The 288,358-nt window shown below is 42.5% G+C and overlaps 12 protein-coding genes and 2 long non-coding RNA genes across 23 annotated transcripts; 8 read left to right on the forward strand and 6 right to left on the reverse strand.

Moving 5' to 3' along the window:
* Positions 1-32,256: 32,256 nt before the first annotated feature.
* LOC306942279 (uncharacterized protein) lies at positions 32,257-36,870 on the reverse strand. The gene is made up of 5 exons (XM_079528088.1): positions 36,728-36,870; positions 35,895-36,133; positions 35,262-35,407; positions 34,575-34,739; positions 32,257-33,864 (listed from the first exon to the last, which is right to left on the reverse strand). Exons 2-5 carry the CDS (start codon positions 36,056-36,058, stop codon positions 32,855-32,857), a joined length of 1,485 nt encoding a protein of 494 aa, XP_079384214.1. The 5' UTR covers positions 36,059-36,133; positions 36,728-36,870; the 3' UTR covers positions 32,257-32,854.
* A 14,883-nt stretch (positions 36,871-51,753) lies between these two features.
* Positions 51,754-99,545, forward strand: LOC306941851 (tyrosine-protein kinase receptor-like; the record flags this gene model as incomplete). The annotated part of the gene is made up of 7 exons (XM_079527489.1): positions 51,754-52,002; positions 81,366-81,464; positions 89,249-89,404; positions 90,972-91,188; positions 94,207-94,346; positions 95,652-95,786; positions 99,448-99,545. The coding sequence occupies exons 1-7, from the start codon at positions 51,948-51,950 to the stop codon at positions 99,543-99,545; spliced, it is 900 nt and encodes a 299-aa protein (XP_079383615.1). The 5' UTR covers positions 51,754-51,947.
* Positions 95,661-144,575, forward strand: ltk (leukocyte receptor tyrosine kinase; the record flags this gene model as incomplete). The annotated part of the gene is made up of 24 exons (XM_079528247.1): positions 95,661-95,786; positions 106,371-106,520; positions 107,955-108,055; positions 108,215-108,375; positions 109,689-109,783; positions 111,172-111,273; positions 112,398-112,572; positions 115,637-115,787; positions 117,184-117,312; positions 118,367-118,523; positions 121,924-122,109; positions 123,405-123,503; positions 125,798-125,950; positions 126,536-126,649; positions 133,129-133,315; positions 133,735-133,825; positions 134,497-134,561; positions 135,717-135,846; positions 136,824-136,921; positions 137,814-137,906; positions 138,756-138,857; positions 139,786-139,920; positions 141,797-141,887; positions 143,469-144,575. Exons 2-24 carry the CDS (start codon positions 106,475-106,477, stop codon positions 144,573-144,575), a joined length of 3,768 nt encoding a protein of 1,255 aa, XP_079384373.1. The 5' UTR covers positions 95,661-95,786; positions 106,371-106,474.
* Positions 144,576-149,311: 4,736 nt separating this feature from the next.
* On the reverse strand, positions 149,312-166,279 carry itpka (inositol-trisphosphate 3-kinase A). Of its 2 annotated transcripts, none has more exons than XM_079528250.1 (7): positions 165,444-166,279; positions 158,590-158,686; positions 158,223-158,436; positions 154,483-154,687; positions 153,550-153,651; positions 151,990-152,061; positions 149,312-150,291 (listed from the first exon to the last, which is right to left on the reverse strand). In XM_079528250.1, the coding sequence occupies exons 1-7, from the start codon at positions 165,924-165,926 to the stop codon at positions 150,007-150,009; spliced, it is 1,458 nt and encodes a 485-aa protein (XP_079384376.1). In that variant the 5' UTR covers positions 165,927-166,279; the 3' UTR covers positions 149,312-150,006. The 2 variants fall into 2 exon arrangements, with proteins under 2 accessions (XP_079384376.1, XP_079384375.1); XM_079528249.1 differs by having other exon boundaries at positions 158,590-158,689.
* On the forward strand, positions 151,927-165,646 carry LOC306942397. The gene is made up of 3 exons (XR_013792287.1): positions 151,927-152,052; positions 161,219-161,366; positions 165,519-165,646. It is a non-coding gene; the product is annotated as an uncharacterized lncRNA (long non-coding RNA).
* Positions 166,280-167,166: 887 nt separating the features above from the next.
* Positions 167,167-182,005, forward strand: ivd (isovaleryl-CoA dehydrogenase). The gene is made up of 12 exons (XM_079528536.1): positions 167,167-167,458; positions 171,520-171,609; positions 171,812-171,863; positions 172,303-172,472; positions 172,856-172,949; positions 173,997-174,127; positions 174,807-174,903; positions 175,132-175,225; positions 177,426-177,507; positions 177,605-177,709; positions 178,167-178,239; positions 180,478-182,005. The coding sequence occupies exons 1-12, from the start codon at positions 167,327-167,329 to the stop codon at positions 180,609-180,611; spliced, it is 1,254 nt and encodes a 417-aa protein (XP_079384662.1). The 5' UTR covers positions 167,167-167,326; the 3' UTR covers positions 180,612-182,005.
* On the reverse strand, positions 181,003-182,906 carry LOC306942555. Its single transcript, XR_013792309.1, has 3 exons — positions 182,493-182,906; positions 182,275-182,461; positions 181,003-182,044 (listed from the first exon to the last, which is right to left on the reverse strand). It is a non-coding gene; the product is annotated as an uncharacterized lncRNA (long non-coding RNA).
* A 7,689-nt stretch (positions 182,907-190,595) lies between these two features.
* On the forward strand, positions 190,596-224,879 carry bahd1 (bromo adjacent homology domain containing 1). 4 transcript variants are annotated; one of them, XM_079528902.1, is made up of 7 exons: positions 190,596-190,814; positions 208,452-210,224; positions 216,244-216,653; positions 217,096-217,255; positions 217,597-217,676; positions 219,460-219,551; positions 220,912-224,879. In XM_079528902.1, the coding sequence occupies exons 2-7, from the start codon at positions 208,583-208,585 to the stop codon at positions 221,102-221,104; spliced, it is 2,577 nt and encodes an 858-aa protein (XP_079385028.1). In that variant the 5' UTR covers positions 190,596-190,814; positions 208,452-208,582; the 3' UTR covers positions 221,105-224,879. The 4 variants fall into 4 exon arrangements, with proteins under 4 accessions (XP_079385028.1, XP_079385026.1, XP_079385029.1 ...); XM_079528900.1 differs by having other exon boundaries at positions 190,596-190,810; XM_079528903.1 differs by lacking the exon at positions 190,596-190,814 and adding an exon at positions 190,983-191,121.
* An 8,404-nt stretch (positions 224,880-233,283) lies between these two features.
* Positions 233,284-236,418, reverse strand: LOC306941852 (ATP-dependent DNA/RNA helicase DHX36-like; the record flags this gene model as incomplete). Its single annotated transcript, XM_079527490.1, has 1 exon — positions 233,284-236,418. The coding sequence occupies one exon, from the start codon at positions 236,416-236,418 to the stop codon at positions 233,284-233,286; it is 3,135 nt and encodes a 1,044-aa protein (XP_079383616.1).
* Positions 236,419-238,127: 1,709 nt separating this feature from the next.
* On the reverse strand, positions 238,128-241,518 carry ccdc32 (coiled-coil domain containing 32). Its single transcript, XM_079528525.1, has 4 exons — positions 241,394-241,518; positions 240,838-241,159; positions 240,213-240,366; positions 238,128-239,324 (listed from the first exon to the last, which is right to left on the reverse strand). Exons 2-4 carry the CDS (start codon positions 241,100-241,102, stop codon positions 239,120-239,122), a joined length of 624 nt encoding a protein of 207 aa, XP_079384651.1. The 5' UTR covers positions 241,103-241,159; positions 241,394-241,518; the 3' UTR covers positions 238,128-239,119.
* On the forward strand, positions 240,835-246,448 carry pcmtl (l-isoaspartyl protein carboxyl methyltransferase, like). Of its 5 annotated transcripts, none has more exons than XM_079528522.1 (9): positions 240,835-240,973; positions 242,101-242,226; positions 242,454-242,558; positions 242,662-242,693; positions 243,418-243,522; positions 244,032-244,152; positions 244,399-244,484; positions 245,415-245,584; positions 246,041-246,448. In XM_079528522.1, coding segments are annotated over exons 1-9 (774 nt in total). In that variant the 5' UTR covers positions 240,835-240,972; the 3' UTR covers positions 246,069-246,448. The 5 variants fall into 5 exon arrangements, with proteins under 5 accessions (XP_079384648.1, XP_079384649.1, XP_079384647.1 ...); XM_079528523.1 differs by lacking the exon at positions 240,835-240,973 and adding an exon at positions 241,166-241,306; XM_079528521.1 differs by lacking the exon at positions 240,835-240,973 and adding an exon at positions 241,589-241,692 and having other exon boundaries at positions 246,005-246,448.
* Positions 246,449-246,964: 516 nt separating this feature from the next.
* On the forward strand, positions 246,965-250,642 carry rpusd2 (RNA pseudouridine synthase domain containing 2). Of its 2 annotated transcripts, XM_079528777.1 has the most exons (4): positions 246,965-247,178; positions 247,472-247,942; positions 248,067-248,363; positions 249,098-250,642. In XM_079528777.1, the coding sequence occupies exons 1-4, from the start codon at positions 247,170-247,172 to the stop codon at positions 249,839-249,841; spliced, it is 1,521 nt and encodes a 506-aa protein (XP_079384903.1). In that variant the 5' UTR covers positions 246,965-247,169; the 3' UTR covers positions 249,842-250,642. The 2 variants fall into 2 exon arrangements, with proteins under 2 accessions (XP_079384903.1, XP_079384902.1); XM_079528776.1 differs by lacking the exon at positions 246,965-247,178 and having other exon boundaries at positions 247,191-247,942.
* A 1,412-nt stretch (positions 250,643-252,054) lies between these two features.
* disp2 (dispatched RND transporter family member 2) lies at positions 252,055-265,255 on the reverse strand (the record flags this gene model as incomplete). Its single annotated transcript, XM_079528223.1, has 9 exons — positions 252,055-255,390; positions 255,551-255,712; positions 256,045-256,142; positions 256,720-256,796; positions 258,113-258,258; positions 259,074-259,226; positions 259,753-259,990; positions 260,315-260,485; positions 265,161-265,255. The coding sequence occupies 9 exons, from the start codon at positions 265,253-265,255 to the stop codon at positions 252,055-252,057; spliced, it is 4,476 nt and encodes a 1,491-aa protein (XP_079384349.1).
* A 4,888-nt stretch (positions 265,256-270,143) lies between these two features.
* On the forward strand, positions 270,144-281,007 carry pkdccb (protein kinase domain containing, cytoplasmic b). Its single transcript, XM_079527633.1, has 7 exons — positions 270,144-270,852; positions 271,889-272,023; positions 274,827-275,098; positions 275,548-275,627; positions 276,062-276,169; positions 278,424-278,600; positions 279,657-281,007. The coding sequence occupies exons 1-7, from the start codon at positions 270,247-270,249 to the stop codon at positions 279,761-279,763; spliced, it is 1,485 nt and encodes a 494-aa protein (XP_079383759.1). The 5' UTR covers positions 270,144-270,246; the 3' UTR covers positions 279,764-281,007.
* Positions 281,008-288,358: the final 7,351 nt, after the last annotated feature.

Here is a 288,358-nt window from a genome sequence, read left to right on the forward strand (position 1 = left end):
AAGAAGCACGTTTTTTGATAACTTGACATTATTATTTTTTAAATTATATATTCTTTATGATCGGCACTTTATTTTGGGTTTTTTTATGAATAAACCGAAAAAACAAACGACAAATGTCTGTCCTGCGAGTTTTTTATGTTTTCTTTTTTTTACTATTCTGCCATGTTTGAGGCAATGCTAAAGTGAGTAGTAGATATGAGATCAGATCCAATGGGGTACACGCTGTCGATTTATCCCATCTACACTACTAGCCAATAACAACACTCTTGTCCCTCCAGCTCTTGGAATGTACTGTTATTGGCCACACGAACATCATGTTCTTAATTGTGATATATATGTTTATAAAGATCACTATGAGAGAAGATGGTGATGGATGATAGAATTTTAGCACATAGCTAGCCTACTTAAAGGTGTAGTGACATAGTTTAGGTTCCTGTCATTGATTTCTAATCTGCACTGACACAGCAAATGTATGGGGCCTCGTACATTTCAGTGAATTACCCATAATTATGGTTAACATGTTTATTTTATTGAACAATTTGGCCTAACAAAACTATGTAAAGTTTGAATAGATTCATGGGAATCTTTGAGTTCCTGATAATAGCTACCATGATCTGATTGTTAGGTTATGTGTTATGTCAATCAACAATGCGCAGTGTTGCTACACGTTGCAAGCTAGTAGATTGACTATTTTTGGTGAAGAGATTTGGTGTATTGAGGGAAATACTAGCAGACCTAGAATGGAGCCTTGGGGGACCCCGGTCAACGTATATACAGTAGGGTTTAATCGGTTAAGTCATGTCCCTCTCAATTACTGTAAGACATAAGACAGTCCACTGACATTTGAGTTACAGCTATTTCTCATAATTAGGCCTGTGATATCATTTAAATTTATTGCAACGCAGTGCATTATTCGCTTCAGTGCAAAACATTAGGGAGCATTTCCCAGTCTCTGAGGGTCTCTGAAAATTAAAAACATGAATTGTCACTGTCCTGCCAAGAGTTGTAGAAGACTATTGATTATGTTTTAAGGGTTTAAGACAGAGTGATTATTATTTATGTTCTGTGTGATAGTTTCTCCATTGATAGAATAAAAGGGACTTTTTTGTGTGTGGTCTTTAATTTAATCTCTGAATTTCAAGTTTAATTATAGTTTAGGTTCTCCATAGTATATATTCTAAAATATGAAAGTACTTACAGTATGCTAAACCCAGTGCTTGCTTTCATTCTGTTTTTGTCCTCCTAAATCCATTAATGAACTCAATTTCACTTTAGAATGAGCATATGACATGACTTTGAATTATTATTTCACTTATAAAACACTCAGATTACTATGTTTTCAGGAACAATATGTTTACAGTAGCACTCATCCCAGAATAGATGATGTTACAGCCCTGTCAGATAATAACCCAGATGTCATTATCTCTGTCCATGTGTGGCTAATCTGAGAATGGGATTATGTTTATATAGCATGTGGATATTACATTATCATAAAAAGGTCTGAAACACATTTATATACAACAACCGAAATTACATTATTTCTCTGTCTCTGACATTCCCTCTCGTTCTGGGTAATGGTACCAATACTAAATCTATATGCTTTGTTGTACGACGGTGTAAAATATAACATATCTACAAACTCACAATGCACTGCATTGTTTACATTGGGTTTAAGCTTCTTGGACAAATACAGATCATTTTTTTAAATAATTTCAGTTCTCTGGAATACCTTGCTGGAGGTGCCAAGAGTGAGAGAGTGAAACGGGACATTTCTAAGATGAAACAGTGCTTGAAAGTCATTTCAGGGAACAGATGTCATTTTTGCAACATGGATGAATTATCGTGTTTGACATTCAATGACATGCTGTGTTGTTGATGCCCTTTCATGGTCTGCCAACCCTGATCAGAAAATCTGAAACAGTTGTCAAGTCGATGGGAGTTAATTAACGTTTGGAATATCAACGCCGAGATGCAGAACTGGGCGCTTCTTATGCAATATCTATTGGACAATGCCTAATTTGGTTTTCTGCTCCCAGTTTCGCTTCAATTCAGTTGTTTAAAAGTCGATCAGAGAAAATCCAAAGTTTATGACTACCACCTGGTTTACTGTAAAGACCTTTGTTTTGGGAACCTTTTGGAATAACAGTTTCTTTCAGGATTATAAGTATGCACAATTCTGACAGACAGCAGAGATAAGGTTTTTAAGTTTCATCAGTATATTCAAAAGACTGTGGGGCTTGCACAAATATAATATAGTACTGCTCCGTTTTATATTTGGATTGAATCTCACACATATGTCATGTGTGAGATTTACAGCAGATGACATAAAATGTGTTGATTTACAGCACCTAACATCAAACCTGGTGAGAGTGAGCTCTCAAGACACAGCATGTATTGGCAAGTACTGTCATGTCAGATTTGCAGTGGTGGAAAAAGTACTCAAATGTACTAGTTAGTAAAAGTATCAATACTGCAATGTAGTGTTACAAGTAAAAGTTTGAATTTAAAAATGTACTTGAATAAAAGTACACAAGTATTGGTATCAAAATGTACTTAAAGTAGAAAGCACTCATGCAGAATGTCCCATTTCAGAAGTTTTCGAATGTATGAAAATAGCAGATCTACAGCTGTGAGCTTGTAGATCGGCTATTTTCAAATGGCCGAAATGTATATAGGGCTGAAGTGGGTGATGTATGTTTTGTAATAATCTAAATCTACAAAGTAACTAGTAACTATAACTATTTTAAATAAATGTAGTGGAGTAAAAGTACAATATTTGGATCCAAGATGTAGTGGTAATTGGAAATACTCAAGTAAAGTACTTGTGCATTTATATAGCGCTTTTATCCAAGGCGCTTTACATAGATTGTGCATTACATTCACCCATTCACACACCGAGGCACCAACCTGCACATCGGGAGCAATTAGGGATTCAGTGTCTTGCTCAAGGACACTAACTCTGGGGGAGCCCGGGTTCGAACTGGGAACCTTGCGGTTTCCATCCAGTCACTCTACCCCTGAGCTACTGCTGCCCCCACTAGAACAATAGAGGAATGAGTTTTAGGTTAAAACAAATGTCATATTCATATATTCTGGAGTGAGTGTTTGGCAAAAATATCAGATCTTCAAGCTTACGCCATATTTGGTGTATATGGAAAAAGGAGGGGGCCGCGTATAGATCCCTGTGGATCCCCGATCAACAAAGTATAGGGTTCAAGTGGTTCATTAAATGTGATCCTATAAAAACTGCATCAATAATGAATTATACATAAAAACATCAAATTAATTAGCCTGGGTCCACGCCCACTCCACTGAGTGAAGCTTCAGTCTGGTAATCAGGCTACAAATGAATACCTTATGCAACCAATATGTTATTGGAGTCTATTGGACCACACTACTGGAAACGTGTTAAAGGACAACTTTTTTTTTCTTCTTTTTTTGGTTCATGTTTTAGGTTGTTGTTAGAGAAAGTAAAAGATGAGTGTTAATTTTTGTATTTATTTTTTCATTTGCTGTTTTCTTTCGTTTTAGGGGCATTAGGGGGCATTCGAACATGGGGCTAAATACGTCTTTGTTTTTTTTACAAAATATTATGGCAATTTGTCTTTATTATTATTTACTATAGTCCTACTAGACCTCAGGAAATTATATCTGGCCACACAACATCACTGGATCTACTGAATGTGAAGGTAGAGTACTGGGGGGGGTGCCAGACTGTGTGTCACAGGCTCAATATGTCAGTTTGTCACCTCCCCCTTCACATTCAATAGATCCCCCCCATGTTCAAATGCCCCTCGCCCCCCTGTCAAAAATAGCTAAAATCGCTAAAATGGAAGAAATCAGCAAAAAAATTACATCTTTTACTTTCTCTAATAACAACCTAAAACATGAACCGTGGTTGAAAAAAACGAAAGTTGTCCTTTAAGTTGTTCAATGCAATATTTTTGAGAGTGCTTTGAGTTTCTTCTGATTTAGCTAAAACACTAGACCTATACGTGCCCGTCGGCCACCGGCCTACTTGAGAACGATGCAACTTGGGAACCTAATAATACCCGTTGTCAACTTGTCATAGCACCTGTTTTAACTATCTGTCTGTGTCCCTTTTGTGCCGATACTGTACAGTATATGGAGATCTCTGTATCTGTCTGCCTCTGTCTGTCTGCCTGTGCCCGAAGAGTGCAAACTGACTGTGAAAAGTGTAGTGGTTAAGTAATCAATTTGCAGGCGTGGGGTTGCCATGGCAATCAATTGACTGAGGCAGAGGCTGGGAATTGCACAGGTGAGGGGCCTTAGGCTGATTAGGCCCACTGGCAGAGCCTGAGCAGAGCCTTTTGTGGTGGTTCTGGAGACTCGATACCGGGCACTGCACTCCCTGTGGGGGTGTGGAACGCGTGTGTCGAATGTGAAGTCAGTGGGGCAAACAGTTCTTGCGTTACGTGCATTACAACCATACATACACACACGCACGCACGCAGAGACGTGGCACATTTATAGTAGGATGTATTTATTATTTTATTTATATTTTCCAAAGATAATTGCAATAACTGTAGTGCACCCCTCTGACCAGCAGGATGCACTGTTTAGACATTTGCCACACTCCAGGCTGGCCCCAGAGATGCCCCACTTCACAAGGGCCCCAGTGAGCCATGCAGGGCCTAAGTGAACTAAATGAGTGTCACCAGGTCCTAATGCCATTAGCCGCCGTTGTAATTCGCTGAAACTGATTATATTAGAGGGAGGACAAGATGCTTTTTGCCGACATCTCCTTAACAAAGCCTGTATTCAGCACTGAGTTGAGCGACCCTGGCCTTCATGGTCAACTAATAAACAGGGAGTGAGAGGCAGAGGGGGTAGAAAAAACATAATGTGACTGGAATATACTGTGGAAGGTCCATCAGAGGCTGAGCGGCTATTTGTATGAGAGGATGGTTGATGTTTTGTTTTTGTTCAAATGAACAGAACATGTCTATTTCCAGAGCTTACCAAACTCCGTGTTTATATACTCTCCCTTGGCCATCTATGAAAAAGTAGATTAACACCAGGCTCCATTTCCCAACTCCAACTCATTTCCCAATAAACCCTGAAAGACTCTCATCAATACCCTGACTGTAGCGCGATATGGCTATGTTAAAAGCATCTGGTTTGGGTCCAGTTCAATGTGGCTCTGGTGATGTTTCGCGCTCTCTCTTTCTCTCTCTCTCTCTCTCTCTCTCTCTCTGTCCCTCTTTCAACCTCTGTGGTTGGGGGGTGTCAATAATTTAACAGTGCTAACGAAGGCCATGCTTTTCGAGCCAGGCTGAGGTACAGTAAGCTGACAGTTTGTGTCCCTGTATGAGAGTTTGAGATGCCTGACCACCCAGTGGCAATGGGGAAGTAAGATAAGATAGGCTACAGCGACATCCGATAAGATAATATCAGATAAACTTTTATTGATCCCTGGAGAGAAATTCAGGTGGCAAAACAGCAACAGCAGAATAAAATTAGGATAAATTCACTGTCTGTGATAGCATGTGCTCTGTGCCTATTGTCTATGGCAGTGTACGCATGTGTGTGTAACTGTGTATGTGTGACAGAGCAAGAACAATCTGAATCTAATTTAAAGAGATTACGTTCAGTGTTCTTCTCCTGACAGATATATGAACCTCTGGGAAGTAGCTCTTTGTTAGGCGCTTGTTGTTGATTGTTGAACTCTGCCAGAGAGGATATAGTGGGATACATGAAGCTGTTGTTGTTCCAGCTACAAAAACTTTCCACTCTCCCTGTACAGATATAACTTGATAGGGTATAAAAATGCTATGTTATGCAAAGCAGGCGACAGTGTGGTATCTTGTTTTGTGACTAATACGAAGGTCTGAGTCAAACAAAGAGACATGGGTTGTCCTCAGTCACCCTCTATATGGACATCCATCAACATCTTAAACTCCAAAACGTTTGTCCTCAGCCATACCATGACGTTTGGACACGGTGGATCCTAGCAGTTTATGGATTCCTTCATTCTCTACAGGCTCTGTGGGGGTGAGATGATAGAGTTGTCCTTGGGTAGACTATACCCAAATACCACAGGTGTTTAAAAGCCTTTTAAGGGTGCGGGAGAAAGTCACACTCGACTAAGACTCAGTGGCTTATCAAATGGAAGTCTGTTGATGATCTGAATGCGCACTGGGCATTATGCAGGTCCATATTTACTGAGTGTAGTAGCAACTCATTAGTTGACCCACCCCTAAAAAATATACATGCCCAACAGTTTGTGCAATACTCGTATTGGACATGTGACATGTTGGAGTCCCAGGCTTATCTTACATTTTCAAATCGTTGTTGTGAGGCCATATTAGCCTCGCATGGTCAGACACGAATCTGCCGTTGAAAAAAATGTATATATATTGCTGCAGTGATATGGTCTGGCCACGCAAGGCTAAGGCCATACATGAAGATGCCAACTAAGTGCCTGGATTATGGCCAATGCATGCCCAATTATGCCCAACGCTCAACTCTGATCAACGCAATAATCCTGGCAATGGCATGGAAGAGTTTTCTGCTTGTTATTGATAAATATTGAAATGAGGATATTTTGATTTATGTGATATTTTGTTATTTTATGATAATGTCACATGATTGTTTTTTAATGTAGTTACAGTGTAAGAACCAATAGATTTAATTGGAAAGATTTAGACATGGAAAAAATAAAGTACTCTATATACTCTATTCACTATTTAATGATACGGTATGAGAGTATAATGGAAGATTAAAGATTAAAGTGTGATTGTGATTCGAACAGTTGGTACTACTTGAACAACTGGCACTTAAATTGCTTGAAGATTCATTCTAAAACGCTGTCGATAGGCTACTGTAGCTGTGAGGAATTATTGTCATATCACCTGACACTGTACAGCTCAGCAGAGACTTGAGTGACGACCATACTGGTGCTATACTGTATGTCATTGACTTTTCACAGTATTTGGCGATAGACTCTTCTTTCGGCTGATTCCCATCTGGGTCGCCACAGCGGATCATCAGATTTCCATCTGGCTCTGTTTTTTTGTGCCTTCCTCTGTGACTCGTCACTCACCACATGCATGAACCTCCTCCTCTTACCTGGCAGTTCCATTTTCAGCATCCTTCTCCCAATGTGGCCCGCATTCCTCGTTTTCAAATGCCCAAACCATTTCAACCTCACCTCTCAATCAATCTTTTCTACAGGGACTATTTTCACGTCAGAATCCACATTTCTTTAACCTTGTCCCTATTTTGGGACAAAATATGTCTTTATAGGTGAACAATTTCAAAAATAGCAGATCTACCAGCTCACAACGTGTCGCATTGTGACCTGTGGCTAATTTTTAAGAAATTGTTGATGATTTTCTAAAAGTTAACTTAAGTGGTTAGACTTAACTGGTTATTGCATTAAAATGCACCAATTTTACTTTGACAAAAACCACGCAATGAAAATTTGTGTTTAATTATCTACAGTATCTCAAGCATGTCTCTGAAAGTGGATTTTTATAGCGTTTGGTTTATTGATTGATTGGCATCATTATTGACAAAATGGTCAACAGTAATGTCAAGTATACAGTGGTTGTCAATGTACTAATGCCAGACTGTACTAATGCCAGACCACATATGGTCCTTGGATACTATTTAATCCCTGCATAACTCGGACTGTAATGGCCAAAATTGTAAAAGAGGCGTTTCCAATAACACCATTGACCTCCAACAAGGACAGCAGTGCTACCAGGACAGTAAAGTGACTAAAGCCTTTTAGGATTTGATACTACTACTACTAATAATAATAATAATAATAATAATAATAATAATAATAATATTTTTGTCAAGTGACATGTCACATGCCACTTTTTTGCCCAAGCATACACTAGGCTTAAAGGGCCACTTCACCCCTTTTGCAACCAGATCTTATTTGAATGATGTTTGGGAGACAAGAAACACGTGTTTTTTGATATTTTAGTATTTCAAAGTGTCTGTGATGTGGGGAAATCTTTTGCCGAAAATAACCAATCGACAAGCTATTTTCAATAGCAGAATACTGAAAATACACTAGCATAGAGCCCTGCGGGACTCCATATGGTTGAGCGGGGCTCAACCATATAGGGTTTAAGTGGTTAAAGCACTAAACGGTTAATGGGATTCATTAGCTCTCTCTCTACTCTGAAGCCATTAAATGGTCAATAATGAATACAGAGGTGATCGTTGTGTTAATTCATTAACACGAGCACTGCTCTCTGCCATGTTTTGTGTATATGCACAGATACTTACAGACACACAGACAGACACTAGTATTTAGTGCCCTAGGCTTGGGTACACAGGAACAGACTATTTTAGGTTAAAAGTGGAAAATGGAGGTAATGGGGCAGAGCCATTGATTGAGCACACAAAGGCACTGATTTATGCAGGCACAAACAAGCATGCACATACCGGAACTTCCATACTTAGATAACAGTTTTTATCACTGAATGTTATGAAAATGCAGCACTGCCTTCATCTGCCCTCTACTACCCAACCCGTGCAGCTTAGAAGATCTTGCAGAGTTGTGTGTGTGTGTGTGTGTGTGTGTGTGTGTGTGTGTGTGTGTGTGTGTGTGTGTGTGTGTGTGTGTGTGTGTGTGTGTGTGTGTGTGTGTGTGTGTGTGTGTGTGTGTGTGTGTGTGTGTGTGTGTGTGTGTGTGTGTGTGTGTGTGTGTGTGTGTGTGTGTGTGTGTGTGTGTGTGTGTGTACACTTTGAAATGCTTCAGGTCAGGAATGAGAAAACTCAGGGGCCCAAATACTATTATTCAGCAGAGAGAGAGACAGAGAGAGCATATAGGGCCACCCGTGCGTGTGTGCATCCATGTGCGTGTCCGGTTATCACTTGTATTTCTGCAGCAACACAGACTTGTGGAAGCACCACGGTCGATTTAATGGGCACAGTCGAGGTTTGGGAGCAAGGGTCACTTGTTTCATATTGGCTTTAGCAATGTATGTCAGAATCTATGTATTGTAATTTGACTTTATGCATTGCTCTCACATGCTGTTGAAGAAAAACTAAAACTAGCAGATGAGAGGGTACATAAAGGGTAAAAACTAGCAGATGAGAGGGTACATAAAGGGTAAATAAACATGAACATGTGCATAGTAGAGCACATTTACCAACTGCCAGTGTGGTGGTTGGTTTGTCTTTACGGTGTTGCAGTGTATCTACCCATGACGCATCCAAGGGAAAGATACAGAGCTTTGATGTACAGTATGGGGACATGTTGTTTCATTTCTTGAGGCTAGCCTTTCAGGAGACTCGCTGAGTTCTTGTATGAATGATGTAACACAGACTTGTAGGATTCTTTTTTGTTCTTTACTTTTGTAAATTATTATTTGTTTTGTTTTGTATGTATATTGCAGGGGTGCCCACACATTTATGACGTGAGATCTACTTTCAAAATGACCAGCTCAACAAGATCTACCCACTGAAAAAATAAGTGTACCATTGCTGAAAATAGTTTAAATATTATATATAAAAATGGTAACCGGTAATAAAGATAAGATTCATAGGGAGATACGAGGCAATCCAATTATCTATAATTCTATCAGAGTGTGGCGACAGATTACCATATACATAGGGAGAGGAGACCAAAGGTCATTGCTAATACCAATCTCTAGCAACCATGAATTTGGACCTGGGCGCAGTTCGGCCATCTTTAAGACCTGGCACTCACTAGGGCTTCGTGTATTGGGAGACCTGCTTGGAGATGGGGTTCTGATGTCGTTTCAGCAATTGCAGACACAGTTTAACCTCCCAAGAGAACATTTTTTTGGTTTCCTGCAAATACGACATTTTATTAACTCACTACAGCTGCCAACACCACTGGGCTCCCTTTACAGTAAAACAGAACATTTCTTATGCAACTGTAGTAAGGTATCACATTTCATTTCATTGTTTTACTCACTGCTGTACTCACTGGACTCCCAGGAGTTACCATCCCTCCGTAAATGGGAGAGAGATTTTAACAATGAATATATTGAAGATGACTGGCAAGAGGCCAATGACTCAGTTAAAAAGGTTTATACCTGTAACAGACTAAGAGAAACACAATATAAAATTCTTCACAGATTACACATCACACCTGTGTTACTAAACAAAATGGACCGTTCAATATCTCCTTTATGTTCGAAATGTCAAACAGATCTGGGTACCTACTATCACTTCTTTTGGGAATGTAAATGTATATCCAGGTTCACCATCTTCGGTGTGCTACCCCATGAAAGACGGAGGAAACGACGCTTCCTTTCAGGGGGTGTGGGCCCCATTATTAGACTATTTTCCTACTGAAATTTCTCGGATCCTTCTAAATAGGGCCACTATTGAAAGTGTTCTTACCTTCTCCATGCTTGTCTGGTTTGGTCACACAACCTCTCAAGACAAATCGAAGCTGGAAAGAGTAGTACGTCGCGCATCAAAAACCATTGGATGTAGCCTCCCTACACTTTCCTCACTCTATTCCACCAGAATAATTAGGAAGGCAAAAAAAATCATTGCAGACAACTCTCACCCTGCACATTACCTCTTCAATCTCCTCCCATCAGGCAGGAGATATAGAAGCATCAAGAGCTCAACATCTCGCTTCAGAGATAGCACTTACCTCGTAGCCATTAGACATCTGAACTAGATGCATGTATATGTAGCAATATGCATAGTGCACTTTAAAAACTGAATGTAATTCCCTATGCTGCTGGTTTTTGTATTGTATTGTCCTTTTTGTTTGTATCTATGGTTGTCTGTATATGTTGAGTATGAACCAAGACAAATTTCTATCAACTTGTTGACATGGCAAATAAATTCTTGAATCTTGAATCTTGAATCTTAAAGGCCCAATGCCCCATTGATTGGACAGACCTAGGATAGAAAAACAAAAATGGGAAAAAAACAAAACAAAACTGTATGTCTACATGTGAATGGGCTCGAGGCATGTGCAATACTGTGGCTGTCTTGGTTTGCTTTCCTTTTTTGCTTGTTTTTCTTTCTGTTTTGCTTCTTATGGTATGGTGTGGATGATGGCATAGATGAACTGGATGAACCCCCTCCGCCCCTGGTATATTGTATGTCTATTCCTTTTTGTCTTAAAACGGAATAAAGAACTAAACCGATTCCTGTTTGTCTTAAAACGGAAGAAAGAACTAAACCGAATGAATGTAATTCTGAGGGGAGAAAGAGCTTCAAAAGGCAGTGGCAAACAGAAGTCTTCAGATTTGATTTACAGTAGAAGAACTGAGAGTTGTAGCCGTTTTGTGGGCATTTGTTCCAGATATGTGGTGTACGAAAAGTGAACGCTGCTTCTCCCTATTTCATTTTTAATCTGTAGATAGAAAGCAGACTTGTCCCAGATGACCTGCCAGGTCTACATGGTCCATAATTATGTAGCAGAAGAGCAGAATTGTATTTTGGCCGTAAACCATTCAGTGCTTTATAAACCAACAGCAGTGTTTTGAAATAAATTATTTGACAGACAGAATGCCTCTGTCTGTTAAGACCTGTAAATTGGAGCGATACAATCTTGGTCTTAATGAGTACTTAAACAGCAGCGTTCTGAATCAACTGCAGCTGTGATAACGATTTTTAGGGAGACCTTTACAGACACTGTTAGAGTAGTTAGACAAGTTTTTTCAAATCCTGCTGAGACACAAGTCCTTATGTGATATATTATAGTAAGGTGATATTAGGCCGAATTTGTAGTTCTCTTAATGTGTTTAAATTCATGTCTGAGTCCGTGACTACACCAAGATTTCTGCTTGGGTTGTGATTTTTAACATTACCAACTGAAGCTGCATGACTTCAGTTTTGTCTTTGTTTAATTGAAGAAAATTCTGGCACATCCAATCGTTGATGCGTGTGTGTTTTCATATGGTTTCATATAAAGGCTATTTCGTAAAATGGTAATTGCGGATAATCTCAAATCAGAAAGAGAGAGACAGAGACATAGAGAGAGATATGCATGAGTTGGGGTTTTTTCTTGCCTGATTGAGGGCACAGGGGATTATTGTCATTTGATGCCTTTGTTAAATTTGGGCCTGTAGAGCCCTTCAGAGACTGTAACAGTGATTGAGGACTTTACAAATGAATCTCTGTTGAGTTGAATTTGAGTTTAATGAATGAATGTTTTGGAAAGGGAGAAAAAAAAGGATTAGGATCACTCTCTAATTCTGTTATCTATCTCCCCCTTCCTCTCTCTCCTTTTCCTCTCCTTTTCCTACTGCTCTCTGTCGCACTCTTTCTCTATCTCTCTCAAACACGTGCGCATGTGCACACACGCACGCACGCACGCACACACACACACACACACATACTCTATTTATCTCTGCTGCTTTCATTTCCAGGTGGCAGGTCCAACCGCATTAGTTCTGGTGATTTGTGTGTGTGCTGCTGCGTTGACATTCCATGTGTGCAGTGCTCCATGACATTGCTGGCTCTGTGACGGCTCCGTCATTTCCATAAGGTATGATTTCAGCACTTGGCAGAATGGCTGTCAGACGGACATGCATTCATGGCTGTGATAGTGGCAATGTGGCTAGTGTAGACCTACGTCTGCTTCACAACCCGACACGTTATCAGAAAAAGTGTTTGTTACATTACATATAACATCAAACATGAATAGCAAGTAGCAACCTGTTCTCAGAACTGATAATAGAGTTCTCATTCTGTAATCTGTATCTACATGGTTGCTGGTGAGGTTTTTCTGTGACTGTGGCGTTTTTGTGTTTTATTATATTATGCTGGAGTCACGGTAAAATAATGATTATCGATAACAGTTAACAGGAATATGGGGAGCCTTATAGCATGCAGGGACAAACAAGAACACAAATTACATTAAATTCATTATATGCAGTGCTGTTGCTTCGAAAAGTTTAGTGTCCCAACTGATCTTTCCAGTTCAGTTTACAGACTCATCTTTCTGCCCACAGAGACGCAAAACGATTCACACTGGAAAGCCAATCCGGAGGGTTAATTAGGAGAAGGTATATGTCATTTCTCTGACAGAATGCCTCTGGCTGTCTCAACCAATTACCGTTGTTTTTGGGGTGCATACGTTTGTTAGACATACTAACAGTCCGAGAAAACCGGCGCTCCCGACATGCACTGCCGGTTACAACTAACCTGTGGGCTGGCAAAAACTCACCTGTGGCTCCCGACATGCGCGGCAGGTTAAAACTAACCTGTGGCAGGTTAAAACTAACCACTGGTTATCGTTTGTCATCGGTATTGTTGGTTGTTGGATCAGTTAATGGCAGGTGGCCTGATCACTTCCACCCCATGATTCAACAGTTACAGTATATTTAACCTTTGATACAAACATTTGTCAGTTCTATATATTATGTGTGTCCCCTCAAAAGTAGACCAATTACAGCTTGACCGCATGCTTGACCTCAAAAAGTAGAACCGCCTCAGACCATAAATGAGCGCAGCATGAACAACCACTTAAACAGTATCCCACAAGGGTCTATACTTGGTCCCCTGCATGTTTCCCTCTACACCAATGTTAACCCATTTTTGCCAAAGACAAACGTTAGTGTTGGTTCTTGAGGGGCACTAGCCCCTCCAACGTCTGGCTTTTAGAAATTACTTCATATGGTAGCCAAGTCTATGGACTTTAGAGTACTAAACGTACAATGCTTGTTTAAAGGAGTGAGGCACCCCTCACTTTTTGTTTTTGAGGGGCGCTAACCCCTCCTATGCCCAGCTTTGTGTGTAACCCATAGCGATGATTTGATTGGCTAAGCACGGAATGTGACAGAAATAGTGAGGATGCCAAGTGATTGGCCGGAATGCGATGATGTATGATGATAAGAAGACACTTCACACAAGTGTGATTTTTTTGTTTGTCAGTGACTTGTTGTTCTTGTGACACAGTTTTTCCAAAACAAATATAAAAATATATATAAATGTTTTATATATAAACATATATAAAACAAATATTGCTTTTCCCATGTGCTTAAGATAACAACACAGCAACAATGTACTTGTCCACACTGAATTTTAAGACAAACAACTGTACCGGACCGTACACTAGCCATGACACTTGGCTGCACTTTGCATCGCTTTTCGCTGGGTGTAACATACACTAAAGGCCCTGAGTATTATTTTCCAAATGCCTAGACCACCACATCACTTGCATATTCTTAACGACAGATTTGTTTCCTCCAGAAAGCCAAGATACAGGTATCATGAATTATTCCTGAAAGGTCCTGTAGACAGCTTAGCCAATTATACCGTTTGTATCCCATTGGCTTTGTACAATTGGCTAATAAGAGAAGAAACTAACAACCCTGTACTGGTTTCATCCATCAACTACCCCGCCCTGGACAAGGAATTACACATCAGAAAGCCATAACTAGCTTTCACTGTAATATTACTGTCTATCAGATCTGGAGAAATGAAGCCAGGAAAATAGTACTCACTTAAAAGAAATCCCTCCGAACATTTGCTCTCACTTGGGAGGAATTGTCTGAACTTACACTGTAGAGCAGGACAGCGATCCGGTCCAGCCCACTTTTTTCCTGCTTTCTCAAAGAAACCCTTGTACTTTGCAGAACTAACCATGTCATTCATTATGGTTTTTGTTAGGTGCGTTCCTCTGCTTCAACTTTGCAGCTTTTATGCCTTGCCAGTCAAACACTTATTTGAAGGGGAAAGAATGAGGGGCCTGGGCAGAGCAGACATCTCAGAGGAATGCGGTTCAGGCATGCAAAAGGCAGTGTGTCTGTTAAAGTCATCTCCAAACTACTGTATACGGCACATATGGGGAGGCGTGGAATGTCAAGCCCCTGTCGGTTTTCAATTCTCCAGCAGTGCTGAGATGATAAATTCGTTGTCGGATTTCGCCCTGTCCTCTCCTGGATCAGAACTAGGAGGTTGTCTTACAGCCATTAAGAAAATGCGATTTGTGGCTCAGATGAGAATTGTAATACTTGGCCAGTATCGTAATTCATCTATGGTGAATCCAGAAGAAACATCCTGTTACAGTAGGCCTATGAAACTTGATCTGTGATGTTACAGTATACGTTTGATAAACTGTAGCTTTCCTTACATTATTTTGGTACATCACTCGTTTTTCGAGTGATATGCCCATTGTGGGCATTTGTGAATTGTTAGGTTATTTGCAAGGGTTGTTCCAAATAAAGCCAACTTGAACAGTTGAAATTATGTCAGCATAATCAGATGAACTTGAATCATTATTAGTACTATACTTTCCTCTTAAAGCACAATGTTTCTTCATTGTGAAAATAAAAACAACTTGCTGATGCTAATTAATCAATATCCACGATTTTACAAAAAAAAAGAAAAGAAAAAAAGGAAGGAAGTTTCAAAAGAAGAGAATACACAATATAAATATTTAAGACCTAGATACAGAAATGTATTCTAGGGAACATCAAACATAGACATACCTCCAAATATTTACCAAGAAACAGACATATTTACTTCGAGTCCTGTGCGTGCTGGACAGCTCCACATCAAAGATGTCAGTGTGGCAGTGCCAGTGCAGCAGCAGCAGAGCACACTTGCAGTCAGTACACACAATCAGCCCCTTCATGGTCTTGTTGACGTTGAGAGCGAGGTTGATACCATGGTGTCAGTGATGTGACCTCGTCCCTGTAGGCAGACTCGTCGTCATCAACAATCCGGCCCATCACTGTGGTGTCGTTGGAGCTGTGCGTGGCTGGCCAGTGGCCACACCGTCATGTTTGTGCAGCGAGTGAAGGAGAGGACTCAGCACGCAGACGGGTGTTGAGGGTCAGAAAGTCTGAAGTATTTCTCACCACTTGGCGGCAGCTTGGCGGAAAGTCCAGTGTCCAGCTGTATGCAGTATGCTGCAGGCCTATACAGTTGGGTGCCACCGATATTGTCCCTTATCATTTGACCCATTTAGGCCTGACCTCAAAATCCTTCTAAATCCTCCAGTTTTCTGAAATAAATATTTTCACGATTTTTCAAAAATAGCAGACCTACAAGCTCGTAGCGCGCCACTCGGTGGCGCGCTATGAGCTTGTAGATCTGCTATTTTTCAATAGCTAAATTATAACAATGTTTAAAACACCAAAAGGGGTTCCCGCCCAAAATGGGTTAACTGTCCTTTTGCGCAGATCACGCAAACCTCAGCAAAAAGAAAAGGACAATATCGATGGCCTCCAACTGTAGGTCGCTGAGCTTTGTGCTGAGCTTGGCAGGAACTATTGTGTTTATTATTGAGCTGTAGTTATGGACACAGACAGGTAGATGGTAAAAACATGTTTTTTTTTGTTGAGAGGACAAACTAGCACGAGCCTGAGTATAATTTATAATTGAATGTTCTGTCTGGACAGTGGCTCTCTCGGAGTGTGTGGGGGGATGGCTGATTCATCCCTTGTGTTTGATGCACAACAGGTGTCTAATGTCACCTACTGTAGGCCTGGGTCCAATTTGTTTGACTCAGGCCAGGTGTGACAGCTTAAAACAACCATAATCCATCCTACAGTGGAATGTAGTCCCTGTGTTACCTTACTACATTGTAAGATGAGATGGCAAGTAAAGAAAGTCATGGAAATAGGTTGATAGGATCGCAACGACCACAAAGTATATGAATAACTTTTAAAAACATAAAAAGGTAGGTGAAAAATTATAAAGCATGCATATCCAAATAATAAAATGCCAGATGCTGGACAGAAGAACACAATCAAATTGAATCTGCACACTGATGATCCAGCTAGTGTGCAGACCATCATTACTGAGTACTGTACATCCATGCAATTTGTCATGAAAAAGGCACTCTAAGTTGAGTAACATTGACACTTAACATTGACATTTAAATTTGATTAATTTAGCATCAATAGACTCAAATGAGCAGTATTATGGCCTGTAGTAGTTGTTAATCTTGCATTGCAGCTGAATTTCATTCACTCATCAGAATGGAAGCAGATCTCGGATCCTCCTGCATTGCATCTAATTGGATGGTTCAGCATGTATAACTTCATTAATTGTGTAGTATGCCCTATTATTTCAGCCTTTGTAATGTATGAAGCTGTTGAAGACATGGTAATGTTGAAACGTCACGATAAATATTGCTAAGGGAGCAGCTATCCAGTGTGTTCATTTTCTTCTTCTTTTTTTACGTTTTACGCTGTGCCAGGAACCTGGGCTGGGATATTAACACACAGACTAGAATGTTGAAGAGAGCGAGCACATTCCATAGCTGACTGAATCAGACACAGGATGGACACACTTCTTAGTCAATGTTCCTTGTAATATTATACAACAGTATATTAAAAACATGCTGTGCAGAATGTAAAGCCTACACTTCAAGGGCTACACAACAGACTATACACTGTAGGCTACGGTGGCAAGTTTAAGACATGATTAATGTGACCTGTCTCACATTTGATTATGTTGATGTTGGCATCATAAATGGTAGGTCATGAATGAAAACAAAGCATGGAAGGGAAATGATCTTCACGTGTCATAGACCTCTGGTTTCATGCGTTGCATCACATTCAGTACAACACTTTAACTGATTACTCTAAAAAAAGAAAGTTAAACATAACATATTGTTGCCATATGTCTAACCTATAGGACAGGTTTTATAGGCCCCTGTTCGTCACTGTCTATTTCTTTCGTCTTCTTTATTTTGTATTATTCTTATTTTGTACTCATTTGAACAGTGTGCAGATCAGAGGGAAGGCTATAATGCTTATGTGAGATGCAGCATGTGCAGGATTACATCCTGTGCTAGGCAGCCATGAATTTGAATCATGAATTAGCCCTTGCCCTGTAGGTCTCTCTGTACATATTACTGCCTGTCCTCCACATTTCTCCTTAAATTCTCTGTCTCCGTCTCTCATCCTTTATGTCTTAAGGGAACTCATGAAAAGGTTGAGACAGTTGAGGATGACCAGGCCAATCTTCAGCAAGGGCATCGCTTTAAAGCAGTGGTTCTCAAGCTTTTTAGTTCAAGACCCAAAAGTGAAATAGATGTTTTATTTATGAAATACTTATAATCTAATAATCTTGGAACAGTTTTAAATTGATTTTTATTTTATTTTATTTTTTCAAATAATATAGCGTCCTGCAGAAACTAGCTAACTCATTTTTGTTTCTTCATACATTAATAGTGCTATTGAACACCCTTTAAAATATTGAACCAATGAAAAGTGATGTTTTGCTTTTTCTCAGACTGAATAATGAAACTGATGAGGAGGCACGGTGGCACAGTTGGCAGTCTGTGTCGCCTCACAGCTAGAAGGTCCTGGGTTCGATTCCCGCTTGGGACGCTGTGGGTGCTGGCGGCCTGTTTCCTCCTCCGCGTCATTAGTGCCCATACCCGAGACGGGGTTGGCGAAAGGGCCTTTCTGTGTGGAGTTTGCATGTTCTCCCCGTGTCCCCTAGGGTAGGTACCCTCACAAAAACATGCAGTAATCCTGGTCTCTAAACTGCCTCCCCCTGGCCAGCTGGGGCGCCTGATGGAGGGGAAAGGAACTGGTTGGAATAACGTGTTCCTTCCATGCGCTACGTCCAACCAGGGAAACTCCCCCCTGTCAGGTGTAAAGGAGCAACTTGGACACTCGGGCATGAAGGAAGCATGAGTTCAAGTCCGTTGCTCTCCCCATGTCCCCCATATATGGGGACTAGGTTGGCGGAGGGTGTGTAGAGCCCAGGATCACATTAGATAATTGACACAGGGGTGAAAAATGGGACTTTTTAGAACTTGATTTCCTAAGACAATTGAGGTTTGATTGGGCTGAAACGTTCTCTCAGTAAATCAATACATGGAACTCCAGCTGGGCTTAACCAGACTGCACAGTGTGAATGACGCACGTGGACAGAGACACAGAGGGACTTTCAACTGCAAGAGGAATTATTTCAGCAGATATCCATACACTTTCTATTCAGATGCTAATTGCCCTGTAACCAATCCTGATAGTGAGGTCACATTCTTGGACCATAGCAGAAGCTATGAACCCACTGTTCCCGACAATGAGCCAGCAGCAAGGAGACTCAGCAGAATCAAGACCTTTACAGTAGTCAAAAGTTTACCAGGACTTTAACTCAACCGGAAATAAAGAGACATCGCCTGACTGACAGAAAGAGAAAACTCACATATGTAAACAATGTGACAAGAGTTTCAGACGCATTTCCCACCTGAAGAGATACCAGACTGACCTCGTCTGCATTTAAGCTTGTGTACTTCCTAATAATTCCTAAGACTCTGAGTCAGATATTGTCCTCTATTAATATAATACAAATCCCACCTGTGTGAAGTGAGGGGCGCTCATCATCTCATACATCATCTCATTCTGGCCAATCACATCCTCTCTTTTGTCTTCAATGTTTGTGTTTACACAAATACTCAAAACTGGCCATTCATTGTCAATGGTATTTAATGTTTGTGTTTAGGACAATGTTTGTGTTTACACAAACCCTCAGATCTGGACACGATAATTGTGGACGAAAAGTGTGTGGACCAAATGTGTGGATGGAATGCGTCCGCAGATATTGCGCGCTGTGCTTGACTGGAAGGTGTGTCATTAAGTGCTGTGATTGGCTGAGCATTGTATAATGGGTGTGGGGTTGCAGCTGCTCAAATCAGAATGTTCAATTCCATGTTCAAAGCACCAGAGTGCTTAATATGAGAAATTAGACTCAAGGGTTTCCCCCCATCATCCATCATTATATCCAACAACCACATCAAAACTATCTTTTACCGTCTTGGCTCAAACTCTTTATTTTATAACATGCCACTGTTATTTCTTTTTATAATTTTTATCCCACGATTTTGTAACCCATTTTTCACCCCTGTGTCAATTATCTAATGTGATCCTGGGCTCTACACACCCTCCGCCAATCTAGTCCCCATATATGGGGGACATGGGGAGAGCAACGGACTTGAACGCATGCTTCCTTCATGCCTGAGTGTCCAAGTTGCTCCTTTACACCTGACAGGGGGGAGTTTCCCTGGTTGGACGTAGCACGTGGAAGGAACACGTTATTCCAACCAGTTCCTTTCCCCTCATGCCACTGTTAACATTGCCCAGCATTGATCATTGATTAACTACTTAAACCCCAGCGTCCTTATTGTAGGGAAGGCTTTCACTGAAAATAGCTGATCAACAAGCTCACAACGCGGCCTGGGCCATGGCTCAGTGGTCCAGGCACCTTGGCCGGTAATCCAGTCTGGCAGTGTGCCGCGGGTTCGACTCCCGATCCCGACGGCCTTTACTGCATGTCTTCCCCCCATCTCTCTCCCCATTTCCTGTCAGCCTACTGTCTGTCCCTCCATAAAATATATGAAATAAAGGCGAAAGCCACAAAAAAAAACATTAAAAAAAAACAAAAAAACAAAAACAAGCTCACAACGAAAACTTTCCCCACAATAACTTAAAAACAGAAAATACACTAACGGTAACACTAACGTAGAGCCCTGGCCCTTAGATCTCCATGACATCATACCTCGTGACACGTCACGCCGCGTCCCTGTTTTTACTACCCCGTTTCGCACCAGTAAGGGGAGGGAGGGGCAGGGGGGCAACGCGACGGCCCTAGTTACAGTTAGTTTAATCGTCAAAACTCCTGCATTTGATCATCAATTCATTCTATTATATTAGACCATAGACCATTTTATGGTTGTATCCAGAATGAAAAAATTCTCTGAGGTAAACAAGTTTGTTGTGAATTAGCAAATTGGACATTTGGACTGAATGTTTCCTTTATCCTCGTGTTGGGCTTCTGTTTTCGCAGAAGTTTTTATTTGTGTTAATTGTTTCTTTCAACACGTTGTGCTTCACGAGTTCACGTTCCACAGCCGTCTGCCTTGACTTCTGTGTGTGCTGACTGCGGCGGGCATGGTGTGGGATAGCCCCTCCCTCCCCTCACTGGTGTAGTAAACTGGGTAGTAAAAACGGGACGCGTTTTTCATAGTAAATGCGACCTAAGTGTCGCAATAAAAACAAAGCACCAGTGGCGAAGTGTATTAACGGCGGGCCCTGATGCAGGCTGTTTGGGATGGGCCGGTCCGCCATGGCACGCTTCATTTTTCAGTTCAAGTGGTTACATTTACCGTACAAGCAGTATCCATCTTTTTGATTAATGTTGTCTTGATACCTTTTTTCTCTTGTCTTGCTTGTGTATCTTGACCTCTCATTTGAAAGTATCTGTGGCTCTTTTAACTCGTAAATATACATCTTGTTTTGACTGTTCAAAACTCAACTCAACTTCACAGCAACACCAGAGCGATATAAGGCTCTGAGCAACTACATGCAGCCAGTAACTCTCTCTTTCCGGCGGGCGCTGTGACAATAATAAATAAAGTTTCCCCTTTACCTACCAATGAACCACATTTTACACTGGTTAGTCTTAGTCGCGGTAACTTAACAGCGTGTGTGTTCGTGGGAGAGAGAGTCCGTGAGAGAGAGAGCCTGTTTACTACCGCGGGTAGGAGCGGGCCTGGGCCCTCCCACCCCCGGGCCCTGATGCGACTACATCCCCTGCATCGCCTATAGCCGTATACCTATGCCAGTGCAAAGCACAAACAGAGCTGTAATGAACAAGTAAAGAGGCTGTGTGGCATTGTATTGACTGTTTAATGGAAGCGCTTGGCCTTAACAGGTCAATGAGCCGCTTCTCTAACACATTTTAATTATAGTGACTATCAAAAGCCTGGCTGGGAGCAAACATTGATTTGCTGTCGATAATGAGGAACGCTGGTCAAACTGCCTGTCTGCAGCACAAATTATCCCAAGTTCAGATCCTGACTCTACATGGCCCAGAACTCTCTGTGGCCACTTAGTGTAGGTATCCCATTCGTCATGCAAACAGCAGCATTGTCACATTGAAGCTAACAACATGTGTCCATGTGTCCAGTCTAAACAGATCCTTTAGCAAGGCACTGTACCTACTGATTATAAGCACTTCTGGTTCTGAATGTTGGACATGAAATAAATGGCTCCAAAGTAAAAAAGGCACTTCATAATTGCACTAAATCGGTAGCACCCTTAAGTGCAAAGTCGATGTGCCAATAAAGTAAATGTTCCAGTAAATTGCACTTAAAGGATCTACAATGTGTGTTGTTTTTTTTAACATTTTTGCATTAAATTATTATCTATTCCACTCAGCCAGCTGGGCAGCTGTGAATCAGGGGGTAGAGTGGGTCATCCACTAACTGCTGTGAATCAGGGGGTAGAGTGGGTCATCCACTAACTGTGAATCAGGGGGTAGAGTGGGTCATCCACTAACTGCTGTGAATCAGGGGGTAGAGTGGGTCATCCACTAACTGTGAATCAGGGGGTAGAGTGGGTCATCCACTAACTGCTGTGAATCAGGGGGTAGAGTGGGTCATCCACTAACTGTGAATCAGGGGGTAGAGTGGGTCATCCACTAACTGTGAATCAGGGGGTAGAGTGGGTCATCCACTAACTGCTGTGAATCAGGGGGTAGAGTGGGTCATCCACTAACTGTGAATCAGGGGGTAGAGTGGGTCATCCACTAACTGCTGTGAATCAGGGGGTAGAGTGGGTCATCCACTAACTGCAGGGTTGGTGGTTCAATTCTGCGGCTCTTCCTGTCCATGCATGTGTCGTCGTGCCATTGTGCATGACACTGAATCCCAAGTTGTTTTACGATAGTCAGGCCAGGTAGCCTGGGATCCAGCCTGCTTGCTACGTTTAGTGTTTCTCACTTAGCTTTACAGTCTGGAAAGCCACCTTTGGTCCATGCCCCAACGAGAGGAATATGACTCGCGGCTTCTAATTGGTCTTCGGAGGGGGGGGGGGACCCTCAAATGGGACCCTGGACAAACTGCCCCGTCCATGGGATGGTTTTCTGTGTACAGTGGGGACCTCATGTATTGTGTTGTCTTGGTGATATGTTATTGTGCTTGTTTTTTCTGTTTGTTCACAGACTGTGAAGACGAATATCCTTCGGGACAATAAAGATTATTATTATTACAGGCCAGCAGCTCGCATGTCAGCTCCACCACCATTTGTAGGTGAGGTGTGGGTGAATGAGAAATGAGAATTGTAAGGCACTTTAGAGAAAGGTGCTACAGTATGTACGTTCATTAGTGCACCTGCCAACAACCTGTACACACACAGTGAACCCTTTCTCTTCTTGTTCATGAACAGTGGGTTCATGAACATGTGGGTTTATGTCACTCACTGTGTGTTTTATTGATGATGGGGCTACAGTTCTGCTCTATATTTCCCTGTTTGAAATCTTTTACAGTACACTGGAGGCTTGCTTGCCCATCTGATACTTTTAAACATAATCTAAGGCTTTCAAAGTTGAAGCAAGGTTGGGTCTCATAAGGCTAAGCAATTAATACATGGAAATATGACATAAAACATAAATTAATACTATTCATAGATCATAGTTAAGAAAGCCAACTTTTTGTTGGCTGCAGGCTAAGCCATCTACTATTTGTATTGTTTTTTTCTACACACAAGACATACCTACAGTACATACAGTACATACATACACCACTAGACTACACATGAGCATACAATACATTAAGAACACCTTGAGAAAAATAAAAAAGACTGAAATACAGGACCAAAACAGACACAATAAAATAAGGTAAAATAAAAGTTTAAATGTAATAAGGTCATATCACATTGCATCACATTACATCGCTCTCAAACAGATTGTCACTTGCTATAATTCAACTATTAGACAACCGTCCTACACCTGAACATCGCAATGGCTGCCAAACCTTATTGAATTTCTGGGCGGAGCCCCTGGTGGAATATTTGAGCTTCTCAAGGTTTAGGTGTGCCATCACATCTCCGACCCAGCGTCGATGCGATGGGGGAATAGCTGATTTCCAATTGAACAGAATAAGGCGTCGGGCCAATAGAGAGGAGAAGCCTATAGAGCGTCGCAGTCCCGCCTCCTACCCTGGACCAGGAAATGAAACCCAATGCATTTTTCCCATAGACATTTCTTAAAGTATTTATTTAAAGACGGTTACGCCGCGGACAAAGCCAACTCGAGTCGTGACAACTCATGACAACACAAACAATATTTTGGACCAAACAAATAATTACAAAGAAGAAAAACAACAAAAAAAGTGTTGTAACCTGCCGTTTTTTTCTTCTTTCTATCACAAACAAGACATGGAATTTAACAACACTTTCCTTTATACTGTAGCTAGTGTACTGTATGTATTTCTGATGTCTCTTAATTCTCTGATGAGAAAAAGTGAAAGAAGACATGCACATCTCATATCTACTCAAAAAGAAGAGTATGTTGTATAATCGACGCACCAAACAACTTTGGTGGTGATTTGTTGTCTGCGTCAAATCAGTTTTATACAACAGTTAATGGACTGTACCCCCTGTCCTGGACTAGGACTAAACAGGAAACAGCAATTGGCATTAGCTAATATGTATGGCATGACCTTTTGGCACAATTTAAAGCTCCATTCCTGTTTTTATTTTTATTTGGACTATACCAAAATCATGGAAATCATGTACAGTATTTAAGGATAGGCAATTAATGCTTAATGGGATTAAGGATAGGCAATTAATCGGTCATCATATCAGTATCGGTCGATGTTGGCCTTAAAATAATAAAATAATAATATATCGGTTTGGATAATAAAGTATGGTAGGCCTCAGGCCTCAGGTCTACCATTCTGAAATTTAATTTAATAATATTTGGACTGCTGGACAGCTGACAGTAGGCTCTCTTTACTCTTAAAAAAAAAAAACGGGCCAATTAACAATAAAGAGACAATATGACGTAATGAGTTACAAATTGACGTAAGTTTTCCCTTCATTGTCAATAGCGTTTATTAAACAAACATTGAACTAAAGACAAACCTGTATATAGGAGGTGCTAGCGCCCCTCAATAAGCCTTTTGTGATGATGAAGGCTGTAGTGTAGATTCTATCAGTGTTTTGCGATTTTTATGCATTTGAAAACTTAAATGGGACATTTCTGCATAATGACTATTGGTACTTTTTTTAAATGATGCCAACCAGGCATACTGTATGTCACTTATAATCTCATCATTCACCAACAGTACACCAAGGAGTACTCAAGAACAGCTTGTCCCTGCAGAGCAGAGGTAAATCAATGCTGGCGTGCGTGCGTGCGTGCGTGTGTCTGTGCGTGTGTGTGACAAGGCACTGCACTCTGTGTGCATGTTAACCAGGGGGATTGTTAGGGCCTCAGGATGAATGAAATGAAATCTGATCCTGGCATTGGCCGTGTTACGGAAATCAAACTGGGAAAAAATGAAATACCCGTGGCTATTTGCCCAGTGCAGGTAACATTAATAGGCACGCACAGTCGCGCACACGCACACGCACACACTCTCACTCAATACAGTACTTCCGTCTGACTCTTGCTCTGATCTGTGCCAAGACCTCCCACTATAATCTTTAATCGAAATGAGAACATAAAGAGACATTAACATTTGGCTGTATTTTTGAAAGAAACAAGGCTCCCAGTGTGACTTGTGAATCTGCCATGACCAACATTTTCTAATTAAATATATCTTTTAATTTCATTCATTTGTCTATAAAAGAAGCATTATTTTAATATTTTTGGAAGGCTAGACTTACTTTGAAAACACGTTTTATGGCCCTTTGACTTTTTCACATTGCAGCGAAAATACTCTACTAATTCCCTGCCTTTCATCTTCCCCTTTCCAAATGTTGTGGTTGGTGTGATTAGCCTCATGTCAGAGATAGCAGCCAAAAATAATATTGACAAAGAATTCAAGTCGATTGTGGATTTGACCGACGACCGATGTGCGCATGCACGCACACACAGACATACACACACTCATCGAAGCCTGCAATATATATGTATAGTATAGAGTTAGTTTGAAGCAACAGTTTTTTTTGTGGCTTTCGCCTTTATTTAATTTATTTTTTTATGGAGGGACAGACAGTAGGCTGACAGGAAATGGGGAGAGAGATGGGGGGAAGACATCTAGTAAAGGCCGTCGGGATCGGGAGTCGAGCCCGCGGCACACTGCCAGACTGGGTTACCAGCCAAGGTGCCTGGACCGCTGAGCCACGGCCCAGGCCTGAAGCAACAGTTTTATCAAACAAGTCACAAGTCTAAGTCTCTCTGACACACACACGCACGCACGCACACGCATATCACACACACACACACACACACACACACACACACACACACACACACACTCATCGAAGCCACCAATATCAATAGAGTTGGTTTGAAGCAACAAGTCTTGTTCTCACCAGCACACCACACCGTACCATGTACTACAGTACACCACACCGTACCATGTACTACAGTACACCACACAGTACCATGTACTACAGTACACCACACAGTACCATGTACTACAGTACACCACACAGTACCATGTACTACAGTACACCACACAGTACCATGTACTACAGTACACCACACAGTACCATGTACTGTCTACAGTACACCACACAGTACCATGTACTACAGTACACCAACACGGATCCAAACACGCCCTCCATTAACATACAGACTCACGCACTTTCCCTATCTGGTCTGTCTGGCGTGTTCCAGACTGCTATGCTTGCACTATCCAGTAACAGTGTATCTAGTGTAGGTGCAGCGCTGCACAGACATGCCCTAGGCCTAGGGTGCTAGTGTAACACCACAACCCCTTTTCTGATTACCCCCATTCTCTTCTCTTCTCTTCTAAATGGTAAATGGTGCATTTATATGAATGAATGAATGAATTTTATTTATATAGCACCTTTCCAAACAAAAAGTTACAAAGTGCTTTACAGACAGGATTAAAAAACAACAATCATAAAGAACAATCAAGAACAATCAAGAACATCAGAATTAATATAGCGCCTTTTATTCAAGGCGCTTTACATAGATTGTGCATCAATTCACCCATTCAGTTCATACACCGATGGCGGCGGAAACCATGCAAGGCACCAACCAGCACATCAGGAGCAGGGTTCAGTGTCTTGCTCAAGGACACTTCGACACTAACTCTGGGAGCCCAGGTTCGAACAGGCAACCTTGCGGTTACCATCCGCCATGTCTCTTCTCTTCCCTTCTCTTCTCTTCTCATGACAGACGAATATATATGAATATTGAGCACACCATTAAAAAAAAACTTTTCCTCAGATTAGAAGCCAATTTATTTAATAATAATAATACATATCTCTAGTCCAAACTTCCCAGAACAAGTCCTGGGCCTGAAATAATTATTACATAACGTAATGATGACCACCCAATGAGCATCCCTTGAATCCAGCATAGACATCTTGTTATGGGGTAAATTTAGCTTTTTCTGTTTTGCCTGAAAACAGAATACAATTTATATATAAATATACACAAGAGTGATGAGTGATATGCGTTTTAGAGTGATAAGAATGAGAGATAAAGATGAGACATTGCTGTGCCAAAGGTGGCACAGCAGTTAAGATACAGATTACTGGGCAAGAAAAAGTACTGCAGCAGGGTAAAAACGAAAGACATCACATTCAACACAACACCATCAAATAATTGACGGAACATACAACAATACACACCCTCAACAGTGCTTGCATGTCAGATTGTGTTCGTACTATACTAAACTGTTGTTCCCCCGAGCAATTCGCCTATTGAACGAGCAGACCTGTAGGCTGTACCACATTATACATCTTCATAGCTAGTGCCACAGACGACTGTCCTTTGGGGAAGATAATCTATCTTTCTTTAACCCTTCTGCAAAATGTTTAGACTAGACCAGGGGTCTTCAACAGGGCGTCAGGGACCCCTAGGGGGTCCTCCGAGACACTGCAGGGGGGCCTTCAAATCTTTGTGTGATAGGGACTTTATTCATTCATTCATTCATTCATTCATTTTTTTTTTTTTTTTTACATTAACCACTTGAACCCTTGCATCGCTATTCTGGGGGTAACATTAGCCAAAAATAGCAGATCTACAAGCTCACAACGCGTTACAGACGCTCGCACATGGTATCTTCAGCGGATTCCGTCGTTGTTCTGGTGTACAGGTAAAAAAGAGCACATCAAGTTTGCAAAGTATTGAGGGTTTAAGTCGTTTAATGTCTGAAAACACATGTAACATGCACTACCAATATGTAGTAGTTGTCCCTGCTTTATCTCTCTTTCAGCTAAGGTATCCTTGCTCTGAAGACCTCTGGACTAGAGTAATAATAAGAGTGACAAGTAATAATAGTGGTAAGTGATGAGATTGATTCGTTCATATTGCATGTTAATTTTATAAACCCTACTGTAAATGTAGTTTGTACATTATGTAGACTAAACTGGGGCTAAGTCAGGATAGGACCTTTATTGGGGAAGGGAAATTCAGCCACAAAAGAGGGATGTTTTTATGCACATACTGTATAGGGAATTTGATCTCCTTGGAATTAACTGTTCTGCCAACAAACGCAACAATATGGAGGAGACTACAGAACAGTGAAACCCTCCATGTTAATTTAACTCTGAGAGTTAAACATTTGACATTAAAGGGAATGAGACAGTGAGAGACAGAGACAGACGGATGGACGGAAAGGCACATGGTAGCGGTCGGAGCAAACGTGCTTTGTAATAATGGTAATAATAATAATATTTGAGACTTATGTAGAGCTTTTCATGGTACCCAAAGACGCTTTACATGTGTGGGGGCCGGGGGGGGACATAAGAAAAGGACAACTTTTTAGAAAAAACGAGTAAAATAAGAATAAAAACCATTAAAACTGGACGCACAACAACTGTGCGTCCAGGTTTGAAAGAAATTAGACAGGACATTGTTGTTTGCAGAGACAGCAGGATACCTGTGAAGGCAACGCAGACACACAGCAGCATGGATCCTATTAAACGTAACTGATTGTAACTGGGGCACATGAAATATATCTGGAGACACCTCCTGATGGCTCCAGACTGAGCCGTCGTCACACACACACACACACACACACACACACACACACACACACACCACAGCGTGGAGGAGACAACCCCGACAGAACCAGACAGCTCTGTATTTCACATTTATTAGATTACAAGGCATTTCCTGTTAAAGCGCGGTGCTACACAACATGCCCAATGCTGCATGAGAGCAACCCATCTGTGTATCTGTCTGTCGGATAATGCGATTATAAAGTTTTGGAGTCATATGTTTTAACGTTAGCATGTTGTAGTAGACTGAAAGGAGACATGGTAGTCAATGAACCCGTGCAGTGAGTTTAGACGTTTTGAAAGCTCCTCTTAACAAAAAGCATTGAAAACACGTCACAAAACTGTAACAGGTGTTGGACAAAATCCAAGAATGTACAGTTGGGTGCCACCGATATTGTCCCTTATCATTTGACCCATTTAGGCCTGACCTCAAAATTTTTAAAAATCCTTCTAAATCCTCCAGTTTTCTGAAATAAATATTTTCACGATTTTTCAAAAATAGCTAAATTAACATGTTTAAAACACCAAAAGGGGTTCCCGCCCAAAATGGGTTAACTGTCATTTTGCGCAGATCACGCAAACCTCAGCAAAAAGAAAAGGACAATATCGATGGCCTCCAACTGTACTGTAGGGATATCAAGTCTACCTTGTGATTATGAGGCGAAGGGAGTGTCTTGCTCATGGACACTTTGACAAGTAGGTAAGGTTCCTGGGGCACGAACCTGGTACCTTCCATTTCTTCTCTATACCCAGCTGTGGCTGCCCATAATGAATGCATTCATGAATAATAATAAATAATTAAATAAATGTATTTATTCTCACCTCTCAGGACATGTTTGAGCACAGCTCTGTATTTAGGTTGTAATGCAGTACATTAGTCTAGTAGCCAGCCCATATAAAGCCCCATTGTGAACCCGGACATGTTGAGTACACCAAGGTTTTAGGTTAGAAATGTTGAGTATGGGTCCCCAGCATGTAGAAACTGCCGGATGCTAACTTGCATATGTTGAGCAATTTTAATAATTGGCATATGTGACCATATACCATTAACAACCTATAGAAGGCAAAATATTCAAGATAAAGCATGATGAAATTTTGAATATTTTGCCTTCTATAGGTTGTTAATGGTATGGTCACATATTATGCCAATTATGAAAAATGCTCAACATATGCAAGTTAGCATCCGGCAGTTTCTACATGCTGGGGACCCATACTAAACATTTCTAACATAAAACGTTGGTGTACTCAACATGTCCGTGTTCACATTCTGGCTACTAGACTAAATGCAAATCTGTGTGTGGACTGGATTCATCATTGTCGGGCAGAAACCTTGCATCTCCATATAATATTTTAACCATATACTGTTGTACTTGCTCAACACTAGTGGGAACCAACACAATCTTTGATCTCAACGTGATCACGTACTTGGTTCATGTATCACGCAATATGGATGCTTAATCAATACCTATTGCGAGGATTCAATGTTTAGAACTACTAGTACAGTATTGTTTGGAACTATTGGTCACCCGATGCCAAAGCGCTACTTCTGCATTATTTTTCTATCTAAAACATACCTTAACAAATTCCAAATAACTATGTTGGTTTTGGCAATACAGTTGGGTGCCACCGATATTGTCCCTTATCATTTGACCCATTTAGGCCTGACCTCAATTTTAAAAAATCCTTCTAAATCCTATAAATAAATACATATTTTCACGATTTTTCAAAAATAGCAGACCTACAAGCTCGTAGATCTGCTATTTTTCAATAGCTAAATTATAACATGTTTAAAACACCAAAAGGGGTTCCCGCCCAAAATGGGTTAACTGTCCTTTTGCGCAGATCACGCAAACCTCAGCAAAAAGAAAAGGACAATATCGATGGCCTCCAACTGTACATGAACGACATATATGAAATTTATTTAATCTATAGGGGTGCCGTAACGGTAACTCTCTCTAGCTCTGGTGGGAACCAGTTGCAACTTTCATTTAGGAACATTCAGTGCCTACTTTGGTGGATGTTCATTGCAGTATTTTGTTGATACTGTACTCGATCAATGATACTGTTGGCAAATGATAGTTTCCTTGTTCTTACCAAATGCAAAAATGCTTGGAGATCTTTCTGAATCAACAAATCAGTTTCCCGGAAATGTTGCTTCAGACAATAGTAAATGAAGTAACGAGTAGCTTAATCTAATGATATGAATCATTGAACAGTTTGTAACCACATTCTAAGCTAGTGACAGACATACCAGGAATGTTAGTCTCATTGACTCACATGTCGGACACACGATTCTTCAGTCTTCACTGAACTAAATATTGAACCCAATCTTCGCACGCCACACAATCTTCCCAACGTTGACACTAAAATGGCTTCATTCAGCGGGCCACGCTCATATATTCTGGACTTGTCCTAAAATTCAGAAATACTGGCAGGATATCCACTCCACCTTGGAGACCATTCTGTGTTTTGAGATACCTCTGACTTGTTCCTTCTTATTGCTGGGAAATATCCCTGAAGAGTTTCTAATACATGATAAATATTTAATCAAGATCCTCTTAGCAACAAGTAGGAAAGCGATCACACGACGCTGGTACCAACAGGACCCACCAACGAAAGTACAATGGATGGACATTACTGAGGAACTGTATGTCATGGAAAAACTAACATACTTAGACTACAAGAGGATAAGTTCTATAAAAAGTGGGAAAAGTGGGATCTCTTCTCTCAGCCTAGCGATAATGTAAGAGGATTTCAATGAATATATTTTGTAATATGAAAAATGCAGCCTTGTCTTTTGTTTTTGTCTTCCTCCTTTTGTTCTTTTTTTTGTATTGTATGTGTTTTGTTGTCTTATCAATAAAGATTAAAGGACAACTTTAGTTTTTTTTAACCAAGGTTCATGTTTTAGGTTGTTATTAGAGAAAGTAAAAGATGAGTGTTAATTTTTTTTCATTTGCTGCTTTCTTTCGTTTTAGCGATTTTTGACAGGGGGCCGGGGCATGGGGCTAAATATGTATTTTTGTACAATATTTTATAGCGATTTATTTTTTTATTATTTACTATAGTCCTACTAGACCTGGTTGAAAAAAAACTAAAGTTGTCCTTTAAGTGAAAAAAAAATGGCTTCATTCAGGGAGACAAATCAGGAGAAAATCTACTTTATCTCTTTGTCCCAGCAATACACTGTCATGAGATCTAGCATCATTCAAATCTGCCATCAGTCTGTACCCACTTTGGAGAACATTTGTTCCATTTTTACCCCTAGTGGCAAAGTATGGTTTGGGACATCTTCCTAAAGTAAGCATATTTGACGAGACCTTTGACCTGTATTTGTGTGAGATGACGGGAGTCAAAAGAGATTGGTCTGTCCACCCATATGCATGACTTTTAATGTTAAATTCAATTCAGCAGGGATGCTATGGTCAAATCACTCAAATCATGTTATTTTTAAATCCAGCATGCTTGTTGGGCAGCAACTGTTTCATGTAAAGACATGCATGTGTTAGTGTACACTGTACATATAGCGGCTAAAGACTAAAAGGGATATTTCCCTTTCAAACATGTTTGGGGTCATTATAACATCTACTCTGGCTGTTGTGAGCACCCCAGACAGTTTTATATACATTTTCTGTGATGTGGACAGAAACAAATCTACCTAAGAGTGTATTCAAATGTAGCCTATGCAGTACATTACAAATGTTTTCCACACAAAATATCCCAATATGTTGCCTCAAATGAATGACAAAGTAAAAGAATACAGGTTTAAAAAAAATAAAAATTCAGCAGGTTGGTTTTTACAAGAAAAGTTGAAGAAAAAAGTAAATCTTTGTTTCAGCACTTACAAACAAGTGCATTATTATGTGTTAAAGATGCCTTGTGGAAAGGACAGATAAATCACAGCAACACTTTTTATATGGCCTCACTCAAGTGAGTGAATCTGTGACCACTGTCTATAGTGGCAATGTTTCTCAAGTGTGGAGATGCTGGTGTTCTTTCAATCTAGCTGCACTGTAACTTGTGTCACCCTGATTGCAAGTGAAGGATTTTACACCTTTATGGACACACAGGTGTGACTTCAGATCACTTGAGTGACTGAAACGCTTGTCACACTGATTGCAGGGGAAAAGATTTTCTCCAGTATGGATGCGCAGGTGTGACTTCAGATTATATGAATCACGGAACCTCTTGTCACACTGATTGCAGGGGAAGGGTTTTACTCCAGTGTGGACATGCAGGTGTGACTTCAGTTGACTTGAGAGACTGAAACGCTTGTCACACTGATTGCAGGGGAAGGGTTTTACTCCAGTATGGACACGCAGGTGTGACTTCAGTTGACTTGAGTGACTGAAACGCTTGTCACACTGATTGCAGGGGAAAAGATTTTCTCCAGTATGGAGGCGCAGGTGTGACTTCAGATTATATGAACCACGGAACCTCTTGTCACACTGATTGCAGGGGAAGGGTTTTACTCCAGTATGGACACGCAGGTGTGACTTCAGTTGACTTGAGCGACTGAAACGCTTGTCACACTGATTGCAGGAGAAGGGTTTTACTCCAGTGTGGACATGCAGGTGTGACTTCAGTTCACTTGAGTGACTGAAACGCTTGTCACACTGATTGCAGGGGAAGGGTTTTACTCCAGTATGGAGGCGCAGGTGTAACTTCAGACTATATGAACGACTGAAACTCTTCCGACACTGATTACAGAGGTGGGTTTTCTTTCCTGTGCAAGTCAGCTGCTGTTTACGCACTTCTCCTGGCTGAGCTCTTGGTTCATCAGTGTGTCCTTGTTTCTGGCTGGCTACAGAGTCTATGGGTTTCTGACAGGCTGCTGAGGTGATCTGTTCTTTGCTCAGCATCTGGTAATCGAGGTCAACGTGGGTCCTCATGTGTTTATGGAGGAAGACCTGAGATGTGCAGGTATATGGACACTTTGAACAGGAGTAGACCCGAGTCTTCGAAAACTGGGACCTCCTTCCTGAGAGAGGGAGAGAAAGGTAGAGACAGGTGAAAATCGCTTGCAGCGGTGGCCAACAGTAAAGGTTATAGGAGCGTATATAGCTCTGGTCCATAGCCTTCTACTGCTTCTACGATTCTGCCCTGCAGTATAAGGCTATGGGACTTTCGGTTTTAAATCTCAAATCGAAATCAGACCAGCCTCTCCTCTTTAGCGTATTTTAAAATAACGTTTTTGCTACTCACCAAAACAAAGGCGGGTTGTGTCATTAGAAAGCCTACTTTCCTTAGTGGACGCACTCTGAGCCCCCCACCACACGTATAAACAGTACTTTTTGGCCAGAAAAATATTCTCTATGAGGCAGTTCTCTGGGCAATATCGGTAGAGGGCGCATTGGAGTAACTAAAAGTATTTATTTTCCGGTGGAAACAAAACCCCTTTTTGGCCAAAAAGTACCGTTTATACGTGTGGTGGGGGGCTCAGAGTGCGTCCACTAAGGAAAGTAGGCTTTCTATTGACACAACCCGTCTTTGTATTGGTGAGTAAGTCAAACGTTCGTGAGATTTCCACTAAAGGTGGAACCATTTTGACATGTGATGTCAATGGTTCCATTGCCATCAACTACAGTACTTGTTCTCTTCTCTCAAGGTAGGATATCATCTGGTTTACAGATGTTTAAAACCAATCGCCTTCAGCCAATTCATTATGGTACAGTAGCGGTGTAGGATTACCAGACAGACGAAGAGTCCACTCCTCCTCCTCCTCCTCCTCCTCCTCCTCCTCCTCCTCCTCCTCCTCGCTGCTGCATTGCTGCAGGGGTGACAGTGGACTGAGAGCATGGCAAACCTTTTCCAGCGGCAGTTTGTGACGCAAGAATGAAATGGAATGCATATCACCTAGGAAGGATGAAAGTGTGAAAATATAAGACATATTAAAATGTATATACGTGTACATGTCACAATGTTATATTCTATTATTATATTCTGGGGGTACCTGTAACAAAATATTGTTACAGGTATGCAACCCCCATGGATGCAACCCCCATCCCCCATCCAACCACATGCATCCAAATGCATGAATTTTGGGGGTCCTTGACATGAAAAAGTTTGATTACCAGTACCACCGATATAGTAAATAAAACGTCTGGGTTTCCGAGGCTAACTATATAGCAACATAATTGTTTTAGAAAGCCGTTAGGTAGGAGTCTTAATGGGTTAATATATCTTTAACCATGTCAAACTGTGCTGGCGAACAATACCGTAAACGTACACCGTAACAGAAAGTTAATGGTTGTGCAAATCTTCATCCATTTTCTACTTTCCTGTTTTGTTTATGAACGTCCAAAACACAAAAGATGTATGTTCAATACATATGAAGCCATGTTAAATTCACGTTTTCAATAAACATACTGTACTTACTGTCGTAAGCATCATCAAATACGTTTGCTGCAGCTCCATGATCAGAGTTAGTGCAGTGTGTCTCATCCTCTGAATCAGTGTCTCTGTACTCCAAACCCAGCACACTGTAAGCTTCCTTCATGGTAGCCTCACATTCTGCCACAGAGCTGCCAGCCACAATCAAGGATGCATAATGCATGTTGAGTGAACATTATTGGGAATCCCCTTTAAGCTCGACTATGGGTTGTCTAAAAGTGATGCTGCAGCTTGGATGGCTTCATAGATTAATATGACAGCACACAACACAATCATCAGTGCTGTGCAAATTAAATGCCGTTTGTTTTTTCACTTCATTTCTGCTAATAATGTCTTGAATTTATGTTAATGTGCATTTTTTACATTTAAAAAAATACCACCCGTGTGAAGTGAGGGGCGCTCTTATCATCATGTGGCCAATGAGAATTTGCGTCCTCACCTTCGTATTCAATGTTTGTGTTTACGCAATGTTTGTGTTTACACAAACACTCAAAACTGGCAATTCATTGTCAATGGCATTCAATGTTAGTGTTTGCATAAACATTCAAAACTGGCCATTCATTGTCTGCTGTACAATATTGTATGCCTTGTACTGTATGTATCCCAAGAGGCACTCACTCGCAGAGACTGTCGAACAGAGTCAGCCGCCTCTCTCTCCTCTCTATCAAGGGTTGGCTCCAGCTGCTCTGTGATGTTCCTGGTTTCAACGTCTCTTTCACCTTCTCTTTAATCCATTCTCTGAGCTCCTCTCGAGTCATCTCCAACACATCATCACCATCCATTGCAACTCTGACAACCTGGCAAATCCTACTCTAAGGTGGTTTGAGGATGTGGAGGCTAAGTGAAATAATCCCAATCTGTGACACAATACATGTTTAGGGTTAGAATCATACTAATTATTGAAACATACAGACATCTTACCACAGTACCCTTCTGATTACAAAGCAAGGAATTGTTCACTTAACTTAAAAACGTTAATCTGGTGTATTAAAAGGTACATTTACAGTCTAATCTGTCAAGACAAAATTATTTGCTGACAAAGCGAGCTAAACTTTGTTTGGTTCAGTTTTTGACAATGCTTTAAATTTAGAAGATAATGATGAACTCGTTTCGACCAACAGCTTGAGATCAAGTGATTTTCTGAGTAAAAGACACACAAGACAGGACTCGATCATCAGAGGATAAAAACAATGGTCTCTCGGCTCTCTCCCTAACCCCGGCATACAAACTATTAGGGCAAAACATAGAAATCTGTGAGCTTCAATACTTAATTGATCTCACAAAGGAAGACTAGACTTGTGTGATACATTGCTAGTACACAGAGCATGAAATAATTAAGTGTTGCAGCAGCAACCAAGATCAGTTTTAGGCTGTTGCATATCATTAAATCATTAGGGTACAAGTAGGCCTATAGCTGTCCCACTTTAATGTCCCATATAACCTGAACTCACCCTACTACTGGGGACTACCGAGGTGTACCCTGCAAAAGCCCTTGTTCTCCTGACTTTTTTGACCAGTCCATCTGATAGCAGCCATATTGGCGTGCAATTGGGCCACTTCCTACTTCCTTCCCAGGTGTTACCAATGATACTGATTCAGGTTGTACATTCTGGTCAAACAGAGCCAGGGTGCTACTGCTGTGCATGTTGGCTCCCTTCAACATTGCTGTCAGGTGTAGAAAAATATGTTAAAAAAAAGGCCAATTTAAGAAGATCTTTATCTTTAAGAGTGCAAAGTGCATGTTTTATTGGTCTGGTTTTATTTAAGGTCTAAATGTCAAATTAACGATGCTTTGAAATTTTTACTTTTGAATATTGAAGTATTTTTCAAAGCATGTACTTTTGAATACTAATTCTTATACGTACTATTTTGAAAACCAAGTACTCAGTACTTTAACTAAAGTACAAATTTAACAGAGCAACTTTCACTTGTTCAGCAACATTGACCACTATCTAACGTAGCCTATATCAAGTCTACTTTACACATAGTTTGAAGTGGGTCGGGACACAGACACAGAGATTCTGTTCAGTTAGGTAACCTTATGGTTCAGCAGGTTTGGCTATCCAAAATAAAGACCCATCTTCTCTCTCCCTCTCCACCTCCTCCTTTTGTGCAGCTGTAGTGAGAGTCTGTGTCTAATAATCAGAAGGTCACTGGGTCGCCTCCCAAGTGCCCCTGAGCAAGACAATTAACCCTTGACAGCCAAGCCCATGACCATCAGCTGAGTGAAGTTCAAACTGAATTTTACCTATGGGATTAACAAAGCCCCCTCCTCTTCCCAGGGCCTGAACTACATTTGGGCATTTATACACTTTGGGGGGGGGGGGGGGGATGCTACTTGTGAACTTAACTAAAGGTCCTCCTTCAAACGTAAAAGAAAATCCAAAATGTGCAAAAAAAACAGGTTGATGGAAACCTGGTTAAAGTCATTTAGGCTTTTCTCTTGTTCCCATGCTCTATTCTTGTACCATGTCTCCTCCACTTTATGTCTTTCCACTTAACAACTTTGTAAAAAACACAAGTAATTAGTTGCCTACTGTTACTTGTATAGTGGACTCAGGAAAACACAGGGCTTTTTTTAGCACAGCTGCGTGTGTGTGCGTGCGTGCGTGTGTGTGTGTGTGTGTGTGAGTGACTGAGTGACTGAGTGACTGAGTGAGTGACCGAGTGTGAGGGAGAGGAGAGAGAGAAGCAGGGGAGGAGTGACAACATTAACGGCAAATGCTTACTCAGTGCTGCTTCCCGCCACTCCTTCTGCATTCACGTTGGCTGATTATATTTTAAGCAGCATCACAGCAATTGTGTGCGGGAATCTCCTGCATCATAATAAGTGCGAAATCTGTGGGAATCAATTAAATTATGCGCCATACCTGCAAGACCACGCCGAAATTCAGGCCCTGCGGCCGCTCTCGTTCCACCACCCTTTTCAAGGAAGGGCAGATGTCATACAATGAGAGCTGAGACAAAGCATTAATTCTAAAGGCAATTGAAAGTAATGAGGTTCTGCTAATTCAATTACAGTACATGATTAGATTTAGGCTCATCCTGATCGAGAGATAGTGGACACAGCTTTAAGGTCATGGGAGCATATAGTAATATGGCTAAATGCTCTTTTTCAGACTCAACGTTATGGAGCAGATAAAAATAAAGTTTCTTTAGGACCTACTGATGGATTTTAGCTACAGAGTTCAGGTGATTGAATCCACCGCGCTGCGTCCGGCCGGCTTGGCCGGGGGTATATACAAACACAATTGGCCCGTGTTCGGGGGCTGGAAGCAGGGCAGGGAGGGAGATATTTGTCACTGCATGTATTCCTACGGGCTGGGAAAATGCCTGTCAATGGGGAATGTTGTGTAGGAGGGACTGGCAGGTGAGCCGGTAGTAGGAAGAATTATTTAGCATAATGGCATAATGACTAAATTAGAGCGAAAACATGATTGGTAATCTAAAAAAATGAAAAAAACAAACAAAAAACTATGAAATATGTGAAACAAAATAAAATAAAAAGTCCATAAGAATCAGAAGATGAATGATACGTAGCTTGCAGAGTTAGTTCAGTCAGATATACTCGAGGGGTTTCATGCCGTGCGCAAGGGCGCATAGCCGCATACGGTACATATACTCAAGGGGTTAATATGCTGCATTGCTATGTCGGTGTAGCCTGACACTCAGCCTGAATTTTCATTTCGTTTCTTTTAATGGGCGTGGCTAGCGATTCAGGGGCTGGAGCCAGGCTAATGTCGGTGTATAAGTGTGTGCAAGTCCCACACGTCATTCACTGATGTGGCAGTCAGCTTCATGGTTCCTGTATGGTTGTTATGTGATGTTTGCCCCCAGCACCACCTCTTTTATTTATGTTCCCCATGGGGATATCATATGCACACTCGTATTCTCATTCTATAATAAATATTGGTTAAATCTGTTCGTGAGTTGTCTGACTGAACTAGAATTATAGGAAGGAGAAAATTCTTGACATTTAGAAAATTCTTGACATATTTTACCCTTTTGTATACTTCTGTCTATATACTGTGTAGAACTTATGGAAGGTATACCAGTTGACAGGTGTTTTTGACAAAATTGTAGATGTACAGTATCAATGTACATGCAGCTGATTCAAGTGGACTAAAGAGACCATTGTTCTTAAGACTCAAGGAAATCAATATTTTGATATTGTTAAAGAGGATTAGTGTGCTCTATATGGAGAGTTTTTAAAATCCACCAATAGGTCCTAAAGAAGTGTCATGCAAAATTTGGTCTATATGTCCACTTCATAAAGGTAATTTCCATAAACCAGGCAATTGCAATAAGCCATTATCTTAATAAATCAGGTCATAAGAAATCAGTATTTTTTTTACATGGGTCTGTAGTCTGCACCCATCATCACAGTTACCGTACTAGAAATGGGCACTGGAGTGCATGTCTTTGCCAGGTTGAGTGGCCTACAGTCTGTGACAGTCCTGGCCACAAGATTGTTGATGCCGATTACAGTCAAACCCCTGTTTGATGGTCATTGTAACATGATTCACAAGACCTTTTTGTACTTAACAAACAGACATTTGTAGCATTTGTGCAACATGTGGTGCTTTTTTCCGTACACTCTGTAACAGTAATGTCATGTCACTAAGCCACCGCTGACTAATACTGAGAGGGAGATGTACTGTAGCTGCTACTGTAGGTTCTGTAGGCGCTAACCTACGCCCAGATTGGGCCACACGGTGTTGAATTATGACAACATCAACACTGATGGTACTAGAAGAGCTAACAACAGCTTAGTAGAGACGATGGCGCGTGCGTTAGCGTTCATACAGGTACAGTACATCAATGCATCTAACATCTGTTAGCTTATCAGCTTATCTATCATATATTTATTTATAGACATAAACTCAATGTTTGTACTGAAAGTTACAATTTACAATCCAGAACGACTTACAAAATGCCAAGTAAAAAAAACATAACAGCTGAGTGAGTCACATCATGCTTTAGCTATCCAACTCCCATTTTAGCACGTACAGCTTGTCAGTTTTCATTTTTATTACAGTCTATTCTTCAAAGGAATGCATTTCTTGTCAGAAACCATAACTTGCTTTGGCCAGAAGGAACTGGAAGTGTTTATTCATTCATACCGTACTTGAGTTCAATGAGATTTCATTTCAAAATGTCAGAAATTACATTAAGAGAAATGTATTCTTAAATTAGAAGCTTATGTGAATGTAAACCTACAGGTACATTATCTTCGATAGGTTTGGTTAGCACTTCCTCTTTGTTTACAAAATATTTTTCGATGATGGTTTCTGTCTGTTAGACTAGAGATATTGACCAGTTTTAAAAGTATAGTGTTAGACAATTCCATATTACAAATACAAACGTTATTTCCATCATAACAGAGAGAATGTTATGGTATAGTAATTATCTTGACAATTGGATTTGTCAAGATAATTAGACCACCAAGATGGTGGTCTTGGTGATAAAGGATTTTGCCATCTCCATGCAGGTGGCTTTTTGCATGGATTAAAGCGGCACTACAGTACAGTATGTTACTTTTTTTTTTTAACTTTCAGTTTAGGCAACTTCACAGAATTAAAAGCATACATTTTTCTTACAACTGCTTTTTTCTTTTTTTTCACAACCTCAGCTGTTTCATACTTTCACAGAATATATATATATATATTATACACTCATACACACAAACAACTTCACATACATTTACAAGTATTCACCATAAAATAAGGAAATAAAATACAAGTAGTGAGACAAAAACAACAGAGCGTCGACATCAATGGGAAGTGAACAATACTGAGGACAGACATGACTGGAGACAGAGGAAAGCGTATGAGCACTCCAGAAGGTCTGGGGAGAAGTGTATTTGGTGAGTCGTTACTCGAGATTCCGAAACCTGCTATCTCATTAGTAGAGGCAGTATGTTACTTTTTTAAATTAATATTTTTATTTTGTCCAATATCTTGTCTCCATGCTCTTCTATCGAGACATTAGATTGTGTCAGAAATGTGAACAAAAATCTGACACACATTTTGACCTGATGGTCACGATTCAATGTATTCCCTGAGCAAGCAGGCGGGTTCCATTAGCTCAATGGTGAAAATGTCCGCACTTGCACAGGTTCACACACACACACACACACACACACACACACACACACACACACACACACACACACACACACACACACACACACACACACACACACACACATCATCATCATGAATCATCAGCTGATGATTCATGAGTCCCATTGTGTTCTTCCTTGGCTATACCACTGCTAAACCTCCCATCAAAGCAGAGGAAGTTTGCATTGCGGTTACGTTGCTCAAAGAATCTCACACAATTTACGCAAACTTTATTTTTCCAAGGTAAAGGTGACTGACAGTTGACACCTCCCTGTCAAACAGTTTGACATGATTTATCACATGTCAGATTTCTGTTCATGTGTCAGAGCAAATGGAATGCTACTCTAAATACAGTATGAATTATGGTACAGTTCACTGCTGTTATCAATGCTTCAGTTCAGTAAATAAGGCATGTTCATAAATGTCACATTACACATTTTATAAATAATACCATTCAGCTTTTATAGTACATTATTTTGTCTAGCAAGTGTAGTAGTAGCAGCAGCAGCATCTATTCCACAGATTCACTTCAAAGCCCACACCAGCTATCATCATCCTCAATTGCATAAAAGATTGATGACACGCGCGTTCACGCGTTCACGCACGTACGCACGCACGCACACAGAAATATTTATCTATGTTCACATAAACAGAAGTAAAAGAATGCCTTGTACAAAACACTGCTAGTGCAGTCAGACAATAGGAAAACAGACAGTTACAAAGTGCCTAGATGGCAAAACATTGTTAGATCCAATATAGTTGACATACTTGTCTTAAACAGCCATAGACAGACATGGATAAAGGAAATGGTGCCTCCTCCAAATGGAGCGGCTTCCTATATTAGCTGTACTGAACAGTACCTTGTTAATTCCTTCCCCCACAAGGTCGACCATTTGTAAGTCCCTCACAACAAACTTGTGCACGTGCCCTAGGCTACCAAAGATAACAACTTTACATCTGTAGCCTACTAGAATTTCGCCGCCCTTCGGGCGGCTCATCCTAGTTCCGTTGCAGCGCAATGGGAAGAAGGAAATTGCGAGATTTGACAGACTCCACTTCATGTTTCAGCTGTGTTTTTAAACCCAGTCTTGTGCCCTTCACATGTAGTAACGGATGGGTATTATTATTATTTGTTGTATTTTATTTTCACATCAAAGCAAATGAAATTAAATTAAAATAAGCACACATGAAACTGCTTTTTACTGTTTTTGTTTACTTACAATAAGTTACTGTTTTTGGAAACCAAAAGATGTTGAGAATGGAGCAGAACATACTGTAGTATATTTTTGTGGGGACCTTGACTGCATTATAGTAGGCCTACAATCTTTTGGATTGCAGTGACCCCACATTGTTTCTTCGGGAACAATATTTGTAGTTACAATGAGGGCTACATGAGCCGAAGGGAGAGAAACACGTCGCCTCTCTCCAGTCCGTGCGTATGGTGCTGCTGGTGGCTGAATAACAACGGATCGCATCGCTGACTGACATAAACGCACAGTTACAATTCAGAGGCACTTCAATAAGAGAACTCAACTAAGAACGCTTGTGTGTGTTAATCTGCCCGATGCTGACATTAGTATATAATGTTTAGATTGTTTTCCTCTTGTACATGCGTTTGTGGGCACAGTGGCAGGGGGTGAAAAGCCGATTTGTCCCATGGTGTGCACTGCGCAACTGTGCAGTGTAAAACATGCTGAAATCAAACTACACACACACACACACACACACACACACAGTCACTCAGTCACAAATCCTCCACAGTGTGATTACGTGTGTGCAGTGTCACTGATGCGAGGTTACAATGAGTCCGTGGTGTGGTGAGACTGGGAAAGGAATAATGCGCGGAAGAGCTTGGCATCCGACTGCGCGCGTTGTGGCGATGAGATGGGCGCGTTCGGAAATACCGCACCGAAGCACACTCGCCTATTAGTTTGCATTGCATTTGCACAGTGCGCTCAGTGCGATATTTCCGAACGTGGCCGTTGTGTGTGTGTGGGTGTGTGTGTGTGGCTGGCTGGCCTGTGTTTTGCTGCGTGGGGATCGCCATGTGAGGGGGCTAGCCAATAAGGGCCCTGTGTTGCATGTGGAGAATTGTGTAGGTTAGTGTGTGTGGTGTAGCCGAACGGGGTGGTGAGAACATGAGGGGGATGTAGCACAGCAATCGGTGACCCCTACATTAAGCTGTGTTGCTCCCAACATGCAGTGCAAATGCGTGTTTTTGTAGCCTATAGCTGTAAGATGGTGTGATATTTTAACACTTTGGTTAGTGCTGGCTATGTATCGTACTTTTATGTGTGAGTCTTTTGGTGACTGCAGTGCAGACCAGGCTTGTAAAGGTGGTACTGTGGGGGGCAGGAGTGGTTTTACGAGCATGCCTAGGCTCTGTGCATGCTTTGTTGTGTGTGCTGATTTTCCATACTCCTCTCCCTGTAAGGAGTGAGAGCGCCAGCGTTTGTGGCATGAAGCAAGCTCCTCCACTGAAGAGGGGTTGATCCAGGATCTTTTCATTGTGGTCTACATTTGTTGTGATGTGAAGTGATGTTGTCGTTGTTATTGTGTAGCTGAAAGTTTATGTGATATGTTCCCAGACTGCTGTGCTGTGCTACAGTAGCTCAGACTATTAGTCAAGCCAGCTTGCTGGGTTTGACCCATGAGTCAGTTTTGTGATCATGCAGATGTGATGATGATTACGGATGAGAAAAGGTAACACGTTTGGTCTGGTTTGGTGATTACATTAATCAGCTTGTGAAGAAATCTCACATAATTTAGTTGCGTGAGAGCAGAGGTTGAAATGTCTACATAATGGCAAGAGATGTAAAAGGAGATAAACTGCCCTTTTGGCTTAAGCAGTGGCACCCTGCTTCGCTGCAATATCCGAGGTCAGTACAGTTAATACAGCACTGGATGAAGTGGAATTCTCTTATTGTACACAACCACAGATGTGGGATCAGAAAGTTCGGGGTGTGGCTTTGATCAGCCTTGCCTGCGGCTGTGGCAGCCTGTTTTGTTGCAATCATGAAGGCCAGCTCAAGACAACTTTGGAACTTTTTTATGAAATAAATGTAATAGCAACAGAATTGATTTTCATAGACAGTATATGTACTGTAAGTGTGGTGTTTTATGGAATCCAGCTTGGGAAGTTGTGGCCTGGTGTCTTCTTGCCGCACTGCTCAGTGCAGGATGAAGCATTCGGCATAGCACCGGGTGGGACATTTTGCATTGGAGATTGGATCTGTTTAGATGGCCAGAAGACACCACACATTCTGTGGTGGTAAAAAGAGTTAACAGATTTGAGTTATTGCTTTCACGGCCAGAAGAAACCACGAATTCTGTGGTGTTAGAAAGATCCACAGATAACAGATGTGAGTTATGTTAACTAATGTGATGTCTTGCTGCGAGGTTTGATAGCCATTGGCAAACTCAAATAATATGTTCGTGCATTCTGGCTTACTTTCAGCTGAATATATTTTATTCTGCTAAAAGTAAGTCAAAAGATACGAAAATGCTCATTTGATATACAGCTGCTATGATAAAAGATTGAATTTAATTTAGCCACCACTGTAATGTCTGTATAGCCTACTGTATGTAAATTACGGTATGTTGATATAGTGTGTATGTACAGTACGTACATATGTATGTATTAACCTATTCTGTCTGCAAATGTGTTCATCCGAAGGTGCTGAAAACACCAAAGCAACATTGGACTGAGCCAACGAACGAGCCTCACAGCTCAACTATGCACACCTCTAGGACGCCTTGTTTTGTTTTTGCTGTACTTACAGTATTGGTAAAAGCATGTGAAAGAGACTGTGTGGCACCCGTGACAGAGGGCTGGACTCTTAGCTGCCTTAGAAAATGTGGAGTCCTTCACTAATGTAGATTTATTACCACAAGGATTTAAAAGGAGAGCTTTATCAGTCGCTGAAATGCTCTAAAAAAAAGACTTTGAGGAAACTTAGGGCTCCATTTTCGTAACCGCTAAAGCCCTTATCCCTAAACTTCTTTGCCCTTTTTTACTATTTTGAAAAACATTTTTGAATAGTTCAACTAGCCAATCTACATTGACACGTTGTGAGCTTGTAGACTGGCCATTTTAACTATTCAAAAATGTCTTTCATAGTTTCATTGATGAAGCTCTGAAGCTCTCCACTTGTCAATTACAATTGCAATTTAAGCATTTAGCAGACACTCTTTTCCAGAGTGATTTATTTATGTCATGTGTAAGATCGGGGCAAGTGCAGAAAGTCCATAAACATGTATTAACCATCAACAGTCTTCGATAAATTACTGTCAGAATTCTAAGAAAACAAGTATGTGCTACAAAGTAAAGATAACAAGCAGATTCCTACTATTGATTACAATAGTAAATTGATTACTTAACCACTCCACTTCACAGTCAGTTTGCACTCTTCAGACAGACACAGGCAGACTGGCAGATACTAGCCTGGGCACCATTTCATTTCGGGTATATGATCCGGTCAGGAGCGGATGATATCGTATGCTAAACATACTTTAGCATACAGTAGCATTATGTCTACAAGTAAACCTCATACTGAATGTCCAAAAGACAAAGATTTTACTTTTTAATAAAAAATAGCAAGAGTAGCAGATCTGCATTTTTTTTAATTAAATGCTTTTGAAAATGTTGGAATTGTTTTTAATTGACAAGTTGTGATTGTTAAAAGAATAAATACAATAATAATAATAATAAATAATAATCTTTTGAAATACATATATTTAGATATATTTTTTTTTATGTAGGAAACTGAAAAAAGGGCATATTTTTTGAATTGGTCCGTGACCTGTGTTTGGGAAACAGTGCCGTAGAATGGTCGCTCTCAGCCGCAAATGGTATGACAGGAAGACATCTGACCTCACATGATTGCTTCCTGCTCAAGTGTAGTTGTCTGCCTGACTGTTACCAACTAGACCTTGGCAGGTACTCCTTCCTGCTTTGCAAGATTTGATAAGAGAGAGTACTTGGGGAAGATCTGAGGCTTATTTATTCAGTTCAACTCGAGAAGCAGTGGAATCCATTCCATCCTTTGCAGAAAGTGTATGTATTATGTGTGCGTACATGTACAGTGTATGTATTGTGTGTGTGTGTGTGTGTGTGTGTGTGTGTGTGTGTGTGTGTGTGTGTGTGTGTGTGTGTGTGTGTGTGTGTGTGTGTGTGTGTACAAAGAGAATCAAATCTGCACAAGGGGGGTACTATAGGGGGCTGCCATACTGTGTTGTAGATAATACAAAATAAATCGCTATAACATTTTGTAAAAAAAATACATATTTAGCCCCATGCTCGAATGCCCCCGCCCCCCTATAAAAAATTACATTCATCTTTTAGTTTCTCTAATAACAACCTAAAACATGATCCTTGGTTGAAAAAAACTAAAGTTGTCCTTAAACTTGCAGAGTGATGGATTATTTTAGCTGGGTTACATCTTCGAATGTTGACATGAAATAATAATCCCAGCCTTGTTTGGTATCCCCCCAGGGACCAATATTCCTTTATACCTTAAGAGAATAATCTCCTTTACTTCTCTTTTAGCCCGACGCCTTATACTCCTCAAATGGAAACATGTTTCTCCACCTACACATAACGGATGGATAAAGGACGTACTATATCTTAAACTGGAAAAGATTAGATTCTCACTTAATGGTTCCATGACAACTTTCCAGCAAACATGGACGCCCTTCGTGGACCATGTAAGAACCCTGACGGTAATCCCAGAGATGAGCGATATTTGAACTAATAGAAAATGGTGAATGCATAGGCCTGTACGTGCGTCGTGTAAACCGGTGAATGTGCGCACACACAGGTGGTCCCCCCTCCCCTCTTTTCCTCCTTTCTTCTCTCTCTTCTAATTTATCTACCTTTTTGTTTTTTTTCTGTAGTTTTTCTTCCCCCTCTCTTTTCTCTAGCATTGTCTCTGCATTGGGGAAGAGTGGGTGGGTACAACGGGGTGGATGGGAGGGAAATGAGGGGTGTCTATATCTATGTATCACAAATGTATATGTACATGTATATGAACAAGGACCCCACATGAGAGGGGGAAAAAAATGTAAAAAACCCAATAAAAAGATATTTATAAAAAAAATAATAATAATAATAATCCCGTCTAGTGTTTCATTAGTGCGAACATGACATAATAGTCTACAGCTGCTGATCATGAACACACGTCACAACTAAGGCTACGGTAAAGATTCCAAGGACTCGACAGTGATGTTACTGTTATGCAACACGGAAGTAGTGCGGAATTGAAGCTGTTTATAAACCAGTCAGCCAGTGACATCACTGACGGTGTCTTTATGCGACGAGTCAAGTTTTCACCTACACCTTTTGTCTTCTTCCTTCATGGGACCCCACGGCGTCTGGGCCCCGGTGCAGCCTCCTTTATATACTCTATGGGTGCAGCGCACTGGTTGCACCGTCGATACGCCACTGCACACACACATAAAGGATTCTTTTTCAGTATACCGACAGGGTGTTCGTCAGTTGATTATGTCAGTTGTGACATTGTGACATGAGTGGAGTGGAGGACATAGTGTACTGCTGTCTGTTAGGCCACATACCGTAAGGTCATATCCAATTAATGTCATCATGGACATCGGTGTGAATGTATGTCTACAGCCTGCCGTTCATTTAATTATGTGGTCAACACTCCGGTTATCTATACCGGCACGCCCTGGAAGGAGATGTTCTAATCTAACAGACATTAAAGGGTCATACTGGAGGTCTGGCATGTTTAGCTTTGACTCGGTAACAGGAACATTCGCCCCAAAACACACTCGCCCCCATTTCTACCGCGGACCTCTTGCCTCCAGCGGTTCTTGTATTCTTGTTTTACTGAGGTTTGAAATAAGTTTAGGGTTGGGCATAGTTTTTCTGAGGTTAAGTTTAGGAATAAGACTAGATTTAGGCATAGTTTTACTGACATTACGTACAGGAATAAGGTTAATTTTAGGCATAGTTTTTCTGTTTAGGAATAGCCTACCTGGTGGCGACCATTCCGAGGTCGCCAGATTATACCCGGAGTGAGCGTGTTCTGGGCCGAGCATTACGTGTTCTTGACTCTGACTCAGAGAATACTTGATGTTATACTGTGTCAATTATTGTTGTGTTTAAATGTTTTTTTAATGCTTTTTGATTCTTGTAACCCATTTTTCACCTGGTGCCAACTGCCTAAGCCTGGACGATACTCTCCCTCTGCCAACCTGGGGAGAGCCCTGAACTGAGCTCATGCTTCCTCAATGCATGAGGAGTGTGCAGGCCGCTTCTTATCATCTGACAGAGGGGAGTTTCCCCAGTAGGACGTAGCGTGTGGAAAGAACACCTCAATCCAACCAGTTCCATTCCCCTCCATAAGGTGCTCTGGCTGACCAGGGGGAGGCATATAGAGACCAGGATTGTTGAGGGGCGCGAGCCCCTCCTATGCCCAGCTTTTGGTGTGTGTGCACAAACTTCACAAACATTAAAATGCCATTGACAATGAATGGACAATTCAAACACTGATGACGAAGCCGAAGGTTTCGCAAACTGTGGCCGGAAAGGGGTGATGTATGATGTATGATGTACGATGATAAGAGCGCCCCTCACTTCACACAGGTGTGATTTTTGTTTCAATGCATTGAAAAGCAAAGATCGATTAGAAAAGTCACATAAAGTCTACATAAAGTGCTATCTAAGGGGCTAGGCTAGGGCAAGTGCTACGGGCCATGGTGGAGTCTGAAGAGGTGGGTTTTCAGACTACGGTGGAAGATTGGGAGTGAGGCTGCAGTTCTGACTGTGATGGGAAGTGCATTCCATAGTTTTGGAGCCAGCCAGGGCTTGAGCTAAAAAGTGTGGGGACCACTGTTTGTATGTACTATGTAGGGCTGCTGCAACTATGATTTTCTTAGTAATTATTCTAACAAATGATCAAAAACAGTTACTATACAAGAAAATATAATGACGATCTAACAATAAAGCCATTAATGGCAAAATTGTCCATGTTTATGTATGACTAGATCTCTGTATCTGCCAGTCTGCCTGTGTCTGTCTGAAGAGTGCAAACTGACTGTGAAAAGTGGAGTGGTTAAGTAATCAATTTGCAGGTGTGGGGTTGCCATGGCAATCAATTGGCTGAGGCAGAGGCTGGAAATTGCACAGGTGAGGGGACTTTGGCTCATTAGTCCCACTGGTAGAGCCTGACCAGAGCCTTTTGTGGTGGTTCTGGAGAACCGTGGATCCGACCGACTCGATACTGGGCACTGCACTCCCTGCGGGGGTGTGGAACGTGTGTGTCGAATTTGAAGTCGGTGGGTCAAACGGTTCTCGAGTTACGTGCATTACAACCGTACACACACGCACGCACGCAGACAGAGACGTGACGCATTTATAGTTAGATATAGCCAAAACTGTGACTAGGCAATGATGTCTACTGATGGCAGTATGGCCCTATGGGCTTTAGGGGCTGTAGACCAGGGCATCAAGCTCAGTGGCACCAAATGCCTGGCCAAAAAGAAAGAAAACATCACACCTGTGTGAAGTGAGGGACGCTCTTATCATCATACATCATCATATATCATCTCATTCTGGCCAAAATAGCCGATTTGCTCGTCTACATATGACGTAAAATTTCCTTTCATTGTCAATGGCACTTAATGTTTGTGTTTCCAGAAAAAGCCAATTTGTTCAGGCACATATGGAGAGACAGCGAGCTTGCACATACAGTATGACGTAAATTCTCCTTATATTGTCAATGGCAAATGTGACAAGAGTTCAGGACAAAAATGTATATAGGAGGGGCTAGTGCCCCTCAAAAATCACACCTGTGTGAAGTGAGGGCCGCTCTTATATCATCGTATATCATCATGACGTAAAATAGACACCATGACATAATTGTCCATTCATTGTCAATGGGAATTTAATGTTTGTGTAGGACAAAGTTTGTGCACTGCATGCACATACACCAAAAGCTGGACATAGGAGGGGATAGCGGCCCTCAAAAACAGAGTATTGCAAGTAAAGCCCCTAAATACACATAAATGCGCCGGAAGCACCGCTCACCCCACGGACATAATTTAGTCCCAGCGGGCACTACCTTGTAAACAAAGGGCTAATCTGGCCCTGATTATGTTCCTTTAACCACTTCAAGCTATACTATAACTTGTGTTAACCGGAGTCCCCCAAGGGGAGCTTGTTGAGCGGCTATATATTTTCGCTGAATTTTCACCTCAGGTGACAGTGATGCTATAATATGGTTTCGTTATATTATATTCCCTTCTTGGGGGCATGCTCTTATTTAAGCCTATGCAATTTGACCTAAAGTATCTTATTTCTTGTTAGCTTTTATTCTGGGCATTATGTCATCATTTATGACATATGCCCAGAATAGGGACGGTCGATGGAACACCTTTAACTGGCTATAGTAGGCTACCTCTGTTTTTCTCATCATTAGTGTGAGGCTGGTACGGTATAGCTGCTTTGATCTCAGCTCATCAAAGGAAGGAAAGCATCGGTGTGGAGGTGTGCAGAAAGCTAAGAACACATGGCATGCACATGGATGTTGAAAGCAAGGATGTTTTGGGGCTATTTTTTTGTTGTTTTTTTCTAAATGTTTGGGGTTGGGACATTTGGCAACTGCGACAATGGGATCAACTTTGTAGATCATATCACACTCAACTAATATTGCACTTGTTTAACACATTATGGTAGAGCAGTCAGTTTGCCACTAAGAATATGTTTTTTGATTCAGTTATTAGTGTAGATTTTCGTCTTACACAAACATTAAATTCCCATTGACAATGAATGGAGAATGTATGTCATATGTGTCTGAGCGGAAAAGAGAATGTGTCTGAGCAAAGCGGCTATTTCCGTCCTGCACAAACATTAAATTCCCATTGACAATGAATGGAGAATTTCACGTCATAGTGTAGACAAGCATATCGGCTAACCAATCACATCAATTCAGTTGTTCATAAGATGATGTATGATGATAATGTATAATGATAAGAGCGCCCCTCACTTCGCATTGGTGGGATTTTGTTTATAATTTGTTATTTTTCTTAAAGTAGCTTTGTGTAGTGTAGGTAAGGCTTGTGTTGTTTGTGTTGTGTAGATCTTGTACAGGGAGGGGCAGAGAAATACCATAGCGAACATGTTGGACAACTTTAAAAAAAAATATATATATATATTCCTAAAGTGAGGTTATAATCTATGAGAGAAAATGAATGTCTTTAGGACCAAGTGCCTGCATGTAGCCGAGAGAGAGAGAGGGAGGGAGCGAGGGAGAGAGAGAGAGGGAGAGAGAAAGAGAGGAGAGAGACAGAGTTTTGTCGTCAGTTGTCCTGAGGTTGCAGCATCAGCATCAGCGGAATGCGTTACAGCAGCAGTGTGTTTGAGTGCGCAAGTGAAAGATTAAGTAGTTTACATCGACGGGAGACGCGTGTGGGACTGTTGGCTGTTCATTCGTCTGTACTTCTCTACTGAACATAATTCATGAAGACGTAAAGGTGGCAAAAATATTCACGGACACTTCTGGTCAGGATTCTTCCGAAAGGAGCCATGGATAATGTAAAAAGGCACAAAAGTATTAATTTTGCGACCATCTTTTTAATATGTAAGTAGCAATTATGCACATTATTCTATTTACGACTTGTGATTTTTTTTGCTTAATTTTCCCCAAGAGACAAGAGCAAATGTTCAACTTCACTAAAAAGTTTTGTCTTAATTTCACCCCTCCGCCCCCTATTTTCCATTGAAGTATTCTAAATCAATTTACTCGGAATGCTGAACGACCGTGTTCTCCAATTAAGTAATTAACAGCCAGCCGTGCAGTTTCTGTGCATAGAAAATGGTGCGACTGATGGTGCCACACAGCAAATTAATTTGAACCCATTACCCGCATTAACTTATAGCCTAGACTGAATACTTTTGCTTGCTTTAATTAAGACATACTGTATAGACAGAGGAAAATAGGCCCTTGCTCAGTGCATCTTCATAAAATAAAACGAATGATAAGACTTGGAATTTAAACAGAATATTAACCAAACATGTCATGATCTAAATAGCTCAATAATGAGAGAAAATACAAGCATATTCAGAAAGTCCTTGTAATTCTAAACTGTAATGATTTAGAATTTAGTCTACCTACCTCCCATTATTGGCACATGGAATCTTTAGTTGGCTAGCTGCCTAGCTGACTATGAAAAGAACTGCATGCCAGGATTCTGTATGTGCTTCAAAGTCCCATGAGGGGGGAAATGTAATTGTAACAAATTCTTAATGGCACTTATTAATCCACCTTGTACCACAAGCTTTTTTGTTTTTCTATTAGTTCCATAATATGTATTCTTGGATGAAGACAAAAGGAAATAAATAGTATTTTTTGTATGTCATATAAATGGATATGGAGCATGCTCTTGAGCTTAATTTATGCTCCATGCATGACAGAGTATAAATTAGGTATAGGGCTACTATATTAAACCACAGAGACATTGAACATCTGTACATGGAAATGATGATGATGAACGCACTCATGGATTCATCACCATAATCTAGTATCATTCTACTACTCAGGCTCATATGGAATGCATTACTTCATCTCAGGCAGGAGATTTGGGATTCAAAGCATGCACGGATTCCCTAAATGTGTTTAAATTCCATGCTTCTGTTTCGGAGCAATATTGTTGACAGCACAGCAGCCTTCGTTCTGGTGGCACATGTTTGCAATTCTAGTGCAAATAAATGAAAGAAAGGCAATGCTTTTGGCCAGGCTATAGTGAAATAGATATCTGTTAAATAAATATCAACTTAATTTACTGATGCACTACAGTAGCATGAATTTTCTCTTTTTGCACACATTTGTAGCTGGTTGCTCCCTCTAGTGGTTCATTTTTTCATCCTGTATGTACATTTTCAGAAACAGATTCATTAAAGTCTCCTGTGCTGAGATCATTTTGACCTGCTGTGCACTGCAATTCAATGCAAGTATAATACAGTTCATACTGTATTTATTCAATCAATCAATCAATCAATCAATCAATCAATCAATCAATCAATCAAACTTTATTTATATAGCACATTTAAAAACAATTAACCGTAGTTGACCAAAAGTTCAAAAGTCACATGTGAAGTGAGGGGGGCCTGGCAATGTTTTTTCAGTGCTGTAAACAAACATTAAAAGTCCACAGACTTGGCTGCCTGCCATATGACATAATTTCAAAAGCCAGACGTTGGAGAGATTAGCGCCCCTCAAAAACAAACAAAACAAAGCAATACACACAAGCAAGCGAAACAAAGCAACAAGGCGAGCGAGAGCTATGACTATAAGCATGTATATTATACTGTACAAACACAGTTGGCTGTGTTCGGGAGAGATGATTGTTGTCATTACATGTATTATGTTCTGGGGCAGTGCCCATCACTGGGAAATGTTTAACTGGAGGAGTAGGATGGAGGCTCTGCATCCTTCCGGTGGGGGCTCCTCACTGGCAGGTGATCCAGTAGGGTATTAATAACAATAACAACTAAATTAAACATTGTTTTAATGTGAATTATCATTGTGTGTAACAGTATGCAGTTCCTCCCTTAAGCCTGATTTATACTTCATCATATAGGTGTCGCATGCCAATATCATCGCAGAATCATGTACAGTAGGCTTCTCAAAAAAAAAATATATCTGTGTGTGTGTGCGTGCGTGCGTGCGTGCGTGCGTGCGTGCATGCGTGTGTGAATTACAGTACATCCCTGTACAGCAATTTGAAATTCAACATTATAACTCTTGGTCTGTTTCGGGTTTTGAATTTAGCTTTTAGTATGATTGATTTGTTGTAAGATGTTGCCAGGCCCAAATACAGACTCTAAACCTGGTTTGCTGTTTGCTCTAGTAAAAATATCAATAGTTCATAGAGAAATCTAAACTAGATCTAAACCGCTTATTAAAAGGCTGAGCTATGTACTCAAGATGTACAGTAAAGAGGTCAATATGGGCAACATTCCAAGGCATCCTGATAGCCACATTAGTGCAAAATACCCTTTATCAGTAAGTCTCCAGTTCGATTCCTGGCTGGTCGAACAATTTGCTGTGTGTCATTGTTCTATTCTTTCTCTCTGTATCTGGCACTATCAAAAAAGGCTTAAAAATTCGCTCTTCAAATGAAAGAAAAAGTACAACAACTAACATACAAAATCAGACCCGTCTGAGTGGTGCTGTACTGTACTGTACTTGTGCTGTAATACTGTACTGTACAAGCCTTCCTCCCTGGTCTGTGTGTGTGTGTGTTAAGGCTGTCCCCAAACATTCAAGGTTCGAATGTTCGCTCGTTAGGGTTGGCACTCGAATCTTAATTAATGGGCTTGAACCATTCGTTTTTTTTTATTTTTTTATATTATTATTTTTCCTTTTCTATTAACTCGAAAATATATCTCGGCGAGAATGCGATATGAGCATGTAAAAAAAGTAAGTTTCTAGTGCATTCCTGTCAGAAGTTATGATATTTTAAAGAAATATCTCCTTGTTCTGCTGTCCCCCAATTTGGTGATTGGCCTGCAGCTGAGGTGATTGACCTTTTTCACCTTGTTCTGTGAGAACAAAAGAGTTCCATTGAATGGAATGTCTGACGTGTCGTGTCTCACACACACACACACAATGCGCTTCTGAGTAGCTACCGAGCAAGCTCTCGTTTTAGCTGCCTGCCAGCAAGCTTAACAGAGACATTGGAAAGGATTTTTGGTCTGACAAAAAATATGGACAGTCGTACAGGTACTCACAATTACCATGTTTTGGGGGCTGCTTGAGAAATCATGGCTCATTTTTGAGTGGTGTAAACCACTCCTACAACTGGCTTTTGTGTGCAGAAAAAAATGAGCATGGTTGCTATGTTCAAAATAATTTCTGACGTAATTAAATCACACCCGGGTGAACTGGATGACCGTAGCAACCATGGTCATTTTTTCTGCACAAAAAAAGCCAGTTGTGAAATCACATCCGGGTGTGATTTCATTACGTCAGATCAGAGCTGATCAGGCTATATAATACCTTACCTTATATAATACCTCACATCGGACGTCAGACATTACGTCAGACCACAGCTGATCATGCTATATAAAACCTTACACCACTCAGTTCACACGGGTGTGATTTTTTATGGAATGATGAGCTCGGAGATCAGCTGTTTTCGCGGAGCACATGTCAGAGCCACTTGACGCTCTCTCTCTGTGTGTGTGTGTGTGTGTGTGTGTGTGTGTGTGCGTGCATGTGTGCAGCATGTGTGTGTGTTGGGAGAGACGAGAGAGATTCATAAAGAGAGGGCGCTGCGCTCTCTTCAGCGCTGCGCTAATCATGTTCAAGTCGGATATAACGTATTGAATTGCAGCCTGGTTAAAAGCACTCGGAGAAATTAATTAATTGGAAACAAATGGTTCGGATGTTCGCTCGAAAATTCCTGCCGAAGTTCGAGTCCTAAAAACAGGGCTTGGGTACAGCCTTAGTGTGTGTGTGTGTGTGTGTGTGTGTGTGTGTGTGTGTGTGTGTGTGTGTGTGTGTGTGTGTGTGTGTGTGTGTGTGTGTGTGTGTGTGTGTGTGTGTGTGTGTGTGTGTGTGTGTGTGTGTGTGTGTGTGTGTGTGTGTGTGTGTGTGTGTGTGTGTGTTAGTCTGCGAAACAGTGACACTTGGTGGTCAACAAACACTATAACGCTATTTCCGTGCTCAGACGGACAGACCCAGAGACAGACCCAGCCAGCCAGCCAGCCAGCCAGGGACACACATTGCTGTGCATTGGAGTGGCTGCACCACTCAAAAAATATCTTAAACATAAATGGCTCATTCATAGTACACGCCATGACTCATTTACAAAACAAGAAAATGCTTATTTTTTATTGTTCTACTATGTAATGAGCCAGTCATTTACTTCTTTTGTACTTTTTCTGGCCTTCCTACATCTTTGCTTCACCAGTCTTAGAAAGGCATAGCCCTCCACCATTTCTGCTCAAGGCTTTGATTAGATTTGCTTTGATTTGTTCAACTTCTTTGGCTCACACCTTTTAGCACCTATTAAATGACTGAGCTGTGTACTCAAGATGTACAGTAAAGAGGTCAATATGGGCAACATTCCAAGGCATCCTGATAGTGTTTCTACAGTATCAGCGTGAAAAGGGGTGCCTGACTACATCAACAGTTTTTGAACGTACCATAACAGCATTCAGTATACACAGTCATGTAATACTGGACTAAAGCTGATTCAGAGCATCAGTTCATCAGGTCAGAGATTATATTTCATTTGGTGTGGACCTTGGAGTTGATACAGGGAATGAGGGAAATATATCTGGATAAACACATGCAGCTCCATCCAATGTTTACATTCTGTTAAACTTGTAGCAGTGATTTAGACCAATTTAATTCTGCTGGCTGTATTTAGGCATCGGAGTCACTCCGGGATCAAACGGCGGCTGCTACCGTGCACTGCTTAAATGTTTTACTTGGAAGTGAACCAAGTTCTTGAATGTAGTTTGAACCCTCATTTCAAACAGAAGAGGTTGGTTGAAGGGGGTAAGTAGATTAGTCCTGAGTCCTGACCTCAAACGCAACACGCAATTCAGAATGGCTATTATGCACCTGTTTACAGTAGTGTACCCAAGACGGCAAGTACAGTAGCAGCTAAAAGTGTTTGTCTTGTTCATATAACATGACAGCAAATTACTTTGCATGGGGTGCAAACCTCTGACTTCTATACTGTTTTCAATGCTGCGTGTGAGGTCTCACTATCAGTTATTATTATGTATACAGTAAAATCCTCAGTGATTCAAGCTTGCGGATCTGCTACTTTTGACAGTTTTGTGTGACACTGTAGTATGATCAAGTGTGGCATTAATTTACGAAAAATACGGAGATGAACGGTTTCTGCCCGACAGCAACGATATAGTATAGATTTTGTGATAGTGCTACAGTATTTCCATATGCACTTATGACCATAAATCCTTCCCATCTGTCGCTGTTGTTCTCCTCCCTCTTGTTTGTGATTCAGCACAGATGCTGAACTTTGTACTGAGGTGACGTCCTCGGGGTGTGTAGGTGGAGTGCTAGAATGTTCTACCTCAAGTCGATGATCAGAGAGACGTTGCAGATCAAAGCTCTGCGGCCCTGCAGCTTGACTGACAGATGATCATGCTGTGGCATGCATATATCTGACCTGTCAACTTCTGAGACCAGTCAAACATGGTTTTAAGTGGATTTATTACTTTCAGCTCTTGATCTCGTATGCGTGAAGGCATGAGGTTGTGTTCAAAATGAGAAATGAGGAGCTGACGGTTTCATCGAGCTACAGTATCATCCAATTCCATGACAGAATGTCTTTTACACACAGACATAAAGCTGTGCATTTACTCACTCAAAGTAGAATGGAGAGCATCGCATTTGACAGTGATCCATAGTATGCATTCAAAGCTAAATAGTCCTCTCGCCCAGGGCTTGATTTGTTCTCTCCCTCAAACATAATGTATTCCAGGTAATGTATAGCACACTTACACACCATATGAAACGAGACCGATTTGAGGTTGTGTACAAGCTGCCCTGATACGTCAAGCCCAATCAACTCCTTTTACCATGTATGTGGCATTTTCCCCTGAAAAATTAGCTTTAATGCAATAGAACAGCACTACTGGCAACACAAGAAAGTGTTGTAAATGGGGGCAACTGTGGCTCAAGAGGTAGAGCAGGTCGTCCAATGATCCATGGGTCGGCGGTTCGAATCCCGGCTCCTCCTGGCTACATGTCGAAGTGTCCTTGGGCAAGACACTGAACCCCAAATTGCTCCCGATGTGCTGGTTGGTACCTTGCATGGCTTCCGCCGCAATCGGTGTATGAATGTGTGTGAACTGTGAATGGGTGAATGTAATGCACAATCTATGTAAAGCGCCTTGGATAAAGGCGCTATATAAATGCACCATTTACCATTTACCATTTTAAATCCCTTAAGACACCTTTTCCCCCCAATGGCAGCTATAAGTGCACAGATGGGGTATCAATCTACACAGTAATGTTTTTTTCTTAATTGGAATTCTCATCTCAATGGGTAATTAGTCATTCAAAGTGATCAAACCCCCCAAAAACAAACATTCTGTAGAATGAAGGTCATCGCAAGATTGCAGGAACATACAGTAACATCGTACCACAGATGGTGCCAACTGCCAGTGGATCGATATTTCATCGCTGTTTTCATTAGGTCGTCAAATGGAACGATGTATCACAGTGTAGACTTCTTTCAGTTACTGTAAAGGACATAATCATTATCATGAAAGAAAACTCATTTCCTGAGTTTTACGGGCAGGAACAGCGCTCTATGGACTATGGATTCCATGCATGCGCTCTTTGATTCGTTCTCCTCACCTTTGTATCCTAGCCTCCTAGGGCGCTCCAAATGTCAAGGATGCGTGGGAAGGCGCTCTAGGGCTGACATCTGCAGAATAATCACACATGAGATGTGTCGCTAGAAACACGTCACCAGCTAAAACCATTGTTTTCCTATGGCTCCTTTCTTGTGGTGTCACATTCGTTTTCTTGTGGTTTTAGATGCACATAAAAGTTAAAATCTATTTCTTTCAGCAAAAGGTGCAGAGTTCTGCCGCTCCTTCCTGTTTTGATTGATGAGGTAGATAGTATGACTAGTGGGACAATGGCATGACAGTTTAACATTAGACTCAATACTCAACCTCTACTTGAATCAGTAGTTTAGTAGTAGCTTGAAACAGACGTCTTTCGCACAAACAAAGAAGCATTGTCACATCATAGCTTTGTCGTGCAAGCTCCCATCGTCCCAACGGAGGGAAGACATTCCAAGAGAAAGAAACTGGTCAGATATGTCAATATGATCAGTGTAAAATATATGAAGTGCATACATACTGCAGTCATACAGTGCATACACAGAAACATTATCCTGTGTGGAAGCCTGTGTCATCAGGACAGCCTTGTGGCAGGCTGGTTCAGCGCAAAAGGAAGGGGTTACAAAGGAAACCAGTTGGAAACTGTTCAGAAATTAAAGAAGAAAAAAAAATGAGTTGTATATGTAGATTCCAACAGCCATGGTTGACACGAAACACATTGTGCAACAATTGTACAACTTCATTGCGAATGTCAACTCCAAGCTTTTTAAGGAGGATCAGTTTTGGGCTTTGTATAGTTTGTATTGTATGAGCTGATTATCAACCTACAGTATGCTGTTCAGTGCTGTGCATTCCTAGTGTAGCCTCAGGATATTACCTTGTACCAGGTTTAGAGTTACTAAACCTGGTGATGCAAGCCTGTCAGAAAGCTCTTGGTGGTTCTGTTGTAGAATGGATGTGGGGACCCTCTATGGGAGCAGAAGAAAGTCATATAATTAAAAGCTCCACACTTACCACTTGCTAGTGGAAACAGGACCGCGGCGCCTCAATGACCGTGACATGCAAGATGATATCTTGGCATATCAACCTGGTGATCACATGCTCATCCTTTTTAGTTACAGTTGCTGTAAATTCTTTATTTAAACTGCTTACATCTCTCTCTCTCTCTCTCTCTCTCTCTCTTGCTCTCTGTCTCTCTCCTCTCGCCGCTTTCCTTGTCTCTCTTCAAAGTCGAACTGTAGCAGCTGAATGTGAGCATTGTGTTGAACTCAGATGGATTTTGATGTTGTGAACCCGCCTATACTATAATTCAATCGGCTATCTAATGCACTCTTTAAATAGCACAGAAATACTGCGCTGAGGAACTGCACTATAGACTTTAGACCAGATCAAAGCTGCTCTATCACTTTGCACTTTCTGACCTTTCTAAGATAGCAATGCACCAGCAATGCAGCTGTCTACACTCGTTTTAAGACCAACACGCCATACAGAACAGATGGGCACAAGTTAATTTGGCACACAATGAGGCCGATGAAAAAAACAAAAACGCATCAGTTGTAAACCAGAAATTACAATTACACTGGACTTTGCACAAATCTGTGCTGGATGCAAGAGCTATCTGTCATCTAATTGATGCTTTACTTTTTCCTGTTGAATATTAGTAATGCCTGATAGAATAGAATCATAGTTGGCTGCTGAGTTGTAAATACGCCTTATGTTACTGTATGTTACTGTATAACAATGGTTCTGAATGTAAACCTGAATTTCCCCATTGTGGTGTGTGTGTGTGTGTGTGTGTGTGTGTGTGTGTGTGTGTGTGTGTGTGTGTGTGTGTGTGGGGGGGTAGCTCTGGTCCATAGCCCTAATGCCCTAGCTTTGCTGCCGTTGCATTCAGGCTCTGCCACTCTTTGCTTCTAGCCCTCGCATGAAATGCAGACTAGCCTTTTTTTTACCTACTCACGAAATACAAAGGCGGTTAGTGTAATTAGAAAGCCTACTTTCCTTAGTGTTTCCTTAGTATTGGTGAGATGGTAAAACGTTTTTGAGTGGTGCAACCACTCCAAGGAACGAAGAGAAGAGTTCCATAGCTCTAATCAATAGAGGTTCATCTTAAGTACAAAGACAATCCTGGCTTAATTGGTGCAACACTGTTCACCTCTGTGACTCTTGGACTTAAACTGCACTTCTATCAAATAAGTCACGCAGCACATAATAAAGTATGTGCTGCATTAACCAAGTAACTATTTGTTAATCCTCAAATGTGGCTACATGTATACACTAGTATGAAATGGAATTTATAGTTTCATACAATTTAATGAGTTAGTAGAAGAGACTGTAGCATGATGCTTGAACACGGATGGTTAACTTTGAGGTTACATAGCCAATCTCAAATCAGTCCACAGCACACAAAGGGTATATTTGAGCTATGACATGTAGGCCAGAGAACAGCTGGTACAGTTTAGCAATAGCCAACTGGTATCGTTTATGTCCACCATACTAATCGCATGCCCTTGAGCAAGACACTGCATGCCATTGCCTGAGTCAACACTGTAGCTAACCATACTCCTGTCCTATTATATTCATATATACTGTATAAGACACTGTTCTGGGATAGGGCCTACAGGAGTCCACACAATGACATGTTGGAATTTGCTAGAAACAAGTTTAAAAAATAAATTGTAAAAATAATACATCAGATTGACATATACAGTAAATTAATTAAGTAATTAATCTCAATCATCACTCTTAAGTCCTTAGTCAATATAACCCCTCACTGTAGTGTATGCTAAAGGTAATTTATTATGTGTGGTACATTGCACTTAGTCACCTTAGGCTTAGTTTAATATTGCCTTTTGATATGACAGAAACGATGAAAACAGACAAAAAAAAGCTGTAGGTCCACCTTTTTCAAAAGCAAAAACCAAGGGACAGGGCGATCGAGGGCTTGCTTACGGTATCTAATTCCAGCCGAGCTGCAACCAATTAAATTATAAATTGAGTTATGGGACTTAATTCTTTTGGAAATGCCAAAAGCCTGATTCAGTGCACATGAATGGGTCTTCAGAAGGGTGTCAGGAGGGAGATGGACCGTTTTATGGCCACAACAACCATCCGCATATTTGGTCTCAGACATGCCTGGCTGTAGGCTGGTCCTCACGAGAAGCACGATATAACAGATGCTCTGTCACGAAAGCAATGAACATCTTCCCCTACTCTACCTCGACATCGAGACCTGGGAAGAGCTCCCTGCCTCTTACCTCGATATCCTTGGCTGAGTACACTTCAAAGGAGATAGTCGATTTGTACAATAGAACACTCATTGACTGTTTGTAGCTCTCACCTTGTGGATCAGAAGAGATGATAAATCCTACTTCAGCTCCTCACTTGGAGTAATATACATTTAGATGGACAACAGGGTCTGTGTCCACTAGACAGGCCTTATTTATTGAGTGATTATTTTTAATGGAGCATGAAAAATACATAGTAGAACGCTACAGTACTGTACTATGTCAGCCAGAGAATAATAGTCTTCTTCATGCATTTATATATCTTGACGTTTTACAGGTCCCTGAGTTGCCCCTTAACATTATGGTCATTATGGCTTGATAACAAAGGAAGAATGGTGTCAAGTAAGAAAAAGACACATTTTAAATAGCTACATTTTAGTTTGGCGTTTTCCTCAGCGTTATACAAATCTTTGACAAAACAATAACACCCCAGGGGGTTTGGACATTCATTCTTCGATGAATTGAGTACAAAGAACCCCACCAATGGAAACATAGGGTAGGCTTTCTTGGGTTTAAAATCCTCTTAGCAGACCTTGTAACAAACTGTACTTTCCTGTGCAACCGATCGATCATCAAATATGCACCCGAGGTAGTGGGTATCGTCAGGGACTACTGCTTAGAAACGACGACAGTCTCTTATGGCTCATTCAGGAACTTTTACATTTTGGTTTGTCTTGAGTGACTGCACTGCTCCTCCTTAAATTGCAATGGAACAATTGTGCGTTTGATTGATCTTCCTCCAATTCCATGGACTTTACTACAATGGAAAGGTGTGTCCAACTGTCCTGTATCCTTAAAATACATCATTTTTGAAGGCCCATTAGTGCCAAACAGGGAAAGCTTTCAGTTCAGTTTGAGTGGAAGATGTTATGTGACATAAATTGCAGTTGCTTATGCTCACTTTTAGAACAGTGCCACCATGTTTTATTTCTTCTAGGCTGGTGTTTTGTGGTTTTTAAGGTATTAGTTGGCTTCTTAATCTTTGATTTTCTATGTATTTGTTGCATTTGAACTTGATCTTGTCGGCCTGTTTGTGTGATATGAATGGAGTCGTTCCAATCAATCAAATTACTTGTCAAGACAGCCCTAGTAGCTAGCTATGTTAAATTTGTTTCAACTGAAATAGGCATTATTAACTGGAACAGACCTTGGCTCAATGATTGATTGAAAAAGAAGAAAGGTTTCCTGTAAAATCCCCATAGTGAATCAAATAAACTTATGTCTGTCTCTTCTGCTCTCTGACCCTTGTGCTGCCCATGGTGCTGAATGGTGCATGTCAGAGCGAAGGTCAATTAGCCCTTTGCTAAATCCCACCCCAAAAAGCAATTGTCCACTGCCAATGGTGAAACCAAATAGTTTAGCAACTGTTATGCAGGTCAAGCTTTCGCCACCTCATAGCTGTCAATGTTATTTTGCATGGCTGTGTTGTTGAACATATACACGACTTAACTTTGAGAAAGTTACACGACTGACCCACCCAGGTGATGGCAATAATACTAATGACCGTAGTCTTACCGTGCAACATGAAAACTCCTGTCAGGTGTTCGTTAAAAGTTGCTTTCTCCCTCTGTCATTTCCTCATATTTCTATAGTTTATTTAAATAATGTCATGCAAATTGTCCAGTGCATAGCCTACTGCAAGCCTGGTTGACTAGATTTAGAAGACATTTTAATGCTCTTGCTACTGAAATGATCGATTATTTATATTTTAACAGAAGGACAGCTTGCCCTGTCTCCTCACTGCTAACGTGCCTATTGGACGGGATGGGTTTGGTAGGGACTTAGCGAAGGGCTAATGTGTTATTGCTATTTTTATGTTCTGCCCTGTGAAGCACTTTGAGTTGCATTTATGTATGAAAGGTGCTATACAAATAAAGTTTATTATTATTGTCTCCACCAGGCCGAAGGCATGGGGAGAGAGTATGTTTTGCACTCCGTCCGTGTGTGTGTGTGTCCGTCCTTGTGTGTGTGTGTCCTTCCGTCCGTCTGTTACCAGCTAATCTCCGGCACCGTTAACCCGGTCGATGTCAAACTTTGCACACACACTCCCTGGATGCCAACGATGAACCTCTGCCCCGCATTTTCCAGAACGGCCTCTTATAGCGCCACCATGAGGCAGCTTTTCACATTTTTTACCTAAAACTGCACCGATCTGCGTGAAACATTGCATGCACACTCCCTAGAGGCCAAGGACAAACCTTTGACCTGCATTTTCCGCATCTGCCTTTCATAGCGCCACCAGGAGGCCGACTTTTGTAAAACACATTTTTTGATATTACTCCTCCAGATTCTGTCCACAAATCGTTACACAGTATCTCTATGGTCATGTGCTCAAGTCGGATCTGTCCGATATTTCATATTCCATCCTAATTGGCTATAATTGGCTTTCACAGTTTGCAAGATTGCCCCGTTTTGAACAAAAGCCTCAAATCATGAACGCAGCATGCAATTTACGTGAAATCTTTCACACATTTTCTTACTAGGCTGAGGAATATATCCCACCCTTTTCACATTGGCCTGTTATAGCGCCACCAACAGGTTGATTTTTGCAAAACACATTTTTGGTACAAAATGCCTCAAGTCATCCAATTGCCATCAAAGGCAAACATGTTTATATTACTCCTAAACATTTTGCCAAACATCTCACACAGTCCTATCCTCCTGGTGGAGACCTGTGCCCAGAAGGGCACTTTTTCTAGTTAATTATTGATTTTCACATTGTGTAGCCTACAGCAGTGGTTTCGAAAGTGGGGTCCGGGGACCCCCAGGGGGTCCCCAGCTAAATGATAGTTTGGAACCAAATGGACCCTTATGGGTCTGTAACTCTGACCCGTTAGGGTCCATTTGGTTCAATTTGTACACTCTCAGAGTTAAATTAACATTGATTTTACAATATAAATTGGGGTCTTAGAGATAGAAATGCCATTAAATGGGGGTCTGTAGACTAATATGCATGTCAAACTGAGGGTCCTTGACATTAAACGAGTTGAGAATCATTGCTAGAGCCGTAAAAATCTTCTCTTATGTGGGTCCCTGGCATATCTTTTCAAATGGGGGTCCGTGGTAGCCTGACTCCAGCCCTGAATTGCTACCATTAAAGAAATATGTCCTGGCGATTCAGGTCTGGTAACTGCCTACGGCGGCGTCAGTCTCGATCGAAAACTTGATCACAGGAGCTGATTGGCCATCAGTCCCGTCACTCGACAGCGTCAAACAACAAACATGTCTGCCCCCACTGCGGTAACTCGTGACCGTATCTGGCTATTAAATCGACCTATGATAAATAGTTTCTTTACAGAAACGACAGGTTTTATAAACATCATCATCTGACATATTTTACCTCTTTTGTTTACATGCTAGTAGCGCTTGTTGGCTGTGTTTGTTTTGTTAGCAACCGGGTTAGCCATAGCCACATGTTGACAACAACGTCATCTGCTTTCCTACTATTCTGGTTGGTTGGTATGAAGTTCAAAGCGGCAGTCTTCTGCGATTGGTTCATACTATGAACCAATCGCAGAAGACTGCCGCTTTGACAACGTCCATTCCAGAAACTGCTGCTGTAGGGAGGGCTTTCAGTCTGAATAATGAAGTGAAACGAAATGGAAATTCAGGCTGAGTGTCAGGCTAGGTCTGTGGGCTAATTATTGTCAATTTGGGGGTCCTTGACATGAAAAAGTTTGGGAACCACTGGTCCTTGAAGGGTGAGACTGAATTTGAAAGGTTAACCTAAATCATCTCAGGCCAAATGGCATCATTAGCTGGGGACTCTGGGGATCGAGGCACACGTCCGGCCATTCGGTATTTAAGTCCGACGTCATTTTGTAGTCCTACGTTACGTCCGGGTCCAAGTGGCACCAGCTCCCGTCCGCTTCTCATTGTAAATAGCTATATCTAAACGCGTGAATCTTTTTACAATAACGTTATTTTTCAGAAAGGAAGCCATCGAGGGTTAAAATGGGTCTTAATGCTTCCAACTCGAGTAGAATTATTAATGTTCTGTACAAGTGTCCATGACAAAGAAAATATATGATGTGGAGACAATAAAGACTATTATTATCATTATTATTGAAGGTGGTAACAGTCCATTTGCTCAGTACAATATGTCGGGGCATATTTAGAATGTGTGCAGTATGTTGAATCTAGTTTGCATTAATACGATCTCTAATGGAGGATTTAGTTGATACAATGAAATAAAATGGCGATAGTATTCCGTGTGGGGCAGACAGCCTGTCACAGCCAGATTTGGGAGACCATGTAGCTTTGTTGTTGCAAGGAAAGCGGTAAAATTACACTTTAGTGGTTGTTCTAGTCTCAGATTTAGTCCGACGGAGGGACACAGTATAACTCTATGGGGACACAAAAGCGACACAAACGTAGGACTCCATGCAATAAGCGTTGTTTTGACCAGAAATGCCCCCTGGGAGGGGGATTGGAGTCTAAAGCGACTGAAAGCGTGAGTGCGCGTTCACATGTGTGCACACGCAACCAAGATTGCGCAGTCCAGTGTCTTAGCTAACAACAGATAGCCATCCGAAGCTAATGTGTGTAGCGTTTCCACTAGATCGGATCAAACACGTTTATACAACTGAACAAACATAGCCTACGTATTTTGGCGGCGTCGCTTCCCGACAAATAACGCAGGCTATGTTTTTTTGGCGGGGATTGTGTTAAAAGGATCCCTGGCTAATAAGACAAATAAAAAATAATCTATAACTAAAATTACAAAATAATAACCATCAATATTTTATTTCTTTCATTAATAGAGAACCTTTTACTAAATAGGGACTGCTCCCGTCGCAGGTTGATGATGTCCATGTTCCATACATTCCATAGGGCTGGACCACACATGGACATATGACATCATCAACTTGCGACAGGAGCAGTCCCTATTGAGTGAAAGATTCTCTATTTATGAAAGAAATAAATTATTGATGGTGTTTTTATTTTTATTTTTTAGTTATAGAGTGCAAGTATAGTGTTTTAAGGCATATTTGTCTTAGCCAGGGATCCTTTTAACTGGCCTTTGGGCACGCGGACGGCCCTACTCGGGGACCCATGCAATTCAGGAACAATGTAAGCCGGGAGCGATGCAATTTAGGAAAGCAAGTCCCTCCACGGTTACCTGTTGCTGGTTACCTGTACTTGCTTTGTACGTTATTAGAGTACCCAGTGTTATTAATACCACAGTACTAATTACACACTTTAAAATAGAAATGTATGTCTAACAACACTCAGGTCGATGGTTAAGTAGTTCTTTGAAAGTAATAGCCTACTGTACACATTGTATACATTGCTGTAATTGAAGCCAAAGCAAAACCCAGCTTTCCTTGGATTATTACCAGTAATTTACGAAGGGTGTACGCAACCATAATGAGTTCCAAATTGTTTTGCAATTGTATCTGTCCTAACATTTCTTTTTTTGTAATTGTGGTGGTGGAGTCGTGCAGGTATGCTGAAGGACCAGTACTGTGGTTACCAATACAATTGTGAAAACATACACAACACAGTGTTGAAATGTGACTTGGGGTCCACTTGGTCATATTTGCACACTCTCATAGTTAAACTAGAAAAAGTGCCCTTCTGGGCACAGGTCTCCACCAGGAGGATAGGACTGTGTGAGATGTTTGGCAAAATGTTTAGTAGTAATATAAACATGTTTGCCTTGTATGGCAATTGGATGATTTGAGGCATTTTGTTCCAATCAACCTGTTTTGCAAAAATCAACCTGTTGGTGGCGCTATAACAGGCCAATGTGAAAAGGGTGGGATATATTCCTCAGCCTAGTAAGAAAATGTGTGAAAGATTTCACGTAAATTGTATGCTGTGTTCATGATTTGAGGCTTTTGTTCAAAACGGGGCAATCTTGCAAACTGTGAAAGGCAATTATAGCCAATTAGGGTGGAATCTGAAATATCGGACAGATCCGACTTGAGCACATGACCATAGAGATACTGTGTAACGATTTGTGAGATTTTTGGACAGAATCTGGAGGAGTAATATCCAAAAATGTGTTTTACAAAAGTCGGCCTCCTGGTGGCGCTATAAAAGGCAGATGCGGAAAATGCACGTCAAAGGTTTGTCCTTGGCCTCTAGGGAGTGTGCATGCAACGTTTCACGCAGATCGGTGCAGTTTTAGGTAACAAATGTGAAAAGCTGCCTCATGGTGGCGCTATAACAGGCCGTTCTGGAAAATGCGGGGCAGAGGTTCATCGTTGGCATCTAGGGAGTGTGTGTGCAAAGTTTGGCATCGACCGGGTTAACGGTGCCGGAGATTAGCTGGTAACGGACGGACGGAAGGACACACGGACGGACGGACACACACACACACGGACGGACACACACACGGACGGAGTGCAAAACATACTCTCTCACCATGCCTTCGGCCTGGTGGAGACAATGAACACTGAGGCTTTTACTGTGTGTGGCTGTAGCAGTGTGTGGCCTTGGGACCTCATTTAAGGCGGGTGTTATATTGTTTTAGTGGTAATCTGTGTGTCTTTTGGACAGACCTATGAGACCTTAATGAGAACAGATGTGTGTTTGTGCATGTTGTGAGCTGTGGTGTGAGAAAGAACCTCCTCCGCATAAAATTTGTTCCAGGTTACATGTTTTGAAAGTGTGTAGTGAATATGATTGATGTGTTGCTAAATGTTAGCGTTTTCCCTTAAATAATATATTAATAATAGATGTTTTGCCAGACAGAAACGAATTGTGGAATGCTATGCTTAACCAAATCAACACTGAACGATGTGAAGTGAACGTTGGTGGTTGATTGTTTTCTTTGTGCTGAAGTTACACCACCAATCAGACGTGAGTGAATAATGATCAAAAGGTCATGACGGACAAGATAAGAACACTTGTTGGCGTCAACATTTTTGTGTGCCATTTGTAGATTCAATTTGTACATTGTTGTTTCAGTGGTATTGGTGTTTATCTCCAACGACATTGCTTGTTAGTTTACCTACAGATGTTTTTGATAAACAACCTGGTTACACATAAGTTGCGTAACCGCAATTTGCTACACCCTCTGGGAGAGAGATTATCGAGCTTCAAGCTGCATTTTCTTTCTGTGTCTAACCTAGATACCAGACTTTGAAAACCTCTGAAGCAGGCACGGTAACACAGTGCTCCCTGACGAATCTGCATTTACAGTACCAATCATTCCTTACTGATCCCAATAACAGTCTTTTGATCTGGTACTTTTACACTTAAAAAATGTAGAGCAAGATAAGAAACTTGATACTTTTACACTTTTAAAATGTAGTTGCAAGATTAGAACTTGATATCTTGGTTTCTGTGACGTCAGTTGCTTTCGTCAGCAGCTAGTGTTGAAAACAATAATAATTAACTTTTATATTATAGAAAATGACTGACAATATGAATTCATGATAAAGTACATTAGACTGTCATTAAACTATCAATTACAGAGATAATTGTTTAATTTAAAGGACAGGATAAAAGACAGAAGATATTACCAAACCATTCCTACCACAGCATGAACCTTTATTGAAAGTATTGTACTGTACTGTCACTACTGTACTGGGACACCCGAAATCATCATATATACAGTTAATATGTGAGTGTGTGTTTGTGTGTGTGTTAGGTTGTGCACAGGTGGTGAAAAACAACCATGCTGTTTTCGTGCTCAGACGCACCCAGACAGCTACCCAGCCAGCCACCCACACACATGGCTCCGTAAGGGAGTGGTTGCACCACTCAAAAAGCACAGATCTGGATGGTATCCAGCTAAACCTTTTCCTTTCAACAAATTAGATGATATATTTCAAACTAGGCTCATATTGAACAAAGCATACTTGTGTTGTATTTTTCAAGATTGCAACTTTTATACACAGTGCAAACAGTATAATGAATGTGATGTCAATCATCTATGATATATCTATGGCATGTGACCCCATATTTTGGCAAGGTTTCAGCCCCACTGCCATTTACTTCCATCCATTATAAAATGTAAGCGAAATATTTCAGAATATGACAAAAGTGTGGAGGTACTTCCTTGGCCTACTGGCATTGTACACAAGAAATTACACTCTGATCAATCCAGTGTTCTGCAAGATTAGCCCTGGGCATACAGATAAACCCACAAACACACAGACCCATTTGGTGATACTTTTTTAGTTTAAAATGTAATTTTTGTTGAACAAAACATTTGTGCTGTGAAGTACAGTAACAAATAAGTCTTTACTGATATTTTGAAGATTTTATTTTAATTTGAGCTCATTTTTACCTCCAAACATTTAGCTCGAATTATTCAGCTGTTGTTGAAGAATGATGCTGTCTGTGATCTATCAACAAGCACCTTTTTAAACGTTGAAATGAACAAGCATTGGCAATTCCAATGTCATTACATTTCTTCACACACTATTATCTACATCTTATTTGACAAGTCTCCTGGGGAGTGCTTTTATTGTCCCTAAAAGGCAGAAAATTAAAGTGTTATGGCTACAGTCATCCACAGCTTTGGACTGTGGCAGTAAAACAGTTTACCTATTTGTTTCATTATGTTTATTAAACATGATAGAAAACCAACAATGGGGGTGATGTTAGTCTGTACCGTACAGCACATATACACAGTCAAATCAGAGTGTTCATTTAACTCAGAGAGCGTACAGATTTGGTTCATATGACTGACACACTACCACTGGTTCCATTTGCGCACTCTCAGAGTTAAAAGAATACTGATGATTTTACTGTGTAGACACAGTGACCAGAATGAGCTGTGCACGCTGAAATGTGAAACAGACGTTTCATCTGTTGTTTTTCAGGGACGTGGTGTGCGATGTGGTCGTGTCTGTTTGCGTCCAGCGTGCACACATGTGCATGCATGGCCGTGCACATGTGCACTGGTGTGCATCTGTTGTCAGCCGAAAACCTCGCTGTTCCAGAGAGCACATATTGTCTCGGTCTCGTTGCGGTTCCGGCACAGTGCAGCCTCACAGGAAGACAGTTGGTCCACGTTCAAGGTCGAACATAAGTGTTTTAACATCAGCTAGCTTTACCGGGTATTCTGTCAAGTCAAATGTGATATTAGATTAGATTAGACATGTGGCCTTGCATAGCATCTGTCAAGTTGATACGTAGATTAAGCCCAGTTGTTTTGAAAAGCAAGTAAACCATTGGACCCAAGTTTTCTGAGCCCAATTACTTATTTCCTGCTAAAACACATAGGAATACTTATTTTACCCCACGTTCAGTGTTTGATACTTTTTATGTTTCTCTCATTTGCATTGTGAACCCCGGTAAGACAGCAAGATTGATTTGCACCAGTGTTATGTTATTTGTCATTCTCTAATATCGTCCAAAACATATCACTGCAAAATCACAATTTGAGGAGATCAGAGTAATAAGGGTTTCATTTTGGCCAGTGGACAGTCTTCATGATAATAGTCTACAAGCTATGACTCTTTCTTGGGACGATACATAATAATAAGTATAAGAAAAATATCTGGGACCTTATATTCTCCCCGGAACATCCAGACCCCCAGGAACACGCCCAGGAGGCCGGGCCGGTTCTGGCGAGCCACCCCGCGTCCTAAACGGTTGAGAAATGACAGAGTTACCGTGTGGGGGTCCCCAGGAGGTCCCTCTACTGTACTGTACTGTACTGTCACTGTACTGTACTGTCACACCCGAAATCATCATATATACAGTAAATATGTGTGTGTATGTTAGACTGCGCAACAGTGACACTTGGTTGTGAAAACCAACCAAACGCAATTTTCATGCTCGGACAGACCCAGCCAGCCAGCCAGGGATGGACCCAGGGACACACAAAGCTCCGTAATGGAGCACCACTCAAAAAACACAACCACTAACATGAAAGCTGAGCTGCAAAAGGTTAGAAGAAACAAAGAAAATCAGACCCGTCTCTGAAGTGAGTGGTGCAAAACAACTGAGCAGAAGCTCAACAGCGCCACTTTGTCACCTGTTTGTATCCTAAACATGCATACATACATACATACATAGGTATGCGGTCTAGTCTAACTTGGACTCAGGGGGGTGGACGCCTCTGCCTTGCATAGTCCCCAGTGAATAGGCAGGTTGCCCTTCACTGGTAACCTTACTTTGGATTTTAAATATATTAAGGTATTGTAGGCTGGGATTTTACAAAAAAATCCCCCCTTTTAAATACATACAGACATACAGACATACATACATACATACATACATACTTATAAGGTATGCCATCTGGTGGCTAATGAACCAAACACACATTCTCAGAAGTTGAAGCAGTTTTAGAGGACCCTTACCCATTTTAACCAAATACATACATAAATACATACATACATACATACATACATACATACATACATACATACATACTGTACATACATACTGTACATACATACATACATACATACATACATACATACATACATACATACATACATACATACATACATACGTATACATACATACATACATACATACATACATACATACATACATACATACATACATACATACATACATACATACTTTAGGTATGCGGTCTAGTCTAACTTGGACTCGGGGGGGTGGACGCCTCTGCCTTGCATAGTCCCCAGTGAATAGGCAGGTTGCCCTTCACTGGTAACCTTACATTGGATTTTAAATATATGAAGGTATTGTAGGCTGGGATTTTACAAAAAAGCCCCCCTTTTAAATACATACATACATACAGACATACAGACATACAGACATACATACTTATAAGGTATGCCATCTGGTGGCTAATGAACCAAACACATTTTCAGAAGTTGAAGCAGTTTTAGAGGACCCACTTTTAGGCCAATGCAACAGAGCATGCTTTTGCCTTTTTTTAAAACCTTACCCCTTTTAACCAAATACATACATACATACATACGGACGGACGGACGGACGGACGGACGGACGGATGGACGGAGGGACATAGCTGGGCATTGGAGTGGCTGCACCCAATGGTTGCATGCACCACTCAAAACAAAACAGCATATATATTAACAAGATTGGACAAACACAATAGTGCTCATAGATCAATCACCTTCTGTTCTGTGGCAAAGAAAATAGAATCCATAATAACATACCGGTAGGTTTGTCTTTGAATGAAGCCCCACAAGCGCCCACTCATAATAATGAAGCAGGACTTCAGTGAGATAATGACAGCAATCTGCAAAATGATGACAATAAGCGCCACAAGCTGAAAGACAATCAATAGAGAACAAAAACTGAAAGAGCCATATTTTTCACTTCCAAAACGAGTATAAAATAAATGTTATCAAAACATGAAGAAATTACATACTGTACATGCACTGTATATGACAGGTAGATTGAGGATTGTCATACATTTTCAGATCTACAAGCTCACAGTGTGTTGGGTTGGTACGCATTGCGAGCTTGTAGATCACCTATGGCTGGCTATCGGAGATCTTTATTCTTCATGCAGCTTTTATGTTCATACGGTAAATCCTTTTTTGGGGCACGGAAGCGCGGCCGTCTCACAGCTAGAAGGTCCTGGGTTCGATTCCCGCCGGGGACGATGTGGGCACTCCGCGTCGTCGTCAGCACCCATAACCCTAGGTGGGGTTGGCGAAAGGGCCTTTCTGTGTGGAGTTTGCATGTTCTCCCTGTGTCCCCTATAGGGTAGGTATCCTCACAAAACATGCAGTAATCCTGGTCTTCATGGTCAGCAGGGGTGCCTGATGGAGGGGAAAGGAACTGGTTGAAAATAGCGTGTACGGACATGCACGCACTACGTCCTACAGGGGAAATTCCCCTCTGTCAAGTGATAAGAAGCGGCCTGCTCACTCCTCATGCGTTGAAGGAAGCATGAGCTCAGTTTGGGGCTCTCCCCAGGTTGGAAGAGGGAGAGGAGCGCCCAGGCTTACAGTTTAGGCAATTGGCACCGGGTGAACAATGGGTTACAGAAACGTGGGATTAAAAAAATAAAAAATAAATCCTTGTTTTTAACTGGCGTAGTGGTTTTACAAGAGCTCCTTTCTATAAAATGTCATGTCTGCTGGTTTTGATTATACTGATGCTGGCTTGTAGCTGAAAAGCTTTTGTTTTTTTGTACTCAGTAAATAGAAGATGATTGATCTGTGAGTGAAAGAATGCCATTAGTTTTGATACTAGTCACGACCAACATACATACCCAACATAGTTTGAAGCTGTGTGACTGTATTAGACAGCTTCACATACATACGTAGCCTACTGTACAGTGAACTATAATGAATTGCATTTTTATAGCGCTTTTCCAAGTGCTCAAAGCGCTTTACAATGGTTCATTCATTCATACATTGGGAGGTGAAGCGGCGAACAGTCGACGCCAGCGTCCTCACTTCCCACATTCACACACCAATGGTGGCAAGCTCACACCGACCAACTCATTGGAGGCAATGTAGGGTTCAGTGTCTTGCCCAAGGACGATAGGAGGAGCCGGGATTCGAACCGCCGACCCAACTAGAGGCGCAATAGCCAAACTAATCAATTTAATCTAGTTTTCCAAAATACCCCAAATACAGTAGCAGATCTGCAAGCTTGCAATGTGTCGTGATGCATCATGCGACACATTGTCAGCTTGTAGATTAGCTACATTATTTTCTCTCTTTCCATGGCACACTGTTGTACGATATAATTGGGCTTAATTGGTTCAGACTAATTGATTTCGTTGATTATAATTTGTTTAAAATTTGAATTTAAAGAAAATAAGTGAGAGTTACAGACCTTCAGTGAACCTCCAAGAGCAGTCCATAAATGTTATGCAATTGTGGTTTGCAAGTTTGGCAGCAGTTACATGTTTAACGAGGTGGAGAACTCTGGATAAATTGGCTAATACTGCTAATTAGAGGAGAAAGGAAATCCCACATGCTCTTAAAGGGGCATTCCACTCATTTTCAACATTTTACTATGTCATTAATATACCATAGAGCTGTTGTGTGGAAATAATAAAAAAGTCCCCCCATTCTGTGTTTCCTAGAACTAGAGGTCTGAAAAAAATCATTAACATGGTGAAACACATCTTGATGATGTCATCAAGATGTGTTTCACCATGTTAATGATTTTTTTTTCATAATTACAGTTCTAGGAAACACAGAATGGGGGGACTTTTTTATTATTTCCACACAACAGCTCTATGGTATATTAATGACAGTAACATGTTGAAAATGAGTGGAATGCCCCTTTAAGTACTAGATGTCGACTGAGTTTCATAGGCTGATGTTTTGGGTCTATGCCTTCATTCATTCATTCATTAGAAGACGCAGATTCATTCATATTGGCCCCGAAATGTTGGTCCGTTAAACCCAGTTGGCATATATTGTAGCATTTGAGTGCGTGAAACACAACTATGCCAGAATAGTGGGCACAGAAAATTACTTACTGGAATACTGGAAGTATTTTTTTTAGATGTGTCTGTTCTTTTTTTTGTAGTTATATTTTGTGGCAGTGTGGACATCATTGCTAATGTCCTCTTGTTGTAGGGCAGCCAAGCATGGCCACTGATGCTGTGCCTGTGTGGCTGTTTGCCAGGCCTAATGCACTCTTAACTGTGCAAACCTATTTGTGTATGATTCACTGTGTGTCAGAGTGTACAGTATAGTATAGTATTAGTCCTGGTATAGTTCCCTGCTAAAACCCTCTTTTACTGATGTAACCAATGGATACATTAACATTGAGGAGTTTTGTGTACATGATAGTGGTACTATTGGTTCACTATTGGTCATATTAACATTTTGCATAATTTCCACTACTGTCACTGTGATATGATTCCTAGCCTAATTTATGCATCCTCTTCATTTACACATTTCCTACAGTCTGATCAAATATTTTTGTTTTAACATGCATTAACATATTGTTTCTAAAAGTGTGGTCCAAGGAAGGACCCCCATGAGGTCTTGATGGGGTTCCAGGGGGTCCCCAGTTTAATATAGCATTCAAATCAGTATAACCAGGGAAGATGCATAGCTGCCTGAGCACTAGTGTTCCTTTACAGCAAGACCCTGCACGATCACATTAAAGCCTGGAAACTGCCCATGTACAACCCCAGTTTTATTGCGAACGCAGTGAGCACTAACTATAGAAGCTGGCCTAAACTGTCTGTCTGTCTGTGTGTCACACTGTAACACCACCGGCCCGCCACCAGAGGGCGCAGCTGTAACACACACAAAACACACACACACACACACACACACACACACACACACACACACACACATACACACACACACACTAAAAAAAACTTAAAATGTTTTATTCTAATTGTTGTCATTGCAATTTACGAGCTGCGTTCGCTTCCCGCGTTCGCGCGTCTTACTTGTACTGTTGTCCACTGAGCTGGGGGTTCAGTGCCTTGCTCGGGCACTTCGGTAGTGCCTAAGCACCTAAGCAGTACTCATCATGTTCTATATAGTGTAGCTGTGATGTGTCACTCTGCCAAGCCACAACTCTTCCCTGAATTTATAGTTGTTTAATGTTACCAGAAAGTATTATGGAATGTTATTTTGTCAGTGAGTATTTTGTGGACAAGAGTGAAATGCCCCAAACATTGTGAGTCATAGAGGTGAGACGTTTGGTTTAATGTGACACATGTAAGCAATTTTATGAAACGGATAGTTCCAATCCGTGATTAGGGTTGGCTGAGCTGCATTCGAAGCCATCGTAAAATGCTCTTAAACAGACTGCGCAACCGGTGTTTAGAATAATCATCTTTTTGGGACTTTTCATGCATTTGCATAGCAACTTCCTTGTTTGTGCAGGCTGTCAGGAACTGCTTTATTGTAGAAATTATTCTTGTAGTGAACTCCACGCCTCCATATATGGTCACGCCTCGTGACATCACATCTCCATATATGGTCACGCCTCGAGTCGTGACATCACGTGACATTATGAAGACCCTTAGATCTCCATATATGGTTGTCAGTCCATCATGCCTTGTGACATCACGCCTTGTGACAGGCTGACATCATCAAATCCTCTACTGGATAACCATACATGGAGAAGACTGGATCATCACCTAGATCTGCATATATGGAGCCGGCCAGCAATGCTACATCTGACCTCAAACCTCAAACCCTTAGATCTCCATATATGGAGATGACCTGTACTGACATTCCATATGTTGATCCTACCCCGCCCGTCCTTCCTGTTCTGCCAGATCTGACCTCATCAAACCCTGTACACTCAAGACACGCTCCATATATGGCCAGTACAGAATTCATTCCATTTGTTGATCTGACCCCCCATGCCAAAGCGCCAGCGCTCGCCCAGCAGTCTGCCGTCACCCAGGCGGATGCGTGCACGCAAGGGCGAGGTCGCTTCTCGCTCTCAGGCTTCTTACTGGTTATTAAAAACCGAGTTTAAACTCAGGGCCCTGAGTTTAAACTCCTTACAAGAGAGCGTGCACGTGGATTTTCTTTATCATTCATTCGTTTATATTATTGAGGAATGAAATACTCTGAAGCCCCAGCGTGCACAGGAATGTGCACCTACCTCCTGTAGCACCTAAGACTACGTTCTTTCCTATACAGGAAAACCTGATTTGTGCTGACTCGGGTATGTCCAGTCCATATATAGGCGTTATTGCTGATTTGTGCTGACATCTGGCATTTCCATTCCAGTCCATACTTGGGCATTTATGCCAACCCGCCACAGGCACTGCCCGCCACAACTTTAACTTTAAGATAACTCACACCATGTTTGTCTGAATGTGGAGGAATTACGTACTTATGTGTACATTTTGAATAGCTGAGTGTGTGTGTGTGTCACTGTGTGTGTCATGTGCGTGTGCGTGTGCGTGCGTGCGTGCGTGCGTGCGTGCGTGTGTGCCACGTATTTTGGCTGTGAAAAGGAATGTGATTTTCTGGCTCATTCTCTCTCTCGCCGTCCAAGATAATTGTTTCCAATGTTCTAAGCCACCATCTGTCCTCATCCGTCTGTCCTTATACAGTACGTACGTACCTGATGCTGACGATCTGTCACCAGATGTCTCAGATTAAAGCTGTCTTTGTTCTATTCTGCTGTCATGTGTGGTGGACTGAAGGATATTAAAGAACCGGCACTAGGAGTGGATCAGAGCGTTGTTAGGCAGGGTGCATGGTTGACAAAGCTTCATTCCCTATGGATAAAAAGGCTCAAAAGAAGCTCATGGTTTTCTTAAAATTCTCCCCTGAAGGTTTCTGGAAACATTTGAATTAGCTACATTTCCCCATCACTGAGTCACTTCCTTACCACCTGAAAGTTTAGGACAGAGAAGCGAAGGAGGAGAGCTTTTACCTTCTACTCTGCCTGGAACTGTCTTTGCATCTGCACTTACTTATTGATGACAATTAACATAGATCCTAGGTACTGTATGTTGCTTACTTGTTGTTATCCTAGTTACATTGTTATTTTTTGTTCTACTAACACTCTAATTCCTTGACCACTTGACCGCTGCTGTTGTTGACAAAAAAATCATCTGAAACTTATACTTTGATTCTGCACTTTTTATATCGCTCAGTAAGGTCTGCTAAAATAATGCCTAAATTCAAAATTATTCTGTACCGCACATATCCACTATACCTAAGCTGCTCCAGCTCCAGTCAATCACATTCCTTAAACACCCAATAGACATCAGGAGTGCGGCAGTGGCTCAGGGGTAGAGTAACTGGATGGCAACCGCAAGGTTCCCAGTTCGAAACCCGGGCTCCCCCCGAATTAGTGTCGAAGTGTCCTTGAGCAAGACTCTGAACCCCTAATGGTTTCCTCCGGCATCGGTGTGTGAATGTGTGTGTGAATGGGTGAATGTAATGCACAATCTCTGTAAAGCGCTCTATAAATGCACCATTTACCATTTAAGCAGCATCCCTCTGCTTAAAGTCGGTCTTGTCAGGGGTGTTTTAGAAGGACCCAAATGCAGGACAGAGTCGACGGGAATTCAGCGGATGTGCCAAATAAATGTAATGCTCCAGTCGGCCAGAAATGCAGGACCACAAAGGCATGGTTACAGGCAGGATACACGGAATAATCGAGTAACATTACACGTAATGCAGGCTTATATCAACAGATGAGTGGCCAACTGACTGACTGAGGACAGAGCTTTTATACAGTACACAGGGGTGTTGATTAGGGAACAAGTAACCAGGGAATACAGGAATGGCCGGGTCTGATAGGCTGAGGGGAATGAGGTGTGTTGATGGGAATGTAGGTGTGGCAGTCAGGTAGTGGGGAAAGGAGGGAAAGTGTGATGGATGGTATTTCATGGGTGAGTGGAGAATCACAGGTCAGGCCAGGGGAGTGGAATGAAAGGTAATTTAGAGGAGGGATAAACAGAGAGACAGAGAGGCAGATGAGAGAAAGAGACACGTCTAGACTCTAGAGTATAGCCAGCATTGGCCCACAGCCTAGAATACTGCTCCCGTGGTTAGCTGCAGTTTTCTAGATATGCACGGACTGCTTTCAGAGCTAAGATGTTTTCAGAGCACAAAGCCAACACAGCCAGCGAGCTGGGCTTCAATCATTGATGCGGCATTGGCTAGCGACCGATGACTGATGACTGATGAGTCAGCTCACTTCCTCTATCAATCACTCTCTGTTTTCATTCTTTTTGTTTTGTTTTTGTAAAACAGCATACCAATAAAAGTGCTATTTAAGTCAAATGTATTATTATTATTATTATTATTATTATTATTATTATTATTATTATTATTATTATTATTATTATTATTATTATTATTATTATAGTACAGAATGTCTTATTTGTCTGGTTTTGTTTGGTCTTTAAATTTCTGAATATCTAAAGATACATTTAGCAGGGTTTTTCTTCGTCTTCTTCCAAATAAACTATTTGGGTACTTTCGGCTAATAATAGTCTACTTGGCTCTCGTTGTTTTGTCTCAATGTATTTTTTCCGGTTTCCATATTCAGCCATCTATGCATAGCTATTGTGTGTTCTATTTATTACCAATGAATAGCTTCTCCGTCACTCTTCAAGACAACTGCCCATTTTCATCACCGTCTGCTTTTAATAAAGTGTCCCTTCTAATAATCTCGTTAGTGCTGGTTGACCAACGTGACACATGCCTCATGGGCATTAGCTAACACTATGCCGTTGTTGCGGGGGGTTAAGTTACGATGACCCCCTGTGATATCACCATCTCTGCCGTTGTGTCTGGTGAGCATGAAGGGGTCCTCCCACCCTCCCTCAGGCTAGTGACTGATGGCCAAGTGTTCCATGTCCACCCCCAAAACAAAGCCAATCCTGTCAACTTGTCTTTATCTTTGTTTGGTGTGTCTGTGTATGGTCAGATTCCAGTAACTTTGTTTATAATGAAATGAAATTGGATTAAACCAGCCTATTAAACCAGCCTCTGCTATTAATCTCTTTGCCAAGTTGATGTTTTTCATACTGGCTAATTTCCACTGACCTTTGGAAGTGGGTCACTAAACTGTGATAATAAGCCTAAGGCTATTAGAGTGCAGGAAATCAAAGAACCCCAGAATTCTAACATGGACAGCTGGTCCTCTAATAATTCCAGTTACATGGGCAATACGCTACTAATAAGGCCAGCTGACAGATACTCATGAGGGAGATGGCACAGATGCACCATGGATAATGGCTGATGATCTGATCTCTCTATAGTCAGCATGGTGTTGTCACGCCAACGGATAAAAGCCTGTCACAGTCATCGGGGGAAATACAGAACAGGACAAGTTAAAGTATTGTGTAAACGATGTTGTGCAACAATCAAGAGATGTGGTATTTTAAACATAATGGCTCAAGATTCAAGGTCCATTCAGGGATATGAGGATGCTGTAAGATGACTACTCCTTCCCCTAAAGAAAGGAACTTTGAAATGACGATTTGATGTCTTTGTACATACTGTGAGCTTCGTTTATACTGCAGTTTATTCGTTTGTACATTACACAACAGAGTTGCTTGCTGAAAATTTTAAAGCATGAATATCCATTATTTTTTAGCAAGCAACTCCATTGCAATTCTGTTGCAACTCTGAGTATAAATTGGCTTTCAGCCAGAATTCTACCATCTCCTCCGAAAGGGCTCCCTCCATACCCGCAACAATTTCATACATAATGTAATATGCATATTGGAGTCCACAGTTCAAGGGCAGCTACTGTAGATTTACTGTACAGTGTCTGTCTATCGTGACTCATAACTAGTGGCGATACCGCATGCTGTCATTGACTGTGCCTCAATCACTTTGCTCTCTCTAATTTAGCCTAAGTGCTGCGGCATGAAAAAGCCATAGCAAGCTCTTTTTCCATCGATAAGTGAAACAACTAACTGTGTCCTCCATCTCCATACCCCTCTCACCCCCCCCCCCCCCCCCCCCTCTCTAACCTGCAGTCTGCAGTACCAGCCATGCTCTTTTGGACAGATTTCTGGAGGAAAACTTCTCTGATCATTTGTTGCCTCATCAGTCAGACAAGGAGCACGATGGCCAAAGTAAGATTTGCACGCACGCACGCACGCACGCACGCACGCACGCACGCACGCACGCACGCACGCACGCACGCACGCACGCACGCACGCACGCACGCACGCACGCACACACACACACACACACACACACACACACACACACACACACACACACACACACCTTTTCTGAACTTGTATCCTGTTTATTATTTTATACACATACACATACATAGTAATAAATGTGAACTGATCTAAATTACCATACAGTTGATCACTGAGCAGTTATGTGTCGAACTGTAGCACTTTATGCAGGCAGTATAGTTATTTTTATCAACATTGTGGACAATAATAAAACTACATTCAAAATCGTTATGTCATTATAAAGCAAATTAGAACTACTACTCTTTTTAGCTTTTTCTCCCCATTTTCTCCCCAATTTAGTCATGATGCCAATTGATTCCTACCCACACACATTTCTGTGTTGTCACTGCTGTTGTATCCTACTGATTCACCTGCTAGTGAGGAGCCCCCACCGGGTGGACGGAAAGTCTTCGTCCTACTCCTCCTGCCCGCAGCACGTAGGATCACTTGCAGAGACTATTTACCCGCCTGGATTCTCTCACCCAAACAAAGTCCAATTGTGTCCGTGTAGATGCTTGACAAAGCCGGATGCATCACGGTGGATTCGAACCCACAACCTCCTGGGTGGCAGGCACTTTACCACTGAAGCACCCGAGCGCCTATTTGTTTTATTATTGTTGAGGAGGCTCTAAGTGCAATTATGTGACTGCCTGCAATGTTGCCATGGGTGTATTGTCCATGAAACAGTATAAATATTGAACCTTGCATTGAGTTAAAATGAAATTAGACTGACTGAAATGAGGAAAAAGGAATAAGAGGAAGAAAAAAGAATAAAAGACTACTACTACTACTACTAGTACTACTACTACTCTGTCTAGACAGATCTGAAGGACAAATCTATTATTATTATTTGACATTGCTTTAGTGATAGTAATAACAAGGAATGAGTCACCCTAGTAAATGGTGCATTTTTATAAAGCACTTTACCCTTCACACTCTCATTCACTGATGACAGAGGAAACATCAACACCTGCTCATCAGGAGCAGTTTGAGGTTCATGTCTTGCTCAAGGTCACTTTAAGTAACTAAGGATGAGCCAGGGGATCCATCCAGGGACCTTCCGTTTCCCAAGTGGCCGCTCTACCTTCTGTGCCACTGCCGCCCAGTAACGGGTATCACTGTGAGGGCTTTGGAATGTCATTTCAGGTTATATCCTACTATAAATGTGCCACGTCTCTGCGTGCGTGCGTGCGTGCGTGCGTGTGTGCGTGCGTGCGTGCGTGCGTGCGTGCGTGCGTGCGTGCGTGCGTGCGTGCGTGTGTGTGTACGCACGATTGCACGTAACTCGAGAACCAAAAACATTATCTTCAAAAATAACAGATGTACAAGTTTGCTGTGAGCTTGTACATCTGCTATATAGTTTTCTGAAATACTAAACTAAAATCTAAAATGACACAGATGCTTTCACAGTTTTAACGGGTTAACCTGACACAGCTTTTCTTTTTCTTTTGGCGGTGGTGAAGGGGTAGTTCAAATATAAGTGTCAACTTAACGTCGATTTTGCTATTTGAATTAGGAAGAAGATCAGAACTGGATCCAGTCCTTCAAATAGTATAATAAATAGTATGATAAACGGTTAGAACAAGAAAGCATATTGGCAGAATCCTCTTTGTTTTTAAATCAACCAATATTTGGAGTTACGTCATAGCTACACAACCCAAACCTCTACCGACGCCTCATTTTGCTTTAAGACACGAGCGACAGTTTGACAGCGACAAAATACTGTAAAAAGCCTGCTTCATTCTTGCGTCATCTGCGATCGGAGGAGAAAGCTCAGTTTTCAGCTTATTTATGACAGGAAAACATAAAACGGAAAAGTGGATTCTCAGCAGCAAAGGACTGATTTAATAACGTCTGACCTTACGACCAAAGGGTCTACATGGGGGTTTTCCTCTCTCCTGTGACCTTACGACCATAGGGTCTGCATGGGGGTTTTCCTCTCTCCTGTGACCTTACGACCAAAGGGTCTGCATGGGGGTTTTCCTCTCCTATGTGTCCCGGAGGGCTTTTCTGTGCCATGTGGCTCGTTAGTGGTCATTTCCTCTCTGACGCCAGCATCACATGATGCATCACAAGCATCTCCTTTAAACATCTTCCTCCTATCCATTTTTTACCCTTTTGTCTCTTATTATTCCTCGACCTAAAAAATTAATATCTATCTATCAGCTGTGTTAATGTATGTATCCATTTGTAACAGAGCGTGTAACATTTTTGGGGCCCATTTGATGCAATTTAGATGCCTAACATTGGTACATTCTCAGAGTTAAACTAACACTGACTGAGCTGAAGTTAAGCTGCAGTTTGTACTTTTTTGTTGTCCTGCCCAGTATTTGACCCCAGGTCTCCCGAGCGTGGGAGACTACATTTTTTCCAGGAGGGAATCCCTGTTTGGCTAGGGTAGATAGATATTGCCCTTGGGAGCTTCAGGCAGTGCTACGTGTGTCAGGTGTCGGGTAGGAGTGTAAGGTGTCATACCTCAGTGGTACTTGACCTGTGCACATGATGGTGGTCCCCAGATGACAGTGAAGTGACAATTTAAGGACTTTAGGATTAGGATTTTAATACCTAAAAAAAAAGAAGTAATATACCATTAGTGCATCAAAAGTAATCAACAAACTATACTATAAAAACTGGTCAAACGTTGGCCAAATTGTCAAATAATATAAGAAAGATGAAAAAATTGTGAAAATAGCCGTGTTAGGCGTGCTAGGCGCTGTGAGCTTGTAGATCTGCTATTTTCACTATTTATCTGTGGAACCGAGTCAAATCGACCCCCCACCCCCTATAGGGTGGGGGGTCCCCAGTTCAAATATGATTATTTTTGGAGGTCCCCAGTTCAAATCCGATTACTTGGGGGGTCGCGGCCTTAAAAGGTTGAGAACCACTGCCCTACCTGATATTAGGGTCTACAATCATTTCTCAGTATAGGGACACCACCAACAACCACTGAAGATGTACTATATTGTTTTTTAAAGGCACTAACATGCATTTTAAAACTGTCCGGGGCAGAGGACTTTTGTGGCAGTTCTGGACAACCGTGGGTCTGAATGACTCGAGTCACTCGACACAGGGAACTGCACTTATATCGTGATGTCAGAAGTGATGTCAGCGGTATCCCTTTTTATGTCCATATATGGAGTTCTTTGTCAGGCATGCCCAAATGGAGTCTATGCAGATGTCAGAATGATGTCAGAAGTCGGTGGGACGAACCCGTATTTAGGCATGCCCAAATTCTGGAGTCTGGTTCAGTTTCATCACCCCATAGCGCAGCAAATGGGGTTAATCCGATTTACCGAACTTTCCTTTTCGCTTGATACCGTTTCGTAGAGACGGCCTACACACACGATCTATACCAAATGAAAGCCCGAATTTCATAGTTTACATAGTATTTGAAAGCGAGATCTGAGCGAGTTGTGACTCACTGAAAAGATGTGTTCCTGGCTCTGTGCGGGGTGGAAAAATATATATAAAAATGGCACGGGGGGGGGGGGGGGGGGGGGGGGGGGGGTGCAGCACAAGTGAGACTTCAAGGCAGCAACACATCACTCTTCCATGGGCTATAGACCGTAAGGCTATGAAGCAATATAGCACTGGGCATAACGGGCAACGGATAAGGGATCTCTTAACACAAAACTTGCTAACGATTTCCTCAGCCTTGGAAGCTCTGATGCTACTGCTGATAGCCAAGGCCGACACCAAATGTTTTCTTATAGTGAGAAGCACACCGCATACCTCAAAAGAAAGCTTAATTTGTCCACACCTTTATGTAACACCTGCTTTTGTAGTAAAGTGCTGTTCTTGAACAAAAAGCCGAGTTAGGGGCCGTTTTATGTCAGACGTTGACAGGCAGATATCAAAATGAACACAAAAAATATGCTATACATACTATACACCGAATGAAAGCCCTGAATGTCTACTTTTATGAGGAAAAAAGTACACATTGATCCCATCTACCCTTCGTCTGTAATTGGCTTTTGAATGAGCTACAGAATGAGCATAGGGACGAGGGAACATATTGGGGATACGTTACTACTGTTTTGTTTATTTTTGAGTGGTGCAACCACTCCAAGGAACAGCAATGTCCCTATGTCCTAACCTATGTCCCTATGTCCCGATGTTTATTTTGTTATGTTATGATGGTGTCCATGGGAGCCGCCATGTTCCGACAGACACTACACACAAGACGCCCTCCCCTCCCCTGAAACAAACAGGAGGGGAGGGGAGGAGGGAGAAACAGGAGGAGAGGCGGAGGCAAGCCGATCGGATGTTATGCAGTGTGATTCTGTTGACTGGGGTTGTATGTACGCTCGCATGGGCGCCGCCATTACGTTTACAGAGACTATTCTACACAATGGGCCCCTCCCGTCCTGTTTTCAGGAAGGGAGGGGGAGAGGCATTATTATTATTATTTTTGGGGTGTGTAGAAAGGCGATTGAAAGTAATCAATAAAAAGGTGCTGGAAACGTATAAATACGTGTCTCGCAGCGGACGCATGGCTAATTAAGAACATGTTTATACGCGTATCGCGTTCGGAGTGTTAAAGGCAATGGCATGTGGCACGGTGATTGGTTTAATTATTGTAACGCCCAAACCACACCTATATGCATAATGTAACGGGTAATGGAGGTGTTTTCGGGATTTAGACAGGTAACCAAAATATCAACTTTAGTGGGGGAACACCCCTTCCCCACTGCTAAATCCCCAAATAGTGTATTTAGAATGCTCGAACAAAAATGGAGCCCATAATCATCAGTCTGTCTGGCTTCTAAAGCAGTTTTAGCTGCAGTACCTCAATGTCCTGATATGGTGGGGGTGCTGTGTATGCAAATTATTGTGTATGCAAATGTTTTTCTCCGCCACACCCTCATCCCAGCTACTCCCCTTCCACATCTATTATAATAATCCCACAGTATCCAAAGACAAAATGTAAAATTGGGAGATAACTACAGTATGATATCACGAGTAGCACCAAATCATTTGGCCTGACCACTGTTCATAAAAACCCAAATATGATGAGAATGTCTGATTGTTCAAAATTGGATATTTGTGAGGATAGAAGACACGTAGGGGAGCCCAAAAAAACAAACAAAATGGGAAAAGTTGAATTTGATGTTGTAGGACCTTAAAACACGTTTTAACAATAATAATAATTATTAGGCTGTTTATTATAATAAGGATTTGGGGTTTAACACTGAGGATTTTTATTATAATAAGGATTTGGGGTTTAACACTGAGGATTTTTATTATAATAAGGGTTTGGGGTTTAACACTGAGGATTTTACTGCACCCTGTGTTTTCTTTTCTGTTTCCTCAAGCCCCCCCCACTCCCCTTCGATTCCTTAGTTATAATCATAACAGCTGTTTTCTCTTTCAGATGATTTGTTCCCTTGTCAGCCATGATTAGGGATGACTGTAGATCTGTATGTAATCACGCCTGCTGCTACCCTACATTTATGGGGAGATTTGTGGGAAATTTGTGCCGAGTTTGAGAATTATGTAAACGATTTTTTTTTATTCTTTTTTTTGAGTTCATGGACGTTTTCTGGGCTTCCATCTTTTACGCTTCTCCGAACCATAAAATAAAAATGAAATGTGGTCTCTTGAAAAAACAAAAAACAAAAAAGCTACTTTGTTTGAGATTTATTATATGATTTATTTATAATTGCTTTCCTCCTTTATATATTTTTTTACCAAAAATGTTTTCAATTTCTCCCAATTTAGTCGTTATAGCATTTCCAAATTCCACTCACTGCTGACCCCTACTGGTTAAATGCACCATTTTCCAGTGGTGGGAAAAGTACTCAAAGTTTTTACTTTGAGTACTAAATGTAAAATGTAAATAAATGTAAAATTTAAAATTAGGCTACTCATTATGCAGAATGTGCCATTTTAAGTTTTCAAATCATCTTTTGAAAATAGCCGATCTACAAGCTCACAATGCGTCACATCGCGACGCATTGTGAGCTTGTAGATCGGCTATTTTCAAATGGCCGAAATATATACAGTAGGGCTGAAGTGGTTACTGTTTGTGTCAGAAACCAAAATCTACAAAGTAACTAGCAACTCAAATTGATGATATTGTGATGTCACTATATCACTGTTTTTTTCAGTGGCACGTTTAGCCTCCAGGAAGAACTCCTAAATAAGATCAATAAATAAGACATTGCACATAACAACCACACCAAGGGGTCCAATGAAGTACATTGTACATGAAAAACTGGAAAAAAATACAAAAATAACGGCACTCCACCTTTAAAGCTGACAAGTTTCACTTCAGGCACCTCGACCAACAAGCTCTTTTATTCTGACCTGAGGCCGATAGTACAAAATAATGTCTCTAAGTTTTATGAAAAATGTATGTATTTCAGTTGTTCTCAAACTTTTTCATGTCACGGAACCCCACAATTATATGCATTTGGCCGTGGACCCCCATCTAAAAATATTTGAGCTTGTGTTGCGCTATATACGAGCTTGTGTATCTGCTTTTTTTGAATAGCGAAAGTATAAAATAATGTATATATATTTTTTTAGCTCAAATCTAAAATTACACAGATGCTTTCCAATTTGTAATGGTTTAAAGTCATGTTGAACTTTTGTAGTATAGAACTTGGGTTGTAGAATTAGCCATTTCATTCACTCATTGTATAGTGAACATTTTCTTGAAATCACACTTTTAGCACATAGTGATGGTTAATAAATAGTGTATAAAAACAGTCCTGGTACACTTATATTGTAATTTATTTTCTGTCTGTAGTACATGTCGCATCATTGATGTTCCATCCATTTTCTTTGTACTACAAGAACACAATACTGGAAAAACAGTACCTGTACCTAAATAAATACACCACAGCGTGTTGTGGATGCACTCAAATAAACCCAGATACTCAGCCATCACTCCAGAGCTCATTTGAGGATTGTCTTGTTGTTTGTTCCCTGGTTAACTGTGTGGAAAATATGCTGTTATGACAGTCCTTTTTCACCCAGTGTCAATTATCTAATGTAATCCTGTTCTAAATGGACCTAAACGGACTGACATCATGCTTCCTTCTATGCATGAGGAGTCTAAGCCGCTTCTTTTCACCTGACAGGGGGGAGTTTCCGGTTCCGGTTGGACGTACTGTAGCGCATGGAAGGAACGCGTTATTCCAACCAGTTCCTCTCAGTGGCGTATCCAGGAATTACGTTTTGGGCAGACAAGACGTGTTAATTGTTGTCTCCCCGCGCACAATCGTAGCACTAAAGGTTTTCAAATAGATATACCTGCCAGACGAGTAGTATACAAAGGCTGAAAGGCATGCATTTACATTCCAATGGGTGATTGAGGGTCGCGCTCTACCGCAACGGCCAATCAGCTGTCCATTAATAGTTCTCAGGTCTTGTTTTTGTCCTCTTTTTTCTCATTGTATGGATTTTGGCCAGGCCAGAAATGGATTTGGACAGGCGGACGCCTGCCCTCGCCTTATTGTAGATACGCCTCTGGTTCCTCTCCCCTCCATCGGGCTCCCCGGCTGGCCAGGGGGAGGCAGTTTAGAGGCCAGGACTACTAACAAGTATTATTAAATTGTAGAACCATATATATAGACAGTATATCATTCTCAGTTTCGGGGATAATTAAGTAAAGTGAAAACACCTTTGTCTCCATCTGTCTGTCCTCTTGTTCTATGCAGTTACCTCCTGTGATTTTGAATCTCCCTGCTCCTGGACTATGTCAAATGACAGCGCTCAAAGGGACTGGTCGATCGCATCTCCGTGGCAACGCGGAGCACGCAGCCAGACCGCCGTGGCGATGCCTGCCACTGACCAGTCGGAGGGAACACGTGACGGTAAGGACTCACAGAGTGCACGTAAATGCTCTTCATGGTTCATACTGTGTGTTTCTGTCAGGATTCACAGTTCACACAGTTCCTTCTGCAAGGAGGTTAGGCTATATAATAACGCACTTAAGGTCCACTCACACTGAGCACTAGATAACTATAACTATGCCGTTCACTTGACTTGGAACATGTTTTTGTTTGTATGTCCAGCTTTGAGGGTCTGTGTAAACACAAACATTGAAGACAAAAGTGTGTAAACACAAACATTGAAGACAAAAGTATGTAAACACAAACATTGAAGACAAAAGTGAGGACGCAAATTTCCACCACTGGTGCTCAATACGAACGGCCCTATACAAATTTACTGAGGATTTTACTGTGTACAGAATCCATACCGTTCCTTCTGCAAGGGGGTTATAATAACTTGTTGTTCTCAGATATAGTGTACACTAAAATCCTGAGTGTTCTCTTTATCAATTACAAAACTGATAAATTAAAGCTGAGAATTTTTATTGTGTACAGGTTTGACAGTGCATACATAATTCAGTTACAGTTGATTCAGCCAGGGGGTTGTAATAACACATTCTCAGATACAATGCATTGAATGAGCAGCTTTTGATGTTCTTGATGTTGCGAAAGTGTGGTTTGGGGTTTGTATTGTGCTTTATTCCGTTGTATTGTGAGTGGGCGGGTGGGTATGGTTTGTACATTTGTTGTTTTATTTACTTTGTATGAAATGTGCTATACAAATCAAACTGACTTGACTTAACCACTTAAGCCCCACTGTACATAATAATACAGCCCTGGGGTCCCCCAGCGCTCTCTCTATTTTTTTCCCCCAGAAAACTCTTAGGATTTAGAACAGTGGTTCTCAAAAATAGCAGATAACACAACACAACACAACAATGCTGTGAGCTTGTACATCTGCTATTGATGAAAAAAAAAAATCTTGAAAGGGTTTCATAATTTAGAAGACAAATAATCTCTTCTGGGGGGGTCGCTGGCATAAAATATTTTCATATGGGGTGGGTCCACGATCAATTACATATAATTGTGGGGGTCCTTGGCGCTAAGAAGTTTGAGAACTATTGATTTAGAAGGTCTAAAGCCCTAACCACACCAAAGGGTCACCATGCAACTCCTTGGGTCCACTCCAAACGGTTGCAAGGAGTTAATGCTAAAACCGTCTCGACCCTTTGGTGTGGTTTGGTCCATTGAATTCCATGCGTTGAATCACTAGGGACGATGCACGTCAACGTGCAACAGGACATATCACACCGCAGGGACAACGCTAAAACCGTCTCGACCCTTTGGTGTGGTTAGGGCTTTAATGGCTTAATCTAAAAGCTCAAAATCTGTCGCAATGAAACACGTTGTGATCTTGTAGATCGGCTATTCGGGATCAATAAAGGTCTTATCTTATCTTGTCAAGTTTCCTTGAGGGGGTTCCATGGGCCCTTACAGGTCTGTAACATTTGGTGGTCCTTGAAATGACAAAGGTTTGAGAAACACTGTATTATTCAATTCATGTTCATTTTATTGTTAAGTTATTTTATTTTGTATTTCTCCCCAAAAGGTCATTTCCTGCTTCTAGGCCCTTCCTCCTCTGGGAGTTGTGAGTACCAGCTGACCAGCCCGGTGCTGCCAGGCAGCGGTGAGCTGTGCCACCTGCAGCTGGCTCTCTACGAGGCTGGCCCGACACTCGGAAACCTCACGCTCCTGGTCAAACCCGTCCTGTCAACTCCAGCTCTTACCTCTGTGCTTCTCAACCACAAGAGACAAGAGAGCGCCAGGTCAGCGCTTACATCTTCTCTTTTGTTGGAATAAAGGTTGACAGATCTATATACTATAGGCCTATCAGAACACAACACAAAAATACCTTTTACATCATGGGTCTTCAACACGGGGTCCAGAGTCCCTATGGGGTCCTCGGAGTTACCACAGAGGGTCCACTATATTTTTTGTGAGATAGTAACACTTTGTATTTGTATTTGTTAGTTTATTTATATAAAAAAATATGTCTGAAATTACAACGCAAATGATAGTGCTGTCAAACAAATCTATGAAGCCATCAAAGCAGGTCGGACCAAAGAGCTGTAATTCAAAGATGACAGCAATCTTTTGAGTGTCTGTTGTTGCGGACATGTCCTTTGTTAGAATTGATCTTATGCTAAAGCACAGCCATCTTCAGACCAGCTAAAAGCTTGCTTGTATATGTGCACCCTGGAAATGAATGTATAATTGGTTATGACAGGAGCAGGATGGACGACCGAATGCAATAAGGCTGTATGTCATTGTTAGTGACTGGTGGGTAATGCACCATGCATTTGTATTATGAAAGAGGTTTTTACTTCAGTCGCAGTAAAACATACAGGTAGGCTGGTTTCATCCGTTCCGGCCAGCCTAACCCAATTTCTAATATAATGCTCAATTGTGGCTGAGTGTATTCACTTCAGTAGTTACTACAGGACTGTGTGTTTATGAATTACATGATATTTCTGATGGAAAGGCTGTTTGTGTAGCGATAAGATTTTTCTTGCCATGACAAGGTTAATGGCTACAGTAGCACTCACTGCTAGTGCAGTGAGTGCACACACTCAATTACAAACAAACAGTGACATGACACTGTGATTATTAGCTGCTACCAACTAGTTGTAAGTGGAGGTACAGGATGAGGCCGAATAATTGACAAGGCTGATTGGAAGGCTGCAATGCAATGGAATAGTACTACTACTACTACTGAGTGTTGTCTTTTATTCATATGAATAAATGTACAATTTAACATTTGTCATTGTAGGATTTTCACATTTTCAAACGTAATCAGACCATTGCTGACTGTTTGGGGTGAAAAGTCTAAACGGCAGCCTGTTATCAAAAAGGATTGAATTATGATCTGACAGGCGAACTACAGTAAAAAGTAAATTTAGATTTCTCACTCATACTGCATACTTGTATAGAATCATCTTTGTTTCAGTCCACAAGACTTAGGGGCAATTCACACTATGGTCCCGGGTTCGCACTCGGGACCACTTGGCAGATGTTGTGGTAGTGTGAATGATGCGTACCGTTCCCGGGAGCGGATCGCCCAACCGTCCCCGAGACCGCATGGGGGGTGGGTCTCTGGACCGTTGAAGTGAATTCAGATACGGATCGTTCCAATGTGAATGCATGCGTACCTAAAGAAGGAAGTGGACTGTTTTTTTTTAAGAACGTGACATAATCTCTAGTCGATGAGCCAAGCGTCAACAAAAAAAACACACAGACGCTGCATGACGCGTAACACCAGCGCATTTCTCAACGCCGCCCGTCTCCTGTTGAATCTGCTTATACGCGTAGCACCGCAGTACGCGCTGATCTTATTCTGCGGACTACACGTGGCTCTTGGGCTTTGCTTGGCATAGTTTCCAAAGTAAAACAAAATAATAATAATTCTAAAAAGTAGAATCCATTAAACTAATATCAAACACGACACTGGAGCACAGAACTGACTGACACAGTGAATAGCAGGCAGGCTGACAGTGAAGTAGTATAACGGCAAAGAGCCAAAAGAGGCAATGCAATGCAGTGTGTCTGGATTTATTGGAGACAATGTCGCAGAGTTGATGGTCATTGTCCGTGCGCACCAGCCATCAAGCACACCAGCCATATGGAGGATCAAAGTGTGTTATGCAAGTGTACCCGGGTGCGCTGTTGAATCTCGGGCAATGTGAATCATGGCCATCGGGGACCAGGCAACCGTATTCGGAAACGGTTCCAATGAAACGAATTCAGTCCCTCTCAGTGTGAATTGCCTATTAGACACTTCAAAAAAGTGTTAATCCAACTTTGAGAATACCAAAAATCTTTCACTGAATTTTGTGTGGGGGGTATGTTGGTCTTAAAATGAGGTGTGGTCTGGTGCAATACGAGTGCACTGCTAATGTATGACCAGAGTGTGCGTGTGCTCTATATGTTTAGACCAGGTAAAAGCTGGTTTTGACGCAGAGAGCAAAAGCTCTCAATGCGCGCACAATGAATGCAATACTTCGATTTCAACACAACACTCACTTTCAACAATTTATGTAACATTTCTGAGACACTATGAGGGTGAAAAAATAATTCACTTGGCCGTACGTTATCCATATTATATGTCGACGCGAGTGTACGTTGCCATCATCAGCCAATTTGCCCCATAGCCCACAGGGCCGTTCACACTAAGCATGATAACTAGAACTACTATAAAGATAATTATGTGAGCACTCACACTGATGAATGGGAACATGTAAACACAGTGGCACAAACAGGTGCTGTGCGCGCAATCTGCAGCGTCTAAGTGTGCAGGGCACAGAGAGAGACGTCGCATTTATCTCAGTATGTCCCACTCCACATCTTCCAGTGATCTATGCATATCATTGGTGCAATTTATAAAAGAACAAATATATATTTGTTTGTATATTTGTATATTATTTTAAAATAATTCCCTGACAGGCTTGTCCGCGATAAATTCATTGGATTTAGAATGTATTGCTAGTCAACTCATTCCCAAAGTGTGTGTGTGTGTGTGTGTGTGTGTGTGTGTGTGTGTGTGTGTGTGTGTGTGTGTGTGTGTGTGTGTGTGTGTGCGTGTGCGTGTGCGTGCACGCGCGCGTGCGTGTATACTGTATGCGAGTATACTGCATTTGCCTATACTTTACTAGTATACTCCTTTTCCCATATTTCAAACATTATAACCGTTAAGACAGTATTTGAAATCAGTCAAGGGCCATACAGCCCAAACTCCCAACATCGTACACAATCTCCAAAACATCTGTCTGTATAATGTGTTACTGCAGAGCTGAGTGGGAGGTTCTGGAAGCTGCCATTGGCCAAGTGGACGAGCCCTTCCAGGTGACTTTGCGCTACACTTCCTGTGTGTGGCAGGAAGGAGCCACTCTGGCGGTGGATTCACTGGAGTTCAAAGACTGTGATCTGGGTGAGTTTCAGAGGCCAGATACTGTATGCTGTCAGCGATTAGTAGTAAGTAAGCCGTATGTATGCCATGCCATATTGTGGTTTTGCTCATATTTTCAAGGGCTGTATGTTAGCTCCAGTACTAGTTCATATTAGGGATGCTCCGATCAGGTTTTTTGGGACTGATTCCGATTTTTTTCTCACAATCGGCCGATACTGATACCGATACAATCTTGTGCGCAAGGGGAAAATTTTAATATTTCCAAAATTATTATATGTCAAAACCCACGTCAAAACTATGTGGGGAGGAAGGGGAGAATGTTTAGGCCTGTCACAAAGATGCAAAATGATATTATACTATATATCTGATTGACTTTTATACCACGTAAATGGTATAAAAGATCAGTTTCTCCAGATAGGGTAAATAAATTCACTAAATTACCGATAAATTGCCGATCACCGATCGAGTCATTTGGAGTGCCGATCGGCCGATCACCAATCGGTGGCCGATTGATCGGAGCATCTCTAGTTCCGATCAAAGGCCTTTTGCTGGACACACAGTTGTTCGTTGTTCCCTAAATAATTCACCATTTCTTCCTCGGCCTAGTGGGAATGTGCGTACACATTTTACGGAAATTGCACACTGCGTTCATGATTTGCTGCATTTTGTTCAAAATGGACCAATCCTGCAAACTTTGGAAGGCAATCTTAGCCAATCAGAATGGAATATGGAAAATCGGAAAGATCCGTGTTGATCACATCACACTATATAGCAGTACACATTCAATGACGGCGATGACAGCAGCAAAGGCAACTAATGCAAGGCACCAACCTGCTCATCGGGAGCAGTTAGAGGTTCAGTGTCTTGCTCAAGGACACTTCGGTACACAGCCAGGAGGGTCTGGGGATCGAAGCGGAAACCTTCTGGCTCCCAGAAGGCTGCTGTATCTCCTTAACCAGAAGGCTGCTGCATCTCCTTAACCAGAATGCCGCTGCATCTCCTAAATGAACTCCAGCTGAATGTGTAATCAACAACACACTTCATACCTCCGTCCATTATTTGTTTCTCGGTTAATAAATGGCGCACTGTGTGATGACATGCAAGATGCACTTGAAAGGATAAGCAAGTCAGGCTTGTTTCCATGACTCGTGTCATTTAATGACATGGACATGCATGTTTCAAGGTGCAGAACGCTTACAAATCAGGACCTGAGAATACTGTTGTTCATGCAACAAGAACAACATCATTAGATAATTATAATTATCATCAATAAAGGTTTATCTTATCTCATCTTGTCTTTATATAATAGCTTCTTGTTTGCGGCAGGTCACCATGGCCCAGATCTGGGTGCAGAGTGTGAGGAGTCCTTCCACTGTGACACTGGAGGATGCATCGACCAGAGCCGAGTGTGTGACTTCCACAGTGACTGTCCTCTGGGAGAGGATGAGGGATTCATCTGTGGTGAGTCTTGTAGTTTCTGATATCACACTCAGACCGATATGGGTTAAACAGAGTGATGCTGGTAAATAAACTTTATACAGCCGAACTGAATTTTGTTATTCATTTTTTATACTGTTCCAGCCTCACTGCCACTGGATAAAATGATAGCTAGCTACCCACTTTAGACTGTGATCGTACAACAGCTTTGCACACCAAAAATATCTGCAAGCTCACAACATGTTGTGATGTACTATGACAGAGTATACATTAAGCATTACACACGGGGAGAGTTTATTTTTTGTGATTCATTTCCATTTATTTAAACTGTTTGTGTCATGAGTACATCCACACATCCTTTTTCCACCACAAATAAAAGCAGCCACCCAACAAAATTTGATGTGAAATATCACCATTTTCAGATCATTTTTTCATCACGTTCCCGGTGCCTCTCTAGCCACTACTGTTTGAGATTATTATGATAAAAATCACACCCGTGAGAAGTGAGGGGCGCTATAGTAAAGTCTAACTCATGTTGATTAGGTGATGTAATGATGTAAAACAAACGGTGCCAACGTGCATAGATGTGCCACGCAATGGTAGGCCTCAGGCCTGGTATAGGCCTCAGGCTTGAGGCCTGGTACAGTATATGGTAGGCCTCAGGTCTACCATTCTGAAAATTTAATTTAATAATATTTGGACTGCTGGACAGCTGACAGTAGGCTCTCTTTAGTCTTTAAATTAATCTGTGACATGTTACCGATTCCGACCCGTTCCGAAAATATTTTCAAATAGTTAAACCGAACCCGAATAGATCCGTGACAATTTCGTCCGATTCCGACCCGTTCCGAGATTTATTTCAAATTCCTGCGCCGAGTCCGACCGAAATCCGATTATTTCCGACATTCCGAGAGACCCGAACCAGCTGAGCCAGGCAGACATAAATGTGGACTATATAGAAATAATATAACTATTGACCAATTACCATTTTATGATTAAAGCGCGAGAGAGAGACAGAGAGAGACACAGACAGACAGAGAGAGACTGCGCGCTATAGAGGGTGAGAGAGAAAAAAAAAGAGTATATATATATATATCGTCCATATAACCGCCCATGGGCCGTTATTTGCAAACTTAATCAGCCTCAGCCCTCATTTATATTATTATATGCGTGTTCACCGTGTTGAGTTTGCAGATCTCCGCACGCCACTCACCTAACAACAGCGCAACACCAGTCCTCCGGCTCCACATCCATAAAAGAAATCTAGGCTATAGTTTCACAAGTGCCTATGCAGCTTATATGCACAACCAATTGTTTTAATTCAAAGTGGTATAGGCCTATACGGTATTCTGTGAAATGTTTATTGTCATCCGTGTATCTACAAGCTCCAAGTGTTGCATGACAGCGCTTTGTGAGTTTGCAGATCATCCATTTTCGGTGCTCGGTGTGTGCCAGCGCACAGCCAGCCTGCCTCAGCGCAACCACAAAGTTGATATTTAAATTGTGCTATACTCGGGCAATCTTCAACCGATTGTTCTAATTCCAAATGGCCTATAATCTGTGAAGTGTACATTTTCATTGGGTGTATAATTCATGTTTTTTATATGCTTTAATTAAATTATATGGAGTGAGATGCTAACATCGGCATATAATGCTTAAGCGCACTGCATGGCTCTGCTTGACATTACATTTTCTATCGCCTGTAACATGTGGGGTTTAGCCACTTGACTACACACAGTACTACAGTAGGCTATGTGTAGTGTAGGCCTATAAATTATGGTTTTATTCAATTGCAATCTACCGGTACGTAGGCCTACAGTTTATAATGAAATCATTGATTTGTCCGCTGCTTCCCCTTGCTCAATCAGAACATGTAGTGGTTACACATGTGTGTTGATACGCCCCCTCTTACAATTAAATCAAAATGCATTGCCTGCAATGTTTATTGTTTACCATACTAAAAAAGGATAACTGCATGTTTGGTGGCGAGCCTTTCCAAAAAAATTATTAGCCTACTCCATTCATATACTATGGCGCAGCAAAATGAAGACGACGCATGGAGTTATAATAGCTGCATTTTCCTAAATGTGCTGTCACGGGTAATCCAATAATTATAAAAGAAATATAAAACATATGGCAAGATGGCTGAAATTCTCTAGATGATGATAAAATAGTAATTTAATTACGACATTTTTATATTTAAAAAGGCTTTAGGAAAAACGGGGTTGCTTCTAAATTCATTCATGCAGGAGGCCTTATGACACGTAAGGCTGTGCTCTATCTAGGTATTCTATGTCTATCTTGTCGTGTTTGACGGCGTTTCCCAAAAAATCACACCCGTGTGAACTGAGTGGTGTAAGGTTTTATATAGCATGATCAGACGTGGTCTGACGTAATGTCTGACGTAATGAAATCACACCCGGATGTGATTTCACAACTGGCTTTTTTTGTGCAGAAAAAATGAGCATGGTTGCTACGGTCATCCAGTTCACCCGGGTGTGATTTAATTACGTCAGAAATTATTTTGAACATAGCAACCATGCTCATTTTTTTCTGCACACAAAAGCCAGTTGTAGGAGTGGTTTACACCACTCAAAAAGGACATGGTGTCTGATTCGCTGCCCATGCAGCCAATTATGCAGCAGAAAGGCTTCTGTTTGCGGCCTAGAGGGCTACTGCGTGTGCGTAGAACTTTGCTCTTAGGAAGATGCGTAAGAAATCTGTACGGGAAACCCGGCCAATCATTGTCAATGGTGTTTTTAAAACAAACATTGAACTAAAAACAAACAAACATTAAACCTGTATATAGGAGGGGCTAGCACCCCTCAAAAATCAGACACGTACATGCAGATCTCGGGCTGATAGGCACTACTAGGCAGCGTGTGGGTGGGGCATGAGTGTTATGCAATGCAGAGTTTTACTGTAGCAGGACAGGACAGAAAGTGCATGGTGATACAGTACAGTATTGGCAGCCAGTATGCCACTTGCATTAAGTGTATTAAAGTGATAAATTGATAATCCTTTGGCTGGAGGCACTAGATTAGCCAGCAAGTGGTCACGTTGCAACTCAGTTGCAATGCAAAAGCATCCAACTCTAAAGGTACTGTACCTCAGATAGGTCTTAAGACACGTTTTGTTAAGACATCTTGATAAATAATTGTCTTAAAGAACATTCAGTGTTTGTACACAGAAGTGAGAGGTGTTGCAAAACAGATTCAAATCTGGCTCCACCCCCCCTCCCATCAAGCCATGTCACTTCAGGCTATGGGTTGTTGTTGCTGCTCAACTCCTGGTCCTGGGAGGGACACATCGGATATTTGCGTTCATATTGGCCATATATGGCATTAAAAAATTATGAATTTCTATCGAATATCTTAGTTACAATGAAATTGAGTTGAGTTTTTCTAAAGTTAACTGTAGCATTATCGCAATATCACACGGGTCCCGTCACGTGGTCACCAAGCCACTGAGATGCTGAATTCCCCTCTTGCACGCCTATCAACTCTGACCAGGAAAATGAGAAAGTAGCTTTCAACGTAAATTGTCGTTTATTTGTAATCGGTGCATATAAAAAATATATTCCCCCTCAAATGCCCCAGCCACTACAGCATCGTTCATGTGAACTACTTTGTCCACGCTTATTCATTGTAATGATCAAAATCGCTATGATGATCTGATCATATAGCGACGGCTCTGCGCCTCACACGGCCGGCGAGAATCCACGCTTCAACCTGCCAGGCAGGCGGATGCAGCCGCGGTCATCCGGCGGTGGTCTCACCATAGCGACTTCCACCATTTCAACAAATAAGCACAAACAAACCACTTCACATGAACGATATTGATGTAACCTGATTTGGTGGGGGATCTGATGTTCTGTCGGAAGCTCCCTAAACAGTATGTAGGCTAATGTTCCTATATATGACCATGCGTTAGTTATGCAAGCAGAATGAATTGGCCTAGTTTGTCACCATCAGTGGGGTCTGTCTTTCTGTCTCGTCTGTGGTTAAATTATGGTAAACAAGACCACTACGCTGATCAACATAACATTTATTCTGCATGCAGCCAGTAGGACAAGGAAGTCAATCACATGGTATTTTTCATATGTAGCGATGTGATTTTTGTGATTTATTTTGTGTGGGATTTATATATTTATCCAAATGTTTCAGTTTCACTCAAACTATCCTTTTACAAAGTTTGAATGGTATGGTGTTTACCATACTGTTATTGTACATGTTACCATTTTTAATAGTGAATGTTTTTCTATTTCTTTTGGTACGGAATCTTGCTTTTTGGCTGGGCTTTTTGTTTAGGGCCACCAAAAACCATGGTCTGACATTGGTTAATTTGAGAACTCCTCCTAATTGGGCTCCAGGCCCTTGGGGCAGGTTAGCTTAAGAAGTTCTTTTTGTAGTTGGGCTGTATGCTTCTTAAGTTCGGCAGCGTGGTGAGACACAGTGTGGCCAAAGGTCTTCTTGTCTGCAATCCACTCCTTGCACTGTGCCATGATCTCTGACTGTTTCAAGTAAAAGTGCTTGTGTATCACCTCTTTGAAACATGGGGAGGGATTGAGCATCTGCTCCAGCATGGCCCATTTGACAGTGGCCTGCCGGATGTTGGCGTCATACTGGCGGCACTGCGTGGTGCCGTTGGGGGTACCACGCATGGTTTCAAAACCTGGCTCGTTGAAGAAAGGCTCAGGCACCAAGATCAGAGACTGCAAAGACACCAGTACCTGTAGAAGGCTTGATGTCTGTGGATTCCATTTCTCTTCTGGTCTGCCCGACCAAGTGTTGAGAATACTTAAACATACTTTTCCGCTTTCATAAAGATTAGGGTTGAAGCGCACGCTTTGGCGTCCTGTTGTCTCCAAGTTGAACTGTGGAGGGGAGTTGGGATAATCCTGGGGAAAGAACACATCAAACTCAAAGCAGCCGTTGGCGTATGGAGAGTCGGCTGGGCCTGTGATGAGAACCTTCATGATGTCCAACCTTTCATCGTCACATCGGATAAACACACTGGAGGAGGAAGACAGAGGCAGAGAGGTGGAGAGCGTGGCGGCCTCCTGTGCCAGGCGGCGGGAACGAGCAGCACTGCTTCTATTGTTAATCATAGACTTGTAATGGTAGTTGACGTGGAAAGACAACGTTCCTGCATTGCCCTCATGGGCCATATCAAACATGTCGAACTGGAGCTTCTTCATGGCAGCAAAGTATTTCTCCTCTAGGGAGCCTGGAGTGGACTCCTTCTTTGAAGACTCTACAGGCTTCTTCCCCTGGGTGGCCTGGCGTATGTTGGCGGTAGCAGTGCAGACTATCTCGGCTGTTCTCTGGATGTCTGACACCAGCAGTGTCAAGCCGTCGTCGGGTTCTGCGTCTGACCTCATCTTTCTGCTCTTGCCTTTCTTTGAACTGAGGCAGTTAACTTTGTTTGAGCTGATGAGGCAGTTGGTGTACATGTCTGTGCAGGTCTTCATCTTGGCCAGCAGCATGCTGATTGAGGTCTGTCCTTTGGAGCACTCCTCCCACCACTCCTCCCCAGAAAGGGGCAGCAGTAGGGGAACCAGGGCTGTGCAGGTAGAGATGGCCCGCAGTAGCTCCATCAGCGCCCGGTACAGGCGCACGTGGCGGGCGATGTCCATCACAGAGTCGTTACATAGGTAGGAGGACATGAAGGGGATGAGGCAGGACTGCCTGAGCACCTCCTGCAGCACCGAGGGCCAGGTGTTGCTGCTGCTGTTTGTGTCCCCTGTAGGGGCACAGCCCCAGAGCCTTCCCCCAGAGCCTTCTGGATTGATGTAGCTGGTCAGCACCTGCAATAGGCAGATGACATAATCCTCTTGTAGGTGCTGTTTGGTATTTGTAAGAGCCTGCTTTGATGTGTCCATAACAGAATGAATATGTGGATCTGGATGGGTGGATATGTCCTCCATCTCAGAATCAGACTCAAAATAATAGTTTGTTGTATCATAGTCTGTGGGACAGTCTGCCTCTGAACTGAAGCCTGTTCCCTTGGGCCAGTACAACTGTTGCTCCTCAGTAGTATATCCACCATAACCACTGGACATCTGAGGCACCTGGCTGAGGGCTGAGACGCAGGACAGGATGTGATTGATGGCACCGATCTCAAGGGCCTTGCGACGCAACAACACGCCGTCATCCATGGTAAGGGGAGTGCTGTTGAACAGTTCTTGCAGCACATGGAATGGTAATGTGGGCAGCTCGCTGTCCAACGTGAACAGTTCTTGCAGCACATGGAATGGTAGCGTGTCGCTGTCCATCGAAGACCCAATGAAATGAGTTCCCTCTCGATCACATGGGATGCTCAGGGCCAGGCGCAACAGGTATCGGGCATGCTTCTCCTTGAGCAGGACGTCAGCATAGCCAGGAAGCCGCAGGAAGAGGCCAAAGGCGACCAGGGAGTGCTCGGTAATGGGTGACATGGTCTGCACTGACCGGGATAAAGTATATGCTTGGTGGTCCGAGGCGTTTTCGTATAGCCTTGCGTATTCGTTATTGCCATACTGCTGTATCGCATTAGGGTGGAGCATAGGCAGCCTCTCTGCGATGAGGGACAGGCCACCCATACCGGCAAACACATCCAGAGATGACTCGATGGGACTGGTCTCCAGGAGGGATTCGTCAATGGCCAGGTCCGGGCACTCGCCAAGCAGCGTCATGGGTTCATCCTTGCTCAGCTTGTCCTTGGAGCCCAGTTTGACCGTCAGGTCAATAGAATTGTAACCCATTGGCAGCTTGCGGTTGTACAGGAGGGTCAGCAGCTGGGCCAGGGTGAGGTCCGCTGGGAGGGGATAACCTGGAAGGAGTTTGTGGTAGATGTGGAAGAAATACGAGTGCTTCTTCATATCTTGTCCCCCCCTAGACTTTGTCCCCTTTCTTCCTTTTTCCTTCTTCATTTTGTCCTCTTTAATTAGCTTGGCTGTGATGTTTGGGGAATATAATACCTGGTCTAGGACCTCAGCCAGTGTTGTGGAGATGGACAGATGGAGGGTGCGGTACTTGTTGCCTGCTCCATACATGGGGTGCTGAATCACATGGTTGGTGGCGTTTTTGTTGAGTCCTTTGTACAGGGTAAAAGGAGACTGGACAAAAACTGTGACTATATCCAGATCCAATATGAGCTGCAAGAAATGCTTCTGGATGAAGCTTGAGATGTTTCCAGACACAGGCACATTCCCTTCCTGGGGAGCAGGTTGAAAGAGCTCACACAACAGCTGTGCCATAAGCCGCTGGTTGTTAGGGTGGCCAGAGATGCACTGCATGAAGAAGGCTATCGTGGCGTTCTCCAGAGTGTTGAGACTGCCACACTCACCCAATGCACCCGCTATGGCACTGGAGTGGCACAGCAGGAAGAGCAGGGACGTCCAAAGTGTGCTGGCCTCTGTTCCTCCTAACCAGTCTTTCATTGTGTGACTGTTACCCACTTCTGTCAGGAAGTGCAGCACCGGCACAGCCTGCTCTGGCGACAGAAGTGGTTGGGTGGGTGGGGTCAGGGCAGAGTGGGCCTCGTGGCGGGCGGTGGCAACTGTGGGAAGAGGCAGGTCGGCACTGGCTAAGAGGCCACAGCAGAGCTGGTACAAGCTCTGAACCAGCAGGGAGGGGAAGCCAGAGTCTAATAGCTGCTTAATGGCCCTCGGGGTCTGTGAAGCAGCTGCAAGTGTCGCCAGCTGTGACACAGACAAATTAACCGGTGGTCTTGCATTCTCTGAATCATCTGTGAGTCCCTCACAGCTGGCTGCAGTGGTGTTTGCCTGACAATGGCTGGCGCTTGGTGCCACAATGCCCATCCAGGACAAGAGCAGGGAGAAATAATGTGGGTTGATGTGGCACATGGAACACATGAGGCTATCTACAGCCTTTTTCATTGTGTCAACAGGCAGTGACGTTGACCAGTTGTACAGCAGCTCAAAGAGTTCTCTGTCCAGCAGCGCAGGGAGGTCATAGTCGACATTGAGCTCATAGCTGTGCCACAAGATGGCCGCAACACAGTGCAGGTGGGAGGGTGAAGGCTTGGGGAGGCCATACTGCTTTAAAGAGGAAGAGGCTGAACCGGTGCTCATATCACGGACCCATTGTAGAAGCACCTGAACCCTGTCTTTGGTGTCAGGATCCTGGGTGGTACTAAGCTGGAAGAGGATGTCTATGGTGGAGTCTGAGGAGGGAACGTTGAGTCGTCCAAACAGTAAATCACTGTCCATAGCAGCAGGGTTAGCACCAAAGGTTGCCATGTTGCAAGCTGTCCTGACAATGGCTTGTGTTGTGCAGGTCACTTGTGTTTTACAAATCAACTGGACACCACACCACCCGTGTCATGGACCGTTGCCTAACAACGATGATTTACACTTGCAGTGGTGATCTCCATATATGGTAATCCGGGAACACACAGTCATGGTATCTCCATACAATATGTGCTTGTGACGTGCTGACTTGCGCTGGTGTCATGCATATTCATATTTGGGCTGCGGTTACCACGTTATTGCGCTGACAATGTGTCATGTCGCGAATGTCCAGTCCATATACCGTAACAGATATACATGAACTGTATATACAGTACATACAAAAATAGGCTACTACTACTGCAAGATACTATTGAATTGGACCAGCACATTATGGTGCATGATATGGTACACTGCTACAGTATTCCTTGGCAAACTTGTGCAAAGCCCTCTTGTCTTCAAGAAAAAAATGTTTTTTTTCTTCAATCATAAAGTAGTAATTTGATAGCCTGTTTTTGAGGGGCCCCTCCAATATTCAACTATAGTGTAGATTCTTGTCCTAACACAAACATTAAATGCCATTGACAATGAATGGAGAATTTACATCATATGTGTCTGAGCAATTATTGTGTTAACACAAACATTAAATTCCATTGACAATGAATGGAGAATCTACGTCATATGTAGACGAGGAAATCGGCTATTTTGTCCTACTTACTTACTTAATCCTCTTCGTGCTGGATAGCACATAAGGGGCTCCCTTTTCGTTTGATTATTCTAAATACAGTATTTGGGGATTTATCAGTGGGGAAGGGGTGTTCCCCCACTAAAGTTGGCATTTTGGTTACCTTGTGGTTAAATCACCCCTGTTACCCGTTACATTATGCATAGGTGTGGTTTGGGCGTTACAATAATTAAACCAATCACCGTGCCACATGCCATTGCCTTTAAGAGATCCCTTATCCGTTGAAGCTATATTGCTTCATAGCCTTACGGTCTATAGCCCATGGAAGAGTGATGTGTTGCTGCCTTGAAGTCTCACTTGTGGCTACAACTTGGGTCCATTCTGCAAACATGTCCAATCCACATCCACCTTCTGAACTTGATCACATTTGACAGTGGGGTCAGGCCTGTTCTCCTGTACAGGTCTTCAATGGAGACTGTCGTGGGCCAGAATATCCTCAGTATTCTCCTAAGGCATCTTCTTTGGAATACATCCAGCTTGTGACAGACAGATGGCCGGTGTCACTTTCCACGACTCTGCCCCATACAGGAGAACCCCCAGGATGATATACTCAGTTTGGTCTTTATACTGATCTTGCCTGATCTCCATATTGATTTTAATATGGCAAAAGATCCCCGTGCCTTACAGATCCGACTTTCTACATCTGCCCCTGATTCCCCATCTATAGCTTGCTTCCAAGGTAGATGAAATCCTGGACTTCCTCCACATTTTGAGGGGCGCTAGCCCCTCCTATACACAGGTTTAATGTTTGTCTTTAGTTCAATGTTTGTTTTGTAAACGCATTGACAATGAAGGGAAAATGTACGTCATAATGTGTCATTAAGTCATATTGTCTCTTTATTGTTAAAGGCGTTTAATGTTTGTGTTTGCACCGTTTGTTTTAAGTCACCATTACAACACCTAATCAACATGAGTTAGACTTTAATATATTAGCGCCCCTCACTTCACACGGGTGTGATTTTTATTATTTATGATGAGGGGCTGGTTGGTTTTCGGGTTTAACTTAATACGTTTCGTCGTCCTACACAAATATTAAATTCCCATTGACAATGAATGGAGAATTTCCGTCATATGTGTCTGAGCAAATCGACATGTTACGCCAATGACGCCATGATGATGTACGATGATACGAGTGCCCCTCACTTCACACGGGTGTGATTTTTCTAGTTCTCTTTGAAAAAAGAAAAACAATTGATTATACTGTAATGGTCATGAACAGACTCACGGTATTAGGTATTAATGCCATGTTTTCGTTTCATACAATCAATTAATGTCTCCTTTCTCCCTCCTGCCCTTCCACTCTCTTTCAACAGTCAGAACATGAGTCATCCCATGCAAAGACAAACACTTGCTCACGCTGTGAACTGCTTTGGTCCCTAATGGTCAATCAATGTACTGTGAGCAATTGAGAGAGAGTGGATTGGGGGTGTCATGGATTGGATGTGGGGGGGGGGGGGGGGGGGGTGTCATGTGGCTGTTATGCAGGATTTCTCAAATCGCCCAGCAGTAGACTCAGTTCTACTTTAGTATATTATGTCTGTAATATTATATTTGCAAGGTAAATAATTAGTTTCTATCACTAGAGATAGTGTCAGTTGAATGTGATTAAGTGACTCTTTCTCTTCCACAGATGCTCTGCCATTTGGCTCCCACTGTTCATTTGAAGGGGATGCGTGTGGCTGGTCCGTGGCCCGTCAGCACTCACCCTGGAGGAGGCTCGCAGGAGATGAGCTGATGGAGAGACAAGCAACACATGGCATCACACTGCAGAATACACCGGGTGTGTGTGTGTGTGTGTGTGTGTGCTCGCGTGTGCGTGTGTGTGTGTGTGTGTGTGCGTATGGGTACGTGCGTATGTGTACGTGCATGCTCGCGCATGTGTGTGTGTACATGCGTGTGGTACAGCATAGTCTTGAGCTACACCTCTACTCTCATAGTAAAAATGGCAGGTCTACGAGCTAAAAATGCAGTCAAACTATTAACAGACACTTCACCCATTTTCAATCTAATCACTCACTAATGCTCAATCTAAGATGGCACCATTTCTGCCTATACTCCTCTGCATCTCAGAGGAGAAACGGCCTAACAGTGACATTATCGGTAAGCGCGTGGGGTCATTTAAGAACAAGATTTTCAAACTTAAAATGTTAGTTGATGCGAGAACAATGTGTCTGTGTCAGTGGCGTATCCAGGAATTACGTTTTGGGCAGGCAAGATATGTGTTCATTGTCGTCTCCCGCGCACAATCGTAGCACTAAAGGTTTTCAAAGAGATATACCTGCCAGACGAGTAGGATACAAAGGCTGAAAGGCATGCATTTACATTCCAATGGGTGATTGAGGGTCGCACTCTACCGCAACGGCCAATCAGCTGTCCATTAATAGTTCTCAGATCTTGTTTTTGTCCTCTTTTTTTCTCATTGTATGGATTTTGGCCAGACAAGAAATTGATTTGGACAGGCGGTCGCCTGCCCTCGCCTTATTGTAGATACGCCTCTGGTCTGTGTGTGTGTGTGTGTGTGTGTGTGTGTGTGTGTGTGTGTGTGTGTGTGTGTGTGTGTGTGTGTGTGTGTGTGTGTGTGCGTGTGCGTGCGCGTGTGCGTGTGCGTGTTGGGGGTGATACTCAGATACTCAGATCCTTTTCTGCACTTATTTTCAGATTTGGGGGAAACTCCATTCCATGTCCCATTGTAATCTGCTAATGGGGTGTGGAGAGATGCATGTAACTGTATGCACTAACAAAAATGATCACCAAAGTTTCCTTTTCCACGTTTCTCATATTACCAAAATGTCAAAAGTAATTATTTTCTGGCTTTATTTTTGGTTTTCTAAACATTAAGGATAGCCTAAGGGCTTTAGTGCAGGAATGCTTTGTGAGATTACTGCCGTTAGCCGTATGAAATTACATAACTGATGTGAGCACGTACAGAATCTAGAACTGTACTGTACTGCATTGGAACGCTGGCTCAAAGTGGCTTTATTTTAAACCCACTTCCGTACGTGGACATCATTTAATAGTTTCATTTTATGGCTTGTTGGTTGTGGTCCAGCTTGATTCAGCATCAAGCCGAGACACTTCAGTATTTATTGTTTCAGTGATGGGGACTGAAAAGCTCAACAGCCTTCCCCTGTACAATATCTTGTCAACAGCAATATATAAAAACTCCATGTCTCCGTTAGCTTTCCACTGTGTTACATTTCTTTCACTCCCCCAGGGCATTTCCTGTTTCTGCCAATACGGCCGAGTGATTCCCATCAGGAGGCATCGGTTCAAAGCACTTCCTTCCCCTCGCCAGTGTCTACCAATGCCTGTCAGGTCAGTCAGTGACTCATTTTGTGTTATATGGTAAAGCAGTGCTTTGGCTTGAATTTGCATGGATCAATCAATCAATCAATCAATCAATCAATCAAAGACTTAATCATCGCACAAAAACATTGTATTCATCCTTGTATTGCATTTAATTTGTTTTCACAGCTACGCTTTTCCATCTACGTATTTGGAGAGTACAACGGTACCGTGGTGGTGGCTGTCAAAGAGAATGGTACGGCCACCTCACCTCTGGTCTGGGAGAGAAACGGCCAGTGGACAGATGACTGGCAAGACATCACTCTTCAGCTGACTAGCCTTCATCGTGGGTAAGAGAAGGACCATAGAAAAGAGGATGGAGGAGAGTCACTGGTGATCATGTTGATGGCGTGGAAGAGGCAGAGGTGGGAAGTAACTAGTAAATACAATAACGGCCGAGCTAGTTTCTGCACGTCTGTGCGTGGAATTTACTGCGCGCGTACAGCACGTTTGGAAAGATCCAATGTATGTCAATGATATGCCGGCTACACCAGATAGACCGGATAGCGCGGGCCCCGGATCGGTTCTATTTTGTACGTGCGTATGCCCCCACGCGCACGTATTATATTGTCTCCCAAATGGAGACAGTGGAGCAAATCTGCGCGCACCAACAGATCTGGTGTAGCCAGCAGCATTTCGCATGCGCATTATTTTCACGGACTGTGCATACGTACGTCACACGCACACGCGCTCGGTGTAGCTCGGCCGAAATGGGTGTGTCCAACTTCCAGTGCCTGTCTGCCATGCAGTTCTATGGTAAAGACGTGCTGGAACGCTTCTCTTCCAAGCATCCGAGCATCGCGATTCAGTGCTCTTGGCGTCTGCCCTAATTTTGGCGCAGGTAACTTGGTAATAGTTCAGGCTCAGAATGAAGTCCAGACAGTCTTGCAGTCATACACCCTCCCATCACATATGGCTATGGAACAACTGCACGGTTTATTTTAGCAGACCAATGCTCATTCTTACATGTTCAACAGCTCTTAGTGGTGCTACCACGTATGACATCTAGTCCGTGAACAGCCTCCTCCCATAGTAACATTTAGGTATTCACTTGTGAGCTGGTCGCTCAATGCTGTTTTATGGTATGTTCTTAAGGGTTGGTTGTGATCTCAGAGTCTGGGTCATGATTGCGCAGTATACTACTACTCAGTTAGGGCTCGTTGTCTGAGTTAGGACGAGCTAGCATGACGACGCCACTCTTCCATATCCATATATGAGATTCCTACATTGACCTGATGTCAGCACTAGATATCTGTGTGCATGACACAGATTACATGTGTTAAAGACTTTGTATCATGGTAGACGTGTTGGCTCCTAGAGGGGGAGAACTTACTGGCAATGCCTCTGGACATTGCCTTGCAGTTATTGCACATAGCCAAAATGCAATAATAATATTAGGCTTGTCATTGTGGATGGGAAATGGGGTGTGTAAATTGGAAGTCACGTTAAGTTTAGCATGAGGGAGAGGGTCTACCCTCTACAGGGGATTACTCTCTCTTTCTCTCTCTCTCTCTCTGAAACTGTGGTGTGACAAAATAAAAACTGGTTCGAATTTGATTGATGTTGACTGATGTTTACATCTAATGGATGTGTTTTTCTCCAGGTTCCATGTGAAGGTCACAGCTCGGTGGGATCATGGCTCCAATGCTGACATTGGACTCGACGACGTCGCCATCGGGGCGGCATGCTTCGAAACAGGTAGCCATCACAACATGACAGACTCCACTGTGTAATGGGTTGAACCCAGGATAAGTTCATGCTGTGGATTAATTCTGTGAAATCACATTACAAGCTCACAACTGAGAGTGTGTAGGTTTGGAGGGACCGTTTATAAACAGTACTGTCATCCATGGTTTTCACATGTCACAGTTGAGGCGCTAAATCGAGCTGTCCTCGAAGCATCGTGGTATGATCAACTCCCTTACTGGGTGTAATGGAAATAGAGGCTTCAGCCAATTATGCTGACTGGTGATGACTAACCGCTAACCGCTGTTTTTCACTAAGGTCTGGAGGCGTCTCCAATAGCGCCATGATAGAGCCTCTCTATGATTGTTTCTGAGTGGAGGACAATCCACCCAGAATCCTTCACTGTGGGAGGCGGCACCGCAATCGCACCATAAAACAGCATGCCATCATAGCAGTGCCAGCATCATTTATTATAGTGCTAGTGTGTACGACTCTGTTCCGCACCAGTGCCACTCTCAATGAAGTTTGTCGTGACATTTCCTTTGTTTGATTGGGTGTCATAATGTTCTACCCAGATGCTCTCTCCCTGTAAAACGGCCAGGAGACAGTGCCTTCGTGTTTTTGTTTGTGCGGTTAATCGGGGAACGCTTTAGGAGGAGGGGTGGTTACACTGAGCACTGATGGCGGTCTGCGGAGATTCCGCCGACGCACAGGCGCCAGTTCGGCGCGATTGGAACGTGAATTCCTATGCGATATCAGGGTCTATTCCAGAATCCTGTTTTTGATTGTGAGCTTAAAGTTGCTAACATCTTCATGATGTCCTTTCTACGCACACGTAAACGACTCACTTATCTCATCCACCCCCTTTTTTTGTTTTTACTCTTTTCATGTGTCCTTTTATCTGCCCTACTATCTCCATTTGAATTCAGCTCAAGTATACCATTTTCATTCATAAGGTACCTCGTCATTCTTTAAAGAAACCGGCAAAGAGGCATTTATAAGGCTTGTGTTCTACAGATGGATGGATGTGTCTAGCAGTGTAATACTTTTCTTTCCTACATCTGCCTCTCCCACTCTTGTATTTTCTCTCTCCCTCTCTCATGTTGTCTGTCTGCCTCCCTCCCTCCCTCTCTCTCTCTCTCTCTCTCTCTCTCTCTCTCTCTCTCTCTCTCTCTCTCTTCCCCCCCAACCTCTCTCCCTCCCTCTCTGGTTTCCAACCCCCCCGCCTCCCTCCCTCCCTCTCTCTCTCTCTCTCTCTCTCTCTCTCTCTCTCTCTCTCTCTCTCTCTCTCTCTCTCTCTCTCTCTCTCTCTCTCCCCCCCCCCCCCCCCTCTCTCTCTCTCTCTCTCTCTCTGTCTCTCTCTCTCCCCCCCCCCCCCCCCCCCTCTCTCTCTCTCTCAGATCTGAACTCCCTGCTGCTCAGTCACAGATTCTTTCATGACATGGACTCGATGGGGGACCTAGAAGATTTCTTAAGTCCTCTTCCTGAGCCATCTGCCTCAGGTATGGAATGTGAGAGATTTGTGAGAGATTTCCTCAGAAGGTGCCCACTATATCAATGAGACTTACTGGTGGGCCATGAGGATTTTGTAAGTGGGCCCCCAAATAATAAAACACTAAGATTGTAATGATAATATAACATTAACAAACAAAAATAGTATGAAAGGTTTTCTTTAAAACCTTGAAAAGTATACTATATTTATTAGTTCCATTGATCCAAGCTGAAACAAAATCAATTGATTCACCATAACATGCTCTGAAAATGCATGTGGCCCACCCATCTGACCACTTAGCACGCTTAGGCTGCCATGTTAAGTGGTCAGATGAGTGGGCCACGAACGCTTTTGAGTGTGTCCGCTATTGGCTCTACATTTATGCACCGGGTGCTGTGTATTAACCACATAAACCCTATGCACTTCGTTATACATGAAATTGCAAAAAGGCAGACCTTTGAGCTTTTAGATCGACTATTTCCGCCCAATTTTCGCCTATTTTTGCTGAATGTTGTACCTATTACGGCATTCCCAGAATAGGGACGGCAGGGCTCATGTGGTTAATGTGATTTCCTTTGATTTCGCTGAGCAGATGTCAGTAGCAGCGCTGTAATGTGCGACATCGGGTGTTCATTTGTTGTTGTGTGTGTGTGTGTGTGTGTGTGTGTGGGGGGGGGGGGTGGCGGCGGGGGACTTTTATTTTTTACTTTCTCTGTCCTTTTTTTCATTCGGTTAAGCTATTGATACTGCCCTGTCTTCAATCATTCCTTCCCCATGCCTTCCGTCCGTCCGTCCAGTCCTTCCTTCCTTCCTTCCTTCCTTCCTTCCTTCCTTCCTTCCAGTCTATTATGACCTTCATCAGGTATCATGATGAAACGTTGTAGCCTAATAAACTACTGCTGTAAGTGAAGTGACTTACATTTTTTTCTCATTGTTGCTGCTCCTACGCACCTGTCCGAGTAGGTGTGCAAGGACTTTTCTCTACAAAATCTTCTCATTCATCCACATAAATGACTCTGTACTGTATCTGACTGTTTCTCAACGCTGGGTCTGTGGACCACTAGGACCGACCTGAGAAACCAAGGTTGAGAAAGCGTGTGCTGTATGTGACCTTCCTCCTGGGTCTCTCTGCAGAGGATTCGTTGATGGAGTGGTGGTTCACCTCCTGCGGTGCCAGCGGGCCTCAGGGTCCCACCCAGGCCCAGTGTGACAGCGCCTACCGAAACACCAATGTCAGCGTCACCGTGGGGAAGGACCCCCCCCTTAAAGGAGTCCAAGTATGGAGGGTACCTGCCACCAACAGATACACGTAAGTGAGGATAGTTGTGACACTACAGTATAATCATCACTTGGTTCTCAGCGTGGCATCCGGGGACCCACAGAGGCTCCTTCTTGAGCGCGTTAACCACTTAAACCTAGGTTGTGTGGTGTCCCTCAGGGCTCTATACTAATGTCTGTTCTGTTTTCTGTTATTGTACAATAGCCACCGTGAGCTGTTTGATCGACTATTTTTAGCTAAAGCTTTCCCCACAATACGGATCTGGGGTTTAAGTGCGTCCCTAGCTAGCTTAAAATTTAAATTGTCCTTCAAATTAGTTTCATTATTTTTCTATATACATCCATGCATCCATCCATCTTCAACCGCTTATCCGTAGTCGGGTCGCGGGGGCAACAGCTCCACCAGAGTGCTCCAGACTTCCCTCTCCAGAGCACTGGGGGATTCCGAGACGTTCCAAGGCCAGTGAGTCGATGTGTTTCCTCCAACTGCCCCGGGGTCTCCTCCCAGTAGGACGTGCGTCGAGGACCTCCCTAGGGAGGCGCCCGAGAGGCATCCTAACCAGATGCCCGAACCACCTCAGCTGGCTCCTTTCCAGGCGAAGGAGCAGCGGTTCTACTCCGAGTCTCTCTCGTGTGACTGAACTTCTCACCCTATCTCTAAGGGAGATGCCAGCCACCCGTCGAAGAAAACTCATTTCGGCCGCTTGTATTCACGACCTTATTCTTTCAGTCATGACCCACACTTCATGACCATAGGTGAGAGTAGGAACGAAGATTGCTCGGTAGACGGAGAGCTTTGCCTTCTGGCTCAACTCTCTTTTCGTCACAACAGTGACAGTGTATATTATATACATAATGTACATTATATCCAGTTTTATCCTAATGCCAGTGAGTCCATTTGCAAAGCAATGATGCCTGAACAGAAGGCAGAAGTAGATGCTGTTTCTTTTTTACATTCTAGCGCCATTATCATTTTATTTTTCTACCAATGACATATGTCGTTCATATGTCCTAAGCACTTTGGCAATTGAAGGACATTTTGACATTTGCTGCATGAAATGAAATTATTACTATATTTACCCAGGGTATCTGGGCTAAGCTCAAGAACTTGTTTCCAGCCAGGCCCTGCTCATAGAACACATTTCATCGTAGTGGTTCAATGCCTTGTTCAAGGGCACTTCAGCGGTGGTAATTTTTTTAACGTGTCGGACCGCTGATTCGAACTGGCGACCTTCCGGTATCAAGACCGATCCGCTATCCGTTCGGCCACCGCTGCCACTAATGACTCAGACCAGGCCCGGGTGACAGACAGAGGTGTGACTGAGTGCTTAGGGACTACATTATTCTATTCGCCAAATAAGCCCAAGGCTTTGAATTATTTTATTGTGTTAGCCAAGCCAGTCATGGGACCTCATTATCAGACCTGTTACAGTACAGTATTTGTGCTGGGGACAGAGAAACAACAAGAGGAGAAAGGAGTCTGTAAAATAGATCTTGGAGTTAAATTGTTAAATTGTTTGTGCCCGATTCATACTTAGTCGCACGTTGGTGTTACGTGTCGGAAATAGCCAACCGCAAGCTTGTAGGTCTGCTATTTTCGGTGTGTGTGGAGGAGCTGTCGTGCGATGGTGCATAAATTAAGCTTCACGCTTGGTTTAATTTATTTGTCAGCTTTCAATTTCATAGTGTTCCATTTCTAATTTTGTCTACTCATTTCTTTGTGTCATAACTTTACACTTGTTTATACTGTATCATGTATGTATGACTTCTCTTTCCTGATTGGATAAAATTTGTGAGATTTTCTGTTTACTAAAATAGCAGATCTACAAGCTCACAACGCGTCGCTATACGACGTGTCGTGAACTTGTAGATCAGCTATTTTCACTACTTCTTGAAGGCTATCTCTTCTAATTCATGGCACTTTTTATCTATGAAATTATTTAAAAAAATGTTTTCCTGTTATTTGTTTTGGGAGTGGGGGGATTATTAAAACACATTTCGAGCCATACACATTTATAACCGGTTGAGAAAACCCAGCACTTTAATGCCAATCCCGTGTGTGTAAAAAGGGAAAAAAAAGTTGCATAGCGATGAACCGCGCTCCATAGAGTCTTGTAATGGCCGCGATCTTTAGCGGCGTTTATCTCGGAATTGAAGCTCAGATGAGGTGATATGAGATGAGGCATGATATTAGGATGTCAATAAAAACGTTGCTCGCACGTTGCTCCGTGTAGCAGATTAGCGTGTTTCATGCTAGTGAAGGGTCAGATTAGCGTGTTTCATGCTAGTGAAGGGTCAGATTAGCGTGTTTCATGCTAGTGAAGGGTCAGATTAGCGTGTTTCATGCTAGTGAAGGGTCAGATTAGCGTGTTTCATGCTAGTGAAGGGTCAGATCGAGCGACGGAAACAGAGGCGGCTGTACTGTACATGGACATCTTTTTATCCCTCTTCGCCAAATCTCCCAAAATAACTGATCTACGTACAAGCTCACAGTCATAACACGTCGCAACATGACATGCGTTGTGAGCTTGTACATCAGCTATTTCCAACCTGTCTCAACCTACTGTTCTATATCACACTGCACTATTTCTCAGCGTGGTATAGCATTTACCCTACCCCCCTTAGACAGCACTTCTTAGACTTATATAGCATTTGAAACAGACTTATAGCATGTCATGTAGACAGCACAATAAGTGCATTGTATGTAGTCATAGCACTTCATAGTATATATGTACAGCATAGTATAGCATATATGTATAGTTTATATGTATAGTGTCATTATATAGATATGTTCTAGTTATAGTTTATATGTATAGTGTCATTATATAGATATGTTCTAGTCACGTTCTTAGCTTACGCATGTTTCGCGATAAATGCATTTTACGTGATGTATTCCCATGCTTTTTGTTCTTGCTTAATGTAAGTCGCTCTGGATTAAGAGCGTCTGCTAAATGCCTAAATTGTAAATTGTAAATTGTATAGGCAGGCCGAGGGCAGAAAAACAACATTCCTGTAATGCTTTACTCCCCATGTGTTGCTACTCGTAGCTCAGCTGGTCCACGCTGACAGAGGCTGATCTGTGTGTTGCCCCCCAGGGTCTCTGCCTATGGCGCCGCGGGAGGGAAAGGAGCTAAAAACCACAACAAACGCTCCCACGGTGTCTTCATATCAGCCATCTTCCCTCTGGAGAAAGGAGACCTCCTCTATATCCTTGTGGGCCATCAGGGAGAGGATGCCTGCCCTGGGGTGAGGAAGGGGAGACTGGAGGGAAAGAGGAGAGGACAGGGGGGTTAAGGGGCTTCAAATCAAAAGCCTCATTAAATATAGACAGTTTCTGAAAACGTTTGAGAATTGTCACCTATAATGACATGCCCAAAATCAGGACACCAGGGTTATTGTGGTTTTAAATACCAGTTTAAAAACACCTGGTCTGAAGAAGAGGGCTTGGAGAGGTGATGAAGAACACTTACAGGAGAATTAAACCAGCCCTCTAGACGTATTCGTCATTTGTCTTCCCCCACTGCACCAAATCTCTTTGCCAAAAATAGTTCTACAAGCTCACAGCGCGCCATGTTGCGAGCTTGTAGATCGACTCTTTTTGGTGAAGGTTCCCCCAGATAATGGATGCTGGGGTTCAAGTGGTTAAAGACGGTCACTGCTTATTGTTGTAGATCAGGGGTACCCAAAAGGTGTTTAAGTTAAATAACTCCGAAACTACAAATCATTTCAAAGTAAAAAGTTCCAGCATGTGTCTCCACAGTAAGCTGAATTATAAAAAGTGTGAATGGAGTTTCTAGGTGAAAGTGCTTTTTTGACGTGCCAATATCTGCCATTGAGCCCCATTGTGAATTTCTCAAATTTGAAAGCACTATATTTCTAAAACTATGAAACATTTCAAAGATTTATTTTCCGGCAAACATGTCCACCGTAAGATGAACCTAATTAGGTTTGAATGGGGTTTATAGGTGTAAGTATGTAGGACTAGTAGCATGCCAAAGTTTGTGCTATTGCCATTGAGAATGCATTGGGCGTTTAAGTTAAATACGGGGGGGACATATTTTGACAGCAGAAACTGCCTGTCATAATTTCTCCCCCCTCCCTATTCCAAAGCCCCCCCAGGTACATTATATATTTAAACTATTTTCAGCAATGGTACACTTATTTTTTCAGTGGGTAGATCTTGTTGAGCTGGTCATTTTGAAAGTAGATCTCACGTCATAAATGTGTGGGCACCCCTGTTGTAGATCATGTGTTTTCTAAATGTCTTTTGTATATCATGGATGGATGTTAGATATATATATACAACGTTTCGGCTGAGGCCGAAACGTTGTATTGTTTTCCGCTCAGCTTTTAAAACGGTGTGCGGTCTCCTCTTTCCTTTCTAAGTTATTATTTTGGATCCTGCACCCGTTGAAATTTGTGGATGTGCGTGCACCTCTTGACCATTGCATGTGTGTGTGTCTCTCTCTCTCTCTCTCTCTCTCTGTGTTTCTCTGTGTGTGTGTGTCTCTCTCTCTCTCTTTCCCTCTCTCTCTCTCTCTCTCTGTGTTTCTCTGTGTGTGTGTGTGTCTCTCTCTCTCTCTCTCTCTCTCTCTCTCTCTCTCTCTCTCTCTCTCTCTCTCTCTCTGTGTATGGGGCGTAGAGGAACCCTCTCACCCAGAAGATCTGCTTGGGAGAGTCATCAGTGATTGAAGACAGCCACCGGGGGGAGGGGCCTGCCGAGTGGGCGGGCGGTGGAGGCGGCGGAGGCGGAGCCACCTATATTTACAAGGTGACAAAGAAAATAAATGCACAATAAATAAACAATAACCCATTCTGGGCGGAACCCCTTTTGGTGGTGTAAGCATTATGTTATACTTTAGCTATTGAAAAATAGCAGATCTACAAGCTCATAGCGCGGCACCGAGTGTGTCCCTGGAACATCATATTTTCAGATGGGGGTCGGTGGCCAATTAAATATATTGTTGGGGGTCCTTGACATGAAAATGTTTGAGAACGACCGACATAGAAACATGGGTTTTTCTGAAAACTGTCAGGATTTAGAAGACATTTGTAGAATTGTCCTCAGGTCGCTTATTACTAAGTTTTGGGGTTGAGTATTTTGTCCACTGCTGCACTGTTTCTACATGCTGATAAGCAGGAATGTCTACATGCATTCTGTAAAGGATTCATCGCAGGAATGTCTACATGCATTCTGTAAAGGATTCATCGCAGTCTCTGAATCTATGTCATGCGTGTAAATATACCGTAAGCAGAAGAGAAGAGGTCAGCTGTGTTGCCAAGTCTGCTTATTATAAGCAACTTTGGGCTTGTTTTCCTGTAAAGACTGTAGTAAATACTGGTAGTTGCGTGTAGTTGCTTATTTGGGCTTGCTTCAGTTTAACCACTTTAACCCTACCAGCTATTGTTGTGACCCATTGTGACCTGTTGTGGCCCGTTGTGAGTTTGTAGAGCTGCCATTTTCTAAAATCTTGAAAAGAAAATGTAAAAATCTAGCTTTTTAAAAAAATGTTACAATACAAATCTTTTATGGGGGTCTCTGGCACTATATATTTTCAGATCGGGGTGTGCGGAAAAATACATATTAATTTGGGGGTGGTTTATATGAAAATGTTTGAGAATCACTGCCCTAAAACAACATTAAACAATAAATCATGCCACATAACGTTCCAGGGAATTATAATCAGAACTGATTCTCTCAACTTTATTGTCCCATCACACAATTAGATATACCGGTATGCAAAACGGACACTGGTGTAATCTACAAGTAGGTGACCTTACTTAAGTAAAAGACCTGAGTGCATCTTGGACCACTGTGTTGATAGATCGAAGGAGGTGAGCTGTTTCCTCTGTTGATCGCGGCTGGTGGAGGAGGTAATGCCTACCTGGAGGACCCAGAGACCAGTATGGACCAGATTCCCCTGGAACAGTATGAGAACGACACCATAGCAGCCAGCAGCAACGGACTGACCGGCTCCGCAGGTAACTGTGTTTCTCTTACCTTTAATGGACTGGTAAATGGACCACATATAACGCCTTTTGTAGTCTTTTCCAACCACTCAAATGCATTTGCCCAAAATGACCTGTCCCCTCCATATTTGGTGGAATCCTTTATGTCCCAACAAGAGCCCTGAGATTGGCTAATCAGTCTCTCCTGATTGTGCCCGACACACATTTCAGGACCAGAGGAGACCGCGCTTTCGCTGTGGCCGGACCCAGTCTCTGGAACGCCCTGCCGCTCCATGTACGCTCTGCTCGGTCATTGACGGCAGTCAAATCCTTATTAAAGACTAATTTTTTCTCAATCGCTTTTAATGTCTATTAAGTTTACCGTGGCCCTTACAGCCTACCTATGTATGCCCATGTACCCACGTAATGCTTATTGTCTTTATATGTTGCTCTCTGACACTTTGAGTTAATGCTTTTCCTTCCTCTTTGCTTCTATCTATATTGTATCCTCTTCTTCTCTTTTTGCCTCTATGTATGTTATTGCTCTGTAATGTGAAGCACTTTGGTTCGACCTCGCTCGTTACAAATGTGCTATACAAATAATGTTTGATTTGATTTGATTTGATTTCACAATTCCCATTCAATTCAATTCAACAGGCTTTATTGGCATGACATTTGACCAGTGTTGCCAAAGCACAATTACAATTCACATGACAACGACAGAACAACGTTACACATCATTACACGTTTATGCAGTACACACTGACAGCCGAAGAAAGCCAGGGATTGAGCCAGGAACCTTGAGACACTGCTGCCACTACGAATAAGTTATAGAAGAGAAGATAAATAAGGGAGAGGATTGAGAGGAGAGTAGACAAGAGGAGAGAAGAGGAGAGGCGAGGTGAGACGAGGAGACAAATTACCAATACAATACAATTACTCTGTTCCCCATGGTCTGTTAATGCAGAATCACAGCTGTTGATGTTGTTGACGAACAAGCTGAAATGTAAGAATCTCACTGGAGAATTGAATGTAATATATCCATACTCAGTCCTAGATAATCTTGTCATTCGAGGGCTTGGAGTGCGAAGGGCTTAAGTGAACTTTTCCGAATTGTAGCCGACAGAAGAGTTCATTGATTGTAATTACTGTTACTGAATTAGAAAACAACATATTTTAGCAATCTATACTTTTATACAGATTAGGCTTCACAGAAAGTGTTTTTTTTTTATAACTTTATTTATAGGATTTTCAATTTTGGTAGACAAACAACCCCACATATACCCCACCCTCCCTGGTTCCATCACACAAGAAGACAACAACAACAAAAGCAACAATAATAAAACCATAAACCACGATAATAATAATAATTAAAAAAAAGGTAATAAAGGATATAAATAATAAATGAATAAAATAATAAATAATAAAATAAATACAATAAAAATTGCCTTTTACTAGATTAAGGGGCTACACAGTGAACCAACCAGACTCTAACCAGACAGTAGTACAATTGATAAAGGAAAATAGGTTACCACACAACCAATTATCACTATAAAACATGACAAGCAAAAATGAAAAACTTTGAAAGAGTTAAGAGTGTACATCGTTTCTAGAAATCAAGGGAAACATGTAGGAAAACATTTATAACAGCTAAGATACCGCATCAAAAGATAGTGAAAGGGTGAATTCAATGAAAGGGGACCAAGCCTAAATTGTAAATTGTAAAATGTAAGCCTTTACAAATTTCTGGCGAGATTTGTTGTATCTGAGCTTCTCCAACTATAAAGGATAGAACATCCTTGACCCAACTTGTGAATGTTGAAGGTTTATCGGATTTCCAATTTCTTATGGTGTTTTTAATTAATGAAAAGCTCTCCTGTAAAATTGTGCTGTGTGCTCCAAGCTCTCTCTCAGATTTCAATGGTGCTTCATTGTAAATACAGAGCACACTGCATCCCGAGAATGACATAAGCCTCTGTTGATGGTTGGAGTACATGTCATATAAAAAGCTTTCACAGATAATGATGAGACAGCGCTCACAGGGCTGTCCATGGAAAGTAAAAGGTCTTGAACAGCTTTGTCTGTGATACATATGTATACACACATCTTTCATTTCTCCGAGAGGTAGTCATTTCAGTCCGCTCGCAGGGAATGTCAGATGAAGGCCAGGAGTGGATTAGTTTGTCTTGAATACACACCAATGCAGCAGTGGCGGTGGGAGAACTACTCACATTTTGTACTTAAGCCAGGGCGGCGGTGGCTCAGGGGTAGAGTGGCTGGATGGTAACCGCAAGGTTGCCAGTTCGAACCCGTGCTCCCCCAGAGATAATGTCGAAGTGTCCTTGAGCAAGACACTGAACCCCAAATTGCTCCTGATGTGCTGGTTGGTGCCTTGCATGGTTTCCGCTGCCATCGGTGTGTGAATGTGTGTGTGAATGGGTGAATGTAATGCACAATCTCTGTAAAGCGCCTTGGATAAAGGCGCTATATAAATGCACCATTTACCATTTACCATTTGTCATTGCCACAATGTAGAAATACAAAAGTATTTGCATTAAAATATACGTAAATACTGAAAGTAAATGTACTAATATTGCAGAATGTCCCATTTCACAAGTTTGCAAATATACTTCATAAACATCTTTTGAAAATAGCTAATCTACAAGCTCACAGCGCGTCGACAAATAGCCTAAGTATGCATAGGACTGAAGTGGTTAATGCATGTTTTGTAATAATAATGTAAATCTACAAAGTAAGAGGAGTAAAAAGTACAATATTTGCCTCTGAGATGTAGTGGAGTAGAAGTAAAAGTATTAAACGTGAGTAAGACACACACACATACACGCACGCACGCACGCACGCACGCACGCACGCACGCACGCACGCACGCACGCACGCACGCGGCATGACCTCTGAGAGCAGTACATAATGGCAGCGGCGGCCTGTCTCTCCTCTTGGAAAAACGTCATCTGGAAAATTCTCTGAAAATCCTCCTTGACCAGCAGAGTCCCAGCATAGAATATATCTGTCAGCTCATCTTATTGAAACCATGGTGGGCCTGTTTAGATACAGATCTGTGTGTTTGTGTGGGAATTCAAAACCTGAGTGTCCTGCTTGGGAAACCTGGGAATCAATCTAATCGATGCACACAGGATAACTCCAGCCACAACTGCACCACACCACACAGGAAAGACATTTCTCAAATCCGGGTCTCTGGGGGGCCACCACTCTTTGTTACCACTCTTTGTAATCCTGTGTGTGTGTGTGTGTGTGTGTGTGTGTGTGTGTGTGTGTGTGTGTGTGTGTGTGTGTGTGTGTGTGTGTGTGTGTGTGTGTGTGTGTGTGTGTGTGTGTGTGTGTGTGTGTGTGTGTGTGTGTGTGTGTGTGCGTGTGTGTGTGCGCACGCGTGCGTATGTTTTTATCTCTCTGTCAGGTGGAGGTGGAGGGTGGAAGGACATCCCTATTATCTACCCGAGGGCTGGCAAGGCTCTGGTTGAGGGGGCAGAGGGTGGACACTCGTGCCCGCTGGCACTGTCCAAGCTCAGCTGGCCCACCTATGGAGGCTTTGGGGGCGGAGGAGGTGCCTGCAGCGCGGGAGGAGGTGGAGGAGGGTACAGAGGTAATGGAAATGGATAGATAGAACCTTATTGATCCCTGTGGGGAAATGCAGCTGTCCTAGCAGCACCGCAGTGAGCATGAAGCAGTGGAGAGATTCAACATTCAAACTAAGGATTATTGAGTACTTAATGTAATAAAGATTAGAATAAAAACAAGTAGACCAGACATTATCAGACATTATCTAACCTAGCCATCTTCACTTGGACTGACTTGGTCAGCATAATATATAAACTATTAATACATATAAATATGTAAAATCTATCACCAGTAATATTAGCATACATACAGTATATTGTCCATTAATGGCTATACAGTACTGTACATTTCCAAGGGGCGGATTAAAAAAATGCCTCTGGTGATAAACCCGCCCCATATTTGCATACTGGTTGCTGATTGGTCCCTCGCTGCTTCGGAGGGAGTGAAATCCAATCACAATCACTGAGCGGTGCCAGACCAAAATTTATTTCCAGCCTGTTATATATATTGTATATTTCTTCATATCAAGACTTTACATATTTATATTTATTATTATTTATAGTTGTACTACGATGTTTCACCCCTGATCACTGTATTTGTCCTGTTTGACTGTCTATCTCTCTTAAATTTTCGTATGGGATTCACCTGTTTCCTGAGCCTCCGGCTTATTTGTTCTTCTATATTTTATGTGTGGGCAGCTTTTACTTTGTTTAGATACGATAATGGAGAAACCGGAATAAGAGAGTGTCTACCATCACTCCCCACCAGAGATTATCACAGGGCGATTTAGAGCAAACCAGAGAATCTAGAGTACAGTGCATGATCCCCTCGGAGAAGAGGCCACATTCATGGCTGACTTCTCATTGCCTGTGACTTATAAAGTGACAGTAATTGTAGATCAAGCATGCTGTTTCACTCTAATCACTATGCTAGCGGGTGGTACACAGTAAAATCCTCAGTGTTATAAATAAGTCCCATAATGGCTTAAAACACACTATGACGTGGCAGACAAAACTCTGTTAACCTTGTCCACATGGCAACGCAGAAACAGCATTTAAAAAAACTGTCTGAGGTTTCCAAAAAAGTCTGTTTACAATGGACTAAAACATGTGGACAGGGCCTCAGCAAGCTCAAAACACACGTTGTGAGCAACATAGACGTCAATGGCGGTGAATCGTTGGATTTGAAATGGATGTCAATGGCAGAGTTAATTTGGAATATTAAAATAACGTGGATTGTTTTCAGCTGCATCACTTTAGAGAATTTTACTGTAGGCTGATTTAAAGTGGTAACAGGAAGTTGTTTTCAATTCAATCCTAGGGGGTGATGCGGCGCTGACTGATGACATCACAGCAGATGGTCAGGATGGAATCTCTTTCGTCCACCCGATGGGGGAGATCTTCCTGCAACCTCTTGCAGGTGAGACCGGAACCACAGAAGTGAAGTAATGGGTTTTAAAGGCTTTGTTGCAATACATAATACCTCTGATAGAGATGACTTTATTATCCACGAGGAAAACTTGTTTTTCTCAGGTCAATGCAGGACGCTGTCCTTCGGTGTGACAGCTTCTAGTTTCATACAAAGGGCTTTAGTGGTTAAAAGCACCGTCGCGACACATTGGTCAAACAACCTGCATGCTTTGATGTCCCTGACCTCGTTCCCAGGCTTAAGGACAACACATAATGTTGCACCAGTGTTGTTCGTAGCCTGAGCACTTTTAGAGGAATCATCATGTGGTGTGCACTGCATGCCCAACGCTGACTGAATTATCTGAAATAGCCGTATACCATTGTAAACATCTCCTATTATTTCCAAAGCAAAGAGACATTGTCTGTGTGAACATTAAGCTCTTGGAGGGCACATTTCTCTCTTAAATAGTTGATCCATGGAAGGCTTCAGGGGGGGGGGGGGGGTGTGTGTGTGTGTGTGTGTGTGTGTGTGTGTGTGTGTGTGTGTGTGTGTGTGTGTGTGTGTGTGTGTGTGTGTGTGTGTGTGTGTGTGTGTGTGGGTCTCTCTCTCTCTCTCTCTCTCTCTCTCTCTCTCTCTCTCTCCCTCTCACTACGCATGTTTACCTGTTTCTGTCCATCTGTCTCTGTGAAAGTATTTACGTATATAATGTTGAACAAGCACACACTCCTCCCCAGTCCCCACATACAATTATTTTTCACCTTTCCTGGGGAACTGTGATTTATATATCTGTTCGCATATAAAAGTCCATGTGTTTGTTTGCGCAAGTCCCTGCCATCTGATTCTCATTATTTAGACAGAGGAGGGGATAGAAATGGCTGCGGCCAGTAGTTAACTAATTCACAGCCTCACGGAACCTGTTGCCCGGGGCTCCGCAGTGTCTCTGCGTCCGCTGAACCAGGAGGACAGGAGGACAGGCGTCCATTGTCACCCGTCTGTCATTTGTGGTTGTAGCATGAGTTGCCACTGGCCCCGTTTACGCAGACATATAGACACAAAAGCTGCCTCTGTCGTGCATGGACATGAGATGAACTCAAGATTTTATCACTGTTGGGGGTCGGAAACCTCATATGTGCAAAACCGTTTCTTCAGGTAATTAGGGGGAAACAAAGAACCTGTGTTCCAACTTCCAATGGATCCAGTGTAGTTATTGTTTATTCACAACAAGCTCTTATTAATAATACTTTTCATTGGACAGACTTAACCACTTTCACTTTCAAAATGTAAAAACGAAACAGCAAAAATAGTTGATCTACATGGATATTTTCACTACTTTTTTGTGACCCGGTTGTACGACAAAGTAGAGCATTAATGTACAGGGAAGAAAACTAAAACAAACATAAAAAAATCACACCTGTGTGAAGTGAGCGATGCAACTGTACAAATGTATTGTTATAGTTACTGTACTGTACTGTGCTCTGTACTGTATTGTAGTGTACTGTACCTTGATTATTTTTGGAGAAAATCTTTGAGAAATGACAGAGTTACCATGTGGGGGTCCCCGGGGGGTCCCCAGAACATCCCAGGAATGCGCCCAGGGGGCCGGCCCGGTTCCAGCGGACGCACATATAGGGACACACATAGCTGCGTAATGGAGCGGAGGCACCGCTCAAAAAAACTAAAATATGGAGATACAAGGTTTCTGGTCGACAACAATTTCATATGGCATGAGAGAGAGAGAGAGAGAGAGAGAATCAAATGACTTAATGACCAAATATGTAATCACATTATCCGAGTTGTCCCTGTTTTGGGCAGATTTTCAATACATTTTCAAAATCACACCTGAACGGTGCAACTATACATTTATTGTTACATTTATAGTTACTCTGTAATGTATTGTAGTGTACTGTGATCTGTACAGTACTTTGATTATTTTTGGGAAAAAAACGTTGAGAGTTACCCGGAACTCTGTCACCGGGGCGGTCCAGTGGTCTGGCCCAGGGGGGGCGGTCCAGTTCCGACGAGCCTTCCCGCGTCCGAAACGGTCGAGAAATGACAGTGTTACCGTGTTGCAGCTTTCCGTGCTCGGACAGACACATACGTAGACATAGGGACACACGCTATTTTTGAAAATAGCAGATCTAAAAGCTTGCAGGGTGTCACGATGCAACATCCAGATGTCAAGGCATGAATTAGCAATGTTTCAGTGTGTGTGTGTGTGTGCGTGTGCGTGTGTGTGTGCGTGTGCGTGTGCGTGTGCGTGTGCGTGTGTGCGTGTGTGTGTGTGTATTCCTCGTCTCCCACAGCCATGGAAAGCCACGGTGAGTTGTTGATCAACATGCAGCTGAACTGCAGCCACTGTCAATCCCAGAGGTGTACACGAGATGAAGAAAGCCACGGCATCCTCTGCCTCTGTCACAATGATGAGGTGCTGGCCAGCGACAATGTCACATGCACAGGTACTGTATACTGTGGAAATACCTTATACCAGTTATAATCAACTTTTTATTTAATTGTAATTAATTTTAAATATTTTGATATGGATATTGGGCCACGGACCTTCATCTGATTGAATTTGCTTTTTCTGGGCTCCCAATCTACACTGTAAAATCCTCTCTTGATTTACACACCCGTAAAGGTCCATTTGAACATGCTGAGTTCCTTTTGCATGGAGGTCGCTCACAGTGACAGTGCAGTGGTCCTTTTATCACTCCCCTTCCCATGTCGAATAAAAGGCTTACAGATCTTATGCAAATTAAGGGTTATATCTTTTTTTGAGGGGCGCTAGCCGGGTTTGCCATTGACAATGAATGGCCAGTTTTGAGTGTTTGTGTAAACACAAACATTGGACGCAAATTCTCGTTGGCTGGAATGAGATGATGTCCTTCACACAGGTATGATTTAAAAAAATCTGAAACAGATACCGTCTTGCAATCACACACTGGCCTTTTCCCCTATTGTTTATTTACACTGTAGTCACCGTGTCTGCCCTTCTCTCTCTCTCTCTCTCTCTCTCTCTCTCTCTCTCTCTCTCTCTCCAGCAGGAGTTCCTCAGGGCCCGGCTCCGGAGGGCCAGCTGTCTCTGTCGTTGATCCTGGCTGTGGTGGCCTCCACAATCGTGACGGGCGTGGTCCTGACGTGCGCCAGCCTCACCCTCAGTAAGAGACTCTTCCAGTTCTGTGTCCAGTCCGTGCCTTCCACCTTCCACCGGCTGTGACCTCAGCCACACACAATGTATTCAAGACGAGCACTAGATGGTATTGACAGAGAAACGATGAGCAACGCTCGACGAGTGTCGGTTTTTCAACTGAGTGCCCCACTCAGACTGTGAACTGTGAGAAAACTGCGTGGGACACATATGTCGAGTATTACTCTGATGTGAACAACGCAGTCGATTCCGATTTAGTGACAACAATATAAGCAATTTTACTTTTTGTCAGGCAACGTTCTACTTCCACTGGCTGTATTTTAATTAGATGTGTGTGTGGATTTGAGTCGTCATTGCAGATCAAACAAATGCTAAATGGGATGGTGGTTGCAGTTTGCTCTACGTACCACTTTCATATGTTTTAGACCCCTTATGTACAAAAGGATACAATTGCTGTTAATGGCCAGTTTAGGCTTAATGTACAGTATGAACTGAATGTACAGCATACAACACTCCTTTTCATATTATATTACTATAAAAGTAGACAGGTAGTCAGGTTTGACATTTAACTACTATGTTTTGAAGCACGGTCGCTGACTGTAGGTAATGGCCACCATGATTCAGACCACTACCATCTAGGTAGTGAATAGAATAATTTATGGTTCACCTGCTCTGTGCTTTCAGAAAATATTGAAAGGTTCATGATTATAGGCATATTTATATCTGTCTAGATATGCCGATTATAAAGACAGGAGACATAATATGCTTTTCTTTGAGAATGAACAAAAGCATAATGCCAGCCCTGTCCGCTGAGGAGATAGCAGAGACCTCTGATACATGATAGAGTTTCAAAGGGGAGGAAAAAGGTTCTTCTGAAATGTGAAATTGGGGAACTGTCATAGTATCTTTATTTTAACACTTTGCTCAAAGTGGAGTTGAACCTCAAATACGTTTTGGACAGCGGGACAGCGTATATCAGAAATGAAATGGTTGATATACAAGGTAGGCAATGTTCAGGATAAGAAGTGAGAAATTGAGCAGGTTGTTACATGTGGCATATTGCAAAGCTATTTCTGTATTGTATGCAGAGTTCACCAACACTTAATTTTGTTTATGTAACACCCTCGTCAGGTCTTTTATTAGGTGAGATACTGTTGTAACTGTTGCAACAAAACAAGCTAATGTATACAAATGCTTTAATGCTGACCATAGTAGATAGATACTGTAGATAGACATTTATTAATCGCATGGGGGAAATTCAGGTGTCACACAAAAGCTAAAAAAGGAATCATTAGGGAATCGACTATTAACCAATTTTGATATATTACATTTTACTTTTACTTACTACTTTTCATGAATGGTGATTTAGAAAAGGAAGATGTTTTGAAGGATGAGAGAATGACAGAATCTAATTTATAATAATAACCTTATGATAGATAATGGCTCTTAAAGGTGTAGTGAAATGAAAAATACGTTTTTCACACTTTTAGACCATATCCGTGGTCATCATATGGGCATACCTAACAATGGATGCCAAAAAAACGAGACAATTCTCATTTTTGTGTGTTTTTATATCAAACGTCCATAAAAATATATTTTTTATTACTTCCTGAAAACAAAAACGTGCTGCGTGATGACGTGTCGAGGCCAACATCGATAAAAGCCAATAAAAATGAAGCTCACCCGTTTAATTCCCCATATCTCCGCATCCGTCCAGCACAGGCTGCACAGCTGCTACTGATTACAAACATCTTCCGTTTTTATTCCCATTCAAGATAACATCCATTAACAACATTACTCGGTTTCAACTTAATCATCACGCTAAAAAATTTATCTGAAAACATTATAGGGTAGAAATAAGCCACATAAGAGTAAACTGGTAAAGCTGGACGACTATCTGATTTGTAAACAAACATCCACACGCTGTCCTGCGTAGCATAGCAGCAGCATAGCTACGGCCCCTAGCTACCGTCCCATCCCCTGAAGGGATGCGACGCTCTGATTGGTTCAGAAACTTCATAGCGGTGTTTCAACTTGAAACTTCACAATAAATGTCCACCATTTCCGTTTCACTACACCTTTAATGTCATTAGTATTTAGCTTTGTTTTGAAAAGTCAGTTTAAATCAGTTTCACATTAAAGCTGCTATGTAATATACTGTACTTAATGTGGAATTAAGCGTAATTTATGCTCCATCACACGACGTCGTCGTGTGCCTAAAATAACAGTCCTACAATCTCACAACACTTTGCAGACGCAACGCTTGTAGGTCCAGCACACGACACCACCGTGCGACAAAGAATGAATTGAGCTTAGATACTAAACATATCTGCACCATTTGACTTATTAACCAGACACTTTATAAAGTATACATGTGGCATTAATATCTACATACGCTTTTGCTGCAATAATAGGACAGTGAGGGATTATCTTCCTAATATTTCTTTCTTTTGCACCATTGTCACTTTTTATTGACGGTCATCCACTGCAGAGCCTCATTTATACCCGTTAGGGAAAGAACAGAATGTCAAGCATGACACCATTGAGTATTAATGAGGTTTTAAGAGGACGTTGATGCTCTAATAATCCATCCAGTGCAGATTAGAGAATTTATAAGCATGGCAGATGATTCTTTCTTTCTTTCTTTCTTTCTTTCTTTCTTTCTTTCTTTCTTTCTTGCTCTCACTGATTCTTTAGTTTGTGGTTTCGTCCTCTATTGCAGGGGTTCTCAACCTTTTTGGCCGGGGACCCCCGGAAATGCTTTGGCAATGTCTCGGGACCCCCGCCCCGCCCCCTCCCGAACCCCAATATAAATTGACTGCTACAATAACCTTAAACCATTTTGGGCGGGAACCCCTTTTGGTGTTTTAAGAATTGTTATAATTTAGCTATTGAAAAATAGCAGATCTACAAGCTCATAGCGCGCCACCGAGTGGCGCGCTACGAGCTTGTAGGTCTGCTATTTTTGAAAAATCGTGAAAATAAAATTTAAAAAGAAATCTTTTTTTTTTTTTGAAAATAATTTGGGGACCCCCTAAAATATTTTGGCGACCCCCCGAGGGGTCGCGACCCACGGGTTGAGAACCCCTGCTCTATTGTTTTACTCTCTATATTCTGTCTCTCTGCTGGCCACTTTTATCTTTCACTTCCCATCAACCTCTTCTCTTACAACTCAATGAATATTGAGTGGAGTTTTAACCAATATGGCCTTTCCTTCCTTCACAGAATAAGGTGAAACCGACTGACAGTGCCTTACATTTTATTATGAAACTCACGTACTGCCAGGAATTGGTGTGATTAAATCAGTTTTAGGGCATTTTATTGGACTAATATAGCACATTTAACTCACAAAAATACAGATGTTACACAAGGATCCAATGCATTCTATCATTCATTCATGATGGAGATTTTGGGTTTCTTCAAAATGATAGCACCTACAGTACCACACTCTATATCAACAAACATTTGCATGTGTTGGTTGTTATTATACGATGCAAAGTCAACCAACAGCGGGACAAGTGATTGAGGAATGCACATTAGTGGAATTAGTACAACTCCATGTGTATGTTCTCAGAGTTACAGGCCTGTAAGGGTTCATTTGAACCAATTACAGGCCCGTAAGGGTTCATCTGGACCCCTTACAGGCCTGTAAGGGTTCATCTGGACCCCTTACAGGCCCGTAAGGGTTCATTTGGACCCCTTACAGGCCTGTAAGGGTTCATCTTGTAAGGGTTCATTTGGACCCCTTACAGGCCTGTAAGGGTTCATCTTGTAAGGGTTCATTTGGACCCCTTACAGGCCCGTAAGGGTTCAGGCCTGTAAGGGTTCATTTGGACCCCTTACAGGCCCGTAAGGGTTCATCTGGACCCCTTACAGGCCCGTAAGGGTTCATTTGGACCCCTTACAGGCCCGTAAGGGTTCATCTGGACCCCTTACAGGCCCGTAAGGGTTCAGGCCCGTAAGGGTTCATTTGGACCCCTTACAGGCCTGTAAGGGGTCCAAATGAACCTTTACAAGATGAACCCTTACAGGCATGTAAGGGGACCAAATGAACCCTTACATTTGGACCCCTTACAGGCCTGTAAGGGGTCCAAATTAACCTTTACAAGATGAACCCTTACAGGCATGTAAGGGGTCCAAATGAACCCTTACATTTGGACCTCTTACAAGCCTGTAAGGGGTCCAAATGAACCTTTACAAGATGAACCCTTACAGGCATGTAAGGGGTCCAAATGAACCCTTACATTTGGACCTCTTATAGGCCTGTAAGGGGTCCAAATGAACCTTTACAAGATGAACCCTTACAGGCATGTAAGGGGTCCAAATGAACCCTTACATTTGGACCTCTTACAGGCCTGTAAGGGTTCATTTGAACCACTTACAGGCATGTAAGGGTTCATTTGGACCCCTTACAGGCCTGTAAGGGTTCATTTGGACCCCTCCTCAAGGAACCCTGAGAGCATCCCTAGACCCCACTTTGAGAACCACTGGTCTATCAGAAAGCTATTTGTGAGAACAGTGTTCTGCTTCCGTCGCAGTTATTTGAACACTAGCATGTTGTGACATTATCTCACACATGGTAAAGTATAGTTACTCAATACTGGCAACATCAAGCTATTTCATGTCTGTTTTTAACAGATTCAAGTGGAGAGGACATGTTGGCATGTTTTTTGCAAGCAGTTTCTGTAAAGACACTGATAATATTATGGAATATGTAACATTGTAGAACATTTTTGGTTGTTCAAAATGAATTTGCTAAGTACAAATACTCATTACACTGATAGAGCCAGCCATAAGCAAATACAGTAATAACATGAAATGATTAACTGATATTATTCTATACTATTCTTATATTCCCTATAAAACTCATGGCCATACAAATGTGTTGCCAAAAAGAGTTTATAAGTACGTATCTATGGGGAAGTATAACTGAACTGATATTGATAAAGACTTCTGGTTATGGTCAGTTAGGTCACTGAAATCTATCTATTTAGTTTGACTTGTGCACTAACTGTGTGAAACTGTGTTCAATGAATGAAGTGTAACTTTGTTTCTGTTGTCAGTGGTGAATAAATCAGTTGTGGCACTACGACACATTGTTGAATATGATAAGAGTTCACGTTTTAATTATATTAGGGTGATCTTCAGTGAGCTTCTGGAGATAACCGTGAAAAGTATACATTTGCTTTCAGACACGCGCACGCAAGCACGCACGCACACAGAGGATTGATTTCACAAGTAAAATCGCATTTAATCAACACTTTAATATATTGTTATTTTCAATGGGGAAATACCCCAGTGAATGAAATGTATATAGTCCCACTGGGATTTCCCATCGGTGTGGGGAGGGTGTTGGCTAAAACACATCCAGCCTCACCATTCTGTGCACCATCGAGGGTTGCTGTTTGCTGCCCAATTATATTTGGAGGCTGAGTATTGTATTGTATTGTATTGTATTGTCCATATTTTATACAGTATATATAAATATATATTATACTGTACAACACACAATTATGTGTATATGTTCACATGTACAGTATGTTCACGCAGAGGTAATTCATGCACACGCACGCACGCACGCACACACTCCGAGATCTCCAGTTTACAGGTTAATGGTGTCTCTTCACCTGAGCTCTCCCCCATGCAGGGAGGTAGTCTGTTCCCTGGGCGCCCCGTCTCTGCATCTTCCTCCTCCTCCTCATCTTCCTCCTTTCCTCCCCAACCTCCCACCTCTTCTTCCTGCTCTCCCCACCCATCCCCCAACATCCCCCCCCCCCCCCCCCCCCCCCCCACCGCCGAGTCCCTGGCGTCTGCACCGGGCGATGGCTCGACGGCAAAGGGCAACCTCCTCTTACCTGCACGCAGTGCCCCTCCCTGGCAGACTACCCACCTGCATCGGGGCCGCGGGCCGCCTCCGTGGAGGGTGAGTCCAAACTCACTGGGTGCAAGATGGTCCAGGAGCAGTAAGCAACGAGAGGTCAATGGTGCGCTCGCTGCGGCGCAATTCTCAATTCCCACAATTCATTGTTATTTAAAAAGCTTTGTGCGGCGCCGGCACGGGAGTGCCATGGATGTGCTCGGAATGAATTGGCTTCAATTAGACCCGCGAGGACAATCTTATCTCTGGTGTATTGGCAAGTCCAGCTATGCCTCGGCTAAGTTTGCAACGTCGTGCCAACATCATGTTCTCACATGCTGTACAATCATACTTCATTATATATAATATATTATGGCAATGACTATAATCCGTATCACAGTACTTCACTGGTCCCTGATCAGATCCGAGAGCATATGCCGGTGTGATGCTACTTGACCGCTCCTTGGGTTACTGTTCCTGTACGTAGTCGGGAAGCTGCCGCTAGAACTTTTAGTACATTGCAGGTCAAGGATCATGGCTACAGTTTGGGTTATGTTTTTAAAAGGGTTTTCGGGGGCCACTAAGTGAAAAAGCTTCCATTTTTCTCCTGCTCTCTCTTTCCCTCTCTCTAGTTTACTACCGCAAGAAGAACCAGCTCCATGCTGTGAGGGTGCGTCTGCAGAGCCCCGAGTACAAGCTGAGCAAGATCCGCTCGTCCACCATCATGACCGACTACAACCCCAACTACTGCTTTGCAGGGAAGGCTGCCTCTCTCAGTGAACTGAAGGAAGTGCCACGCAAGAACATCACGCTGCTCAGGTGCAATGCAACAGCTACGCCTGTCACAATTGCATGTGATCAACATTAATTGAATGAATAGATTAACATTACTGTCAATAGAGTACTGACGTCACACCCACTACCCCTGGGGTCACATGGTAATTTTGAAAATCCCACCGAGAAACATAAAGTAAAGCAGAGAAGGTACTGCTTTAGCTTGTGATGATTGGTATCACCCCTGGAACGAATACAGTGTCCAGTCAGCACTAGCTTATCACCCTATCTGTCTCTATGCCTGACTCTATCCCTGTGTGTGTGTGTGTGTGTGTGTGTGTGTGTGTGTGTGTGTGTGTGTGTGTGTGTGTGTGTGTGTGTGTGTGTGTGTGTGTGTGTGTGTGTGTGTGGGTGGGTGCGTGGGTGCGTGCGTGTGCGCGTGTCAATGTATTTTCTTATGGCAGGGCTCTGGGCCATGGTGCGTTCGGTGAGGTGTACGAGGGCCAGGTCCTGGGGACCAACAGTGAACACACTGCCATGCAGGTGGCCATAAAGGTCAGCTCGCTGCACCACACTCTCACAGGATGACCGCTTACTTCTAAGTGTTAGATGAGAGTGCCTCACGTGGCGTGCGGGAGGTACTATTCATTACGTGACATTACCCAGTAAACGACGTCACATCGGGCACACGTACACTCATCGGTCTGATCTAAAGGTTGCACGCTTCTAGGAGGAGGATATTAGATTACAACCTTTTCTAACACCTTTGACAGAATAAATTGCTTTGCTCTGATGTGATCCAGGTAGCAATCATCACTGATACAGCATTAAAAAAAGGCAACGATGACATGGAAACCAATCAGCTGCCGTCACAGAACTTTGGCCAGAAATCCATGTTAAAGTAAAAGTAAACCCACTGAAAATCTGCAGTTCTTTCTTATCTCCACATGGGTCTGCCTGTTCTTCAATAGTTTGCTGATTAGACCCCTGTCTGGACTCTTAGCAATGTTCACACGAATATGCACGCATGCATGCACAGATGCACAGGCACGTGCACACACACGTGCACACACATGCACGCACTCACACACGCATGCGCGAGCACACACACACACACACACACACACACACACACACACACACACACACACACACACACACACACACACACACACACACACACACATACCTCTTACCATGTCTTTGTATTCCTCTGTGTTCCACAGACACTTCCAGAGATCTGCTCTGAACAGGATGAGATGGACTTCCTGATGGAGGCTCTGATTATGAGGTGTGCAACACAGCCATACACTCCCTCTGCACCTCACATATTATTTATTATTATTATATAACACTATCCATTTTATAATGATATCCTAATGTAAGACTCCATATTCATCTGGCCTATATATGGACATACTGTATCGGTCGGATCGGCAGTTTGTTTATGGTTATGTCTGAGTCAGAGTGACGCCCTCCCAGTGTTAATATACGATGATTGAAAAATAAATGAATAAAGGAAATTTGATATTAAAGTAACAATATGGTATTATTATTGCAATATTCATGTTGAGGTATTTGGTCAATAATATTGTGATATTTGATTTTGTCCATATCGTCCATTCCTAACACACACACACACACACACACACACACGCACACCCACACGCACGCGCGCGCGCACACACACACACACACACACACACACACACACACACACACACACACACACACACACACACACACACACACACACACACACACTAGGCTAACCCACATACCACAGCGTACAATTCAAACTCCCGAAACACTGCTAACATATACTGTAGCGTCTTTCTCACATGTGTGAGGCAGCTGGCACACCAGACGGGACTCAACAGAGAAACAGATACGTACCGTCAGTCCGCGCTGGCTCAGCTTGCGAGGGCCACAGCTACAAATGTTCTCCTCAATGGCTTGCTTGTTTTCGTATCCATCCCCTCAGCTGTTGTTTATTATAGTATTATAGTGAGTTAGTGAGAGAATTCACTCTGTGTGTGCGCGTGCCTGGCTACGTGCGTGTTCTGTTTGTATTGTATTACTAATACTTGCTAGGGTCACATGTCCCCACAAGTATAGTAGACATTTTGAGGACCATTTTCCTGGTCCTAAGAAAAAAACGTTTTTTTGTTTTTAAAGCATTTCTAAAATGACTGTCCTAAAATGTTGATGTCCTCACAAGTAGCCTACAGTAATGCAAACGCGTGCGTGCATGCGTGCGTGCGTGCGTGCGTGCGTAGGTGGATGTGCACAGCACACACGCACGCACACACACACACACACACACACACACACACACACACACACACACACACACACACACACACACACACACACACACACACACACACACACACACACACACACACACACACTAATCCATGCTTTATTCTCCATGTCCATGCAGTAAGTTCAGCCACCAGAACATCGTTCGTTGCATTGGAGTCAGTCTGCAGATTCTGCCTCGTTTCATCCTGTTAGAACTGATGACTGGAGGAGACATGAAGACCTTCCTGAGACAGAACCGACCCCGTGCGGTATGTCTATATCTATACCGGGCCAGACCGGGTCGCAGGGATTGTCCCGTCTTCAAGTCCCAATGCATATCTCTAAAACACTAACATGTCACCAAATTTCAGCATTCACTGCCAATTTGTCCTGGTTTTCACCACCGTTAAAATAAGTGTTTGATATACTGCTGATATGAAATGTGACCTGTGTCACGTTACCACTTAAAGGACCACTTCACCACTTTTCAACTTCTCTTCCTATAATTGGTCCTAACTAATGTTCATGATAAAATACCACAATTTTTTCCTACTCAGTCTGTGTCTCATAGGAAGGCTGTGGGCAGTTCAGAAACCCGTCCACCAGTGACATCATCGATGGTGAATCCAAGCTAATAGAAACGGCAGGCTTTCTTTTCCTGAAAAGTTGCAATGCAAAAGTTGAAACCATCGTTCTCACGATAATAAAAATCTAAATATATTTTAAAACAAATCTTGTTTAAAAATAAATCTGCCTAATGATGATGTCACTGGTGGACGGGTGTCCAAACTGCCCAAAGCCCTCCTATGAGACACAGACTGAGTAGGAAAAAATGGTGGTGTTTTATCATGAACATTAGTGAGGACCAATTATATGAAGAGATGTTGAAAAGTGGTGGTCCTTGTGTGGAAACAATAAAAAGGTCCCCCCCATTCTGTGTTTCCTAGAAAAATCATTAACAAAAAAATCATTAACATGATTCACCATGTTAATTTTTTTCAGACCTCCAGTTCTAGGAAACACAGAATAGGGGGACTTTTTTATTATTTCTACACAACAGCTCTAAGGTATATTAATGACATAGTAAAATGTTGAAAGTGAGTGGAATGCCCCTTTAAGATGCATAATACTGCCCCTTGAGTCAAAACACATTGGAATTGTGTTCCCATTTCCTGAAAAGTAACAGTTTAGGACATACAAGGTTTCTATCCAACATGTGACAGTTATGTTGTGTGTGTGTGTGCAGTGCCAGGCCTCCTCTCTCACCATGCTGGAGCTGTTGCATATGGCTAGAGACATCGCCTTTGGCTGTCGCTACCTGGAGGAGAACCACTTCATACACAGGTTGAACCTCCGCTCTCTATTGTTTGGTTTGTGAGGACTGCCACTTCACCCGTGATTTGAGTCTGGCTTATTAGCCAGGCTAGCTGTGAGGCTCGTTTGACACTGAAGTGTTGTGTTGTGCAGTTAAGGCGTGAGGCCATGTCTTTGAAGTTATTAATGTCATTAACCCATTTAGGCCTGTTGCAACCTATGCAAGGGATAATATAATGAAACATTACATAATGACCGGATGTGTTTGCTTACATGGCTGTCATGTAGCAGCACAGCAGGTGCTCTGAGGCTTTGATTAGACAGCGGTCTGTTATAGAGCGGAGCGGTCATTATCAAGAAATAACACCCTGCTGAATTCAGTGATTGGCCAATCAGAATCAAGCATTCAACCAAGCCGTGTAATAAACGTTATACCTTTCTATCCATGTCTCATTAGTTGTTGCTATACATATACAGTAGTAATACATTAACACAGTCAGCTACTGTACCACCCGTGCACTCATCAGAGTCATCTGAGCCTGTCCAAGGGGGTCAGATTTGGATCAGATGATTTGATTTAGCAAACTTATATTGCTTATTACATTAATGTTTGTTGAGATCATTGTATGATCACAAATTGAATATCAAAGTGAACCCAAAAGTCAAATCTGATCCAGTCCGATAGGGATTTAATAGTTTTCAACTCTTGAGCCCAAATACGGTCCCCAGAGTAGACCCCACCCTGAGATTTAGAACCACTGCAGTAAAAACATACGTGTGTGTGTGTGTGTGTGTGTGTGTGTGTGTGTGTGTGTGTGTGTGTGTGTGTGTGTGTGTGTGTGTGTGTGTGTGTGTGTGTGTGTGTGTGCGTGTGCGCGTGCGTGTGTGCGTGTGCGTGCGTGTGTGTGTGTGCGTGTTTCAGAGACATCGCTGCCAGGAACTGTCTGTTGACGTGCCCCGGGCCAGACAGAGTAGCAAAGATAGGAGACTTTGGCATGGCACGAGATATATACAGGTGAGTGAGGATGCTAGATCTGCACTGCAGCCTCATGCTGCCACATCAGGCAGTATGGCCATAGACCGGCACCAAATCATCATGACATCACCACAACCAACAATAAATGTATTTCTGGGTAGATAACGCCCACGCTGTTATTAGTGGTATTCGTTAACCTTATTCCTGGAAGAACCGGATACGTATGATATTGTTATTAGAAATATATTATTTTGTTCCAATATCCATTCCATTAACATTCTACCCGGAAATAGTTGGGGTGAAATTAGTTTTTTGTGCAAGCTCTGTCGTTTTAGTTGTTTCCAGAAAGAGAGAGAAAACAAAAGGTGATTAAAGCCTGATTATTAATTGAATGGATGCGCAACCTCATCAAGTGAGCTTGTGAATCGACCATTTTCTGTGCCCAACTATGTACAGTAGAGACCACTTAAAGCCCATATGGTTGAGCGGGTGTCCCTCAGGGCTCTATGATAGTGTATTTTCTGTTTTTTGTTATTGTGGGTAAAGATTTAGCTGAAAATAGCCGATCGAGCTTGTCGGTCTGCTATTTTCAGCGAAAGCCCACAATATACGAATGCTGGGGTTTAAGTGGATGAATCAGGCTGTAGGGCTATGGCTACTGCTAATGATTTATGTCTCATGAGTCTCATGGCGACAGCAGTCCAGCCAGCAGTGGATTGATTGTGGTAAATAAGAGCCAGTTGAAAAGCTATCTAATTTTCCTCCACAGGGCTCGCTTCTAAATGTACTTATATAGTTCATGACCTTGTGATATTTACCTCTTCTTTTCCCCTGGCTGATAATAAATGTCCATTCTCTAATAATGATAGCGTTGTTTTTCCTCCTCAGAGCCAGCTATTATAGAAAGGGAGGTCGTGCCATGCTGCCAGTCAAATGGATGCCACCAGAAGCCTTTATGGAAGGAATTTTCACCTGCAAGACTGATACATGGTATAAATACACTCTTAATACAGTGATACAAGACTGATACATGGTATAAATACACTCTTAATACAGTGATACAAGACTGATACATGGTATAAATACACTCTTAATACAGTCGCTAACCTAACCTGTGGGCCCTCCAAATAATTTTCAAAACACACAAGACAGTGTGCGAGCGTCTTCATTTTTTATCTTTCTATCTATAAATGCACCACATGTCTGTACGTCTGTCTGTCTGTCTGTCTGTACGTCTGTCTGTTTGTGTAATGCACGTAACTCGAGAACCGTTCGCCCCACTGACTTCAAATTCGACACAACGCGTTCCACACCCCCACAGGGAGTGCAGTGCCTGGTGTCAAGTGGGTCGGGCCCACGGTTGTCCAGAACTGCCACAAAAGGCCTCTGCCCAGGCTCCGGACAGGCCCCCTGCCCATTATAGTCCATACAGTATATGGAGCTGGCCTGTTCTGACATCGCAACACTCCATATTTGGGCATACCTGATACAGAACTCCATAGGAATAAAGGGACACAGACAGATGGGTGGAGCGGGTACTCTGACACGGGTACAACAGGTATTGCATAGCCGGGTCAGGGTGGGGCATGGATCTCCAACTTCCATCCTTACAGCCGGGCACCGGTTTAGTATATTTAACTTGTGACACTGATAAATAGGAACTTAAAGTATGCTTTAAAATAAAATAAACATGCTGTGACAATGCTTTCGCCCCACACATTGTACAAGTGGGCCCTGGTCCAAAAATGATTGGGAACAACTGCTCTAATGTACATTAGGCAGCAAGTTCACACACACGCGCGCACACACACACACACACACACACACACACACACACACACACACACACACGCGCACACACGCACACACACACACACACCATCAACTCTGTTCCCTTGATGTGTGTCTCCCCCTGTAGGTCGTTTGGAGTATTGCTGTGGGAGATTCTCTCTTTGGGATACATGCCATATCCCTGCAAGACCAACCAGGAGGTGCTGGAGTTTGTCACCAGTGGTGGCAGGATGGACCCTCCCAAGAGCTGTCCAGGGCCTGTGTGAGTACCTGCAATATGCACTGGTGGAAAGTAACTAAGTACATTTACTTAAGTACTGTACTTTGGGATACTTGAGTATTTCCAATTTCCTATCTACAAGTTCACAATTGTGAGCTTTTAATGTAGATCTTCTATTTTCAAATGATTCATTTGTATACATTTGAAACTTGAAATGGGACATTCTGCATAATGAGCACTTTTACTTTTGGCACATTTTCAGACCAATACCTTTTTACTTTTACTCAAGTAAATCTTTAATTCCTTATACTTGTAACAGAGTATTTCTAAATTGCAGTAAAACATGTGAGTACTTTTCCCACCACTGGCAATGGCTCTGTAACCAGATGGACCCGTAACTAAGAGCCTATTTGATTACAATAATGTGTAAATGGATAAATTACATTGAATATTTTACTGTGTGTAAAGCAAAATCTAGAGTGTTCATGTTCATTTAAACTCTGAAAGTGTCAAGCGTGACCCATGTTTACAGTTTCCTCACTACGTCCTGCAAGTGTCTGTCTGTATACAGACTAGTGTCTATCTGTATACAGACTAGTGTCTGTCTGTATACAGACTAGTGTATGTCTGTATACAGACTAGTGTCTGTCTGTATATAGACTAGTGTCTTTCTATACAGACTAGTGTCTGTCTGTATACAGACTAGTGTCTGTCTGTATACAGACTAGTGTCTGTCTGTATACAGACAGACACTAGTCTGTATACAGACAGACACTAGTCTGTATACAGACTAGTGTCTGTCTGTATACAGACTTGTATATCGTCTCTGTCGGGTGGAAACCTCATATGTCCAAAACTGTAACTTTTCAGGATTCAAATTTAAAAGTAGCAGATCTACAAGCTCAAAATGTGTCGCTTCGTGCCGCGTTTCGAGCTTGTGGATCTATTACATTTGATGCTTTTGTGTGACGCTGTAGTATGAGTATGATCATGATGGTCAAGTTCAAGGCAATTCATTTTCGGAAAAAACACAAAGCGTTCAAATGTGGAGATAAGAGGTTTTTTCCCGACAGCGACGATATGCACGTTGAGAACCACTGACTTGAACAACAGCCTTGAGCTGTGTGTCTGAACTGTACCATGATGCACTGTCCTGTGTGTCTGAACTGTACCATGATGCACTGAGCTGTGTGTCTGAACTGTACCATGATGCACTGTCCTGTGTGTCTGAACTGTCTGTCACGTACCATGATGCACTGAGCTGTGTGTCTGAACTGTCTGTCACGTACCATGATGCACTGAGCTGTGTGTCTGAACTGTACCATGATGCACTGTCCTGTGTGTCTGAACTGTCTGTCACGTACCATGATGCACTGAGCTGTGTGTCTGAACTGTCTGTCACGTACCATGATGCACTGAGCTGTGTGTCTGAACTGTCTGTCACGTACCATGATGCACTGAGCTGTGTGTCTGAACTGTGTCACGTACCATGATGCACTGAGCTGTGTGTCTGAACTGTCTGTCACGTACCATGATGCACTGTGCTGTGTGTCTGAACTGTCTGTCACGTACCATGATGCACTGAGCTGTGTGTCTGAACTGTACCATGATGCACTGAGCTGTGTGTCTGAACTGTACCATGATGCACTGTCCTGTGTGTCTGAACTGTACCATGATGCACTGTCCTGTGTGTCTGAACTGTACCATGATGCACTGTGCTGTGTGTCTGAACTGTACCATGATGCACTGTGCTGTGTGTCTGAACTGTACCATGATGCACTGTGCTGTGTGTCTGAACTGTACCATGATGCACTGAGCTGTGTGTCTGAACTGTACCATGATACACTGTGCTGTGTGTCTGAACTGTACCATGATGCACTGTGCTGTGTGTCTGAACTGTACCATGATGCACTTGCAGCTATCGGATCATGACCCAGTGTTGGCAGCACTGTCCAGAACACAGGCCCAACTTCTCCACCATCCTGGAGAGGATCAACTACTGCACTCAGGTACATTTTACCGTCATTACGCTGAAAATAAACTCTCACATTGTTCAAATTCATTTGCAGGATTTGTATCTTAGGGCTGCAGCTATCTTAGAAATTATTCTATCGATTACTTTTTTTCGATTAATCAAATAATCGAGAAGCACATTTCTTAGCAAATTCTTTATTTGTTGTCTCCACCAGGCCGAAGGCATGGGGAGAGAGTATGTTTTGCACTCCGTCCGTGTGTGTGTGTGTGTGTGTGTGTGTGTGTGTCCGTCCTTCCTTCCTTCCTTCCTTCCTTCCGTCCGTCCGTCCGTTATCAGCTAATCTCCGGCACCGTTGGCCCGATCCATGCCAAACTTTGCACACACACTCCCTGGATGCCAACAACGAACCTCTGCCCCAAATATTCTTCAACGGCCTGTTATAGCGCCACCATGAGGCTGATTTAGGCAAAACACATTTCTGTAGATTACTTGTACACATTTTATCCATACATCACACAATTCGGTATACACTATCTTCATAGTCATGTGATCAACACGGATCTGCACCATTTCCCATCTTCCATCCTGATTGGCTAAGATTGGCTTCCAAAGCTCACATGATTGGTCCGTTTCGAACAAAATGCCACAAATCACAAACACAGTGTGCAATTTCCGTGAAATTATACACGCACATTTCCACTAGGCCGAGGACGACATGCCACTCATTATTTTCCAAATCAGCCTCATGGTGGCGCTATAACAGGCCAATTCCTGTTTTTAGCTATAACTGCATCGATCTGTATACAACTTATGTATGCGCACTCCCTAGAGGCCATGGAAAAACATTGTCTCTGCATCCCTCCACATCTGCCGGTTATAGCGCCACCATGAGGCCGATTTCTGCAAAACACATTGCTTATGTTAGTCGCACAGATTTCATCCAAATCTCACGCAAATCGGTACACATGATCTCTGTAGTCATGTGAACAAGACGAGTCTGTTGGATTTCTCCGATTCTACACTGATTGGCTAACATTGCCTTCCAAAGTTTTCAGGAGTGGCCCGTTTTGTTCAAAATGCTGTCCTGCTCATCCAGAATTCTATCCTCAGAGATGCTATGAGTGATCTGGCTCTGCATTTCCTCAACAAAAGAAAATTGTTGGAAAAAACAAACAAACAAAAAAACATGTTTATATTACTCCTAAACATTTTGCCAAACATCTCACACAGTCCTATCCTCTTGGTGGAGACCTGTGCCCAGAAGGGCACTTTTTCTAGTTTTCAATAAATTCAACGCATCGGAATCGAACGGAAGGTCTGAGGAAGAGCTTCGGCTCGAAACGTTACCACTTGAAGTAAAAGATATATCTGGGAGCAGAAATTGGTGTGCGGAATCTTTTATTCTTGAACTATCACTGGCACCCAGCCTATTAGGTTGTAGATATGCGTGTCTTTTTGGCTGTTTTTTAGCCTCCTTTAGAAAAATAAATCGAATTTATTTTTTATTACGACTATCGATTAGTCATATTACGCACTTTATACTTTTTAAAAGTGTTATACTTAGTTGTGCAGCGGCGTTGCATCTACAAACAACCTCTGTTCCTCTCTCTACCAGGATCCAGATGTGATCAACACCCCCCTGCCAATAGAATACAGTCCCACCATGGAGGAAGACGGTGTGATCCGTCCTTCCGAACACACCTCCAGCAGCCTCACTCCACTCCTGGCATCTCATCCTGTTCCCCAGGACCCCTCGTCCTCCCTGGGCCCGGGTCCCGCCACACTTCCCCCACAGCCCACCAAGCCCCGCCTGCTCCTCCAGCGGACCCAGCATGTACACCAGGAAGTCACGTCCTACCGCGAGGCGTTGGAGCCGTCCTGGGCCGAGCCTGTCCCAGCCCCCGGCCTGCCGGCATCTGCGGCAGCGGGGGGGTGTCCGGCAGGATCCTGGCTCCACCCGGAGCCCCTCCACCACCGACCCTGCTCCAGAAACAGCTCCTCCTCGGGGAGCCAGAGGCTGAAGAACAAGACCAAGAACCTGTGGAACCCCACGTACGGCTCCTGGGTGCTGGAGAGCTTCAGCAGGGGGAAGAAGGCGCTGGCTCACACTCAGTCCATGCCTCTTTCAAGCCCCTCTTCCTTGTCGACATCCACAACCTGCACCTCTCAAGTCTCTCCGTCTTGCAACCCGGCCTCAGAGTGTGGTGCAGAGGCTGGCTGTGACAGCGGAGGCAACATGGCCCACCTCAGCACCTCTACCGTATGCCCTTCCTCCTCCCCGGCCCCATCCAGCCAGGCTCCAGCTACCTCAAGCCTGTCCTCCCGCAAGGCCCCAGCGGGGGGTGCCGGTGCCCCCACCGCAGGCCCCACAGCAGCTGTCATGGACCTGGCAAAGCTCCAGAGCTTCCCCTGTGGCAACGTCAACTACGCCTATGACGAGCAGAGCTACGAGGCGGAGAGCCTGCCCCTGGTGATGCCCAAAGCACCGGAGGCCGGGGCGAGCGCCAGCGCCAGCTCCGTGCCCAGCTTCGCCTCCGTGTCTGGCCTGGGGCTGGGCCTCCATACCAACCCCTCCGCCACCGGTATGCCTAAGCTGCTGCTGAAGCGCCACGCCAGCTACGGCCATGAAGACGTGAGGAGACACACCAAGCCAGAGAAACCCACGCGGGACAGAGACTCTGGCTTCTCTCTGTCTGAAGACCTTAGCGTCACGCCTGTGTAGGAAGCGACTCAACCCTACGCGACCACCCCCACCGACGGGGGATTTCCATTGAAATTAGAGCTCTGGAAAATTCTGTAACTTACATACTGAAACTGGAAGCCTGAAGAACGAAGAACAAAGACTCTGACTGCGGGGGTCTCCTCAAGGGCCACAGAATGAGTAACTAAGAGTTCCTGAAAATGCTGGAACACGCACGCACGCACGCACGCACGCACGCACGCACGCACGCACGCACGCACGCACACACACGTTTGTATTACTTACTATACAAAGGACATCAACATTTTAGGAATGCCATAAAAAAAAAAATTGTTTGTTGCCATTTGTAACTGTAACCATTGTGAGTTCGATATTTTCAGTGCATGACACTGGCACACCATAAAACCTACATTTGTCTTCTGAGACCCAGAAAAGCGATCCTAACGATGTCTATTTCTCAAATTAATTTGCATTTGTCCCTCAGTCACAAGTACGGGTGGGACGATTCACTTACCTCCCGATTCGATACGATCACGAATCTCGATAGGCCTATAGGGTGCCGATTAGATTTATATTGCAATTCTTAAATATATTGCGATTCTGTGTTCAACGATTGTTGCGTTTCGATATTACATTTCTATTTACGATATCAAGTTACTTAGCTTTTTTTATACTACAACATTTTAAAACAATTATAAACAATATAAAGCATGCAAAGTTGAATCATACACTTCAATGCAGCCAGATAACGTCAGTCAGGTTATTTTTTACATGAATGAATGAATGAATGAATGAATGAATGAATGAACTTTAAAATCGATTTTAATAATCGTGGCATTAAAAGAATCACGATATTAGTGATTTATTTATTAATTAGTGAATAGATTTTTTTTTGCCCACCCATACCCATACTCACAACTATGTAATAGTAACTAATACAAGTATATAAACACACACACACGCGTGCGTGCGCACACACACACACACACACACACACACACACACACACACACACACACACACACACACACACACCCTCTCACACCCTCTCACACATCACTGTGATTGACACTGGAGTGGAGGCCCACACCCTGGGCTTCCAGAACACTGGTAGCAGAACACTGAAATACTTAATCAAAGTACACCTCCAGGTACTTTTCCCATCACTTTCCTGAGGGTCCACATGACTGGGCATGGCTGTCATGAAGACACTTGAGCCAGGACGAAGAGTCTCCATGCCTGTTTTCCTTTGCCGTTGCATAATATGACGTGGTTGTGTTGTATAAAGTGCAGTGAATGATCCATATTGACATGCAGTAAGTCCTTAAATAATGAATGTGTCGCATCATTCACTAGCTACTACACGGCAACATCGTCAGTGTTAAAGGAAATCATTGCTATTTTGTTTTTCTTTCATCATCGGGCATACAGAATTTCGTATGCTCGATAACATGAAATTACTTGTTGGATGATGTCATGGTTTTCGCGATGTCAACACTTTGTGGAGAAATCGATTTTGATCTCCTCAATTTGGGTTCAAAATCTGCAAGGTTTCCCTTAACTCTTGAGTGTACGTTATCAACACATACAATCTCTGAGTCACAACTGGATAAATGAACGCTGAGGATTTTAGTGTGTTTTTGTTGTGAGATTATTTTTGGAGCTTACAGTATTAGGTGTAGGTAATATGACTGCTCACCCTTGACCCTGCTGGTTCACGCTTTGTTGACAACTTTGGTGAAAAGACATTCGTGTTTAAGCTACTGATGCCGTTTTTTTCTGAAAACTGTTATTGTATTTTATTACGTTTACAGCATTGTGTTTTTTCTTTCTTTCTTTTCTTTTTTACATTCCTTTTCGAAATGTCCCATGTTTGCAATTACTAATATATTCACTTTGGACTGTAGGTGAGAGGACGCCAGCTCAGGCCACAGTAGACTAGCAGTATGATCCTGAAAGCCTGTAAGCAAGTGTTCCTTCTCTGTAAAGCGTATTTATATTTGACTAACCTGATACAAAATTGTAGCCATTTTATGTTATCTCGTTTAGTATATGTATATACTGTGTGTGTGTGTGTGTGTGTGTGTGTGTGTGTGTGTGTGTGTGTGTGTGTGTGTGTGTGTATGTGTATGTGTATGTGTATGTGTATGTGTGTGTGTGTGTGTGTGTGTGTGTGTGTGTGTGTGTGTGTGTGTGTGTGTGTGTGTGTGTGTGTGTGTGTGTGTTTTTATTAAGGGTCAGTTTGTAGTTGATCACTGCCATTGGTTACTGCTGCCTGCAGTACCGATTCTTACTCAACAGGGGGAGAGAGTAATGTTTGACTTACTACGCAGGATGTTGTGGGTATCTCAATTTATAATCAAAGATTAAACGGTGAGAACTTTTAGTCAGTATTAATGTTTTGAACTTATTGTAATTTGACCACTTTGAAGGTGGTGGTGATTTGTTTTGGAGGGAGTGCTTATTTTAATCTAAATGTTTCTCTTAGTTTTTTATGTTTGACAGAACATAATAGATTTTTCCTTAGGATTTTGAAGGCTTGTACTGTTTGTGTTGTTTTTTACAGGTAAAAGGTTCTATTGGTTGTTATTTTAGCATAGAAGTACACTTCACTTCACTTTTGGAAGTGGACCTAGTTGTCTATACTCTATAAGAAGTAATATATCCCTCCTACAAAGGCATTTAAAACGTTAAAACAGTGTTTTCCAAACAATTCTTAGGCCTTAAACAGCAGTCAACCACATCCTTGGTCACCATAGGTACAGTCTAGGATGTTCTCTGACATTTTAATTATCTTATTTAATTTTCACATTGAATTGGAATCACTTTTGTCATTATATTTGTTGTGGCTCTACTTGACTGAGCAAAAATTATAAACTATGCAATGTCATCTTTTCATTTACCCATACTTTGCCCCAAATAAAATAACATACATTGATCTTCCCTGTGTTTTGAGCAGTTACTAACTGGCTACACTAGCATTGTTTGATTGATTGGATACTTTTTTAAAGTTTGTAGAAAAAAGCACAGGAAGTACAGTTCATTACATGGTCAGCTGCTAAGAGGATTTATAACCCAAGAAAGCACTATGGCTTGTTTCCATTGGGGTCCTTCATATTAAATTCATCTGAACATTTAATGACATACAGTAGTGTGGGGGCTGTGATGTGCTGATGATCCCTGAAGGGCCATGTTGGGCCCAGGCCGGGGGCCAAAGGTCTAGGGGTGGCCCCAAATGACGGCCCTCGTATGTGTTATTGAGATACTGTATATAAAAATGATAACCATATCAATAAGCTGATCAGTCAGTCTATCAAAGTCACCGGATCCATATGGTCTTTTTTGCAAACCAGTGAAACCACAGTATTTGAGTTGTTTTTTCACTTTATGGGAGGAAACTGAAAGCCAAAAAAAGTTGTCCAGCAGGTCATTTAGGTTTAACAGGTCCTATCTTATACTTAACAACAATTTGTTGTGAGCAACTATATCCTGTAGACTGTAGACCCATGTTTCCCTACTGTGTCTTAAGGGGAAAAAAAGTCCTACTGTACTCAGTGGCTGTCCACTGTAGCCTAATCCATGTGTGCCAAGTGCCAACAAGAATAGTATACATGTCTTATTGCCTGATATATCCCAACCAACACCCATTGTTAACTTACTGGGAAATTACTACGTGTTTGAACAATAAAAACAAATAAAACATCAAGCTGTTCTCAACTGTCTCATTAAGTTACAGGACAACCCTGTTACTCCATCACAGTGGTTCTAAAGTGGCTATTGAAAATGTTCTACCAGTCTAGCCAGCATTCTGTTTAATGCAGTGGTATGTTGGGGAGGAGGCATCAAGGCCTGGGAGGCTAGCTGAACAAGCTCAATAAAATCATAAAGATGGCCAGCTCTGTTGTTCCGAATGGAAGGGCTGCAGTCAGTCACAGAGAGGAGGATTGGACAAACTTACATCCTGGCTATCCCCTCAACCCCTCCCATCCACTCTATGGTGAGATGCAGGATAGGGTGAGCAGCACCTACAGCCAGAGGCTCACTCTCCCCCCGAATATGCATAGAGCGATACAGACTCTCTTTCATGCCAACTGCCATTAGACTGCATAATGCATATAAGAACTCTCTCTCAATGCATATGGTTCTGTCTGCCCTTGTCTGTGTCATTATGTCCATTATGTATCATTTACACAGTGCAGCATGTACTGTATGTTCAATGACCTTTGATAAGAAAGAAGATAACTATCTCCGCCTGGCTGAAAAGGCCAGGGGTGGAGATTATGTTTGTGCATGTGTGAGTCCAGAGAGAATCTCGCAAACCATTTCTGTCTTGTGTCTTCCTTGACAGTAGGTCAAGTCATGTGACAATTAGCAAACAGCTAATTGATATTCCATGATGTTTACCTCTAAATGGCTTCCAAACTTAGTGGAAGGAGTCCATTTCTTACAAAAGATTGCAGATATCATGAACACAACATTCAATCAACCCCAACTTTGATCGCAGATGGATGGGCCGTCCTCTAGAGTCACTGCTAAATGTGCTTTCACTTTGCCCATAGGGGGACCCGAAACGTTTAATTGTATGTCGTAGAAAAACTATTTCCCTCCACAACTTATTCAGGTCCTGACAACTTCAACCCATGACTTACACAGCCTAGGTAGGTCATCCAGCCTGGCGTAGAAATGCGCTCCGCGGAGTGCCCCTCTCTAGTTGCTACACGTATGTCATTTTGATTGAAGAAATAAAATGACAGTGATTGAAATATACATCAAAATATATATTGAAATACATTGAGTGTCATTAGCAGTGGTGACAATAAAACAGTGCAGTGTAGCCAACTAGCTACTATTTACAGTAACAGTGATACAGCCTAGTTGTTGATGATTTAGCAGACTTATGACTCATATTAAATGCAGAATGGCACCTACTGTATACTTTAAAGTCAAGATGAAATTTCACCCCTTTTTGATTACATCCCCATTCCCCAGTCATATTGCGCAACCACTAACTATGTAGAATTATATGTAAGCTACCATATACGGTATACACTTGTATGTAAAATCCTGTTAAAATCCAAACATAATTTCTTCCTGAAAAACAAAATGGTGTGAATACGTAAGCTTAGACCAACCAATTTCAACGACAATCATGACATCCGCCCATTAATCTCTTCACTGTAATGTTTATGACTTTTCAACATTCAAATCAAATTCCTCCCAACAGTACTGTTGTCTGTCCCGCCTACCTATCCTGTCATAATACAGACATTAAGATATGCTTGAAATACCGTTTCTTGTTCTTTCTGCTTCTTTTACTTAGCTGTGCGGTGGCGTCCCGCATTGTGGGCTCGTAGATCAGTTATTTGTGGTGCGGGGCGTGGCACGCAACTAAGTATCAATCAGGCATTAGACTTGGGTGGGTGACATCATTCGTTCATACTTTCAGTGTACTTCAGCATAGTTTGACTTTTGACAGTCTGTCTCTAGTCACACTGGTCCTGCTGGTTGCCACGGTGCACGTTCCTTCCACAGTCTCTGCGGCGCTGACGCTTCCAAGTGTGTTGCTGAGGTTCCCCAGCCCCCAGAGGTAGCCGTCCTCCCGGTTGCCCTCTTGCCAAGCGATGCCGTGGTTTAACACTTGTCCTTCGGGCAGTGCCGTGGTCTTGCCAAAGTCAATGAGCCAGACTTGAGCACGGCCGGTGTGATCATGTATGAAGAGCAGGGAGCTGCCAATGACCTGGGGAGTGAACCAGCGGAATTCATTATACTGTATTAGAAAAAAGTACTTTCTAGGCGAGTTTATTTGTATACCACATTTCACACTCAAAGGCATTTCAAAGTGCTTTACAGAAGGCATAAAAAAGGCATTTGAAGAGAAATAAAGAATAGAACTGATACAATAAATAATTAAGATAATGTTTCTCACACTCGCTAATAAATGTGTTAAAAGTATTGTATTGTTTGTTTCTTGTACTTTAGTTTTCCTTAAATCCAAACAATGTTTTAATACATTAATACATTAACAGTATCAACCTTTTAGCAGATTACTGTACTTTTTACAGTTTCAATGTTCCGTAAAAAATTGTACACTTTGCATAAACGGTCCATTATTGACCCAGATTATGGCCACTAGGGGGCCAGCCCTGGGCCTGATGCATGCGTGTCTATGAGAAGCTGCAGGGAGCACACGTGACACGCCCACATTCACAATCACATCAACACAACCGAGCTGCAGTGGAAAGTGAGCAGCTTCATCTTCCTCTGGTTTTAAAGGACCTGTGCAGGTCACATCATGTGGGCAACAGTGGCTAACTGCTTGGTATGGAAGATGCTATTGGTATCGAAGATCGGCTATTTTCACGACTTCTTAAACATTGGCTTTCTAATGGAATTTATTGGATGAAATAATAAATAAATAAAACATTGAATTTTTTTTTTTTTATGTTTTGAAATTATTAAAAACAAAAAAAATTAAAAACAAAATGTAGGAAACCAAAGGGACCCATACAAATGTGTCCGTGACCCACATGTGGGTCCCGACCCAGTGTTTGGGAACCAGTACTCTAGTCTAGACTACTCAACCGCAAGGCTCTACAGAGGGTGGTTAAAACAGCACAGCACAACACCAAGACTGAGCTGCCAACCTGGGACCTTTATGCCCAGATGGTAACAGAGTGAAGATTGTTCTCGGGGCAGGAGAATGAAAGAGTTGGCATCTACCAATGCCTTCTCTAGTCAAGTGGACAGAGAACCAACCAGTGCATGAATGTTTTTATTGTAGGCGATACAGAGGAAATAACTGACAACATTGTTTATAAGGAACTGCTGTAGATGTCTGAAAGTGATTAACTCACACACACATCTGTGCACCTGTAATAACTTTATTTTGATATTAATATCTCATTCTGCATTCATAACAAATTCTGTAATGACTTCTGCTTTTCGGGTAGGAAGGAAGGGCCAAATGCCTAAAGGGACCTTTGTTCTAGCCTACTGAACTGACAGGCACCAACCACTGTGACCATTATTCAGTATATAGGCAGCAATCAATATTCTACTATTATACTAAAGTGGTGATACTCAGCATGGGGTGCCCCAGGGATCATTGAGGGGGTTCCAGGGGGTCTCTAGCTAAATGATTGATTAGGAAGGTGATTGCTGATTTAGACAGTCACACCTGGTCTGAGTCCAAACTAATTGGGCTCTGAGCTGGGCGTGTCTGCACACCTGTTCAGTCATCCCATGAGAGCCTCTGTCATGACAGCAAATTATACATCTGCTCTGGAGTGTACCATCTTGCCACTCTCTACAATAAATGCATCTGGTCCATGTACATGACTAGAGGATCCAAGCCACAGAGGTGGCTGGTAGAATCAACCTTGCTACAGTCTGCAACTCAGAGAGTGAAGAAATGTAGGGTAGATTTGTTGCTTACCTCGTGTCTCTTGAAGAACTCAGACATCTGTAGGGCCCGTTGGATCTCAGACAGTTTACTCAGGTAGGAGTCCTGTGTGACAAAGTAAAGATGTTTATATGAACCCTATCATCCCTTTTCTGGGCATGTCATAATAGGCAACCATTCGACAAAGAAATAGGTGAACATTCACTATTTGATGTACAACAAAGTATATAGGGTTTAAAGCTCAATAACGCCTTGGTAGAGGTTAGTGTAGTTACCTTGCCATGATGTAACTCCAAATATTGGCGAGATATCGAAATTCATACTCAAAATAGTCTCTCCTCACTGAATTGCATTGCACAGTCAGAGAAACAGCTCTGTCACTCTTTTACTACATAACCAAATGCAAACAAAGAACATTCTGCAGTTTCTGCCAATATACAGTATAACATCACAAAACAGTACAGCTTTTTTTTTTAACTTATCTTATTTTTTAAAGAAATGGTCAATTTGCATTCAAGTTTGAATCAGCAGATTCTGCTTTGTTTGTGTTTATGTGCTTAAAGAGTGACAGACCTGTTACACAGTGCAAGGCAACATTGTGTTGAACTTTTTAGGATTTCCCAATCAATGGAGCAAGATATCTCCAATATTAACTACACAATTCTCCTAAACCGTTACTTATACAGGGGATCTCAACCTTTTCAGGCCGTGACCCCCCCAAAATAATCATATTTGAACTGATAAATACTTGGAATGTAGGAGTTGAGGAATTACATTTTCGGTTCCACAGATAAATATTGTGAAAATAGCAGATCCACAAGCTCTGTGAGCTTGCGGATAGGCTGTTGTCACACTGTTTGCCTCTTTCTTATATTATTTGACAATTTGGTTATTATTTGACCAGTTTTTATAGTATAGTTTGTTGATTACTTTTGATGCGGTATTTGTCTTCTTTTTGAGGTATTAAAAAGATCTTAAGTCCTTCATTGTCATCTGGGGATTCCCCACACCCACTGACCTATCACATCGAGTTATGCAACCATACTGTACGTATCCACCCATGCAGATACAATTGTAATAGAGCTGCATTTGTTTTGGGGCACCTCCCATCATTAATCAGAACATTAAATAGGGGAATATTTACTTTGAACTGAAGTTCTCCACATGTAGTTTGCAGTGCACACACAATTCAAACACTGTAACACTCATTGGACTTCTCGTAAAAACACAGTTGGATATTTACATAATGGGAGAAGGATTTAATAATGTTAGAACAGTGCAAGTGTTTGTCTAGCGTCATGCACATGTATACGGATATAGAGCCAAAGGAACAGGAGTGTTTGTAGATGGTGACACATGTTGCACCGTTGTGTTAAATGAGCTTGTGTATATATTTTTCAAACTAGTAGAATGGTCACAGCACGTACAATTATGGATAATATATTGATACCGCCAAGTTGATTTTAGAGCAGCTTCATGAGGTTCAGGGATTATCTGCATTATTATAGTAAATGTAAGCAGCAGATATGGGATTCAATGTAAGTCAATTGCAAAACCTGTGTGTGTACTATGGCTTGATTGTCTGTCACCTACTATAACGTTTATATTCCCTCCAACAAAATCCGTGAACACTTTGGCGACATCCTCCTTCGACCTGGTCTTTTTAAAGTCTGTTTGACAGGTACCATCACACATCTGGTGGGAGAAAGATGAGATTTAATACATGCACACAGAATATTTTAACCCACTAAGACCTGACGCCGATTCTACAAGTTTTCTGGAAAACGTACGTTTCAAAATCAGTGGTGTTCAAGCTTTTTCGTGTCAAGGACCACCAAAATGATATGTATTCGGCTGCGGAACTCCCATCTCAAAATATTAATTATATATTCAAAGATTTGCAAAAAATGTCAAAAATAGCAGATCTACAAGTTGAACTTGTATATGTGCTATTTTTGAATAGCCAAATTATGCTATATGTAAAATTGTGCTACGACACAGATGCTTTCCCGGTTTCAATGGGTCAAACGGGACTCCCTCTTTACCAGGTTTCGCCTTGATTGTGTCTAAACTCTAACATTTAACTTCACTAAAACTATGCCTAAGTTGGCTAACCTTAACCCCAACCTCACAGAAATTATGACTAACCTCAAACACCTGGGAAAGTGAGTCCTGTGGTTAAACACTGGGCAGTATTATGCGTGTCTTAAGTACCAGGTCTTATTACTTAACTTAAGACCTGGAGGCGTGGTCAATGCTGTTTGGCCACTCAGAATAGCCAAATGGCATTGATCACGCCTCCAGGTCTTAAGTTAAGTAATAAGACCTGGTACTTAAGACACGCATAATAATCACTGTACACATGGCAATGATGGCATCCATATTTTGGGCATGTCATTAGGCAAAACGTTTCCCAAATGTTCAAAAAAACAGCTTGTGGATCAGCTATTTTCACCCATAAAAATTGGGTTCCTGACCCAAACTTGGGAACCAATGTTCCAGTGCTCTTGTCTCCACAATGTCTACCTTGATGCCTTCTATCCTGAAGCCCAGTGTGTGGGTGGAGCTGAGGGTCTCCCTCCACTGCATGTAGCGGGGTTTGGTGACGGCCCTCTGCATGTGCTCCTGGGCAGTAGGAGCCTCGCTGTCCACCTCCACCATCTTCTCATACAGGTCCTTCCTCAGCTTGGGCCGCTCACGTGCACGCACAAGCTCCTCCTCCAAGTATGTCCTGAAAATGCAAGGATAAATTAGCCCTTCACTAAGTCCCTCCCCAACCCATCCTTGTCCAATAGGCACGTTAGCAGCGAAGAAAGCTTGACCTGCATAGCAACCGTTGCTAAACTATTTGGATTGGCATTGGACAATCGCTTTTTGGGGTGGGATTTAGTGAAGGTCTAATATTCATCCTCCAGCAGGAGAAGCGTAACTATTATTTATGTTCAACTTCACTTGACTACGAGTCTTTCACGATTATTAACAAAGTGAACGCTACAGTAGCGTCATAATAGGCGGACATTTTTTGATTGATTGAATACTTTTATTAGTCAGAAATGTAAACAGCATGTGGTACAGTCAGACATTAAGGCTAAAAGTATAAAACAGAAAGGTCCTGGGGTCCATTGTGGTCCTATGTATTCAATTCATCAACATAGCATAAAAGATAACACAATAATACATGTCATCAACAAAACACTATTATACAAAGTAGAAAAGGGAAAACCGGCGGCAGTGAATGACGACTCCTCATTTCAATTTGTATTTGCTGTCCCTCCCCTCCCCTGATAGATGATTTTTCAGGCCAGTTTCGTAAGAAACAATTGATTCACAATGGTGTCAGGTCATTCCACATTTTGGTTGCAGAGTAGTATGAGAATTTTCCCATGTTTGTTCTATATTATTTTGGTAGTACCAGATCATTGTAGCTCCCCTCTAGTATTGTGGATGTGGGTGTGACTCACTTTGGAGAAGTAGTTAGTCAGGTATTTGACTAATCCCATGTCTTCTACCCTGAGCCATCCCAGACTATCAAAGTGTGTTGGAATTAGGTGGGTTATGGGCTTTAGGCCAAGAAGTTGTCGAATCAGTTTGTTTTCGGAGGCCTGAAGCTTAGTTTTTAGTGACATTGAGATGTTGGAGAACCTACAAGTGTAAGCATAGTCAAAACCATGGCATTGAATGAGGGCTCCAGCAAGAGTCTTGAGAGCACTTTGTTGACAAAAGAGGAAATTCTGCTGAAAACCATCACTTTTTTGATCATTTTGATGCCATGTTTTCACCTGTCAGTTTGTTGTCAGCAATACAGCCCAAATAGGTAATCTCTTCTTTGCTTGAGATTACTACATCGTCAACTCTGATCTTGATAAAACATTTGATAAAATGTTTTTTTGGATTGATTGAATACTAACAGTTTTTAAAAAGTACAGTTATATAATAATGCTAAAAGGATAACACATAAGGGCTTGTATCTTAGATTCGTAACGTGTTACACTTACATGATTACACTTAAGGTGGCCTTACACTAGCCGATAATCGGGCATTTTCCGACGCTCGGGGGGTGCCCGACTCAATCGATCTGCTCGGGGCGCGATCGGGATCGACCCGATCAACATCAAGCATGTTTGATATTTGCTCTGCCCCGCTCCGATTATTAGTGTGTGGCGCTATCAGATTTCAGATTGAAAAGAATCGGCTAGTGTAAGGCCACCTTTACAGAGAGGTGTAATGAATATATCCAAAATATGTTACATATTTTACTGTGTATGTAACTGTTCACAAATATGTATTTTTTTATAGAAATATGACGAATCTGCTTTGAGCCTGACTTATGCTGAGGCTGAGCCTGTCAAAGTGTGAAGAGTGTCACTCGTATTTTCAACTGAGAAGAGTGTTGACGCGTGGACACTGTAAAGTGTTAAGTATTTGTGAAACAGCGGTTTCGCTAAGTGAGCAAAGACGGAAGCTGAGAGGAGACTCCAGTGCATGTAGTCTGAAAGCCTGAGTGCACGTTGGTGCACGTAACGGTGTGTGACTTTGTGGTTGTGAGTGATCGTGTCAAAGGGGAGTCTCCAGGGACACCCTGCGTCATACCCCATTTAGTGTGTATGTGTAATCAATTGTGTTGTTCTCACATGCATGTACATTGTACACATGCAGTGCACTGTGCACACACACACACACACACACACACACAAAGGTACATATATAAGTGCACAAAAACATGCATGTTTAGACATGCACAATGCTGAGACATTTCCGTTTTACACACACAAACACTGCAAATACTGTATGTTGCCTGTGCAAAACGTACAGTACATAGACATGCTGTGTGTGTGTGTGTGTGTGTGTTAAAACGGAAATATACGTCTCAGTATTGTGAATGTAAAGGTCGGTGTGTGTGTGTATTTGTGTGCACTTGTAGGTATCGTGTGTGTGTGTGTGTGTGTGTGTGTGTGTGTGTGTGTGTGTGTGTGTGTGTGTGTGTGTGTGTGTGTGTGTGTGTGTGTGTGTGTGTGTGTGTGTGTGTGTGTGTGTGTGTGTGTGTGTGTGTGTGTGTGTGTGTGTGTGTGTGTGTGTGTGTGTGTGTGTGTGTGTGTGTGTGTGTGTGTGTGTGTGTGTGTGTGTGTGTGTGTGTGTGTGTGTGTGTGTGTGCATGCGTACGCCAGAACGACACAAGGAGGTACCCCGCCTGCTGTGGCAGGAAGCCCAGAGATGTTCCAGCCTGCAGTAACAACAGGTGTTCATTTAGTGCACACACAGCTCTTCAACTCTAGACCTGTCTAGTTCAATAGTGCATTTGCCTCACACAGAATACCTCTCATGTCAAGACACTACACATGCTCATTGTCGCTGTCAGGCAGAAGAAACCTTGTGGGCCTATCTCCATATTTCAAGATATTTTTATGCTTCGTTTTTTTCCTTCCATAAATTAATGCCCTGTTTAATACTTTGTCGTGTGACAGTGTCACCCAAAATTGCATGTCCTATCTTCGCTGTTTTCAAAAATGTTTGCCTATAAATAATTACATGCCCAAAATAGGTATGCCAGGTTGAAAGTGTTTATGTCTGTCTGGGTTTTATAGGCTACTTTACATTATTACTTGGACGGGACAATATTACACAAGAGTTACCGTCATTAATGGCACGCCTGCGTTACTGATAAGTTCCGTAGGCAGCGCAGAAGTGCCATTACTGATGGTAACGCACACCCTCGAGTGTAATATTGCAATTATACAAGTTAACAGTTACCCTAAAAAAATGTCAGCTCAATTCCATTATAACTAAGATATTCGATAAAAAAATAATGACAGATGTAGCCACCACGACTGAAAATGTCCCGCAATCCATAAATCAGACAAAGCATACCACAGCTTTCCATGCTGAGTTTATTAGATTTACTGTATATAGTATGGATTTATAATTGTTGGATGAAGACTACTGTAGAAGGGCTGGGCGATTACTTAAAATCAATATCATGATTATTTCTTTCTGTATATTGTGAGCTTAATAGATCGGCTATTTTCACTATTTTTGTGTAATACTGAGGTTCGAGGTACTAATCGATTTAGTCAATTCGATTTTTTTTACAACTTCTCTGTGTTGATTCATTGATATATAAGAAAAGGGAAAGAAATCCCCCTCCAAAAAAACTTGCTTCTCAACCTACATGAGCAAGATTAAGTCGTTTAGAGGTTCTAAATGTCGATTTTGATATATTTTCAGTGAATTGCTATGACGTAGGTTCCTCCAGTTAGTATAATGCTTACCTCACTCCCATCTTACAGTCCATGACATTGGGATGGTCAAAGTTCACCAGTAGGTCAGTCATGTGAATGAACGCCTCTCCATCTCGTTCCACAACACCAAAGTAGCCTGGCACAAACGGAAGTAGTGCATCACCCCTCAATCTCTCAAAACACTGCTTTTCGTTTTCACAGAACCTTTTTAAAATATTGCCTTCGTCTGCTGCCTTGAAATTTCCTGGAGGAACGACAGAGAAATACAGGGAATTTCAACAATGTCTAGAACACTAAACACAAGTGATTTTCACACAGACAATTATGTTTTGTGATTTTCATAATGTTGCTGATGTCTGAGGTGGGAACCCAATCCATTGTGTTAACAGGTTCATACCTTTATGGCCGGCTAGTTGGACCCAGTTCAGTCTTCTCCTCTGAGAGGCTAAAGAGGGCCAATGGACAATGGTCTTTAGTTTCCTCCAGGGATTCCTCTGCTGATGGCATGAAGGTACAACACAGAGTAGAATAATGAAATGCAATGTAAAATCCTTCAAAAATAAATGTAGCTGCTTTAACCACTCTCTGGGCGTAGTAAACTGGACCTGAGTTGGGTCTCTACTTGGACCACTTTTTTCTGTCTACACCAAATCTCTTCAACCACATATATACAAGCCCAGCTCATATTTTGTCTAATGTTCCGAAGTGTGGTAACCAGGTCTTCGCTTCCCTACCAGCACATTAGTTTGGGTTCAAGTGGTTAACTTATGAAATTATATAAACCCTCCAGATGAAGAGATGATGTAAATCTTAAATCTCTGCTCAAATAATCTGGTTTGATCTCTGTTCTGTCTCACTTAAGTCATGCAAACTACTGACTTTCATGCAGTCATCGGCTTCAAGTTCAAGCCTTGCCGAGCCATGAGGCCCATGGGACAGGAGCCTATCTCCTGTTTCTGTAGCATGAGGCAGCTTGATGTACAAGTACGACGCTAGTATGTCGCAGAGACTTACCCCCAATCCAACCCTTGATGTGCCAAGCAGGGAGGCACTGGGTCACATTGTTTAGAGTCTTTGGTATGACCGGGCCAGGGATTGAACCTCGACCTCCCAGTCTCAGGACGGACACTCTAACCACAAGGCCACTGAGCTGGTTTCCCTAGCTTTATGGAGAATTCTTATTTTTATGTATAAATTAAATTGTAATTTGGCACAGAGCGTGTGCTCTAATGCTGACTGAATGTGAACCTCACACGGTTCTTGATTTTTGCTTGGATAACACACACTTTTAATTATCAATATATAGGTGATGTGGACACTTGCTGCTGTTGCCACTATGACTCCAATTCATTTATTGATGAAGATTTTCCTTTATTGATTTTATGATTCCTGCCCTCTTTTCACTCTCTCCATCTCCCCTTGTCTCTCTCTCTCTCTCTCTCTCTCACACACACACACACACACACACACACACACACACACACACACACACACACACACACACACAAACACACACTTTCAAAAATTATGTTGACTAATGATGAGTAAGTAGCCTTGGGAACGGACGGTTCCCGAGCCATATTGGCCCATAGGCCAGACGCCTAGCTCCTGTTTCATTTCAAGTACACCTCCTGGATGTGACGCTAGTATGTCCAGTGGTGGAAAAAGTACTAAATTGTTTTACTTAAGTAATGTAGCACTGCAAGTAAAAGTCCATAAATCAAAATGTACTTGAGTAAAAATACATATTGGTATTAAAATATTGGTGTCAAAATGTAAGTACTCATTGTGCAGAATGTCCCATTTCCAGTTTTCAAATCATGTATAAAATATTCTGCAAATAGCAGCTCACAATGCACAATTATTTGAAGGACAATATATCGTTAAGTAAAATGTCAAAATCGTGACAGCCCTACTCAAACCACAAGGCCACTGAGCTGGTGATGATGCTGAATGCATTCTTTTAATTCCCCACCCAAAAACAAAGTGACTGCATCTCTGCTGAAAAAAATCTTTTACCTTTAGACCATTATTTTTCCTTGAATAGAAATTCTATTCAGTCTTTGTTAAATAATGAAAAAGGTTTGAAAAGAAAAACTGGTCCATCCTATTCCTGTTCTGAGAGGTTCAGGGGCCTCAGAGAGGCAATGACAAATGCTGGGAGGTCATTTTATTCTGCACATGCTGTGATTGAAACAGGAAGTAAAATGTGGGTCTCTGGTCTTAGTCAGAGAACACTCAGCACAGTGTTTGATATACTGCTTGACTGTTCACAGCCTAGGCTGAACAAATAACAGAACTCGGCAGAAGCCAGTTCTCTCCGAAATGTCAGGCGATATGCTCCACTTACTGCTATCGTGGTCAGGTCTGCGATGTTTACCCACAATATCTAGGTGTGTAGGTGGTGTTACATTTCCACAAAGACTGTTGCGTAATTAACTATTAACTCAGGTAGACGACAAATGTAATTAATCATATCATTTTCACTACATGATTATCGATGAGTATCAGTATTGTGCATATAGTGTAATGCAACAATGGTTCCCAAACTTTTCAGGTCGAGACCCAAAAGAGATTAGACGTTTGCCCCCGACCCAAACCCAAAGCTTCACGCCACGTTGCGAGCTTGTAGAGTAGGAAAATAAATTTAGATTTTTACTTTAGTCGAGACCCATACAAATTGGTCCATGACCCACAAATGGGTCACGACCCACTGTTTGGGAAACAGTGGTATAATAAATCTCCCTCTGGTTATAACTTATCCCACAGATGGGTGTCTTATGTACAGACAAAATGATATGGAATATCTAAAAAGGTTCTATGTAAGCATAATAGCCATGCAGCTCATATTTCATAGCCAGGTTATTCTCTCTGTCAGGGCCAAGGTTATTATAGTTTTGCATTTTGCATTAGTTTTTATTTCCTTTTGACTTTTGGTTTTTAATTTCAGTTTGTTATTAGTTTCTAATTAGTCTAAAAGCATTGAACGTGTTGTCTCCAACCAGCTCTCTCTCCATCTCTCACAGAACAACCTGCTGGATCCCAACCAATCAGGATTCAAGAAGGCACACTCCACAGAAACTGCCCTGCTGGCAGTCACAGAAGCACTACATGCTGCCCAGGCTGCTTCCCACTCTGCTGTCCTGATTCTCCTAGACCAGGGGTGCCCAAAAGGTAGATCGCGATCTACCAGTAGATCACAAAGGCTGTGCAGGTAGATCACATGACATGCCCCTAAAGAGTATTTCATTTAAATATATTGAAGGGGAAAAAAAATCTCTCCCCCTCTATTTCCCATTCCAAGTGCATTTGTCTTATACTGTACAGAATGTAACACAAACTCTACTATTCCGAAGCCCCCTCAGGTACATATTTAAACTATTTTCAGCAATGGTATAATAATTGATTTGGTGGGTAGATCTTGCCGAGCTGGTCATTTTGAAAGTAGCTCTCAAGTCAAAAAGTGTGGGCACCCCTGTCCTAGACCTATCAGCAGCATTTGACACAGTGAACCACCAGCTGCTCCTAGACACCCTAGCGGATCTAGGCCTCGGCGGGACAGCACTAAAGTGGTTCTCTAAAACTCACATCACAGCTGTCACTCGATCCTGTAGGTTCACACTCTATAACATACAACGAATTAGACCGTTCCTCACCCAGGAATCAGCCCAGCTCCTAATCCAGACAACAGTCTTGTCAAAACTTGACTATTGTAATTCGCTCCTTACTGGCCTACCGGCATGTGCACTTAAGCCTCTCCAACTGATCCATTCCAAAATGCCGCAGCTCGTTTGGTCTTCAACCAGCCAAAGTCCCCTGCTCCGCTCCCTGCACTGGCTCCCGGTCGCTGCCCGCACAGAATACAAAACTCTGATGCTGGCATTCAAAGCAACCAAAGGTATGGATCCCCCATATCTTGCAAGCATGATTGAACCCTACAAACCCTCCCGCGCACTCAGATCAGCCAACGCAGGAAAGCTGGAAGTACCCTCACTAAAAATGCCGGGACAACGCTCCACACGTCCCAAACTCTTCTCCCTTCTGGCCCCAAAACTGTGGAATGCACTCCCCGTTGCAATCAGAACTGCAGCATCACTCCCAATCTTCCGCCGTAGTCTGAAGACCCACCTTTTCAGACTCCATCATGGCCCATAGCACTTATCCTACCCCCTTAGATAGCACTTTTAGACTTAGATAGCATTTGAAACAGACTTATAGCATGTCATGTAGACAGCACAATAATTGCATTGTATGTAGTCATAGCACATCATAGTACATATGTATAGCATATAGTATATATGTATAGTTTGTATAGTGTCATTATATAGATATGTTCTAGTTACGTTCTTAGCTTACGCATGTTTCATGATAAATGCATTTTATATATGTGATGTATTCCCATGCTTTTGTTCTTGCCTAATGTAAGTCGCTCTGGATTAAGAGCGTCTGCTAAATGCCTAAATTGTAAATTGTCAGGGACGAGATTCAACAAGGTCAGAAAAATAGATATACTACAAGCTAACAACACGTCGCATGCTATTTTGCCTTTTCTTTTATTATTTTTTTTTATTATTAGTTTTAGTTAATTTTGTAAACACAAAACTTTCTTTCAGTTAACGATAATGGGCCCAAAGCTTGCGTAGTCTATCAGAATAGTGCCAACTCAAATAAAATATTTGTGCACAAAGTTTGTCAAACACAAAAATATGTCCAACGATCTATTGCTTGTATGCATATTCTTGTCACATGATGCAAATTCAACAAATTTTTTGTTCTTTTCAGTTGACGCATTTAGAGCTGAATTATTTATTAGTTCCCTCTGCGTGTTTGCGTTGCAAGTGTGGCTACAGTTGGCTATTAATTCATAATATTGACATCCATCCTGATTGGCTAAGAATGCATTCCAAAGTTTGCACTGCACGAGTGTTCAAATCGAACACATGCAATTGGCATGAAACATTTCACGCACATTCCCACTGGGCATTGGGCAAAGGAAGAATTGGCATCCTACATTTTTTCAAATCGGCCTCATGGTGGCCCTATAACAGGCTGATTCGGGTTTGAAACTATAATTGGAACGATCCACGAAACTTTGCACGCACACTCACTAGAGGCCTCTGCCCTGCCTATAGATATATAGATAGATGGGTTAAAGGTAGGTAGATAGCATTATATTATTGCATTGCCTGCTGAAGTGTGAATCACCATTCATAAGTGTTACAACACAAACACTTGACTTCCTGGGAGTAGCTACGGTATTAGTGAAATGTCAGAGTTAAAATTAGCTATATTGACAACACAAGCACGTTATTGTGTTTGTGTGTGTGTGTGTGTGGGGGGGGGGGGGGGGGTGAACGTTCCTGTAAAGTGGCATTTTCAGAGGTCATACCATATTTGTATAGTTAGTATTTAACACACTGTAGACACTATTTTGACCCTGAGTTGCCTAGACTCACAATGAGAGAGAGAGACTGACTGCCTTCCAATGTGTATTGAGTCTGTGTAAAGTTTCTGTAAAGGAACCTGACAGCTACAGACCTTGTACGGACTACGGAGAAGGCGAAGAGAAACAGCAGGATCATGAAAACAAACGCACCCAATGAATATTATCTGCATGACTTAATTCTGGCTGCAGGGAAGACGAAGAGCAGATAATGTTAACAAGAGGGCAGGGCAGCCAAGCCAGCTCAATATTTGCTCCAAATACATAAAGGTTTGAGCTATATTCTATTTGATAGCCAAGAAGAAGAAGAAGGCAATAGGAGAACATTCAGATATGCATGAAACAATATAAGTAAAGACTCGTTAAATAGTGGGAACAAGAAAGGGAGTGAGGACTGAGGAGGGGGTCAAATGAGGAGAGGAGAGATAGAATCTTCAGGCTTTTTCCACTATTCTGTTCTTTTCCATTTAGTTAGATACAAATTTGTTCTTTGGCAAAGAACAGTTTAAGCACAACTGAAGCACCTCATTGTATAATAATGTGTTATATGAATTTGAAGTAGACTTATTTAGAATGAGAGCTTTATCGGGCAAGAAAGACAAATCGTTTTCTACCCTCAGAATGAAGGGCTAGCCTTCACTGCCTAATTGTGTGTACTGAAGGAGGGGGCAGATAGCTACTTAAAGGTCAAGGCTTCCAAACTGGAAAGAAAAGAAAGATCCAACAATTCTGTTGTATTTGGTCCGGACAGTTATTCTCTCTCCCATGGCTAACCTTGGTGACAGTAACACAGCAACAGAAAGGTCGAGGCTGCTACGTGTCTTAGTAATATAGTTTAGCCACAAACATCTGTTTTCTTGACTGTCACAGTCAAGAAAACTGTAATCTTGTGTAAATCATATTTCCTTCTTGGTTGGTTTGCTTGTTTACTGTGTTACCAAAAGAAAACTGCACATGATGATCAAGTACAGTATCTACACTAAACAATGGACAGTTTGAGTATTTTCTGCTCTGTGTCGGTCTGCCACGGTTCAGACAACTCCCAGGTGACATTAGGATGACGTGAGAGGTTTTGATCTCCCATCAAATATAAGGAGAGTTAATGTGATTTCAGTGTGGAGAACTCACCCACAGAACTCTGTGGACAATCAGATTTTCTCCAGATTAGTCTTTCCTCTGTGGCAGAGTGCTTCAAGCTTGTCTGATCATCAAGAGGAAATGACCTTTAAGAAGTATTCAATCTCACATGATCTCAATAAGACAATAACAATATTGCCTGCATCTATGAAAAGTAGAATTTTTTCCAAATTTCCAGACATCTCACTAAAGATCACACACAAGCAGCTATAGGCTACTGCTGAAACCCTTTTCTCTACCATAATATACAGTTTGTTTTCAATGAGAGTGATCACTCACACTCAGGTTGACTACAGTCAAGTGCAACATGGTCTATTTGTAGTTTAAAAGGTTGAACAATAAACCATAGCAAATAATTGTTTGAGTGGAAGGGAATTATTTATTCTAGAGGGTTTTGATGAATAATAGAATATAGGCTAATATAAGTCTGATGTCTCTGTCTCTCTGCAGTGAGATCGAGGATCTCATTTAGCTTTTGGACTGAGAAAGTTCTACAATGAGTGAAATTAGTTATGTCACTGTGTTGCTGTAACATTTCTTGTTTTGAAATCACTGGAAGCAAGACTTCCTGCAATAAGAGGCCTACTAATTTAGTAAATAATAAATATACCCAATTTTCATCTGTTTTTTTTTTCTTTGTTAATTTGTTTTCATGAAGAGTTAGTACTCACTTCACCACTGTCCACCTCCACCAGATGCTCTAACATGATAATGCCTTTGCTTTTGCTCTCGTTGTCACTGAGCAGATCATCCTCGGACTGCTCCCCTGAGGACCCCGTGGATGAGATGGACGAGTTGGACAGCTTCCTCCGCAGGGGACCGTCCACCATGTCATCCAGGTCCTCTTGCTGCATCTCCCGCGAGCAGCCGCCTCCCTCCGGGGTAATGGTGACCTGCGGTACCCGACGCACCTCCATCACGACTGCCGTGCCGACGAGCGCTTCTCCGGACCCGGTTGAGTTTGAGTGCGGCGTGGACGTGGTGGACGGTCGACACGCTTGTCCCGTCTTTTGTGCGAGCTCATCGCATATGTCGGCGGGGGACTTGCGGCTGGCTTTGCGCTCTAGTAGCGAACGAGCTCCAAGAAGTTCGTTGATCCCTGCCCCAGAAAGCCCAACCTCCTTGGAGGTCTTTCTCCTGATCTCCTTTGGCATTTGATTTCAGGACAGGAGCGCACGCGAGACCGTGCGTGCGTGTGCTGCGAGGAGCCCAATTCACTTGATCTGTTCTGTTCAAATCTGTTCATTTCACTCCATTGGAGTGTTTTGAACACTGATTTCATATGGTAGACGCGCTGCATGCAGATAAAACGGACCTCTCTCTTCTATCTTCTGTGCACACTTGGTGGGTTTGTTTGGGGATTCGGGGAACCCCTCTCCTCTCGTCTTGCTTCTAGTGTTGAGTAGCGTCGGTCCCAGCCATAGAGCTATAAAGGAGGTCCCAGCCCCTGAGTGTTGTTGACGCGGTTCACGCACGCACGCGCGCTCGCACAACAAGTACACACACCTTCCGCATTATTTGTCTCGCTTCCTGACTGGGAATTAACTGCAAGCCTCATGCGTTTTTTATGTTGTTTTGTTATAAACTACTTCCTCATTCATTCATTCTGCCTGGTATTTGTACCATTGATTGACACAAGAAAGTAAACTTGCTGATTAAGCTTAAATGGCGGGGCGTAATATCGAACTAAGAATACCGTAATAAATGCCACATAATGTGCTATCACATTTGCACAAAAATACGTTTACTGTTATCTGTACACACAAAATGTAACAATTGAGTGCAGCCTATAGCCTACCTTGAAGTTTGAACCTCAAATGACTGGTGTCAACATTTAATACAGCAACTTGATCACAAAAAAAAAACATTTAATACAGCAACAAACTAAAAGAACAAAGTAGGCTACTGTAAACACTAATTTCTTAAAGGAACTATGCTATAGATAGTTAAGCCATGATGTCACGTCACCCTATAGATAGATAGATAGATAGATAGATAGATAGATAGATAGATAGATAGAGATATAGATAGATAGATAGATAGATAGATAGATAGATAGATAGCTATGTTGTCACGGAAACGGTCGACAGCGTGACGTTAAGCCATGATGTCACGTCACCTAGTATAAAGTATGGCGTATTAGAGCAGAGTTAGTACATCAGTCTTTAGTTTAGAGTCAAACGTGTCCCATCCCTTCCCTTCCCAGCTCCTAAGAATAAATACAGATCCTTAGGCAGGCTATAAGGCCTCCCCGAATACGAGCCCTTATAGACTCCTCTCCCCTATAAGTATAAGAGATCTCGGTTACACGATAGATAGATATTCTAATCTTATTCTACATCAATAAAAGCCTTGGATGTCGTGCAGCTTGTCACCTCCCAATCGCATGGTGGTGCTAATGCACAACCACAGCTAAATAGCACGTCTTGATCGCACACGTGAAGAAGACTAACCTCCAGCACCTACTGGAGTTTTGTCAACCCAAGAGGAATTATTGTGTGATTATATTTCAGTCGTGCTTGTGTTTGTTTTGTCACCCCTGTAAGTGAGCGTGATGTTTGCCCTCAGGAGCGCACTGCGTCTCGGCTCGAGGACGATGCGTATCCCGGCGGTAGCGAGGAGAGGATGCGCCGCCGGTGTGCCCGTGGACGACATCGTCAACGGACTGACAGAGGAGCAGATAGAGGTTAGCAACCACCACCGTTAGCATGTGTGCTAATGTTATTGTACTGTCTGAGATGATGCAGGCAGGCTGAGCGAGCGCTATGGTTTGTTGTACTGTACACCTGCTGGCTGCAAGTCTAAGTTCAGCGCCCCTTAATAGTAACACTAGTCTTGGTTCCCTTGTCACACAACACAAGGTTGAAGGGAGGTTGTCACTTGTCATATCAATAAAAGACACATAAAGTTCTGGCTGGTGGTGACATAACATTAACTAATAACGTTGATGTTTGCACTGAGCCAATGCATGCACCCCACGTCATCTAATGACGTGCAAACTGATTAACTCGTCTGTCATAGTATGTCATCATGTCATTGTCACCCCACCACTCACTCACCAGTCACCACTATTGACACGTGTTTACTGTTTAGTAAAACGCAGGAGAACAAACTGCGGTCTTGTTTCCCCACAAGGGAAGCGGACACTTCAGATTGTTAGTACAGGAAATGATACGTCAAGTCGTCAACAGAACACAACACAGAGGGAAGACGTCTACACCATAGTCTACTCTACAGTCTACACACACAAGGGGAGGAGGGTGGGGGCGGGGTTGACTATGAAGTGTTTGATTGGATGAAAGGTTACTGGAAAGGTTCTGTATCAATCTGTCTGTCGCACACATTAAATAGAAAAATGAGTGGACTAATACACATGCTTCTATACAAGTGGACTACTGCACGATGGTAACAATTAAAGCAATTGACATCCTATCATGCTATGTAAAGTAATAACAATGCTATGGAGGCTCAGTTGACCTCAGTTGTGGATCAAGATGATCTGCCAGGAGCTAATAGTCACAATTCTAAGACCACCAGCGTTTCAATAGGAACAGTGAATAAATTAAGTGACACCCGCCATTTCAATCTATGGGAAAGACTAGCCGCAATTTGCAACTCTATATTTTTTTACAATGGGATGAATATAGAGTTGCAATACCCTCCATTGACTCCCCACTCATCATATTGCGTTTGCGATCTGCTGGTCTTAAACTACCTTAAACTCACCAACATTGCAGCTGTAGTCCAAGCTTGAATTATCCTCTTTCAATCTGCCGAGCTTGTTTTTCATAAAAATCCCCCGTAGACATGTTATGAGCTACTTTCTGTCCAAAATATTCCACAAGTGATATTCCTGCCGTAATATTCAACCTACCGTAAAACAAGACGTGTGGGAGAGCGCTTGTTTAATAGAAGGCCGTGCGTGACGAGGCGTCGCGCTGCGTCGGCCTCTTCTTTGGGTGTCTTACCTGCGCAGGTAAGATTCTATTAAACAAGCGCTCTCCCACATGTCTTGTTTTACGGTAGGTTGAATATTACGGCAGGAATATCACTTGTGGAATATTTTGGACAGAAAGTAGCTCATAACATGTCTACGGGGGATTTTTATGAAAAACAAGCTCGGCAGATTGAAAGAGGATAATTCAAGCTTGGACTACAGCTGCAATGTTGGTGAGTTTAACGTCGTTTAAGACCAGCAGATCGCAAACGTAATATGATGAGTGGGGAGTCAATGGAGGGTATTGCAACTCTATATTCATCCCATTGTAAAAAAATATAGAGTTGCAAATTGCGGCTAGGGAAAGACATGAAATGGGGTTGGTTGAAAGAACACTAGAATCTATTACAGTGATGCTCATGCAATACTGTATACTGAATACACAGAGATGAAAAGAAAAAGGGAAAAAATGTGATAAGTCAGATGATGAGTCATTCATCATTATATACGCCAAAAGTAGGCAAGCGCACGTGTGCCGTGTTCAGATTGAATGGTACAGGCCTGAGATGCTTGACCCCTATTGTGAGGTGTTCTGGCGGCTCTGTGGAGGGTGTGCATGGTTTGTTTTGGGGTCAACTTGCTCACAGGGAAATTTTGAGTCATCGTGTTTATCCTTTGATGGAAGTGTTGAGGTCTCTTCCAGAATGCCAATGCCATCTACAGGGCACGAGGTGTCACTGAATGGTTATATGAAAGTGTCATGCCATGGTTCAGTTATCCTGGCTAAAAATAAACAATTGTGTGATTCACAACATCATCCCAATAATAATCTTAAATATACCAGTAACTCGCCCTAAAGGGCAAGGTAGCGTGCACACATCAGTCTGGGCGACGGCAGACTGCTGGGCGAGTGCTGGCGCTTTGGCATGGGGGGTCAGATCAACATATGGAATTAATTCTGTACTGGCCATATATGGAGCGTGCACAGGGTTTGATGAGGTCTGATCAACATAAGGAATGTCAGAACAGGTCAGCTCCATATATGGAGATCTAAGGGTGGAAGCGGGGCAGTGTCTTTAGTGTACAGGGTTTGATGAGGTCTTGCCATATATGGAGCGTGTCTCGAGTGTACAGGGTTTGATGAGGTCAGATCAACATATGGAATGTCAAAACAGGTAAGCTCCATATATGGAGATCTAAGGGTGGCAGCGGGGGCAGTGTCAGGGTTGTTGAGTGTACAGGGTTTGATGAGGGCCCAGGTAGGGCCGGACCTTAAGTTCCGGGTCTGTTTAGAACTAGTGATTTAGAACTAGTGATCTGTGATCGCCAGCAGGTGATCACAGAATCTACCTATTTAACCTGATATCCTCCAAGCATTCAAATGGTAATCACATTATATTACCCCTGCAGGCTACCCCTGCATAAATAGGACATTGTGTGAGTCTGTTCTTATAGATAAAATAAAGTCCAATGATACCATTTCCTGGTTGTCCCACAGTCCCAACTGCCTGTAGCTCTACACAAACAAATGAAAGTCCGGAATGAAATGGTCAAACTCAGTGACTCTACAACCTAATGTAACCTGATAAGGGCCGTTCACACTGAACACTATAAGTATCACTATAATATCAAAATCACACCCGTGTGAAGTGAGGGGCGCTCTTATCCTCAAGAAGGACTCAAAAGTCAAAACTGGCCATTCATTATCAATGGCATTTAATGTTTGTGTTTGTACAATGATGTTAAACTGGCAATTCATTACCAATGGCATTTAATGTTTGTGTTAGGACAACATTTGTGTTTACACGCATACTAAAAGCTGGGCATAGGAGGGGCTAATGTCCCTCAAAAATATAGTTTTAAGAATGGTACTAAGTCAAGTGGATGGCAGGGTTCACACCAACTATAAGAAATACAATGGTGAATATATCTATATACATGGCACATTTCTGTCATCAATAGTACTAGACTTGTGTCAAACCATGGTCCTTTTCAAATAGATTGAAGAGCTAACATGTCGGCACATTAACATTTTCTTGCTTTAGTTGTCCTTTAGTTGAGGTTTGAGAATGTGCCCAGTTCCCACTTACTGGCACTGGACACTTGGAAGTAACACTGTGGTTGGCTTTACAGCTTTTTCAAGTCGCGTGTGAGGACATGATTATGCTGACAGTGGAAGTTCACCACGCTAAAATTAAGTTCACCACACTAAAATTTGTGTTTTTATTGCAATAAAAGATTATATATTTTATCTCTCATCCCTGCATGTGAGTCTTATAGCCTTTACAGCAGGGGTATTCAACTAGATTAGGACGGGGGGGGGGGGGGGGGGCACAACTGTAGAATGATTGTGTGTGTGGGGGGGGGGGGGGGGGGGGTGAACTGGGAACAGCTGTCTCATTTCTCTCCAAAATAATATGACAGAATATGATTAAGGACTGCTGTCATTATGGTAATCTCACACTTCATAATCATATCGCACACACCATACCAGTAGCTTTCATTAGCCCTAAAAAAAAAAGAAGGAAAAACAAACGTTTTTCTTTTCTTTTCTTTTTTTTACCCTGGTGTTAGTTGTAGTGCTGTTAGATGTTGTTGTTGTGCTCTACACATTACCAGCATCAAAATACTTAATATTTTGTTTTGTTTGAATGTTGGAGCTCCATATACTGTACGTGCAATGTAGTCCACTGGAGGGGTTGTGTATTACTATATTTCTATGTAATTATACACTTTGTAACTTGTTATGCACAGACCTGTTCTTATGTGCACCTAAATTAACCTGATGAATATTTATTTTGTCTAAACAGCTTAGGGGGGCAGTTCGAAGGTTCCTGGCAGAAAAGCTCGCTCCTTATGCCAATGAGATTGACAAGGAAAATGATTTTAAAAGAATGCGGGTATGTTCAATTTACAGTTTGTTTTGTTTTTACCATCATCAATAGTAACTTATGCCAGTAGTCAGGACCCAGACCATTTTGTTTCCCACCCCTAAGTCAAGGCCGAATATGGATTTGCTTTGTTTGTTTTTATAATGGTGTACCACTGATCCATTGGCTTTTAAATACCATTATTTAATTATTGGGATGGTCTTTCCACTAGGATTTCTGGAAAGAAACAGGGGAGATGGGACTTCTTGGCATAACTGCTCCAGGTATGATGGTTAGATACAATATTAAAAAGGTATTATCGAGTTTATAATATATTTATCAATGATGAAATATTGTCACGTGCAATTTGTTGTAGTTCATAGAGTAGTGTAGTTTTTTTCTTGTGGTACTGCTTCATATACATACATAGTTGTCATCCTTAGTTTAAAGAATCCTGCATCATTCAAAACTCATGCAGCTTTGTCATCACCTTGCTAATACCTGGTCCTCCCACAAATTATAGTCTTGTATCACGATGCACTTTTGAAAGGCTGTAGGCAAGGCAATGATCTAACCATTAAGTCTCCAAAATATAGCCTATTTGTGTGGCTACACTGTAATGCACACCCTATCTTTCAACCCCAACACTTGCATTTCTTTTAATCAAAGCCCTGAACTGAACTGTAGACTCGGCATTATTGTTTTTTTCCGTCTCTCTTTCAGTGGAATATGGTGGCACTGGTTTGGGGTACCTAGATCATGTCATTGTCATGGAGGAAATGTCACGAGTGTCAGCAGCTGTTGCCCTTAGTTATGGTGCACATTCCAACCTGTGTGTCAATCAGATGGTGCGCCATGGCAACGAGAAACAGAAAGAAAAGTACCTGCCTAAGGTCAGTATGAGGTATCATTCATATATTGTTACATTCTTCTACAATAAAATAACATCATCATATCAAATACCAAAACATTTGAAGAATATTCAGAAAATCCCCTTTTGAATATATGCACTTTGTCCTACTCACCTGTCATCAACCTTTTGTGGTGTGCATCGGCTTTTTCTAAAAAGCTTTGATGTCCTTGCCTTTGTGTTGCTATTTTCTTTCTTTTGATTTTTTACTAGTGAATAGAACATAACCAGGTCTCAATGGGTTCAAATCCTGGCTCGGTGTATTCTTGCCTTGCTTTGTTTAGGAAAATGAATAAAATACAAATTGGTAGGAAAAAGAGGATAGTTTACCCTTTCTGTCCTCAAAATGAGCTTTTGTGTTACTAGTTACTGACAGGAGAGCATGTAGGAGCCCTGGCCATGAGTGAACCCAATGCTGGATCTGATGTTGTCTCCATGAAACTTAGAGCCAAGAAACAAGGTGAGATACCATTCTATGATAGAATATAATTCATTCATCATCCTCAGTAGTCCTCTGTTAAAGTTAATGTGCAATCCCTGCATACCCACAATGTGCATGCACACAAACATGTATTCTTTCTGCAATAATATTATGCCACAATCTAAATTATATACTACTGGAACACTTGAATAGGGAGGGAGATGAGTGGGGTACTGGGGTCATTAGGGTTGTGATGTCAGCTGGCCAAGGAAGCAAGTGGAAAAAAGCTCAGTGGACAAAATCGGAAATTACGTAAACCTACTGAAAGCAAAGTAATGGAAACTCGCATGCATTTCATGAGTTTCATTCAACATGAACATTAATTTAAAAATGCCGCTGATCAGGCCAAGAGGAGAATAGGGTGAGGGAAAATATTCTAGATAAAATGAGATGAGTGGCGTGTGATTCTGAAGCAGGGATGTTTTGTCATATGTGGGGAAACGGAGAAGGCATTAATATTAATAGAATTTCTGGAGGCCGTGAGTGAAAAAGATGAGAAAAAAATCACACCTGTGTGAAGTGAGTGGCGCAACTCCGTCCGGAAGTTCCAGACCCACAGGAACACGGCCAGGGTGCCGGCCCGATTCCAATTACCAGTTTTAGAATGTTTTTTATTAAAGATGGAGTTACGTGACACCACCCCCCCCCCCCCCCCCCTGCTGCAATCCATACCAAACTTGGCATAAACACTGTTCAGGGGTCTGCCATGACAATATTCACACCAGGGGCCACATGTGGGCCTCGATAGGGGCCCTCTTGACCAAACTTGATGCAAACACTGTTCAGGGCTGTACCTACCATGACAATAGTCAAACAAAAAGTATAAATTGTGCACAGCCGCACACATGGGGCATTATTCATGTATAACACTTAAAATTCCATAACTCGGTGACCATTGCTCTGATCAGCGCAATATAGGACTATTTGAAGGCTGCATAGTGGCATGAAAATCTAGTCATTTTAAATAGCCTTTTCCTGGCTAACAATAAAGCAACCATTGACTTGAGATCATGGTGGTTTGTACAGGTGACTACTATATCCTGAATGGCGGCAAGTTCTGGATCACCAATGGGCCAGATGCTGATGTCCTGATTGTTTATGCTAAGACGGATCCAGATGCATATCAGAAAGGAATCACAGCTTTCATCATTGAGAAGGCAAGTCTTCTGAAACACAAGCTACAGTTGGGTGCCACCGATATTGTCCCTTATCATTTGACCCATTTAGGCCTGACCTCAACATTTTTAAAAAATCCTTCTAAATCCTCCAGTTTTCTGAAATAAATATTTTCACGATTTTTCAAAAATAGCAGACCTACAAGCTCATAGCGCGCCACTCGGTGGCGCGCTATGAGCTTGTAGATCTGCTATTTTTCAATAGCTAAATTATAACATAATGTTTAAAACACCAAAAGGGGTTTTGCGCAGATCACGCAAACCTCAGCAAAAAGAAAAGGACAATATCGATGGCCTCCAACTGTATGTAGTAATAGAGTAGATCCCATATATGTTGTGTCTAACGGGCCATTCACACACACTCACCAAACACTATGACCACAGTATAACTATCTATAGTGATATCGTTTTAAAAATCGTTCTAACTCAAGTGAATTGCAGAATTCACAGCACAACTATAACAAATACTATGGTGAACAATATAGTTATCGTTATAGTGCTTGGTGTGACATACTTTTAACCACTTAACCACACCCCAGAATATGTATTGTGTGGAAAAAGGTGACAGAAAATAGCTCATCTACAAGCTCACAATGCGTTGCGTTTTCATTTTTATAATTGTTTTATTTAACAAAAAAGGTTATGTGTGACTTTCATGTAGGATATGCCAGGATTTTCTACAGCACAGAAGCTAGACAAACTAGGCATGAGAGGATCCAATACCTGTGAATTGGTCTTTGAAGACTGCAAGGTCCCAGGTATGCATTTGTATTGTCTGAGCTGATGTAGCTTGCATGTAGTACTACAGTACAACCCTTTGCAATACAGTAAATGGTGCATTTATATTTTATAGTGTAGGTCATTGAACCATTTGAGGCAATGTTTGTCATTTGAGTTGTTTTAACATTCCAGATTTGACTGTATTATGTGATCTGTGTGTAATTGTTTTGTCTCCATTAAGCTGTAGATGTTCTTCTTTGTTTTAGCGGACCACGTCCTTGGTCCTTTGAACAAGGGTGTGTATGTGATGATGAGTGGCCTGGACCTGGAGAGATTGGTACTTTCAGCAGGACCCATTGGGTAAGTCTGTTGAAACAATTTACCTATTTTGAGTAAGGCTTTATTGTGTGTCTGCCTGGTAAGTTTATATACTTTTGTGGAAACTTTCATACATAACAAAGGCAATGTCTAGAAGTTGCTTGCTTAAATTACACACATAAATAACATCAGATTATTGTCTCCACCAGGCCGAAGGCATGGGGAGAGAGTATGTTTTGCACTCCGTCCGTGTGTGTGTCCGTGTGTGTGTCCGTGTGTCCGTCCGTCCTTCCGTCCGTCTGTTACCAGCTAATCTCCGGCACCGTTAACCCGGTTGATGCCAAACTTTGCACACACACTCCCTGGATGCCAACGATGAACCTCTGCCCCACATTTTCCAGAACGCCCTGTTATAGCGCCACCATGAGGCAGCTTTTCACATCTTTTACCTAAAACTGCACCGATCTGCGTGAAACGTTGCATGCACACTCCCTAGAGGCCAAGGACAAATCTTTGACCTGCATTTTCCACATCTGCCTTTTATAGCGCCACCAGGAGGCCGACTTTTGTAAAACACATTTTTTGATATTACTCCTCCAGATTCTGTCCAAAAATCTCACAAATCGTTACACAGTATCTCTATGGTCATGTGCTCAAGTCGGATCTGTCCGATATTTCATATTCCATCCTAATTGGCTATAATTGGCTTTCACAGTTTGCAAGATTGCCCCGTTTTGAACAAAAGCCTCAAATCATGAACGCAGCATGCAATTTACGTGAAATCTTTCACACATTTTCTTACTAGGCTGAGGAACCCTTTTCACATTGGCCTGTTATAGCGCCACCAACAGGTTGATTTTTGCAAAACACATTTTTTGAACAAAATGCCTCAAATCATCCAATTGCCATTAAAGGCGTATGAAGAAATGGCACCCTTTTCACATTGGCCTATTATAGTGCCACCAGGCACTCTGCATTTCCTCAACAAAATGAAGAAAATTGTTGCAAAAAACTAACAAACAAAAAAACATGTTTATATTACTCCTAAACATTTTGCCAAACATCTCACACAGTCCTATCCTCCTGGTGGAGACCTGTGCCCAGAAGGGCACTTTTTCTAGTTATGATTGTTTTTGATGTATTGTAATTTTGTATCTGTTTCGCTGTTCAACCTGTGGGGTGGGGGAAACCCCCTTTTCTTTTAACAAAAAATAAAATAAAAACTTGATCACAAAAAAAAAAAAAAAACACCAGGAAAGGAAAACATGAACGGCACAGTAAAGTTCAACAACAGTACAGGTTAATACAAAATCTGCTACTGAGGATAACACCAGCACTAAGCTAAGACTTGTTTACATCAGGGTCCTCCATTGTCAATTCATCAGATAAGTGTATGCAAAGCTAGTTTCCCAGCCTGCCTAACCTTGGTAACCTAGGCAGCTGTTGGAATTGAATTACCAGAGATGACTTGATTTATGATGCTCGATATTTTCAACATCATCAAAGGCTCAAGTCACTTTCAAATTATGTGTATATACACGCACAAACTGTATTTAGCTGCTGTTATGCATAGATTGTGGTTTCCTGAATTCAGCAAACTTGATCGATCATTTTAGCTTTGATTTCATTTTGCTCATTAACATCTCATAGTACAGTTTAGAATTTCGCATTTCAGGAATCTGGCTCATGTTTCGTCCAAGGAGGCAATTTGATCATGCTGGCATCAATTAGACAATGTGGCCTGGACTGTCCCCTGCTAGCTAGCGTGGCCGTTAGCTTGTGTCTCATATAGCCACTTGAGAAAGGCAGTGTTTGTGTATTCTGTGTATCCACATTGACAGTGTCAGAAAACTATCTAGGTTGATGTTAAAGAAGAATAGTTGTGTATTGCTGGATTTATTCTACATTATGATGGTGTCGCTTGTCGAAAATAGATGTGATTCGTATATCAGCTTTTTTGTTGCATGACAACACTGACATACTGGTAGATATGGGGTTTTTTGAGGGGCGCTAGCCCGGGCCCCTCCTATGCCCAGCTTTGTGTATTTGTGTGTACCCCGTAGTGATGATTTGATTGGCTGAGCACCCCATAGCGATATTTGATTGGCTGAGCAATGTACGTATCGAGGATAAAAAGTGAGGACAGAAAAGTGAGGATGCCAATTCTGCTGATGTATGATAAGAGCGCCCTCACTTCACACGGGTGTGATTTTTCTTTAGTAAATATTGTTTCCTTTTTCAGCATTATGCAGGCGGTCATGGATTTTGCTGTTCCCTACCTACATGTCAGAGAAGCTTTTGGACAAAAGATTGGACACTTTCAGGTTTGAACTAATCACCATGTCCAACCTGGGAAAGACATTTGGTCAAATGAATGGAAGTTACTGGTTTCCTAATGTGTCATATTTACTTCCACTACAGTTGATGCAAGCCAAGATGGCTGACATGTATACCAGGTTAAGTTCCTGTCGGCAGTATTTGTATAATGTCACCAGAGCTTGTGACAAAGGACATGTCAGTTCCATGGTGAGTGGATTTTATTTTAAGCACTACTACTCTGTCGTCCAACTTTGAAACCGTTTGGGTAGTTTAGTTTGTGTATGCATATTGTACACACATTTATTTCAAGTGATGTTGTCATGTCTTCCCTCATTCGTAACCACATTACCCTGGCAAATTCTCAACAATCTTTGTATTTGAAACTTTTTATTCGTTCATTTTAAATAGTGAAAATAACTGATATACGTTCATTGGCCTTTTTATATACAGGGCTTAAGTGCCTTTTCTTCATTATGTTTCTATTCAGTCAAAAACATTTCCAGGTTGTCTAGAAGTGATCTATTAATCTCACAAGACATTCCCTTATTCAGCATCCTATTTCACTTTTATTCACTAAGTTGTGCTGACTAAATCACTGACTGGTGATTTTTTTTATGCCTCTGCAATATACAGTAGTAACCATTTAGCTTTTTTTTTATTGCAGGACTGTGCTGGTGTGATCCTGTATTGTGCTGAGAATGCCACTCAGGTTGCTCTGGATGGCATTCAGTGTCTGGGTAAGTGCAAATCAATGGCTTCGATCAGTTGTTCCCAAACGTTTTAGCTCGAGACCCAAAAAATAAATTAGATGTTTAGTTTGCCCAGGAGTCAGGACCCAAACTAGTGCAAATAGATACTTTGTCTGGAATTATTTAAATTTACCAGACACCTGATCCAAATAACTAACATAATCTTTTGTTATGCATGAATGACAAGCAGGTGCACAAACGTAGCCAATAACAGTTATTAAAGCATTATATTTGGGACTGAAAATTAATTGATGTAAATAACGTAGTAGGCTATGCAAAAATGCACAGCTTCATCTTGCATAAGGGGATTAATTATCTAGGCTACAATCGTGCAGGTTGTGTCTGTGGCTGCATGCGTAATTATTTAACAACATGTTGCATTAATAGTTTCATGCCAACACATGTTCTTCAGAATAATGATCTAAAATTCAGGTCCACGCAAATGTTTCATAAGTTTGATAGGTTCATCTGGCCAGCAATGAATCAAAAATATAGGCTACTCAACAGGTATGCAATCAGAATATCAATCAAATTAATTGCGCTTCAGTGCGTAACAAGAACGTTCAACCACGGACATTCCCCGCTATTCACAGTCAACACAGTAGTTAGCCAGTTTCACTAAAGGCACAATGTACTACTTACATTGGCTGTTAAAGTTCCAACCTTCTCATAGTTCCATTTAAACGTCTCTGAAGTAGGTAGATCTCCATTTAGTTTCCACTGAAGTAACGGAGATGATAATATCCAAGTAGTGTCTCCGTTCGAAAAGGGAACCTTTTTCATTATCCATCTTAATATTCATGCAATGGTCCAAAACAGAGCTACAGCTATATCGTCGTGACAAGTAACAACTTAGGGTCTTAGGCTATTATCTAATACTGTGAGTTTACTGTTGCCTTACATCAAACATCAATCATAGATATATAGCCTCTCAAACCCATGGCTTGTTCCAATGCGTAACATGCGTCGGGCTGGCTCCCCCCCCCCCCCCCCCCCCCCCCAAATCAGACATACAAGCTGTCGACACGCTGTTTCATGGCGTGCTGACAGCTTGCAGATCTGTTATTTTGGGCACATTAAACCAATGATGCGTGGCAGAGTATATATAGGCTACAACAACTAAGCATTTTTGTAACCAAATAGGTACTGTAACATTACATGGGCAACATATGGAACTTGACGTTAATGCAGTGAACATTAATTAAGTAGAGTTTAACGAGGTCAGCATCCGCAGCACACATGAAACACACCCGATGTTTTAAAAACGTTCCTTCACGGACAATCTATAGTAATATATATATATATATATATATATAGCTCTGTTCGGCTATGAGTGCTGCATTGATCTGCTGGACACACCGGAGCTCCTCTCCCAGGGAGCACAACCTCCTACCAGCGTGTCGCTGTTGTTTCAGCATGACTTTGATAGTTACTATAAACCACTATATTTGAAGAAACTATTTGTAAAACACTAAATTTGACTTGGAAAAAACTGCTACACGAGCGAGTGAGAAGTGTGTGTGTGTACTGTTCAGGAAACCGCTTGAAGTGGGCGGATGCGGTGGTGGTGGTTCCTGCCGTGATCTGGGCACGTTCACCGGGCATGGTTGCTATGTTTTAGCCACTTGGAACACCGGAGCACACAAACACACAAGCACACACACGCACACACCCATGCTCGTCCCCTCTCTCTCTCTCTCTCTCTCACGCACACACACACACACACACACACACACACACACACACACACACACACACACACACACACACACACACACACACACACACACACACACACGTTACGATCCTGTGCAAACTGTGACTGCACAGTGCTGCAGATGGACAGTGACACTGAATCTGTCAGAACCGAAGCCTCAGTTAGAACGAACCGAAGCATCAGGTGGAGGATTTTTCACCGTCCCAGACCCCCGGAGATGTGACTGGATGTATGAGCCTGGAGCACAACCTCCTTAGCATTTTTATGAATCCTTTACCGTTGGAGTGGACGTGCTGGAGTTTGTTTGGATCTTGTCATTGGATCATGTGGGCGTATTCTTCTCTGGAAGTTATAGAATCATGCATAGGTTGGCGAAGAGTGCCCTCTAGCGTAATCACTGAAAACGCAAGAAGAGGTAGATCTACGTCCATGGCAGTCTTAATTGTCTGTGTGTGACCTTATCGTCTTCATAATCATAACATAGATTTTTTTCCCTTTCTTCTTAATAGGTGGCAATGGCTACATCAATGACTACCCCATGGGCCGATTTCTACGAGATGCCAAGCTGTATGAAATTGGGGCGGGCACAAGCGAGGTTCGCAGGCTCATCATTGGTCGATCTTTTAACAGTATGTTCAAATAGGTGGACCTGATATGGGCAAATCTCTCACTACAGAGTACAGACTGACCATATTTCAGGACACGCGCGCACACACACACACACACACACACACACACCCCCCAAAGGCCTTACACAAGCTGCTGTTTTTGTCATGATTAATGTTGTTTTGTGAGATTTCAGCCCTCATTTTTCCTTGACTGATCGGTCATATTGTATAATTCTTTTAAATAGTACAAATTGTGTCATGAAATAGTTCATTGAGATGTATGATTTATTTGTTGACATCGATCTCTGCTGCTTACTGCTTGTAGTATTGAATAGGCTTACAACTTATAATTATGTTTTGTTAGATTTTGTCATTAAATTAGCCCATAAAACAAACTTAATGTTTATCCAACAGTTAAAACATAACTTTTATTTTTATAACATGGAACAAAGGCAAGCAATCACGTTTAGCTGAAATAGCACATATAACACAATTCTTGAAGCATAACTGGATATTCTGAACCATGTCAAGATCAGTTTCAGCATCAACATGACAAGCATTTGCTGTACTGTAGCTCTTCTCTATTGTCCAGCTGGCACTTAAACTTGTTTATGGTCTAGTGATTTTTTATTACTATGTCATTGTTTTACAACAGTAAAACATGACATGACAGAGGCCACTACATACAAATGGAAATGGTTCAAATATCCACCCTCAGTGTCAGGTTAAGATTTTCACATTAGCACATAATGGAAATCCTAAATGGCGTATTTGTCTTCCTTTGGTCCTTGGCAAGAAAGCTTTGAGAGATCACCTCACCCTCCATATGATGGAATTTCATTTCAGGTTAAAATATACTAATTGTACTGTGAACATTTAATGTGTAAAACGGTGAATTAATGAGCAGAGGAGTTTTCACAAGAGCATACATTTGAATAAGCAACTCCTGCTGTATTTGCATTAACAACTCCAAATTGTGACACAAACAGCCTTGAGATTTAACTGCCTTCTGTTACTGAGTTTAGGCCCGTTTCTTTTCTCTTTTGTCGTATTCGGCATCTATAAAGTGTAAAGTAAAGTAAAGCCCTATTGATGATGGTACTCTGTCATTCCCCATTGTAAATTATGTGTTGGTTTTTTTGTATATAACCTGGATAGATTATATTGTAACTGCTGTTGATCTGTGTAGAAAAGTGTTTTTGATAAGCTTTACAATACAGACTGTTTATTTGGAAGGGACAGTGTATTAATGAACGGTATGTACATGTTGTAATGTAAATACACTGGATTCAGCTTTCCATCAGTAGTCCCTGCCATGTAACGATAATGTAAACAGGCAACAACAATACAAGAAATGGCAATTACATTTTAAGTTCGATGTATCAATAATGGCTTTCTGTGCAAAAAATAATAAAAATGTTTTTGCATTTTTGGACTACTGTATAACCATTACTTAACCCATTCAGGCCTGACGTCGAAATTTAAAAAAAAAGTTTTCTAAATCATGACAATTTTCTGAAAGATTTGAGGCACATTTTAACGATTTTTCAAAAATAGCAGATCTACAAGCTCATAGCGCGCCACCGAGTGGCGCGCTATGAGCTTGTAGATCTGCTATTTTTCAATAGCTAAATTATAACATAATGTATGTAACCACCAAAAGGGGTTCCCGCTCAAAATGGGTTAACCAGTAAAAACAACGAGATCAAAGTCTTTTGCACGGACTAGACTGTTAGCAATGAGGTTTCTAAATCTTGCCCTAAATATAACAATTTAGCATCCATAATTCACGGTTTTGCAGTGGGCATACTGTAATTACTGCTGGACTGTATTTAAAGCAACTTAAGTTTAATTAAGACATAATTACCTCTGATTTCTTTGTTGTCTATTTAAATACTTGTTTTTTTATCTGATACTAAAACATTCACCAGAAACTATCATACAAATGTGATATGATACTATCATACAGGTGGCATAAACTGTTAACTGAACACACACAAACTTGACTTGGTATAATGCTACTTCCACTTTGGTTCAACAGAATACAAAGTACCTACTGGATACTGTATACCATGTGTACACAGAACTGCCACCATAATACAGGCCCAGATAATCATTAAACTTGTAGCTACTTTATTTTAATAGTGAACTTGCATACCCAGGTTATAAATTCACACCTTGCATCTAAAGATGTTAGTTGTGCTCACTGTACCTACAAGTTCTGAACCAGGGACTTATTTTTCATAGTGAATTAGGGGTGAAGTGCATTACTATAGCATAAGTCGGGAGGAAACCACCTAACTTAAATTTTGTGTGTTGATTAAAAAAGATTGAACCAAGTATGTAAAATAGCTCGAACCAGTGCTGGTTATTTAGTTAGGACCCACGACAGTGGTGTTCGATACGAACTTAACCGGGATGTGGAAACCTCCAATGAAAAGCTCTATAATTTGTTTGGCCAGATATTCCATCCTATCCAACTGACTCAGGCCAAAGATATTAGAAGATATTCTGCCCCTTAAGTCTCTGACTGTAATCCTTTTATACTTTTTAGTTATATGTGTGTCATAATGACAATGCTATCCAATCGCATATGACGATGACACACGTGTACATCCCTATATGGGGTTCCCACATCAATCCGATGTCAGCATTGGATATTTCCATTATCTCCACATATGGGCCATAAATCATCATCATATGTGGAGATCCAAGTGACAGCCTTTTATCCCCATATATGGAGATCCATTTGAGAGCCTTCGCAACAGCCACCCCCAGATTTCCCATGGAAATATGTAAAATATCAAGAAGGCTTGAACAGTTCGCCCATTGCAAGCGTACCTGGCCCTTGGGCCACCCCATCGAAAGCGTACCTGGCCCTTGGGCCACCCCATCGAAGGCGTACCTGGCTCTTCGAGCCACCGCATCAAGAGCGTACCTGGCCCTTGGGCCACCCCATCGAAGGCGTACCTGACTCTTCGAGCCACCGCATCAAGATCGTACCTGGCCCTTGGGCCACCCCATCGAAGGCGTACCTGGCTCTTCGAGCCACTGCATCAAGAGCGTACCTGGCCCTTGGGGTGCTACTACCGTACCATGCATGATGACTGTTCGTCTCCTGCACATCCCCAGTGCTCTCTCTCTCCTGCACATCACCAGTGCTCTATCTCCAGCACATCACCAGTGCTCTCTCTCTCCTGCACATCACCAGTGCTCTCTCTCTCCTGCACATCACCCGTGCTCTCTCATTGAAAGCATCTCGCCAGACCTTCACCAACTGTGTCTTCCTGGTGAACGAGACACTCGTCGGATGTTGTATCTTGCTGGTGAACGAGACCCTCGTCGGATGTTGTATCTTCCTGGTGAACGAGACCCTCGTCGGGTGTTGTATCTTGCTGGTGAACGAGACCCTCGTTGGATGCTGTGTCCTCCTGGTTAGCTGGATCCTCGTTGGATGCTGTGTCTTCCTGGTGAGCTGGACCCTCGTCGGATGCTGTGCTGTGTCTTCCTGGTGAGCTGGACCCTCGTTGGATGCTGTGTCTTCCTGGTGAGCTGGACCCTCGTCGGATGCTGTGTCTTCCTGGTGAGCTGGACCCTCGTCGGATGCTGTGTCTTCCTGGTGAGCTGGACCCTCTTCGGATGTTGTGTCTTGCTGGTGAGCGGGACCCTCGTCGGCTGCTGCATCTTCCTGCTCCTCGTCGGCTGCTGCTTCTTCCTGCTCCTCGTCGGCTGCTGCTTCTTCCTGCTCCTCGTCGGCTGCTGTATCTTCCTGCTCCTCGTCGGCTGCTGCATCTTCCTGCTCCTCGTCGGCTGCTGTATCTTCCTGCTCCTCGTCGGCTGCTGCATCTTCCTGCTCCTCGTCGGCTGCTGTATCTTCCTGCTCCTCGTCGGCTGCTGTATCTTCCTGCTCCTCGTCGGCTGCTGTATCTTCCTGCTCCTCTTCGACTGCTGTATCTTCTGCTCCTCGGTAGATTTCGCCATCGGTGGTATATCCATCGTAGTCTTGATGTCCGAGCCTGCTCTGCTGTCCCAAGAATCGATTCCCATGCCGTTTTGAAGATGAACTCTCCTGTCCTACGCCGGGTCCTTCAATCTCTGCTGGACATGGAAATCCCACAACGTCGGGTCCCTGGCATCCAACCAACTGATGCCCAGAACCTCCGGAGCCCACCTGCTCCGAAGGCGAAGTGTGTCCCACCACTTCGGATCCCTGGCATCTAACCAACTGATGTCCAGAACCTCCGGAGCCCACCTGCTCCGAAGGCGAAGTGTGTCCCACCACTTCGGGTCCCCGGCATCTAACCAACTGATGTCCAGAACCTCCGGAGCCCACCTGCTCCGAAGGCGAAGTGTGTCCCACCACTTCGGATTCCTGGCATCTAACCAACTGATGTCCAGAACCTCGAAGTGTGTCCCACCACTTCGGGTCACTGGCATCTAACCAACCGATGTCTAGAACCTCGAAGTGTGTCCCACCACTTCGGGTCCCTGGCATCTAACCAACCGATGTCCAGAACCTCGAAGTGTGTCCCACCACTTCGGGTCCCCGGCATCTCTAAAAGATATCCAAGGTATATGGGTTGTAAGGCCAGACACCTTGGCTAGCATGCCAAAGGTAATAAAAGCTATCCAAGGTATATGGGTTGTAAGGCCAGACACCTTGGCTAGCATGCCAAAGGTAATAAAAGCTATCCAAGGTATATGGGTTGTAAGGCCAGACACCTTGGCTAGCATGCCAAAGGTAATAAAAGCTATCCAAGGTATATGGGTTGTAAGGCCAGACACCTTGGCTAGCATGCGTTGACAACGTCCAGAGCCCGTAGGCCCTGGGCCCAAATGATGATTGTTGAAGCGCACCTGCTCCACAAGCTATACCACCTGGTATTGTAGCCTCCTGGCTCCTGGGGAATCCGTCCCACCACCATCCTCTAAGGCCTCCGACATCCTGTTACTGCCGTACGCCCTAATCCGTTCTCGAATGGACCATGTAAAATAGCTCGAACCAGTGCTGGTTATTTAGTTAGGACCCACGACAGTGGTGTTCGATACGAACTTAACCGGGATGTGGAAACCTCCAATGAAAAGCTCTATAATTTGTTTGGCCAGATATTCCATCCTATCCAACTGACTCAGGCCAAAGATATTAGAAGATATTCTGCCCCTTAAGTCTCTGACTGTAATCCTTTTATACTTTTTAGTTATATGTGTGTCATAATGACAATGCTATCCAATCGCATATGACGATGACACACGTGTACATCCCTATATGGGGTTCCCACATCAATCCGATGTCAGCATTGGATATTTCCATTATCTCCACATATGGGCCATAAATCATCATCATATGTGGAGATCCAAGTGACAGCCTTTTATCCCCATATATGGAGATCCATTTGAGAGCCTTCGCAACAAAGTAGTAAAAAGCGCTTCGGACAAAACCTTAACTCCATTGGGCCCTCAAACTGTCTGCTAAAGGAGCTGAGCTCCATCACCTCTCCTCCTCTCATGCAAGTAATTGCCAATATATAAAGTCACAATACCAACTTTGATGAGGCAGTATTGCTTTGTTTAAAAAAAAAAAGGGTTTCTTAATTTCCTGAAAACTATGTATTTGTCATTTCCTGGAAAATGTTGGAGTTGGGTGGTTTCTTCCCGACAGCAGAGATAAGCTACTGTTGCACAACTAGAGAGGATTGCATGTGAGGGACACTTGCATGTTTCCTCAATACAATCCAATTGCAACAGTTTATTTTATTATACAGTCACACATAGGCAAATTGTTTCCTTAATATGGGATCAAGGTCAACCTATTATTAATTCATTTTAAATATTAACAAACCATGACAATGGTCAAATTAAGTAATTTCTAGTCAAATGAAAAATGTATTCATTATCCATGGTATTTTCATAATAGATACATTTGTTTCAATAAATGGCTGTGCGAAGAAAAATGTAAATCAAATGCCAATTTTATGTGAAACAAGGTTTATCACGTTTGTGACGTGATTAATAACTATATCTTGCATGAGTATCCATCAGTAATCTCATCAGTAATAGGAATGATCATTCTCCATCCTTCTCTATCTGACTCCAGTTCACGTTTTCAATATGACACCTCTCTCATCCCTCTCTCTGTGATTTGTGAGAGTGAATGTTCTCTGTCCATCAGTGTTGCACAGGACTATAGCTACAGTCACCTGCCTAGATGATGGATCAGCAGCTCATTGCCACAAATCCAGCTACTCCACATTCAGCTCTCCTGGCTGTTCTAACTCAGACAGATTGATGTCAGGATGGTTGTTTGGTTGGACTTTGATCCGGCTCAATATTTCCCTTGGTGTGTCATATTGTGACAACCCACTTTCCAGAGGGATGAATTATTTGTAGTAAAGGAAAAGGGTTGCAAGGAGGTTCCCATACCCCAGGGGTTGCCAAACATATTCATGCTGTAACCCACCTGTGGATCATGTACTTGTGGCCCAGGAGCTGCAGGACCCACCACATTTTGTTGACCCAACATTCCGCCCTGCTATCATCCATTTGTGGGTCCTAAGTGCCAACCCACAGTTTGAAAACCACTGCCTTGTTTAGTTACCCCATGATCTTCAGCTGTGGTGAAGATGACACTCAGTACAGACAAATACCATGTTAGAAGTCAATTAATAATATTCAAGGAAGAATCTAATACGAGAGATAAGACATCTAAGACAGATTGTTCTGGTGCTCTGGTCTGTGCAAGACTGCCCTTGTAGGACAGTGTGATATTCCTGAAACACATTTTATTTTTACAAATACATTTCTGTACTGATCATATTCACTGTCAACGCTGTCAAAGTGTGGCCTCCCTATTTTGGGCATTCATTATAGACGAAAAATGTCAAGCAATTTCCAAATAAAAAATGTCAAGAATTGGGGTGCTCGCTGGCCTAGTGGTCCAGGCGCATGCCACATATAGGCTCTGGCCTGACAGCGTGTCACGTGTTCGAGTCCCGTTCATGACGACCTTTGCTGCATGTCTCTCCCCTTCTCTCTCTCCCTCTTTCCTGTCCGTCTTCACTGTGACTATCAATAAAGGCACAAAAAAATGTCAAGAATTTACGGAAATAGCAGATCTACAAGCTCACAATGTGTCACACATTGTAACATGTTCTGAGCTTGTACTGTTCCACAAAGACAATTATTGGGCTATAAGTGGTCTGTTTCCAAATTTCTGGCTTTGCAATGCCGTTTTGTTGGTCACAAATAAACAATTAGAAAAATTTGAAAAAATAGAAAAATGATGAATGAGAAAAGTTATTCAAATGAAATAAATTGAATTATGTTTTAGGGTGAATTTAAGGGTAAGGGTTAGGGTTAGGGTTAGGGTTAGGGTTAGGGTTAGTTAGGGTTAGGGTTAGGGTTAGGGTATGTGTTCTCTCTCACATTTTGATTTGATGTAACATCAGTGATACAGGGGACATGAGAAGTGAGTAACAACATTTGAACACGTGTGATTATGTTAATATGTGATAATGCGATTATGTGAACTCAAACACGGAAAAACTGTCTCCTACGGGCTACAGCTAGAAACTGCACACCTGATGTTGTCCGTGACAATGCATTATACTGACTAAACGTTTTACATTTGCCCCCAGCAAATAACAGCTATCACTTCAAACGCTTCTGAAACAGACAATGTGCTCTAACCCTCAGAAAGGTGTTACAAAGGTCATACATCCGTAATGTTCTGAAGTGAGAGCCACGTGGTGAAAAAGGCACAGCACCTCCCCTACCCTCAGGCGGCTCAAAAGGTTCAGCATGGGGCCCATGATCCTACTGCAGAGGCACCACGAGAGCATCCTGACTGGATTCATCACCACCTGGCATGGGAACTGCACTGCCCTCAACCACAAAGCACTGCAGCAGAGGGCCATGCAATAAGCCCAGAGTCAGTGGATGTGAGCCGTAGGATTATCAACGCCAACCACACCCATGGACTGTTTCAGTTGCTGTACGTTTGGTCATTACTTGCGCGAGCAGAGCGTGCAAGTATACTGTAATCGGCAGCGTATGTCGGTGGCGGCGCTCGGCCAATCAGGGATTGTGTATGGTTGGCGGCGTCGCTCGCTCTGCCAATCACCCTGCCTCAGAAAGTAAAAAGAAAAAAAGAAAAAAAAAAGATTTCTACTCTCTTTATAATTGTATATGGGATGTACAGTATACAGAATCTAGAATCACCATAACCATTTGGGAGTTTTTTTAAAGGATTTTGAGCATCAATCCACAATTGAGTAATAATGCAATTAGCTTAAAATTACACCTGTGTGAACTGAGTGGTGCAACTCCGTGTGGGGGTCCCCGGAACTTCCAGCCCCAGAGGAACGCACCCAGGGTGCCGGCCTGGTTCCGGTGAGCCACCCCGCGTCCGAAACGGTCGAGAAATTACAGAGTTACCGTGTGGGGGTCCCCGGGGGGTCCCCAGAACATCCACCCCCAGGAACATGCCCAGGGGGCCGGGCCGGTTCCAGCGAGCCGCCCCGTGTCCGAAACGGTTGAGAAATGACAGTTACCGTGTGGGGGTCCCCAGGGGGTCCCTGTACTGTACGGTCACGCCCGAAATCATCATACAGTATACAGTTAATGTGTGTGTGTGTGTGTGTGTGTGTGTGTGTGTGTGTGTGTGTGTGTGTGTGTGTGTGTGTGTGTGTGTGTGTGTGTTAGGCTGCACAACAGTGACAGTTAGTGGTGAAAACCAACCAAACGCTATTTTCGTGCTAGGGACACAGGGACCCAGGTACCCAGCCAGGGACACAGGGACCCAGGTACCCAGCACACTTACAGTATAGCTCTGCACCACTCAAAAATCAGGAAAGACTAGCAGGCTACTAAATAAGCCAGCCCTGAGCCAGCCAAACAGAATGGCCTGGTGAAGGAAGATAGGCCTACAGTAACCTTCTGAAAAGGGACTCTTCTCTTCCCCTTGTGTGTCTAACTCAAGCTAGAATTAACACAAATATTTCGAGTCCAATGTTCTAAAACCAACCAACAAACCCACTTCTGCCAGTGCCTGCCTGTCGTGAAAGCCCCCTAGCAGGTGGCCCATGCTGCTATCTTTATATGACAGCAACTGCCTCTGCTCCTACTATTATCCACAGTCAGCTAAATGTTAATATATGCAAACATATGTGTTATTTCAGCACTTGGCTCTTGGATTTATGTGTATCCTATTTGGGAATCACTTAAGGAGAATAGTGAGGAACGAAAACACCAAATAACTACAGTACAATGACTACATACAGACCCCCTTTCCACCAGTTGGGAACTGGTTCAGTTCAGAACCAGTTTTTAGTTCATGAACCAGACCTCCACAATTGGAACGTTAATTTTGAATTGAGTGGGCAAAACCATACCTATATATAAATTGTTTATAGGATCAATATAAGTAAATTAATATATGATAACCCTGCCACAGTAGTAGCTTTTTCATATTATTATTTTGTTGCATATTTTCCTATATAATGCCTAATTTGCATATTTAAAAAACAATAAATCATTGTCTTTGTGTAAATAATCAACTTCAAAGTTTCATGGTGATAACAATTTAATATAGGTACCGTATGGTTTTGCACACTCAATTCGTAATTAACGTTCCAATTTTGGAGCTCTGGCTCATATTCGACTTTAGAACCAAAAAGAACAACCAGTGGAAAAGGGTCCACAGAGCCATTTAACAAAGTCCCCCCTCAAGTATTAATTAATTTGAAGCGGGCTACTTGTTGGACAGCAGGAGGACATTAAATGGACAATTTTCTCAAGCAGATCATTTAGCTGTTAATTTAGCTCTGTAAAGAACTAACCTCGCCCACCAGGCTTTCCACCAGTAAAGAACATGCAAGACATTGCAAGTCATGCACGACCCATGTGTCAATTAATTAGGCCATCCGGATGGGACTGTACAGTTTGACATGTGGACGGTGAGTCCGTGGCCCTTTAAGAAACTCCATGTTTTCGCAACATGATGCGTCAACATAAAAGCGGATGATGCTGTTATGTAAAAACACGCTGAAGTGAGTCGCAGTTTACAAAAGCGCGAATGAAGGCGATTTACACCTGAGTTTATGTATGTTAACAACACACAAATATGTAGTTTCTATTGCAAACGACTGGCATTTCTACGCTGGGACTGTAATAATCGCGCAGTTTCGAGAAAGGCTTCGTTCTAGTGGATCGGGACAGATCAACGCAACTCAACTGAGTGAGTGAGTGGTGGCGAGTCGCCCACTGTTTTCCTTCACTTGCGAGAACGATACACCTGACCCATCTCTCTCTCTCTCTCTCTCTCTCTCTCTCTCTCAGCTGTGTAAAAGTAATTTGTCGTTAGTACGCGACTGTGTCAGTTGTCTATGGACATGGTTGTCAGCACAGGTCTACAGTTCACGGTCACTGTCTGGGAGAGAAACAGCCATCAACTATTTTTTACAATCAATAAAGAGTGTGGACTGACTGACTAGATCCAGTCAGCGCTGACACCCAAGTGACCCAACCAGCTGGAATAAAATATCAATGGTACAGTATCGCCTACGTATCACGGTATCACCTATACTGGTCACCACCTGAAGCAGATTTAAACTTTGTGCAAGTCTTTGTTCAAATCGTATGAGTGAGTAGGCTATGCATGGCTACTACTTATTCCAGTCTGATGTGGTCACAGAAAAATAAGTTGTGGCAGTCACTTGTGCGTAGCTAAAATATACCGTGGGATTGTTGCATCACAAGATGGTTAATGGCAATATTGCTGTTGCATGATAGACTGAAAGTTATACTACTGACTGGAATCTTGGAAAGATTTGAATGTATAGGCTTGCATGCTAGATTAATCTAGGCGTTGTGTGTAGTATAAAATTCCTCTTGGCCAAATGCTGGCTTCGGTTGAATAATGTATGTTCTTTTTGATGAAAAAAAACAGCCTCAAACCATTAAACAATACAGCAACAATAACAAAATGCCAGTAGATCCAGGCTGGCAGCTGCTTAATAGTTTTGGGAAATTTCAAATTTACCTTATTTTCACAGCAATTTTTGAGGCCCTCCGATGCCCAGCTTTGTGTGTCTGTGTGTACCACATTTGTGATGATTTGATTGGCTGAGCACGGAATGTGAGGATGTATGATGATAAGAGCGTCGTGTGATTGTTGTTTCATGTAGCTGAAGTAGAAAAATTGTATTGCATTGCATTTTTGCATCACAGTGTATACTATAGCATGGACATCTCCTGCTCAGTTATCTTCATGATTTAATTTCAATGACATACTGTATAGAACCGCCTAAATGAGACACACCAGACAATGGCATGTCAACAAGTCTGCTATGAAAAGGGTCTATGGCTATTGGCTACATTATGTCTGCTATTCTCTCTTCTCAGCAACACAACTTGATACGCCTATGAGGTTGATGTCATGGAGCATAGCGGCATCTTGAATAGAGGCACACCACCAGCATAAAGCTAGACATAAATCTAGGACATAATCCCAGTATATCTGTAGAAGTGCCCTGTTGTGTCTAAAGTATGAGACACATAGATATCTCAGCTGTCTTATCATTCACTGCTTTAATAAAGATGGGGTGGGGGTGGGGGTAGGCTACCCATCTATTTAGGCAACATGTGGTTGGATAGTGATTGGATAGATATGTTAAAGTTTGGATGAAAGAGGGCTGAGGCTGTTAATACAAATAATTGGAATATAATCAAATAGAATGCAATTTGTATGATTTAAAAATGACTTTGTATCTTTCTGTTTTAGTATATTTTTTGTTATCTGCTTACCTCAGAACGATCTTCTAAGCTCTCATAGTACGTATATCAATTGCGCTGAAAATGTTCAGGGCAGTTCAAGTAAAAAAAATGTCGAGATCAATTTAGATTTGCAGCCACAAAAATAAGTATGGCAAAGCATAGATACAACTTTCACCACAAAGGATTACTATTCAAGCGTGAATGTTAATCCGTGCAAACCACAAAGTGGACTCTATCATCCTAACTCATCCCATGTTCAGTCAAACAGGCAATAGACAGACACCATGGGCATTTTAGTCTTGGCAAAAATGTTTCAGAAGAAGTCCATATTGTATACCAGCAACAGAGGCTAGTATTGCTTATTAATAACATTGCTTATTATCTACTTATTGCGACCATAGGTCGGAGATTACTATGAAAAAACCTGTCCGTAAAACCTGTCCGTCGTTCCGTCAGTCACGCCACCATATATGGTCGTCAGTCCCTCACGCCTTGTGACACATCACGCCACCATATATGGCCGTTAGTCCCTCGTGACACGTCACGCCACCATATATGGCCGTCAGTCGCTCATGCCTCGTGACACGTCACGCCACCATATATGGCCGCCAGTCCATCACGCCTTGTGATACGCTCCATATATGGCCATTTCCATATATGAAGATCACGACACGGACCTCATCAAACCCTGGATAGCCATACAGATTGGAGAAGACTGGATCATCAGATCTCCATATATGGAGCTGACCAGTTCTGACATTTCATATGTTGATCCTGCCCCAGCCGTCCTTCCTCTTCGATGTCTCCCTTTTGACTGAGGCCTGTCCATTCAAACTCTAGACGGGCCCGCCCCAAAGTTATTAGTGCAGCCGCGCCCAGCAGCCGGCGAAAACTAGAGTTCTCAATAGGCCGGAAAATTAAGGCCCTCATCAAATCCTGTAAACTCAAGACACTGCCCCCATTGCCACCCTTAGATCTCCATATACAGTATGGAGCTGACCTGTTCTGACATTCCATATGTTGATCTGACCTCATCAAACCCTGCACACGATCCATATATGGCCAGTACAGAACTCATTCCATATGTTGACCCCCCCCCATGCCAAAGCGCCAGCGCTCGCCCAGCAGTCTGCCGTCACCCAGGTGGATGCGTGCACACGACCTCGAGGTCACTTCTCGCCCTCAGGGCGTCTTACTGGTTATTTCTTATTTTAACGTATTTAGAACGCATTTACAGTGGGTAATTTTCCCTGGAAGATATGGCACAGAACAACAATCAACAGTATCATCTGACTAATATAACATAGCAAGACATCAATTTAACTCAGCCAACCTTTCTTTGTCCCCAAAACACTTTTGAGAGGAATAAGTGCTTTATTTGATGTTTGAGCTGCGACCACTGAGAACCATTGCCTACATCGAAGTGACTGTTGAAATACCAACTATCCAATTCCAGTCATGTATTTGTGTTGATCAATTCTCTTTTCCTATATGTTTTCCAGCTTATAATTGATGAGATAACAGTAGTTAACTAAAGCAGGGGTTTCCAAAAATATTTTACACCTGAATACATTTCAATAGAATGAGTGAAAGCATAGTGCCCACATAGCCTGGGTATCATTCCTTTTCGGGTTTATGATCCGGTCGGGAGTGGTGGGTAATTTACGTCATGTTGTATGTAGTCAATGATTTGTAGTCATCAGACAGGAAACCACAAGCCCCAAATAATTCCCGCGATCATAATTTTAGGGCCTACCCAATAAAATCCTTGATGCGGCGTAGTTTTGCTAATTTATAAAATATAAATGTGAGTGTACTTTACTTTCCAGAGACTATTTAGCGTTTGTATACCTTTGTTATCCCATGGGGAAATTCAACATTTTTGGGTAGGCCCTAAAATTATGGTCGTGGGGAATTTTTTTGTGTAGTTCTTATTCTGGTTGTGGTTTCCTGCCTGATGACTACAAATCAGTGACTACAACATGACGTATTTTACCATCCGCTCCCGACCGGTTCACACAGCGATTTAGTAACACAGACTAGTGTTGGTCTGTGTTACGCGAGGTTAGTGCCCACCTATCTCACTAAACTTGATTCTGATTGAATGATGTATTAACAAGATTATTAACAGTAGGCTACAAGTAGTAGGCCTACAGTCAAAAGTTATACTAAAAGTATAACACAACTTACATAAAACAAAATTGTTTCCATTGTGGTCCATTGTACTTATGCTCTCAATTAAAACCGTGGGGTGCCTCGGACGTGTATACAGTACACGTCCTTTTTAATGATATAAAACGGGATAGCTGAAATCCATTTTTTGCTCAGAACTCCCGGACATGTTTTGCGCATGCGCGCAGCCATTCACTTCCTTGTTTACGGGCCGACAAAACTTGCTATTATCTCTGAATCTACGGCGCTCTCCATGGTTTTGATCAGAACGCTGAAGTTGAAGTGCTGCTTGGCACTCTAGCGCCTTTATTCTGAAAATGTCCCCGGCAAAAGTTGTGTTAATATAGTAAATCAATTACTTGTATATCGTAAATATTTTGGTTATGTGTGTTATTTTTGTTTGTGTCATACATGTGTTGAATAGCCCTAGGCTTATGTATGTGCGCACCAAGTGCACATTTATGTGCATAAAATTACCTCTGGGGTTAGGTTGGGGTCGTGAGTCAATGGCAGCATTATTTTGGGGTCGAGGACTGAAAAGTTTGGGAACCCATGAACTAAAGGATACTTCATACAGCCTTATGCAAACAGTAGAATATCAGGCTGGAAGTAACTTACTAGTAAGTATACTAGTAATTATGGATAACTGAATTTTCTCTGTGATGTGCTTGTGACAAATTATAGGACTTTTTGCATTGTGTGTCTACAATACATGTATATTTCATGCTGAATGCGCCTGGCCTGGGCTGGTATTTCAATCTGTTTCACTTGTCTGAATATTTCACTAGTTGGTGTGACCAGTGAATCCCAATGGGCTCAGGATTAGCAGGGTTCTGTTAGTGCAGTCTTCTAAAATCCATTACCCAGCCCCCTTCCTCTCTCTCACTCTCACGCTCTCTCTTTCTCTCTCTCCCGCCATGGCACAATGCCAAAGACACAGCTGTGAAAATTACAGGTCTGTTTTGTGGAAGCATAGCAGAAGAGGAGGTAGACATGGTTGGAAGTGGGTAAAGAGACAGAGGGAGAACAGAGACCCAGAGAACGGAGTCAGCTGTCCACAGACCCACAGCTGTGAAGGTTAGAGCCTCATTCAGTTATCACACACTGGTGTGTGTGTGTGTGTGTGTGTGTGTGTGTGTGTGTGTGTGTGTGTGTGTGTGTGTGTGTGTGTGTGTGTGTGTGTGTGTGTGTGTGTGTGTGTGTGTGTGTGTGTGTGTGTGTGTGTGTGTGTGTGTGTGTGTGTGTGTGTGTGTGTGTGTGTGTGTGTTTGCGCGCGCGCCAGTGCGTGTTACAGAGAGTGAGAGAAAGAGGGTCTGTGTATGTATGCGTGAGTGTGTGTGCTGTGTTGTCTGGTAGTAGGGCTAAATCCCGTTTATAAAGTGACACAGGGCAGAATAGAGGGCCTCAGTGTGACAGCCAAACATCAGACTCTCTGCTGAACAGCACATGGCACCGACCGTCCTTCACTCTGGCAGATGCTGAAAGTCTGACTGAGGTGCTGGCAGAAGGGCAGGCAGGATGGCACCTCCTCCTCCTTCAGCCTTCTTCAGCCGTGTTGGAAATACAGCGACAGGCCTCCTCCGTTAGAGGGTCATTGTTCCACATGATGATGACAATCTCTCTCTGTCTTGCAGTAAATCTGTCTCTCTCTCTCTCTCTGTGTCTCTCTGTCTCTCTCGCTGTCTTTCTCTCTCTCCCCGTGCTATCTCTATTTGTCACTCTGAATCTTCCCGGCCAACATCTGTATTTCAGAGCGACTGTCAGGCAAAGAAACGAGAGGACTGAAAGTGAAAAATTGCCCCGCGCCCTGATTTCTGCGAAGCTTGACTTTTTCTCTACACTGTGAGATGTGTTGGATTCCTTCGTCACTTTCCTTCTTCTGCTGTTCTCTCACTCTGTCTTTCAATTCAATTCAACCATCTCCCACTGCTCTATCTCTCTCTGCCCCCGCCCTCTCTCTCTCTCTCTCTCTCTCTCTCTCCATCTGTGATCCCCAGCATTTCTGCCCTCTCTGTTTGAAGAGGTGCAGCCAGAGCACCTAATTGCACTTCCTGTCCTGTTTCCTATCGGATCTGAGATTCTGAACTGTCATCTTTACATGTATAGGCTACATTCTCAACTTTAGGATAGAAAATGTTTTTCTATCTTGTTCAGTGTTCTGCCAACACTGATTTGTCCATATTCATGAGTCACGACCAACACTTACTCTGGTATGCAGTCTTGGGCTCATGTTTTGTTTTTTAAATGTTTGTAGGTCTACCAGTATGTAGCACATTTAATCCACCAAAGGTGAGCTTTTCATAAGGCATAAGAAAGGGAAATAAAGAATAGATTAGGAATAAAATGCACCAGAATTACTGTTACACCATTTAAAGATTACATTGTTGGATTGGAAATATTGGTAACATTTTACTAATATTGACTCGTACACACATCTTCATCTACATACTGTACATTTCCTCTACTTTGTGATTAGTGGATTTACTATAAAGTAAGTTGTAAGAACAATGTATGAGATATCGATGCTTAATCAGTCACCTGGTTTCATTTGGTTAATTTATCTCAGGAAAAGTGCAGAGTGGGTAATGCTGGCTGCACTTCTCCATTCTGTCTTCTCAGGGTTTCAAATATGCAAATCTATTTAAAGAAGACCTGAAAGATTAATGTCAACTTGTGCATGTTAGTAGATCGGTAAAGGACAAGTTTTAGGTTTGCACTATCAAAATGCAGGCTGTCAGTAAAATATCTGAATTAGGAAGAATGCACAATTTATGTCTTGGTAGCCTTGGTACCCATGCGTTTTTTTTATTTATTATCCTGTACTCATTAGCCCATTAAGACTGGGATAGCATCTGTGTCCTTTTAGGATTTAGCTAACAGTATATGGGTGTGTTGTGTGTCACGATTTCCCAAGTTCTTGATGAGTTACGGAGATAGGGCGAGATCTGTTTATTTGATTTTGTCACCTTTCCTTTTCATTATAGCTATTGCAAATGTGTTCACTCTCTCTTTTGACATCCGGTTGAAATACCACAGCCATTCAATCCCCCACCTCGCACACCACCACTAATACTAGAACACTCACCTCAAAACAAAATCAGCCTGGTATAGTATTCTTAAACGAACCTAAGTAAGCTTCAACGGTTACACCTAACCTTATTCCTAACCTTAACCTCAGTAAAACCGTGCCAAAACCTAACCCTATTCCTTCCTAAACTTAACCCCAATAAAACTATGCCTAACCATAAACATATTTCTAACCCTATTCTCAGTCAAGCAAATGCAAGAATACAAGAACCGCCCCACCGAGCGGTCGGCCGGGGAACAAAAAGAGGGTGACCGTGTTTTAAGCCGGGCATTCCAGTTACCACCACCCAGGTCTTGTTGATTGCAGACTAATAATAGAAAATAGTCTTGCATGCAGAAAAGAATAATATGTTTCACTGGGTTGATTCATTTAATTGTGACTTTGGCACTGTCAGATGGAGAACAAAAAGTGTTTGCTACTGTGTCCCTGGGCACCCCGTCAGTCTACTGTGTCCCTGGGCACCCCGTCAGTCTACTGTGTCCCTGGGCATCCCGTCAGTCTACTGTGTCCCTGGGCACCCCGTCAGTCTACTGTGTCCCTGGGCATCCCGTCAGTCTACTGTGTCCCTGGGCATCCCGTCAGTCTACTGTGTCCCTGGGCATCCCGTCAGTCTACTGTGTCCCTGGGCACCCCGTCAGTCTACTGTGTCCCTGGGCATCCCGTCAGTCTACTGTGTCCCTGGGCATCCCGTCAGTCTACTGTGTCCCTGGGCACGCCGTCAGTCTACTGTGTCCCTGGGCACCCTGTCAGTCTACTGTGTCCCTGGGCATCCCGTCAGTCTACTGTGTCCCTGGGCATCCCGTCAGTCTACTGTGTCCCTGGGCATCCCGTCAGTCTACTGTGTCCCTGGGCATCCCGTCAGTCTACTGTGTCCCTGGGCATCCCGTCAGTCAACAGTGGTAGACCCATGTGTGAACCCCTGCCCTGTACTGTGTGTTAGCAACACAACAAGGATGTCACTAGTCTACACCGTTTGTAGTCTGTAGACCAGGTGTGCCCACACTTTTTGACTTGAGAGCTACTTTCAAAATGACCAGCTCGGCAAGATCTACCCACCAAATCAATTATTATACCATTGCTGAAAATAGTTTAAATATGTACCTGAGGGGGCTTCGGAATAGTAGAGTTCGTGTTACATTCTGAATCTGTACAGTATAAGATAAATGCACTTGGAATGGGAAATAGAGGGGGAGAAAACGTTTTTAATCGTTTTTTTTCTTCAATATATTTAAATGAAATACTCTTTAGGGGCATGTCATGTGATCTACCTGCACAGCATTTGTGATCTACTGGTAGATTGCGATCTACCTTTTGGGCACCCCTGCTGTAGACCGTTCATAAACCCCCCTGAAGATCATCATGAAGGTTATTTCAAGGTGAAACTTAACTTCAAGCAGGTCTTTCATGCTGATTTTAAGGAAGACAAATGTTCAGAGTGCGCTTGGCTGGCGTAGTGCATTGCATTGTCTGAGTTCATTGTTTTGTGGTGTATTCTTGCGTATATGCTGTGTAGTGCAGTGTATAGGTCATATCTCAGCAGTCTGCCCTCCCTGCCTCCACAGCACTCACGCCTCATTAAGTTACACACTCAGCTCGTTTACAGCTGTTAATTACACACTGTAAAGTTGATATTGATGAGGCTAATTAGCATCCATCCCAATTAAGCTTGATTTTTGACTGGATGGCAACTTTACAACATAATGGCTGTCAAACTGTTTTGACAGCATGGTCCTCGACATTGCTTGTTTTGACTATAAATGTTGTTTTTTAGACTGATGTCATAGACCATCCATTGGTTAGTAGGCTACCCTAGCCTACTTGTCCTATTTCAGCTGTGTCTGTGATATATTTCGGGGGAAAATTTTAAGTTTCTTCAAAGTGCCCTGCAGCTACAGGATCACATATGCTATGGTGATTGTCTTGTGTAGTCCATCCATATAACTCCTGAGTCCTGACCTTTATGGACTCGTGTTGTTGTTAGATCGGCGAAGTTTGATCATTTTTCCACCGGGCGGTAATATTATCTTGCCTGTGCAGTGTGTGCAGTGTGCACCGCTGCTCTTCTCTTGATGTCCCGGTGCAACGGCAATATCGCGAATGCAGCGCATGAATATTATCTCCAGCATGCTGCCACTTCGGAAGTAGGTCACCGTTTCACCGTTTTGCCATGTCTGTGTGGTAGGAGGCTGTTTAGGTCCGCGGATCGTCTCTCAGTTCGACGTACAGTCCGAACGTATACAGTGGACTGGCGATCAGGACGGGATTTTTGTCTTCTTCTAAACCGAGAACGGGACACAACAAGGTAATGAATCTTCAAACCCAACGGCTGTAATTCCAGTCACCATTGCAGATTAGAGAGGATCGGGGGTGTACATACAGTAGCCTACATTTGAACAACTAGCCCGTGTGAGCTCGTAATAATATTATTATTGACTGTATACGGCCAAACCTCCCGTTCGATCAAGCATGTTGAGGTTGGACTGGTCGCTGTTGTAGATCATCGTCCCGGTGAGCTTTTTACTTATGATATCATGGACTAACAGCCGCTCTATACCACCGCATGCTGTCAAATAACCCTGTCTGTCCAGCACGATGGCCAACTCTGACTCTGAGATGCAGGAGCTTCTGATCGAAGGTGTTTATTTTGTCATGTAATCACTGTTCAATACTCGTCGGTGTTCACTGAAGTGCATCTATGTTGATCGTGTGCTATTAGTTAGCGGATGCGGATCTGTTTATAATTGGTGGTGGTGGTGTAGTATTGAACTGATGATTTGCCCAAGGAAAGCGGACTTCGTGATACGCCCTATCTAAGCTGCACACAGCGCAAGAGCAGATTCCCAAGGGTTTCTCCGTTTTGCCCTTTTCTCGTGACAACTAGAATGAAGAACAGCTTACACTATGCCCTTGGTTTGAATCCGTTTTAGACAATACAACAGTTCTTAAAGTGTATAGCCTCTGACTGCCATATGCTGTATGTTGCCACATCCGCAACCGAGCCCCATCTGACTTCTAATAGCCTACAGATTAAACTCAATTAAGTACTCAGCGAGCTGCTATTGAATGCAAAAAGAATGGCCATCAATTGCTTCTAAATTGGATACGACCGTCTAATGTGCGCCACAAAATCGTCTTAGAAATGATTTTACAATAGACTTATGCTGGTGCTGCTTTGTGACATGTTGCCATCCATATAGTCCTCCTAATTGAAACTTTTTTTATTTCTTTTTTTACTGTAAGTAGCCTAACATAGTATAATTTATTTGCTTAGAGACGGCTTCCAGCCAAGTATTTTCCTATACTCTCTTGAATGGACAACTTTTTGCCCTTGCTCCTAGACAGACTCCTGAGCTATATTAGGCCTACTTATTACTGCTTAGTACCCTTATACCTTTAATGCATAGCACAGCAAAATATTGAGTGTTCATTTAACTCTGAGAGTTACGACTGGTTCTCAAAGTGGGTTCCAGGGACCCCCAGGGGTCCATGGAGGGGCAGGGGTTCCAGGGGGTCCCTAGCAAAATGATGAACAGTTTAAGATAAGTGAACAATTAGGATTTTACTTTACTTATAGGCCATCTGACCACTTAAAGGATTAGTTCACCCCCAAAACGACTTATTTTCTATCAAATACACACCCCATGAAGCCTTGAATTCATGGAGAATTTTTAGTTTTTGTCCCAGTCCAATTCAAGGCGTATAATTGATCGAAATTAAGTAATTTTTTTGGGTGAACTACTTACTCCTTTAACACAGCAGCGGAACATTTTTAGAACATGTTTGTTTGTTTATTTAGTTATAGTTTATAGTTAGGGGGCTTTTCTGATGGCCCACTAGCGGACCTCGACCTGCAGGTTGAGAAACACTGGCTTAGTGGCTTATAGGCTATTGGTTCTAAAATGTTTTCATGTCACGAACCCCTACACTGATATGTATTTGGCCGTGGACCCCTTTTTGTGCCAGAGACTTCCAGAAGAGATGATTTGTTTGAAATAAATGCTAAACTATTCAAAATATTCCAATACTTTCGAGATTAAAATTCACTTTGTGCTCGCGGAGTGGCACTTTTTAATAGCCAGCGTATAAAATATAAAATTGTGATGCTCTATTAACACATTTTGCTGGGGACACCAAATTACAAGGACACTGTGGCTCCCCAGACTCCAACAATCAAGTCTGCATCATGTTCTATACAGCATTACTTTGACCAACAGTTTCTCTTTGCCAATAATATCATCATCACAATATTATTATTGATGCACTCGACTAACAATATTGCAAATTGCCTTTCTCTCTCTTGAGGAAACATGTTTCTGCTCTCCAATTAGCTGCTGTCTTTTTCCTTTATGCTTGTTATGTCATATCCAAATGAAGCAAGTTGATTTGATATACACAGACGGGGTCAAACGTGAGTCTCCTTCTGTTCTCTTGTTATCTGAAAATTAAACTGCTCTCTCATGGATTGCATTTCACGGTTCACAGAGTCAGTTGGCAAAATGGCCCAAGCAAGTTACGAGACGTTTGAAACTGTCCTGTTAAAGTTCTGTCTGTTCCGAGTTCAGCATTAAGCTATAGCTTCCAGTATAACTTTGCTTGAGTCAGTTTGAAAAGATAACATCAATGTTGAGGAAAGTCAAGGAGCACTGCTTATGTAGGTTATGGTGAAGGTAGAGTTTAATCAAAAGCCATACACATATTCACATTCCTTTAAAAGCATCTCTAATAGTTTTTGTTAGATTATTATACTCTCTTGACTGTACATGTAGGATAAAATACAAAATGTGTTGCAGATAATCTCTCATGCTGTCTCTTACTTGCAGCCTAGCAGTTTTATTGAAAATCATCTATTTTGTTCTTGTGACTGTACTTAGCCGCATGGCATGGTAACAAGCATACTCTTCAGTGTGTGGGTGTTTTTCTTTGCATATTTGGCGAGCAGGTGTATTCATGGAGGTCCGATTTTGCTTGTGTTTTATAAGATGAATCAATATTTCTATGCTGTGCAAAAATGGTTCTAGCAGAGTCAGTCATCGCAAGCATTTTTGGTCATAACTCATTATTACTCTCGTTTCTACTCGCTACGCTTGGTTATTTCTTTGAATGGTGGAAGAAACAATGTCATAATAACATTAATTATGAAGTGGTAGTATTAGACTCCCAAAAGACCAACATGTATGAAAGAATATATACTGAGGACAGAGACATTTTAAGCTTTTAATTTCATTATTCTGCTGTACAGAAAAATCCTCTGTTAATTGTCTCCACCGGGCCGAAGGCATGGGGAGAGTCTGTCTGTCTGTCTGTCTGTCTGTCTGTCTGTCTGTCTGTCTGTCTGTCTGTCTGTCTGTCTGTCATGTGTTCAAGACGGATCTGTCCGATATTTCATATTCCATCATAATTGGCTAACATTGGCTTTCAAAGTTTGCAGGATTGGCCCATTTTGAACAAAAAGCCTCAAATCATGACATGAACGCAGCGTCCAATTTACGTGAAATCTTTCACTGACTTTCCTACTAGGCTGAGGAATATATCCCACCCTTTTCACAATGGCCTGTTATAGCGCCACCAACAGGTGGGTTTTGCAAAACACATTTTTGGAACAAAATGCCTCAAATCATCCAATTGCCATCGAAGGCGTAAGAAGAAATGGCACCCTTTTCACTTTGGCCTATTATAGGCCACATCCTGACCTGCCCTGGTGGAGACCTGTGCACCGAGGGGCACTTTATGTAGTTTAACTTTAACTGTGAGACTGCAAGTTAACGTTGGTATTAATCCAACGAGACATGGAAGCTTGTTCAACAACTGGCTAGTCTCTCGAGACAGACTGTTGACAAATTCAAAGGAAAAGAGGGCACTGTTTTCCCTTTGTTTTGCAGATGTGTTCCCAGATTGACAACTGGCTAAACTGACACTTCATCTAATAGCCGCATCCTGAAACCTTTTATTGGGATTGAACTGAAGCAGCATAATTGTTTTTGACAGCAGATTCTAATAGGAAGGTGGTTCCATGTCTTTAAAATACACACATTGAATGTGATTACCTCTAACTAGTGGTTGAATTGTCTGCAGCTGTACCCCCCCACACGCACGCACGCTATACTGAAAGTGTTTTTCACACAGGGAGTCAAGTGTTCTAATACAATGACTGCCTCATATTACACTTCCTCACCCATTGGAATTACAGAACTTCTGAAAGTGAAAGTGCCTTCTACTGCATGCAGTAGGTTGAAGGTTCCCAGCTTTTCAGTATCAGAATCAGTTTATTGGCCAGAGAATCTGTTTATTGGCCAGAGTATGTTCACAGAGGAATTTGACTAGTCGGTGCATTGCTCTCACACAGTAGAAAAAGAAGGAAGAAAGAAAAAACATCGTTACATCGTAGTCATGCAAAAAACGTATGTGCGACCTCTCCTTCTTTTTCAATATTATACACTTACACATAACATTCTGTTCATGTGAAAGTGAAGAGGAACTCCCAACAAAAGCCTCTGTCAAAGATTTACCAAAATAAGGATTTTATGAACCACTTTAGTTTGTTAGAAGAACACTGTGTATTTCTGGGCAATTCATGTTTACTTGTTTAAATTTCTTCCTATTTTTCACCTGAGAAGGAATCCCATGTTATGATTTGAAAGATCATAACATACAAGATTTTTTATTTAAATTCAGGATTAAACCGCTTCGCTAGGCAATTACCAGCTGCTTGGTCAAATCATCTATCACTTATTGCAGATCTGATTTATGCTGTCGTTAATATGAGTGAAATTAAATTGGGTTGGTGTAGGGATGCTAATTTAAAACAAAATCCAAACTTGTTAACGATTAATTCATCATTAATCAATAAGAAAATACACTATCTACAGTAGAAGAATATCTGCGGTGTGAGTGTGACTCATACAGAATTGACCAATACAACACATTTTATTTCCCTAAGAAAGGGGGATTTTTTTTGTACGATGATTTTTATATTGATAAACAAGAGGATTCACACATCGCAAGATAGTATGAATTGAAAAACATGACAAATATACAACTTAGAACAATGTTTAGAAAATGTAGTAACTTTGTAATAAATGACTAAATTAATAGTTTAACCTTTGAAAAATTCCTTACAACTAGGAATTATATGATCTATTAATGGTTAAAAGTTGATTATTAACACCCTGTATCCCGTTGTAAGTAAATAGTAAATTTATAAAAATGGTGAATAGCTTAGTGGGTAGAGAGTCCTGGTCCTAGTCTACATGTCGAAGTGTCCCTGAGCAAGACACTTGTGTATTGGGGCGGCCATAGCTGAGTGGGCCAGAGAGGCCACCTGGGAAACAGAAGGTCCCTGTTCGTGTCACGGCCTCGGTCAAAGTGTCCGTGTGAAAGATATGTAACCCCTAACTAGAGCCCACTGCTCCTGATACTGAATACATATTGCATATACAGTGATGTAAATAGGGTGCGTTTTGCGTCCCAAAACGCACTTTATAGTTATGGGACGCAATAAACCAAAAGCCTCTGCATCCTGTGGACGCAACTTTATCCTGGCTGCACTGAAGACTATGGCACTCTCTCGGTCACACACTGTTCTACGTGGAAGTCTAGCACTCTTTCGGTCACACACTGTTCTACGTGGAAGTCTAGAACTCTTTCGGTCACACACAGGCTGCAACATCGGGTCTCATCACAACCCAATGCGCGACCCGTGAAGTCGGGGGGAAAAATAATAAAAGAGAGAAAAGAAAAAGACGGAGTGACAAATCGTTAGCAACAAGCTATGCTAACAGACTGGTGGTGGTGGTGTTGGCTATTAGCTTGTTGCTGCTGCTGATTCAACGCACTGATTGAACTTCACTTCATGTCCGCCTGTAACGTGAACGAATCCTGACACCAGCGCTGCAAAAACAGACAGATCTACAAGCTCTCAACGCGCTGCAAACGGCGCTGCAGAGATGGGCGCATCTGCGGGTTCTCAACACGTTTGTTTTTGCAGCGCTGGTGTCAGGGTTCGTTCACGTTGATCTACAAGCTCTCAACACGTTGTAAACGGTGCAGAGACAGGCGCATCTGCAGGTTCTCGCGTCGCGTCAGCGGCGCGTTGAGAGCTTGTGAATCTGTCTTTTTTGCAGCTGCCATTCTTCCCTGTAGACAGGGAACTTCTAAGTTCCACTTTTCCAAATAAATTATTTTACATCCACAATTTTGGAAAGTACAATAATTGCAACTGCAACTTTTGGTTGGTATATTAAGCTATGTTAAATCCACTGTTGCCCACTATTAGTATTTCTTCACTGAGTTGTGCTTGCTAATACTACTAGCCTACATAAAAAAATATACTGTATAGGCCTATTTGATATTTTTATATATATTTTTTTATTACAAAAAAAATATTATTATTTTTGAGTGGTGCAACCACTCCCTTACGGAGTTATGTGTGTGTCTGGGTATGAGCACAAAAATAGCATGGTTGTTTTTCACCATCTGTGCGCAACCTAACGCACACACAAACACACACGCACGTATTAACTGTATATATGATGCTTTCGGGGGGTGCCAATACATTACAGTGACAGTACAGTACAGTAGAGGGACCGCCACACGGTAACTGTCATTTCTCAACCGTTTCGGACGCGGCACGGCACGCCGGAACCGGCCCGGCCCCCTGGGCGCATTCCTGGGGGTCTGGAACTCCCCCCCCCCCCCCCCTTAACCCTAACCCCCCCCGCGCGAACCCCCTCACGGAGTTGCACCACTCACTTCACACAGGTGTGATTTTTTTTGGGACTCATACGAATTCTTTGGGACTCATTTGAATGACCACCTGTGCATCCCGGGACCCATTACATTGAAAACCTATTTACATCACTGCATATATAGTACGTACCACAATATGCAAATATACAGTGACAATTTAAGTACAGCAAAAAGAGCGTAGACCAAAGTATTTATTATTATTATTAACCACCTGACCACCCAACACCTGAATGAAGACTGACATTTCCCCCATGGGGCTAACAAAGTTCTCTCTCCCAGTATTAAAAGTTTATATCATCACACCAGGCAATGAAAACAACATCTAAAGAACAGTGTGAATGTTGTGTACGTCATTAATCTATTCAAACGCGGTCTCAGAAGTCAGAACGAGTGAAAAGTTGCCCCATTGATAGAAAAGTAACATTGCAAATTCATCATCTGGCTGCAGTTCAAATTCCAAAAAATATAGGTAGATCAGTACAGAATATTTAGTTCATATCACAATGTTGGTGTCCTAGACAGTATGAGCCATTTATAAACAACAGATACCAGAAATAGACCTGGAGAGAGCCACATGTAATCACCCATCTTAACCCATTAAGACCTAGGCTGAAATTCTATGGCAGTGGCTCAAACTACATTTCATGTCAAATACCCCAAAAATGGGCCTGGGCCGTGGCTCAGCGGTCCAGGCACCTTGGCCGGTAGCCCGAGTCTGGCAGTGTGCCGTGGGCTCGACTCCCGATCCCGACGGCCTTTACTGCATGTCACCCCCCCATCTCTCTCCCCCATTTCCTGTCAGCCTACTGTCTGTCCCTCTATAAATCTTTTTTTAAATAAAGGCGAAAGCCGCAAAAAAAAATTAAGAACAGACCCCAAAAATGATCCACATAATAGGCCTTCATTTAAAAAGATCTGTGTTGGGGTTAGGGATCCCCTCCAAATGTAGGAGGGAGTTGACAGTGGAGAGAATGAAACCTATTATCTGAATAGTTACTCTTATACATTCTCTCATTGGGCTAACTTCTAGTTGGTGAAATAATAGTGAAAATAAACTGTTCCTTCCTCATGTTGCCGGGGACCCCCTGGAATACTCCAGGGGTCTAAGGGAGTACTGTAAAATATTCACAGCATTCAAACCCCATGAGAACTGGACAGAAAGCTGTCTGGAGGGGTACAGGCTTTAGTTCCGACATACTATTGGTCCGACTGTCATTAGATCGACCACCTACCTCAAACCCTAACCGGGTTCGTGTCCCGATCCCGACGTCCTTTGCTGCGTGTCTTCCCCCCATCTCTCTCCCTCTTTCCTGTCAAGCTACTGTAAATCTATCAATAAAAGGGAAAAAGCCTCACAAAATATCTTAAAAAAAGAAAAACAAACTCGTCTTCCAGACAGTGACATCATTGTTAGTCAGATTTCTTTTAAAATGATGGCAATGATGTTTAGATTTGTATTATGGCCAGAACAATGCCTTCCATTATTAGAGAGAGATGGGGAGTGACACGCAGCAAAGGACATCAGGTTCGAGAGGAGAACCAGTGACACTCTGTTACGCTGTCAATGTCGCTGGCATTAGCAGTGCCCAGACGGCTATGCCAGCCGTCCAGGCCTCAAGAGTGCAGAAAATATTGGTTCAATATTGATTAAAATCATTAATGTTGAACCAACATTTATTCAATTATTCAGGTGAGATTGATATTTTGATATATTTGATATTCCAGGAATCTCTGTGTACTAGGCTGGGTGCAATAATCGTAATACCGCCATACCGCGGTTGTGTAAGGCATACCACGGTATCGAGTTCATAAAGTAACTGCGATTTTTGTATTCTTTGTCCCACGATTTTGTATGTATGTATTTGTTTTACCCGGTGCCAATTGCCTAAGCTGTAATCCTTGACGTTCCTCTGAATCAGTCATTCAAAGGGGAACAGCACTAGTCCAAAAATGAATCCAAAATGTAGTATGTATGATTTATAGCCAAAGCTGTTAATAGGCAATGATGTATTGTTGGCTGGTGTGGTCCTTTTAAGCCTTGCTTAGATAAAGGCATATGAATAAGTAGCACTACTAAATACATACTGTCTCTCTCCAGGAGGTGCGTGTGGGCCCAGCCGTCGACCCATGATGATGCCTATTTGAAGGGCCGCTCTAGCCGACTCACACCACAGCACACCCTGGGAACCTTTGGAAGGAAGAGGTGGTCTGCTTCTCCATGTTGAGACCATGGTCAGAGCTCAGCAGAAACACCCCACAAAACGAGGGAGGCCTCGGAAGGACAAAGGAGGCAGTGGAGGTGCAGGAGGCCGACTGAAAATAGGGCAGAAAAGAAGGAATCGCTTGAGAGATAAGAAAAAGGAGAGGAAAAAGTCACACAGAAGGAAGAAACCCATAGTAGGCGATGAAGACACCCTGGACTGCTGCGTCCTGCTCACCCGTCTGGAGGAGAAGAAGGTGCTGGATAATGAAATGGATGCATCAGGAGGTGGGAAGCGAAAGAGAGAAGACATCAAGCGGAGGAAACGATCTATCTCCATTCATAGAAGGACCAAGTCTGACAACAAACCTGGACAAAGGAAAACGTCCACAGCCAATCAACAAACACTGGAACCAAAAATTGATGAATACGAAGCCTTACTCCCATTGCCCCCGCCCTTCCCTGAGCCTCGCAGGCGTAGAATGGCCTCTCTTAACGCGGAGGCTTTTAACAGCTTGCTTCTCTTTAGAGACGGCTCTCTGACTCACATGAAGAAACGGCAGCATCCCAGTGAGGCTCTCACTAAAGCCACAGCCGTTGGCTGTAAGGGAGCTAAAACTGAAAAGGTTCCAAAGGGAGAGAAACCAGACATAAGTGAGACACCTAAAAAGAAAAAGAAGAGGTCAAAAGTGGAGCCTGAGAGCATTGACTGGCTGACGTTACTTACACCGACACCCAGACGACAGGCAGGTCTCACTGCTGCAACGCTGCTCAAGCTCACCAGCACTGCGTCTTCACACAAACGACCACGCAAGTCCGACTGCAAGTCAGGGAGTGAGGCAGCGACAACTACGGCACAAAAGGAGACAAGCTTTAAGGCGGGGTGTGAAGCAACCACGCAGACCAAAAAATCAAAACATCCCCAGCATGCACAGCAAATAAAGCATGGAAAACAGGCTGCGCAGGACCCAGCCCATTCCCAGGTGGGATCAAACATCCAGAGATGCTGTAGTTTGTGTAAAACAGAGTCTCTGGATCCGGGAGGCCAGTGGAAGGGGAGCACTACAGATCAGCAGTGCCATAAACCTGGACTCCACTGTAGGTCTATGATGGGGCTACCTGCAAAGCCTATCAAAGAGGAGAAAGTTGAGACTGAGGTTTCCCCCTGCTACTGCTGTACACAGGAGAGGTGTGTTGAGTACTGTCACAGACTGGCCTTGTTCCTGGACGAGAAGAACTTTGAAGAACCTGACAAAGGTTCACTTTCCAAGGTCTTCCACCACCACCACCACCATCACCACCACCATCATCTTCAGTCCCCCCACTCCATACCCCACCCGGCGGCATTAGCCATCAGCCCCCACACATACACCTGCTTCCCCGGTTACTACGTCCATTTCAGCCACCCTGATACGCCAGCCTCCTCCATTCCTCCTATGACTTCATGCCCACAGGGCAACAAAAGACCCAAGCTAATGCCCAGCACTGGTCCCCAACCCTCGGGGATCCCACATCCAGTGTACTGCTGCACCTCAATGGGAACGTGCTATGGAGAGCCATGCAGGATCAGTGGCTACTCTGCATACACCAGTGTAATACCCACCATCACCAGAGGAGGGTGCTCCTACAGTGCCACAGGCTGCAGCAAATGTAACCACGGCGTCAATCGAGGTAAGCAGAAAGATTTGACTTGATGTTGCATTGAAATGTAGGCCTTTGTGTATTTATTACATTTTGTTATCATCCATACAATATCAAAATCAGAATCTAACATTAATATTACACATCACACAGTATGTATTAACTAGAAAGGTCGCAATTTTAAAAAAGTGTGGTTGCCGCAGTCACTTACATAGGCCCCTCCCACTAACGTTGCTAGCCAATTACAATTTCAAGTCACACCTGTGATCATGTGTAAGTAATTCGGAGGGTATTTATGCCCCCAAAAAAAAATTCTGCAACAAACGGTTATTTTCTTTGCATTTGCGGCGCCCCCCTATGGATGAAAATGGAATTGCTTTTGGCTTTTGGTTGATTAAACCACCTGCGATATCTGATTCAAATTTGGGGTGGGTTGGACACATTTGGTTTGTGATTTGTGGCGTTTTTTGTAAAATAGGCGCCTCCCACTAACTTCGGAAGCCGATTACGGCCAAACGATACGCACTATCAAAATTCCGCCTGTGGTGTTTTCAACGGAATGGTCCAGAGATCATGTGTACCGATTTTTGTGAGATTTGGACAAAGTTTGTAGGAGGAGGAGCAAAAAGTGTGTTTTGGAGAAAATTCTAAATGGCAGAAATCTATCATGACGCAAATGGGTGTGGCCTATATGGGGAGATGCGTCATGACCCAAGGAATCCAGGGACAAAATAATTTTGAGGCCGACCGATGTAATTATATGATAATTCATTTACGTAATTATTATGAACCTCCCTGCCAAGTCTTGTAACTATAGCTATTATGGTGTCAGAGAAAACAATACTTGAGTTGGACTTTTAGATCTTCCCATGTTAAGTGAATGGGGAAAATGAATTCACTAATTAATTAATATCAATTAAACTATACAACATTTATCTATAGCAAGCACACCATTCCCGATGAAGTCGGTCGATTTGACATATGGCTCAAGTGCGTACAGTCAAAACTGTGGGAGGAGTAGCGTTTCAAAAAAAGTCTTACTCCAGTAAAAATAAAGTGTTACAATTACAATAGTCTGGCAACCACACCAATGACTGAAAAGAAAAGGTAAGGGGAACAATAGTATGGTTGCGCATAGGCAACCACACTAATAGAGTGTTACAATTACAATAGTCTGGTTGCCCTTTGGGCCTGTTTTGAAACCGAATATAGCTAAAGTATAACATCATTCTTAAAACACCAAAAGGGGTTCCCGCCCGTCACTACACCATTGGTTTTTCAATCCCCACACGTGTATGTATAAGTGTTGCAACACTTAAAATGTAGAATATGAATTTTAACGGTAATATCGTATATCGTATCGATATCGCAATATTTGGCATAAATACAGAGATATGAAATTTTGTCCATATCGTGCAGCCCTACTTGTAATCCAGAGCCCATAGAGTATAGACAGAGTTACGACAACTACGTTCACTTCATGGGGCCAGTCCTCTTCTACATAGACTTCTATTGGCGAATAGGGACACCGGAAGTTTACAGAATCTATTGTAGTCGATAGGGCTCGCGCGAGTACATGAACCACGTGACCGGGCTGTTTTCTGCCCCCTCAATGTCGCAACTCTGTCTATACTCTATGGCTCTGTTGTAATCCAAACGTACACGCATGTGGGTATAGGGATAGGGTGGCCTGGCTGGGTGTATGACTTGACTACCGCGGCCTGAATGATTCAGCCCTGCAGCCCTGGTGTGAGATATGATTTGGACAACAGATGTCAATATGAAGTTGAGGATAACATTGACCACTTCTGTGTCTTAGTCATACTTCTCTCTCCTTTCGTTCGTAATCTTTTTTGTCATCAGACGGACAGCTTGGTCATATACTTCTCTCTTTGTTGATGTTTTGTTAACTCATCCTCCTGCCGGTAACCCAGTGGTGGAAAGTAACTAAGTACATTTACTCAAATAATGTACTTAAGTACAATTTTAAGGTATTTGTACTTTACTTGACTGTATTCCAATTTCCAATACATTTACATCTACTCCACTACATCTCAGAGCCAACATTTGTACTTTTACTCCACTACAATTATTTGAAAACTTTAGTTACTAGTTACTTTGGAGATTTACATTTTGATTAGAAAAACATACATTACTGTAACCACTTCAACCCTATATACATTTCGACCATTTGAAAATAGCTGATCTACAAGCTCACAATGCGTCGCATTGTGTGCGACCTCTCTTTTCTATTCAAATATGAATATAAACTGGAAAGGTTGCAATTTTGAAAAAGTGCAAAGTGTGGTTGCCGCAGTCACTTACATAGGCCCCTCCCACTAATGTTGCTAGCCAATTACAATGTCGCGTCAACCTTGTGATCATGCGTAAGTAAGTAAGTATTTTGAGGGATTTATCCCCCCAAAATCATGTTTTTGCAACAATCGGTTACATTTTTCGCATTTGCGGCGCCCCCTATGGATGAAAATGGAATTGCTTTTCCAAATTTGGGATGGTTTGGACATTCCGTTCGTGATTTGTGTCATTTTTTGTAAAATAGGCCCCTCCTACTAACTTCGGACGACGATTACGGACGAAGTATACGCACTACCGAAATTCTGCAGTTGGTCTTTTTATCGGATAGGTCTGGAGATCATGTGTGCCGATTTTTGTGAGATTTGGACAAAATCTGTAGGAGGAGGAGCCAAAAGTGTGTTTTGGAGAAAATTCAAATTTGCAGGATTTTTTTCCCAGACGAAAATGGGCGTGGCCTATATGTGGAAATGCATCAGAAAGAAGAAATTTTGATTTGACGACTTATGGTTCAAGAGTTATAGGGGAAAACGCGAAGTGGGCTGTAATAGCGCCACCATGAGGCCGACTGATGTAATTCCCTTTCAATTAATTTTCATAATTATTATGAACCTCCCCCCAAGTCTTGTAAATATGGCGCTTACGGTCTCCAAGGGAAAAAAATACTTAAATTTAGTCTTCGATTTCCCCATTATAATTCTATGGAGAACTAATTAAGTAATATCAATTAAACTATACAACGGATCTCTTAGCAAAATACAAGCACACGATTCCCGATTAAGCCGGTCGATTTGACATATGGCTCGAGTGTGTGCTGTGGGAGGAGTAGTGCGGCAAAGTATCCAAATGTACAATAACAATAGTCTGGTTGCCCTGTTAGGGCAACCACACTAATTAAGATGGTGTTACCGGTAGTAATACTAATAGCTTGAATTAATATAGCGCCTTTCATGAACCCAAGGACCTTTTTACAAAAAAACAACCAAACAAACAATAAACAAAACGACAAACAACTATGCCATAAACCTGAGAGAATAGGTGTCTTTTTAAGGCAGCCTTAAAAGAGTCCAGTGTTGGAGCATGGCAAATCTACATTGGGAGAGAGTTCCAAAGGGTGGGTGCTGCCACACTGAAGGCTCTGTCCCCCAAGGTTTGCGTGTTTGCCTTGGGAACAGAGAGGAGGTCCAAGAACCGCAGGGTCCGCTCTGTTTTAGAACTGTTAGTGGTCATCCAGGCTTTTATTTCAGTGAAGTAGTTGACAAGGAACAGAGGGGGGAGCTGAGTGGAAGGTGTGGTGCTTAGGTACAGTTGAGTATCGTCAGTATAGCAGTGAAAGCTTAGACCATGGTGGCGAATAATTGGACCCAGGGTGAGCATGTATATGGTGAACAGTAGTGGACAAAGTACGGAAACTTGCGGTACATCGTGGTTAACTGGGGCTGGGTATTCTAGAGGAGTTGATGGTGACAAACTGTTGTCTGTTGGAGTGGTATGACTGGAACCAGGAGAGGGCTATGTCTGTGAGGCCAAGGTAGGTGGTTTAGTTTATTTAGGATCCCCATTAGCTGTTACACCTGGCAACAGCTATTCTTCCTGGGGTCCTCACAGAATAATATACATACAAAACATTTTGAAATAAAAATTACAGATATCACAAAAGAAAAAAAGAAATACATTACAGAAAAACAAATACAGTTAGTGCATTCACTCTAGATTACATTAACTGGTATATTGACATAAACAGAATTACAATTACATAAACAGAATTACAATCGATCTGAGGCGATCAAGGAACATGGTGTGGGAGACTGTATCGAAAGCTACAGTATCCAGTAGGAATGCAGTTGTCCAGTGGTCCAGTTAGCCCTAGAATTAATTCAATACAAGATTGCATGATGTATTCCTTTTTCCCCCCCTATATGTTGCATCTAATTATCTTGTGTGATTTCGGGGGACTGTACAGCGTACTGGGTTTACTGTGAAACCGCTGCACAACCAATTGTTCCTTTTGGGACAGTAAGCTTTACCTTACTGTACCTGCTTTCTGCATATATACAGCCATAGAACACACAATTTCATAACATTCACAGCAGTACTAATTATATGAAAACTTTCTTCAATGAGTGCACACATAATCTCAAATTGCTAGGTGTTTTGCAGATGGTGTGGGGTAATTGAAATCACACCTGGTGGTTTGTGATTACGTATGCGCTCATTTAAGGAGGTTTTCATGCACTTAGTACTGCTGCGAATTCCCATCATTTACAGATGATATGGTCTGTGTGAATCTTGTGGAATAGTGGAGATATTTTACAAAATAATAACTTTCACATGGATTTGATACTATATGACAAGAACTGACCGCCAGTCACAGGGTCACGGCAATTCATTATTGGGTGAGTACACACAGAGCATGACAAATTAGAATGGCCCAGAGGTGAAACCCCCCATAAAATTGTGTTCTTCTATAGCTGTACTGTACGGTATATGGAATATCAGCCCTTCTGGTGGTTCAGTGTACAATAGGAAATTCTACTGAATAGAAAGACACGCATAGTATTAGAGTTTATGTGTCAGAAAAGTGTCTTAAGTGTCATGCTGCCACATTTACAAACCCTGTAATATATTTGCTTATTATTGCTTGATTCCAAATAGTAGAAGTAGTATTGTGTGCGTTTGGAAAGGCTGGTTATGTGGAGTAATATGAATTCCTAATACAGTCATTTTGATATGCATGGCAATGATAAGGCTATAGAGTTAGAAATCACCTTGTTAATCGTTATACCAAAAAGTGTCTCTGAGTCCCCTATTTTGGAATGTCAGAGGGAGTGTAGTGTGCCACAACACGAAGTGTCTGCCATTTGTCTCTCTGTTTGAATGAGAACCACAGAAGCAGACGAGCTACGTAGGTCTTAAAGATAGGGTGAAGTGATCATGTGAGCAGAGCACCAGTTGTGGAAAGTAACTATGTACATTTTCCAATACTTTTACTTCTACTCCACTACATCTCAGATCCAAATATTGTGCTTTTACTCCACTATAATATTTTGATTATTATTACAGAACACACATTAACCACTTCAGCCCTATACATTTCGTCCAATTGAAAATAGCCGAAGTACAAATTGTGAGTACTTTTTCCTCCACTGCACGTGAACACAGATTTTCAACAGGCCTGTGGTCATTTCACCAAAGTACACACTCAAGTATGCATGTGTCCGCCTGTTCATGACCTCATTCAACAGCACTAATTACACATGATCACATCTCTCTCCCCCCTGCGCGCGTGCACGCGTCGCATGGGACAGAATCAAAATTGATATTTGGCAGCCTTGGTGTGAATATTGTGTGTGTGTTCTGACAGAAGCTCTAATTGGCTTTAATTGCCTTCTCTTTTTTTCTATTTGCCTTGGCAGAACTAATTAAGAATGGTTTGTCATTCATGTCTCTATTATGTAACCTCGTTAGAGTGGTTTTCCACAGTGGTCAGAAGGCTAATTCCATGGGTCACTATTTGGTGTGTGTGTGTGTGTGTGTGTGTGTGTGTGTGTGTGTGTGTGTGTGTGTGTGTGTGTGTGTGTGTGTGTGTGTGTGTGTGTGTGTGTGTGTGTGTGTGTGTGTGTGTGTGTGTGTGTGTGTGTGTGTGTGTGTGTGTGTGTGTGTGTGTGTGTGTGTGTGTGTGTGTGTGTGTGTGTGTGTGTGTTACTCTAACCCTCCCTTTCTGTTCTCTCATCAGACGATTACTCATCAGCCCTGCACGACCACCATAGCCCCTCCTTCATCCCCATCTCTCCGACCCCTCGAACCCTCACAGGCTGCCCCGTGCCCACTGTGCCTCCAGCCGGCCAATCGGTGCCCCACATTCAGACACCTCTCTCCGACCCCAGCCAACCACAGCCGCCGCCACAGGTGGCGAGGGAGTGTCCACAGAGTGCCAAGGCGCCCAGCGGGTCGAGGTCTGGCGCTCGTGGCAACGGCGGCATCGGGCCGGCAGTCTGCCCGCCCCACAGGGATAAGAAACAGAAGCCAGGCTCTGCCAACGGTGGAGGACGAGCCGCCATCAAACAGTCGAAGGGCCACCGGCAGAAAGACACCAACGGCTGGCGGGCGGTGGGCCTGCCATTTCAGAAGGAGGTTTTCACTGTGGTACGTGGTCCATGATCAAGACAACATGAAAAAGAACATTTCTAATGAATTGTGACAGCCACAATGATCGATGTCATTGTCACTGGTTTTCATCCCGACAAAACCACAGTCATGCATTACAAGTAAAAGACTTTACAACAGTTTACAATTCCCTTACTAATGCCTGATTTATAATCCGTGTAGCGCAACCAAAATATTATCAGCTTGCAGATCTGATAACTTTGGTTAGCAAGTCTTAAAGGAGAATTCCGGACCGGCGCTTTTCTTACCGTAATCTGATTATACCACTCTGCCTGATTATACCACTCTGCCTGATTATACCACTCTGCCATTATGTACCACTCGTTATTGGATATAATAATAACAACAGATTAATGTAAGAAATGGCTAATTCAGAATTCCCCTTTAATGGGTTGAGGTGTCTGTGTGCTCCGTCTCTCAGGGGGAAGAGACTCTGGTGTTGAGGAAGTGTTTCGAGGCGGTCCAGAGGGATGAAGAGCTGATCCAGGTCAGAGACACGGTTCTGCTGAAATCTGGACCCAGGAAGAAATCTCTGCCTTTTGTGGCCAAGATCTCTGCCCTCTGGGAGGACCCAGAGTCAGGTAGGACACGCACGCACACACACACACACACACACACACACACACACACACACACACACACACACACACACACACACACACACACACACACACATATATTTGTATTTACTATACATGAACTATGATGACATCATCATTTTAGGATGGTGATTTTATTAATACCATTTTGCCTTTTTTGTCATTTTTAACCATAATCTTGAAGCCGAAAATCGCCGATCTGCTGTTTTTGGTGCACGCACCAGCGTAGTCATGCATCATTATATTATTTTAGAGAATGATGGCTGTAATATTGCTTGAAATCTCAATTAGTGTACTCCATCTTTGTGTGTCTTTTTCTTCAGGAGAGATGATGATGAGTTTGTTCTGGTACTACCGGCCTGAACACACGCAGGGGGGACGCAATCCCAGCATGCATTGTGAGGTGAATAGCCCAAATTTATGCCACATTTTATTCCCAAGAGTTTCTTCTACATTCTTTACAGCTTTTTCATACAGCACATTCAGCTATGTTCTGTCAATGCCTTATTGGCAACACTCTGTATTGTGTTGTGAGAAGTTGTTGGTGCTGCTATTAAAATAGTTTGCGATTTTGAAGTTGATTTTGTAATTACACATGCATATGGTACTATGCAGAAGCAAGCAAACAAGCGTGAAACACACACACACACACACACACACACACACACACACACACACACACACACACACACACACACACACACACACACACACACACACACACACACACACACACACACACACACACACACACACACACACACACACAATATATTCCTTTTAGGAACAGCGACTGTTGTGTTTGCTTCTTGTTGTCAGTAATCTCCCTCAGGAACAAACAGAACTTTGTTCAGTCTCTAAAAACAATTAACCACCAAGCAGTCTAACCGTTCATCACAACTCTAATAAACATTAAACACAACCAAGAAGGAGATTGGTAGATCTTTGGCTCCCTTTGAGGGAAGTATTCTTTCTGTTCTGTGTCTGTAGTCTGTACACAGACTTATTATACAGATGTAGTCTTTTGTAGAACATGTTTAGGAGGTCAAGCCTGAAGGCCTGAAACCCTATTGTTTTTGTGCTGATTTAGGTCCTGCTGCTGTTGGCAAATTTCTGTGAGATGGTAAATGGTAGAACCAATGATTGATAATGATAATGCAAACTTACCTGCACAATGATATGACCCTTAGTGGCCTGATGGGGGCGCTGTAATTAAAGGTCTGTTACACTGTAAGTGCAGTTTACTTGAAAGTTACTAAGATAAGATACTGCAGTGCAGACATTCATCTAGCCTCACTCTACTAAATTAGCCTAAAAAACGGCTGAAGTTGTTGATACCTTATTTAGTTTTAGTAGACGGATGGAGCCCACACAGCACACCATATACTGTAGGTACAAAATACTTCTTTATTTATTAGTTAGTCTGACAACGTTTCGATCTTGTTGATCTTCATCAGGTCATGTGAACATACACAGTTTGTTCTTTTATAATAATGAGGTTCCCCAATTGTTCAATCAATCACCCACATTTTGGTGCCACGCCTGTTACTGAAGGTGTGACACATCAACACTGATTGAGTAGATGGGAGTAATGAACAATCAAGAAAACAACAGACAAAACCCAAGGGTATAAAGAGTAAAGAAACCTAAGAATCTATATGTGATACACACCAACTACTGTGAGTTAGTATGACGAGCACATATGCACCAGGTTGGATTAATTCACGCAGGAGGCCAACTTTGAACAAGAGATACTTTGAAAAGTATATTTTTTGAACAATATTTTTTGAGAATCAGTTGTGGAGAAGCAGTACTCCAAAAAGAGCCAAGGAGGTTTCTACAGGAAGTGTCTAATTTCGTCTTCCTGGTTTAAGCCCCTCGGTGTCATGGTTTGAAGAGTATGTATGTAGTAGATTTCTCTTCTTAATAAAAGGTTATCAATGTTACCTTATGTTTTGAAAAGGATTGGCTGAGTTAGACACAAACTTTTCACCACCTGTCGATGTGCATATTCTACGTCCTCTCACCTTATTTAGTTTCGAAAATATTGACCAATGAACTTCAAAGTGGCGTGACGATAGATGTGAAGCAGCTCATAATCAGATGATCAGGGATTTGTCTTGTTTTTTTGGGGAATCCAATGAAGGATTTCATGTTCACCCCCACTCTTTTCTTCTTGTCCCTAGAATGAGATCTTTGCATCTCGTCACCAGGATATAAACAGTGTGGCCTGTATAGAAGATAAGTGCTATGTCCTGACATTGGCACAGTACTGTCGGTAAGAATGGCATCACTATCTTTTCTGGGCATGATTAGTCATGTAAATTGTAAAAGGAACTGTAGAAGGATGAATCGGGGGGCACGGTGGCACAGTTGGTAGTGATGTCGCCTCACAGCTAGAAGGTCCTGGGTTCGATTCCTGCTCGGGAAGCTGTGGGTGCTGGCGGCGTGTTTCCTCCTCCGCGTCATCAGTGCCCATACCTGAGGCGGGGTTGGCGAAAGGGCCTTTCTGTGTGAAGTTTGCATGTTCTCCCCGTGTCCCCTAGGGTAGGTACCCTCACAAAAAACATGCAGTAATCCTGGTCTCTAAACTGCCTCCCCCTGGCCAGCCGGGGCCCCTGATGGAGGGGAAAGGAACTGGTTGGAATAACGTGTTCCTTCCACGCGCTACGTCCAACCAGGGAAACTCCCCCCTGTCAGGTGTAAAGGAGCAACTTGGACACTCAGGCATGAAGGAAGCATGAGTTCAAGTCCGTTGCTCTCCCCATGTCCCCCATATATGGGGACTAGGTTGGCGGAGGGTGTGCAGAGCCCAGGATCACATTAGATAATTGACACAGGGGTGAAAAATGGGTTACAAAATCGTGGGATCAAAAATTATAAGAGAAAAAAAGAAGGATGAATCAGTGCTAATGGCGATCACATTGATGCGTAGGATATATTGGAGGTAAAAGACAATTGTTTTTACAAAATGTGTTTTTGTTAACACACTGAAAAATATGTGGTCCTCAAATGTTTTCATGCCAAGGGTCCTCATAACCCATTCAGGCCTGACGTCGAAATTAAAAAAAAAAGTTTTCTAAATCATGACAATTTTCGGAAAGATTTGAGGCACATTTTAACGATTTTTCAAAAATAGCAGACCTACAAGTTCATAGCGCGCCACTCGGTGGTGCGCTATGAGCTTGTAGATCTGCTATTTTTCAATAGCTAAATTATAACATAATGTTTAAAACACCAAAAGGGGTTCCCACCCAAAATGGGTTAATGGTTAATGTGGTTAAACGCTAACGTGACATGGATGCGTTCCAGGTCTCAATGGGTTAATTGTATGTGTATTTGGCTGCTGACCCACATATCAAAATAATTTGTGTTCCAGAGACCCCCCAGAAGCAAAGATTGAGTTAGAAAAGTTCTAATCTAAAGAATATAATGTTCAGATATTTGCACAAATCTTCACGATAAAACAACAATAGCTCATAACAAGCTCGTACAAGCTATGAGCTTGTAGATCTGCTATTTTTGACTAGCCAAAGTATAAAATAATGGATAATAAAGTGACTAAAATCTAAAAATGGCACACAGATGCTTTCCAGGTCTTATGGGTTAAGAACTCCCGTTTTTCATGTTTGTTGAAGATTTTGTGCCTTGGTGAAGTGCCGCAGCAACGGCGTACCTGACAGTGCCACCTCCGTCGTGGTGCCGTCTGCTGTCGGCCATGCCATCCCCGCCCACCGCTGTGTGCCCGACGACGTCGACCCGGAGCTGGTGTTTGTCTGTCGACACGTCTACGACTTCCGCTACGGACGTCTCCTCAAGAATCTGCAGTAGCAGCACCACAAACAGTATGACCACATCCAGTATCGGACATGAGATAATGCTATTATGGTTTATTGAGTTTCATCATGTTCCATAACATTTGCTAGCTGTGTGTTGCCGTCCACCACCAGAGGAGAGGCGCACTGGAATTGCTGTCGCACAGAGATACAAGTCCCCTGTGGCTCATTGAACCAGAAGACTTGAGAAACGAGCTCTTTTCACAGAGGATTACGTCTCATTTATCTGGAGATGCTACACATTAGGAAACTATGAGAAATAGGCTAATCAATACTTAGGAGAATATTATGGCAATGTAAATGGTCCCTGTCATACATGGTCGCCTTGGTATGAGTTGTCTCTGTGAAGAACATAGACTGTAATCTGCTGTAGAAATGCTGCCGTAGGTCTTATCTTATATGATACTTGATAGATGTTGAAGAGACAGGAGATATGTAAACTATCTCAATGAAATACCCTGGCTAAAGATATTTGAGATGTACCCCTACTCACTTACAGTGGATGGAAGAGTAACAACGTGAGATAGTGTTGAAAGTAAAGCAAGATGAAATTGATATTACTTAGTGGATAAGGACATAATCATATTTGTCATATGCGGCACTCACACAGGCATCGTGTGAGGGTATGTAACCTTATAGGCTTCATAGAAAAGATGCACTGTTAAGTCTTCATTTCTTGCCGTTTTGTCAACATGCATAAGCAAAAGTCTGTTAGCAAAAATGATGTAGTCTGAGCAAAGTTATGGAGAGGACTTTCCTCAACAGCGGGTTGGTTTTAGACACCCATCTATTGACCCTTGTTGTACAAAAGGAGACAACGGCAAAGCTGAGTGGTGTTCTGCCTAAATACGCTTCAACACTAAACATCTGAAAGAGATCAAATAATAGATCATTTTTCATAACATTACACCTTCATTTCATATCTTTTTTTGTTTGTTTTTTTGCACGCTGCTACTTCAGCAAAGAGCACAATTCAAGCAGATTTGTGTGATTTCATGTCAAGTCAGACAGGAAGGTAATTGTATTGCCCCAATGCTAGAAATATCTTGTTTTTATATGCTAGATGTTGGCCAAGTGTGATTTGATCTCCGTGTCAGCCGACTGTATATTTTGCTTTTATATATCAGGATGAGTCTCTCTTCATGGCAGATGGTATCAATTGCTCACATATTTTTAATTTGTTCATGGATGAGGTGATCAGAAATGTATTCACTGTAGCATTTAGATATGTGATGATTCATTCCTGTTTCTAAAAGAAATGTATTTATTTCTGTATTGAGAACATATTATTTATTTTCAAATATATAATTATAAAGAGGTATAGAGTTTTAGAAGAACAAAGTTCATTCCTGATTAGAAAGGAGGTCTAACGTTTTGCCTCTCCCTAGCTGCACTGTCCTTAAGATGAAGCAACTAAGATGTGTGTCGCTTGCAATAGTCTTTGAAATCCACCCTTGTATCTTTCTGTGATTGAGTGAGCTTGTCTTGCACAATGGAGCCAATTATGTCCCGTCTCTTGAGAAAAACAAAAAACCTAACACTTACTTTGGAAGGAAGTGTTTTGGAAGGATTTTAGATACAATATGAATTAGGTCTGATAACTAACAGAGACACCAATATGTCGGACCAAAATGTCCCTTGGATTAAGGCATATTATACTTCACTGCATGACCCTTTCACTGCACAAGAATGACATATTTCCTATAGAAATTGAAGTGAACCACGTTAACCCTTTTTTACAGTGTGGCACATAGGAAGACCTCTTCTAGACCTAAGGGTGTCTAGGGTATGTGTGGCTTTGTCTCTTCGCGGCTAATCTTTGCAAACCGCTGGACCGATCAACGCCACATTTCTTGTGCATGCTTGCCAGTTGGCCGAGGAAGTAAATCGATTAGTATTTTTACACTATTGTGAATTCGCAATCTGCTGTTCCTCCTTATTTGGGCAAGACAGAGGTCATCTAATGTCACCCTCATGACTCCATTAACATGATGTCAGAGATCCACAGGGAAGCCACGGTGTTATTAGACCTGGTCTTATTCAGTTGGAAATACGTCATTTTTTATGAAAGGGACGTTCGTGCAAGACGAAGTATATAAATTACGTTTTGAACCATTTCCTTCTTATTCCCCTTTTTCTGTTCCCTCACTTTCTTTCCTATGATAAAGACTTGCCGCCTCTGCACACTGGTGAGTTTTATACTGTACACTGATTTAAACCACATCGTCGCCCCATGCTCTTGCTATTACTGCCTTATTGAACATTCCCAGCCTTTCATTTAGAAACCGCTTGATTATAGATCGTAGCCTATATTTGTGTAACGGCTGATCTTGGTTCACTGACCACCCACCACCAGGCGCCCCCATCTCATTCTTATCATCTAAATGGCAAGTGACCCTAGATCAGCTCATTTCAGACTTTTGATAAAATGTTTGAATCAGACTTCAAATACCAACATACTCTGTCAAGTCCTGAGTGTTAATATTTACTGTGTGTAAATGTACCATTGTTACACACAGTTAAATTATCAAAAGCTCCGAATTTTGCAGTGCACCTGCCTACTTTTTCTGCTTCCCTCCCTGGGTGACACACATTCAGTTTACTGTTGAATCGGAATGGTGCATTATTATGCATTGGAATAATAAAAAAGAAAAGATTCATAATTCAAATTCAGAAAAGCCTCATGCATCCAATCTACTGTATGGACAAATGACAGAGATGGGATACTTTTCTTTCAATTTGGTCATACCGGTATTAAATTATAAAATGTTCAGCTGACTTGAAGTGAAAAAATGATTGACTCAAGCCCTGGCCTTCTGAAGAAAGAAACCAAAGGTTATTATCATAGTCTCCAGCAAAACTCTGACATGCTTTAACAGTGGTTCTCAAAGTGGGGTGGGTCCCCAGCAAAAAAATAAATAAATACGGCATCACAATCAATACAAGCTCAGCTTGTACATCTATCTTTGAACATTTTGTAACGATCTTGAAAGTATTGGACAATTTTTAATCATTTTGAATTTCTTTAACATAAATCTCTTATTATGGGTGTCCCTGGCACAAAGTCTATTTAGTTGGGGATCCGCAGCCAATGAAAAAGTGTGAGAACCATCACGCTATAACGCTTCCATTTTCGGACACCACAGTTCTTTGAACTATGATGGGGGTGTAAATCACACAGCACAATATAGCAGAGTCAGAGAGAGTCTAGTTCACTACCTTTCAGTTTAGTTCAGGGGAGTTAGCACTAGTATGATTTATTTCTGCAGTTTAAAACACCCCTTTAGGCGTTCCTGACCACTAAACTTCTATCTGCCTTAGGAATCGTTCGACGGTCTCATATGTTTAATTAAGATGTTTGATAGTTACAATGTCTTACATGGCCCCTCGTGCCTCTTCCCAATTCCAAGTTTTTTTTTTCCATTGAGAAAATGACAAGTATTTTCTGTTTTATTGTACGTTCCAAATGCCTTTTATTCTTTTCTTTTTTTGTGAAATGATGCTGGTTTCATCTTGAATCACTTCAAAGAATTGTTTGTACCAAAAAGAGTGAGAAGGGAATCGAAGCGTCAATTTCTGTTCATTCCCAGGTGTACAAAAGATGATACTTTACCATTGGTTCCAGGTGTGAAATTAGTACATAAACTAGCATGGAGTTTGGGGGAAATCTTGGAAATATTATTCATAGCACAGAGTATTTGTATGGTTTAAAATGGACCTCTGTAATATAAGAAAATATTTAATTGTAATAAATAATATATGAGTTTGAACAGATTTTTGTTGTGATTTTTAAGCCCCAAATCAATACATTTACAACTGTAGTAAGAGATACAACTGTAGTAAGAGATTTGTCCCACATGGTGGCATACAGTACTAAGTGAATTGTCAGTCACCAGAGCTTGTCAGTCTACTGGTGACGCTACATGTATAATAGTGGACTCCTGATGTGCCACACATTTTAAAATGATAGTAATTTTGCATTCATTAAAAAAAAATCTGGTGACTGGCAGCTGACTTGCCAGTGGCTGTATACAGACATCAATGCGGCATGGTCAAAGTCTATTCCTTGGATTTTATCAATACAGTCAGTGCTTTCATCGCACAGTGAACAAAATAAGTTGCCACATACTAATTTTGTCCATGTACGGACACATTGATTAGCCCTGGCTGAAACATGTTGACATACAGTAAGTAAATTGTCAGTCACCATTACTGGTGAGAAGAAGAATATTACCGGAAACACACAGACCAAGCCTAAATGTATGCTAGTTGACTCCTAATGTAATAGAGTGAAGATGGAATGCCGTGATTCCCCCCCCATTAAAACATGATCATCAGGTACTATCATTATACTAGGATGAAGATTTGTTTTTCTTTTCTTTCCAAAAAAGTGTACAGAAAGTGTTAAAATTATGTTTTTATGTGGCAACACCCACCAGTTTATTAAGTATACTTGGTTTTCACCTAAACACCACCCACTTGAACTTAAGCCTCGCCCACAGTGTTGTATGGGGGAGGGGTTAGGATTATGATGTCACAAAAATGGTAGCCTCGGAAACCCAGACGTTTTATTTCCGGTGAGTATTTTCGATTGGGCCTTTTGACTCGAAGGCTTTCAGCTTTCAGGAAGAAACCAAAGGGAGGGCATGTATGCACACATTAAAACTCTCTAACCACACCTGGGGGTCTATTAGATTAATTAGAGTAATGTGTATGCGTCTCCATAGACGCATACAAAACAGAAAAAGTACAAAAATCACAGCACTCTATCTTTAAGCCGGCCAGTAGTGTGTCTGAACATCCCGTTCTCTGTGTAGACTCAGATGACTACAGGGACTACAGATGTAAATTAGCTTATGGCTAACTCTGGCACATTTACATGGAAGTGAAAACTGAAATGTTGATTAATGAGCATTGTCCCTGTCAAATAAATAAATAGACATCCAGGTGAAGCAACACACAGCACACAGTCTTCTGTTCATCGGTCCAGTATTGTGTGTTATCATTCATCAGTGTTTATACTGTATATCTTCATTTATCCACTGCACAGGACAGCACATGCAGTTTTACCAGATCATTAGGCCTACTTGCTTCCACATCTCTTTTTGAGGTCGTACAGTAGGGTAGGCTTAAATTTGGAGTCACAGTGCATTTAAAAAAGTATTCAAATAAAAATTCTGAATAGTTTTTATTTTTCTTTCCACTGTGTGTGTGTGTGTGTGTGTGTGTGTGTGTGTGTGTGTGTGTGTGTGTGTGTGTGTGTGTGTGTGTGTGTGTGTGTGTGTGTGTGTGTGTGTGTGTGTGTGTGTGTGTGTGTGTGTGTGTGTGTGTGTGTGTGTGTGCGTGTGTGCGTGCGTGCGTGCGTGCGTGTCTTTAGATCCAAAATGTGGTCCTATTTCTGAGATGAAAAGTCTGTCAGTCTCTCTCTCACGTTCTCTTTGACCTTGAAAGAAACTTGCAGAATGTTGTCTCTCACACAATGCCCAGGGTGTCGATGCCTTACGATGCCCTCCCTGCCGGATGCCGCCTTCCGCCAGTAGGTAAAAGTACACAATCTGCCAGATTCCCACCCGTGAACACTGCCAGTTGCATCCAGTAGCACCCTGCCAAGCCACGCCAGAGGAGGCACTGCTTCTGGGAGTCTGCAGAGGTGAGTGTCTTACCCCGTATCTCTATGCCCTTCAGATTTAGATACACAGCAGTTAAGTTACAAACTTACAGGTATGAGTATGAAAAAGAAAAAGTATTGTTGGCACTCCTCTGACTGACTATATTTATCATTTATTTTTCAGGTTTACTGCTTACTCTAATCTCGCATTTGTCACTCTCTGGATATAAGAGCATCTGCTAAAACTGTATATATCTATGCAAAAAAAGAAAAGAAAAAACATTCGGTACGTAGCAGATTTGGATTATTATTTCAAAACATACATTAACCACTTCAGTACTAGGCTATATACTTTGGCTATTTGAAAATAGCCAATCGAGTTTGTAGATCTGCTATTTTCAAAAGATTTCTAGATACATTTTTGTATTTCTACCTTGTAGTATTAATACTTTTGTGATAATGTACACATTATCATTCACATCGCTTTCTCAATCTCTTTTTTTTAAACAATGCATACTGAAAAAGAAACAAAAAAGACAAGCCACACAAAAAACATACTTTTACTTAAGTAAAAAAAAACATTTTTGGGGTCATGATGATGTTCTCATGTCTGTGAAAAATGAAAAGAAATTGTATTTATATCAGCGAGATGACAACGCTTTACCCTAAACAAAAGGTTTGCCAGTTTCACGACTCGCGTAAAAGAAAATACCATTTATTTGTCCTACATTTAAAAAATAGCTTTTATACTGTATATATTTCTATATTATTTTTAACAATTTGTTTTTTAAAATGTTTTATATTTTTTTAAAGAAACATCTAAGAAATACCATGAATAAAAAATAAAATAAAAAGTAGTGAAACTAGCTGATCTACAAGGCCGCAACACCTTGTAGATGCACCTTGCGAAGCAGTGTGTTGGTAGATCTCCTATTTTCACTAGTTTGGGTAGCTGGCAAACGTCTAATCTCTCTTTTTGATCTCGACCTGAAAGGTTTGGGAAACACTGGTCTATACAGTGGACAGGTTATGTGATTATGTGGTCTGCTAAAGCTACAAATGTCATCTATGACGTAAGTCATGTTCAGTATATAAAAAGATTGTAATTATTATTGAGTGGTGTAAACCACTCCTACAACTGGCTTTCTTAGTTTGTCTGTCTGTCTGTTCGTACCAAAAAATGAGCATGGTTGCTATGGTCACTCAGTTCACACGGGTGTGATTTTTATTCTTATGAAAACAAATTGCCAGGGTCTTGTCATGTTGATAGTAATAGCTGTCATTAAAAGTCCATAGACTTGGCTGCCACATGACTTAATTTCTGAAAGCCAGACTGGGCCTAATAACAAGCATGGCTTCATGTGGATCTTGGACTTCTTGTGGCTAGTCCATGACGCCTGTCGTCTATGGTAACTGGTGTCCATAGACTCCAGAATTGGGCAATGTTTCAGCTTATTTCACACATATTATTTATGCCTTCAGTACTGCAAGCATGACTTGCTCATCTAGTAAGTCTACCTGCTGCTTTGCTCAACTGTTGATGTCTTAGTGGGAGTACCTCCCCCCCTGTCTGTTTTAAATAATTATTTATATTTCTTCATATGCTTCTGTTCTGTATATTTCTTCGTGTTTTTCTGTTCTGTTGTTTTTGTTCTTCTGCATTTCCCCTTTCTTTTCTTTTTTCACTCACCATTGTACACTTTTGTTACTCTGTTTGCTTGTTTGTTTAATTATTAACACCCTTATGTGCTACTGCTGTATATTTCTATGCACTAAAATGAATACATAAGTGTCCCCCTGCCCCATGGGCATAGGAGGGGCTGGCACCCCTCAAAAATGTTCGCAAAATGCAATATATATTCAGAAATTGACTTCCTTGGCTTACTGACAGTGCAGTGTTCACAAGAATTGCGAGTGATTTGCGAGATTTGCCACGAGCAGACAATACATTTTGGGGCATACATACAGACAATCACTCTTCTAGATCTTGCCCCTTAAGTGCTACCATAAAAAAGAAAATCAAAGATCACCCGTTATTTGTGGTTAGACAAGATCTTGAAGACTTGAACACCTTGGAACCTTGGTATGCGATGCGAGTAGACTAGCCGACACCAACTCAGGACTCCTGAATCACTGCTCTCCTCACCCTCCTGTCTTGAGCTCCCCGGTTGCGGAACCATGGTATACCCACATTGTGTCCTGCATCACCAGAGTAGGATGGTCCTGCTCTTGACCAGACTGGCCAGACTGTTCTAAGACATTTTTGAGCCCAAGAGCCTGGCCACCTCATCGCTCTCGCTGGGATCCTCCTGGTCAAGGATTATCTTCAGCTTGAGGACTGACTGATTTGAGCTTCGCCACGTCCTTGCTCGCTTACCAGCTCAGTGGCCTTGTGGTTAGAGTGTCCATCCTGGGACTGGGAGGTCGGGGTGCGATCCCCGGCCGGGTCATACCAAATACTCCCTGCTTGGCACTCAGCATCAAGGGTTGGATTGGGGCACGTCCCTGTGACATACTAGCATCATGTCCAGGGGGTGTAGTGTACTACATCAAGTCCCTCACGCTAAGGAAACAGCCTCATGGCTCAGCAAGGCTTCCTTACTTACCTCCTCACTCTCTCTGGGATCCTCCTCTTCCTGTGCCTCCACCGAGGGTTCAGGGCTGGCAGCTGCCGCAGACTCATCCTTGACCACTGCTATGGCAAAGGCGGCGCCTCCTACGATGGCTTCTGTGGTCCTAGGGGGACATTTCCCTTTCATTTCCATCTGACACTCCTGGCCAAGCTGTTCAAAGAACTGCTTGAGCTTGGTGACTCTCCGACGTTTCTCACTCTCTCTCTCGTCCTGTTCGAAGATCTTCTTTAGCTCGAGTACTGATGGCCATTGTGGCACTGCATGTGCATACATTTTAATTTTGCAAAGGTTAAAATGTAATTTTGATTTTCTTTATATATATTTTGTAAAACAGTAAGACTTTAGTATAATATATAATACACCTAATATTGCTATTTGATCAGTCTCTGTTGTTAAAACATTATGCTGAAATTGGGGTGTTCTATATACACACACTTTGTGACATACCATGACATCACCAGCTGTTGCCATTAAGGACTTACGTGTTTCTATGGCCTTTTTGTAGTACAGTAGGTGTTCTTCATTGCTCCGATGTCAAGCTAACTAATGCAACGTAGACTGTGATAAAACACCCTCGTAATAGTATGACAGTTTATCCACATTCAGTTATCCCACCTCTGTACTCCTTCGACATGCCAACCACTCCTATATTTCTTGAAAATATTGCTTTAACTTGTGTTGTCGTGTTGTCCCACAGTATCTGTGGAAAGTCTTCTTTATATTTGGAGCCCGCCTACAGTACCCGGTAATCTACAACTAACATACATTCACACACACACAGAGACCCTTACCGTATCTTCTGTAAACCAGATAAATAAGTAAATAAGCGAACATCCAAACCTTTTAATTAACATAAATGTAATGAACAAACTAGTGTAGTAGTATTTTGGTTTTGAATCCCTGGTTCGTTTTTTGTTTTGTTTTGTTTGCAAGGAGGGGAAAGAAAATATACATATTGCACATTCCTCTCTAAGGAGGTTCAAAGCACCACTTTATCACAGCCGGCGAATTTACAGCGAAAACAAGTGACAGGACAGTTTCCCTTGACAACTAGAAGAACTTAGAAGAACAAAATCACACTGGTCACATTCTGCATAATATTCAACTTGATGTTTTAAAGGCATTGCCAATGCCAACTTGCTGGTTCTCATACATCTGTCTCTCATTTCTGAATGTTTGGTGTGTTGCCAGCAGCATCGCTAGTGAACAATGCTGGCACACTCCTTTCATCTGTCTTTGTTGTTGTATTTCACAGAGAAGCTTAAGGCTTCACTCACACGGTCACAACAGATTGTTGTATAGCTGATGCATGAGACTTGTTTACTGATGCAAGCTCGCAAATTCGCAATTCATTTCCAATGGGAGTCACATGGTTTGACACAACATTTTTGTTGTATGCTAGATGTGAAGGTGTGAGTGAAGCCTAAGGCTTCACTCACACCTATACATCTAGCATACAACAATGTTGCATGGTAGATGTAAACAAGTTGTAAGTGTCATGGCCGCCCCAATGCATTTCCAATGTAAGTCACATGGTTTGATACAACATTTTTGCCTACAAGCTGATGTATGTTTGTTGTATGTGTTTCGACTGCCCCCCTCCCCCTCATACAACACGTTTGTCTCTTCAAACCACGTGACTCCCATTGGAAATGAATTGCGAGCTTGCAACAGTCAACAAGTCTCATGCATCAGCTATACAACATTCTGTTGTGACAGTGTGAGTGAAGCCTATGTTCTCAAACATGTTGGGCTTTAACGGCTTGTGTGTACAGCGTGCCTCGCTGTCAGTGTGCCTGTCTTGTGGTTCAATAACACAACCTTACCCTCTCACCATCATTGTGCTCTATCGCCCGCTAGGGACACTTGGGAACTTCCTGAAAGAACTAGATTCTCTGATCAGCTCCTTTCCGAAGGATGGCACCCGACTTCAACCTATCTGCTGCAGAGAGGTATCTTCCTGTCGAAGGGTACGTCCCTTCTGTCTTCAATCAACGTCTCCCTGTCTCCTTCCGTCTCCCTGTCTCCTTCTCCTCCCACTCATAGAGCTGGTATTGGTCCTTGTGTTCCTTGTGTTCTTCAGAGGCTGCTCTCCCTCTAACCTCTGTTATACCCCCTACATATCTCTGATCACCACTTCATCTCCCTCTCTCTTTACCCAGCAAGCACGGTCAGGACCTGGACGAATTAGTGACGTCTCTATTGGGGCCAGATCAAGTCAAATCAAGACTAGTCAAATCTGTCCCAGAATATCATCTGATTTCAACCAACATAAATTCTGCCCACTATGTATCAGGGAGTCGGATTGAGGCTAGATCAACTTAAGTAACTATCATAACTAGTGAGATCTGGCCCAGAATAATCTATATTCTTTCAACTGGTGAAGACGTCCTGGAAAGGACGTAAAGATCATCCCAATATGGGCTGTGTTCTGGCCTAGTCCTGAACGTCACCGGAGGACGTCATCATGGTGTCATCATGAAGTAATTTGTGGCTTGCAGGGTCTCTACTACTCTCGCACCTAAACCTGAGCTCCTTAAACCACTCCCCTCTCTCGTCCTCAATCTTCTCTCAACCCTCCTCTGAGTCTTTCCCCTCCCTCCCATCTGATGCTGCAACCTCATCCTTTCTCTCTACTATCCCATCTGCATTTGACCGTCACTGTCCTCTCTTCCAGGCGAGTTTGCCGGCTCCCTGGTTAATCTGAAATCCTCAGAGCTGAACCAACACATTTCAGGGCAGCTGAAAGGAAGCAATCTGAGAACCCATCGACAAATAAAGGAGAAACAGCACCCTCTTTCTACGTGAGTCAACAGTCTGTCTCGAGAGACTAGAAAGGAAGTGACACAAAACGGAGCAACCAGATGACCTATCCCACTTTCACTCACTCCTTTCTGCCTTCTCCCTCTCACTATCCACTGCCTCTTTCTACCATGCTAATATAAAATCCTGTGCTCTAACCCAAGAAAGCTATTTTCCACTTTCTCCTCCCTTCTTAAACCCCCTCCCTGACCCCCACCTTGCTTTCATCCTCTCAGCTGATGTTTTTGTCACCTACTTTGAGAAGAAGGTTGATGACATCAAAGATTCCTTTTCCCATCTTCCCACTAATCAAGTGTCTTCTCCTCTCTCCAGATAAGGTCCTAAAACTAGTGACCTCCGCTTGACCTACCACCTGTCCTCTTGACTCCACCCCTTCCACAATCTTCCAGGCCATTGCACCTGATCTGCTCCCCTTCATTACCTCCATCAGCACATCTGTAACTTCGGGATTCAAACCGGCCCACTCCACGGAAACTGCACTCCTTGCAGTCATAGAAGCAGTACATCAGGGGTGCCCGAAAGGTAGATTGTGATCTACCAGTACACACATAATGTACAGGTAGATCGCATGACATACCCCTAAAAATATATAATTTAAATAAATAAATAACTATTCGTGACATCTGCCACTTGAATTTAGGTGACCTAATTCGCTTGATTGATTGACATCAAAAGGGCAAACCCACAATGCAATACTTTGTTTTCAAGAAACGTCAGTCAAACGTCAAAATTACAAAGTTAAAAAAACCCTACCAATTCCATTTCCCCCCGCTATTTCCCATTCCAAATGCGTTTGCCTAATATGTAACTATTTTCAGCAAGGGGATAATATATATATTTTTGGGTGGGTACTACTGGGTAGATCTGGTTGAGCTGGGCATTTTGAAAGTAGCTCTCAAGTCTAATAAGTGTGGGCACCTCTGCACTACATGCTGCAAGGTCAGCATGTTGCCAACATGTTGCCAACATGCCAAATTCTTCCAGCACTCGTCAATTACATGGCCGTACTAAATCGAATGCTTATCCATACCGAAATGGTTCAGTACGAATATCTACTGTTACACCCTTACACTTTTGCAACTACACATTTCTACTCAAAAGGAGCAGACATTAGTAGCCTGATCTTCTGTACCCTGAGAGGTTTCCGCCACCCGTGGACTTGTCCTGGTTGGTGATGAGGTCAGCAATGGCTGTAATAATGGCACAATCTTTGGACTGGCGGTTATTCCAGTCCACAGGAGCAGGGCTACGGATCTTATCCTCAAGCAGGGAATCCAGCTCTCTCCGCAGACTCTTGACGAGGTGAGCGATGCGCTTGGGGGACTTGAAGACGATCCACTGGTCGACAGCGATGGTCTCATCATGTCCATCTTTCTGGATAGTGATGTCTCCTCCAAAGAACAGCAGCGAAAACGGGGACACCTCTGTACAATCATACAGGAAGATAGAACTGGTCCTCATCTTGAGGTGGTAGATGAGCCAGGTATGGTTGAACTGAGTTTCCTCAACATTGACAGACTTGGGGTGGATACACACCTTCCCATCAGACTGAGTGTACACATTAACCCCTGGCCTCTTCTTGCTGTACTTTGGTCTTATCATAGCCACCTTAGGATATAGACCAGCCACAATCACCGCCTTGACCAACTTCTCATTTTCTGCGTTGACATTGGACTTGTGGTCTTTGGGGTTGCTGCTACTGACAAAGCCTATTGACATTAGGTGCTCAGCAAATTTACCCTTCATGTCGTGCAGCATCTGGAGGGTATTGGCTGATAGGAAGTGTTCCCAACAGTAGTCCCTCTCATACCTGGCTCCACGCCCCTTAGCCTCCTCCCAGCCCCGGAAGGCATTGACAATAGTTAGATGGTCACTTTTTGAATTCCTGGACAAGATTTTTCTCTTCATGTCTGCCATCTTCTCCTTGCCCAGAGGTATGAAGAAAGGATCTTTGAAGCTGAGTGAGGCAGCGATTGTGAGGACAGGGTCAAGGCAGCCCAGCAGGGCCCCAAACAGGATTAGTTTCCCGATGTGCGGCTCCACAGGCAGACGCGCCAGGTGATAGCCCAGTGCTGTCAGATTCCCAGCATTGTCCAAGGCATTCAGATCTACAAGGTGTTTAATGGCCAGACTGACTGCCTTTTCAGTCGGAGGGTCCAGGGCTTTAGCCAGGAACTCAGCTATAGGCCCCAGCTTTAGGATCTTGATCTGCAAGCAGAGCTCCTCCAGTGGTATTCGCATGATCTCTGGGAGTTGATAGGAATCCATTAGGCTAGCCCTGAGACTGTTGTATAAGTGATAGCACTTTCCTGGACACACCCTGCCAGCACGTCCTTTCCTCTGCTTGGCATTGGCCAGGCTGACCCAGTCAGCTGTCATGGTGCTGATGTTATTGTCTGTGTCATAGTTGGTCTCTTTGATCTTCCCTCCATCTATCACAAACACAATGTCATCGATGGTGATGCTTGTCTCAGCTATATTGGTAGCAATCACAATCTTCCTTACACCAGGGGGAGGTCTCTTGAACACCTGAGTCTGGTTCACCATAGGCATCAGGGAGTGCAGTGGAATAATGACAAACCGATCTGATCTGAACATCTGCTGAGCCTTTAGTAGGTCATGAAGACTACTGATGTCACTCCAACCAGGCAGGAAGACCAAGATAGCTCCTTCCTTCTCGTTGAGGGCAATATGGCGTATCAGTTCCCTGATTAACCCCAGGTCAATCTTGTCATTATTGTTCAACATGTCCAGCACCTCAATTGTGTTGTCAGAGTATCTGCCATGTAGTGTGCGCATAAAGCAGGGAAAGCTCTCTTCATATTTAGCCTCTATCTGCTCCCTCTCCTGTTGGTACAGGTGCCCCTGCATGAACTTTCTGTTCCTCGAGGGCCATCTGTCCTGCCTCTGGGGGCGATAACGCGTCATCTCCACCACATCCTCCAGGAGGAACTCCTGCACTGGGAACGTCAACCCTGGGATGTGGAACATTGGACAGTCGTCAAAGTATTTGGAGAACTTTACGGCATCGAGTGTGGCACTCATGAGGATGACCTTGAGGTCCTGTCGGACCATGAGCAGGTCTTTCACGATGGTAATGAGAACATCAGATTGGAGGTTCCTCTCGTGTATCTCATCCAGAACAAGGTGGGTGATCGTGGACAACAATGAATCGGAGCGTAGCCACTGAAGAACAATGCCTGTTGTACAGTACAGCACAGAACCTTGTTTCCGTGGTAAACGGCTTTGCAGACGAATCTGATAGCCACAAGTATTCCCATACCCAACAGTTTCTGCCCTTTCCGCTGCCACACGCTCTGCTACAGAGATGGCACTGATCCTTCGGGGCTGAGTGCAGACCACCCTGCAGAGGGAGCCCATTCCTCGGTTGATGTAGTCGTCAATGATGAACTGAGTGACCTGGGTGGTCTTTCCACAGCCTGTCTCCCCACTCACTACCAGGACACTGTTAGAGTTGATCAACTCTACCAGTTCCTCTTTCTTGGTGTAAGACGGCAGTTTTTCCCTGAATTTCAGCATATTCTGGTACTTGGGGTCACCCTTCTTGCTGTTCAGATCTTTATTCAAGAAGTCATCCAGTGTTTGGTTTCTGACCACTTCCTGAATCAGGTATTCCATATCCTCCTTTTGCCCAAGGACTTTCCCTGTCTCATCTTCTACATCATCCCATTCCCGCATGTTAGGGGGTTCATCTTTGACTGCCATCTGAGTGAAGTAACATGATTTGTTAGGTCTGTCCTCCTGTGCAGCACTAACTCTCTCTTCCAACTCTTTCAGTTCTACCTCCATCTCCCGTTCATCATCTTCAGAGACATCTCCATCAACGTAACTGTGACCATATCTACGAGTTGCATGCCAGTTGGCAGATGTGGTGGGTCTGTCATCTCTGCTGTGTGTGTCGGGGGCAGAGTGGTCATTCTGGACAGATTTAAGCAGATTGTTGATATGTTGCTCTCTGGCCGCATCCATCTGCACCACCGCTCGTGAGCTATGATCAGCCTGCTTCCTCCTGACTGCTCCATACCTTGCGTAAAACAGACCAATCTCACGTCCCTTCAGATGTGGTGGTGGACGTTCTCTCCTGTACTGGTCATCATGAGAACCAAAGTTGGAATGTCCCTTTTCCCATCTGTCACTGTTTCTGTGCCCGTACCGCCGATCTCCTGTTCTGCGCCTTTTCTCCCACCGGCTGCTGCTATTTTCATCATCATAACTCATATTCATGACTGTGTTGTACAAATGGTATGGGAGCTGCTATTACAGTACACACATTTGTGACATACCATGACATCACCATCCATTATGGAATATGGCACCTCTAGACGTCTAGACAAGCATTGTCTAGACTGACACGCATTTGCGTGTCCATCCGTTCCATCCGCTACTAATCTTGCAAACCATATTTAGGCGTCATCAGTGTGACATCATCAAGTAAGAGATCCACAAGGAATTAATTAGACCCTGTCTTGTTTTAACAGCGTAACCCCAAGGAGACGAGCCATCTAGAAGAGGGTAGTGTGTGTGTGTGTGTGTGTCCACAGGCTAGCTAATCACACAACTTGATCAGCACAATATTTTTGTGCATATGCTGCCAGTAGGCCAAGGAAGTACATCCCTGAATATGATTCACATTATTGTAAAATATAAATATTTATATAAATATACATATTTTTGTATGTGAATATTTAAAAAATCACACCCGTGTGAACTGAGTGGTGTAAGGTCTTATATAGACTGATCAACTGTGGTCTGACGTAATGAAATCACACCCGTGTGAACTGGGTGACCATAGCAACCATGCTCATTTTTTGGTACGAACAGACACGTAAACTAACAAAGCCAGTTGTAGGAGTGGTTTACAGTAACCACTCAAAAAAACATTTGTGAATACATAATCTCAGACCTACTGTCCCTCCATTTTGGGAAAGACTGATGTCATCAATATTAAGTAAATAGGCCTTGTCTTAAAAAAAGACTTAACCTTTTTTTGCCCCTCCACAGACATTTCTTTGTGTCGTCACTGCTGTTGTATCCTACTGGCTCACCTGCAAGTGAGGAGCCCCCACCGGTAGGAGTAGGACGCAGCGCCCCTGTCCCTCCCGCCCAGGTGACAAGTCCTCCCCAGCCCATAGGGCTCAATCAAATGCAGGTGTGATGACGTCTGAGGTCTGTCTATTCCCTGACAAATCCTCTGTTAACCAGAAATAATAGCCTACTCATTTGCATGTTTAGTGTCTTGAACTAAACTGAAGAACTGGATTTACTATATATCATTCTATGACATTTCTATGACAAGAAAATCAAAAAGGAAGAAGGTTGGATGTCCGCACACCGATGTTAAGCTCCCAGTAGTTTATTAGTACATAGTTCAGGAATCAACGTTTCGACCCCTCGGGTCTTCATCCGGATTGATTCCTGATGATTTATTTTAATTATAATATTTGTAGGCCTACATTTAAAAACTGTGTACATTGGTGACTATAAACTAGCTGATCTTGAGGCAATGAGGCCTACAAAAACGTGAGGAAAAAAACTTAGTACCAACAAGGTCAACTAGTGGGTTTACTAGTCGACTAGTTGCTTAAAGCCCTGTGTGTGTGTGTGTGTGTGTGTGTGTGTTAGAGTTCTCAAATTCTGCCCGAACATGACCCGACGTTTTCAGGTCTAAAATGTATGCTAATTACTAGGGCCGGGCCCTAATTTTGGAAAACTTTGGGAGTTTGGTTGACTGAAAACATTGTTCATCTGCAAACATAATTACCATAATCATTGTATATTAGGACCAAATATTAACAAACAAGTCACATAAACAATGAAATACGTCCACTCCACACATTGAACGTTAGTTAACTGGTTGAATGTTTACTGAACAATTAAAAACAACATTAATCTGGGACATAAGGAGCATACTCTCATTTTGCTTAGACTGAGAATGCCTTTAAACAATAACTTGTTTTTATTTAATCAAATGTGAAATTAATATGGCAACGATGAGGATATTTCACACTGAAATTACACTATTTCAGTCATTTGTCACAGATAATTAACAGTTCTTATTCACCCCATAAACCCAGCATAAAATACAATGTTTCTCTTGAATAATGATGCATTAGTTCAGGCCCAGGGATTATAATTTACAAAATGCCTTAACATTTCCAAAACAATACTCTGTAATGACACTCATTAACTAGATTATGTACAACCTAAGTCACGTTACAGAGAGAGGTTGGACTGTACGTATATACCAGCTAATAAAAGAAAGAACGAACACACTTGCCCCTGGTCAAATCAGATATTTTTAAACGTAACCTCAGTAAAACTTAATGTATTCCTAAAAGTAACCTCAGTAAAACTATACCTAAACCTAATCCGAGTAAAACTATTGTTCTTGCTTACTGTAAATCGCTCTGGACTAAGAACGTCTGATAAATGCTTAAATTGTATGCCTAAACCTAAACTTATTCCTAAATGTAATCTCGGTAAAACTATGCCTAACCTTAACCTTATTCCTTACCTAACCTCAGTAATACAAGAATACTGTGGGCGAGCTATCTGCGAAAAAAAAGGGTCCGAGAGTATTTTGGGGAGAACCTTCCGGTAGCAACCAATTCTATGTCTACAGAACAGCATGTCATGTCATTCTTTATCCTGCTTTATGCATTTACATTTGCAGCACGTTTGAAGAATACATATCACTGTCACTGACAAGATTCAATACTCGAGGTGGCTTAGTGCAGTAGTTCTCAACCTTTTCAGGCCATGACCTAGTAGGAGTTCAGGCATTACATTTAGTTTGACTTTGACTCGGTTCCACAGATAAATAGATGGCAGATCAATCCACTTGGTCAAACAACCTCTAAAAATTCAGTATGGTCCTGAACAGGTTACTACGTAGTAATTTTTTTTTTACCACCACTAAATCAAGTCATTTCTCTGGAGAATGAGCGTCATCCTGTTCAGGCTTTTGTGTGTCTCCTGTGTTCATTCCGTCCCGTGTGTCGGCCTGTTCAGAATCAGAGGTACTGTCAGCTGTTTCGGTGTTCTGAGATGGTCTGAGGAGATATTCCAGCTCCTCCACACTGATAGCCACCTTTTCAGGGATCAACCACCGCTTGAAGTTCTCCAGGGCACTGTGAAAGGAAATATAATATACAGTATTAAGACACATTCAGAACAGTGGTTGTCAACCTTTTCTGGATCAGGGCCCACTTGAAAATCTTTTATTATTATTATTTTTTTTAGAACCAATTAGGCCAATTTTACCCTCTTTCTCAGAGGCGTATCTACAATAAGGCGAGGGCAGGCGTCCGCCTGTCCAAATCAATTTCTGGCCTGGCCAAAATCCATACAATGAGAGGGAAAAAAAAGAGGAAAAAAAAGTACAAAAACAAGACCTGAGAACTATTAGTGACAGCTGATTGGCCGTTGTGGTAGAGCAACATTACATTCCAACATTCCATTAAATGCATGCCTTTCAGCCTTTGTATCCTACTCGTCTGGCAGGTATATCTCTTTGAAAACCTTTAGTGCTACGATTGTGCGCGAGGAGACGACAATTAACACATCTTGTCTGCCCAAAACGTAATTCCTGGATACGCTGCTGCTTTTTCTCCCCACACACATTTGTGTTGTCACTGCTGTTGTATCCTACCGACTCACCTGCCAGTGAGGAGCCCCACCAGGAGGACGTATGGTAGGGATCAGGGTTGCTATTATAATTAGAGCATCTTCAAATGTTTTGACTCGTTTGTTTGCACTTGAGTCGCTAATAAGTGGCACGTAGAACTGTTTTTACATTAGATTCCCACATGAGAGGAAACCAATTTAATGTTGACCTTATGGACATAATTAAAGTGAGATGGAACTGTTGCTGCTCGGCATCTTATAAAACTGATAACTGTGTGTGTGTGTGTTGGGGTGCTTTTAAAAGCCCTTTAATATGCCATTACCGGTCTCATCTGTACAAAAATATCGATATTCAGGACACCCTCAGTCTTTTGGTACATCATTCCGCCCACCTCTCGTCCATGTCACCGCTTTGGAAGAGCTCAGACGTCTGGGCATCATGTAGGAATCTGTCCCAACATTCTTTCTTGGCTTGAGACAAAGAGCGCAGCATGTCCCTGGAGGTAACATCACTGGACTGGCCCTTCAGTCTCTTCAGGCGGTTCTCTGAAATCAAATATAGAAACACCTTTTTTATTTTAAATTCTATAACCGCTTTTCAATATCCGAGATAACATTTCCAAATCAATGCATTTGTCACATAGCGGTTTTCATTGACTGTTTTACTGGAGAGTAAGGGAAAAATAACACTAAACCCACATGCCACCAAGGTGTTGCAACTGTGACAACTAACAAAATCCCTGATCCCTTCAATCCCTAAAACACATTTGATCCACAACTCTGGGGTGAGTGAGCAAAATATAATTCAAACTGAGGAGTGACCCAATCTGCCCAGGGAATCTTTGTCTGGTTTCCAGGCTAGTGGGCACTGGCAGACAAAAAAAGAAAGAGAAAACAGAAGAGGGAAACAAGCTAACCATGGTTCACATGACGCTCGTACTTCACGAGCATGACCGTCATGATAATCATGACAGTCATGTTTAAGGGCTAGAAACAAGCATGAATGGAGATCCATACCTAAACTTGCTATGTAGATTTCTGAATCCTCCATGGGTTCCCAGTTGGCACCAGGAGAAGAATGCGCACATGTTCCATTTGATTGTCCATTCGCCTGCAGGCCGACTTGGGATGCTGGCTGGAAGGAATCTGTGAAGTGGGTACTGTTTACGTTAACATCTTGACTAGGTTCTTCCACCATTGCTCCTGCTGGCAAACTGGAGCAGATCTCGGACCAGAGCTCTCCACTGGACCGAACCTCCTTGTTCGCGAAGTCCTCAATCATGCTGCAGCTGGTTGCACTAAATCGAATGTCCTCGGCAGGACGTCTCGGTTAAATAACCTGAATAGTTAATCAGACATATGTGAGAATCTAGTATAGGATTAGGAAAGTGAATATAAATGAAATCAAATGGAAAAGCATCTATGGTAGCCTACATCTAAGGCTAAGACTGGAAAAGCAGGCGTGCCAGTGCCACCTATCAAGCTAGTAAGCTAAAATTGTGGCGAACCGTGACATTTTATATACTATATATTTGCCTGTGGGGGAAATGTTGTTGTTATATCAACATCTTACCTCTTTGAAAAAGACAATACGCAACAAAAAGACTTGACCTGCTAGCTAACAGTACCCATGATCTTTGAAAAACAATGTCTAAAATGCCACACGGACCGTAGTCAACTTCCTTATTTTGAGTAATGTCATTGGACCATCAAACTGCCTGTCACATTGTTCTGCGATCTGATTGGCGCTCTGCGGGTGTCTGTTGGAGAACCCGGAGAACCCCAATCTTATTGGTCAGATTTGACGGTCCTGTGCAAGGACCAGGAAGTCCCAGCCTGGGACATCGATGGTGCTTTTCATACCAAAAGAATGTAAATAAATACTACCAGGGGCTGGAAGGAGTGTTGTGAGTGACCACTTTTGTTTAATGTAGTATTTTGTGACCATTGATTTAGGAACAGCCGCTTTCTACCGTTGTTAACTTGGTAGCGTTGTAATATTGCTAATGACCTGAAGTCTTCATAATCTCTTTGGTCAAATCCTATTTTTGTGATTTCATGGGAAGTTGTTTTTCTTTGCATTGACATAAACACAAATATGAGCTCTGTGACATGATGTAGCCTACCTACTATTCATTTATTTGACATCATTATTTGATAAATTCTCTATGACTATAACCCACTGACCATAGTCACCTCTATGTCACTCAAGAGGTCAAATTTAGATTTTGTTTATTTACTGTAGTTTGTTTGTTTTTGCACACACATTTCTCATTACAGTGTGGGAGATGCAAGCAGTGTTTCGTCTGGCTGTAGTGGCATTCCCTATGGGCGTGCTGCTATCCCGGACAATGGCTTGGATATCCAGTGGCAAGACTCAAGCAGAACTCATCAGCAGGCTTAGGGGTAGGTAATGAACAACTGATTAATTCCATAGATTTATGGGTGTCATTGTCTCCACCACCACCATTTCATTTCTGCACTCATCAATGAATGACATGAATGTAATATCAGAACACTGCTGTGATTGAACCCAGTGTGGATGCATTATGCTATACTGGAGACAGACCAATAGTCTTCCTCCGACAGACAGACCTGTTAAATCCTGCCTTTATTTCCTCCGACTCCTATAGACCATGGGGTGATCCGCAGTGACAGAGTGTTTGATGCCATGTTGGCTACAGACAGAGGAATCTATTCTAAAGACTACCCATATGCTGACTCTCCTCAATCCATAGGTATGTCAGTCACAGTTTGTTTCTTAGCAACCCTGTAGCTTACTCACTTATAGTATATAAGTGAAAGATGTATTCTAAGACATGTTTATTTCTATTTTCAAAGGATATAGGGCAACGATTAGTGCTCCACATATGGTGAGTAAGATAGAATGTAGTGGAGGAGCTTGGGGAGAGAGATAAGGGATATTTCGCGCCAAATTTAGCACAGATGTAGACCAGGGCATGCTCTAATGATTTAGCTAGGGCGCCCGAGCCGGCCACCTTCGGGGTCGCCACAGCGGCCAAATCCATATGGCCACCATTGACAACCTATATACGGCAACATTTTCTAAATGTAATTATTCTTTAAGTAGCATGTGACGTGTCAAACTAGGAGGCTATTCCAAGCATTAGTTTTGCACGAAAAACACTCCTTGGGATAAATTCGGCCATAGCCACTTGCCCAAATGTGATGTGTCCTCATTGCATTTGTGGTGAGGGCTATGGCAATTTTTAGCCCAAGGAGGGTTTTTCGTGCAAAACTAATGCTTGGAATGGATTCAGAATCATGAAAACCCCCTAGTTTGACACGTCACATGCTACTTAAAGCATAATGAAAATGTTATGCACTTATATAGGATGATAATGGTGGCCATATGGATTTGGCCGCTGCGCCCCCGAAGGTCACCGGCGTGGGCGCCCTAGCTAAATCATTAGAGCATGCCCTGGGCTACATCTGTGCAATATTTGCTGCTTTTAAGACAAATTAGTGTGAAATATCCCTAAGCTCCTCCACTAATGTGCAATAACATGAATTTCAGTCATTTCAAGACATGAGTGGAGGTTTGATAGTGCTCTTTCCTTTGTGTTGCCTTTGCAGCATGCCCATGCTCTGGAGGTACTGAGTGACAAGCTAACTGAAGGAGCATCAGCGTTGGATGTGGGCTCAGGGAGTGGCTATCTCACTGCCTGCTTTGCAAGGATGGTAACGTGTATCATCTTATAATCAAGTTATTTCTGAGTTGATATTTCCATGCGATATGGCATCCGTCTGACCAAGTTACAGCTTAATTTAAAGTCAAATGTAAACCTTGTTGCGTGTTGGTGTCGTTTAATAACTGATTTCCACTGAGCAACACTGTCATGCACCAGAGTGTAAATTAGGCCTAAGTAGTCTACGGCAGTGCAGTGGTTGTCAATTTGGGGATTGGGGACCCCCAGTGGTCCTTGAGAGGATTCCAGGTGGTCCCCAGCTAAATGATTGTTAGTTGTAACCAAATGTAACCCTTATCTGTAAATAAAATCTGAAAGTGTACAAATGGAACCAAATAGAGGCTGAACTCTTACGGTCTATTTGGTTCTATTTGTACACTCTCAAATTAGAACTCACTCTGAGGATTTTACAGTGTAGATTGAAGTCCCAAAGATAGAGAATTGTATCTAAAACGTTTGCGAATAACTGATCTAAAGTAAAGATTGTTCTGTTGCCCGTAGGTAGGGCCCAGTGGTAAAGTGGTGGGGATTGAACACATCGACGAGCTGGTGCAAACCTCAGTGAGAAATGTGCAGGCTGACGACCCACAGCTGCTCTCATCTGGGCGCATCACACTTGTGGGTGAGTTGGATAACATCGGGATATATGACCTTATAGCCTTTATTGTTGCACACAATTGTCGTGCACTGAAAATCGCTGATCTACAAGTTCACAACGTGTCACATTGTGAGCTTGTCGGCTATTTTCAATGTGTGACACAATGTGCAACCATGTATAAATCAGTCTGTGTTGGTTGCTCTCTCGACAACAAACATATTGGATTTGACAGATGAGGTAACATCATGTCATTCATACATCCGTTCACAGCTGGGGATGGAAGGCTGGGCTATCCAGACGGGGCACCATATGATGCCATCCATGTTGGTGCAGCTGCGCCTACACTTCCCAAGGCTGTAAGGACTATTATGGTTTCAAATGCAATACAACATGATGCAAAAAAGTAAAAAACAAAATGTCTTCTTCAATATATGATTTAATAAATGTGTATATTATAATAGAGAAGTGGATTATTGTGCTACATGATTAATATATATATACACACACACACACACACACACACACACAAACATGTGCTCATGTGTGTATTTGGGCATTGATTTTGTACTTTCAAATGCCCTATTTTTTATTATATACGTATTTATGTATTTATAATTAATCTTGTTTGTGCGGAGCTAATCTCCCAAACTGCAATCAGTGGCAAACTTTGTATATCACTGCTAGTAGGCCACATGAGTACCTCCTAAACCACCAAAATGTATAATATTTCATTTTAACTAGCCGATGCCCGTTGGGAAAGAAAAAAAAGTCTGTCTGGCTGTGTCCTTTATGTCCGTATATTGAGTTCTGTGTCAGCCATGCCCAAATATGGAGTCCAGGTCAGTCTATGATGTCAGTACTTTGATGTCATATTGATGCTTGATGTATGGTACTCCATATACTGTATGGGGCTTTGTGGATTTACCCATAATGGTTTGGACAACCACAGCATTTATAGCTTTTACAATGGAAGTCAATGGGTGTGTGATCGCGCTGAAACCTTGCCCAAATTTGGAGTCATATATACTGTAGGTATGTCATAGACGAAGACCACTAAGATGACTGACATCACAGGCTGGTCACATGAAGTCTGAGATCTGCATTGGAGCCATGTCGTTTCTATGTCGAACTTATTATGTGGTCTCTGTCTATTCCAGTTTTGATATGCTACAACATAGGACTTAATCCTATTTTGAATCATCATTGAAATGTAATGCAAAGCACATTTCCATTCAAATGACAACAGTAGTATGTCAATGTTATCTTTTCAATCTCTGTCCTGGAAGCTCTTGGAGCAGCTGAAGCCTGGGGGACGGTTGGTTCTGCCAGTGGGTCCAGATGGTGGCAGTCAGGTTCTAGAACAGTACGACCGGCAGAGTGACGGAACCTTCCTCAGGAAAGCGCTGATGGGAGTGATCTACGTGCCCCTAACTGACAAGACACGGCAGTGGCCTAGGTATAAAGATGCAATGACTAGAATTATGTTGTTACTAAACCAATATAATTTAATTTTGATGTAATTTAGGTCCTCAATTGTTATTTCCATGAAAGAACATAAAGCGTTTCTAGTATGGTGATTTCATCATAAACATGCCATTTTTATTGAGTGGTGTAAACCACTCCTACAACTGGCTTTGTTAGTTTACGTGTCTGTCTGTCTGTTCGTAAAAAATGAGCACGGTTCACACGGGTGTGATTTCATTACGTCAGACCACAGCTGATCAGTCTATATAAGACCTTACACCACTTTTATTTGCCTACATCTGGAGCCTCCATCTTTGCTGTAGATGGAGGACAGTATATCGTCCATGTCCATGCACATGCAATATAAATGTGAAGTTTCCTCATGATATCCTTGCTATCTGTCTCTTCCCAGAGGTGATCTCTGACTGCAGTGTGGTTGCCCCTGCAGGAGGTGGCGTTGGTGCTGCAGTTCCTGAGTTCAGTAGAACTGCTGATTTGTTCCATCAGACTCCAGTCCTCCAGCCAGGCCATCCAGCCAGCTGTCCTGCTGGCTTGTCACCTAGCAACATGAAAGGTCAATGTGGAGTGAGCACATATAAAGCTGGGTAACAGTGATGACTGTATTCGCAGAATCCACTGAGTCAGGACAATATTGTAATATGTACCCACTAACATGTTGTCAGTGGGTACAAAAGTAATTTAGGGTATTTGGTATTATGGTTGAAAGAAGTGTTGAATGTGTATTGCTTTGGGGATATTGCTTTCATGGATTGCTAAATGTAATTAAATTATCCCAGTGTTTCGCCACCAGTTTTCTTTAGCCGTAGCGAACAAAAATAAAAGCCTGGGTACTGAGGTTACTTTTCATATTGTTTTGTGTGTAAACCAAATGAATAGGAATTATTTGGTCATCATGATTTGTGTGATTTGTGTTATTTGAATGAAGTGAGAACATTTAAAATAATAGCATTTGAACTAATTTAAATTGTGTGGATTCACTTTGTTTCATTCATTTCTGGTTCTTATGCTTTGTATGTGAAACAGTGACAGCATGTTGATACACAACACATAAATAGATTTGATGCATTTTCCCCATTGTGTTTTTTATTTACATTTGAAACATGCAGATTAACTAATAAAATATAATTAAATAAAAAGTGTGAGTCTGACAAAGTGATTTATGTACCTGCCAAAACTATGGACTTAATCTGAAGTGACATAATCTTGGAATATAATAGAACTGGTGCCATAGGATTTACGCCTACAATACACTCACGTGACATCGATTCCCTTCCCACGTGGCGTGACGTCACGTAACTGTAAACTAATATATACGACATGACATCCCCCTGGCCCTTGGTTATTGTTTAGTTAATACACCTGTAGCTCTGTAGGGTAACACGTATTCAGGTCGTCAGGTTGAGGTCGCGGCATACAGAGCCGTATATGGGTCGGAAATCGGAACCATATCGGGCTAATCAGGAGTTGGACCTGGCGTTCTGTAGGACACCCTGATATTACGATACTACAAATTGGCGTCATCAGTGCGCGCCGCCGCCAAAGCAGGACCCCTTCAAATGATGCACGTGAGTGTTTTGATCCCCCCATGGCTTTGATACGCGTTTTTAAATCGTATGTTTCACCTATTTCGGATAAAACACTGAGTCTGAACAACTCTATACTAAACAAAACCATAGATTGTATGTACAATTTTGTCACAGCAGGTCATTTTAAGAAATGTGTGTCTCCAGTACGTGCCCAACATACGCGGCTGTTTGATTGTGAGCTGTCTCTCGATCACAGTGTTTGTTTCAAAAACAATATAAAACGCGTCATTCACAACCTAAGAACAAGGAAAATTGCATTTCGCTATCTACAGAACGGAACAGCTGTCGTAACCATGGATGGAACAGAAGCAGGAGATACTCCAGGTAGCAGCATCGCGGTCAACGAGGCGACTACAGGAGCCATTAAACGAAAAAGTGACGAGTCCGACGAACCAGAACCGAGCGGCCGAGGGAAAAAACGGAGAGGGAGGGGAGGTAAGAACCTCCGTCCTGGGGAGAGATACATCCCTCCTCCCCAGAAACGGAACCTAGGCGTTGGTTTCAGCCAGGAACATTTTGATGAGACGTCGTACTACTTTGAGGGCGGTCTCCGCAAAGTGCACCCTTATTACTTTGACTTTAAAACCTACTGTAAAGGGCGCTGGGTTGGGAAGACTCTTCTTGAGGTCTTCAAAAGTGAGTTTAGAGCCGAGTCTATAGAGTATTATCAGAGGGCTGCCAAGGATGGACGTATTCGACTGAACGAGACTCCCATAGATGACCTGTCGTCCGTTGTGCTCAGGGTTAGTATAATCATCTTTTATCTACCTGTAAATGTTCGAATATAGCCATTTTCTAGAAATGTTAGACTGTGATGCTGTGATAAGTTTGATTAATTTTATTCATATCCCATGTTCCCATCTACAGAACAATGACCATATGAGGAATACAGTGCATCGCCATGAACCGCCTGTGGTTGGCAGGCCTCTAGAGATTCTGGTAGACGACGGCGAGGTGCTTGTGGTTAACAAGCCAGCCTCCATACCTGTCCACCCCTGTGGTCGTTTTCGTCACAACACTGTGATATTCATTCTGGGGAAGGAACAGGGTGTCTCTGAGCTCCATACAGTTCACAGATTGGACAGGCTCACTTCCGGAGTGTTGCTGTTTGCCCGGACACTAGAAGTGTCTAAAAAACTGGACCAGTTGGTGAGAGATAGACAGGTAGGTTCAGTATGGGGTGGAGCACAACTGCTGTGCTACCTTAGCCCTAGAACGGCTCTTGTTCCATACAGTGTATATACAGTATTTCACATACAGAGCCATAGAACGGTCGCACTTACTTTCATGTCGGACGTAAACTTGGCGGCCTAAATGTGATAAATGTACTGTTTGTAATAATTCCAAAGACGTGGAGTGAAATATGGTCCTCTAGTTTTATATCCATGTGAAAGTTCTGGCACAAAACGTGTATTTAGTCAATTATCTCCACTTTTTCAAGAGATGCACACGGACGTCTTTCTCTCCGGGCAAAGGGTCCCAGGAGTTAATTCAATGATCACAGGCATTCTAGGTCTAGTGCTACCTCTGGTGACAAAATTTCCACCTAGGTCTAGCTATCTATCTAGAATATAGAAAGTGAGGGGCGCTAATATATTAAAGTCTAACTCATGTTGATTATGTGATGTAAAACAAACATTAAATTATCTTTATTGTTAATGGCATTTCATGTTTGTTAGGGACAAGATGTAAATTTTCCCTTCATTGTCTGGCGTTTTTAAAACAAACATTGAACTAAAAACAAACATTAAACCTGTATATAGGAGAGGCTAGCGCTCCTCAAAAAAGACAATAGTCATTAATTTCCTGTTTTATGAAGTTTGCATAATGCTTCAAGTTCTTGTCTCGTGATGTTTTCCCTAAAGAATTTAGTACTGATAGATCTTCCCTTCTAACAGATGGAAAAGGAGTACGTCTGTCGAGTGACAGGGGAGTTTCCTGAGGGTGAGCTGGTCTGTGAGGAACCCATCCTGGTTGTCTCCTTCAAGGTGGGCATCTGTCGGGTTGACCCCAAGGGCAAGGATTGTAGAACTGTCTTCCAGAGGCTCAGCTTCAACGGAAATACCAGCGTGGTCCGCTGCATGCCCCTCACTGGCCGCACACACCAGATTCGGGTCCATCTTCAATATCTGGGCTTCCCCATCCTCAGAGATCCTGTCTATGGGTCCTCGGCCTGGGGGCCCACCAGGGGCAAAGGTGGCCTATCGGGGAAGAGTAATGAAGAGGTGTTGAAAGCTCTGGTGGAGGAACACCGCTCCAAGGAAAGTCTGCACCTGCTCGATCTTCCAGATGATGGGATTGGTATTGTAGAGGAGGAAGGGAGCACTGGCGCCATGGATGTGGCTTATGAGAAGGACAAGAAAAGTACAACGTATGTGTCGCATGACACCTCTGAACCTGACGAGACTGGAGAGAACTCTCCAAATGAGAAAGCCACCTGTAGTGACTCAACTGACTCCTGTCAGCAGAAACCTCAAGCAACCCGAGATGGCCTGTGTGGTGAATGCAAGATTGTACGACCAGACCCCACGGAGAAGGATCTCATCATGTATCTCCATGCCTTACGATACAAGGGGCCAGATTTTGAATATTCTACACCTTTACCTGATTGGGCAAAAGAGGACTGGGTTGAGGCAGATTAGTTTTTTAACCCTTATACTGTAATAATGAATTGCCAAAGGGCATTTTTGAGGGGCGCTAGGTATATTCAGCTATTAGTGTAGATTTTCGTCTTACACAAACATTAAATTCCCATTGACAATGAATGGAGAATTTACGTCATCTGATGATGACAAGAGCGCCCCTCACTTCACACGGGTGTGATTTTTATTCCACATTTAACACAACGTAACTATGTGACTCATGATTTGGTGATCATGGGCGTGTGTGTCTGCGTGCGTGTGCACGGTCAAGGCATATTGATTGTGTTTAGCGAGTGTTTATCGCAAAACAAGAGTGACTATCATGTGAGAAATTGTACTTTTTGGAGCTGTAACATTTCTTAATTGTAGTTTTGTTTAATAATGTATTTCATTTATGTGTCACCAAAATTCATGAATATACGGTCATTTTCTGTTTTTCTTTTTCCTATCGAATGATTACATTGCAGCCTATGATCTCTGGAGTGTTTCATCCAAATATATATATATAATATATTTAATGAAACAATGGTTGCAGGAAAAATAAATGCTTTATGGAAAAATAAATGCTTTATTAGTTTCCAATATTGTGAAAAATCAACAAAGTCAACTATGTTGAATAAAAGTGATGGCAACCTTTAATTTTTCTCTTCATACAAAGCCTGTGATGAATGCATGTACTAATTCATCTCTTTCTAAGGCAGGCTATTGTATTGAGCTATTTGAAGTGAAGGCTCATCCAAGAAATCTCAGTTGTCAAAAAGAAACCCTTTATTAAAATAATTGCTTGTAGGCACATTTTGACATTTTACTGGTCAAGGTCTATTGAACCACCATCTCAGCCAAAACACCTGCGTTGCAGACCGTACATCACATTTCTTTATTTAAATACATCAATACAATATACATAGACTTGGTAATTTGTCCTTTTGTAAAGGACATGACATGTCCTTTGCACACAACTCACACACACACAGTTAACAATTGTTTCAACAAATGAAACGACTTGTTGCAAGGATTTTGGCACATGCTGCACGTATTGTGTATCGATTCATACATGCATAGAAATAATGCAGAATGGTAAAGGCATTCTCACTCTCCCACAGATTCTGTGTTGTATATGACATTCAGAATCACCGTACATGACTGATTTGATGTGTTGTCTCCAAATGTATTAACTTTGGAAGTCACGTGTGTCCTGGCATAAAACCAAGCCTCAGAACTCAGTCTGGGAGTCCCATGTCCATACATTGATATGTTTTATAGTCAACAATATGCACCTTCTGAGCCTTAATTCTGCAACAATGTTTGGACCAGCCCACATCATAGAATTACTTAATTATAATTATCTTCATTAGATATGTGTCTTTTAGAATCAAATACACACTGCATTTCTTGGCACTGACACTTCTTTTGACAGTAAGACAGTTAACAGGTTTCAATGGGCCATGAAACTTCAAATAAGACATTGCTAACTGCACTGTAGGTCTCTGGTAAACTACATTGACAACATGAACACACAACACAAAATTAAGCTTGTAATGACTATGTACTACAGTAATAGTTAAACTGCACGTAATACATAGGCACACATCCAAAGCAGCACTTTCTCTTTAATGTTTTAGTTTTCATCAAAGTCCTTGAATGTATCCACATGATGATGGGTATGACTGGAAGGTCAATTCCAGCATGGAAAACATTGGTGGGTGATCACCGTCAAGTTCGTCAACATATCTGAACTCAAATCAGTTCAGATATCTTTAGTGAAGGTGTAAGAATTCCAGGCACGAAATAAAACTTTTTGTAACTGCAGTACTTTGTTTCCTGGTATGTTTTTGTGTTGCATTCTTCTCCTTAAGTTCAAAGGGGACGATTATATCATATTGTAGTCAAGAGGAAAATGTCTGTAATGTGACCTGCTCATCCGTTGTCTACAAGTGTCAGGATAAATGAATCATGCTTTGAATTTGACCTTTCAATGAGGAAACATCCATGCTCTGATCTTCATTTGTAATAAAAAGCAGAATTACCTCAGCAACAACATTGACAAACATGCTGTCACTTTACATGTTACATTTGAGATTGGCTTCTATTTCCTGTGAGCATTGCTAGGAACAGTGACTATTCCTTTTGTTATTACCATATTCTCTAATTATAGTGATTTTACACTATTTCAGAGTACTTCATACACAGTGAAGACCAAGTTCTCCCTCTGCTCAGCATGTTTCTTCCCTTTGCCCATCTCTTTTAATCCATACATCCGGCAGGTCTGGCTTACTATTGGGCAAGATGACCACCTCCTCACTTTGGCCCTTGCTACAACCTGACGGAGTTTCATAAACATTTTCCTTGAGTGAGAGACGCAGGGTATCCCTTTTCCCATTTAGGTGACCTGGCCGTAGCTGAACTTCACCTTCAGTTTGCTGAGCAGTGGAAAGCCCTGGTTCTATGTCACTCAAGCATGTCTCGTTGGAGACCTCCAGCTCCTCATAGGAGCTCTGAGACTGGGAGGAGAGGAGCCTCTTGTGGGATGGATGGTGGCTTTCAAGGCACTCCTCTTTGCTGGGTTCATCCTTGCACAGCGACGACTGGTCAATGGTCTCCAAGGTTTGGCTAATTATAGTGTCTTCCATGCTGGAAGATGTGAGGGAAGCACTTCTCCACATCCCTTCCTCACCAGACTGACCTCTGCAGGTCTTACACAGCAGCCTGTCCTTATCCAGGTCTTCTTGTTGTGGGGTCATGGACTGGAGGTTGTTCTCTTTGTATGGAGAGGAGGTCTGGAAGGCAGGAGGTTGGTGACTGACCGTATGTTGACTACTACACAAGTCTTCACTCTCTGCCTCTATGCTACATCTTTCCACATCCCTCCCACAGTATTGAATCTCATCAGAAAGTACAGAGGGCCGGTTGGACAGCTTGCTTGTGCATGTGCTGTTCTCAAAACTGTCACTCAGCCGGTAGGCCAATGGCTGCAGCTCGTACTGCTCAGGGCCCCGCCCCCCACCCACTCTCTCTGCTTCTATCTGCTTATGCCTCTGCTTCCGCACATCGTCATTTGGGTAAAGATACCCACCAGCCTCTTTGTCGTAATTCCTCCTGCCTCTAGATCTGCCAAAGGCCCCGTTAGCAGCCGAGGGAGATGAGGAACCAGGCTCTGCAGTGGACACCATGCCTTCAGAGACCTTCTCTGATGAACACGGCATCGTGATCCTCCCACAGCTTTTCTGAGGCCCAAAAAAGCAGCACAGGGACTGGAAGAAGAAGGTTGCAAATCCACACGCCACACACTTGACCAAGAAAAGGAAAATTCCCAACTTTCTGAACAGTAAGGCCGTGGCAGGCAGCATGAGGATGCCGATGCAAAAAAATGCACCTGAGCCAATTGCTACAGGGCACCCCATCCTTTTTGTGGCGTGTGCCACTCTCCCGATTCTATCGGAGTGTGGCGCTGAGCTGTAGGAAATGCAGTAGTTAGCAAGGAAGTCAACAGACAGCCCTGCGGCGGCTGATATAAAGAGAGCCTCAACACCATTCAGCTGCCATTCTAGAAGAACTAGGAGACCCACAGTGACAAACACACTCCCCCCTACAGCCACAGTTCCATAGATGCTCAGTGGAATATTCCAAGTGGTCAAGAGAAGTGATGCAAGCGTAAGAGCAACCGATGAGCCGGCTACTACTAGAGTCTCTGAGCTTAGGGATTGTTGTAGGTCAAAGAGAGACAACTGACTGACGAACCAGCCTTTCTCCAGTCCCCGTGGAGCTTCCGATGTTTCCCTGTTGAACCATGTCACAATTTCCTTGAAGAAAACACTGGTTCTGCTATAGTTATAGCTGTAGAGGTATGTTGTTTTGAATGTCAACACGAGGGCAGCTATTCTGCCATCTGGTTGGAAGTACAGGCCTCCAGTGTGAGCCAGATGGCCCTCAGCATGGCGCTCTGACAGCATCATACTGAGGCATTGCTCAAACACACTAGGTGTGTAGGGGAAGGGGATATTATTACAACAGAAATGCAGGGAGTCCTCACTCTCTGAGCAACGTCTGATGGACACCCAGTGTACAAGCTGTGACACGAGACAGATGTTATCTGTTATCAGATTGTCCCCTTCTGATGACGGAGGGGAATAAAAGCTTTGGTTCTGGACCCTCCCACATAAATCTTTCAACCAAACCTGAGCATCTGGACTGCTCATGTTAAATTCTCGGTCTAGAACCAAAGACCCATTGCTTTTTGGGTTGAAGTGATCCCCGTTATCAGTGAGCTTAACCCCCCAAACGAGCATCAACGTAACAGGTTGATCCTCCCCATTCTTCTGCCTCTCAAACATAAACATGTGTCTGTACTCTGCATCGTACCTCTCAAATGGGTGGCTGGAACGGAACAGCTGCATGGTCTTGCTGTCTAAGGTAGGCAGCTTCATACCAGGGTCAACACAAGTTATGTATGTTCCTCCAGCAGCGAGCACTGCAAACCAGCAAACCCAGATGTATCTGAACTTAACCACCCCGCAAGGCAGGATTTTCAGGAATAACAGATTGGATGTGTCAGTCAATCCTCGTTTTAACCCTCTCAGTTTTTGTCCAAGGGTGAACAGACACCGCTTCCTGGAGCTCGTATCCCAGAAGCCGCCATGGTTTTGGGAGCAGCAGGGCTTCCATCCCTGGGCGGCTGCAGAGGCGGCAGACATAATTGTGTGCCGCTCACGGAGAATGAATAAGCATGGCAGCCATACTAATGCTGAGAGTGAACTGATCAAAGAAGCAGTGCCTAGGTAGATGGAGAAACACCTGATCGCTGTGATGCTGCTAAGGTAACCAGAGTAAAATGCTGCGCTTGATGTCAAGCCTGAAACAATTATCAAATACCCAACTTCCTGCATAACTCTGTTTACTCTCTTGTCCAGGGAAGCTGAGGGGTTCTGGGACAGCTGGAGATTCCAGAAGTCGGCAAAGGTAAATGCGTGATTGGTGAAACTGCCCAGTAGAATAAAAGCTGCCGATAGGTTGATTAAGGGGAAGAAAGTCAAGCGAAATGCAACTTTGTAGAAGAAATAGGAAGTAAGCAGTGACCCTATGATTGCTATTAGAGACAGTGCTGATATGAAGACAGACTTGAGATACAGAGTCATCGTGAAGAATAGAGACGCAATGGCAATGACCGGGTATACCGAATCTCTCGCCAGGTAATGCTTAAACAATGTCTGTTTGATGCCAAGGTCCATGCCAGTGATAGTTGTATTGTTATAGGTCAAATCCCGTCCTTCAAGACTATTCGTGTATATCTCCACCATATGATCCCCTTTGTCCACAGGCAGGAACAGTAAGCTGTACTTCAGCAAAGGGACTTGGTATTCCACAGTCTGTGGGGCAAGGAAGTCTTTGTCAACCAGGAAGTGGAGGATCTGGAAAACCACACGGGAATGTTTACAGCGGGATGGCACTGAGGCGCAGCTGCCATGTTTGGGTCTCTTGACACACGTCTCCACTAGTTGTCCATCGTGGTAGTATGGAGCACAGTACCGCAGTAGGCTCAGTGACTCAGACACCTGATGGGACAGAAAATAAAATGTAAGACCTAAGTACTGTATATTGAATAGAGCTATCCTCTTATGGGACGGGCTGCAACAATTGAACATTTTGGGAAAGAGACAAACCATTGAGAATGCTAATTTTCATAGTGGAAAGGAAATTAAAAAGAAAAGCTACCTGGTGTGAAGTAAGGCTGAGACAGGAGGAGGCATTCGTGAGGACAGCTAGGTAGTTCCCAAGGGACCAGCTGGGACAGCAGCCCCCTCTAGACACTCTTTCATCAGCCTCCAGCCTGACGTGCTGCTGGCAAAGGTCCTGGAACTGTGCCTGAGAGCGAATCTGAAACAGACAAATTAACCACTTAAGCCCTATTTGAAACTTCCTCAAAAATAGCTTTATAGATTGGTTATTTTCATTATTTTAGCTCACATCTTTTCTTATAATAGGTTCAAAGTGGTTAATGGAAGAAAGTTTTGAGTGTGCCAGGTTTTGAATCAAATTCGCAAAATAACAAACTGATTTAAGTAATGTAGCATTTTACATTCATGCGAGATGTAATAATTGGTACAGAACGAGTGGCATGGTGAGTAGAGCAAGAGAGGCACGACAAAGGATTTTTGAGCAGACAGTACAGGGAAAAGGTGAGACAAAAAATGAGGATAAGAGGCTACCCTGGCTTGTTCCATCTCACACATGGAGTAGATAGCCCTCAGGCTCCAGAGACTGGCAGAGTTCCCTGAACGGAATACAAGCTGGGCAAAGCGTTCGTCTGTGTGGAATAGAGGGAGACAGATGGATACAACATAAGATGAACATTCCTGAATTGTCCACTGGTCCAAAATGTCAAGCATAGTGTACTACTGGCGTACATGTAAAATCGCCTCACATTCTATTTCAAATCTTTATGTTGCGAGTTCGGCGCGGGTAAGCCCCAAGGACCGCAGGCGTTTTGTTTTCAAATGGAAAAAAAGCCTGGGCGAGCTCAGCAGGAAAAGTAGCGTAGGAGTCGGAGTGAACCTTGTATTTCGCTAACCAATAAGAGTGCAGAGGGGCGTCGCTCCAAATGTGGTGACGTCAGTGTTCTCTGCTGTGTGGTGGACCTTCGAAACATTACCGCAGGTGGGTGGGGAGGCAGGCACATCCAAATGTGGTGACGTCAGTGTTCTCTGCTGTGTGGTGGACCTTCAAAACATTACCGCAGGTGGGTGGGGAGGCAGGCACATAGGTTGGTGAACCAATAGGAAGTCGGTGTCGGTTTCCACCGCTAGTTTGATCCTCCCCTCTTTCACCCTAAAATAATTAGTAGACAGACATCAATTAACAGAATGACGGCATTGATGGCCCACCTGGAGTGTCACAGAGGAAGGTGTGTGGTGGAGAGTCTCTGTCCAGCATCCTCCTGGAACGCTGTTTGACATCTGCACTGCTCCCATCGCCATTGCTTAAGCATAGATATCAACACCCACATGCACACACAGAAATAAATGTATTCGGATCAAACGGAAACCTAATACACTGCTCCGCATGTTATTGACTACTCGTAAAATTACCTCATCATTGACACGAACACCAAATTATGTAACGCTCATCCATTTCCATATTCAGTGTACTGTACACTAGTTCAAGGGTTCCCAAACCTCTCAGGCTGTGACCCCCACAAATCATATTTTAACTGGGCTCCCCCCCACCCAGACAAGCATGTAGAATTGTAAGAGTTGAGGCATTAACTTAACTACAAGCTCCTTCTCTATGATAATGACACCTCGTAATGACAGACTACTGGCTGCCCCCCCATACAGTACAGTACATCTTTGCCTGCTCACATGGTTTCATTGTGTATAACAGCCTCCCTCCCTCCGTCTCCCTTTTTGTTGTTTTCTTTCGGTTTCTTTTTGTTGCCCCACTTTGCCTATTGTGTTGCTACAGTATATAGAACTACCCCCCCCCCCCCTGTTGTGGAAAAAATCTAATAAAATGCTAATTTCAAAAATATTAACTACAAGTTAACCAAGTTCACAACGCAAGGCATTGTGAGCTTGTAGATTGGCTATTTTAAATAGTTTTGCCTCTTTCTTAGGTAATATTTGACAATTGGGCCAATGTTTCAACGTTCCAATGTTTAACCAACAAACTATTCTTATTATTTGTTTATTCATCTCATGTTAGAGGTAGGCTATTAAAAGGTCTTAAAAGCCATTGAATTGTAACTTTAGAAATGTTCAGATACCTTGTCTACACTTATACTGTATTTTGGTTTGTTTACTCTTACTGTGTTGACTGAGAAAACCTGGTCTTGACAGAGTCCAAATCAAGACCAGGTCTGACTCTGAGGGGGTCGAGTCCGAGTCGAGACTGAGGCCGACGGGAGGCGAGACCGAGTCGAGACTGAGACCAGATTATTATTATTTTCACATTTGATAGGTACAGAAAACACTGCGAGAGCAGGCAGGTGCGTCAGCTGCGCTCCATTACTTAACAAGATATCTGTATATAAGCTGACTCGAGTACTACAACACTACAATGCACATTAAGCTAATAATCCGAAGAACCCCCAAGATCATTTGGGTCCCGGACCCCAGTTTGGGAACCATTGCACTAGTTAGTGACGCTACAGCACAGTCACGGTTTAACCGTGTGGCACAATGAGAGCACATTATTGTCAACAGAAATTGCTTCACATTTTTCTCTGTTGAAATTCAAAGAATCTTGTTGTTCAGCAACATATAGACTAGGCTTCACTGTGCAGAAGTCTGCCTGCATGGTGCTGACCTGTCTCTGAGCTGTTGTGGTAAAGTGAACAGAGTTTTTCCTGGCCCTGAGTTCTCCAGCAGCTTGGTAAGACTGGACTGTCGGACCTCGATATAGGTACCCCGCGGCTCGAAACCCTGAAAGGAGAACATAAACAGACATAAACACAGTGTAAACACAGACATACACACACAAAGACTGAAGCTAATAACAGTGTGGACAGTAGTGGCCACCAACACATGATGAATTCCTGTTCTGTCCTTTGTCTATATAGAAGTGTCTATTTGTACGTCTCTAAATGTTTTTGATGATTTGAACATTGTGGACCCTATTGGAAACAAGTGTAATGCTTAATTGGGTCGTCCAATCACAGTTAACAGCCTTTGTATTGAGTTTGTGCTTGAAATGTACTGTAATTCTGCAAACTGTTATATACAGTACAATACAATACATTTTTCAATCAATCAATCAAACAACGAGCTGAATACATTTGCATGAAGAGTACTGTATGATGGGTTGCGAAAACAAAGACAGCTTGCGCCACTTTACAAGAATGAGGAGGTTCTTGTGTCTTTGTTTAATGCTAAGGGAAAGATGCTATAAAAATAAATGAGTTAAAACAATATTCCTTGCATGGCAAATATCTTTTCAGTCTTAGATAGATGTATTGATAGAATGGTAGATGATAATAATAATCAAAATCATAAGTAAATAAACACATAAAACATAATTTACACAAAGCAATGTTGGTTCAATAGATGAGGCTGAAATACCATGGATGACTCAGTTTACACTGGGGCATTAATGATAAGACAAGTCACTGTAGGAGGTTTGGATTGTAGTGGGAGATTAATACCACACTGTTGTATGTGGACTGATCTAGTTAAAAATAGTTTACTCTGTGTGTGTGTGTGTGTGTGCGTGTGCGTGCGTGCATGTCTTTTTGACCCACCAGGAGTGGATCGGAGAAGTCTGGCAGTGGTCCAATTAACAGACCGGCTAGTGAACACCCCAGGAAGAGAACCGCACAGCCCACCAGCACTGCCAATGGGTAGTCCACAACCACCTGAGAATAGCTATCAAATATACACCAATGAAAACAAGTCTGAACGATCTCCATCTACCGGTAATCACTGAACAGGTGGGACATGCAGATTAACTCAGACAGTACAAATGGAACCAAATGGTCTCTACACCCTCTGATTTAAAGTATCATGGGGATTTTACTGAGTTGCCCTTTCTTGTGGAAAAAAGCTTTCTGTCTTTGTCCAGTCAACAGCGCCACATAAATGTAGTTTAACATGTATGGAGAAAAATAATACATGGTGTGTTTAAACATTGCATGCTAATTGTTTTAATGAATGGAAGTTACTGACTTTCTAGGAATCCAGTACAGTCCTCCATCCCTACAACAGAATACAAATTACAGTCACAATCAGGAAGTCAGGGCAAAATCCAGATGGTGTGTGTGTGTGTGTGTGTGTGTGTGTGTGTGTGTGTGTGTGTGTGTGTGTGTGTGTGTGTGTGTGTGTGTGTGTGTGTGTGTGTGTGTGTGTGTGTGTGTGTGTGTGTGTGTGTGTGTGTGTGCACATACAGTAGACATAACAAAAACATTAATAGGCCTATAACACAACATACCTAACGGTTACCACATGTCGCTGTGCTGATTTGTGTGCTCCCCTTTCATGTGATCCGTGCAGCCAGTGACATCGCACTGCGTTGTGACAGGATGCATGATGGGTAGACGTGCAGCTATGTCCCACCTTCACCACTGCACCACCACCTGAGCAATCTGCATGAGGCCCTGCCACATGACAGTCATGGCAGGCATTGGATGTGATTGGCTTGTGGTGGCCACAGGAATGACATCTTCTGTGCTGTTGCGGATGGTAAGCTGATGATGGGGGACCCTGGGGGACCGTAGGAGACGTAGGTTAGGTTATGGACAGGTCACCGCACATATAATACACATACGATGAGCATAGTATTATGTTTTCTTCTGGTTGATGGATGTGTGTGGTGTAAACCAAGGCTTTTGGGTTTAATTAGAATTGGAGGTTGACATACAGGGCGACATGATCACTATTTTTGCCACTGCCTGCTCTGTGGTATATATATTTTCAGCCTAGCTCAAGGCACTCTGACTAGGTTTTAATGGGTCCTAGTAGATGTCGTGTAGCTTCGGTGACATACAGCAGTGTCTGTGCTCTCAGGCTTACATGGTGGTAAAGCTGGCAAGAAGACGAGGGTTGGCCGAGGCTGCTGCAGCTGTCACAGAGATCCCCTTCAGACTGGAGGACTGTTAACTGGGCCTCAGTACTACAGACACTGTCAGGGGGGCACAGAGACACTGCTGGGATCTCACTGAGGAGAGGAGCGGAGAGGAGAGGGACAAGGAAACAAAGAGTAGAGATGAAATATTTACAATACATTTGTGGCTGTTTCGTTTAATGGATTCTAGCACACAGAACTGCTAATGAGGTACGGAATGGAGTCCTGGGCGGTACGTTGTTACTATGCTGGAAAGTCCAATTAAAAAACGACATTGAGACAGTCTATTTGTGCTATATGTCAAGCAGGCTTGAGAATAGTGTAGAAATATATGGACACCATTATGTATGAGGGCTATACACAACAGGTTGGTTTTGGCAGGTGCCAGGAATTCTCTGGCCTGACAGGTGAGATAAGATTAAGATAAGATTTGAGTTTATTCCTCCATGAGTTTTTAATGTATGTTCTTCTCTGCTGCAGTTTATGTTGCTCATATAAAGATACTTCAGGAGGAAAGGGCCTGGAAGTATGCATATCCGGTCTACATGTGTTTTGTGGATTTGGAGAAGGCATATGACCGGGTCCCCCGGGAGGTGCTGCCTGGGAGTATGGGGTGAGGGGGACCTTGTCGAGGCCCATCCAATCTCTGTACACCCAAAGCGAGAGCTGTGTACGTGTGCTCGGGAGTAAGTCGGATTTAGTGGCTGTACTTTATTGCTCATCTCTCTTTACTGGTTGCCTGTTCGAACCTGGGCTCCCCCAGAGTTAGTGTCGAAGTGTCCTTGAGCAAGACACTGAACCCCTAATTGCTCCTGATGTGCTGGCTGGTGCCTTGCATGGTTTCCGCCGCCATCAGTGTATGAATGTATGGGTGAATTAATGCACAATCTATGTAAAGCGCCTTGGATGTCTTTAGGCCAAGGAGTGTTTTTCGTGCAAAACTAATGCTTGGAATGGATTCAGAATCATGAAAACCCCCTAGTTTGACATGTCACAATTGTCACATGCTACTTAAAGCATGATGAAATTTGGGAAATGTTGCCATATATTGGTTGTCTATGGTGTGGTATACAAAAATGGCCATAACATTTTTTCGCAATGTTTTCGGCAGAGCAGGCCTCTCATTCTGTGGACCTTAATGACCAAATGAATAGAGAAAACACAAATAAAAAGTACGGCATGACATCACAGATTAATCCTTAACCGGCTACTACTCCCTCGTGCTCTTTTTGTAAGGACCGACCCCAGAAATGGTCTGTGTGCTGTCGCGCACGTGTGTGTGTGTGTGTGTGTGTGTGTGTGTGTGTGTGTGTGTGTGTGTGTGTGTGTGTGTGTGTGTGTGTGTGTGTGTGTGTGTGTGTGTGTGTGTGTGTGTGTGTGTGTGTGTGTGTGTGTGTGTGTGTGTGTGTGTGTGTGTGTGTGTGTGCGCGTGTGCACGCACGCACGCATAATGCATGCATTATTATATCCTATTTGTGACCGAAGAGTTCAAGTACCTCTGGGTCATGTTAGACTCAACCCTAACCTTTAAAAAACATGTGAAAGAAATTTCAAACACATTCAAATTCAACCTTCAAAACTTTAAACAAATTAGACACTTCCTGACAGTTAGTGCTGCTAAATCCTATCTTCAATGCGTGACACACGCCTGTCACACGTTGAGTGCTGTTTCACAAACTGGTCTTGCACAGGTATAACGATTCTCAAACCCATTGAACAGCTATATAAGAGTGTGCTAAAGGTGTTCACATATCACCACTGTAATATCCTTCAGAAGTGCAGTTTCTTGAGTTTAGCTAATTTTAAGGTTTTTAAACAGGTTAGTATTATTTACAACTTTACAAGAACCTACCTACATGATCTGTGCCCGCCTCCCCTAAGGGAATTCATAAAAAGGAAGCCTGATAGAGGGATCAGCACTACTAGGGCAACCACTAGAGGGGACTGCGAAGTGCCATACCGGCAAACCGCTTTCAGTTTAGGGCTGTTCAATCTGGAATGACCTACCTCTGACAATAAGAGATTGTCAGTCATTTCCATCATTTAAGTACAGCCTTAAAAAATGGTTACTTACTGGACAACAAAACCTGTGACCATGTATAGTCTAATAGTCTAGTAGTGCACCTTGACAGCATATCCTATATTACTATTAAAGCAATGATGCACCTTATGCACAAGTTTCTTTACTCACAATTCTGTGTTGCCCTTTGGAGGCACTGAACTATATACAGTAGATGCACCCTTTCTTTACCTTGTACTTTGTTTCTTGTACACTGTATATATGTTCTTATACTTTTTTCTTTGTCTCGTAGTGTACCGGTAGTGTGCTTCGCTGCCTGTCTGTTTTGTTTCTATGTTTTGTGTGGGGACTGCGGAATAGTGCGGATGACATTTAGCATTTTTGCTAATTCCGGTGTATTTACATTGCATTTGGTTGTAAAGTAAATATAGTATAGTAATGGTGTAACCACATGCACTTTGTAGTGAGTAGGGAGAGATTTGGGACATGGATTCCAAGTATTCTGATAATAAATATGTCCAAATATAGAGATGTACTGATGTATACTGCTGACATTATAGGTGACTGATGTCTAATGTTTAATAATGAATGAGTTGCAATACATGTACTGCTTATGTGGTCTGTGGTCTACATCTACAACAACAATTGTTTTTCCACATTTGAGTTGATAAAGCCATACATCCTTTTAAGTCACACTTCATCACTATGGTGACAGAGTAGGTAAACAGAGACCTACGTTACATGGTTTTATTTTCATCCCATCCGCTGGTGAGGATTAGCCTGCTGGTATATTATTATGTTATTATGGAGCTAATATTACACAGTACAATACTTGATTACTCTGTGTTCATTTTTCTCTGAGAGTGTAAAATTGAGACACACAATAGATTATTTCTACACTCCCAGAGTTGAATTAATACTGCAGATTTTAGAGTGAATTGTGAAACCCACTAAAGTTGCTCAATTTCCCAAATGTTCCTTTGCTTCACCATGAATGCCATCCTATAGGCATATTATTGCTGGTGGTGGAAACCTCATTAGGTCCAAAACGGTTACTATTCAGGATTACAAAAATCATAATAGCTCATCTACAAGCTCACAGCGAGTTGCGATCCAACTCGTTGTGAGTTATTTTTGCCACTTTTGTGTGTCACTGACTGTAGTATGGTGAAGTAGGCCATTTATTTACTAGATGAAATATGGAGATACAAGGTGCCAGCCACAATTTACACATCAGTCTAGTTATAGTTATAGTTTTTTTTGTGGCTTTCGCTTTTATTTTTTAAAATATTTTTTATGGAGGGACAGACAGTAGGCTGACAGGAAATGGGGAGAGAGATTGGGGGAAGACATGCAGTAAAGGCCCGCGGCACACTGCCAGACTGGATTACCAGCCAAGGTGCCTGGACCACTGAGCCATGGCCCAGGCCTCTGATAGTATAGTTTGTATTTACTTCTGTTCAAAGGAGTGAAAATGCAGTAAACCCCACCAAAACACAAACATTAGTTGATCCACCTCTCTGGTAATATTGCGGTACTTTGTCTTGTATAGTATTTGTATAGTTTCACATCAATGGCATTTTGCAGAGCTGTCAGAGATAGACATAGGCATTGTGTGTGTGAGAGCAGTTTGTGGAACCCATTAATATTTCAGTGGGTGGAGAACAGAAATATAAATATAATTGTCACTGAGAAGAAATAATGTGAGTTAAAAGGACAATTGTGGGGCCACCAGCATATAGTCTGAGCTCAAAAAGCATTTTACCCTGTGGACAAGATGATCACATGCAGGGTCTATATGGCTCAAAACCTATATCTGTTTGAGATGGTTCATTTATTGGGCCTGTCTTGAGACTTGACCACTTATACTTAGACGCAAGGTTGAACGCTAACAAAATGAAAAGGACTCCAACCAGGCATCTCAGTACCCCCCACCCCCCTCACTCTCTCCCTCAGTTTCTGTCTGAGTGGTTCAACACCTCTCTGTCTCATTATAGCTATACAGCTGCAGGGAGCAGTATAGGGAATGGACCAGACTGGCCCTCTCGACCCAGAACAGAAGGTTTGCGTGGTGAACAGTCGTGGACTCAACAGTGCTCCCACCCAGCAGCACGACAGCCAACTGTCAATAATATGATGACTGGCTGCGCACATGTGCCTGTGCCCTGTGTGCTTGCTGCATGTGTTATCTATTTCAGGGGGGCTGCTGAACAGTGCTACTGTCTGCTGCTGAGTTGATGTATGTATGTATGTATGTATGTATGTATGTATGTATGTATGTATGTATGTATGTATGTGTGTACAGTATGTGTGTACAGTATGTGTAGCCTATACTGTATGTATTTGTCACAGCAGGCACATACCCCAGAAACATGGACGCTGGCTTGTGATATGATAGCGGTAACCTAGGCATCACAATCACATGCAGTGTCTGGAAATCTTGTGTTGAACAGCCATCAATTTTCCTCGTGGAAGAAAAAAGTGCTAGCTGTCAACAGATCATGGCCATCTCTCTTTGAGCCTTTGTTTTATCACAAACTAATGGAAATGGCATTTCGCGTTCTGTCACGTAAAGACAGTAGAAATATTATGATTAATATTTGTTATGTCCGAAATCCATACTGTGCAGGTTTGATTGACACGTTGAACAAACAGCATGGAAACGCACCTTTTGGATCATCCATTATGTCGAGAAATAAAGTTAAACGGTAAAACAAAAAAAATCCCAAAGCAATGAGAAGGACCCACCTTTGAGAAGCCTCCTGTATTTCCCTTTCATCTGTAGGAGAATCATCCATTACAATAGCGTCCGTGCTCTCCCCTGTAATCGAACACGCTTCCATTATACCAGGGCTTGGAATCAAACAAATTAACAAAACCGCAATAAAAAAATGCTCTACTTTAGGAAAGAGAAAAATCTGAATCGCCCCATTTGCTCAACGTCGTCCACGAGGAAAAGAGATGGGGCTTATTTATTTCTAGGCTACTACCAAACAGAAATGGCTTGTTTGAGTTAATCTGCGTGGAGGGTCATTGTGATTGGCGGAGGGCGTGTGATGCTCGCTGCCTCTGGTGAAGATGCTGTTTGCGAGTAGAGCGGTCGCACATCATAAGGGCATGTCTCTTTAACGATAAGCAAGCGGGCGTACAACCTGTAGGTAGGCTTCAGGTAGCCTACCTACACACACAGACCTAAAGGTGACCAAATAAACCCCTGTTAACCCTCTGTTGCGGCAAAGCCAAAGATGATTCAATCATGTGTTGTGATTGTGAATCATTCATGATTCATGGGCTTTCAAGGCTGGATTTCTGTCCATGTTTAGAGCAGTGGTAAGAAAATAGAAGCAAAAAATCACACCCGTGTGAAGTGAGGGGCGCTAATATATTAAAGTCTAACTCATGTTGATATGGTGATGTAATGGTGATGTAAAACAAACGGTGCAAACACAAACATTAAACAACATTAACAACAAAGAGACAATATGACGTAAATTACACATTATGACTACATTTTCCCTTCATTGTCAATGCGTTTACAAAACAAACATTGAACTAAAGACAAACATTAAACCTGTGTATGTAGGAGGGGCTGTCACATTTGCCATTGACAATGAAAGGAGAATTTACGTCATATGTGTCTGAGCAAATCGACTTTTTGTGCTAACACAAACATTAAATGCCATTGAAAATGAAAGGAGAATTTACGTCATATGTGTCTGCACAAATCGGCTTTTTGTGCTAACACTAACATTAAATGCCATTGACAATGAAAGGAGAATTTTTGTCATATGTGTCTGAGCAAATCGACATGTTACGTCATGACGATGTACGCTGATAAGAGCACCCCTCACTTCACACAGTGTGATTTTTACCAGTTGCTGTGTGAAGCACAGCGGAGCTGGTTTATGATCGATCGCTTTGCCTTTCTGGACTAGCAAGCTATCTCTCTCATTGGCTGCCGTAGTGGCCGTACTAGCAAGCTATCTTTCTCATTGGCTGCCGTATTGGCTGCCTCGTCTCTAGGCAACCAGCCACATTTTGCCTCTAGCCGACCTCTCAGCCACATGGGATGCTATGTAGCTGAACGGTATGAAGTCAAACCATCCGACACTACTTTGATGAAACTTAATAAAGTCAAAGACAGCAAGCGCTGCCGGTCAATATAACATCGTTGTGCGAACCAAGGGATAACAGGTAAGGCACACACACGCACACACACACACACACACACACACACACACACACACACACACACACAGAGAGAGAGACCATACATCCACTTTTACTGACGCCCACTACTCCACTTTTACCCGGACATGCATGTCCTCTTTTGGGGGGCTGTGCGGGGGTTGATGCATGTGCAAATTAAAGGACAGCCACGCATGCATGTGGAAATTAACGACAGCCATGTGGACACTAGTACACATGGACATTACCCAGTTACCATGTGTCACTTTTATTTATACTGCACACATGCATACATTTCATAGCACAATTCTGCAGATATAATAAGGCAGCTGGTATTTTAATTGATTCATCAATTCTTGTTTAATTTGCCAAATGCATGCCAATTATGACGTTTTTGTGCAATCTTAGTCCTTTAATAGTCCATTTTCAGGATCTAGGTGCACAGCCAAACAAAATAAGAAATGAGAAACTCTGGGTGAAAGGGAGTCGGGAGCCAGTGGAGAAACAGATCCTGAGGAGAAAGTGGGGATGGATCGGTCACTCACACCCTGAGGAAACATAGCACACGCCAGACCCTGAGGCCTGAGCCCCTGACTTGGAACCCTCAGGGGAAGCCAAGAACACTTGGAGGCGAGACACGTGGTTGAGCGGAGCTGAAGAAACAGGGAACCAGCTGGGGCGCGCTGGGGAGAGGCAGAAAAGACAGCCCAAACGACTCTTCTCTTCTCCATGACCTGATGACCATCTGATCCAACACGGCGGTGGATGGTCATAAGGTCATGGAGAAGAGAAGAGTCGTTGAAGGCCTATACTCCACTGCAGGGAGCGATGTGCAAAGCATAAGTAAGAGCAGTAAACTTACTTTCCACCACTGTACAAACACACCACTGCTTCTAACAGTGAATCATTGACTTAATTGGCCTGAAATCTGGTCAAATATGCATATGTCATTATAGGGATACTTTGCACTTGTGAAGTTGACATTGTGATGTGAATTATATCACTGGTTAACTGATGATGCCACTGATTCTTTGCAACAGCGAAAGAAATAGAATGTGTGAGCCTTTACTCTGTTGTTTGTTTTATGGTGTTGATGATTAGCCATAAAAAAGGTGCTCTGCTGCCACCTGTTGAACAGATTGTGATGGCGATACCAGCCAAGCTGGTTCTCTTGACACGTTTTCAATAAATCATCATGAATTAATTTGTCTGATTTATCCCATTGACTTTTGTGCTTACAAACAGACCATGTGGCCTTGCCCTCATGTCAATATGATCACAGTTTCTACCATTTATTTCTACATATATTTCTAATACATCCATGAACTGTATCCAGCACCAATTACACAATTTTAATTCATATTTTCATCATATGGAGTCATTGGAGTGCCAACTTCACAGAGGTCACACCCTGAATATTCAGCTGGCACAAACGGCATGGTATACTGTATCTGTCAGGGACAGTTAGGGACAGGTTTCACTTCCTTTTGGGGCCACCCAAATAACAGCATTTGAACTCATGATACAGTCAGTGTATCATTGTGGATGGATGCCTGTGGCCTACAGGCTGTAGGCCAAGTGGATTGTAGGAAATGTTCCCTATTTCCTCTGGTGTGAAACAAAATCACACTCGTTTGAAGTGAGCGGTGCTCTAATCATCATACACAATCATACCACACATCACATTCCGTGCCCATAGACACACAAGCTGTGCATAGGAGTGGCCGCTCAAAAATTAACACAAGAAATTAACACAAACAACCTTTTCATTTTCCACTACTGAATAATTATTTATAGCCTACTGTGTTAGCATAAATACTAGCGAATCTATAAACTCACAATGTGCAGACAGTTTGTTGAGCTTGTAGATCTGGTATTTCCAGTGCACCAGCTGTTTTACATTTCTGTCAGTGCTTACAATGAGCAAGCATTACATTCACCTTTTCACACACATTCACACACAGACGGCGGTGGAAACCATGCAAGGCACAAACCTGCTCATTGGGAGCCATAGGCCTATCTCACAGCCCGCTTTCCACGCCCACTTCCGGTAAATAGTGGTGTCTTTAACATTAGCATTTACACGTTTTTTTCTCTGGAGAATCTAAGTACATTTTCTAATGTAAAAATGTGACAGACCAATATTATTATGAAGCAAACAAGATGGTAAATCAGCTCGAACAGATAGAACAAACCTTACCTTGAGAAAACAAAAGTTGTAGACTTCTTAAATTACCTCTGTTAACATGTAGCGTCTATGGAGTGACGTCACGCTATCGCCACTAACCCCGAAAGGGGGCGTATTAAGGGGGGCGGGGACATTCTGTGAGATAGGCTTATTAGGGGTTCAGTCAGTGTCTTGCTCAAGGATAGCCTGGAAACCAGAAAATCTGGCAGTGTGAGAAAAAAATAGCCCTCAGCTGATTTGGTCGGGCACCACTCCGTTGTGATTGGATTTCACTCCCTCCGAAGTAGTGAGGTACTAATCAGGGCCAAGTATGCAAATATGGGGCGGGTTTATCACCAGAGGCATTTTTCGAATTTGCCCCTTGGCAATGCAGGTTCCAGTTCCACACAGAGATTACAGACTAATATCTTGCAGTGATATTATGACATGTGACATGTGGGCAAAACAGGAAAGGGCGCACACCAGTGTTGGTGAGGTGCTGGCCTAAGGCAGTAAATAAGTAAAAATGAGAAAAAGGCCGCTCACACGTAGCCACGATGCTGTATATTTATTGACACGAATCCAACGTTTCGACCTAGGAGGTCTTCTTCAGGGAATGTGACATGTGGGCACCTGGACAACTGGGCACCAAGACCATCTGGGCACTAGGGACATGTGGGCACCTTCACGCGTGGGCACATGTGGGCAGCGCTGGGCACCTGGACGAGTGGGCACCTGAATTAGGATTCGTGTCCCCACTCCAAAGCGCCAAATTGCAATACCCAAAATCCCTGCCACTCGCTCACTCACACTCGATCACTCCAGCATGGCGTTGTTATGGTGAAATTGGTGACCTGCCGAAATGTGTGACCATCTTGTGGACTACACAACTTACATGGAGGTTTTAAAGACCTTAAAATACGTGGCCTGAATAAACATTAAACAAACTGCAACTATTTACATTCGGACACAATCTGAGAACCTATCGTCAAAAAATAAAGGAAAAACAGCGCCCTCTTTTAGTCAACAGTCTGAACAGAGACTACTATGTGGTTAATGGTACACACAAAGACACAAAGCTGTGCATAGGAGGGCCTCAAAAGTAGAGCGTGTCACTGTGTGTGTGTGTGTGTGTGTGTGTGTGTGTGTGTGTGTGTGTGTGTGTGTGTGTGTGTGTGTGTGTGTGTGTGTGTGTGTGTGTGTGTGCGCGCGCGCAAACGAGGGGGTCAGTTGCTGCAACATGAGCATGAGAGGTCAGTCTTGTTCACTGGGTGGGTGTAAAATTACCAGAGGACACGCCTCTAGGGGGCGTTGCTAAGCAAAGAACACGCCTCTACAGGGTGTTCCCAAAGAGGCGAAAACGCAGAATTGACCACTTGTACAAAATCCTCCTCATTAGAATCCAGTCAACCGCAGGGCTGAAAGGCACAGCTAGTAGCCTACTCTCCGTGCGCGTTTCTTCACAGATCTTCGCTCGCCATGCCTGTCATGGGCAACCCGTTATGTGCAGCTGCATTTCTGGCTTTCGTGGTTATTTCTATACTAGTGACACTTTTGATAAGTAGTTTGCAACTCGCTGGTCAGAAAGGATATCCTCCCAATGGAACTATAAACGAAGAGTTTGCTTCGAGTTCGCAGCGCAGTGCCCTGAATTACCAACTCAGCGAAAGACGCAAAGAAATTATTCCTTTGCTCTTCTCTCCAGACAACGAAAAAAGAATATTGTGGGAGTCGGGATTTTCCCCGCAGCACCGCCCTTCATTAAAAACAAATATGGATTTTAGTCTGTGGAACGAGATTTCAGATAGTTTAAGAAGAGCGCATATGGATGAAATGGGCTGCGATTCGCTGGTTGACGTGCAGTCAGTGGAAGTCCTCGGGTCTGGATACACAAAACTAGTTGTCAAAGTTGTCTTGCCCGAGGATCGGTCGGTGGCTTTAAAGCTGGTCAACGACCAAGGAAACGACATGGAGAAGTGTCTGGAGGATTTTAAAGACGCTCGTGGCTGCTACGAGCTCGTATCTTACAAACTGAGGAAAGAAATGGTCCTGCTACAGAGGTTGCAACATCCAAACGTCATAAAGGTAAATAGTAAACATTAATACTGTGCGTTTAGCTCCGTTAGGAACCTCAATATCTACGCTGCTACGCTTTAGCTCCGAGATGATCTTCTCGGAGCTAAGGGTAGATATGAGGTTACAAACGGAGCTACTATATCTCTCGGCCGTGTTGTCTCCTCGCCTCACTGCTTGGTCTCACGCGTAAAACTGGATGAAACGGCTCATTGCCTCTGGAGGCCCTTCCCATGTAATTCAATTAAATTCGTTGAACCTCTCACGACCTTAGGTCCGGTTTTGCAATTTGAGGAGACACAGAGCCTCTGTCCTTAAAAAAAATTCCATGATCCCATCTGAAACCCCCCAGACGTTGTTCAATCAATCCATTATAGTCCAATTTGAAACCTGAACTCAGACCGCTACTTTTGAACGGAGAGAATGGTTGTCTCTCACAACGACCAGCCCCCGTCATGGTACAGCGTGTCCAACGAGTTTAATTGGTTGATTTCATAAGGATGCTCGGAATATTCACTGTAGGCTAATATGATTACTTTGGTCAAAGTGTCATTTGTAGACTGTAGACCATGTCGCCAATCATGTCTTTTCAATTTACTTCTGCAGACTGTAATAAGATTTTTTTTTTAGATGATTAACTATTTCTGGTTCTTAATTAGATGTGTTTCTGTGCTACATACATGCAGGCATAAACTTTAACACAAAGGACCAGTATGACCTTATAGCCTATTTATGTTCGATGCCGTTACTGCTTTTACAATCTTCAGCAACACCCAATTAAATGCTTCAACTGCACAACTCTAGGAAAAGATGTTCAACTGAAAAACATTTTCTCAGTTGAAAACAAAAAAATAACAGTTATTTCTGTCAACTGACAATTTGAATTATATTGCCTAAATTATAAACACAACCACTTAAGCACTGTATATTTCATTTTATGAAGATTTTATAGGCATACGTGAAACATATATTTCGCCTGGCCTCAAAATATAGTGATGTCAGTTTGCAAGTGGTAGTATTGATGTGGATATTCTGTACATGCCCACAGCTCAAAGGCCACTGTGCAGAAGATGTTGGAGGCAGGGTAGATAAAGGAATGGGAAAAATCACAGCCATCCTGGAGCAGGGGAGTCCTCTCCAGATGATCCAGCTATTGCAGAGCCCCTGGGAGGATAGATTCAGGGTAAGGCCGGCCACAGAACCTCTCTCACACGTTTTTTGTCTTTAATGTCTCTCTCTCTCTCTCTCTCTCTCTCCCCCTCCTCTGATTTCTTGTTATTCCTCTGCTGTGGTCTCTATACTCTACTTTCAAGATGTGTTTCTGTTTTTCTATCTCCCTGCAAACTTCAACTTCTTACTCGCTCGCTTAAAATCTTTACTCACTCACTCACTCACTCACTCACTCACACACACACACACACACACACACACACACACACACACACACACACACACACACACACACACACACAAACTGTCTACATTGCATGGTCTGTTTTCTGTCACTTGCGCGCCTTAACTGAATCCCTCTGCCTCGCTCCATTTCTCTCGCTCCCACGCTCATACAGGCAACGACATGGAACCCTCACACTCAGTAAAGAGATGATACTATAGGGTTTTAGCCACGTCACACATGAGGGGGTTCAGGATATGGAACCCTTACAGTCGGTAAAATAGATTATACTATAGTGTTTAAGCCAAGTCACACATGAGGGGGTTCAGGATATGGAACCCTTACAGTCGGTAAAAGAGATTATACTATAGTGTTTAAGCCAAGTCACACATGAGGGGGTTCAGGACATTTGAAACCCCTCGAGGTCTCTGACATCTGTCCTTCCGCGTATTTGATCAGACCATGGTCGGAATGGAGATGGCTCCTAGAGTTAATCCACCACAGGCTAAAGAATGTCATCCCATCCCTCCCCAACACACACACACACACACACACACACACACACACACACACACACACACACACACACACACACACACACACACACACACACACACACAGCATGACCCCCTCAGCCAAAGGTATACTTCCCAGTAGGAGTCAACAAAGGGTGGGACAGTCCTGATTTGCTCTCCGGGGGGTTGTGTGTGTGTGTGTGTGTGTGTGTGTGTGTGTGTGTGTGTGTGTGTGTGTGTGTGTGTGTGTGTGTGTGTGTGTGTGTGTGTGTGTGTGTGTGTGTGTGTGTGTGTGTGTGTGTGTGTGTGTGTGTGTGTGTGTGTGTGTGTGTGTGTGTGTGTGTGTGTGTGTGTGTGTGTGTGTGTGTGTGTGTGTGTGTGTGTGAGAGAGAGTGATGATCTTCATAGGGAGAGTTTTATTTATAATTCATAAAAGTGACATCATTGCTCAATGCTCGCTGGCCACTATGAAATTCCGATTCATACACAGTAAAATCTGTGTATTTTAATCCATTTGTATACTCTCTGTTAACTGAACGCTGCAGATTTTACGGTGTAGTAGTATGGCTTTCAGGGTAGCTCGGCCTCTTCGGTTGTACCACCACACACGGTAATCCCACCGTGTTCGGTTTCACCCGCCTCTGTTTTTTTGGGGGAGTTTTAAACAGTGGCTTCAATCTCACAGAGTGACGTTCAAGAGACAGTGCATTACCTAATAGTTCAGCTATGTTTGTAGTGTGACAGACTAATTTCATTCCCTGTCAGTGTGCGGATAATGTTATTGCTTTATTTTCTCTGAGGTCTTTGCTCTCTATTTATTGTTTGTGTCTTGTTAGTAGATTATACTATATGATTTACAGAATTAAAGCCATTTTAGAATAGTATACAAATGTGTGTGTGTGTGTGTGTGTGTGTGTGTGTGTGTGTGTGTGTGTGTGTGTGTGTGTGTGTGTGTGTGTGTGTGTGTGTATATGTATATGTATATATATATATATATATATATATATATATATATATATATATATATATATATATATATATATATATATATATATATATATATATATATATATATATAGAGAGAGAGAGAGAATAGACACTCTCGTTACTTGGCTGATATCGAGAATAAGCTACTTGACAAAGGCTATACAGTATATCGCTGCTGTCGAGAAGAAACCACCTAACTCCAAAATTTTCATTTTTATTTATTTTTATTAAAAGAATGTAGGAAATGAAGAAAACTTTATATTTTTAAAACAATGTGCATGTCACCTCATCAAAGTTGGTATTGTTAGCCGCTTTAGCAGACAGTTTGAGTGTCCAATGGAGGTTTCTCCGAAGCACTTTTTAATACTTTTCATTGGTTCAATATTTTTTATGGTTGTTCAATAGCATTTATTTATGAAATAAAATCAGAAACCTCAAAAGTGGAGTTAGGTGGTTTCCTCCTGACAGCAACAATATGCATGTTGCATATATGCATGAACTGGTGTTTTTTTTTAATTTGGCGTTTTTATAACTATTTAACCCATTTTGGCCTGACGGCAATTTTTTTAAATGTCTTTTTTTTCTGAAGAACCTCATGTTTCTATATCGTGGTTCATAATATTTCATGTCAAGGACCCCTAGAATTATATGTATTTGGCCTCCGACCCCAATCTGAAAATATGTTGTTCCAGGGACCTTTTTAACTCAAAGATTTGAGTTAAAAACGTTCGCTTTGAAAATGATTTGCGCCACATTTTCACGATTTTTCAAAAATAGCAGACCTACAAGCTTGTAGATCTGCTATTTTTCAATAGCTAAATTATATCATAATGTTTAAAACACCAAAAGGGGTTCCCGCCCAAAATGGGTTAATAATGTAATGGGGCTGTAATTATATTGCGATTCTGTGCATCAACAAGATACATTCTATAACTGCTTTGTGGAGGTGTGTCAGGCAGCAATGCCCAGCAGGAATACCATCACCTGTATCATGATAATGTTGTAATGACTTGGCAATTAATCTAGGTAAATCCCTCAACTTTTATCACTTACACTTTAAAGTTTAAAATTGATTTCTGTTCACATTGCAGGTGTGTCTGGGTCTGGTCAGACTCCTCCAGTTCCTCTCCTACTCACCACTGGGCTCTGTAGCGCTCCTGGACTTCCAGCCTCGGCAGTTTGTCATGGTGTTGGGAGAGCTCAAGTTAACGGACCTGGACGATGCCAGCATGGACGAACCCCCCTGTCAGACAGATGCAGACTGTACCCTCCAGTTTCCTCTCAAGAACTTCACTCTGCCCTGCTCAGCACAGGGACTGTGTGAAGGTCTGAATGAAAAGAGGAACCTCTACAATGCCTATAGGTATATATATATTACATACTGTGTATAAGGTAATGGTGAATAAAGAGTAATTGAAGTCACCCGTGCATGGCCACTTATTATAGATAAGACAGGTGCTGGTTGGTTGCAGGAGAATTACAACAACTGTATCTAGAGATACATACTGTTGCTCTGATAAAATGGATGGATGAATGACTGCGTTCATAGCGTAAGTGGACACAGCTGAAGTTGTTAATTATTGGGTGGATGGAATGAGGGGTGATGGATGCACGTACTGTATGGTGTCGTTTTAAGTGGAAAATGGAGTCTTCTCCTGCTTTTATTTTTTAACATGCATTCAAAGTTCTGACAGGTTTATGGCCCCTGTTTGCTTTTAACACCCTGGTGAGAGAAGTCATGCTCTGTGTGAACTATGTGATGGGGCATGTCTGTCTCCCTGTCTGACGGAGCTGTTTTTGCCTGTCCCCCAGGTATTTCTTCACCTACCTGCTACCACACCAGGCCCCGCCTGGCCTTGCACACCTGGTAAACCACATAATGAACTCCACAGGTGAGGAAGAAAGGCAACCATGACATGACGGGACGCAGCTATTCATGATCAGAAAGCAAATCAGTGCATTATTGAAGTCGTGTAATAACACGCTTGTGAGTGAGAGCTTCATTAAGTGAACGCTAGGTTTGTGGCCCCTGGCTCCGTACTCGTAGGCTAATGAATAACTGTTGATAGTGCTTAAGTACTTACGTATGTGATAGGCAGGTATGGTAGTATGAGCTTTACCCCGACAATGTTCAACCTGTTAAGCCATGGATACTTCATTGTACAACAAATAGCGAAAATAGCAGATCTACTTTTACTTTGTAGATCGGCTATTTTTGCCTATGATGTGCCCAAAAAGGTTGAAAGTGGTTAACGCATAGCTCATGTTCTCTGTATGTAAATACAAATATACATATACTTATATGAGTGTGTGTGTATGTGTCCAGGGGAGCTGAAAGCTGACATCAACCAAACACTAGATGCCTTTGAACGCGTCCTCCTCCTCTACAAGTCTGGTGTGCACCTGGACAACGTTCCTCCATCAATAATCAGAGGTAAGAGCTAATGGAATGAAGGCCTCTTTTTCATAAACTAGTGTGGGCATTTAAGGATGGTGGGGGTGGCGGGTCAGAGAAGGGCGGCTGAGCATACTTTTCCTTTTGTCCTCCTTCAGAGGCAAGGACACAGTCTGTGTACCACGTTTTCTCTTTTTCATTTAATTTCATAAAGGACATGGGGGCAGGATGTGGGGTCTCGCTCTCCCTCCCTTCTGCTTTGACAGGTTTATTAGGCAGCAGGAATGCGACAAGGTGGGCTTAACCCCCACCTCAACCCTCCCCGTCTCTGGCTCATAGATGCGTTTATTGGACAAAAAAAAGAAAAAGTAAACCGGGATACAGTGTTACAATGTCAAAAACAGTATTTATAGCAATATCTTCTTGTTTAGCCTTGTTCGTATATCAAATGAAACTCTTAACCCTTGCGTCCCCCACCATTTTCAAAAAATAGCAGATCCACATGTGAAGCTTTGAGTTTGTAGATCTATTTTCACTATTTGTTACACAGCAAATTATGCGGCTGAAGTAGTGAAATATCGCCACAACATGGTTGCTTCATATCTGCTCCGGCTCTTTTGTTCATTCTTTGTGTTGTCTACAGCGATGAAGGTCTTATCCCAACCCACTCCCAGCTCTCCCCTGCCCTGCCTATACTCCCCCTCATTCCTTTCAGTTCTGTGAAATATTAATAACAGAATAACTGGCTGAGTTCCTGTCGTGAGACTTTCCATCCTCTAGACGCCGGACTGTTTGCATAGCAGCACTTTATGAATTTAATCACAGATGTGAGGTAAAGCGGCTGCAGGACTTGCAGTAGAAGAGAGCGTTTTACCTTAACAAGGAGGTGTAATGTTTAGTATCTGGAGCCATACTCATCGACATCGGCAAACACATCTATATAAAAAAGAAAACAAGTTGTATAACTTTGATTTATTTGCTCTGTAGTGTCTCAGATGGTAACTGTTTTTTGAGGGAAAGGGGATTTCTGTAGAACTTGAGGTCGTTCCTGGGCTGTGCACTGGTGAATCATGTTCTATTTTTATCACTACTATCTGGAATTCCATAACCCAGAGATTGTGTACAGTAGAACCCTACTGAGATCACAGATATGCTCACTCCATAGTCTCTGGTATGAAATGCCAGGGTACATGGTGTCTTCTCAGCGGATAAAGCCTAAAAGTATTTAACTCTGAAAGTGTAAAAATACACTTTTTTTCCCCCTCTCTTTTTTCTTTTCACACTTCAAGAGTTAAACTTAACAGACAGGATTTGGCAGTGTAGCTAGCTGAAAAATACAGGCTTCATTTTCTCCCCTTTCCACCCACTGTCTGGTTCATAAGAAACACTCCTCCCACAAGTTACCTTTTCTTGGCCCCCATACTACTTCTTATGTGTATACAGTAGGCTATGTCTATTGTTCTAAAATACTCCTATGCACGTAGTTTGGCAATGTGACTACCACTCCAACTACCATCACCTTATGCTAACTCGCCGACTAGACCTTTTATTCTTTTTCGCTCTCTGTGCCTCTCTCCTTCCCTCAAGTCTCTGTGTGTGTGTGTGTGTGTGTGTGTGTGTGTGTGTGTGTGTGTGTGTGTGTGTGTGTGTGTGTGTGTGTGTGTGTGTGTGTGTGTGTGCGCGCGTGTGTGTGTGCGTGCGTGCGCGCCTTGCCTGGTTGAGTGCACTTCCAACTCAGACTCTTGCTAATGTATAGCAGATGAGATCCACAGAGCCGCCGCCTGACTCAAAGAATGTTATAACAAATGTTGGGAGGGAGGTTATGTTCGATGGTTTTCCATTTAGGACAAGTAAAGCACACAAATTCTACTTAGATTGGATAGGCATTATTGTTCCCATGGGGAAATTTGGTTTGTTACAGTAGTAACTAATAAATAAGTTAAAAGTGGTTGTCATCATAATAAAATTGCATTGAGCTATGTATTCTCTCTGTGTCGTCAGCCTTTGTATTACTCTCTCTTTTTTTGACCTCTTGAACCCTAGCCTCTGTTCTTGGGGCAAACATTCAGCGAAAGTGTCAGGTTGCAACATGTTGTGAGCATGTAGATCGGCAGATTTGGTGTAGAGTGGGAAAAAGAAGGGGGCCTAGTATAGACCCCTGGGGGACTCCGATCGATGTACGTATACGTCTTATAGGTTTTAAGTGGTTAAACTATTCGTGGACGGACCAAATGCAAGTCTTCAGAAAAATGTCCTGTACTGTACTGAGCTGCCTTCTTTTGTGTTTGTTTAGATTACACAGTGATGCGAGGTATGAGGACTTCTGGGAATGTGGAGTACCGATGTTGGCCGTCCTACAGCCATCAGGGCTGTGTGCTGGCAGTGCACGGCGCCAGGGAGGCGGCGTTCATTTGTAACGCTCATGCACAGTGCACCAGCTTCATCCTCACCGGACAGAAGACGTGGACAGGTTTGTAATGCCCTCAATCTTACAGCCATGATATGATCCCCTAGCCTTGCCCCCCACCCACACAAAAACAACAACAAACTTCCTTGCTTGTTTCCGGCCTGTTTTGATTGGCGTATGTCCTCGCCCAGCTCCTTTCTTCTTCCCCCACTAGTCATTCCCCTAGTCACAAGGGGAATGACTCGTGGGGCCTAGTGGAGATCACCACAGTACTGGAGAGTTTTTCAGCAACTGATAATCTAATAATCTGTTCATAAGAGGGAAAAAAAACACAAAAATGTAGAAATGTTAAGTCCTAAAGTAGAACCCACTCTAGGTTAACACCATTTCAGAAACACGGGAAGAATCACAAATCCTATGAGCAACTGTACACTGCCAATGAATGGTACTATACTGTATATAATTTCATGAAAACCAATGTTTCTCCAAATGAGAAAATTGAGTTGTATATCTATCTATAAATGCACCAAGTCTCTGTCTGTCTGTACGTCTGTCTGTGTGTAATCCACGTAACTCGAGAACCCGGCCCAGGGTCGATATATGGAGCTAGCCTGTTCTGACATCATTCTGACGTCTGCATTTACTCCATATTTGGGCATGCCTGACAAAGAACTCCATATATGGGCATAAAAGGGACAAAGACATAATATCTGGGTGGGGAATGCATTTCCAACTTGCATCGTTCCAAGTAGGCCAGTGCGCAACAGGCACCGTTGTAGAGGCTCCAACGCATAATATCTGGGTGGGGCATGCATTTCCAACTTGGATCGTTCCAAGTAGGCCAGTGCCCAACGGGTACCGCTGTAGAGGCCCCACGGGCACAGCTCTAGTAATACATAAAAGTATATAAGCAATAGCATGTATGTTTTCATACATATACAGCTACCTGTGGTGCAAAAGCAGCAAAATATATCAAATTTTATTACTTCAATTCTGTCTTGAAAATGCTGGTAAACATCTGTGTTTCTGAAACACAGAGAATGTAGAGTGAGTGTTGCTCAAGGGCTTTAAATTGATCTGTTTTTCTTGTTTCTCTCATCCATTTATTCTGGTTTGCAGGTCACCTCCTGGCTTCTTTCAGAAGCAGTTTCAGCCATCTGGTGCCAGATGAGACGTCAGAGGTGTATTTGAAGAAAAACAAATCCCCTGAACCTTCTGCAGTGTGATCCAAGGACCAAACAAAGCTACGGTATTACAACCAAAATGGAGCTCTTACGGCGGAACGAGAGAAACGATACACCGCCGTCCGCCAATGGCATGAAACGGAGCAAAGATTTTGCACATGACCTAAGTACGAATTATGCTGCCTTTCGCAAAAAGCATCGGCCTGCTCACGAACAAAATGAGAACCCCGTTCTCCCGATACCCTGTTGTAGGAACATACTGAGCACATTGAGCCGTTGTGGTTGTGCAGTAGGAGGGTTTAAGCAGGGCTAAAGGAGGAGGCGTTTGAAGTGAGGCGAGTGAATGTGATGTATTTATAGGGCTTCTGCTCGGTGACTGTTTGATCTCGCTGCCAGCTCACTCTGTCTGCCAACAACTATTTAAAGGGATTTCCCTTCAGGTACAATTAGGGGGTTAAAAAAAAGGCCTTGTCCGCGCAAGTGTTTTTTCCCCAGCTTGTCTTTATTTGCCATGTGTGTTGTGTTTTGTTCAGCATCATGCCCCCCTCTCTCAGTAGGACTTAAAGCCAAAGAAGTAATATGAACAACTTTTAAACCCTCCTCAGCTCACTGTTTGAAGCCTGAGGTACAGAAAAGAAAACAAGCTCTTATATAAAGACACTTTGATGCTAATGCGCTGAAGTTGTGGCTGTTTATCCACTTAAGCCCTATTTTATACTTTGTAGTACGATGGTATTGTGCTGCGAATAGAGCTGATTTACAAGCTCACAGCACGTCGTATCGTGACACGTTGTGAGCTTGTAGATCCCAGTCATACTACGGAGCTCACACCGCTTCACACTGGGCACGTTGTGAGTGTGTACAGTAGATTGGCTAGTTGGATAATCTTTGAAAATGTTCGCCTACGCTCAAAATACCGTAAGGACACCAGATTTAAAGGGTAATACATGGTTCCACAACCATGTAGGCATTTACACAGCTACAATGTGCCAAGATGATAGATACCATTCCATGCCATTTCTGTTGTGTATTTCTATTTCCTGCATTGAATCTAGTTTTAAATGTAATTCATACATATTTTTGTATTTTTCTTCGGAATCGTTAGGATGAAATGAAATGTAACTGTTCATAACACTATTTGTGTGTGTTACGGTGAATGTACACCTTGTGGGTGCAACTGTTATTTTCAGTGAAAAGTTATTCAGTTAAATGAGTTGATATTCACTTGTTCCTCTGTACAGTTTTATAATTTGTTTGCTTTATAATTATAAACTTTTTGCTCCCTCTATGATGTTCTTTTCTGTTTGCAATGTAATGAAGAATTTGAGCTAACAGCTTGTCAATATACCTTGAATATATATGAAGGTTCATCTCCCAGTGCTACTACTAAAACAAGCCAACCATTCACACGTGTGTGTGTGTGTGTGTGTGTGTGTGTGTGTGTGTGTGTGTGTGTGTGTGTGTGTGTGTGTGTGTGTGTGTGTGTGAGTGAGTGAGTGAGTGAGTGAGTGAGGGGGGGGGGGGGGGGGGGCTTTCTAGCTAATAACCACGTGCCCCCCTTCATCTACTAACTGTAACACATCTGAATGGGCAAAACTCCAAGCCCACAGAGTTTACACAATACCAGAGGAATGCATTCAAATGTCCTCCGCTGGGCTCATTATGAGCCTTAATTAATACATGTAAATAAGCCTTACTTGCTGGCCCTTTCACATGTAGGGCTTTGGGAGGGGGGCATTATTGTAAGACAATGGCAGTCTCCAGGACAATCAGAGTTAAATCTTCAGTTTGCACACGAATGGACTTGCCATCTGTGCTTGCAGGGAGGAACCTGGTGAGATAAGGGCAGGCCTGATGCCTGTGCTGTTTTGGAAGTTTGGTGCAAAGAATTAAAACTTACCAAATTCAGTGGCATCCACTTCAGACGTTTACCGCCCAACCAACCCCCCCCCCCCCCAAAAAAAAATCCTTGTAATAAAATGTACTTTCCAAATCATTTGGAAAGTATTAAACTTAGTCACTGGAACAGACTTGGCAACTGAGCCAGAAATCAAGCCTCCAGATGGAGCACCACACTCGACTCCCACTGACTTGAAGGAGCATGTCCCATCTGCAAATTAAATTTTTATGGCTAGGACATTGGAGAGGCCTCAGGGTCCTCTTTGCCCTGTGGTGGCCCCCTGTTGTCTAGTGAAGAACTGGCTGATTACAACCTGATTAGATAGCAGTAAAGGAGACTTGATTAGATAAGAACAGACAGACTTAACTAAATTGACCGGCACAGCAGGATTAACGTGAATGTCTGGGTGGGTGAATGTGAGAGAATCCTCAATGGTCTCACAGTACTGCGCTAATGGCAAATGAGACTGCAAAACAAACAGTTGTAAAACCAAAACTGCAGCTACAATAGCTCAACCAGTGACAAATTAATAAACATACATTTAGTTTACTTCTTTCAATATCACTAGGTTCTGCGAGTAGAATGAGGTCACTTATTTAAAACCTACAACGTGTGGTTCTCCTTCCTCGGAATCAGCCCTGAAGTGAAATCGCCTGGCGTCTGGTTAGTTTTTCTTGGCTCGGATTATGACATGAGTAATGGCCGACCTGGCATGCACATTTGCACATTTGGTACAATACAACCTTTTTTTTTTAATTCATTGTCATGATACTTGGATTGTGATAACACCAATAAATTAATTAATACGTGTGTGTGTGTGTGTGTGTGTGTGTGTGTGTGTGTGTGTGTGCGCGCGCTCGCATGTGTGTGATAACAGAACTCTCATTACATTAGACACCTTTGGGTCATGCAAACAGCATGCCATCTTGAGGTTGTGATCAGGAATTTTTGCAGCTTGTTTTTGCACTCGGTTGGGTTTGAATGTGTTCCATTTTAAGCTACTAGGTTACTGGTGTAACTTTAGTGCTGAGTAGAATGACTGAGTACTTGTCGCATGCCAAAAATAGCCAATCCGCATTGCGTTGTGAGCTTGTAGATCTGCTATTTTCGTATAGCAACACCGGCTCACAACAAAGTATGAATCAAGCCCTGTGCTTGTTTATTTAGCTGGAAATATGTCTGGGGGTTTGGAGGTTGAGGCCCTGGTAAGCTTTTCAACTGCTACTCTGGAACGTGTCATTTTGTTCATGAAGGGTTTTCATCCCCTGATCGTGGTGAAAAACATAAAATGATAACTTGTCCTTTCTCCCACCCAGTTTGGGACAGTGCTCCTCTGTTTTGTGGGCTTGGAAACTGACAAGTTGGTCTTTTTTAAAAGACACAAGGGGACAAGAGGCGGCGGGGAAAGATTGTTTTTACACTGGAGTCTGTGCCCCTCCATCTCTGTTGTTTTAGGTTCCAGTTTCAGCCAACTTGTTTCCATAGTTTTTTATTCATGACCTCCATCTGGAAATAATATGTGTTCATGAAAACCAGCCATCAGCAATTTGTGTGTGTGTGTGTGTGTGTGTGTGTGTGTGTGTGTGTGTGTGTGTGTGTGTGTGTGTGTGTGTGTGTGAGAGAGAGAGAGAGAAAGAGAGACGAGATGTGTGCCTGTGTACACAGCAAAATCCTCAGTGTTTAATTTAACCCTAAAGTATAAAAATGGAACCATAAGGAATATACTGTGTAGGGTAGGAGGTATATTGTGGCATTCAAGCGTCTGTGGAGGGATTCCAATAAAGCCTAAATTATACTTAGTTATACAACCACGCCACTCACCCACTGAAAATAACATATTTAACTTAACTAAAATAACACTCCGGATTTGACAGTGTAGCCTTGTGGATCAATGGCTTGTACAAAATCTTCATAATCTCATGCCAGACATGTATCACTGAGCTGGGTTCCCAGCATTCTAAAATGCACATTTAATAGTTATACTGTATTAATTAAAGTAGTAAAGTTATCCTTTACTGTACATTAGACACAGACTACCTCCACTTGGCCAGAAGTGCATATCAGGCTTCATGATAGAGCGAGTGACCTTTTCGATGAGCAAAAATAGGTGTTTAACGCTGCAAAACTCATATAGGCAAACGTATGCCTCCTTGCCGAAAGAAGATCTGTGCTCTGTTTTTAGCAGGAGAGGACTGTATGGAGTGGGCTAACATAGGCTATAAGCTTAATTCATACTTTGTCGTATGATGGTGCCAACGGAAATAGCAGATCAATAAGCTCACGAAGCGCTTGCAGATCTGCTATTTTCACTGTGCTTCACCATCATAAATTAAGCACAAGAGAGTTTTACAGAGCACTTCTGTGCTTGCCTCTTTGCTGCTGTTGGCTTCAGTCAGTCACACCTGAGAGTCCCTGGAGACAGTTAACCTATAGTTGGCCATTAACACAGAGGGCTTTAAGTGTGCAGATACCTGTGCACACTGAATGTCTAACTAACTGATGATTTGACTGTCTGTCTGCCTCTGTGCGTCTGGAGCCGATAGAATCCCCTGAAGAGCCATAATGACTATAGCAGGCCCTTAAGGAGAGGCAGCAACTGTGTGTGTGTGTGTGTGTGTGTGTGTGTGTGTGTGTGTGTGTGTGTGTGTGCCTGCCTGCCTGCCTGCCTGCCTGCCTGCCTGCCTGCCTGCCTGCGTGCGTGCCTGCCTGCCTGCCTGCCTGCGTGCGTGCGTGCGCGTGCCTGTAGGCCACTTTTTGGGTGAAGGATAGGTTAGGATAGGAAGATTCTGAGATTCAAAGGGTTTTATGTCACTCACTCATGCAAGTACAAGCAGTGAAATGTTGGTGTATACATGTACAGTGTGTTATGCAAACTATGCTAACACAAACAACAATCTAATCCTGGTTAAGTAAAGACAAGTGGAAAAAACCTTTAGCAGCAATGGAGAGTGTGCAGAATTTGAAGTGAGAATAAATCAGAAAACATGTGCAGGGGATTTATTATTTTATTTAAAAAAGAAAGAGAATAAGATGTAAGTCAATGCAATGTCCCCGGGAATTTGTGCGTGCGGGTGTTCATATGCTTGTATTTGTCTGTGAAAGCGCAACAGAGAGAGAAATAGATACAGAAAGAGAGAAGGGGAGATGGAACAAGTGAACTAGAGAGAAGCGGGGGAATAAGAGGGAGAGCTGGAGAGCGAAAGGTTCTCAGTTCTCCAGTCTGCTTTGAAAGGTGTGCCTGGATCATGTTTTTAAAAGCCCTGAAGTTAACCCCAGTCAAAAGGCTTATGCCAACCACTAGAAGCACAGAGGCATCTTGAAAGGTGTCGCAGTTCAGTGCTGTATCCAGTGACATCTCCACGGACCCCCTGAATAGTCTCCCAGTGTCGGACAAAAAGGATTGCTGGATTAGTGCAGTACAGTGCACTGTAAAATCACGAGTGCTAGGTGAACTCTGAGAGTGTACACTTGGGTACACTTGCTACAGCAGCTACACTCTCGCTGTTAATTTAACAAAATGTGTATGTATACCAAAAAAATGGTTTTGCAATGCATTGTGAGCTTGTAGATCTGCTATGTTCAATATTTTGTGTGTAGGCCTATGTGTGTGTGTGTGTGTGTATATATATATATATATATATATATATATATATACACACATACATGACCAATAAAAATAGGCCCTTGTGGAAACACTGGTCAAACATACAGTATCTTTAGCTCATTACAAAAACCCAATTTTGGTCATGAGATCCGCATGTGTCTAGGAGGCGAGTCCCCCTCCCACCGCACACCACAGGACTGGTCTGGGTCATTTTCCTTTTGAAGCTGCCTAGCCCCCCAGCCCACCCCTCCACTCCATCCATCATGCACATACTTTGTCGTACGATGGATTATATATAAGGCATCTGGAACCCAAGTTACCCAACCCCCCCCACCCCACCCCACCCCACCCCATCGTCCTCTGTTGCACCCCTGCTCACTCTCCTCCCCGCCCTCCGTCTAGAGACTTTTTCTTCTCCAGAGTTTTTCTTCTTCATTTAGCTTCTCTGAAATTGCTCCAGTCCAGTCCCATGCATACGCAACTCCAGATTTCCATCACCCTCCCTCCCTCCTTGTAGTTCCTTCACCCCTCCCTTCCTCCAGCCATAACACACAAGTTCTGTAAATCATCTGGAGTTTCCCCGGCCTTTCAACTGGCTGAGACCTGAGGGTACGGCTGAAGACTGTGTGTGTGTGTGTGTGTGTGTGTGTGTGTGTGTGTGTGTGTGTGTGTGTGTGTGTGTGTGTGTGTGATTGATCTGTCTGTCTGTCCCTGTTTTTGCAGTTATCTGCAGCCTGGATACAAATCAAACTGCCCGCCTTTTGTTGGATGTTCTGGCATCCTCAATGACACGTGGACACTTCTCAGTGGGACAACTGTGTGTGTGTGTGTGTGTGTGTGTGTGTGTGTGTGTGTGTGTGTGTGTGTGTGTGTGTGTGTGTGTGTGTGTGTGTGTGTGTGTGTGTGTGTGTACTTTTATCTATACGGTCCTTCAATCTTATCCAGTTACACAAAAATCTGCAGTGCTACTTTTACTCTCAGAGTCCAAATACACTCCAGATTTTACAGTAGTGGATTAAGGGCTTGTAGAATTACACACATTCTTCAGTGAACATGCTCTTATACCAGAGTAAATTAATCTCTTTTACTTTGGCGCATTAGTTAGGAGAGTTAGGCCTTGACCTCCTATTGTCCTATGTGAATGTTAGTCAAATGCTACACAGTAAAATCCTCAGTGTTAATTAACTCTGAGTATACGAATGAGTCACAAATGGATATATCAATACTGAGAATTGTACTGTGTATCTAGAGGTACAACGTGGTGAGGTTCCACACACTTGCACACAAGTGTTCAGTGATGCACTTTGTAATAGCATAAATTATACTAATTTTTAGACACCATTTTCTGTCTGGGTTTGACAACCGTCTATCTATGTAGCTATGTATGAACTGGAGTGTATTAATGTTATACTGTATTTGTTTACCTCCTTCTAAAGTTGCCTCTATGGCACAGAGCGGTTCAATTACCTCCTGAAGATTGTTAAACCGGGAGAGGGCTGTGAAATGCAACTCATTGCCACAAGTCGCCAATTAGAGGTTCTGCCCACACAGCCATAAAACAGTTAGTGGAATCATTCTGGGGCTGTTAGATTCAACACTATTAAGAGTTCATTAGTTGTCCTGCTGCAGGAGGGGTCATTAACATATCCCCAGTAAAATTGAGGTCTTTTCAGTCATATTAATTATGCAAATTTGGGGCTGCTTCCTATGGTGACTCAATTTGAGTGTAAATGTGGGTCCATTTGGTCAATTTTTTTAATACTCAGAGTTAAATGTGTACAGTGGATTTCGCTGTGTAATTAAGCTTGTAGGCCTATATGGAATAAAATGTTCTATAGTGCGATGAGACACTTTTATATGGCAATGAAGCAAATGGTCACCTGTTAAAATAGAGGCCAGTGTTGGAGGCATAGCTATTACTAATACTCATTATTGCCTAAATTGATTTAGCTCCCAAAAGGTTATGAGCATGATCCTCCCAGCTCTTATTAGGGCATTTTACGATCAAATTATACACAATTTGGGCATGGAGTTGGCTATTGTGGAGTGTATTACCTCATCTAAAGTAACTGCGTTTGTTTATTAGCAAAGAAGAACAGTCAGCGTGTGTGATGGACGGTTTGCATCCTGCATGCCAGAGTGAGAGAGTGAAGAGCTCATTTGAGGGTGAAGGTTGCTACGTTCCGTTTGCAGAGAGCCCTCGAGCTGTTCTACAAACAAGGGTTGGAGATCAGACATCAAAGCTGGGGTGGGTGTGACGTGTGAGGTTAGTTATTGACAGGGCTTGAGGAAAAGGGGAGAACTCTCTCTGCCCCTGCAGTCAGAGCCTGAAAGGGAAAGCTGCCTGTAACTGCTATATATTGTTTCCGTAAACCCTGAAACCACATGTGATAACCTCGGTCATGTGTCCCGACCTCCCTTAAAATAGTAGTCTGGAAACCTAACCACTCAGAGAACCTTTGGCCTCTTGCTCTCAATAACAGCTAGCTCAGAATATCAGAAACCATATGTTGACAAACAGGAGTTGCATGGTTTTGGTCAATGTGAAAGAACACAGAACTGTAGGACAAAAAGCTATTTACAGGGCAAATGACAAAAACTATTTATTATTTGTATAACACCTTTCACGCATACATAGTAGTAGAGCTTACGGTATACAATATTTAAATCTAGTACATGACTGTGTGAGTTCATAAACTTCCTAATGAAGAGTCAAAGAGTGATAGAATGGGGTCTGATGTCATGTTTTGTGTTAATCACTTATTGACTGCCACGCAGACTATTAATTAATTAATTAATTCATTCATTCATTAATGAATGAATGAATTTGCCCGTGCCGAGGTCTTTAAACCGTGTCTTATTCAAGGCGGAAACAATTACCCCAGGTCCGTGAACTGGAAGTTAAAACCCTATTAAATCAATAGCAGGTTTTTTTTAAAGTCACCCGAAACATACATTTTGTAACCGTGATCAGCGACAGAGCCGGGATCGGCCGTAAACAAAGCTCATTTTGATTCGAATCGGAATCTGGGATTAGATTAGAATCCAAGATTAAAGCATGTCAAAAATCTAATTAAAGTGGGGGTGGATGGCCATTTTGATTTCCGCCCTGTTTACATGATTCCAGAGCCGA

The sequence above is a fragment of the Electrona antarctica genome (assembly GCF_951216825.1).
Source record: "Electrona antarctica genome assembly, chromosome: 18".
Taxonomy (NCBI): Eukaryota; Metazoa; Chordata; class Actinopteri; order Myctophiformes; family Myctophidae; genus Electrona; species Electrona antarctica.

Bases quoted from the DNA above. Each gene is read 5' to 3' on its own strand.
- LOC306942279 (XM_079528088.1), bottom strand. From the start codon at position 36,058: ATGGATGGTGATGATGTGTTGGAGATGACTCGAGAGGAGCTCAGAGAA. The intron at 34,740-35,261 runs GTAAGTACAGTA...CATCCTTCCTAG, and splicing joins ATTTGATGATGCTTACGACA to GTGATATGCATTCCATTTCA. The intron at 33,865-34,574 runs GTAATCCTACAC...TCCCTCTCTCAG, and splicing joins GTGGACTCTTCGTCTGTCTG to GAAGGAGGTCCCAGTTTTCG.
- itpka (XM_079528249.1), bottom strand. From the start codon at position 165,926: ATGCCAAAGGAGATCAGGAGAAAGACCTCCAAGGAGGTTGGGCTTTCT. The intron at 158,437-158,589 runs GTATGAACCTGT...TCGTTCCTCCAG, and splicing joins CCAACTAGCCGGCCATAAAG to GAAATTTCAAGGCAGCAGAC. The intron at 152,062-153,549 runs GTAGGTGACAGA...TTTGTCACACAG, and splicing joins GAGGGAATATAAACGTTATA to GACTCCTACCTGAGTAAACT.
- ivd (XM_079528536.1), top strand. From the start codon at position 167,327: ATGTTTGCCCTCAGGAGCGCACTGCGTCTCGGCTCGAGGACGATGCGT. The intron at 167,459-171,519 runs GTTAGCAACCAC...TTGTCTAAACAG, and splicing joins TGACAGAGGAGCAGATAGAG to CTTAGGGGGGCAGTTCGAAG. The intron at 172,950-173,996 runs GTGAGATACCAT...TGGTTTGTACAG, and splicing joins ACTTAGAGCCAAGAAACAAG to GTGACTACTATATCCTGAAT.
- bahd1 (XM_079528902.1), top strand. From the start codon at position 208,583: ATGGTCAGAGCTCAGCAGAAACACCCCACAAAACGAGGGAGGCCTCGG. The intron at 210,225-216,243 runs GTAAGCAGAAAG...TTCTCTCATCAG, and splicing joins TAACCACGGCGTCAATCGAG to ACGATTACTCATCAGCCCTG. The intron at 217,677-219,459 runs GTGAATAGCCCA...TCTTGTCCCTAG, and splicing joins ATCCCAGCATGCATTGTGAG to AATGAGATCTTTGCATCTCG.
- ccdc32 (XM_079528525.1), bottom strand. From the start codon at position 241,102: ATGATTGAGGACTTCGCGAACAAGGAGGTTCGGTCCAGTGGAGAGCTC. The intron at 240,367-240,837 runs GTATGGATCTCC...ATTTGATTTCAG, and splicing joins AATCTACATAGCAAGTTTAG to AGAACCGCCTGAAGAGACTG. The intron at 239,325-240,212 runs GTGGGCGGAATG...TTCCTTTCACAG, and splicing joins AGCGGTGACATGGACGAGAG to TGCCCTGGAGAACTTCAAGC.
- pcmtl (XM_079528520.1), top strand. From the start codon at position 241,668: ATGGTGCTTTTCATACCAAAAGAAT. The intron at 242,227-242,453 runs GTAGGTAATGAA...CGACTCCTATAG, and splicing joins ACTCATCAGCAGGCTTAGGG to ACCATGGGGTGATCCGCAGT. The intron at 244,485-245,414 runs GTAAGGACTATT...CTGTCCTGGAAG, and splicing joins CGCCTACACTTCCCAAGGCT to CTCTTGGAGCAGCTGAAGCC.
- rpusd2 (XM_079528776.1), top strand. From the start codon at position 247,199: ATGGCTTTGATACGCGTTTTTAAATCGTATGTTTCACCTATTTCGGAT. The intron at 247,943-248,066 runs GTTAGTATAATC...TCCCATCTACAG, and splicing joins TGTCGTCCGTTGTGCTCAGG to AACAATGACCATATGAGGAA. The intron at 248,364-249,097 runs GTAGGTTCAGTA...CCCTTCTAACAG, and splicing joins AGTTGGTGAGAGATAGACAG to ATGGAAAAGGAGTACGTCTG.
- pkdccb (XM_079527633.1), top strand. From the start codon at position 270,247: ATGCCTGTCATGGGCAACCCGTTATGTGCAGCTGCATTTCTGGCTTTC. The intron at 272,024-274,826 runs GTAAGGCCGGCC...TTCACATTGCAG, and splicing joins CCTGGGAGGATAGATTCAGG to GTGTGTCTGGGTCTGGTCAG. The intron at 276,170-278,423 runs GTAAGAGCTAAT...GTGTTTGTTTAG, and splicing joins TCCTCCATCAATAATCAGAG to ATTACACAGTGATGCGAGGT.